This window comes from Tyto alba, unplaced genomic scaffold (assembly GCF_018691265.1).
Source record: "Tyto alba isolate M040663 unplaced genomic scaffold, T.alba_DEE_v4.0 Super-Scaffold_1, whole genome shotgun sequence".
NCBI classification, from domain to species: domain Eukaryota; kingdom Metazoa; phylum Chordata; class Aves; order Strigiformes; family Tytonidae; genus Tyto; species Tyto alba.
In genome coordinates this window covers 28,364,787-28,613,375 of record NW_024881261.1, presented here as the reverse complement: position 1 = coordinate 28,613,375, position 248,589 = coordinate 28,364,787, and the positions used below count along the sequence as shown (strand labels likewise).

At 38.2% G+C, this 248,589-nt stretch overlaps 2 protein-coding genes across 2 annotated transcripts; both read right to left on the bottom strand.

The window, feature by feature from the left end:
• Nucleotides 1–5,058: 5,058 nt before the first annotated feature.
• CSGALNACT2 (chondroitin sulfate N-acetylgalactosaminyltransferase 2) lies at nucleotides 5,059–40,000 on the bottom strand. Its single transcript, XM_042791380.1, has 8 exons — nucleotides 39,894–40,000; nucleotides 20,806–22,055; nucleotides 13,024–13,240; nucleotides 12,399–12,500; nucleotides 10,552–10,730; nucleotides 8,858–8,952; nucleotides 7,325–7,406; nucleotides 5,059–6,164 (listed from the first exon to the last, which is right to left on the bottom strand). The coding sequence occupies exons 2-8, from the start codon at nucleotides 21,467–21,469 to the stop codon at nucleotides 5,872–5,874; spliced, it is 1,632 nt and encodes a 543-aa protein (XP_042647314.1). The 5' UTR covers nucleotides 21,470–22,055; nucleotides 39,894–40,000; the 3' UTR covers nucleotides 5,059–5,871.
• Nucleotides 40,001–50,935: 10,935 nt separating this feature from the next.
• Nucleotides 50,936–138,885, bottom strand: RET (ret proto-oncogene). Its single transcript, XM_042790319.1, has 20 exons — nucleotides 138,416–138,885; nucleotides 92,720–92,971; nucleotides 90,926–91,219; nucleotides 90,199–90,440; nucleotides 88,266–88,467; nucleotides 87,601–87,800; nucleotides 83,047–83,305; nucleotides 81,776–81,901; nucleotides 80,776–80,886; nucleotides 77,019–77,138; nucleotides 75,182–75,438; nucleotides 73,806–73,953; nucleotides 70,494–70,601; nucleotides 68,729–68,943; nucleotides 68,499–68,621; nucleotides 65,529–65,599; nucleotides 61,343–61,480; nucleotides 59,284–59,383; nucleotides 57,516–57,663; nucleotides 50,936–55,611 (listed from the first exon to the last, which is right to left on the bottom strand). The coding sequence occupies exons 1-20, from the start codon at nucleotides 138,471–138,473 to the stop codon at nucleotides 55,454–55,456; spliced, it is 3,330 nt and encodes a 1,109-aa protein (XP_042646253.1). The 5' UTR covers nucleotides 138,474–138,885; the 3' UTR covers nucleotides 50,936–55,453.
• Nucleotides 138,886–248,589: the final 109,704 nt, after the last annotated feature.

The following is a 248,589-nucleotide window of genomic DNA, read 5'->3' as shown; positions in this document are numbered from 1 at the left end:
ACTAAAATGCAGTGACTCCTCCAGGAAAACACAGCTGGCTTTTTACACTTGGACCACAGCTTAGAAAAGGGAAACGGTGCATTATATAAACAGCATCTGTCAAAACAGAGGGACATGGCCCAACACTCAGCCCTGTAACCTGAGCACCGACCCTGGGCAGACAGTTGGTTCTGAATCCAAAGCATAATATTTTCATTTATCTTTGCAATGCCCCAGTGGCAGGCAGCCCAAGATGAACAGTGTGGGTTTTATCCTCCCTCTGCAGGAAGAGCACACCTTGGGAAAGGCAAGAGCAGGTCTCCTCCACTGAGCCAGCAATGGTCCGTGCACGGCAAGCACCCATTTCTGACACCCCGGAGCAGGGCAGGTCAGAGCTGTCATAACTGACAATGACCTGAGTGCACCACACAAAACCTTGACGTTCCTCTTTCCTCCAGAACTTGCCTGTGGCTCCAGCGGAAGGGCCTTGGCCCGTCGAGCTGACAGGTTTTGCAGTGTTTGCACAGGCTCAGGCTGGAGGTGACCAGCAACAATGCTTCAGTATCGACACTGAAGCATTAATAATTAAGTTACTGAACTTGTTCTGTGGACGGAGACACCCCCGAGGCTTAACTTCCCCCTCAATTAACTCCATGTTTATTGCTAAAGCAGACAGCAAACCCCAACCACAGCTCCCAGGGAGAAGCTGGGGGGCAGCCGGCAGCTCCCCCGGCACCTCCAGGTACTCCTCACCGCGGGGAGGGCAGCGATGCCGCCCCGGCAGCCCTCAGCCATCCTGGCCCCACCGTCCGCCCCGGCAGCACCGCTCTTCCCAGCGGCTGCTGGCCCAGGCGCATCCACACAGCCATAGCCTTATCTCTGCAGTCCCCTGACGGCACTTACAAGCTTGAGACTAAACACTTCGCTAACATTTTCCAGCCATTTAGCCAGATTTATGCCTAAAGCAACACAATGAATAGGTTTTATTATTCAAGCAAGAGATTTTCATATTTGAAACATGACTAGTTTCCTCTCTTTCTTGGATGAGGTTAGGAAACACCTCCGAGGAAGAGTTACACATTTTACTGTGAAAGAGCAAACCTACTCTGTATTACAGCATGCAGCAGTAACTGGAAAACAGTGGCACAGCTGTATACAAACACAGGTGGCTGGTATCACAGTGTGGCTATGCCAAAATACAATCAATCAAGTCCAATACACTCAGGTAACTGAAATCACTTGTAAACTCCCCTTATAATAAGGGCACATCCTACTATTTCTGTTCCAGTTCTGTTCGAGCAGATGCGATAGTGTGCAACCAAACACTGGGTATGGGTAATGGTCTTAAATTACTGCTCTTTGCCATGCATTTCATAGTGCTGAAACAGTTTACTGTATTTCAGCATGAAATGTTCTGACAAATACAGAAATAAGAAAAAAGCCTAATCCATAGTAGAGCTTGTAAACAGAGTCCTTTGTGGTCAAAAGTCATTTCTCGGGGCTGGTAAATGTTCGGGAGCAGTTCCTGTGCTGCCTGGCAGCTCCTGCCCTGCTCACAGGGTCCCACCAGCCCCCAGGCCTTCCCTCAGCTCAGCCCCCCTGCAGATCCGGCAGCTGGGACCCCCGACACTCCCACCTCACCGAAGAGCCGGGATGGCAGCTCGTAAAAGGCTGAAGGCTTTAAGGCACAGAACTGGAAGAAATGGGAGGGGAGCCATACCAAAGAAAAAATAGATTGGGTTAATAAGGACTAACATAGGGAGAGATGAAACATATTACAAGAAACACGATGTGAGATTTAGAGAGGTGAAGAAAAGAGCCATACAAGTTGTCAGGATAGAATATGTTTAGACAGCACATGTAATTTCTTTCAAGTATGCTAAGGACTTGAGGAAAACAAACTACTCTCTGAGGATTCATATATTTTTCTGACCAGTGCTGGTCAGGGACTCAGTTTTGTGTTAACTGCTCAGGAGCATAATTAAGGTGTCACTGTCATCCACAGCCACATAGACAAGACACTTGATCAGTTATCTTGGGGTAATGCAGCAGTAATTGATAACAACTATAAAATTTGTGTCCTGAAATGGGGTCTACACATGCCTTTCCTCAAGACTATGATGGAAGAGCAAGTGAAGTGATTCCAGATGACTTTTTGCTAGAAAAACTCCCAGACAAAGAATGATGAAAAGCAGAACAGGACCAGGAAAACAGTCACCACGTGGTGATCTTATGATGTTTTTGTACAAATCTGAATAACTTTTGGAGCAGTAAACAGAACAGAAACATTCTCTCTGCAATTAGTAGGTCTCAACCTCTTCTCTATTTTGGAATTACAAGGGATATATAAAGCATCCTGTTCGCTTCTGGGGAATCTCTATTAAAACAGACAAAATAATTAATCTGTTTAATAGTTATCAGTTAGTTCAGTGAGGGCCTTTCTTACGGGAAAACATTGCATCTTATTTTGAAAAAGTACCTATTAATGCATTGAGGCATAATCATTATCCAAAGTAAAAATCTTAAATATCTTTTTTTAACTAAATAGTCAAAGCCTGTAGCCTAGCCCAAAAGGATAAGTTAAAATACTAGAGAATTATAATTAAAAAAAGGCTATTTTAGGATTTAACTAAAAGCTGTAACTTTAAGGTAGTTATTTATAATTTTTAATCTAATTCTATAATAATTTAGAGACAATTGAGAAGGTAAAATGGTAAGTCATTAGGGAACATGAACTGTACATGATTATTACTAATTCCCTAGAAGTGCAAATTTTAAATCATGAATAACAGCTTTTAAGTAACTGATTTAATTTCCAATGTCAAAGTTGCTAATAAGCTACCCCATAACCTGTAAAGCACTATTAGAGCCAAGTATTTTCCTGCTGTAAATGTTCTACAGATTGATTGTTAGCAGTAAAACCATCTTCCCTGCAGATGCACACAGCGAGGCGTGTCTACCAAATCCAGCAGCATGCAGCAGCAAAATGCATCTGAGGAGATTCCATGCTTAAAATGATTCTTGTTCATACTGTTGGGCTGTGAATAGCTCACCTTGACTTAACACAGCACACAGCCCATATCAGTATCTGTGGCTATTGTAACAAATGCGATAGGCGATGGTTGCCTGTGCTCCTGACAAGCTGCCCAGCTGCTGTGTGCCACAGCACCTTGTTTTTGTACAGGCAGTTACTGCACAGAGCTGAACTAAGACAAGAGAAAGAGCAGGCCTGCAAGGGCCCCTGAAATTTCAGGAGTCCTCAAATAATCATTCATTCAGACCACTTGTGTCAATACCAAACCCTGACATTAACTATTTCTAAGAGTTTTGACTTCCTTTTAACTCCAGTACTCTCGCTTCCACGTTTTGGGATGATGAATGGAAAAGGAGTTCTCAAATGCGGTTCCTGTTGACTGCATTCAGCTCCAGACTTGCTTGATTGCCTTCCAGCATCGACACCGTAGGCCATTTTTGATCGCAGAAATGCAGACAGTTTACACTGTTCTCCTTCCTCACCACTGCTGATAAGCACAACCACCCAGTGGAAAATAGCAGAAGGTAAGAGATCTGGCTATCTGCATCAGCAGTCTGCTGTGTTTCCAAAACATGGAAACTAGGACAACCGGATCCTTTTGGGGTAGTGCTTGAGTGGTAAGAGCTGAGCTGTAGCAATGCTTAACACCTCTGCACTACCCCAGTACCAATTCCAGGGCGTGCCAAGCACTGGTGGTGCCAGTGAGAGGCGTTTTGGATGCTTATTCTTGGACAGCAGAGACAGGACAGCAGTAACGGCTGAAGTTCCAAGGGCTGGAGTCTCAGTAGAAGGTCCCACTTATATCTTTACCCCAAATCATCATGCCTACATCTTTAACCTTCTCCTCACTTGTACCTTATCATTTTTGTTAGGAACCACCAAGATAACTTAAAGTAAGATAACATCCGGTATAAGTTTAAGTTGTCCAGGGAACTGACTCTGAATTTTCATATCTGGTCTGGGTAGATATTCACTCAAGATGCAAAAATGAGCTGGTTGAACTTCTGGCTGCAAATACTATTACTTGAACTTGGCATGTTATCTGCCTTGCAAAATATTATTTTAAAAACTTATTTCAAAGAAACAGCTTAAAACAATTCCTAAAATGCAGAAATTCAATTTATTACATTGAGAATATCAATTGCAAGAAGCCTTGCAATGCATTCTCTTCACTCTAAGTACAATACAGTACACTGTTCTCCACAATAAGTTACATAAAGGCAAATTTTATATACATGTAAAAAGGATCAGTGTCCAGAACTATCTGCACAGCATATCTGCTATTCAGCAATCAAGCATTTAAATTTTTAGTTGCCTTCAGAATTCTTGAAGCAAACCAAGTTCATAGAGATCTTAATTACCTGGTTTGAGAAAGGTTTTCAACTAATTTCTAGATTCAGTGGAGACCATGCAAATGGTTTAACCACTGAATTAGCATTCTCAGCATACATTTTATAAACAAATTATTAAGAATGAGGCATGCCATATGGTAGCATATAAGACAACATGGAGAAAAATGACCTGCCTGCATTTAAACTGTTTATGCATCCTGAAATATCCAAAAGGGAAATAGCGAAATATTGTACAAGACACTAATGAGACCACAGCATAATTCTGCTTATGCATGCTCAAAAAACCAAACACACACACACACAAAACAAACAAACAAACAAAAAAACAACAAACAAACCAACAGGAAAAAAAAAAAAAAAAAAAAAAACAAACCCAAAACCCTAAAACCCCCTCAAACTGAAAAAGTGAAGAATAAGGCTACTAGGATAATCAGTGGAATGGAGAGCATTGTACAAAGAAAGATGGTAATAGCATTTGCTTTTACAGTCACTGAAACAGCTAAGAGTATATGATTGCCTTCCAAAAACATGTCAGGAGAATGCCAGAAAGAGAAAAAGAAAGCAAAAGGACAATATTGGCATAATAGCACATAGGCCTCTAATAAATTTATATGGGAATGAATAATGGTTCCTCAACTTAAAGGATGAGATGTACAGGCAAGGTCTTTGAATAAGGAGGAGTGGGGCCAAAAATCTTTAAACAAATAAGTTTAATAGCATTGCCCACTTTATAGAAGGGATTCTGTGATGTGGGATCTACTGTGGGAAAAGACCAGACCTTGAAACACCCAACTGGAACGTTCCCAACTTGTCTGATCCATCACAGAGATAAGAAGGTGGTGTCTCTTCTGCAGTGTGAAATCACATTATATGCTCTAAAATTCCACTTAGATTTTCATCCCCCCCCTTTCACATGAATTATTCTACATTCAACCATGTGAATGTCTGTTAATACAGCAAATGTGGCACCAAGCCCTTGCTGTGAAATCAGCAACCACAACAGTTGGCATACCAGTCAGCGCGTCCCATATACTTTTCACGGTGAGATTATTTTTCACACCTTTCTCTTGTCTCTACAATGGAGTGTAAGTATAGTATCCTTCTAAAGTCACACTGCAGTGAGCCAAACAGACTGAAAATACTCAAGACAACACAAAAGATTATTTAATTTAATTCTTAAAATAATGCAAATATAAGAATTGAAATGTACCACATGGAAAAGTGTTGAGTTGTACATTCCACTGATTTTTTTCAATTGATACTGAAGACACTTTCCTTGAACTACATATGCTTCCCAATTTTTTTGAGGTGCTTGAACTTGCAAGATATGTAGGTAATAGCACATCAGTCAAAGAATTACTCGGAAAACAAATACAAGAACCAAAATCCCTCTAAACTCTTCTTCACTGAAAAAGAGAGGCACTGCATTTTTAAGCTGAATTAAGGCTGTAAAATGATGCTGGTTCACTGTGAATTTGAAGTCATCAAATGTCACAGGGGTGACATTTAACCCACTGCTTCGCTGTTAGTCCTGTAAGCCTGCTTACGGAGGTGAGTCTCAATCTCCTCCCTGAAGACCAGCATCCCAAGGTGTGAGTGAGAGGCCTCGTTCATGGCTTTGGACTGGATACACATGCGATACTGCTCTGGAGTGAGCTCGTCTGCACAATGTTTCTCATGCCAGAGGTGAAAGAGACCAGGGACCGGTGTCCTGATCACAATAAGGTCACCGTGCAAGTACTTTCTGTAAAGGTGAACGTCCTCACCGCCCCAGCCTTTCACTTCCAAGTCAAAACCCCCTATAAAAACAATATCAGAAAACGTTATTTCGGCACACAGGCTAGATGTAAGGCAAAAAGAGCAACACTCCTTGTGTAATGTATTACCCAATCTGGTAAAACATACCAGGAATCCTGGGGCAATTAACTTCAAGTTCTCCATGACAAAGCATGACAAATTGAAGGAGAGGAGCTTCAAGCATACCCCATCCTTTGCGGTGGAAACTGCCCAGGACACAGATCATGCACTGCTGGCTTCAGAAAGTCTCTTAGAACAGTGTCTCCAAATCGCATTATGCATGACATCCCATTTGACAGCTGCGGAAAACTGTAGGCAAACCTCACTGGCTATGCTTTTGGGTTATTTTTAGCAATCATAATGGATTTTAGCAGCTGGGAAATGAAGCAGTGATGCACCATATGAAAAGCCCTCTCTAAAAATGCGAGCAATTACTCCATAGGTCACAACTCAAAAAGCTGAATTAAGGAAAGGAACTTGTTCCACCATTTTAAGTTCTCTTGCCTTTCCAGGACACCATAGTGAAAATCGACCCAGACTCACGCACAATTTCAAAACTCTAGAATTATGAGATCTTCATGTACCATACACATGGAAATATGACTGCTATTAGAAATTAGCCTGCATTCAAGCCATTATACAGCACACACAGCTGTATCATTACACCTTGGCAGACTAGCTTCAAGATAGTCTTCCAAATTTAAGCACATCAAGATGTTCTCAGTTTTAGCAGCATGCCACAAGAGGGTGCCAAAGCATATTTCTAAAGCCTCGAACAACTATATTGAATTACTCAAGGTTATTTAAAAGAAAGAATTTTAATGCTTCTTCTCTATGCTAGTGGTTTACTTGAGGGATGTTTTTCTTGACTAATTTGATTCAGGCAGTCACAAAATACAAAAGACCCTAAAGATTTGTACAAGTTCTAGAGCGAAATGTTGTTACTAAAAAATATTGTGACTTTTAACAAAAACTCATCAGATGGGACATCAAAATCTAGAAACACTGATTTTTCCCCTCAGTCAAATTTGCCAAGCGAGTCTGACTGATGGGCTTGGGAAAATAATAAAAGAAATAAACACATTATTTTCCTGTCATTAGATAAGAACAGAAAATCATTTTTTAAACACACAAATATTTTGTTTTTACAGTTTCATCTTACCAACAGTAAGAAAGTCTGTCCGATACTGACAAGTCATCCCAAAGCCAAAATCCCGCCAGAAACCAGAATCCTTCTTGTGTACCTGTAATTTTAAAACAGTATCATCTTGAAATCCAAAATACATCGGAGGAGGTACACTGCACTTGGTTTTGTAGAAACCTAAGCTCTTGCAATCATCTGCTCAGCGCAGGATACAGCATATAACACTTCTAGTACTTCTGTGACACGCACAGATGTGGCCTTCCTAATTACCTGCTGTTCACTTCACCCTTTGCCATCCAATTACAAATACTAACTCTCATTGCAGTTTCCACACTTACCTTCCTGCCACATCACCTCTATTTTCTATATATCTGCTCAGACCAAGCAGTAAATTTTTGGTAGTCTATTACTGAATCATCTGTTCCCAATATTCCAATTCCGACCTGGTTTCTAAAGGCCACATTTGTCTCTTCTTGTTCTGATATGACAAGAAAAGTAAGTTTTGTGACTGAAGTCGGCAACCATCAAGTTCTTCAATTCAAAAAAGTAAACAGCAGAGTTGCCAGGCAGGAGCTCACTCCCCTCTCTGCTGTGACTACCTGAAGCCATATGCAAAAGCTTCCCTCCTACCTTCAGTAGGATCCTTGCAAACAATGTAGGGGGTAAGAGTTTTTCTTCTAGTAAGGCTGTGTTGCACTCTTTCTCCTTCAAACCTGTCTACCTCACAAGTCCCAGCTGCAAAACCCAATTTCATTTACATAGTCTCTTGATGGAGAATGAGGCTAGACATTGACCGTGGCCATTCCATCTTCAGACAACAAAGACCCAGAAATACAGTACTTGCTTCATTCTGCTGATTATTCTTAGACCTATTCTCCTGAATGTTTGCAGAGTCTATTTGTTTATTATTTTGACTACAACCTTCCCTAGAAGCAGTTTATCATTCCCAAAAGTAAGATGAAATTAGCAGCGTAACAGCCAGTGGTTCTGGCAGATGTTGGATGACAAAGGTGAAGAAACAATCTGCGGAGTACAGCTGTCCACAGCACAAAAAAATAACTGACTGAACATTTCAGCCCATCTCGAGTTGCATGGCACACTTCCTGCAACTACCATTTGGTAGTTAGCAAAGAGAGTCAATACTGAGGGAAGCTTATCAAGCACCATTCATAGACTTTTCTTGTTTCACCACTTCTTTGTTTGCTGGAACAGAGGATGAAATTTGCTGCCATGTTATGCCACTATCCTGCTAAAATACTGGCTTTCCAAGCCAGAATTAAGCAATAGATCAGAACTACCAATTTAATTTGATTAACAGCACTTTTTTAAAAAAAAAAAAAAATCTAAGTAGAACTCTAAGTTTATCTAAGAATTAGTTTTGTACTGTTTGATAAGCTTTTCTTCCAAGTGCTTTGCACATAATGGAGAAAAGTGTTTAGATAGGCACTGCCAAAGGTCATAAGATATCCCAAACAAACTATTAAGTTACACTTAATTTTGTTTTAATACAAAGCACAACTAATTCTATCCAGAATAAATCATGCTGCTTACCAATTGTTGCTCCACAGGGGGTGGTACATCTTGGTTGGCATAGACAATAGCAGGATTATAAAGGCTGAATACCACAGGATAAAAGACCTTTTTCCCTGGAAGTCAAAAGGTAATTGTTACTAACCGTGGGCATACTTTCTGAAGGCAAGAGAAAACTAGAAATATTCTCTTTATGTATAATATCAGCTATTAGCCATCTAGTGAAAACAAATAAATATAAGGTCTAACTGCTAGGATTTCCCAGTTAGGTAGCACATAACATCTGGTGGGGCAGAGCCCACAAGATTAAAAAAATATATATAAGCATACTTATATATACTCTATAGGTATACATACATATACAGTTACACATACTTATGTAGATATAAAATATTATACATATACATTATGAAGCACAGTATCACATTAGATGACAGTGAAAAATCCCAGCAATAATGGTATGCAGTAACACTAAGAAATAACCAAGTCCAAGTAACACCTTGCATAGCTTGAGTTTTATTGCCTCTTTGCATAAGAGTTTAAAAGCATGTACATTCAGGATGTCCTGCAAGCACATTAAGCATCATGAGTATCCTGATTCTGCTGTGACACCAGTTCTATGCCTATTACAGAAGCCAGATAAGTATTTTTCAAGGATCTCTTGCACTGCCAGTGCTGCAAAGATGTTGATGACAGCCCACAAGAATACTCAGTACCCTGATTTGGGCATGAATTCTGAATGTGTGAGAAGCATTTTCAGATCTCACTTGAAGCAAAGGTGACAAACTGTCAGTATGAATTGTCAAGCAGTCTCTCAAGCTCCCTTCTTTGTGAAAGCTCACAAGATGCTCCTCTCCAAAGTTTTTCCATTTATATATACAACTCATTTCATGAAGTGCAGATACAGGCAGAAATAAAAGAAAAAGCAAGAAATAGAATCCAAATATCTGGCTTATAGAAGATTTTCTTGCCTGTTTATTATGTGAAGAAAAAGTATCTATTCATTCCAAATTGACATTTGGAGAAAATGGTTTCTGGCTGCAACAAATCTGGAACAAGAGGAAGCATTAAGAAAAGAACCCAAACAAATGTTTGACAGGAGAAGGTCTTAACTAGCATGCTTGTTAACTCAAAGTTTATCCTTCTTGGCAGAAGCTTGTAGAACAAGCAAGCTTCATACAAACTTGAGAAAAGTGGTCAGAAGATTTTAGAGCTTGGGAAGTAAATGTGGAACGTTAGCTCAGACTCTGTAAGGAGCACATTGTGTAGCTCTATGGAATACCATTCATATGTGATGTGTCCTGGCCATACAAGCGTGAGAAGGCATAAACCAAACTTGTTAAGAGATTTTAGTGTAACAAAATCATCTTCAACCATACACTGGGTTTTGTTATACAAATTTACATGCAGTCTAATTGTTAAAGCAATTAAACTGTCCAGCTTTCTTTTAGACAACCAAATCTTAAGAAAATGTGAAAATTGTACTTATTGTACAAAAAAGACAATGATTTCTTAAAACAAGCTACACTAAGGCAAAAGTTATTTCTCAGTCTAAATATTATTGTCTTTTGTGCACAGAGTATTTTTCATTTTCCTAGGTGCACGGTACAGAGTAAGCTCCACCACCCAATTTAGTTTTCTGTATGTTCAATCCAGGTCATTTTGAGCCAAACAAGATGACAGAACTCGGTTACAGCAACTGTAAAGGAACATACCAGGTTCAGCATTTAAGCGACAACTGTTGAGGAACTCGGCTGTGAAATAAACATCGACATCACAGAAGAACATCAGGACCTCGCCCTTTTCCCAGGCTCTGGCGCCCATGTCAAGTCCTCGGCCTCGGTTAAATTCCTCATTCAGAGAGACAAGCGTGTAATTGTGGAAGTTAGTTTCTCTAGAAGAAAAACAGAGCCAAACCCAAAATAAATCCATGTGTGTGGCAGAATGGTCATTTATACTTTTTCAGCATTTTACAGTAATTTCATTCCGGAAATTTTTAAAAAAAACAGTTATATCATCAGGATGAGAAAAAAATAACTGTTCCACTTAGTTGTCTATTTTAAGTGTCAGAGTTGAGACACTGTAAAAAGATGGACCTCAGCCTTACTTCACTTCGCATTTAGTCATTCAGACAGATTAAAAAGGCCTTTTGGCAACTGACATGAAGTAAAGCCTTCTCTGAAACTACCACGCCATCTAAAACTTGTCCCCACAAACTAAGAAGTCCTGACTAACAGAGCAGTATCTCCATCTTCACTGCATCAGAGAGGAGGGCAAACGGAAAGCCAGAGTCCTGGCATCACCAAACTCAGGAGGCAAAAGGCCATCTGTGTGGTGATGCCACCCTAACCCAGACAGTTTGCTTCTCTTTGCCATTTCATACCAGTATCACACATGTCTGTACTCACTGCAGAAGAGGGAAGAATCAGCAAAGGAAGACCGGAAATACACCCGGAGAATATCTTCAAGTAAAATTAAGCGTCTACTTTGGAGACACTTCAGAAGGCAATGCTTGCAGAGAACAGAGTGCAGATACTCAACAGTAGCACCACTAAGAAGATTAGGAACTAGATAAATGCCCAGTGTGTCCACAGCACTGAATCCGACTCCCTGCTGTGAGAAGAGGACATCTCACGGGGAGCTCGGCAGGCGGCAGAGCGGCGGCCGGCACTCGGCCAGCGAGGTGCCGGGGAGGCTCTGCAGGAGGAAGGCAGCAGCACTCCTCCCTTCCTAGAAGATGTCTGTGCACGCCAGGCCAACTCGCCATCACATTTTAAGCCAGTGACACAATAGCCTACGCCTCAGACATTTCATCGAGCAGAGCCCTGGCCAGAGCCCAGCCTGTTCTTGGCTAACAAGGGTAACAGGCTCCCAGTGACGGGACAAGCGCAGAGAAGGTGGCCCTTAGCTACAGGGTTATGGATGCTATTACCTGTCCCATTCCTCTGGGGAAAGAAAAAAAAAAAAAAAAGAAAAAAGCACCATTTGGAAACTCTGCATCTGTACTACTGTAATGTTACTTGCTGAGACAACCACGATGAAGCCGTGTTTAAAGCTGTTTTGTAGCAGAGAGTAGGGGCCTAATTTCTTAGTACCTAGGGAATAGAGGGAAAAGCTTAACTTCTCAAGACTCAGCAGTCTACTTTGACTATATTTCTCTTTCTTATCATTAAATAAAATTGATTGTCCAGTGAAAGAACTATTGAAAGGTACATCCCAGTTCCACAGAACTTTAATTCTGATCAGTCTGTTAGCATGACTGAATATTCACTGCAAAACTCATCCCTGTTGGTTTTTGGACTGTCAGATAGAAACCTCAAAGCCACTGCTGTGAGTCTCTTTTGGCCTATAACTTGATTTTTAGTAGTCTTCAGGAGACTTTTGCAACTTAAGCTGTAAAATGCCAACCGAAATAGAGTGTACTGTAAATAAAGCTTACTTTCCCTATTAACCTGTAATGGACTATAAACTTATTATTTTTATTATTTCATTCTTTTTAAAATCCATTTTAAATGCCAATCAATATTGTTAGTATTGACTGATATTGGATCAACACACTTACCTAGCTACAGACTCTAGGATGCTTTTTACTTCTGATAGCCCATCTTGTCCAAAATACACCACTGTGAGGTGAACACGCTTATCCTGATGAATACACACATCCCTATAAGGACAAAGATAAGTGGACATTAACAATTGCAACACAACAGAAGTTTCAGGTACTTAAAAGCTACTGCATTAGCAGATTTAACCATTCTCATTAACTTGAACTAGCTTCCAAAGACAATAAGGAAGATGCTTTCCCTCTTCCTTCCCCATCTTTCCCATTTGAATCAGAAGGTTCCAATACTGTGTGTCTCATTCCAACACCTTATTTTATAAACAGGAACGCAAAAGCTGATGTAAATACAAAAATAATGTTTAAGACCATCTGTGTCCGGGTTCACAATGACCCTGGCATTCAGTCTGAAAGGGGTTTTGGTGCAATTTGAGAATCTCTTAAATCATCTTAGAAGGAATGTTTTCTCCATACAAAAGGTTCAATTACAAACATCCCAAGGCAGTTGCACACAATGTTGGAATCATTAGTTCTGTTGCAAATCCACCAGAACAGAAACTCATTTCGAAGCAGAAACAAAATACTGAAAATCAGCAATATAGCTCACTACATAATCTCATGCACCTACCTAAAGTTTTGCATAAATTGTGCAAATGCCTCAGTTCTTCCAGCAAGAGGGACAATAATGTTAATGATTGATCTAGAAATATCGACCGTTTCACTCTTCACTTTCATGAGGGGTCCAAAAGGTCGGAACAAGGTGACATGCCTGTATTCCATGCCATCCATCTTCTTATAAAACAGCTCATACTGTGTCCCCTTATCTCTTTCTGTACGATAGTAACCTGAAGAATAAGTCACACAAGTAATTTGTAAAGTCAAAGATCCCAGCAATTGTATTTCAGAAACACGGTTTTCTTTGAAAACTATAAAGAATTAAAAAATAAAGCCTTGGGGGCAAAGCTTCTGAGCTTTTCCTAAAAACAAACAAACAAAAAAAAATCCACAAACCATCACCAAGCACAAGCACCCTTCTACCCTCTTAGACCAGAGCTGAAAAAAAAAAAAAAACACACAAACTCCAGCTTCCCCTGCTTCTTAGAGACCACAGCAAGTTTTATGGTCCTACATCAACTTATCAGACAGAATTAAAGATGGGTCTTCCCAACAAAAAGGGAATTCAACTAATTGCTATGGAAAAGAACGGCGGAAATCTAATACAGCTTGCTCTTAAGCCCTTCAGTATCTTCCCCTGATCTAGCCCACAGTAAAAGCTGAGATCATTTGACCAGCAGTCAACACAACACAAGCTGTGGGCAGAACAAATAACACAATAACTTGCCTGACAAAGCCTGCAAAAACTGGTATGTGATATCTAAAAAAAAAAAAAAATAAAAATTGTGTAATAAATGCTGGAATGCTCTTTAAAATTGTTTTCACTGTTGACCACTAGTTACCATGATTTTTATTTGATAAAGACAGTGGTGTTTTTCTATAGCCATGGTCCTCTAAGGACATAGGCAGAAGTTGTTTTCTACAAAGCTGCAACAATTACTTATTTAGAGATATTTTATTCCTAATGGGTAGGAAAATCTACCCCATTCAGAACATGGTCCTTTTATTTAAAGACAATCTAGGAAGCAAGTTAAGCCAACAGCCTCTCTAATTTTATACCACAAAGACCAAGATTCATCTGTGGCTTTGACTGAACAGAGCTCTGTTCTTAATTCTGTATCTATTCTAACCTGAGAATAAGGGACCATGACAGGAAAAATCCTCCAACCGAATTGCTTTATGTTCATTCCATCTCTGCTCTCCTCTCACCCACAAGGAAAAGGTATATTACAGAGAAGAAACATAAGCTATGCTATGAACCCAACAACTTTCAGCTGAGCTGGCCACACAGCCCATTAAGGAAGTTACAAATAGCTGCATATCCCCAAGGGTGATGGACACAGCTGCCTTTACACCACGCAACCGATGCATTTCTATTCATCCGGCAAGCCTGAACTGCCTCTTCTCCTGCAAGCCACCCCCCAGAGCAGCTAAATGCTCTCCCAGCCTCCCACCCAGAAAGAAGGCAGCAGGGGACAGGATAGATGAAATGCTCCCATGACAAAGAATTGTCTCTCATGCTCAGTATTGATATTGCCCTTTGTTGTTATTGTCTTTTTTTTTGCAACTGAAATCAAGAAGGGTCAGGGTATGTAAAGGAAGCAGCCCTCAAATTTAGAACAGTTTGGGTTTCTTTATCTCAGGAATTAGAAAAAAGTGATCTTACAGCTTTGCTTCTTTCCCTCTCCCCAGGCAATTATTCCTCCATGTTCCCTTCCTTTCATTACCATCGCATTCAATACAAGCAGCAAAGGAACACATACACCACCTTGCCCTAACTCTTTTCCTCTATACATCAGGTTCCTTTGACAAAGAGTGCTTTCTCTAAATCTACCTAACTCCCTCCTCAAACCCAGTGCAGTTTCATTCACTGATGTTCCCTCCTCCTGCCCCTGTCCTGCATCTGCCCAACAGCCTCTTTTACAGCAAGCTCCCTGTTCCCCTCCACTATCCAGCTCTGTGACGCACTTTCTCCTGGGCGAGGGTGTGCAGGGGCAAACCTGATGGGAAACGTAGATGACCACCACACAGCCTCTGTGGGAGACAAGGTGTAGCAGAACAGGCTGGTGCCATCACACTGAAAGTTAATGGTGACTGAACCTAACCCTTCACCTTAAACGCTTTTTACCCTTTGAACAAAGTTTTGCAATGCACTCCTTTAAGAGACAGAAATCCACATTTACTCCTTTGTGAACAGAGTTGCATTAAATATGCACTACATTTTAATGCTCGGGAAGAACACTAAAGTTTCAAATCAGAATTAACTACAAATACTGAAAAGGTCATTTCAAACAATAAAAGTGTATAGTGTTAACTGTTAGAAACAGAAAAAGATCTTAAATGCCTCTCAATCCTTTTCCAGTCCAACCCTTTGTGCTGCGTAGTCCAGGGCTGTAGCTTGTGAACAGCTTCTTGGTTGTTGGAGCAGCTGAAGCACCATAGCGCTTGCATGCCATGCTCTCATGCAATATACAGTAAATGCTTTGCACTAGTACTTCTGCATAAATTCATTCAGTATTGTATATTATATTCCTCTCTCTAGTATAATCAATAGCTGTTTACAGATGAAAATATCATTTACAATGTAAGTGAAATTTTTAAGAAGTACGTCCCAGTTGCCAATAGCTTATCTTTAACCAAAAGATAAGCTTAGATGTCAATCTACAACAGAAGGCTGTAGTACAAAATAAAAATTTCTAGATTAAACTTTAAAAAAATAAACATGCTGCTGTAACTTCATGAAAACCTTTGTATGCAAGTCTGATTTTGAGTAGTGCCTTGCCAGCATTCAATGACTGGAATATAAGATTCCAAACTTTTGAAATCTCAATATCCTACCACTGCCACACTACTTTTAGATAGTATGTATGTGGTCCTTGAGTTATTATACTTGTTAGAAGATAAACTCCATAGGTAATCTATTAATTTGAATACTTTTATGGTATAAAGCTTCTATCCACAGAAGCCAGAATTGAGAACAGCCAGAAAAAGAACCCACATCTGTTTTATTTCTTAGTGTACTCAGATTTTTAACACTTGGGACTGACTCATGTAATAAAACCTGCTGTCTCACCTTCCAACTAGCATACACTGGCTGCTATCCAAAATAGAGCTCTATAAGCAAAGAGGTAAAAAGAAGCAGAAATAATTTAACAGCTGTTACTCCTGGTCCATGAAGTTTTACTACCTTTGCAGAAGTTGTTTCTCTCAAACAAATTAAATCTAGGAATACTGGGGATCAATTACTATCAAAGCCAAAAAGCTGTTATTCTATTGCCTCCAATACTGTTAATTATTTTACAACTACCAAGAAAGCATTTGGTCTATGGAATTTAAGACATAGGTCTTTTTGTGTGTGTATTAAAACTCTCCATTGAAGTTCCCAGGACAGTGGCCAGTTTGTGGTCTTATGCAGAACATAATAAAGCGGGTGTTTGCATGACAAACAGTCCACACTGTTCTATGGATGGCAAGGACTCTGAAAGAGTTTTGACTTGGAACTTGCATCATTGGGATAAAAAACTTTCACATGCCAAGGATGGGTGGGGAGTCTTCCTTTGAGATTCAGACCGAAAGATAGTTTCTGGCCTTTGCCCAGTTCCAACTGGAAACAGAGAAGCAAGAGAAAGGGACCCAAAGAGCAGCACTTGAATTCTGGTAGACATTCAATAACAAGACCTTTATTAGTGATTAGCTAATTGACAATTCACTTCTGAAAATATGCTAATGCCTCTCTTTTCCAAAGGTTAATTTTAAGTGTCTCTCCAATGGAAGCTTTTAATCTTTTGATCAAACCAACCCATTACACTGATAAATGTAACCCAAATAAACCAGTTACACTGATAGTAAAGTACAGATGTCCATGAAGGCTCTTCAATAAGTTTTGCATCACTACTCAAGAATGAATGTCACAGGCTTCTGAAGAAAGGAGGCAGACAGAGGTGATACTATTATGCCCTTCCCATCTTTCTTATACTCTGTTTCTCAACGTTATCAAACACTGATCTCAAAGAAATCTATTTTTAATCCAGGACTAATTTAGAATGCCCAATTCAGCAATTCGGCTGTTTGTAGTCCCAGACCTCTTCATTAGCAAAAATATCTAATATTGAAACTTTTATCCTCTTTAGGGATAGTCTTCATCCAAGGGGAATAGTATACTCCTGTTTCTCATATGCTTAGATCTAATTGAAACATTAAGAAAAGAACTTCAAAGAGTTATTCAAACAGCAACTACAGAACGAGACTTTAAGGTCAGATTTTTATTCTGTTAATATTAGGATTCTGGAAGTTTCATTCTGTGTTACAGCAAAGCAAAACAGGTAACAATGCAGCAAACCAAGTCCCATGGAGCCGAGAAACTTGCTGGTTTTCTCTTCATCAGCAGAGCAAGTCAACTGAGCCTCATGAAAAACAATTTGGAGCTTTCAGAAAGTATCTTCGTAGTTGTAATGCATACTTGCAAATAATTTTTTTTTTTTTTGCTTGGTGTTACTGCTCGAAACCTGCTAGTAGCCATTATGTGGCTGTGGCAGCTCTACCTAATCATATCAAAACAGATTTGGATCATTACTTTGTCTTGCAATGTTAAAAAAAATAACATCAGTTTGGAAAACACTTGAGCAGGTTGCTCCCTACTGTGCATACAGCTTCATTGTACCACTGGTAGAAGTCAGAATATCTTCATGTAGAGACTGCAGAGGGTGAGCATGCAGCAAAGGAGCTTCATGAACAGTTAAATTGAGGGCACTGAGCAAAAATCAGAGTAGTGACAAGAAAGTTAGCATTTATTTTTAAGTTTTTTGGCCTGTCCACTGCTAGAGCAATAAAAATCAGTAGATTCAGACTACCATATATTATCGAGTCATTAAGTGTGCTTTTTCAGAAACGTTTATTTAGGAAATTTCTATTTATAAAACAGACAAATTTAAATGGGCAGAAGGCAGATTAAAATTCATGTCATTAGTCTTTGCTGTCACAAGTGACTCCAATATAGGTAAATCCTAAAATACAGTATGAAAAAATTCTTGCTGCTTTTACAAATCAAGGCAGTGATACTTCACTGACCAGGCATCAGAGGCAACGTAAACACTGGGGAAGAACTTCAAACATATTCAGTGGAGATTAAGAGATACCATTAGGTAAAACTGTCTGTAAGAAAACAGATTCTAAACTTATTTCAACAGCCACCGAATTCTTTAAGGATTTACTAATACACTTGAAAGTACATACCACAACAAAAGATTACATAGCTCAAGGTTTAGCCTAGTACTTCACACACAAGTATAGGAGAAAAGCTGAGATAATTCCCAGAACCGAACATATATCCACATGAAAATTTAGCCTGTTGAGGTGGGAAACTAGAACACTTCTTGACTAAAAATGCCTGTTTCTAGTTTAGCTTGTACTTGTGAAACAGTTTTGTAGGCACAATTTTGTAGATAGATATACATTAGTTTTGACAAAGAATTCCTGCAAATCAGAACAAAAGCAAAGTCAGTTTATCTATATTAAGCATAACATATGATGGTTATGTATTAAGTAACGCTGCATCATGTTTTCTCTTTTACCCCAGAACCCAAAAAAGTAATCCACACACCATGTTCCTCAGACTCCTGTTTCAAATTGCATAAAACTCTAGATTTAGTCCTAAATCACTTATTACAAAATATTCTATTAGCAACTGAAGAGCACACAGAACTTAAACCATTTGTTTTAACTCAAACCAAGTTTAACAAACTGTTTCTCTAAGTGAGCAAAACTACTCAGCAACAATTTAGTTGTGCTCTTAGGACAGTTACAGGACCTGTTGTGACTTCAGTAGACATACCAAGTCCGCTGTGAAACTTGAACCCACCAGTTTATGATAGCTTAAGGGAGCAGTATTTTCTAATTAGAAAGGCATCAGTTTTCCAACCAGACTTCCACCAAACAAGGATGCACAAACTGACAACAGAGGTAGCGTGCTAGAGCCCAGCCACAGGGCTGCAGGGCAAGGGACCTGCCGGTACCACTACTGGCTGGTTCCATTTCTCACTTCAGTTTTGGAATAATTGGGGGCGGAAAAAAAAAAAGGTGTTAGTATTCAGAAGAAGCTTTTCTTTTTGCTGGCCCAGTGTCTAGTATTTGCACATTCGAAAACACAGAATACCCACAAAACCCAAAACTTCTGTCTGAAAAAACACTGATACATATCACTATGGCTAGTTGTTAGCACACCCATATGAGTTACAGCATAAAAATACTTTTCTTTTTCTATAGTTCCTGTAACCCTATGCTCGAAGAGACTGCCTTTACAGCAAAATTAATTTAGTTTGATTTCCAAAAACAATTATCAACATACTGGTGTGAACAGAGGCAGGGGTATGATGTACAGTTCTAAGGTCCTAAATCTGCTTGCTTTCTTGGAGGTCTGCAGTCACTAAGGACAGTGCATTAACAAAAATAAACAGGTATTTCAGTAATGTTAAAAAAAAAATCCACTAGGGTATAAGCACCATCTAAAACAGCAAGGGAAAAGCAGCTGCACACTTAATATAAAAAGAAAACAATTAAAAGGCTTCAAAAATTACTACCTCCAGACCGAATAAGTACTGTTTTTACTTAGAACCACTGTGCTGCTAGCTGTGTTATACCAACACAGTAGAGTGGATTCTACACCCTGCCCCACCTTCTGGAATGAAGAATACTTGCATTAAACTTTAAACACAGTAGCTGTTAGAGGCAGAGAATTTTTGCGCTACAGACCAATTACATCATCTCAGACTGAAAGAACTGATTATTTCAAGGCCAACTGTACCTTTCTCCAACATGTTTGCTTAATAGTGCAAGATCAGCACTGCTGAGATTCAGAATCCTTTTTACAGTAAAGCTCTTATAACATGGTCCAACTTTTCTGGGAGTTTTTTGTTGTTTGTTGGGTTTTTTTTTAATCGCAGCATGAACTGTATTTAATACTGTAAATACAAAAAAGAAGTAGTAGGGCAGTTTTTGATAATACTTATCTCCATCAGCACTACACTCTATCTTGAAAGCCATCTTCAATATGAATTATCACTAACACGCCTTTTAAGGGTGTCACTAAGTATTGAAAGCATAACTGCTATATTTGCTTTTATAATAATAGGGGTTCTGTAATTAAACTTACAAGCACTGAGAGAGAACTGAAGAGGGAACAACAGAACAGTTCAAGGTTGCACAGCTTAGTGGACCCCATAACTAGTATACCACGAGGTGTCTATTCAGGACATCAAGTTCCTCAGCTGACATGACCAGAACATGTCTGCCTACCAATGCTCTCCTGCCAATATGAGCATGACAACTCTAAGAGAGTCAAATGCCTGAATATTAACTAAAAGTGGCATAGAGACGAGTGAAGAAAAACCCTGTAGCTTTATAGCTAATCGCTTAACTATGCTGGAACAAGAGAGATGAAAAAAATTTCCCCCTCCCACTGCCATCAGTTTCACTGGAAGTCTTTCAGTTATTTAGTATCACAAGCAGTTGTGTTACACTGACTTCAACTACAGTCAATTACGAATGCCTCAGTAATTTAAGTGGATACAGATTCCCCCATACACTTCTTGTGGTGAGCCCTTCTGAAGTGGATTTCTTGCTCCCTATTCCAAACACAGGGTAATGAAGCAGTAATATCCTCATTACAAATAAAGGTTCTTACTGCGTTATTACTGTTCAAGACTATATTCAAGTATATACAACCCCTAAAAATACAAACACCATTAAACACTTCTTGTGACTTTCTGTTAACAGACTGGAAAGCATGTAATAAACATACCTTCTATGAAATCATTTTCACTATACAGCTGCCTCTCTCCTACTCCATCATCTTCATCTTGTCCATCTTCCTCATCCGGATTATTGATAACTTCTAGGCCAGCCTCAATAACTTCCACCAATTCATCTCGTTTATCCTTTCTAACAGGTTTCTCCTCTGGATGCCGAGTGAGCCCCATCTCCAACTGGAATACCTTCATGGATGTAAAACTTTCAAAAGGAATGACACCATATTCACTAGGCAGTTTGGCCCCCACGCTCACCTCAGCTTTATCAATCTGGGAATGAAGAAACTCTAGGAGATCATTGGATGCTTGTTCTTTGGTGCCCTGGTAATTCATACCATTCACCTTAGGGCTCTTTTTTTCCTGCAGGGATTTCAATTTATCACTCATTTCCTGAAGCTCTTGCTTTAACTGGGCAATCTGACGTTTCAGGCTGGTAGCTCTGTTTTGATAATGTTCTTCTTGTTCCTGCAAGAGAGCCTGATAGTATTCTTTACCCATGTTTTCACCTACGACACCAGGCAGAGATCCATTACCATCTGTTTGTGGAGCACACTCAAGCAAGTACATGAGCAAGACTAAACTGAATAGTAAAGCAAGGCCCACTAATAGCCAACGAGTCCTGGCTTGAATTACTAAGCCTCTTCTGGGCATTCTCATATTATTTCAGTTTCCAGTCCAAAAAGATGACTTATCTGCTCATGCCTTCCAGGGAACATCACCCCAGAGTTCAAATCTTAGAAAGAGAAAGAAATCATGACTGTAATAGTTACCCTAAGTTTTAAGAAAGTAGCTGAAGAGCAGTTTCCAATCTTTGCCTTAATCAGGTGTCATTGCAGAGACATAATACTGAAGTTCCTATGTCATCCATAACCATCAACTGTAAGTTTCGTTGACGCCATACAATTTGTTCAGGATTTCCTACCCCAAACAAAAAGCCCCACAGAGGGGGAAGAAGATGGAAGACACCAGCAAGGAGTCATACTTCCGCTTCCTAAGTCAACCCTAGTTGAAGGGGTTTAGTCTATTTGAAGTTCAGTGAGGAACATCTGCAAAAGTAATTTTATATGCTTTGAATTGACAGCAGTTTTTTCTCTCACTGCGTATAAGTGAGAGCAGTCTACAGTTTAGTAACAGTCATTTTCATTGGCTAGTCTGGCTTTTCCTCTGGCACTTGAGTATTTTATTCCACTTCTCCTCCTTTCCTTGGAATCTGTGGTTTGAATCAGCAAAATGAAGACACAACCTAAAATTAAAGGAAAGGTGCATATTAGAACTACAAAGGAGCCACTCACTTGGAAAACACATGAACAAAGTTGTAACACATGGTTGCAAAGGACTGCCAGGGGAAGGGGTAGAAAAAAAAAAATAGAAAACAATTTCTTTCCACTGCATTACCTATCAGTGATTCCCTTTGACGTAGTGTCTGGAAAATAGCAATATGGACAGTCATGAAATACGTTTTTCACATAACTGGCTAAAGAGGTAAGGGTGGTTCTAGTCTCATCAAGTTTTATTTGTTTTAACTCCCCCATTCCTTCTTGTCTTTGGTGGTGTTTTTTTTGTTTGTTTTGTTTTCCTCTGTGGGAAGAAAAAGCCACCAGCTAAACCCATACCCTTCCTACTCCTCTAAAGTAAAAAAAAAAAATTCCAAGAACTATTTTCAAGCAGCAACTGAAGCAGCTTGTGTTACCATTTGCTTTTAGTTTAAGTAAATATATTTTAGGGAATAATTATTCACTCATGAATAAAGTATTGCAGATTTAAATATCAAAGTTCACCGAAACAGCATTTTAGAACAGATCAAATTCAATAGAAATTCAAATTCAAAGCCCAATTCCTGACTGATGAAAGTGAGCTTCAGACTATTAATTCACTAGCATTTTCACCTCCTGATTTGGTTAGGCTAGTGTGAAGAGGCATTGGCCATTTGCATGGGTCACCCTCTTACACCAGCGACCAAACCAGCTCAGAGGAAAAGATCAGGGAGAAAGATGACCGTTATGCAAGACAGCAATACCAAAAATCCTACTCAGCAATGACAGCTAAACGGTTTATAGGCTTCTTCAGTAACAGCATTAAGAACTAAGTAAGCTCAATGCATGTCTAACATCAGGAAAATATTTTCATTTAAAACCTGGTTGTATAAAATAAGTGAAGTTCATTAAAATTTATCCAGGAATCTATCAGCTCTACATCCATTTCAACTGTGTTCTACAATTGTTTGGGGGAAGTTCTGGGACTTGAGCAACTTCTGTTTAGTTTCAGTATGCTTATGAGATTAGAAAAAAATTGTCCACTCCAATACTCTTTATATATGGGTTGGACAGAATGTTATCTCACACCACCAGCAGTCACAAACCCCATCACCTTCTCTATTTGCAAGTAAGTCACAGTGCAACAATGCACCCCATGCGTTTACAACAAACACCTTGCAACATTTCACCCTCTCCATTCAACTTTCAGCATCAGGATATTGGTTTAGTAAGAACCAGGTACCATGTATCAGTGATATCATGATATTCAGCAGCCTCATTTGCAAGAAAGCTCCAATAACAAGGCCTGAAAAATTAAGTAATTTATTCGTACCACCAACACCAATGCCTGTGACCGCTGATCCTAAGTTTGCATGTCATGTTTTACAAGAGCCTCACAACTTGGAGTTGTCCAGCTGAAGTCTACAGGACTGCTTGAAGCAGTTATTAGTATTTCTAGTGCTGTTCATTAATAAATTTTTAATACAGCAGCTTAAAGGCAATAGTTATCTGAAGCAAAAGCTTTTCGAACTCATGTAAAGCTACTGGACACTCTGGTAAAAAGTAACAGTTTTATCAGCTGAAGTCTAGATGGCATCCTTTAAAGTCCAAAAAAAGACAGAAGTTAGTCACTACTCACCACACAAACACAACATGATATAAATGCAAGTTAAAAGCCTACAAAGAGTGATCAACACCAGATGTATCCTAAGACTACCGACCAAGGTCCAGACATAGTGAATCAAGGGAAACAGAAGAAAAAGCGATCTACATGATAAAATCAGTTCACAGAAATGATGTAATATCATGCCAAATTTTCTTTAGCAAAGTTGCCTATATGATGTTTTTTCATATTTCTTCCTGAATTCTTGTCCTGTTAGACAGCAAGAGATGAAGCCACAATTAATAACAAAGAACCAGATGTTTCTTTAAACCTAGATAAATGCTAGACTGTACTAAAGCCACTCCATACAGAAGCTGGCACGCCTTTGATCATTTTTCAGTATGCCTTGACTGATTTAACTACCTGACTTGCATAAAATATTGACAAATCCAGTCCCAACCATTTTTCACTGCACAGCCTGATTCCTGCTGTCAAGAACAGCAGCATATTTGCATTGCTGTATACACAAACACAGCTACCATACCAGTACAGAAATCAGCTTTCTAAGTTACAAAGAAATGCTTTTGGTACTAGGGACAGGGTAGGAAACAAGGCTGAGTCCTACAGCTCAGCAGGACACAAAGAATAGCACTTTGTGGATTTCCTTTATCTTTCTCCTCACTTTTACAGCATAACTGAAGAAAATGAAAGCAGGTACTACAAAGCAGGAGCTAATATTTCTAGTTAAGACTGTTTAAAGAGATTATCGGGGCTACCATGGTACAGCTTGATAATGGGCAGCGAAGGCAGCTTCAAATCACAGACAGATTTGTCTCATTACTGAATCTATAACTTAAAGCCACCTAAGCCACACAACCTCCTACCACCACAGGCTTTAAACAATCAGTAACTGTTGTTAAGCGATAAATAGACACCCCTGAAGCTGGGACATTAGCCTAGTAGGCCTTTATTCAATTTTTGCTCTACCAATAAATTGCCCTGTGTTCAACTTTGATGAGTCACTAAGTTTTTCTTTAAGTCTCATTCATGCCTTAGAAGCAAGTGACAACAGATTTCCTGATGTGGTGTCAAGAGTACACAATGTACTGGGAGATTAAGATTCCCTCAGACATCGGCAGGGAGCAATGAAAGAACAACTCTGTTGTTAACTTTCTTAACTGTGGCCAAATGTACATCATAATGGTAAGCATGGATTAAGAAAGTCAGCACGCCTCCACAGCATCTTACATTGCATCACTAACCCAAGAACAAAAGATTATGCATAACTGCAGATTTCTGGGCCTTCCTACTGGCACTTTACCTATTTGCACTAGAGGGCTGTTTTATGGAGCACTGCCTTAAGGGGTGCTTAGGGAAGGGGAACAATAAGCTGCTTCTGAAGCAATGGAAGCTACACATGGTGGGCTGTAGAGAGCTCCCTAGTTCTTTGCCTTCTAGGCTCTAATTATTCCCTCATTAGTTGAAACCCTTTTCTAGTGGGCTAGTGACGATCTTATTAACAAGACAGCCTTTTTGCATGGAGATAGGCCTTGCCTATTTATCTTCAACAGTTTTTATGTGACACCATAAAGAACAGGCATTTTTCCAAACACAGCTTCCCTGTGGCCTTTAAAGGCAAGGAATGTTTGTGCAACCAGTTATGTTAAACATTAAAATTTTAAATTCCACATGGAGAGCTGAAGAGGTAAGTTAGTTTGCTGAAGCAGTGGGGACTGAGCCAATTTGGACATCTCTGGTTTTCTCAGTATTATTTCTGCTGAGAAGAGTCATCAGAAAAGGAGTCAAACATTACATCTTGCATCCTTCAAGAAGTGAATGAAGCCAGTAAGAATCTTAATTCTCATCCCATCAGGAATGAAGGGTTTCCAAGCCCTCTATGTCACTATCCTCTTTTCAAGAAAGCACTGGATTTGCATACTTACATCCCAAATTTGATATGAATTAGGTCTAGCACAGAACTACTTTAATTCCAGTAACTGCTCCCAGGCTGTTTAAGATGATTACAAGTGAAAGCAGACTGTGAAACCCCAGAATTAGCAAAAGCACATAGGATCCCAAGAATCGCAATAGGAAAATTAATTCAGTGTCACATGGTACAGTCTGAAGTTTATAAAAAAAGAACAAGATTACCTGGAAAGAAGTAATCATGCAGCAGTTCCTGGGATCAGCATTTCAGTGTTGAGAGATTAAGTTCCAAATCTTTAAATTGCACGTGCTGATATTTTACATTATTTCAATTCTTCAAAACAAGTCTATTTGCAATACTCCCTATAATCTCCAAAGAATGAGACATGTGAGGCTTATACAAAGCTGATAAAGATCTGCAAGTTTTCCAAAAGCAACTGGTTGTTATTCTTTCTGCATTTTCAGGGCCTTATGTATATTCAACTATGGAAATGTTTCTGTTCCTTACAAAAGAGCTCATTGATTCCCTAAGCACAAGGGAGTAGACCAGCATGCTAATTGAAAATGCTTTCAAATTTGTTTTTATTATATTAGCATTCTGTTTTGGTTCCTTATTGCAAAGGATGAGTATGTCTTTCTAAAGAGGAGAAACATTCACACTTAAAGCAGTGACCTAATTCAGTATGCACTTGGCTTCATGCCAGACCGTATGAACATTCCTCATTTTAGCATGTTCTACTTTAGATACATCCTTTTTGTTCAGCATGCCCTAGATGGTCATAGTTTAGCTGCTTATGCAATTCCAGCTGATTTTCATAGTTATTTTGTTGTTCCTAATTTCACACAGATGCCACAGATATTCACTGTCTTAAAACTCCCTTCACACACACACACTTCGCTCCTTGGCAAGTTATACAATGAAAACTTAAGGTCCAATATCATCCCTTGAATATTCCATCTTACTCTGAAGAAGAGTGTCACTGAAAATAGAATTACTCGTGAGTATTAGAGAAACATTGTACACACAGTTATTTTCCACCAACACCAAAACAAGTTGGCTGTCTTTGCTCCTGCGGACAATCTTTGCATAAAGCCTAGAGTGAGAAACCTCAAACCATATCTTCAGTATGCAGAAACACGTCATCTCTGCTTAGACAACCTACTGAGGTATAGGTTCAGAAAAGGCACAAATAAATTTGTTCAATGCTTTATTATACAGTTCTGGCCAAATGAGTACTGAAGTCAGATTCTTCTGCTGTTGGGAAAGTTAATAGAAAGGGAAAAGAAAAGAAAAAAAGTATCCAAGCAAAGAGTTATGGGCCATAGTTCTCACTTTCCACAGAAAACTAATCTTTAGTCTAGTACCTCACCATCAGTAGACTGGCTGTAAATAACATGCTTTTGTCACTATTTCACCATCTGATTTCCTTTCAGCTACAGCTCTGCCTTCCAAGCACATATGCACACACATACGCACTGCTGGACAGGAGATAAGTTGAAAGCCACTACCAAGTTATGGAAAGATCTACCTACAACAAAACCAGCAGGAAAGTGAAAATAATTGCAAGATATTTTAGGCCTTACAAGTTTAATAATTAGCCCTGAAGAATTTGAAAGTTGTTCTTATACACATCATAACCACTGCCCACAGTAAGCCCATCATATTAGGCACAAGCAGCAGCTTATTTTCAACTTTTTGAAAGGTTAGCACATAATACACTGTTCCAATTCAACACAACACACAAGTTTTGTTTGTAAGCACAGAACTGCAGCTTTGCTAGTTGCATTATCTGACTGACACGGAAGTAAATTTTTCTTCCAGCTATATTTTATGATTTTCATCAAAATTTCCTTGTGTCTTCCTCTGGACCTCTCCAGCATTCCCACTACATCACATACTACCTTAGCATGCTTACATGAACAAACCTGTAAAGGGCAAAACCTCTAAGAGCACACACCAGCACTCCTCAAACAAGACAGAACAGTTTCTACAGAAAGTGGTTTTTCTAGACATTGCAGATCTAAACCAGAAGTCCAAGAAATAAAAAAAGCCCACAACAAATCAAAACAAGACATCTGCCTTGGGAGACTAGGTGACAGAATCAGTTCTCCATCAGGTCTAACTCAACTCCACAAAATCTGTGATCCTCAGTCTTACAGACTTACCAGCTCAACCTGATTGATAAATATGAAAAAAGGTTGCATTCAGCTCGTGTCCATCAGTCACACAGCAGACCCAAGCAGTAAGATATGCAGTCATCTATGTTGCTGCAGCCAGCCTCACCTGGCTGCTCATCAACTAACAACCCTGGGGTAATGCTGAGCTTTCAGTTGAGCACTGCTCCTATTTACTCACAGGTTGAGGTTTTTTTTCCCCCTCCACTTTCTTTGTTATAGACTTCCACTGGTAAACACCATCAAAGCCAGAGTTTCATGGGGAGGGGCAGGGGGACAACTATGATTCCACACTGATCACTGAGCACCTTAGCTCATTTTTAATTAAAGACACAGAAAAAACCCCACACCAGTCAACACAAGAACTACTGAATATATTATATACTCTCTGCAACTACCTGAAGGGAGGTGGTAGCCAGGTGGGTGTTGGTCCCTTCTCCCACATAGCAAGTGATAGGATAAGAGAAAATGGCCTCAAGTTGTGCCAGAAGAGTGTTAGATTGGATATTAGGAAAAATTGCTTCACCAAAACTGTTATGAAGCATTGGAACATTCTGCCCATGGAGGTGCTTCAGTATTTAAAAGATGTGTAGATGTGGTGCTTAGGGACATGGTTTAGTGGCACTTGGCAGCATTAGGTTTACGGTTGGACTCTCTGACCTTAAAGGTCTGTTCCAACCGAAATGATCCATTGATTATGAACAGCCTGTGATGAATTCTCAAGTGCTCAAGCATACCTGCAATAGGTAACTCCAGACCTTTGTTTAGTTCCTAAATGGGAAGGAAAGCAATTCATGCCTTTGGCACAAGGATCATAGTAGTACTCATAGTACATCAGGAACTAGTAGTTCAGGCATGGGAACCTGCAGAAAAAGCTACTTCAGTGATGGGTGACAACAATCACAGGATTTATTACTCAAAAAATAATATTCCCTATGCAAATGCTTTATTTTACAAAGGCAACATCATGTTTTTGCCAGCAGAAATGCTGTGGTCCAAAATAAAATTAAGACTAACCCTCTACAAGTTTCCACTGTCAGATTAGATACTCCAATACATAGGGAAGATATATAGGGTTTCTTATCTCTCTTGTTTCATGCAATAGATGAACTCACTCTCAACATCAGAGAGAGACTTTACTGGTAAGAAATTCTACCTTTTTCCAGGCTCTGATCCTGTTCACTAATTCCATCTTTTCATGAGATGCAACTGAAGCAGCACAGTTTATACTAACCTTCTTTAAGAAGGGGTGCATTTTAATAGTGGCATAAGATTGAGTCTAGCCTAGGAAGGACAATCAAGCAGGTCTTGCTCTTTATACCCTTCTTAAACCTCTCTCAAAATTTCTGCCTCAGTTTCAACAAGTTCACAACACAGACCATCAGGACAGTATGAAGGACCTGTCCCGTCACTGCACCACATACCCCTTCCTCACCCCGCACAGATGACCAGAAGACAAATCAGCATGCCAAGATGACAGAACAGGAAATAATACAGGTTTTATTGTCTCAATTCCCAGTAAATGCTCATGCAGCAGAGAGAAAGCAGAAGGTGAAATCCAACAACCTAGAAACGGTGATGTTTTTTGCCACAACAGTCCCTGGCAAAAGCAGTCATGCCATCATCCTCAAATGTAAGAAACGTTAACCGTACCGAAATGGCTTAAATATTACATAATCTACTGTGAAATGACAATGAAAAAAATGGCCTTTTTCTGAAGTGGTTTTATCTCCCTTAAGAAGCACGAAAACTATTGTATGTTTTGGCATTTGTTGTTCCTACCCAATACCAAATCAATTACTTAACTAAGTAGACAAATCAAAGAACAACGTTATTCACATTATTTACTTTATACCTTATCCAAAGCAAGCAATGAGCTTATGAATAGGAGCTCTGCTTTGCCTTCAGTGAAGCCAGAGCAAACCCATTTGTCTGGAAACTGCTGAATTGAAACTGGAACTTGAAACCCAACCAGCTACACCGTAACTGCTCTGGTCAGTATTATCCTATTTCAGATAAGGCCAGGAAAGAAAAGTCAACCTGTAGTCACTTTACTGTTTTTATGAAGAGACATCTGCTTGGCAAGAAACAAGCTAGGTAAAATACCCTAGGTAAGACTGCCTGAAGGAGTTTTGCTTGCTTGCTTGTTCTTAAATTATTATTATTGAATAGCTATCCTGAAAAGCTCACTACCTTCAGCTTCGATAAGATAAATAGCATTTGTATTTACACACCTTTTCCTGTAGTTAATACTCTTCAGCTTGCGGTAGGGACTATTCCCCTTTTTAAATTTGGCAAAAAAACCCACAAACTCCAAACTTACAGAAGCAAGTATTCTTCCCCTTATTTTGCCTACCCTATCGGTTGTTAAAGTTCACCTAGAAATCAGAACAAAAACACAAGTAGCTACCTTAGTACAGTTACCAGGGAAGCACTTTCTACTGGTATTCTTAACATCTCATAAACAATGTCATATTTTACATGAGCATTAGGTAAGAGTCTGACCTACTTTTATCATGTGCTTTGCAGTAACCTTATTAACAACATACTGTCCATGAGGGACTGCATAAATTATATGGACAACTGTAACATGGCAGCGAGGTGGGCTCCTGGTCTCGGCCACACCACTCAATTGATGACAGTACTCAGGTCTGTGCCCTGCGGCCTGGCAGATCCCCAAAACAGTGCATGTAACACTGCACACTCCATCGGGGGCAAAAGGAGAGCTGCATTACTGCAAACAATAGCTTAATCACAACTAAATCACAGTTCTTATGACAACTTTAGCTTATCTTCAAAGATGCATAGTAGTCTCTGTTAGAGTACATGCAGTGAAATCTTATTGCTCCTTTCAGTATGAGAGAGCAAGACACAGAAATAAAACTTATGATGCCCAGTAGTCTTCAAACAGATAATGCTGTAGAAGGGGTTTTTGTTCAGAAAAACAGTTTTAGAAGGACAGAAAAAATAGTTACACTTAAAAGTGCATCATCTTACAGTGAATGAGGAAAAATAAAATCCTCTTTAGACATCCAAAGTGTCTAAGCATCTTCAAAGACCCCAGCTAAATATTTCCCCCAGACAATATGAACATGGTCCAGCAAAAGCAACAGAACACATAACCAGTGATCCCAGCTCTGGCAGATCGCATTTGCACAACATACCTACGCTTTCACTGATGACATTTTCTATTCATTAAAAAAAAAAAAAAAAAAAAAAAAAAACAACCAAACACTGAAGTGACTGATATTGTCCATTGCAGGAATGGTAGCAGGCAAAAACAAAATGCTGAGAATGATGTGGCCTTCCTGGAATTGCTTCACTTAAGTACCACATCTGACTTGATTCTGAGAAGGTAGTTATCTTCTGATTTCTCACATCTCTGATTATTTTCTAGTTCTCTATGCATGCCGATCAAGACAACATAGTTACTGTACCCTGAGCATAGTGAAAATAAGTATACCAATATATGTAAATTCTTGTGCTATTTTTAAAGGATAATTATCATCCAAGTGCATACACGAAGCCGGTGGGAGATTTTCCCACTGTGGGAGGTAAGGCGAGAGTCATGCATCCAGTCTCCTTACACTTGTAAAGCAAATCTGAAAATGCTGTAGAGCAAACCAGATTGCCTTTGAGGCCCTCAAAGGTACCCAAGAGGTGGTTACCACATACAGTTTTCTTTTTTTTGCCCTATAAAAAGAAGAGATTGAAAATGACAGTTCTTAACCAGGATGTTCTTCCTAACAGTTGCATAGCTAATTAGCCAGCAGTTTAAAACACAGTTAGAAACTTAATCCTGTGGGAGAGTTAGATTTTTAAATTTTCTGTACCTTTTCTATGATAAGAGCCATACTGCTTTCAAGGAGCTAAAAATCCAGGTTATGGTGAAGCTGTAGCAGTTGAAGTGCAAATAGTGAGGAGGTAAATTCTCACGTGCACTAAACTTTCAGACTTCTATTAATATCTGCCTGAAAAGTAGAAATGTATAAATGCAATTGATTTACATTTCAAAAAAAGTTTCACTGGAAAACTGTGCACCAAGTACTATCACAGCAACGTTCCCATTAAATTTCTGTTTTATTGCCAAATTTTATGGAAAGTGCCCCATACCAAGTAATATTTGCACAGAAATCTCTTAATTGCAAGTCTGAAGAGCAATAAAACTCCTGAAGTGACCACTGGAAGACATTTCTGTGCATTTTGTCCAACTGGCAGTTTAGCTTGACAGTTTTAAAATATCTAAAACCAGCTTAAAACACAATTTGATACAGAAACCCTGAGAAAAATGCTGCCTTGGAAAACAATCACCCTAAAGTTGTTCTTAAGTAAACTGAATCAGCTAGCTTAAGTTCACATGGTGTTCAAAAGTGGACTCACATTTCTATTCCTCAGTCCACAAATCTAAGATGGAAGGAGGAACAGAACCTACAGATATTTTTAGAATGACTAAAAATCAGCGTAGTAGTTTTCGTTCTGCTTTCAGCACAACAAATCAGCCATGAGTATGTCACCAGAAGTAAAAGCTGGGTGCCAAATGATGGAGAAACATCTGGTGCATTCCAGAAGCACAGCTAGATGCACTTATGTCATCTGTAATTTTTCAATTTGACATTATAACTAAGTATTAACTTAAAGGACTAGCAATACCAGACTTCACTGAAAGCAGAGAAGCTACCAGCTTGTCCAAACTATCTATCTTGACTTTTTTTTTTATTTTAAAGTTGTCTTGCATTGAGAAAGACATCAGTATGAAAAACAGGAACACCAAACACTCAACACTCTGCATTACTCCATCTCTGTTTTGTTTTTCAAGTCCCTGAAGTCAGTCTTTGGACCACTTGGACCATCTTTCCACCTCTTCAGGAAGAGATGAACATGATTTGGAGTGGAAAGAAGCCAGGAGTTTCTGTCAACCTCTGTGGAGTTTTTGCAGGTTCCTTGTGCTATTTTTCCATTGTGCTCATACAACACAATTTTTTTTTTTTCCCTAAGTTTTGCTTCACAGCAGGGACATATAGGTTGTTACCACAGACACTTGTTGCAAACTATTCAAAGTGTCACATTTGACTCCTGGTCCTACTGGCAGCAACTTCTATTATGTCATTCAGACAGTGGTTTCAAGTTCTGTTACCTTCTCCTTTTGTCCCTTCAGACAATCGACTTAAATCCCTATCACACTTGCACCTCTCCATCTAGCTAGGTAAAACTGTAGTAGAAGTTCAGGATGGTACACAACTAAGGAGCAACTCTGAAGGTTTAAATGCAAAAGATTCAAAGTAACTGGATTATGCATGAAATCCGAAAACAAACAACTTAAGGAAACGTGCTTAGTAACACTTACAAGCACAATCTAGTAGAACATTTTGGATGTTAAAACTCAGTCCTGTGCCAAACACTGGGAGAGCTGGGGCAGAGTTTGCCCTGCACAGCCACCTTACTGGAACACAGCTTCCAGAGTGTGCTGGGAAGAGAGAGGCACGCCAGCCATGCCAGCCACTGCCCAGGCAGCACCAACCACAACCCATACACGTTCTCCTACTTTGCAAATTGTACATCTCTTCTTCACAAGACTCCTACCCATGTCAGAAGCTCCCAGATCACACAAAAGATGGACTGAACTACTATCACTCAGCAGTCTTAATTTCCACTCTACCAGAGCACAAGGAAGACGTGCAAACCATCTGCTGCCCCTGGGGCTGTAAGTAGTATCACCAGTGCTGACAAGTGTCTTATTTTTGACACCACTGTTTCAGGAAACCTTCAAGAGACAGCAGAAGTGCTGCCACAAGTCATCTGAAGGCTATCACCCAAAACGCTCTCCCAGGACAGATTTGCTTTCATAGAAACTGATGACTTAGCCCTCCATATAATTCCACAGACTCTAAGCTCCGCTCAATACTAGCATTTTATACTTTCAGAATGTGCTTCAAAACACAACCTCATTTCCACTGCTTTAACACAGCAGTGTTCCCAAACAGCTTCAGGTGCTTCCCATGCATCGCTGCTCAACACCCACCCTTGAAACAGCAACACAAGCCCAACACAGAAGAACTGTTTAAGTATTATTTCTACTGTTTCTAGAGAGAAGACACACATACACAAACACCGGACATGCGGAGAAGCAGAAAATCTGTCTGGTTACCTTACTATTAACCAACACATGGTCAGTGTCATAGGATATACACACAACATCTATGAACAGAATTATTTGTAGCACCTCTCTAAAGCAGTGCCTCAGCCACTGGCTTTAAAATCTCACAGCTTCCTGCAACTACACACCTGCAAGCCAGAAATTGTCCTTCCATGTCTTTCTCTTGCAACTGGCATCTGAAGAGTTATTAGGGCCCTTCTTCCTTACAAGATTATCTGGGAGCAGTCACCCTGACTTCCAAATCCTAATATGTTAATATAAAACTAGCCTAGCTTTGTATACAACTTTCTGGAGAACTCAGGCACCTGTTATGGTTTAACCCCAGCTGGCAACTAAGCGCCACCCAGCCGCTCGCTCACTCCCCCGTGGTGGGATGAGGGAGAGAATCAGAAGGGTAAAAGTGAGAAAATTCATGGGTTGAGATAAAGACAGTTTAATAGGGAAAGCAAAAGCCGTGCACGCAAGGGAAGCGAACCAAGGAATTCAGTCACCACTCCCCAGTGGCAGGCAGGCTCAGCCATCCCCAGGAGAGCCGGGCTCCAACGCACCCAACAGTTACTTGGGAAGACAAACGTCATCGCTCTGAACATCCTCCCCTTCCTCCTCCTTCCCCCAGCTCCGTCTGCTGAGCCTGACGCCGTACGGTGTGGGATAGCCCTGGGGTCAGTCGGGGTCGGCTGTCCCGGCTGTGTCCCCTCCCGACTCCTTGTGCCCCCCCAGCCACTCGCTGCTGGGGTGGGGTGAGGAGCAGGAAGGGCCCTGACTGTGTAAGTGCTGCTGGGTGGTAAGGAAAACATCACAGTGTTATCAGCACTGTTTCCAGCACAAATCCAAAACACAGCCCCATACTAGCTACTAGGAAGAAAATTAACTTTACTCCAGCCAAAACCAGCACCATGTCCTGCAATTTTCATCTTTTCTGGATGCGCTGATCTACTGTCTTGACAAAAAGCATGATCAACAGTGCAGACACATTAACCTCCTTTGGTGGTTGATGTTCATTTGCCAAAGTTATATCCAAGAAGCAGATATCTATATATGGATAAAAAAACCCTCTAAGCCATTTAGCAATTTTACCTGGAAATATTTAATATGTGCAAGTATCATATACCTTGGTCTACCTTTAGCTCCTAGCTGTTCTGCACTGTATTATTTTACCTTTGAACACATGAGAACCAGTCTTGAGTTATACTCAGCTCAATGAGAGGACTGTTGCCCGTGACAGCCACCAAGTATGTGGCAGGACCCATCTCTTGGAGGATTCAGTAGCCATGAAAGACTTTAATTTCTGTTCTACAACTGGAATATCACTTCCCTTTAACAGAAATTCTCCGCTGTATACTGGAGAAGAGCAAAATTAGTTCCCTTACTTTTGGGGAGAACAAGTGCCAAATGTGTCTGCCTGCCCAACCCCCTCCCAGAGTCACTCCAGCTATCCCTACCCTGCTCAGAGTGCTGTGCTACTTTAGTTCTGCATGTTTTCTTTAGTCACCTACTGGGTACTTGCACTCAAACTACCACAGGTGAATGTTCTTACCCCTCCATCTATTGAAGTAATGCATTAATTGACAAGTCATCTCTGGCCATATTAGAGAAGCTGATGGGAAGACTGACTTTTGACACCAGGAGGACATGTATGCTGGCTGTCGGGTGCCGATCCAGGCTTTCCAGACAGCTGCCCTCAGTGACATCCCTACCAGAAAGCACAATATCATAAAGGAGAAGGATACTCTTCCAGAAGCTGCTTCACCAGTGAAACAGTACTGCTTGGTACAAAAGAGGAAGAAAGGGCAAGAAAAACAGTGAGACAGACCTGCCCTTTATCACCCACCCACTGCACCAGCGAAAGATTTAATATGAAGGAAGAAGGCAGCGAAAGAAACGGACAGGCAGACCTGCCCTTTCTGTCACCCACCAACACGGCTGCCAGCAACATGATCCTCAAAGGCACCTACTGAGGAGACATGCCCACCCACCACAACAGGCTGGGGAGGCAGATGGGGTCCAGACCAAGAACTCCCCAGGACCACGGTGGGGGCTAAAGGAAGCGATTAGACCCAAGAGGAGCAGGGTGCTGGAAGGCACATGTACTGCAGGCAGACACTAATGCATAAACAGGCCAATCACTAGTTATTTTTGATTACAGTTGGAGATGATTAAGAATGGCAGGAAATGGTTAGATAAAAAAAGTACATGAGAGATTTCCTCACATGATAGCTTCCTTGCCTCAAGTCATATTTGGATGCTCTGAACTTCGCTTTGAAACACTGACACTCCAATGATGCTCCTTCCCAAGGTTCACATTTGCAGTCACAACACCTGCAATGGCTTGCCAGCTTTATCAACGTGCTAATAAGTTTTAGAGCTTTTGGTTTGTGAATGGGAAAAGCCTTTAGAAACAGGTAAGGTAACACAGAGATCAGTCCAAGACAGCACCATACTTCACTCTGAAATAATTATAGAGCAAGTGTCTCCTGCCAGCCTTTACCATATACAGAAGACAAATGGACAGTCTAGCATAGAGAGAATACAAGAGTCTCACACGTATTTTACTATGCCATATTTTCACGTGCAGCAAAATCTTCCAGAATTAAGAAAAAAAGCTTTTTCCTTTCCCCTTGAACCTCTGATCTCTAGTGACTGTGTACAGCTTGCAATGATTACCCAGTTACTTTTTAAAAAGACGTTCCTCAGCTAGCAGTGACCATCAGAACCACTGATTTAGATTATACACACAAGGTGTAAGATACCCAAGAACTATTAAGCTGTCTAACCCATCTGTCTACATTTTTAGGTATATGCAAGATATCCGCAGCCTTACTATAAAAATTTTTAAGCGTGTTTAAATGAAAGCAGCAGCTAGGTGCACCTAAAAAAGGCCTCTGACAGCATCCTGTCTCACTCCTTTTGCACCAGAAGACACTCATAACAAGGAAGACTGCAACTTGCAGTACTGTTCCTGCTTTGAGAAATGTTTTTCTTTATTTTTTTTCAGAAGAGTTTTATATAGAAGAAATTAAGAGTATTAAAGTCATTGTACACTAAGATTTTTCTAGTAAACAATAATATTCATGGAAGTGCTGGTCTTTTCTAATCATCATTCAAAATGAAATTGCTCTGGCAGACAGTGAGAAGAACCCTTCCATAAATTCTTCTAAGGAGCTGTAGCTGTAACTCAGAAATGAAACTATATTCCCATTCTCTCACAAATGCATTACATTTCTGAACATCTTGTGAATTACGATTGCATTTTCCCATTTCCAGCACTAAGCCTGCAAGAACATAATTAGTTGCATAGATAAATCATGGTGGTTTTGGGTTTTTTTGTTTGTTTGTTTTGTTGTTGTTTTGTTTTTTTTTACAAAAGCTATTATAGTCCTGAAACATTTTCTTTCCATTGCGCCCTTTGAAAACTTTAAAGACTTTTTTTTTTTTTTTAATGAAGTCTTCTGCTTGAAATCCCTATTTATTATTTGATTTTTCCAGAAGCAAGATTATTATGGTCTCTTCTCATACTTTTATTCTGGAGGGCCGGTCCTCTAAGAGAGTAGAAGACAGATGAGCCAGCTGAAGGCCAAGCATGTTATCAGTTCCAGTGCCACCGAAATCCTTAACCAAAGCCTGAATATCGTCCCACCTCTATGATCCCACTTCAGCCTTATTCGAAGATAAAATACTGCAAGTCATGAAGTTTGCTTCATAATGACAGACTGTTTCAGAGTTAAGAAAAATATTGTGCAATTTGTTTTCTGCAGTAAAAAAAAAAAAAAAAAAAAAAGGCCTCGTATTTCTCACACCCTCCCTCTCCCAAGTTTAGTTTTATCTCTCTTAAAAGTTCAGGTCATACTGGTGATACTTTTTCCAAAGATGTCCACCAAACATCTCAGGCAAGCACAGAAGTGGCAGACTGTGGGGCAGGGGTAGAAGTTGTTGTGCCAGATACGCTTTTGGGTTTTCTTGGCAACAGACCACAACTACTTATCATTTAACTACGTCTTAAGATGATGTTTCTCACTGACTTGGGAAGACCCATATCCCAGGGCTGGAATTTAAAAGCAAAGAATTTAAATTTAAGCATAATTTCATAAAACTTCTATCATGATGCAGCAGCCTTAATGATAGGTTGGGGGATTTCTTGTTTTGCTTTGGACTTTTTTTTTTTCCTTCCCCCCTTTCAGCCTGAGGAAGACACTGAAACCAAGTCAGGGGATCAGGAAGGGAAAGAATTATTCACAATCAACTAATCTTAATCACACTGAAGTTTTCATGTGTTTCCTCCAGGAACTGACAAGCTAAACAATTTCTATATGTGCCATACAGTCCTGTATTTCAAAAATCATTGTTCTTCCTTCTATTCTTGGCCTACTGACGGTTTAGGACAGTGCTGCTGAAGCAACACTCGGGTGTGGGTCTCCTGATACTTATGATAAGGACTTACTGGCAAAGAGTCTCCCATAAAAGCCTCAGGGTATAATTGAGGCGCATAGCTAACACCCCATCCACAAAACGCATCTACCTCCACTGACAGCTACTGGGAATACTTCCAAACCGCTGCCTTTGACAGTGTTTGGGGACTCACTATATAGCTAATAAATAAAGGGAAGCTAGAAGTTTCCTTCAAACACACTGAAGCAGGATAGGAACTTTCAGTTAGTGCATGCTGGAAAAGAAGAAACTGCCTTACTCACAAGGCCCTGGCATTTTCAGTCTCCAAAAAAATAGAAAAAAAAGATAACTTTTACTGTATGTCCTTAGCTTGAGCTATATTCACTGTGCTAAAACAACTTTGGTCTTTTTTGCAGCTCTTCCAAGTTATCCATCAGAGCAATAGAATACACTTAGTCCTTATCCATCATCTACAAGCTCAGCTGAAGAGATCAGTGTCTCAGTTTCCGACTGATAGAGGGGCTTGAAGAGAAAAACCACAAACAAGCTACAGAACCACAGGATATAGTAAACATTACTTAAGCAGATTGCAATTATACTACACTGAAAATATGCAGTATCAAGTTCAACTTTTTGTATACTCGGCTTCAAAACCAGCCTTTCAAATTGCAACCCCTCCATTTCTGCTGTAGTATTCCTTTTATAAATGAGTTAGATTCAGTAGTAATAGACTGATAACAATGACACATTTTTATTTTTGATGTTCAGCATTGAAGCATTACAACTTTCACACTTCACTGGAGCACAGAATTTACTGAGCAAGAACCTGGCTGCCAAATAGCAGGAGAGGCAAACCGTGGTCAAAGAAGTCTAAATATCGTACTGAAAGTCATTAAGTGCCCTCTTATCATCATTCCTCTATTTTTTTTTTTTTGGGGGGGGGGGGGTGGGGGAGGGGGGGGGGGGGTGGCGAGGGAAACGGTGGAAGCAATCGCTGTGTCTAGCGGTCTGAGCACGTTAAAACGCAATCCCCGACCAGCACCGGCCCGCGGCAGCTCCGCGGGGACCAGCAGCGGTGCTGCCCGCGGCGCGGTGAGGCGCGGTGCTGCCCCGCCGCACCCCCACGAACGCCCCCCCGGGCACATTTACGGCCGGGTCACACAATGGAAACGCCACGGCGAGCGGGGAGGGAGAGCGAGGAGTTTTTATTGTTGAGGCAGCGCCAAGGCAAAAACCGAATTCGGGTCGCAAGGCCCCCGCCACCAGCGCGGACGGGCGCTGCCCCCACCCCTGGTCCCAGCTGCCGCCCGCCCGCCCCCCACCCCCTGGCCGCGCTGCCACCGCGGGGGGGGGGTGCGGAGGCCCCGGCCGTGTCGCGGGCCCCTCCGCTCCCCTCGGGCCGGCGCAGCCCCCGCCGCCCGAACCCGGACCCGGACCCGCGCCCGCCCGGGAGACGGCGGGGCAGCAGCTGCGGAGCCGGGCTCTCGGCGCCGTCCTCCGGCGGCAGGGAGCGGGGGAGCGGCCGGCCAGGCCCCCCTCGGCGGGCCGGGGAGGGAGCGGGGGGCCGGGGGCGGCCGTACTCACCGCGCGGGCCCCGCCGCGGAGCCGCGGCCGCACTTCCTGTGCGCGGAGAAGCGGGCGAGCGGGCGGGCGGGGCGCCACCGCCGCCGCGGCCCTTAAAGGGGACGGCGCCGACCGCCCCCGGGGCGGGACCGGGCGGCGGCCGCCGCGTTTGTGGGAGTACACACCCCCCTCCTCCCCCTCTCCGCCCCCACTCGTGGCGGCGGCCCACGGCGGGGCCCTCCGCACCCCCTGAGGGTGAAGGCGCGCCGGTGCAGGCTGGCAAGGCGAGAAGGAGGTGGCCGGGAGCGCGCGTGGGGCGTGTAAGAAATGCCTCCCCCCACGCACACACACACACACACACACACCCGTGGCTGGTAATAAGCAGAGGTTCCGCGGAGGGAGCGCTGGCGGGGGCGGGCTGGAGCGGGGCAGCGCAGCGGCAGCGGGGGGACGGCGGGTGTACAAATGTTAACGCACCCGCGGAACCGCGATGTAGCCTTTGTGCTGGAGACAGCGTCTGCAACAGGCAGAACTTACTGGTAATTATTTTCTACTTACCCAAATATTTACAGTTCTGTATTTCCATAAGAACATTTCATTGTGTATATATATATAATTTTCTATTTTTTTTTATTTTTTATTTTTTTCTGTAGGGCTTGACTTGAAGTCAGACTTAGGATCTTGTGCACCTTCCAGCTATCTGTAACAGCTTAAAAGGGTGAGGCCAAGAACAGCTCAGGAAGCGGATGAGGGAGTAATGCTCTTTCATAACTATATATCAAAGGCTTCTGGCCCCAGTCGTCAAAAACCGAGTCGCAGGCGCTCAGAAGCTGGTAAAGGTTTATTCTGCAAAGACCTGTGCCCACCGGTTGGCATCTCGGGTGGTTGGGCTGAGCGCTCACCCGTGGGGACGGTAGGCACCGAGCGCTCTGGGGAGCGGAGCGCGGGTGGCCGCGGCAGCAGAGGCCCCCTCCCCGGTCACATCCGTGCTCTCCCGAGGTCTGCACCCCGTTTAGCCCAGGGCAGCCCTTCGTCTTCAGGCAGACGGGAGCCCGTTTGATCACAAAAAGCTACACCACACAGCCCGGGAGCAGGCTGCGTGTCCAAGGACCTGGTCTCTGCGGTCTAGATTCCAAGTCCCCGGGCAACAAAGGTCTTTCCAGGGAATACCTTAAATAAACCATGAGTGTAAGTAGTCAGGGTTTTTCCACACGGACTGGAAACCCTCTTACTACTCTCTGCTGTCGGTCTCCACTTTACTGCTCTGGTCCATTACCAGGGAAAGCGCCCTTGGCTGGCATGACCAGCCGTCCATGCGGGCACTTTCTTATCCTTTGAATCTTATCGTGAGGCTGGACCGTCAAAGTGTCCATCAAATATATATTTGAAGAGCCTCGTGAAGAAGAGGGTTGTCAGATGGTTTTACTTTTTCAGGTAGGTGCTCCTGAAACTACTAAATATTGGTTCTTTCTTTTTAAAAAAAAAAAAAAAAAAAAACAAACAAAACAAACAACAAAAAAACCACTATGTAAATATACTACCATTTTAAACCTAACCTCGTGCAAAGTTTTGGTGTTGCATGTCACAGATGACTGCTGAGTACCCCTCATCTCCCGCTTGTCTTCTGCGTTGTGGTAAATGGGTAGGAGTTTACTAGGCACCTGTGTTATTTTACTGGTGCTGGAGACTGCAATATTCTAGACATACTATTATTTGGAAGTACAAGAATATAACAGAACGGAAATAACTGAAATTACTGATTTCATTAACTAACGCTACAATGTAGATTTGAAACAAACTCTGACAACTCTGCATCACCCACTGGTTGGTCTATAGAGAGCAAACCAGACTCTGAATATTGCCCTTCAGGCTTTCCAGGTACTTTTTTTTCTGCACAAGAGCTACTTGCCACTATGTGGGGAGATCTCTACAGGAGATTGTACGCAGAATACTTTTTCTTCTGTTTTAAGTGCCAGTTTCTTCCATTTACCAGAGTTCTTTCAATTTCAGAAAGACTGTTTTTATTTTATTCGGATTCAGGGAAGGACGGAAGAATAGGTTTCTTAAACTCTAGTAATAACAGCTTCGGTATTCGTAGTCATCTCTGTATAAGAGGTCTACCACGACAGGAAAACCGATGTTTTTGCAGTGATGTTATGTATAACTTCCTGACTCTTCTACCAGAATGAGCTATTCCAAGATTAGACATTCCTTCATAACTCAGACCTATATTTATGCTGACAGATGTTGTAGTTCCTATTTGGTGTTAGTCTTATGGGCCTACAGAGGAATTCCCAGTTTGTTTGTGAATAGAGCAGGCAATAAAACATTTAGCAAATGTCTGTGGTTTAAGACACAATTCATTTCAGCCTGTGGATTCTCCTTTGAGATATATTTGCGAACCTTCCAGCATCTGAAAGCAGTAAGTGTATATGTACAGGTGACGCAGCTTTGAATATTATTAAAAAATTATTATGATAGGATGATTATTTTAGAGACATAGAGACAGACATTAAAAAAGTTTTGCTAAACTTTAGTAAATGCTCTTCTTAAATTAGTGCAGTTAGGGGAAAGGAAGTGGCTGACAACAGCTGATTTGAAAAAGAAGAGTTTTCCAGAGCAGCATTAGCTCCAGCTTCTAATGGGTTTGGTTTTTTTTTTTTTTTCTTCTTTTTTTTTTTTTTTTTCTTGCCTTTTTTTAAGCATATGTGTGGGCTGGATGGGAAGAAACAATGGAAAGAAAGAGAGAGGAGCTGATCTGAGAACATGATGCTGAAGTGAAGGAATAATGTAAATGAGACTGAAGGAGAAAAGAAAAAAAAAGCAATCCTTCAACAGTGGATGTTTTTGTTCTCTTATCCTCTCGAGCCAAAATGAAATGTGTATGTGGAATAAGAAAAACGGTCTGTTATTTTGCCTGAAAATTCAGAGCTTTAATTGCCAAACAATAGTCATTAGTTTGCCTTGACACAGGGCTTTTTGTCAAATACCACAGCTCAGCATTACTGATAGCACAATTCCAACATGATCCCGCGTTTCTTTATCCTTGTTTTAATTGTTGCAAATTGTTTATAACAGATACTGAGCAACGCAACCAAAAGTATAAAGAATTTTTAATGGCCTGAAATAAACTATCCTACAGTATTTTAATCATCTTGATTTATAATTTCTTCCCTTAAAAGCCTCATTTTTAACTTTTATTCTAAACTGTGTTCCATAACACTTTGTCACCGGTCCTGTCCAAATACATCGTGTTGCCATCTCCTGTGGTCATAGGAGAGGTGGTGAGCTACAGCAGAATGAGCTTACATCTGGCGTGGGGAATGCCCACCTCGAGCTCAGGCTCTGCTGTGGATGCTGTCGTGTGAGCATCAGCCGGGTCACCGTAAGGCTCCCCCAGGGCTCGCTGCCTGTGTACCTCCCAAAGTAAAACGGACACCGGGACTGCCTTAGCGTTACCGTGGGGCATCTACAGGGAGTATTAAAGGTGCTTGGAAGGTCTGGATATTTTACTTCACTGCTTTAGAGGCTGAAATAATCTCTTCATTTATGATAGGTTTAGGAGAGACAGTGCATACGTAAACTTACCTCACACCAGAGCAACTCTACCATGCAGTAATCTTCCTATATTTATTGTTACTGTTCCCTTTATTTTGCACTGTAGTGACATTTTGATTTTGGCAACGCTTAGGCTCTTGGCCTCTACATCTTTGAATGCTGAAGTACTGCATTTATTTGTGTAGTGGTTTGGTATCAAATAAATACTAACTCTTTGGTATTATAATGAACTAAAGTTTGGACCCAGAAGCATATAATTTATGTAATGTTTGGGAAATGAACTACTATAGATTGTTTTTTCCTGCTGTTTTGGGATCACAGTTGCTAAATTACTTCCTTTCAGAAATTTCCCATAGAAGACAGTCTGTACAGACTGTATCAACCGACTCTAAATTTTTACAGAGTCCTTTCATACATTAAAGCAGACTCGGTAATATTTATACTCATTCAAGAAAATAGAAGACATTCCTTATCGGAAGAGATAATACAACCACAACTGTAAGTGAATGTAAGTAAGATTTCATTTTTTCTACTATCCAAAAAAGCTTTCTTCTGGTAACAAAAATGCTTATTATAGTCCACTTGTTTTTTCTTTGAATAGTGATAATTTAATGTCACTTCATCAGTGCTACTGGCATCTGGAAAAGCATATAGAAGGATGTATCAGAGTTGTTCTGATACAATCTCTTGAATAAGTTTTCCTTTTTACACTCAATATATAGTCGCTGTTAGCAACAAGTGTTTGCTGAGCTCTTTGATGGGAACAAATGGATCCCAGAAACGTTACTGTACGAGAAGTACGGGCGTCACTTTGGTTTGTGCTGCAGAGGAGGGGGAGCGCGGAAGGGCAGTTGCAGGGAGCTGCGTTCGGTGCCCATGCTCCGCTGCCTGCTCCTGCCGAGAGCAGCAGGCACTATTCTGCAGCAGCTCTTCCTGACCGTTTTTCCTGGCCACGTGGCCTTATTTTTTCTGGCAGACACAATGGGTTGTATGCCCAGGGCTCCTCAGCTCACTTGCAACTGCACCAGGGTATCACGTCAGACTAACCAGTAACAGCACGTATGGAAAGTAATCCGTGTGTGCTGTGCTGGAATTCTATATTGGTTTATTTCTGACTGTTCCAAGACACCTTCACTATACAGCTTCTGTCTAATGACACGGAGAAGCGCTTTAGGCATTGTTCTAAAAAGAGAAGACAATTTTGTCACAGATATATTGACTGTAAAGTAGCTCTGAAAGAAAGTCCAAGCAGCCGAATTCTGTACCTAGAATGGAAAACAAATTAAGAGGACTTTGACTAGAGGACTCAATATTATCAAAACATACCAAAAATGACACATTCCTTTTTTTTTCCCTTCTCCAGCATTGCAGAACAGGAACCTGCTAAAACTATAACGTAATATATTTAAAATCAATCCTATTAAGTTACTTCTTCAAGTGTAGATTTCAGTGTCTAAGATGCAGAAAGAGAAATAAGTTACATCGTTCAATATATGAGATTTAAGCCAGGCAATCTTTCATGAGCACTCCTTGTCTGAGAAGATAACAGCATAAATTATCAAGGTCTTTTGGTTGGTTATCTGGTTGGGTTCCTTTTTGTACCTGAAAACCTTATGCACCAAAGTTCAAGTTACTCAGATAAATATCTACAGTAAATACAGTATCTTTACAGAGGGAAATATTTGGGCTTCCTTAATCTGAGATGCTTCATGTTTTATACAAAATACTCAGTATATCAGTATTTAATGTGCCTTACTGCATCATCTGTTGTACCCACTGGGCCTGTCCAGCAGTCAAAAAAAACTCCACCGCCTTCCACACAAAACAGAGACAAAGCTGTCAGGAGGTAAAGTACAGAGATGACCATCCATGCTGACAGACTGGCAAACAGTACAGAGGTGGTGTTCATTTCTTTGTACAATAGACGGGACCAGGGACAAAGAAACTTCTCATGTGTTTGTTATCTGTGCTGTGCTGGCCCATTTTTGGCAGTATCTATCTACTCCACTCCAGTTTAGTTTTGTTTGGGTTTTTTTTTTTTGCCAGTGTTGGCTACAGGCTTGTTTGTAACTGCCCCAAAAAGGTCTCACTTCCTTTGAGTCCAAACAGCAGTTGGCTAGTTCACAAAATAAGTTATGTTTGTTTCTCTTATTTCTGGTATCACTCATCGTTGCGTATACGGCATTAAAATGTTTTTAAGTGCAACATTTTCTGTATTTGTAAATGTTCCTCCCATAAAATGATGTGGAAATAATAATAAAATCACATTACCACTTTGATTTTATTAGTAATACTTCAGTAGCAAGGACTGAAAAATCATCGCAGTGTTGAAACAGGTAAGACAGGACTAAAGGAATATGGGATGTACACTGTTCCCTTGTCAAGAGAGAACCCTCCTGGGTACCACAGAATATCAACCGACAACCAGAAAAAAATAACATACCTCAGCTGAGCAGCTGAAAACACTGTGTTTAGATTTTCATGGAAATCGGCACCTGCTCCTGTGATGCATAAAAACAGTGGCTGATTTTGAGAAATGTGTTAAAGCACGCAGTTAAGCGTTCACTGTTGACCTTATAATACCAGTTGGTAAAGATTAACTGATTTGCAAAGTCAGGATCAAATGTCGCTGCACTACCTTCCTAGCAGTCTCACAAGCTCCTCTTTAATTTTTGACTTCTAACAATTGGTTTATCTTTATTCAGAAAAAGCTTTGCTAATAGGAATCTTTCAATGGCTCACATCTGTCAGTAAAATGGAGCTCCAAATCAAATTAATTCTAAGCAAGATTTTACATTAGAAATGCAATCATAGGACAGCTGAATAGCAAGGCGCTTTGAAATTCACTTGCATTTGTTCCCACTTCTCCTCAAGAGCAAGGAAAATTTGTTCCTGCTTCTGCTTCGCCTTTCCCACTCCTATTTTTAGAACTAGAATGACAAAGACCTGATCTGGCAGCCTGCACCCCATTTAAATTAAGGAATATCAGAGTTCAGAAGCATTTGCTAGGAGTAACTGAATGTCATTTCTATTCCATTTTTATTGTCTTTAATTTAAATTTCAAGAATGTCAGTTACTAGTTATTTGACTGTGCTAGACAAGCAACAATTTGTACTGTTTTTAAAAACAAATCATATCTGTGTCAGGCTATGCACAGAGACAAAAGGTTTTTAAAATTGACACCGCAAATCACATCTTAGCAACTGTGTGCAGGCTGCGTTACAGTTACTGAAGTTTACTCAGAACGTGAGGATCTTCATTACAAATGCAGACTGGTTTATTAAATTTGGCCATATATGGCAGGTGAAAAAAATAGCTTAACCTGTGAATGCTAGCAGGCTGCTGATTATTTTGTGTACGTTTTTGTGGGGCAAATGGCTACAGTTCTGTTCTCTGGGTCACAAGCTGCTCTCTAGCTGGTACAGGCTGGCTGTAAGGTTTGCTAAGACTCGGGCTAAACGCAGGCAGCAGGTCCTGAATCCTCCAGCGAATGCCAAGACGTGAGGCAGAACTGGCGATGAGGATGGTGCCCGCTTCTGCTTCTACACTTCACGGGGGCTATTTACGTGGCAAAAACCCAGCGGGGCTGGGGCTCTGCAAAGATGAGGTGGTGCCAAAAGGAAGGGGTCCCTGGGCATCCCCTGCCTGAGATGGGTAACTGCCAGCAGCCTCCCAGCACGAACTGGCACAGCTTTCTGCCCCAGCTTCCCAGGCCAGCAGCAACCTCCCTGCTGCGGAAGGAGGTCGGGGCACAGCAAACCCAACGCTGGGGACAGGGAGCCACCAAGGGACTGGGTGGAATAAGCAAGTAGGCTAAAAACTCTAATCTCAGTTTTTAAATTTAACTCCAGTGTCCAGATTAACTAGGGACTCTTGTTTACCTGTGACACGTGAGAAGGTGCAGTTTAGTTGCTGAGGGGGATGTGGTATTTTTGCGCACTTTCTGTTGGAATGTGGATTATAGGGTCAATATGCAAGGTGCAGCACCATACCTTCTCCCTCTGCTCCCCTCAGTTATGTTCAAATCTTGCATAACAAAGTCTTTACTGCAATTTTGATGCCTTTTATAGCAATAAAGATAGTATGTGCTATTCATATTACTGCATTTCAAGGTCTAATTCCATGAACAGTGTTCCGTGTTGCCTAATAAATATATGAGTAGAATCTTAAATAGTAACTGTTATAATTAACCGCTATCTTAAGGCCTACCATTTCAAAACATTAATTTCACATTTTGTAACATTAGTAAAGCATAATGGAGACCGAATTAAGCAAGTTAAAATGATTCAGTGAAGATTATTTCTGTTTGGTTAAAAAGTTGTCTCTGATGACAACTTGTTGCAATTTAATTTGATTGCTTACTTTATCTTTGTGCATGTAAAAATAGTGATAAATGTCTTTAAGTATAAACTAAAATATTCTCAGTAGTGTTTTTACAGAAACCCACATCATCTGTTTCTGCTCCACACTTAACAATTTGTCACGGTTCATTTTAACAAATGATCCTGGAAGAGCAACACTGGGTGAGACTTCCAACTGTCACGTTTGAAAATACAAATCCTTATAATCAGCATAAACTTAATGCCTTTTTATTTGCTATGTCTGGACCAGGCCACTGTTGAGAAAGCTTCTCTGCATAGGAAAACCAGTTAAGTAAGTGATTGAATGATTTTCTGACTCAAGGCTAAAATCTCTCACAATCATTTATACCCTGTAGCAGAAAGAAGCATTCTTGTCTTCTGTCAAATCAATCACTGACACTCCTGACCAGGCAAAAACTGTCTTGGAGAACAGTGAACTCTGCTTGCTTCTTGCTGGCTGATTCCTGAAGCTGCACACACATTTAAAAAAAAAAAAATATGCTATGAATCTGGAATTAATCTCCTGGATGTTTCCCATAGGCTTTTCCCACATCTCAGTCTTTACAATGCTCTTCCAAACTTCTCAATTGTCTTAAGATGAACCCTTTACCAGCTTTCTCAAGGATCAAGAGCAGCCCTCTAGAGCAGCCTCCTTGTCTGTAATACCAGCCACCACTTTTATTTGGGATTCCACCCTTTGGACATTTTCCTTCCCAACAGATGTAAGGTTGTAATGAAGTTACTCCAAAGCTCTTCCTTTTTTTGTTAAATACTCCTGAATAAATGGATACTATTCTTGTTACTGGTAGCAATGTTGTAAACAAGTAGTATCAGTGTATCCTACTGTTTTATTGGTTTGCATTGGGCTATAACTTACTTCTTCACAAAATCTGAAAGAGGAAGTGGAATTGTTTTTATTTTTTCCTCAAAATAACCTTAAAATTTACCTAAATATATGCAAGCAAGATTCTTAGCAAACCAAATGCTTATAATACAGGTTCATTTGATTTGGTTTTATTAAAAAATTTAAAATACTTCCATCCTTAATCATAGCAAATTCAGACAGGAAATTACATTGGCAGGGAGCTATGAAAATAACACATGTTGCAAATGAAAATCAGTGCTCACATCAAACTCTTTCAACTACAGTCATGTCAGGAGGGAAAGCCCCAAACAGCTGAAAAATTACATAAGGGCTTTAACAAGTACTTACATGACTTGTAGAATGCAGAAAAATTCGACTGGAAAATGCAGTGTTTGATTAATAGCCAGATCTAGGATGAGTTTCTACAGGAATTCAAATGTGTGGCTACATCATAGGCTTAAAAATTCAAGTTTGGAGGTCCAAAGTTTCTTGAGTTGTTCTAAATGAGATGTCTACTAGCATAAGGCAAAAACTCCAAGAAATGCATGTGTGCTCCAACCAAACTTACTTCATTTGTGTCTGAACACAGACTGGATCTATTTCACATCTCTGAAGCCCCTAAAGATGCAGAAGGTTTATTTTGGCATTTCTACACCCTCCTTTTGTTTCTGGGAATTTGTTGAAATTAAAAATCTAAACGGTTATTGCTAGTGATCGTTGCACTTTCAGAATCGTATAAACAGATTGGCCAGCAGTGAGAACCCCATGTTAGAAGTGCCAAGGGGTTCTAACAGCTACAGCTTTCTGTGGGAGGAGATGTGTTAGCTATAACCCCCCAGGATGATCTTAAAGGTCCTGTCCAACCTGAACAGTGCTATGATTCTATGATTCCATGTAAGGATAACTTCCTCTTTTCATAACGTCAGAGCTCTGGGCACGTACAATCACGAACCACGCTAAATTTATTCGGTACCGACCCTCTTAACATCAGAAGGTACATGTACATTTTCAGTTCAGATCAGGACTGAAGGTGAACCCTGTTCTTTAACTTTGGATTGCTGTTGTTGCATTGCAGGGTTTATGAACGTGAGTGTGAGACTAGTCCTGCGCTTCCCAGCGAGCCTCCCTGGGGGCCCTCACACAATTCCTTCTGCGTGGCCTGCGCCGGGGAGATAGGATATTTGTCTTCTGATGGGTCTGTCTGCTCAGTCGCTTCCCTGCTCACATGCCTCAAGAATGAGAAGGTAGGGAACCCCATCCTGCAGAACATGAACAGAAAAAGGGGTCTCCTCACCACCTCATATCCTTCTGTCCCTGTAGACTTCAGCATACAGAAAAGCCTCCTGTGGGGAAATCTGTGTTCCTACCCAGATCAGATCAAATGTGGGGTGAGGGAATATCGGGTTAATAGCAGAAAAGAAAGAGACCACACATCTGCTCACTGCAGTCATCTGTTGACTCCTTGTCCAACAGATGCAGTGCTAATGTGGTACGTAGTAACTCAACAACTATTTCTGGCACCAGTGTTGTGAAAGATTTAAATCATCTATCCCTGCGGTATTCAATTACTCTGCAAACATAATTCTAAAACTAAGAACCTAGACGTATTGGCTTACATTCTCTTCTGTCCTCCACTTAGAGGAGACTATGAAATACATAAAAACCTAGTCCCACTACAGTGGACATGCTTTACAGCAGGGGACCTCTATTGCTTGTTTCAGACATGCCAACACATTTCTGAACTGAAGAAATAATCATAGTATCTGTTTTTTTTTAATAACAATCTGTTGCAGAGAGGCTGAGAAAATGAAGCTGATATATCATTTCTCCCCCCCCCAATTTCTAACTCTATGTTTTATTTGCACGTCATCTTGTAAATACAAGAGGAAATTTACACAGAAACTAACTTCCCATGGGGATTTCTGCAGGTACCAGACTGTTTGCACCTACCCCTTAACTACAAACTAGGCAGGAACAGTGACTGCTTTTACCTTCATATCCTAATCACATTTTAAAACACTGTATCTATGTGCAGACCCATTCAGTAATTCTGACCATGCAACTAGTGGTTCCTTCCACTACATCAATATTGTGATAAAATAAGCATCTTTTTATATTTTGAGTCAAGATTTGCCCATTGGCTATAAAATTAACATGAGCAGAGGTTTATCAGGGACATAATGGGAGGTGACCTAGGTCAAAGCTGAGTATTTTGTGAAAACCCAATCCATTTTTATGTTTGGGAGCCAATTAAAAAATCCAAAACAAACAGAAACACCTATTGTAAACATCACTATTTATTCAAAATATGCACATTACTTGTTATCAGTGTAATGGTTTGAACCTCTACAAACTTCTGTGCTTAGCTAATTAAATGGAAAGCTTTTCTTGTGGCAAGGTAAAAATGTACTTAAACCACTTATCTTGTATGTTAATATACATTTTCTTGTATCGGCAACGATAGGACCAGACTCTCGGTCTGATACCTAATGACAACAATCATTAGATTGTCATTGATTTCAAAAGTTACTAAGTTTTTTTTAACTATCTTGGAGATGAACACACTTTTTTTCCATTCTCTTTGCTAATAGAGAAACTTGGAAAATTATTTCTTGACACATAAAGTACAACTGCAGTGCTCCTAAATTATTCATACCATTTTGGATTTGCCTGTAATCCATATGAAACAGCTTCCAGATGAGATGAAGTTGGATTTTTATGAAGTGTACCTCATTAGCCAAAAGTAAGGAGCTAATTATTTCAGATGACCTTAAGGGAAGTTGTACTTGTCTCTACTCAGGTAGGCAAAACCTTTTTATTTGATTTCAGAATGTTATTTGCAAAATGAACCTTCGTAACAGCTCAAAAAACCACTTTTTTAGCAAGAAATCTGTTGAGATACTATGCAACCCTTTATAAAACCAGGTAAAACCAAAAAGCACATCATGAAAAGAGAACTATTCATCTTCTCAAAATGCACTGAGTATATCTCTCTCTATCATAACTGGAAGATGCAGGTTGCTGTCCCAAAGAATTAGAAATAAGAAACAAATACGAAATGCAGCTTACGTGAACAACTCATCTTTACTGAAGAACTTGATAAATACTGAAAAATCTTCTAGATATATATTAGAGATAGATCTGTGCTTACCTGTCCTCTAGTATCTAGTACCCGCTTCTAGGTCGACAAGTTAGAATATTGTGCTAGGGATGGGTAGACCTGGACTATTGCTACTTTTCCGTATTTTGATAATATCTTTTGTACTTTTGCTAGCAGACTATTGGTATATTTGATTTTAGACCAGAAAATGTTTATGAATAATTTATTCATGAATGATCCCACTAACTTTAGAGAGTCTTCTTAAATTATATGGTCAGATGCAGTGGACCTCAACAGCTCAGGTTTTTTTATTAAGATTTTACATACTTTTATACATCTTTAGGGAATCATAGGGTTCTTTTTCAGAAAGATAGCTTAGCCTGAAAAAGTCAAACCATTCATCTCACTATGGACAATCTGCACCTTGTTTATGGGCAACATTGGCTGCTGCTACCTAGGAGCTGGTGCTGCTGAACACAATCTCTAGTGTTTTGCTATAAATTTACTATTGTAGCTGCAGTAAGAGACACAGAGCTTTTAGGTGAGCTGTGTTTTGAAACACAGCATTTCAAAATTATAAGTAATTTTTTTTTTTTTTTCACGTTTTAGAAGTTACAGTAGAAATATTCTGTTTAGATATATTTTGAGGCTTGTATTATTCATATAAAATTAATTCTAAAATGTCAAGGAATAGAAACTTGGTTTTACTGTATGCTCTTGAAAATTACCTAGGTCCAGTTGAGTGTACCATAGAGATTCATGCACATTTTGCATGATAAATTGTAGATAAAACCACATGATTTAAATATTATGTGCCTGATATTCACAGGACAAATTTTTAAAAAATTTCTATTATATGAAACAGGCTAGTGTCTAAAGATGAAAATCTTCAACCTCTCAGTAGTTTTTCCGAGTATCATACCTCTGGAAAAGTTTGTAGAAACAAATATTACAGTAATTTCCATGTGTTGCTGTAATGACTGGAAGGACATGTGAGATTCACCCTCTCCCCCATCTGTCACAGCTCAAAGCACAGACCAGGTAAACCACGTAATCTCTGTGAATATTTAGAAAAGGCTGGCAGAAATTTTTAGAAAGTTATTCCCTCCAACCTGTACATTTAAGTGAGTCATTTCTTCCCTTTGAATTCACTTTGCTCAGGGCAGCCAAATGTGTAACTATTTCTGGAACCGATGGAAATAATCATCTGCAGTATCACTTTTTTCCCACATGGGAAGTACATTTACTCTCTAATGGGGAACTGAAACAAGATTGTCACCATTCTGACTAATGGCAACAGAGAACAAACAGGAAACACTTCAAGGCAAATATTTACAAAAATAGCGTATGCAGAAGATATGAGAAGTTTTCATACTATGGGTGAATACTTGAAAGCAATAGTCTATTTCTTACCAACATTCATGAGCAGGGAGGGAGTCACAATTAGTTAGATTAGGAAACACTTGTTACAAATTCTTCATTAAGCTTCACTTAACGCACGTAATTCTGTCTGGCAACTATAATTATGAGGTATATATGTATTTTATATGCAGAATCGATGTCCGGTAACATAGATGGCCATAACTATTAGTGTTATTTTTCACAGGAATTAATGGGTGAAGCAACATTGTTTCATACTGGAAGTCTAAAATATGCAATACTTTCTGCATCCACTGGTTATTTCAGCATCACTTACTATCTCACTCACCTACTGTACAGCAATGTTGTTGCAGGGCTTTTCTGGTTAGAAACTGGGTGCTTCACATCTCCCAGTTGAATACTGTTGTTGAAGATAGCTGATAAAAATAAATTATTAATTTAATGAATAATAAAAACCCAAACCCAAAAAAACCCCAAATGATGCCTTGATTGCTCATAGCAAATAAAGAATTCCCATTTACAGACTTAAAATATAGGAAAAGGACTGGAGAAAGCAACAAGTTACCAAAAGTGCCATTTTTCTTTCCTTTTTTCATAGATGTCAGTAGAAAAAAGAAAGCCCATATAATGGGCTTAATTTTCAGTGCCATTTATTTTAAAAGTATGCATTCTGACAGTTGTGTTATGCCAGTGAAGATCACCATTATATCACAACTGAACCCCTTCTCTATACATAGCTAAATCTGTTTACTGTACATAAGCATTACACAATACAGCAAAAGTTTGCACAAAGAAAAAGTCACTCTGCTTAGTGCTTGTCCGAAACCAAGACAGGATCGAGTATGATATCCAGCAGTGCAGGTGTTTAAATTCTAACACAGCACTTTTTATCCCACTCTTGGTAAAATAGAAACCTGTGTTCAGGTTTTGGCAGTCTGACTCTCATGTTTCTGAAATCACAGACTTTAATGGAAACATAAAGTTGATACACAAAACAACATCTGAAAACAGCTAAATTGGACTGTAAGTGACAGGAGCAAGCTTTGGTAGAATTGGATTATTTAGAATAACCATCACAACGCTAACAACGAGTCACTCAGGATTTACGTCCCAACATTTGTAGCAAATAAAAAGTTATCTTTAACCATATTAGATTACAAATAAAGACAAAAGTAGTGCTGATCATTTACGTTTCCACACAGAACACAACCCACAGTCTGGTCATTCTCCCAAATATCAAGTCAGTGTTGTAAGCACAACATCTTTATATTTCACCTTAACAATTTCCGATGACATTTTCCTTGTATAGTTTCATTAACAGTAGAGTTTCAGACCAATTTTGCTGTGCAAATGTAGTTTACTCATGACTTTCAATGTAATAGGTTTATCTGGAGTTATGTCATGGCAGTGTCCTGTGCATGGCAGTGTATCCAATTCGGAGCTGAGAGGAGGACTCCAACCCATTGAACATGACTACAAACAAAGTCTCTTTACTTGTATTCAATCTAAAAACCCTGTACAGTCTATTTTGAACTCATAAGAGGAACTATGATTGTACATTTTAACATTAGTAAGGTGTAGGTGATGGAAAGTAAATTGTGTCAGACGAATACTCTTGATTGCCATCAGTCTATACATCTTATTTTGTATCAAATTTATCTCCATTGTGCTAAAGGTAAGAGAAGTTAAGACTAATAAAACAAATTCTCTTCTCATTAAGACAAGACAATACATTTTACAAGACTTCAAATGTTGAATCTCAAGTCCTCTATTGAGTTACTTCATGTTTGCTTCCAAACCAAGATAGAGGCTTCGCTAGTGCCAACATCATCATAACACTTCTCATCTGATAGCAAGTTCAGTAATCTGGTAGCCTATTTCCCTCCTCCTTTCCATATATTGTTTGTGCTTCCTGCTTAGATCAAGTGGTCGTATGCTGACAGCCACTATAAAAGTAGCAGTTCAAGTACATTTTCCCATCCAAGAAAGCTGTAACACAGGATGGTTAGTCTAAAAAACAGCGAGAATGAAGTGTGAGGCCATTTGCAGTAAGAAGTTGCCAAATGGAACCATATGCAAAATGGCAATCTAGAAAGAAGTACTGGAACTATCACTCTTACCGAGCTTGATATGTTTTCTGAAAGGGGAAATCACCAGTTATAGTCTTCAGCATGAATAACACACTTTAGAAACTACCAATAAAAGGATTTGCCAATTTAAACTTAGTTGTTGATTGTACAAAGAACGAGCCAATGGACTTTCCATTCTTTGCATCTTTGTTCCCCTCAGGAGTCCGTTACCTTTCACAAAGAAAATTTTAGCTATCAAACTTGTCCATAAATTTTGCCGCTGAGTGTGAAACCATCCAGTTAGCATATACACTATCATTTGCATATCTTGAAAACACAGAGTTAGTGCCATCGAATCTTGTGAGTGGAACGGGGCTCTCCTCAGGCCAGTTCGGGTATGACATGCCTAAAAATGAAAACAGATAATTTTTTCTGCACTGAAGAACCATAACTTCATGTGCAGACAGTAAGGCCCTTGGCAAAACTCCCTTCAATATTTTAAGCCAGTCCACTGGATTTTGTCCCAAATCAATTCACATAAATGATGTTTCAAAATCCCTGAAGCACAAATTCAGATGTAGGCAAAAACTCTGAAAAAATAAAGTGCTTACTCAATAAAAAAATGTGTGCATGCACGCACATGCATAATAAAAAGCTAATAATTTTTCTTCTAATGAGCCTCCAACATTCCATAATTTTCTTTTTTAACAATCATGTAACAATATATTGCTTTGCAAGAGGAAGTTCTTGCTGTACAGGAAGTACTCCAAGAACTAATAAACTAATTTGGGACAGGATCCAAAGTCCATTCCATGACTGAGAGTATTTCCATTTACTTAAACAGGCACCTTTCCTTTGGTTTCAGTGAGGTTTTGGGGACGCTCTCACACCCTCACCAGGGATCCCCACTTAATTTTAGGAAACCCCAGGAGCACAAATGAGTAAAGTCCAACAAAGTCCTGAGCACTCTTGTCTTGATTCAGCATTTGAACATGTATTTCAGGCATGTAATTATTTGCATTGAGTCCAGTAACTGCTTCTCGGTTTAGGCACCAAAGTGATCACCAAAATGGAAGCAGAGTGCTTAGCACCATGTTGATCCAGCTGTACAAGCAGAGAACCATACCAGGGTCAAGTTTTTCAAAAACAGAAATGATTCTGTGGATTATTAAGCATTCAGTATCTGCCATCAACCTCGGTGGCAACTTTTTCTGTTACTTCATTCTTTTAACAATCTGGCCACTAAGTGCCCCAAAGTGAACGTGAGTTGAGGGAACCTATTAAAGAAAATTATAGCTAGGGTATAGATCAAAAATAGACCCAAAGCCATGTATTAATGGCAACTTTTAAGCTAAAAGATCCAACTTTTCAAAAGTCATACTGCCTGAAGAATGAAAAAAGTATTTGTGGTGTTAGTAAATATCTAAAAACATGTAGAATATTTAATCAGAAGACAAAATGTAGGAGTTTTGGCAAGAACCATTTTTACTGTCCATCTCACCATCACAATATGAAAGCACATGTTCTTTTTAAAAACACTTGCTACATCATTCAGTCAAGGTTTAGTACTGATATTTTCATAATAAATCAAAGGACGTGAAAACAGCTGAGTATTTTCAAAATGCCCATCATTAATTCAATTTTCAAAGGACTTTACATATTGATTTGTTTTGTATATAATACTTACATACAGTTTTTCTACCTTCTGTATATAATACTCTGGTTTCATTCTATGATACATTAAATAGACATTTCAGCTTATGGATCCAGAATGCATTAACAGCAGCTGAAGTTTAAAAATCTATCTTGATAAATGAAATATGTTGCAGATGGGTCCTATCATTGAGCTATGGCAAAAAACAGTATTTTTTAAAAAAAAGACTATTGCTTAAATTAGAGGTGCAGAATCTAACATACTTTAAATGTTCCTAGCCTCCCCCAACAGGATAGTTGAATTAGATCTCATTAGCATTTTATATTTCCCCTGAGTAAACTTCCCTGATCTTTTTTTTTTTCTTTTACTGTATGATATCTAGTCATTTTACTTATTTTCACATCCTTTTAAAAATGTTTATTTTAAACACAACTGCAAAATGACTAAAGGATGATCCTGATGCAAACTTTGACATTAACAAAACAAAAAACAAACAAACAAAAAAACCCAAAAGAAGCTTCCAAGCAAATTTTGATTGGCTTCATTCAGACAAGGAACACTGTAATGGGGTTACAGAGTCTGAGAACAGTGCAGAAGAAAAATCATTTTTTTTTTTTTGTGTTGCTAGAATCTAGTAAATGCATGTGAAATTCTACCATAGAGTTTGTTTTCAATCCATGTGGAAGGGAGGGTTCGAGGGAGGGGAGCATTATTACAGTCCACGAGTGGTGTCTCCTCTTCTGAGAGCCCGTCATCATAAAGTAAGGAATCGGAAGGCGTGGAAGCCGCAAGATCTAAGTAGTCCTAAGAAGTGAACACAGAAAAAGCTGGGTTAGCGTATGTCGCAGTGTCGCTGGCTGGGTATAAAGACTAAATGTGCATCTGATTTCTTTAAAACAAGTAACTAGAGACCCCACTGCATTTGTCTTTTGATACCTCTGGCACCTGAGTAGGGTCTCCCTTTCTGCAATCATAGCATCTTTGGAAGCATCTGATTTGCTAGAGACATATTAATACTTACCTTACTTAATTCTACACATCAGTAAAATAACCAAGAAGTTAAAATGCTGTGCTAACTGATTTGTTTGACCTTCAGTTGCCATTATGTCTGATACATATGTATGCCTGAAATATATATGTATATAGAGATACATATGCACGCTTAAAGGAGAAGGTACTCAGATCTTCTCACCATTTTACAAAAGCATGTATAAAATTAGCTGTGTAAATATTGCCAAATAAAGCTTTTGCTGCTCTTGTTCTAAAACAAAATATTTAGGTCAACCATAAGAATTCATAGGTTTTCATCTATACTGCTGAACTGCTTTGATGCAAAAAACAAATGTGAAGCATTTTCAACTAATCTGAAATATATTTTTTTGTTTCAAAATGGCTTTTACTTTGGATTTTTACTGAAATTAAACTTTAAAAAGGTAGTTACCCAATTTTATAAATTGAAAAATCTTCAGAATTTTTCATGCAGAAAGGCAAGAAGAAAAATTACTAATTTGTTGAGCTCTTTTTTGGATTGGCTTTGGTTTTAATTACAATGAAAATGTCAGAAAACTTGCCAGCCTCTGCATTACAAGTCCTTCACTGGACATGCAGCTGGTTGGCATATTGATTCTCAGCAGCTCAAAGTTAGTGGCTGACAAGTCAGAGTGATTTAATGTACAGCCTAGAATTTTCAGTTTGCCATTTTTAATTTAGAACTTATTTTTACATTCACATTCTGAACAAAACTGTTCCCATTTATTAGTCCTTCTGGAACCCAATGTCTACGCCATCACATTCTCAAATTTTATAACGGTTGCTGTATTTCTTCTGCTTTTCATTTGTAACTGATACCTTCCCATAACTAGTAGATTTTAAAAAAAAAAATTATGTGTTTATGTACAAGCAGGTATGCATACATTTTATAAATATATGCAACTTGGACTTATTTTTAGACCGCAGCATCCATTCATTCAAAGAAAGTCTGTACAGGATTATAACAATTTTAAAGTAATTTAGAGTGGTGGAATCATATAGCTTTTGTATCTCTGTTGCTATCATCATATAACTAAATCAGTTTCAAACAAATACTGCATTCTTCTAGTTCCAGAATTCCGAGGGTTACTTATTCAGGAGTGCAATCTAGGAGTAATGTTTCACAGTATTTTTTTTTTTTTTTTTTAAATTTATGGAAGTTAGACAGATTAAGTTTAACTCATCTGCATTTAGGGCTGAGGTCACCAAAGCCACTGTATGAAGTAGTACTGCTGTTGAAAAACTGGATGCATTTGGAAGAAACTAGATCTATAAGTGCTTCAAAATTTGATTAAATTACTTTGCTTTGAAAAAAAAAAATCATTATTTCTGTATATTCAAACTCAGATGATCACAACAACTTTCAAAAACTTATGCTTTCCCACACTTACTTACCCTACTCTTCACCATCATTTTCTCCAGTTCCTTGCTGATCTCAGCAAATGTTGGTCTTTTATCAGGTTCTTGCTTCCAACAGCGCAACATCAGGTTGTACCTGTGACCCACCACAAGGTGAAAAAAACCCCACCCAAATTGTTAGAAGTGAGTCAGTGCTTCTTCTTAAATAATTTATAGTACTGAAGTCAAATTGTAGCATGAAGGCCATCCACAAGCACATCGATCTTTGTTGTATGTTCTGTTAAACATTCTCTTGAACCAACAACTGACTTTCACAAGAACGGGCTTTTACTTCCATGAGTCTTTATGAGTTTAAATGATGATGTGCTTGGCTGTCCTTGAAGGACAGTGGTCTTAGGTTTATTTCATTATTCTCACTTTCTCAAAGGACCACCTGATGTGTAGGCAGCATGCCAGATTTCTAATTGGTTTTGTTTGTGTATGATTTTGAAGAAATTTGTGTATCATCACTGACATGCATCTCTCAACCTGAAAAACTCTGCTGTTATATCAGAAATTAGAATTTTGTTCTTCTTTCGTTTAAATTCTGAAAAGTTTCTGTAAACTTTTCTTTAAAGTGAAGCCTAATCTATTTGCACAAACTAACATTCTTTTGATTACTTCTATTATTGATATTTTTATTATATCTATTCTTACTCTGTCTTTAACTGCCTTCTATAGCATACAGCATGGAAATTAAATGGAGCAGAAATAGTTTTATAGTTGAGTGACTATAAGGCAGACATTGGACAAGTTCTGATTGTGTATCTCTCCAACCTGTGCTGTTCATGTTATTTTTCTAGCTCAACTGTTTTCAGAACCAAGTGATCCAGTCACAGAATTGCTGTAATTGTCGAAATTGTTGGCTACAAGAACTACAGCAAGCTATTGAAAAGGATTGCATTTTATGCCCTCATCCATGATCTCTCTCTTACTTGACTGGATAAAGCAGAGAATGCAATTTAAGAAAAATGGTCCTTAAAGTGGGCTCTCAAAAGCTGTCAGAAAAATTTCTGAGCAAAACAGAAAAAATCTGAACCAGTCAGAAAACCATGATGTGGCTTGAATAAAAAAAGAACCTCAGACATGGTCAGCTTACCTAACCTAATAATTATCAATGATAGATGGCTGAGAAATTAGGTCTTACTCCCTGTTGAGATGAAACAAAGAAAAATTAAGCACCTGCTAGAGGATATTTGCCAGTGACACTTGCAAACTTCTACCCTGCCCTAAATTCAGAAACCCTTAATGCTTTTTCTCTGTATATGGTATTAAAAGAAAAAAAAAAAAAAAAAAAAGTATTATTTAGACTGTATTTTCTCAGCCTGGATGTGACCAAAGTATCCTTCATATGGAAAATCAGTCAAAAGAGATGTCATAGTGATTACAGTCTGGTAACTTTCTAAAGAAACCTGACCATGACCAGATTTGCAGGCCGAACATAAAATCATGCCTTATCTCCAAATGCCATGGAAGAACCACAGAGAGAAGTTATTTCACATCGAGAGTGTTTTAATAAATCCGCCAATAAAATATGAACTGTGTCCAAACAGAAAAGAAATTTCTATGGGCTTATCAAGTCACAGAAGCTTTTTGTTTTCTAGGGTATAGATTTCTCGGTCAAGGTATCATTTCTCCTATGTAATGCCAGGAAAGCTAATAGACAATGACTGTGGATGGGACACCTATCTCATGTGCAGAAAAGTACTGAAACATTTTCTTGAATATTTCAGCTACCACTGTGTTTTCTGAAATCCCTCTCCTCCCCCCACACTCAAAAGTTTTGAATATTCAAACTTTTTAAATTGTTTGGCAAGTGTGTTATTTGATATCTTACAAATATTTTGGATGAAGCAGCAAGCATTCTGTTGGCAACTCTTTTCCCGCATTTTACTGTTCACTAATTTCATTACATTCTTTTGAGCACTACATATTTTGATTATACCTCTGAGATATACAAAATAGTATTTACATGGTATTTATTGAAACCTTTTTTTTTTTTTGTAATGCATTTATTCAAGAGATATTTTATCTAATCAGATCAAGAGCTACTTACATTTCTTCACTGCAGTTTTCTGGTCTCTCCATTCTATAGCCTGTTTTTAGAAGGTTAAAGAGTCTTTCAGGAGCAATACCTGGGTAGGGATTGCCTCCCAAAGTTACAATCTCCCATAGCAGGACTCCAAATGACCATCTGAAAAAGAGAAAATGAGCTTTTACTTAGAGTGGTAGGTTTCAAGAGCTTAGCATGGCTTTCACCCAACAAATCTCTCTTTAGTGTTTTGAGAACCCAAGCAAATTTAAAACAATGCTGAGTCAGAGGGGCTGTACAGATGCATAAAGGGCCATCCTTGTTCCTAAATACTGTTCATTAAAAAGATTAGCAACCAACACAGTAGAGGTAGGTGATACTCCTCTTTTATCCATTGACAAAAGCTAACTGTATCCTGGGAAGGCCCATCTTCTCTAGAGAGCAGAAAGAAAGTCCCTCCCATGGTGGCCCAGCCCAAAGGCTTGTTCCTCTTCCGTACGGTGCTCCTGGAGGTACCTCTCTTTTTCCTTTGGCTACAGAGGGAGTCTAACTTCCCTAATTAGCCCTTATAGTCTTATTCAGAAATAATTGTCTACATTTTCACAGGTTGGATCATCCAGTTATCAGGGGACAGGTTTGATGTCTTGACTATGAGGTGGTGTTTCTTTATATACATAATGTGTTTATTTCAATCATAAGCAACACCTTTGATTCCAGCTGGTCTGTTGGGCCATTTCAGTGATTCAGGACTTCATTTTCTTCTTAGAGTTGATGAAAGAAGAGGAAAGAATTTATTCTGGAAATACCAAATGCCTAAAATACTGTTTAATGTAGAACAGAAGACAGAAGAAACTGTTTTCTGAAATGAACAGAAGAAATGGTAACTTTTTAAACCTACTTTATGGATAAGCTCTAACAAAAAGTCCTTAATGGGTTGGAAATATTTAGATGGATTAAATTAGTCCATTTTTGGAGGGCAGACCAGGAGAAGAGAGGCAAGAATGTTTTTCTTTTCTTAGTGGAAGACTTTTTTGAGACACAAAGAAGCTATAAATCACTCTGAATCTGTTCAACTGACAAAACTGCCAAAATTTGGATGTTCAAAATGAAGGAAACCAGCCAACACTGTTTTACTCAAAGGGGATACTCAGTGGGATGCATCTGAAAGGAAATTACATACAATTTATGACAAATGTTAGCTTCTGTGCTCTCATCATTGGGTAATTTCTGTAAAAACTCCACTTTTAAGATTTTAGTGTTATGCACCTAATGCCAAACCAAACGACAGTGTCTAATTTCCTTTGAAAATTCCATCTCAAAAGGTTAGCCACAAGCCTCACCTCCTGTCTGATGACATTCCACCTGTGTTTCTTACATTTTAAAGAACAATGGTAACCCCAGAAGTACAGCAATAAAACTTCCAAAATGGGCAGAGAAGCCCATGGGAGTCTCACACAGTCCTAAGTGGTATGTTGTCATTTTTCTCCCTAATGCCATTCAATGAATTAATTTTTAATCACTCTGCACATTCTTGGAAGCTAATGAATATTTATGGCATTTTCATTTACTTTATTAATATACCTTCTCATACCCTTTTTGAAGCCAATTATGCTCTGCCATCAGGTTATAATTCTGTCCATGATTAATTCAAATAAACTTTGTAGTGTGGCATGTTTTATTTTTAAAATCCACCTCTTCTGCTTAAGAGGAATTTTACAGAATCTGGAAGGAGGGATCAGATGAATAATCTCTTAAAGTTGTTTAGTAAACAGGAAAATTAGCATAGAATGCTGTAGAATGCTGCAGTGCTTTCAAAACATGATACAAATTAAATACTGTGAGAGGAGAAATGGGAGAAGAAAAAATTCCCATTGTGCTGTGTTTACTGCTGAATAAAAATGTGATCAGAAAAATCCAGGAAAGAAAAATATGTGAAGAGGAAGACAGTAGGCTAGCTTTCCACTGATGTCATCGACCCCTGAAGCAAAACCGGGATTTTGTAAATGCTGGCAAGTGGTACTGCTGTACTAAGCACTGCTAGCCACTAACTATACAGAAAGGCTTTAGAAGGAAGAGGCTGGAAAATAAAAACACAGAGTATCAAAAAAACCCCCACACCCACCATATTGGAATGATTGTTGAGTATATTAATAATTGCATTACCACAAACAACAAATAATATTCATAAAATAATATTTTCAAGTGAGTGTAATTATCTAAATGAACGGTCAGTGCTGCAAAAAAGTACTTCATTTGTCAGTTTGCTGCTGTTGGAATGGCATTCACGGAACCTAGTGCTCAAGAGGATTTGTGTACTGAGACACACTCTCTCTGTGTGTCTCGGTACTGTTCTGTAGGGACTTGGCTAAATTAAGAACTTATAATAACACTCTTAGATTACTTCATGTATAATGACATGAATAGTGAAGGTGACCTCACCAGTGAGACAAAGGGACAGTGTAAGTGTGGCGGGTATTTAGACCTTTTATGCCATTGTATTGAAGCAGAGTTACAAAGCACAGAGCAGCGCTCTGCTAAGAATACCCGATGCATCTCCAAGAAAGCTGGTAAATCAGAATGGCTTTACACGAAGATACTAATCCTGGTCTGGGAAGCAGTAAATCTGCACAGCATGAGCGTGCTGCCCAGGGCTCTGAGCTACCTTGCTTGATGCCAGCTGGGCAATCTCTGCGTGGCGTTGTATCACGTGTACGAGAGATGGGCTCCTGGGCTTAATAGCAGCCCATCAGGAAAACAAACAAGCAGGAATGGTGTTGGATCCAGAAGATCAATCAACAATCAAAGAGGAGGCAGTTACATGACAACACAATCTGTTCTGACCCCAAACCATAGTGACAAATCTGTTTTGCAAAAAATGAAGAAATTAAACTGCACTAAGAAGTTTTTCAAAGGATTTTAACAACTCTCTGGGAAGAGTCATTGTAGAGGAGCAGGTCAGCACAAATAATACTCTGAGAAGGATGAAGAGAGACCCAGAGAAACCTGTAAGCAGACCGAGGTAGAAGTGACATTGTCCCAAGAATTACCCCAATCTTTTTTTCTTTTCTTACTGCAAGTGAAACAAAATAAATGAAAGTATTTTGGAAATTCATTTTGCAAGGAATATCCACAGCAAGCAAGTTATTTTATTTCACTAAAACTGCTCTGATCTGCAGAGAGAAGAGTAAAAAGTGAATGTAAATAATTTTAGAAGTACAAATCAAAAGGTTCATATTTGCACATACTGCTATTATCGAATGTTTTCCCCCAAAGTGAAGTGTCACTGAGATTGGTATGTTTTACTCCATTTGAGTTTAATGAAAACATTACTTGAATCACATCCTCTTTCAAGGGAAACTTGGAAGGTATCAAAAAGCTACCCAAAATGCTACATAGCAGAAAATCAGGCTTAAGTCCTGCACATTTTGCAGTCCCTTAGAGGTTTTTCTCCTAAATAAATAACACTTAGTTTTACAGTGTCTGCCTGGTGACTAGTCACAAACACCTTTCATCCCACAGAAAAAGGAAGGGGAGTATCTGATCCCGAGTTAAATGTATACAAACACTTGTCTGACTGGCTCCCTCACTTCTCAGACATGAAAACAGCTTATCTGTGGTTGCTTTGCCACCTAATCATCAGGTGGAGATAAGAGCATGTCCATCTTCAGGATCTGTTTCCATAATCGTGCAAATGAACTTGCATCTTGGCACTGGAACCAGACTATTCCCCTAAGGTCTGAGCTGGCTCTCATTAAAATTAATTGGAGTTTTGTCATTGATTTCAATAGGAGTGAGACCAGGCATTAAATTCTTCTTCCTTTATTCTCACCCCATCCCTCATCTGCCAGCAAGTGTTACAGACAAGTGATGCACAGGAACTGGGAAGTTTGGGCATGACTGTTACCTTTAACAAAGACTAATAATTTGTGTCTATATATTCAAAGGCAACCACGTTACATGAAAAGATCCAACCCTTGTTGATTTCAGTGGGAATTTTATACCTAAATACCTCTGATATTCTTTTCTTCAGATTTTATTCAACCGCAAAAATCCTATGTGTCATTTCCAGCTGATGATGCCACCCAGGTTGTGTTCTTCACGTCTCTTTGTGAGAGTGGTAGCTTTGGCTACTACATACCTTGTTGTGCTTCCCCCCTCATCTCCTCAAACAAGCACATAAACCAGAAAGAATGCAAGAATTTACACTTACACATCACTTTGTGTTGTATAGATGTGATCAAATAGGGACTCTATGGCCATCCATTTAACAGGTATCCGACCCTAGGAGGAAAAAAAGCAACAATGCAATTGCTGGTCAGAAAATTAAGTTTCCAAGTGGAAAACCAGTCTTCAAAACCATAACAGATACTCTATCCATACTCTATTATTTTCCAGTGGACTGAAAGGTTTGGCATTTCATAAGAAAAACAGTGAGGAGAATAACTGTAAGATTTTTTAAAATCACTCATTTGTTTCATTCCACACACTTCAGTAATCTAATTATGTGCAGTAAATTCTCTGTTTTTTTCCCAGATGGTCACCAGTTTAAGTTGGATGAACTCAACTCGCCTCTTAACAAAGAGCTTCATCCAAAGAGTTATATTCTTCAAACATGAATGTCTGTCTTTGCATTGCTTTTGGGAAATATGCAAATGCAAAAAAAGGATGGGGAATGATGATTCAAGAGGAATAGCTATCTCTTTTATATCAGGGATGATGCATAAATGGAAGCACCTAGATGTTAAGATACCTTTGGTTTCAGAACTGTATCCAGATAGTCATACTCTGTTACTGATTACTAAATTGAATCTGGAAGTTGCTACTTCCCACTGGCAGAAATTCACTGATAAAATTGGATAAATGTGCCCAAGATATTCATGAAAATCTAGCTTTGCAAAATTTGCAAAATGTTTCATAACCCTCACAATATCACTAGCATTCATATGCCTTACTTCTTGTTATCATGACATTTATATATATATGTGTGTATATATATATATATATGTGCAGCAACTGTTTCAGTAGAATTTGAAACTTATCCTTCTTCCTTCCTCTCAATTTTTTCTTTTCCCTATGCAAGCAGACAGATGCTTGTTAGGCTCTGAATAATACTACAGCAACAAGTGTCTCAAAAGTAGAGAGAAAGCATCCATTCAGTACATCAACACCCCGCCAAATAAAATGAAACTGCCTTTATGTAAATGCATAATTCTTAAAATACAGAGCAACTGATATAGATCAATGTGAAACCCATCAGAAGATAGCTAATGAATGTGGCAAAGCCCTTTTACATAAGATCATTTCTTCCAAATGTTTTTTTCTTCTTCACAACCTATTTTGACTTAGAGAACATTCACACAAATGCCTGAAAAAAAAAAAAAAAAAAAACCAGGGAAAGCTAAACTGAAAATTCACAGTATTTATGGAAATCTTTTTATAAAATTCTGAAATTTTCACATGTAAAAAATTCTGTCGGTAACTCTTTCATATTAAGTCATAGAGGAAACTGAACCAACACTACTCGTCTTAGAAAGAGACAATAGAAAGTGGTGTTAGTGAACATCACAGTCTGGCCTGGGATTGACTTTAAAAGTACTGCTCATGTCAGTGACAGGTGGATGCAAACAGACAGAGAGCGGGATTTGGCTCGCTGTATTTGACAGTATTTTTTACAAGAAAAAATAAATTACAAGCCTTAACTTATCTTCTTAGTCTCAAAATTGTTATGCTCAAGTGTTGCTTTTCAGGGAAGTAGTGACGTGACCCAACAACTCGTCTTTCCATCAAATTTCCTTTGCACAGCTATACAGGTGAAACGTTACCATATGCTGAATCCTGCCATGAGCACTGTGAGCAGACAGAACTGTATCCAGGCACCTGACAATAATTTACTGTGGCAGGCAAAATAGAATTGCTTTAAATAACTTCTGGCCGGTAGCATTAGCTCCTGATCTATGCTGACCTATGAGGTACCATTTTGATTAAGATTTGGTATCTTTTGTACATTTGTAAGTATTTGTAGGGGGGCTTTGCTTCAAGTCTTCTGCATAGATGTGATAGTTCCTGAAATTAGGACCTTTATAGAAATTGTCTGCATTTTTTTTCAACTCCTTGGGATTTGTTTATATTTTTAATTATAAACAGGAAAAGAGACAGAGAAAAACTATGGTGGTTTTTGTTTGTGTTTTCAAGCAGTGTAATGAGAAACTGGATAAATGAGAAAGCCCACCTCATTTAAAAATGGGCTGCTCTCGACCTGTAAAAAGGTTAATAAGTTAAAAGCTTCTGCAATGAAAAAAGGTGTCATTCTTCTGTATTTACATTAACAAAACACATGCTATTTTTAAGCATCCTGTGTGAAGTCTCTAGCCTTAAGAAATAATTTATTACAGACTATTTGGCAAATTGGTTTTAAAAAGCAGCAGATCTCATCCTGCTCTTTATATTTTCTTACAACTTTTCACCAGATCACAGAACAGTCAAGGTGGGCAGGGACCTCACCCTCTGCTCAGAGCAGGGTCAGCCACAGCACATTTCTTGAGACCATTTCCAGCCAGGTTTTGAGTATCTCCAGGGTCAGAGATTCTCTGGGCAGCCTGTGCCAGTGTTCAATCACTGTAATGGCAGAAAAGTTTTCTCCTTTCTTTAAACATAATTTCTCATGTTTAAAATAGCTCTTATTTTCTCTTGTCCTGCACCTGGGCCACAGTCAGAAGAGCCTGGCTCTGCTGGCTTTATTCCCTCCCATCAGGTATTTATACACGTCACTAAGACACCCCTGAGCCCTCTTTTCTCCAGGCTAAACAAACTCAGCTCTGTCAGCCTCTCCTTGCATGTCAGGTGCTCCAAGGCCTTAATTATCATAGTGACCCTTCCTTTTATCAACTTTTACATATTAGGAATAAATTGCTTTTGTTGATGAGTCAACAAAAAGAGGTGGAGGAAGTAATGGTGACTTCAGTGTGACACATCTTTTACACACATATATATATATTACTGTCCTACTGATTAAGCTCATAATCTTGCTTCATCTTCATTTTTATTTCTTTAAAATGGAGAATTATTTTAAATTAACAAATATTAGCTATTATCTTTTTCTTCTGTGCTCAAGTCCTGCAGTATAAATTCATTCTCTTGATTAGGTAATAATTCCCACTACTGTTTTAAATATGCACTGTACCTTGCTCCTCTTGACATATGAATCTTCTTCATATACATCACGGGAGAGGCCAAAATCAGAAATCTTCATTTTGCGCCCTTCTGCCACCAATACATTTCTGGCTGCTAAATCACGATGGACAAGCTTTTGGAAGAAATCAACAATAGTATTTATTCTGTTGTGGAGGAACCAGCTGCCAACATATCCATCTACCACTAGGACATGCTCAGAGCACTGTTACACTGCCCTACCTTCATTTCCGCAAGGTACTGCATTCCTCGTGATATCTGCCATGCAAACGATATCAAATCTCCCATTGTTAAGGCTCTCTCATCAGGGTTATCCAAATAACTTGAATTTCTGTTGCCATCACTACCCACATAGCTTGGTCCTACTTTTCGACTTTCCCTGAGGAAACTGCGCAAGGAGCCATATTTAGCGTATTCCACAATTAAATACAGCGGGCCTGAAATAAACAAACACACTGATAAATAAACAATCAATAGATAACCATTTCAATTTTTTTCAAAATGTCACTTCTAATCAATGCATTATTTTGAACAGTCAGAGGCTCCAGACACTTCTGGCTTGCATGTAAAAGGCACTGAATCAGCCATGGAATCATAGAATATTTTTAGCTTAAATCATCCATGCAAAGTGAATGAGTTTCAGCCTAAATCAAAGCAGAATTCAGGCTCTTGCCTATATTCCCTCATCTAGATAATTTGAGACTAAAAAAGAAAGAGACAACCTTACAAATCAGATCTGTTAAACAGCCTAACTTAGAAAAACTTCTTTAAAAAAAATTGAAATCTAAATAATTTTCTGGAGTGTGTGATACTGAGCTCACAAATCATCTGCTAATACCAGTGTTGTGCTTAAGGTGCCTTTTCAGAGCACTTAGAAATATTCTGTCATTTCAATCCATTAGTTTCTCCTCCCCATTACCCACATGAATAATACCCACTCAGTGCTTTAATGCTAAATACATTTGTCTGCTGTATCAAAGTCCTCCCACCTCATACGCTAATGAATTAACTTGATATTTATTAAAAGCCTGTGACTCAGAAACAATTCACTTCCTTTGGGATGCAAAAATACATTGTACTGAAAAGAAAAAAAAAAATATCCTGCCCCTCTGGTTCATTGCCTTACAAGACTCAGAGATGACTCAGTCCTGAACTATATTCTCTGTCTACAACTGAAAGTCCCAATTGCAATAGAACTGGGTGGGCAAAGAAGGCAGGCCTTTGCCCAAGGCTGCACAGTGCATACTGTGTTTTTGGGCTGCATAATTACAGATGCAGAAGGAAGCAGACAGTGCCATGCAACTTCATTTAAAATGAACAGAAATTTTCAGGTCATTTCCCTATGCACAACAATGGAAATTTGCTTCATTGGCAGTTTATAATACATGTGTCTGAAAATTTTCCCCCTTGAAATATACCTTTCAATGAGTGTGGCTTTTAACTATTTCACAACAAGAGGGAGATAACAGTGTTGTGACAGACGAGGAAAACCAAGTATCAGTCTAACTATCCAGATATATATTAACAAAAAGGATCTGTAGTCATCTTTGTTTCTTTGTTTTTCAAAGGGAGATCTCACTCTCTGGCTCAGGCCTCAGAGCATCGTTCTAGCATGAGTAACAACAATAATGAAAACTCCATTAAACTTCAAATATAACCCATATTTGAAAACACATACTGACCATCAACATTATATAAAAATATATATTGATTGGAAGAGAACTGGTAGTAGATTGGTTAAATTTAAAATAGCTTCAGAATCAAAATGTGTACTGAAGAAAACCACAGGAAGAATGCTTAGTTACACTGAATTAGCACTTCCCCTTCCCTTCAAACATTGCTTTTCTTATATGTCCCTCATTTTTTCAGCCAGAGCAAATTTAAATGTGCTCAGCAATTATTAAGCAGTGGTTCAAACCCATCAATGAACTGCTCTTTATTTCCTTGCTTGACATTTTCATCTTAATAATGAGCTTCTAATATTTACCGTCTTGACTGCAAGCTCCATAAAGTTTGATGACATGAGGATGGTTCACCTGTTTCAAAAGGTTGAACTCTGAAAGTAGATCTCGCAGCTCACTCTGGGAAGCATTTTCTGCAGAAAGTGTCCAAACACAGTTGTGGTTAGGAAAGCATCGGTCAAGAGTTCTCTATGTACCCCCTGAAGTATGAGATCAACCATTTCTCCTGGAATTAGCAAGAGGCTGGAAAACTCCGTACTTCCCCACGGGAGAGAAATTTCCCCATCTCTGCTATCCTACAGTCATTCATATCAGAACCAAGTGAAAAGGACTGCTGCTGTTCTGGCACGGTGACCAGCTGTAATCATCACTCTGCCCTGATACAAATGACTGCAATAAAGATTAGGTCAGCCAAGAATCAGGACCAGAGTCTGTAATGTCTTGCAGATGCTATGGAATTATTACAGACCTTTTCTAGTGCTCTAAAGCAACTTTTTTAGGGTGAATCAGTGCAACTGATGTTTCAGAAGCATAGGAAAGCCACTATTTTATGTGGATCAAACAAAAAAGACTCATTTAACTCCCATGGTATAGCCCTACTCCTCCTAAATATATTTTCTGATGGAATAAAAATCCACTAATCTACTGGCTTGCACTTGTAGCACACATCCAGATGTAGAGTTCAGAAGCTAAACTTACAGTTCAGATTGATTTTACTGGGAGACACATATGCAGACTTCTCTAACGTCAGTGGGAATCATACAATATATAGCCCCTAGAGGCTTTCTTAGCCTTTCAAGCATTTTGTTTTTGCAGAATTATTCTGACTAACAAACTTCCTCTTTGAACACATTGGGGCTTGAAGGAGATCCCTAGTCATAAAGACACCACAGGTCAGAGGTAACCCTTTCTCTACCTCATCCTTAATCTCTCTGACACACAGAACCTCCTTGGATAGTTCCTACAGTGTCATTACTGGGCAGTTGACAAGTCTGTGGTCACCTTTACTTAAGGCTAATAAAAAACAAGCTCAGCTTCTGCTCTTTAGTACCATACTGTATGTTTTTCCATACAGGCTGTAAGCACCAAAGGATTTATTTACATATCCATTTAAAATAGGTATGCTATAAGTTTGTGCTGGTCATGACAATTTTCTATTCTGCTCTACTATATGTTTGTATTTGCCATATATTATCTTATAGTCTGAACTTCCACTCAGTCTTCTACCCCAAGGAGTGCAATATTGGATGGTCTCTACTGATAGGGACTACAAAAAATACGCATTTACGTAAAACAGGAATGAACAACTTCAATTTATTGCCTGTGAGGAGGTCCTATTTTTCTAGCTCTGGAACTGTGTAGCATGTGCAAGAACAGAAAAAGCTTCCCCACATAATATGCCTGTTTGTCTGCTGGAAAAACTAACTTTGATAGTTCATAAATGGAGACAATTATCTCAGAAGCTTTATGCCATTTGTTTTTTACAAATTGCAAATAATGTCTATTTACGTACTGGATGGTGTTTTCCCCTTTAATTTTATTGTAATGAGGGCATTTGTATCATGTAGGAGGTCACATTTAATTCATATGAGAAAAGTGCTAATAATGACCTGAAAAAATTATCCCTCTGCTCCTTTAAACCTTCATCCATAGCTCCAAGACTATTTTGGCTCAGTTTATTACTTCCTGCTCCCTGTTCCCTCCCCAGTATATAATGCCAAGTTGACAAAGTAAGAAGAGTCCAGTCCTAGTCTGTTCTTAACCACAGACTGTGGCCTTCTACACAGCTCAGGCAGGAGATTATCTTTTATGCAGTAAGCAAGAGGCTACCTCCATTAACATACTGGTATACATACAATTCCCTTAAAGATCAGGCAGTGTAGAGTCCCTAATACTTGGACAAACTACCCCCTTTGCATCTGTTACAGAGAAAGAATGGGTGATGTTGGCCTGACCCACAATAACTGTCCCTTATATTTCCTGACAGCACTACAGAGACCTGTGGACTAATGCAATATTTCTTATACTTCAGTTGCCATGTGTTAACAGTAAAGTTAAAGCAGTAACAATGGATAAATATTTGCAGAATGACAAATGTTCTCCACAGTCAAGTTTGAAAATGGAATTTCAGGTGACTATCTCCAATGTAATTTACATTACAAAGGGATTCATTAGAGCCTGAAGTACTACTGTAAATGTCAGATCAATTTATTCTAATAAGATGCTTAAAATAAAGGCTTACGCCTTCTCATTATCAATTCTGCCAATTCTTTCCTTCATAATAGGTAGGGAAAGCTGAATGTTAAATTATCTGCAAGTAAAAGCAACATTTTTACCACTATGTCTTGGAATCTTAATTCAGTCACATGTTGATGAAAATGTGCTAGAAAAAACAGTGACACTAAGTGCACAAATAAATATGAAATGAAGTAATGACTAAGACTATTCTACAGATAATGATACACAGGTCATTACTTGAGTATTACAAGTCTTCACTTCTGAAAAAACTTAGTTCCTAGACTTCCCCCATATGAGCTATTCTTCAGTGAACCTCCTGCAATGCAGGCATGCAATTCATAATGCATTTATTTCTTTGGTAAAATGATGGGATATGCAGCATCTTCACTCTCAAGCAGCAGCAGATGTTTGGGTTTTTTTGTAAAACTCCACTTGCATAAACTAGAAAAGGTAATAACATTTTCCTATAATGACATGTTGTTACTTATAAGCAGCAATGAATAGTTGAGCTCAAGGTCTCATGTTATCATCTTAGCATTATCTAGGCATACGTTGTTTTCCTCAGCTTTAAAGTCTCAGGGAAAACTGAAGTCACCAGAAGACAGCACTGGGCTATTCAAGCCAGTTTGGCAGAATTCCCAGTAATTGAAAACCAGATCAGAAAGTATAATAGTAGATGGAATTCTCAATCAGAAAAGTAACTTAATAGGTGTGTTCTGTCTCTTGCCATGATTATAACATGATTCATTTAAAAAGCTCTGTCAAAGAAAACTGGGAAGAGGAAAAATAAGCTTTAACAAACCCTTGCAATATTTCCATCAATACCGAACCAAATTAAATACATTTGCTATGTTAAGACAGCAGGTCCTTGCACATAATGAATTAGAATTACTTGTGGAAATTACTTACTTTGATCAATGTGATGCTAGCTCCTAAAGTCAGAAATCTGTCAGAAAATAACAGAATGCTGGAAGAAATAGAGGCTGGGACATTGGTTGTTCTTAGCTGACCTTTTACCTTCATGCTAGTCCCTCCTAAAATCCATTCAGAGCTTACAAAAAATAGTTTTCAAATAATTTCAGACCCAGATGGGAATGTACCTTTTAACATTTTCACCGCTACAGTGGTATAGCCAGCCCTTCCCTTGAGTCGGAATGCCGTTGCCTTGACAACTTTTCCAAATTCTCCTTCTCCCAGAGTTTTGCCCAGAACTAGGTTCTTCCGAGGGAATTCCCACTTTGGGTCTTCCTGCAGGAGAGAAAAGGAAACCTATGAGATGAAATAAGAGGAGGAGTGGCTTGCTGCATCAGAAGCATTAATATTCAAAAGGAGAACAGTCTTCAGCAATACATACACTGCAGTGTACAATGTTTGGTTGCTTTTTTTATCAATCAGTGTATACCTATAAAAGCTTCTGAATCTCTAAGTATTTTGCAAGTGTTTTTCCATTACCTTGAAAACACCTCCTTCAAAATAAGCTGTACACGTAGTTTATGGATAATGGATTATATTTACAGGTCTAGGAAATTGGGTGCAAATGAAAAACAAAGTGATACAGGATAAATACTTGCTTTCAGAATAACTATGAATATGTGACCTTGGACTTCACAAAGAAGTAAACTAGTTTTACTCACAGAATAAGGCTTTCCCTTAAGACTTCCTCAGAGACAACAATCCTCCTCTTATGAAATTAGTATTATTAAGCCTTAAGGTTGCAAAGTGATGACAGATGTACAAACCAGACAAGAAACTAAAGCAAGCAGAGCACAAGGTCTGTGAAGACCTCCATATATAACAGTCAAATAGATTTGATGTTGCCACATACATCATGTAAAGTGGTAGTGTTTCTCTACCATGTTGGTTCATGAAAATGCACCGGCTGGCAGGCATCCCGAGTAGTATGTGATTCAGCACAGAAGAAACTAGGTTAAAGGTATGATAGTATGACTGGGCAAAAATCCTTAAAATGTGGGTAGAACTCCCACTCCAACTGACAGCTACAGCCTGTATATCAGAAATCAGGAAAAGATCTCAGTGAGGTTTTTTGTTTTGTCTTAAACTTACCTTTGTTGTAGTATTATGGCTCATCACAGAGACTACAAACCTGCTGATTATTAGTATTCAACTGGACAAAGTTAAAGTAAAACCACACTACTGTCAAATGCAGTGTTACATTCAGAAAAAACAAAACAAAACATAGGCTCAAATTAGACCTAAGATGTTACAGTATATTAAAATATAACAAAAGTAGAAGAATATACTGGCCTCAGAGTAAATTATATGGTTTACTCAATTACTCATTAAGCATCTTCAGTTCCTTGCCTTTACATGTGATTTCCAATTTAGGTATTTGAGTTGGGTATCTCTATGAATACATTGCATTTCTGTAACATTTTATGTTTATGCATGCATAAACAACATTATTTAGGAACAAGAGAGACATCAAAAAGAGCACGCAAAATGACATCAGGCTTACTGGTATTTTAAAGGTGTCTACAGACACCTGGTTCTCCATGGAATCTAAAGAAGGCCGGCGGACGTTAGTGGAAGAATAACTGATGGGGTAGGACTGGGCTGGGCGCCGGAACGTCATTTCTGCAGAGGCAATAGGTGGCTTTGGAGAATTCTTGTGGTAACGATGGATGAAATAGGAAGAAAGCAGCACAGAGATGATGAAGGACAGCAGCACTGCCCCTGCTATCACAGTCTTGCACACGTCATCACATAGTTGCTCTGTGGACCAAGAAGAGCTTCTTAGAACTTTGATTGTTGTCTCCTACTTCTGTTGTGGCAGTGCATATAACGCACACAAGTGTGACAGAAACAGAACTCAAAATGGTTTAAAAATCTAGAGGAAAACTTAATAGCTTATCTCAATGAAATCTGAGAACTTGCAAATATTTCCACTGCACCTACCAATTCTATTTTTTATTTTAGACACCAGCAGGTAATTGTTTGCCTACCTGCCTGCATAAATGTAAGGATGGCTAGCTTGACATCATATTTCTTGTCTTTATAGGCATAGGCTACTCCTGACACTCTTCTTTAAGACGCAGACTACCATATATTGATCTTCTGATACCACTTATCTCTCTGGAGACCTATGACTGACTTTAGCTTATGGACAACAGTTTATGTTAGAGCCATTCAACCCATCAAATAAAATCTTCTTCAAATATGAAATTAATTCATTATGTCAATTCTTAGATATTAAACAATATTTCTCTTCATCTTTTTAGATTATAAGGAGGCTTCAAATATTTCTGCTCTGTATTTAACAAAATAATTGTTTCTGAAAACATTGCTTAATGCTGCAACTGCCTCTAAAGTAATATGCACTACTTTTCCTCCCCATTTACTACTTCCCCTTTTGCAGAAGCAATTTTAGTGTCTTATTTTGGAAACTAAGTTTCTTTAACTCTAAGTGCCCTTAGACAGGATCCCCAGGGGGTCACTTCCTGAAGAAACTGTGAGATGAAAAATACTGTCCTTTGTACTGTTGTTCATCAGATAATCCTGACTTCAGATACCTAGTTAATTTAGCTACATCTGCAAGCTGTACCTCAGAAGTAAGTGGAAACAGCACAATACCATTCTAGAAAGGAAATTTAAAAAGAGAGAAAAAAAACAAGAAAAAAAAAAAAAAGCAAAAAGCTTTATGCTTCCTCTTTTTCTTATGCCTACAGAAAATTTACTCAAAATAGCAAATTGAGATATATTCTAAACAATTCAGTTTTAGAGATGCAAAATATTTCATGTTATGTTTATTATTAGCAATAGTATAAAACCAAACATTATTTAATCCCCATCACCCTGTTTCAAACAACTGCGTAGAGCTTCCCCGTTTAAACAAAGGTCAATTAAAAAAGTAATCCGCTCCTCCTAACACAATGGGTACTGGCTATCTCTGACATTTTGAAGCTGGGATTTTCAAAAATTACTAGAAAGATGGAATTACTTGAAAGGAATAGAAGTTGTTATTCAAATTCTCCTAGTTGTTTCTGTAAATATGAGGTGAGTCTCACTGAAGTGCAAATGTTGATGGAAATCAAAGGACGACCAACCTGTTTGTCATGTAGTAATGGATAAAAAAGAATCTTTAGCCATGGCTAGAAGTAACCCCCTCTAGAAATTCTGAGGTGCCAGTTCTTAATTAATTTTATATTAGCAGTCTCTGACCAAAGATATTGCTTATTAACATGTCCACAGGTTCAGAGCATAGGTGTATATATATACATGTATATATATCTAAACAGATGGTAGATACAGAGGAAAAGATTAACATGAGAACAGAAGATAATGTTTAGACTTACCCTTGATATCATCTTTCTCACAATAACAGTTCTGCCTTGGGAAGCAATAACAAATACCGTGTCCTGACTTAATTCCAAGATTTCCAGTGCCTTTCCCATGACCACCAATAATGTTTCCACCTAATCAAATACAGACACAAGTTCAGATTCTCACATGTAGTTACAAAAAAATAAGGCTCAGAGTTTTCCATGGGTTTATCCCAGTATGCATCTGAAATTTAACAGGGACATAAATTTAACAGCACAGTGCAGCAATAATGACAGGGATTCTGAGAATTAGGGGCAAGTCTAAATTCTGAAATTTCTGAGATTCTGAAATAAGGGGACCTTGGATTGCTTTAACATTAGCCCTGATTAGCAGTTATTCACGTTACAGAAGACTCTGGATTAAAATTTATCTGTAATAAAAATATAATAGTTCTCTTTGAATTGCATAGCTGGGACGCTTTCCTAATTTCATCTACCACTTAAAACCTCATATGGAGTCCCATTATTTAATATCAAATATCTACCTCAAACAATCATCTCATGACTGTCCTGACTCAGTTTCCTCATAAAGCATAACGGTTCTGTATCACTGAGGTCATCTTACATTTTAAAATTCTCCCTAACATATCTTTTCTAGTCTGCTCATTTTAGTTTCTCTCCATTCTAGTCTTAAGTATATTTTTACTTATGAGTTGATGTACAGACCAGTGGTCTACAGACTTCAGTTTCATTCCTGGTTCTGATGACAATTTCCTCTTACCTTGGAAAAGTCAGCATACCATTCTAGATATCATTTGTTCCATTGTCAAATGGAGATAATGATACTTAATCACATCTGTGAAATTCCATGGGATAGTCTAGTGAAAGCACTGAGAGTAAGTACCAGGTGTAACTGGTAAAAAATCCTATTCTTTCATTACCTAAAAATGTATTGTTTAACATTAGGAATAAAGTGCAGAAGCTCATAAAGAACTACCCTTGATTTCAAGCAGGAGTTCTTAATGAAAAGTAATTGCAACTGTGCTTCCAAGTATTTTTTTTTTCTGCATATATTATAAAAACGACCATTAGTTATGACATTTTTAATTTATAAACTGCCTTTAATCACAAACAGCATTGTATAGACAGAAACCAATCAGGTTCTGCAAGCTTAGCTGCATTTCAGAAAAATCACCTAAACCATAAAGGGATTCAGAAGATTAACGAGTTCTTTTCAATATAGTCTTCCTTTTATTTCAACTCATTTTCCTCCATCCCATCAAAGTTGATAGCAGACTCAGTGCTGCTTCTACATTTCCTTGGATGTGTAACATGAATTGAGGAAGAGGATATTTTTTGTCAACATGAAGGCAAACATCCTTTTTTAGATTTTGACCATTTTTCTAGAGGCCACACTTACTAAGTTGTATGAAGCTCAGCTGGTTAATTTTGGAAAAGACTGTGCTGAGTTACTGCTCTCTGAGATTATACTTCTTGTTTGAAGAAACATCAGTGTTCCCCAAAATTCTTTACTATCCCACCAGCCAACTTTTTGAATTGTGAAGAGGTGATAAAATAAAGTTTCCATTAGCTTCAGAGAAATCATATATATTTATCTATATCTGCCTACGTTTGAAGACCTGGAACAAGGGGGAAGCAAGGGACAAGCAGGTCCCATCTAAACTGTTCTTGAGCAAGGGATTTGAAGATAAAGGGTTTTTACACACCAGGGAAAGGAGAAGTACTTTGTCAGTGCAGGTGTACACTGGAAACATGGAGCTTCCCATATGCATTCCAGAGACCCAAAAAACGTATTTTTCATTAATGCATTTCTGGTAGGAAAATTCCAAGAGTTACCGATATTGTTTTGAATTTTGTGGTGTTTCCTGTTTTAAATCATCAGCTATTCTCATTGCCCTGTGGTGGGAAAGAGCCTTCCCTGCTTCAAGGTCATTTGGAAAAAGGAAAACCCAAGGCCCTATCCCATACCATGTAGGAACTCCAGAAATTCAAAAAGTAAACACTGGTTGTTGGACAAAACCAAAGACAGTGTCCAACTACCACTGAAAACAAAGACATCCAAAGTAAAGTAGAAGCCTAAGCACTATTTTTTTTTTCATTATCACAAAGCCAAAGTTCAGAGGAACCTACAAAGATCAGTCATCTACTGAACATTTATGTTTAGCCAGATTTGCACATTGCAACCAGCCCCGAAGCAGCTTCTTACTACAAGAAAGTCACTCGCTTAGAATACAGTTAGGGTGCCTCTACTTGATCAGCACAGCCACAGCACCAGTGCCCTTGAATGTAATATTCATAGTGTTAGTGTGAGAAAGTAGTTTGGGGACTCAAGTACACAGCCATTATAATGAATAACAAAAGTAAGTATTTTAGCAACTGTCTGTTCTTAATATCTTTGATCTTAACGCATCTGGGGCTTTCCATTTATTGCTTGCCATGCCCAAAGAATGTCCCCTGCCAATAGACGCTGATTTTATGGTACTCCTGCACCTTTGAGCTTCCAAAACACACTAATTTCTTTGCCTGCAAATATACTGCTTTTGGGCACCAGGCCAGATTCTAAACTGTCAAATCACGTACAAAATTATCCAACTCAGGCATTAAAAAAGCATACATAACATCTTGAAAGCTTGTCTTACTTGCCTGCTTCTGTTACCTAATAAGACAACATTTCTTTCAGGCTTCTGTTGATCCAAACATCTGATGCTGCATATGTTGCACATTACATGTTTTAGCATTACAGCCTCTGGCACAAGTATTTCCACTTTTAGAATGACAACTGATTGCAGTTATTACCAATAAAGAATTCTTTTCAGATGATTAGAGAAGTTACTTGCATTCACTTCAGGCATTTCTGCCACTTTAAGGACTGTTTTTATGCACTGTAATGCAATAATTATCCTTGCAATAAAAGTAATTTACAATACACAATCTCATTCTTGCATGTACAAAATACAAAGATGTCCTTTATTCATTTGTTTTATAAAAGAATGTGACCCCTAGCCTGTAACAAAATGCTATTTCCTCTAAGACTCCATTTTAAAATGTAAACTTGGAGTATACAATGTCAGAGCCAGAATTATTATTCAAGAAACATCTGTGTCTTTATTCCTGAATTAGATACTCATAGTTTAAAAGATCCACTTAAAAATTATCATCTCATAGAAGACTGAAATTGCTCAAGTGCAATACACTGTTTTTCTAACCTTTATATCTTCAGGGTGATTTGTGAACTTGCACGTATGAGCAGGTATGTGAGTGGAATGTAGAAAGATGTGTTCAAGAAAAAACAAATGCATTTCAATTCTTCCTTCATAAATGCTGTTCACATGAATCTCTGCCTGTATCTTCAAACAGCTAAGGCACTGGATCATTTTGATGGTCCTCTGTCAAATAAGGCCAGGTTCATTTCCCCAGATAATCCTCTGTAAGCACATTTATTTTAAATTGGAATTTATTTTTTCTTACTTATTTAAATTGGAGTTCAAATAGGCATGGTTTCTATCATATTGTGCTAAAGTTTGGAAATAGGGCATTAACTTGCCTAAAACTTATACCTTTTCAGCAAATGTGGAAAAACACTACCTGTGAATTAACAGGGGAAGCAGAATAAGAATTGCTGAGCAAAACTTAGCTTTCCATCACTGTTTAAAACACTGCTTAAAAAAGAACTCTCGTATGATTCAAATACAGGTATGACAATGCAGAGATGCAAAATATGTCGAGCTTATAAAGGTATCTGGGATCAAGGGAGTAGACCTTTCCATACTTGTGCAGTCTTGGGGGCACACAGCTGGATCCTTGCTCTCAATCACATCACAGATGCCATCTGGACAAGTCTTGATACTCGGAGTGCATGTGGAATAGTTTGTGGTGATCCCTGTTAACAGAGAAACAGACAGCTGCACCAATACCATGAGGCTTTGAAGAAAGTTTATTGCATCTTCTCAGTGCATGCTGACACACCAAAGCACAGGTTACTTCTCTTTTAAAATAAACATCTATGAATATAAATATCATCTGCTAAAGTAACAGGCAAGACAACAGCTAAAAGCAACTGGAAGAAATATATTTTTCACTATGTTTTCTGCTTCTGACAGCCCTATGGGCATGTAATTCGCAGTTACAGTGAGTATGACTTGAAAAAGAGCTATGTAACCATTTTGAGACTGAAGAGTGGCTTTCACAACTAAGGATGTCTCTATGCAATTTCACACATACTTGAATATGAAAATTACAAGCAGTCAAAGAGAATTTATGATATTCATGCAGTTTGAAGAGATAAAGCATTGGCACAGAAGCATTGTTCTGGGAGAGTCAAGAGTACCATCACCTGTCAGATCTGTGCTACAGACCACAGAAAATAGAGGCGGCAGAGACACTGCTGCTGTGCTCACTGTCTGCTGGGGCACACCTGCTTAGAGGCTCACTGGTGTGTTCCAAACTCAATTCATGGTCGCAGAGATTATCTTGCAAGCCAAGTCACCCGTTCTAGTTACACTGCTGCAAACCTAGTTCACCACCTGGTGTTTTATGGATCATATTCAACATCACCAGGGATAAAATCAAGAATGACCATTCCAGCTTAATCTCATTTTCCTTCCTAGTACATGTTTCATTTGGTTATTATGATTAATTTTTTTAGCCCCAGCTTCTGTGTAGTTTACTATACCATGTTGTCCAGCTGGGATAAATCAGTTTATATCTATGGAAGTCAAATGCACAATTATAACTAAACAGAAGCTTGATTTCACACAACAGAAATGTACCTTTTCCACTTCCCTGTCTCCACTGGCATCTTCCTGTTAGCACTCCCAGGCCACCACACTCTTCACATTCAGCATGGTGCTTACTCACAGCACAAGACTCAGGACAATCCTCTTCCTTTTTTAAAACTGTTGGGAAAAGTGTTTGCTGTCAGTTCAGGACAAGGGAGATAAATACACAAGCAAGTCAGCCCAAATCAGAAGGAAAACTCCATTCTTAGGGGTAGATAGCAAGGAAAGAAAGATGATGAAAGAAGTGAAAGACTGAACACTGACTGGCCCAACTATCAGTAAACTTAGATGATAAATAAAGCCCACGTGTTTCTCTTCTGTGAAATAAAAGACAAACAGGAAGATCATGATGGCATGGTTATCTCTGCTTGATAGCACACTGTCAATGACTAGAACCATAGAAATGTGCTAACATACTGATAACAGAAAAATGGAGACCATAGTTTTTTATAGTTTCATACAAAACTTTTAATTAAGGGAAAACACTTAGTACTTGGACTAATGCAGTAATAGCACTAGCTAGAAATGAAATCTCAGACAGCACAAGGGTCTTGCAAAAAGAAAAGTTTACTGCAGGCTTTTGTTTCTTGTTTTTCTACCCATTCACTCTTGGCGTAGGAGTTCTGATATGGTATAAAGGAACAGAAGCAATTATCAGGTAGAATTGTAAGATTCTGCATAAAGTGTGATATGGTTTGTAGAGTAATTATTATGTTTCCAGTGTAATTCTCCTCTGCTGTGGCTTTTGTAGAAGAACATTCTGCCCTTATGAACTTTTCAGTGAAATGAAGTCAGTGAAAATGCAACATGAATGTTAAGCAAAATATTTTTTTTTTTTAAAAAGGAAAAATTGGAGAGAGAAGTGGGTAGAAAGATGATTGAATAAATATACTTAGGCCAGAGATTTGTGGTTTCATATATATACACACACTCTTTTTTTTTCTTCCACTGCAATGTGTGAAATACAAAATAAAGGTCACACAGACACACAAAAAAAGATTCTTCTAAATCAAATGTCATAATGAACATTAGGAATTGCGCAGGATGCACCACCTTTCTGTGCATTAGTTCTTCACACAAATATCTGCTGCAGGCAGGTCTGAATCAGAACTCAAAATGCAAACTTTGTAATCTGTATCTTGTAGCTCAGACTCATTTACATTATTAATGCCATCAGTTTATAGATCACCCTACTAATGCCTCATCTAATACCAGTAACACTTGTACATAAGTAAACAGCTCTAATTGACTCAGGCACTTACGAGTTCCTTCCAATACAATAGTGAGGAGGGTTTTGGTGTGTTTCCTGCTCTGCTTGTCTGTAGCTTGAACAGTGTATTGTATTTCCTTGCATTCGGGTCTGTGGAGCACAGAGGAATCATTCACATAAAGGCTTCCATATTTGTCTTCTCGGCCTTGAAGTATGCTGACAGGATAGCAGCTTCCATTGGGGGATAGTAACTTGTAGGTGATGTTCACACCACGGAATTTCATGCAGTTTTCAATGCAGATTTTTCCTATCTAGGCTCAAACACCAACAAAGAAATCACAGACAACAGAAACAAAACTATACATCAAAATTATTCTGTCCTTCCCAAAAATATCTGAAAGAAAATTGAGCATATTACATCTTGCAGAGTTCAGCATTTATCTTGAGTTTACAGATTTGGTATTTTACTATCAATGCAGTACGTGAATGCCTCAGATGTGACTTAGTCTCAGTAAAAACGAGAGGTAAAGCAGTGTCTTCAGGGTAGCAGAGGAAATGCAAAAAGCCTTGACCAAGACACTCAGTGATATTTGGTGCCTGCTGCTGATGGTCAGCAGTGTTCAGTAAGAACAAGACTCTGTGATTTGGGCAAGGCTGAGTTCAGTCCCTGCTCTGCCCAGGCTTATCAGTGAGAAAAACTTTGGTCTTTCTTGAGAAAGCAAGGAGCTCAGTGTGAGCAAAGCTGAGACTATTTTCAAATAAGACAGAAATTGCTAATACATAATTTTCATAATATTACAGTCAAAAAGTTTCTTGCCAGAGAATTCTCTGAAAGCCTTAAAAGGAATAAGAACTTCATTGTTTCCCTTTGCAATTTTTAAAACGTTTTAATCTAAAAATAAAAATATGTTGGTTTGCCATATTTGAACTTCTGCCTACCAGAATATCTATGCTAGAGCACTCTTCGGTCTGAAACAATTTATTTAAGAAGCACAGGAATGTAAAACCCCATCTCCTGTCCATCTCCTACAGGAACTGATCCAAAGCTCACTTTGGTTTTTCCATTTATAATAGTGGGATTCAGATCAGGCCCAGAGGCATTGGCTTTCCTTGCAGGGAAAACCACAATGTGAAGGGTGGGGTGTTATTGAAGGGAACTTGGTGATAGATTCTTTTCAAATGCTACGGTTAAGATGTGTTTCCAAGTAACACCACTGCTGGTAAAAGCATATCTGTACGTATTGGTTTAAGCATTCTTATTAAAGAATAAGATAAAAAAAAAAAAAAAGTTTTTTGTACTAGGACCTGGGACTATTTAAAGTCAGAGAAGCAGCTTTTGAAGTCCTAGAAGCATACTTTGTCATAGGATAGTCCCACTTGATCTAACTTATTCCCATTCACACCACTCACTGGTCATTTGGCACCATTTTTGTTGGGTTTTTTGGTGGCAGGATAGCATACAAAAACTATTAAAGCAAACAGAAACTAGGCCATTTCTTCCACGCAGTCTCCTTGCCACAGCATGCTGGGACTGGCAAGAAAGAAAAGAAGTAAAGACAAGACTTCAGCTGTTCATAAACTCCGTCTAGACACATGGTCTAGACAGGTCCCTTCCAGGACCACGTCATCTTAGCTTTGGTGCTGCACTACAATTAGTAGTGTTTTGCAACTGCTTAGATGGTACTTCTTTGAGGCAGTAGGAGAATATAATGGTGTTCCATGACATTAACCTTTATATAGACTAAACTGTCCTTTCTGTCTGCTTTGTCATAACTACTTTTTCCAGGGACGTTTTTGATCAACAGAAATTTCCTGCAAAAGGGATGGAGAAGACCCCATAAATTCAGCATCCCCGAAGAACAGATTATCCTTAGAGTAGCACATAGGCCAGTTTGGCTTTCTCTGTATAATCTGAGGTGAAGCTAAAAATGCCCCCCTCGAGATATCTCTACAAGAGAGACAGGCTTTCTCTTTTTGCCTGATTCCACTAGGGAAAGACCAAGCTTGTCACTTTGCTCTGGACTGCAGGTTCTGGAGTCAGCACAGCCCTCAGATACAGCACAGCACAGCCCCAGGAGAAGGAGGTAGAAGCAGCCAGTTCCTCCTTCTCATGAGGAGGGTGAAAAATAGCCTGGTAATCAGGATTAACATCAACATACAGAGGAGGAACCTACAAAGGTGCATTTTGCAAGACTCTCAAAAGTTAACACAGCAATACAATTATCAGAAATAGGAACAGAAAAATCCATCTTTTGAGCTCCAGAGTTTAATAAAGTCTGGATGATGATAATGTTCCTCTTCACTGAATTCCAGGGAGATTTGGACATATAACCTCTCTAAAAATCTCAGCCGATGTTATTCATCATTTGTCTCAGTAAATATCAACAGAGCTTTAAGTCCATTGATAAGTTAAATGCCACTGGGCAAGCTGTACTGTCAGGCCATGCTTCTGTTATTCAATTCATTTAGCTGCTCAAACAGACAAATGGCATCAGCCCAGCAGTTAATCATTTCTTCACGCTCTTGTGTTTTCCTTAGGGCAAGAGACAGTTCAGCCTTCATATTGATTTGGCCCAGTACTTTTCCTTGCTGCTCTGGCACATCAGGGCTAATTATGCAGACGACTTTAATAACGTGAAGTGCTGGGGACTGAGCTGCTTCCATTGACTTGTGCTCCCAGCCGAGCACACTGTAAATTCAAACTCAGACTCCAAAGTAAGTGGATGACACTTTAACTGATTGAGAACATCATCTCCAGAGCCAGGATGAGTTTTGCACTTTGCTGGTTGAGAATCAGAACAAAATCTCTTTGTGAATTTGTGTTTAGGCAGCACAAAGAAAGATCTCCCACAGACTTGGAGTTGTTCTTGCCAGGAACAGTTTTTCCTGCTACTACTGCCACCCAGTGAAACAGCACAGTTAGTGGGAAGTACAACTGTTCCCAAAAACGCTAAAATTCCCCTTCAGATGTTTAACTGTCCTGACAACATGCAAAACCAGCAGCTTTAAAAGTTAACTGGTGGGTCGGGTTTTTTTGTTTTTCATTCTGAAACTAGAAACTATATACTCCCAGACTTCAAACAAATGTGTTCAAGCAGTCGAGGGTATGAACAGAAACACAGTCTAACCAAATTTAATTGGGAACTCATTCATTCATAATATTATTGTATGCATACACCTACATATAAAATATGAGTTTACATGTGTATATATATATGTGCATACACATTAAAAAAATCAAGTAATTTATCTATATTCATACATACCTAACAGTTGAGTTTCCACACTTTTTACAGTTACAGTCATGCTGTGACTTACATAAAATCAAGGCCCATTTCTAGATGCTAAGAGCTAGACCATGAGTATCTTACACATCTATGCTATTATTTCTTTTAGGGGGGAAACCCACTGGTTTCACCCTATCTCCAGGCAAGTGTTTTTTTACACTGCTGAGAATAATGTTTTCACAATCTGGTGCTACAAAAACCTCAAATTTAACACCAAAAATATTGTCATCTCCACAAAAAGCACAGAATATGCTCTGAAGTTTCTAGACTGCAAATTTAAAAGCTGCAGCCACGAGGCATCACAAAATGTCATAAAAAAGTAGCTTTGTAAGGACCCCACTATGTGAGCACACTTGGTGTCTTTCTCTTATTTAGGATTTCCAGTGCAGACTATGGGTAAAATGTCCCTTGATGAAGCAGTAGCATTTTTATTGCTTGTAAGGCCTGTTCCGTACTCTGAAGAGCTATCAAGATATAATGCATTTCATCAGATTAAAGATAAGAACACGTAATATATCTAACTTCCCTTTTTATTTCTTTTTACAATTAGCCAGAGGCTTGAAGATTAATAAAACTGAATTCTTCCTTAGAATTCATCTAATGAATTGGTTTTCTCTGCAATTGGGATGATCATATTTTAGTCTCAGTTCTCCTCTCTGCTACAAATACAACAGCAGTTTTATAGCTTTATTTAGTTATGAGGTATACATTCCAGCATCTCTCCCAAAATGGCTCATCACTGATGTTTTTAATATTCACTTTCATAACATTTATTAAATTGAACTAGTTCCTTATTAATGTACGTGTTCCATAGGAATTACATTGTAATTTTCACCTGATTAACGTCAACCTGTTGGAACGTGTTTCTGGAAGGCATTATTAATGGCAAGGGTGGTGATTAAGCTAAAACGAGGGTTAAATTAGGAATTACATGAATTACTAACTAGCCATTATCTAGAGAAAAACCATTAACATACTGGAATATGTAGAGCCGGGACTCCAATCACTGGGACAAATTTCTTTTTTTGCAATTATTTATGACTGAGCCACTCATGGTTCCAAGTCCTCCTGTCTATAACACACATTATTTCTCTCTATTACTACTTCCATGTGTGACCCCTCCTCTGTTATTATGTGATGAGAACTAATGTCCAGTCTACCTGCTATCCACTGCATCCAGTAACAATCATATCAATACCACATTTTTCACTGATTCTACTCAAAACAACTAAAACCAACGCTTTAATGCATCTCACTCCAGTGATCTATCTACTAAGCTCTGTCGCTAACAGAGAGTGAAAGTTTAACACAGTTCTTACTTGTGCAAAGCGTTCAGCATTTCTGTTTACTGGGAACTGGTAAGTCATGTTTGGAAACTGAATGCTGACAGGGAGGATGGAGACATTGAAATGAAGCATCACCGATCTTTCTGGGCCATGAAATTCCGTGTCATTCACCAAGACATCCAACTGGAAGGAACGATGCTCTGTGACTGAAATACTTTTATTCAGTACCAGTTCTGCAAAGGAAAAGATTAGTCTATGACCAAACCACACTATCTGCAAATGTATATTTTGATACTGCAATCCCAACAAAATTATACCTATCAAAATTATACATCTCCAAGTTATTCCGAACTGGAAACAGGAGGTGAGTTAAATACGAAAACATGCTGCTATGGAGTTATAGTTTGTGCTATTCAAGATGTTTGGAGAGGTCCTCTTCCCTTCTACCTACCACATGGAGAACACTGCAAACAGAACCTCTTGCTTATCAGTATACACAGCATCATCTGTACACTCCCTACCCCAGACATGCACAAACTCCATTTTTTCAGTACATATTTAAAACTCAGTGTTTGCTTAACTTGAAATTTCTCAGCTTTCTTTAGCTCAATATCTGCAAAATGCTTGGAAAAATTCAAGAGCTTATTGGTCAATTACTAAAAAGCAACTTCTCCTTTATTTGTAGAAAGGGACCTTACTGTACTCATGTCTTGTTCCTCTCACTTGGCTGCCATTAGGGCTGAAATGGATTTCATCAAAGATGTGCTCTACCCGAAATGTTTCACTTATCCAGGGATCGTCGGTAATGATGGTTCCTGTGTATTTCTTTCTGCTGCTTTCAAGGGGATAAATAGGTGTGGTGTCTGCATCGTATACAGTTAGTGTTGCAAGAACAGTGCCCTAGAAGAAAATAATAAATGACACTGCTAAATAACCTGAAGCTTTCTTCCTCTGACACATGTTTGGGGGATTGAAATATTGGTGAAAATAAAACCTTACAACTTTCACTCAAGCTCACTTTCATTCAAATTAATTTTAAGCTTCAGGTTACCACTCTTTCACACCTATATGGATCTGAGTTAGAAGCTCAAAAGACAATGGCAGTGGAAAAGGACTTGTCATATCATCACTTGAGTCTATGTCTAAATACAGTGCTAAACTTTTGAGGTAGGAAATGAGTACACATGCACAGATCCTGATTTTTGTCATTTTTAAAATCACTTTTTTTCTAAAATACTACCAAAAAAAAAGGCAGGAAAGTAATATTCACACTTAAAAGATATGAAATACATTCATAAGGGGCAAACTCATTACCCAGATGACAGAAGTGGCCTGGGTTATCTGTCTTCTGCTTAGTCTACTAGATTGCTTTTTGCTACCTGGACACTGAAGCCACAAGGCCTTTAAGGTTTTTATTAGAAATTCTTTTGTTTCAAGTTTGTTTAGTTTATAGAAAAGATTAAAGTTTCCAAATGCTTTTTTCTTCTACTATAAAATGCCAGTGAAATTCACTACATTCTGAGCACTTTGCAGGCCTGTAATTTCGAAGATAATATTTTACTTTATAAAACAGTTTTATGAGACGTTCACCTTCTATCATCCAGAGCTAAATGAAACTCCCAAATCTCAAAATTTTCAAAAATAAAAAGGCATTACTTTATGTCCAGCAAATGTGATGGGTTCATAGGAGTCTTGTCAACACTTGTTCTAGTCGGGAGGTGGCAGCAAAATCCCAAAATCATTCTTTTCCCTTCCAGACAAATACGAGCAAAATGTACTTCGAAGGGAAATCTGACTACAAAACCAGATGTTGTTGTAACGAAACAGAAGTCCTCTCACGAAAAATGTATCATTCAGGCCCCCAAAGAAGTGCCTTCTCTATACCACTGATTTATAAAAGGTTCTTGCTCCAGTGGAAGAGCCAAAGGGCCCACCCGTGTACTTCTCTACTGAAGCAAGGGGTATATGTGTGCAGGGGGCACAGACAAAGACACCCAGGGCTTCAGACCTCTTGAAAGATCACCTTGGAGCGGTAAGTGAAAGTGAGAGGGCAACATTAAAGCAAGATCCCAGAGCTCACCCTTGACAGCCTGACATTGGAAACTTCAACACCTTTGCAGGTACAATGTTTGTCTGCAGAAGGCAACTGCTTCTTCTAACTTTCTGACACTGGTACAACATCCTAATAAATGTTCTGAATTTAGTTCTGATCTCTTATATAAATTTGCATATATGGGAAGGATACACACACATACCTGCTCTAACAACACTCAGTTTTAGTCACCTGGGGGAAGCAACTCTGTAACAAATACAGAGCAGAGGTCAGTATGGGGAGATAGAGCAATCTGGCCCACTGTCTCAGCAATGGCCCATCCTGACATCAGGAACCGCTCACATTTCTTTATACTGTTTAATTCCTAACCCAAACTCTTCCTTCCTTAGAGTCTGAATAAGATATAACTTGGGAGATAGGAATCCTACAAACTCAGCATGTTACAATCATGTTTGTAGAGTATGGTGCGGTGATGTGCTCTTTGCTGAGATCCATTACCCAGAGCACGGTGTGTCCCAGTAATCATGTCTCCTACCACTGAACTCCTACTGTAGGGACTAGATAAAGGACAACGTTACCTCTTTCCTGTTGAACTCCACGACAGCATCTGCAGTATCCGTGCCATTGGGAAGGAAGGGGGGAGAGTCATCTTCATCTAACACATTCACCAGGAAGGGCACCTCAACTTGCATTTCCCTGAAGCCCTCTCTCATGGTACATTTGGCAATCAGCTCATATCTCTCTCTCTCCTCTCGATCTAGGCGCTGTGTCACACTCACACCAGTGGTGTTCTCATTGTACCGAAAGGGCATACCTTCAGCTGAAAAACAAAGCCACAGTATAAATAGGGACAATCACTTCGCATTGTAGGGCTCTAATAGTTTTCTTCTTTAATACCCTTTTGCAATCCGGTAAATCCATTTGGACATCATGACTGCATGATAAAAGGCAGGCTCAGAAGTGAAACAGAAGGAAGTTATGGGGTTATATCAGGGCAGGTAGAAAACATGGAATAGTTGAGAATATTCCACAGTCTAAAAACAGCTCAATTTAAAGCTCAGGATATTCCCAGTCTGCTCTTAGCAGGTGCAAACTTCTAGAACCAAATGTTTCCTTAGGAAAGGGGATAGTCCTCCTTCCCTTCCCCTCTGTATATCTCAATGGTAAAATCTTGAGGCTCAGTTCATGTTTGCAATGAAATTTCCTTTATAGAATTGCTCTAGAGGATCTACTACTACAGAGATCTTAACAGTGAAGCTGTTTACATCTCTTGATGGTACACGAGTGGCTCAGTTCCAGTTTTACCTGCCAGAATTTGGTAGGAAATGCTGATATTCTGACACAGATGATGAACAGAGGGTAACTGGAGCTGATGAAATGTGCCAGGTGGTTTGTTTTCCTTGATGTGAAAGGAGAGATCCATTTCTGTGAAGCAAAGCTGCCTTGCTGTCAGGGAACTACAAGCTGGTGCAGTAGCATTGATCAAGGAGAGGAAAACTGTGGTGCGCGTAGCAGAGTCACATTCCTTCTCTTGGAAAGGGTGGGATGAAAGGAATACATACAGCATCACCTTTGATAATGGCATCCAGTTTCCTACAGCTTCAGTAAAAAAAAAAAAAAAAAAACACCAGAAGGAATATTTTACAGAAGAAAAACTAACATTTCTATTACTCATTTTTTACTCTAGTCCATTATTCCACAAACAACCATATTGGCCTATTATGTAATAAACCAATTCTTCAATACATCATCTGCTGGTGGGAAGACCTTATATCTTAATAACCCCAGTAAGACAAAAAACTATAGGTGTTAGCAACAATTTTACTTTGTGGAACCTCACAGAACAATATCAGTATTCTGTCTGTAAAACACTGACATAAACCAGGTCACTATTAGTAACCAGTGTTTTGATAGGACTGTTTTTTGGAGAGACTAGAACGGGGTGGGGTGTCAGCAGGGAAAAGAGTGCATGAAATGGCAACAGATATTCAGGACAGACCCACAACTACAATCATTTAAGTCACAGTGTTCTGATAGTTTATACCAGTTGAGAATATGGGCCAAATTGTTTATGTTTAGAGGACAAATTACTTCATCATTTTAAAAGATAAAGAGCTGGTCAAAAGATAACATAAAAGTTAAAATCAACCTATAGCATCTATTAATACACCCTCAAGCCTTAATTATTTTGATTACCTTGGTTTGACTACAGACAGAATGATAGCATATCTGTAACAGATCTAATTCACTTGAAAAGATGCTCTAGGTCATTTTGATCCATATGAACAAAACAAGGCTCAAGTTCTGGATAGCTGTTCTTCCTTTGTTCAGTCACAAATGGCTGTCTGATACTCATGAACACTCAGTACCAAAAATTCAGTGAAAATGGGTGAGATACCAAGCACTCAGCGCTTGAAAAATAAAACATGAAGTGTCTGAATTTGAACATTTCAACATCAAGGCACCTAAGTGAAAGGGTAGTGTTAATATATGGCTCTTACAAACTCAAGACAGTTACTACAGACTCTCTCCAACAGAGGAATTTCTGCAGCTGATCACAGCGGTGTGCCATTAACTCCTCACCCATTTCCTCCTCCACCATCTAATGATACCTAATTTCCTCATAGATCAAAATCACCAAACCCAATTTACTGCTAGAGCATAAAAGAAAGGGAACAAAACTGAAATAATTCATTTCTGTAGTTCAATAGTAAGCTTCACTAACAAAGTCAAATCTCAAGAGAGGTAAAGGGGCGCACTTAACCACTTCTTTCAAGAGCTGTTTGGTATTACATGTAAAGCTGTGATTTATACAGCTGTGAAATGCAGAAAAAAAGTATTTCAAGTAGTGCAACTTTCCCACCGTACCGGAGTCCACACTGTGAGCAATTAGATCTGTCCCAGGTCAGCGTTTGCTTTAGCATATAGTTCCCTGCACTCGCTATGGGTTTTGTTGGGACTGGTTCCTCATTTTAAAAGGGCAGATATGTTTCTTACAAATTTGATGCTCATATGCTGATGGATAAATCTCATGTTCTGAATTTACTTTGCTTTAACAACAGATACTTCAACTATAAAAGCAAGTCTTCTCATACTTACACAACATGTTAAAATCTTCTCTATCCAGGCTTTTGCTGAGGTAGAGAAGTCCTGTTTTTTCTCTGATTTGAAACCAATGATTTTCATGGGATCTTGCTCGAGAAATAATGAGATTCTGGCACAGATGAAAGTGGGCCATTTCCCCATGTGAATCCCTCAAGGCATGGATGCGCAGGAGAGGCGTACCTGCTGGCTGATCAATGTAGACATTCTCTGAATACTCTTTTCTGGGAAAGTAAAGACCAAAGGCAGCTGCAAAGGAAGGCACACAAGAGGAGAGGTGGTCCCAGTTAAAAGATTTTTTCACTGGCATTTTCTTAAGAGATGCACTTCCAAAGAGCCAAAGGCTTAATTCTCCAAGGATTAAAGAAGCATTTAAAAATATGTGGAAAAAGGCAGATCCTCATCTGGTGTAAATAAATATAGTTTTACTGCACTCCAGCCAGGAACATAGCCACCAAAAATTTGGCCTATAGCTTATGTTCAAGTTACAAAATCATCTTTTTGAAAGCAAAACTGCTTTGCTGTAAACATGGCCCAGTTTAAGCAGAACACTTAATGAAGCTCTACTTGTCAAATTTTACTTAAGTTTGTATCTGGAGCTCTCAGCTGTAATTCCATTATCACACAGACGACATTCGAAGAAAGGAAAAACGTTTGATGAAATCACACACTTTAAAAGCCTAAGCACACTCTCTGTTAAGAGAAAACACAGAAATGTACCACTAACTCGTGCTTTTCCTTGGATTACATAAAACCTCTGACATCGGAGTCCTTTCATGGTTCACTCCCTTTCTAAACAGGCCAGCATGACACTTATGATACAGAAAACGGGAGCTGTTTAAATAAAATTGACATGAAAGTCTTAGAAGTATTTTAAATATGACAGATGGGAAGGCTGACAACCGAGTTGCCTGAAGTGGGGAGAGAAACGTACATTTACTTCTAATACAGCAGCTGTGACTGGCCCATTATTCTTTGACTTTCTTCCCTCTCTGACATTGCAGACGTTTACGTTTAGTAGGGCTCAACTACCCCTTGATGCCTGTTTCTTTAGCTGATCCCACCTTACCAGGTCAGTTTGCAATGGCCCCTCTACCCCTTTCCAACACTTCCCTTCCAATTCTGCTGCTCACAAATAAGATCACAGTGCAAGGCTTGGTAAGCAAGGAAGGTACAACAGGATGCTCACTGCACTAATGCTCACTGAAATACTGGAACTGTCACTCTTGTACTTCACCTGTATTGACTGTCAGTACTTGCTCCCGTACAAAAGAATATTTGCATATTGCAGAATTTTGCATCATTTAATCTGATTTGATAAGGAGTAGGGCACATAAAAGGCTCACACATCTGCTGAACAAATGAAAATAATAACAATTTCCATATGTTACTAATACAAGACTATCTTAGCTGAAATCAAGCCAGATACAACTGGAAATGATGGTAATACAGCAGTAAAATCAGGGATAAAATGCCAAAACATCTTCAAAATAGCATCAAGCTATAACACCTATTTATTTTTTATTACTATTGGATCCATACGCTGTTCTACTGAATGGAGAGGACCGCAAACAAACTATAAACAAGAGACCTCTAATTTCATTTGGAAATACCACAGAAACCACTGTACCTTCCAATGATTCATGACATCATCAGTATCCCTGGATGCAATTACATCTATAGGCTTTACAGAGGCCCATTATTTTTTTTACATATACTTTTCAATATATGAATAAAGTGGTAAAGTAATACAGTAGGTGAATTCGCTCCAAAGTAATTCATTCAAAGGGAAGTCAACAATAATCTTCTTGAGAGTTTTAGAAAAGCATTAACTCCTGACATCCCCTGTTTGGAAGAAAGCTATTACTTCTGATTCTGGCACTATCACCATCTTTTTTGTAAGTTAGATTCCTGAACATTCGTAATAAATTTCAAATATTTTTGCAGTCCCTCTGTCTGTCTTTTGTGAAGTGCAGGAAAACCTGGTGAATATGCACTGCTAGACATCCTAACAAACTGGCTCATTAACAAGAGGGTAAGGTGATATCCAAGTAGCAAGTCCGGTCCCAGTTCAAGCAAACAGATTTCTGCGAGGCATTTTCTATAAAATCGCAATTCTAGAATTATGCAAACTTCCTCATGAGAAAAATTCAGCACTGAAAATACACTGCGCAAGACTAAAAAATTACTTTTAACCCACTGATGCATACAAGTGAGTCTTATACAATACACTACAGAACACGGGAATATTTACTTACTTCCTTATTTCTAAGACTGGGGTGAACATTTCTAATCTGAGTGATGTTATGTGCTCAGCATCACAAACACATCACGCAGTGCAAGAAGGAGCACCGTAGCACAGACATAAAATCACCTCCAGTGAAAGAAGCATATAGAAAGTACAGTATATATAAACAGTATGGATGTGTAAAGTGTGAAATTGGGAAAAAAAAAAAAAAAAAACAAAAGAAAAAAAAAGGAAAAAACAGGATATTTTGAATTGTAATTGTATATTTCCTTGTCTTAAACAAGTGCGTTAATCTTTATATGCTTTGCTCTACAAATCTGGGTCCACACTACATGCTAGTATGTGCACAGTCATGTTTAACAAAGCACATGAATAATTATGACAGACATTGCCACTTAAATGTCTGAAACTTTGCATACAACTACACCTCAGCAGAGGTCAGCAACACCACTGCGCTGCATCTGAAATAAGAAGTTTGTATTTATGCCACAAACTCTCTGAAATTCCTTGGTACCTGTTCACAGCAGCAGTCTTCTCCAATTCTCAGGAAAAAAGGGGAAAAAAATCCTGTAATATAAAAATTTGATTTCTCTGTAGGTAACAGAATTGCAAAACAATGCTTTGTATTTTGAAAAGAGAGGAGAGATTCCTTCATAAAACAATTTAGACTTTGCATCACTAAATAACCAGAAATGTTTTTCACAAATATAAAAGCCACTTTAAGAAATTAGGAAAATCCACTGTAAGAAATTTAAATAGAAGCATGATCTTTTTTCTCCCCAATTCAAACCTAAAAGCTGATGAAGCTAAATTCTGTCCATCAAAAGTGTCACTTTTTAGCACAGAGCATACTTCTATATAAAGGACAACACTTAAGGATAGTTTTAAGTGACACCAGTGGATACAATGTACTTTCATGTTTTACTTAGAAAACAAGTATTTAAAGCAAAGAGACTCTACAACACTGTAGAAACTTAGACAGTAAAATTTTTAAAAATATAAAATAAAAATTTGATTTAGCCATGTAACAAGATTCACCCAATGCTGCTGATCTTGAAATTATTGGGATTTTGTGAAGTGGTTTGTGTCCCTCTCTAACTCCATTTCAAGCACTGAAAGAGATGAGAGGTACACAACAGAGTGCCCAGGTCACAACCACGCTCTGCATATAAATCTCTGGAGGCTGATTTTGAAGGAGACCTTTGAAGTAGAAATGTAGCACCCACTTCTCTGAGCTGCCTTCATTCCTTTAAGCCCTAGTAAGTTAAAACCAGATTCAATAAACTTGCCATCTGGCAAATATGCTGCAGGAGGAAGAGGTTCTAATCCTGGCCACAGTTCCTTGTGTGCTGGGGAAAAAAAAAAAAAAAATCAATTTTCAAGGACTTGTGCAAGCTTCCTCTGGAAGCCAGATGGAATTTTTATTGAATCTGCCATTTAAATAAAGAGGAATTGAGATGGTTACACTCAAACTGATGGTTAAAGTGCTTTTGCTTAGGAATTAAAAACAGAGAAACATTTCACATTACAACCTTGAAATACACCACGAGAAGGTTGCCCTCTGTAACATACATGAGTAATGAGAGAGAGAGAGTTATTGAAATGTTTTAGAATCACTGAACTTTTTTTTAGAGGACGCTTCATCTCTCCTCTATTCTACAATAAGCTCAGAAAACAGGGTAACCAGTGATGGATGAGCAATATTACATGATAATAGAGTATCAGTAACATACAGAAGAGAAAAGTGATCAGGTTTAAGCAGATGTAATGCTACTGACTAATAGCTCCTACAGGAAATACAGTTATGACAGCAGTTTTCCAGTTCAGAGAGAGAAAGCAGATAAAATGAGAGTGGAGAAATTAAATTATATATACTTTGAAGTGTTCATGATTGCCTTTCGAAATAAGGCCTTTTTTGATACTAATTTACTTTTTTTTTTGTACAAAATTTGTTGTAGGAAACTTTACATGGTTTTTAGTGCTTTTTATACTTGCCACTATAGCTTTGAGTGGAATTGGTGGACTACTCTTGACGAAAACTGTTAAACCAACTATAGCAACATTATACTCTGACCACCACCAACAATGACGAAAAACATAATTTAACTTTTTAGTCACAAAACTAAGCAGCCTGAATTTTTTTATTAGTGGAGAGGAAGGCTTCATTGTAAAACATTCTCCTAGACAATTTTTGTAACCATTTTTCAAGTTACAAATTTGCAGACCTCAGAAAACCTGTTCTGGAGCAAATTATCCCAGTCACAAGATTTTCTCTGGGAAAGAATGCACTTAGATAACTGGAAAACCATCTCAGGTCTGTGTGGAGCACTTGCAAAGTCTCAAAGCACATTGGAGATGGTGAGAAGAGAGGACAACCAATGCACACCAGGGTCACTAGTCAGGAGCATCCTGTCACCTTGGTCCACAAGAAAAGAGACCCATCCACAACATCCTCTTCTGAAGAGAAACTGGTGTGGGTATAGCAGCCAGTGAACTGCCAGTCAGAAAAACACAGCAGCTAGCTCACTCTAACCTAAGAGCTAAGCCCAGAGAAACTGTAAAAGCAGAGCACTGTTCAAATTCAAGGCTCCCCACTTAGCCAAACCATTTGCCTCAAGCTAAGTAAGCAGGTGTCTTATGTAGCTCATAGTGAAAATTCAAAGCTTAAATGACCACTGCTAGCTTTAAGTTACACCATGCATTTGAACAAAAGGTTCACTCTTGATTTAAAGACTTCAAATGACTGAAATCCAACATATTTCTTTAAAGTTATTTTGGGTTTCATTACTCAGGTAATCTGAAAATTGTCTCTCTAGCCTGAGTGTTTGCTACCTTCCACCTTCTTTCCGCCAGTTCATATTATAAGTTACACTTTTTTCCAGTAAAGGAAAATCTTCACAGATCTTATGGTGCCTGTTGGATGAACATGCGTTTAAAACCACAAGGACTGGTTTGAGTTTCTAAGAAAACATAAGGAAAAAGAAAAATCAGCAAAATGGAAATGGAATGAGGTTTATTTTTCATTCAACAAGTAATATAGATCTATATAACCCACATCTGACAAAATTCACTCAGAGCTCCCCAGTATTTTGGAGGACAACACAACAATTTATTAAGAATAGAACAGCCCTCATGCAATCAAAATCCTTAAACAAGAATTGGCATGCATCTCCAAGAAAAGGGGTATGCCTTTAATGCAATCATAGCCCTATCATCGTAATATATAGGATTTAATGATATAATAGATGAACATGGGAGTCTGCTGTTAATAATGCCCCATTTGTTGCCCAGCATCAGATTTCAACGAGCAATTATCTGGCAAGGTTAGTTTTGTGTTCCTGAAATAATTATCTTTACTTTTGATGAGTAGCCATTATGTTCCATTACTAGTATTAATATACACAAAATTCGATTCATCAGAGAACAAGAGCAGCAATGCACTTGTAATATTTTAAATTAAAGGACTTGCCCACTTAATGCCCTTCTAACCGCTACAGAATTAATAAACAAACTCGCCCTCATAAACCAAAAAGTCAGTAATTTAGAAAAAACCCTGTCACTCAATGGAAGGGTAGAATGAAACAGCAGAGGTAGAAACAATGCTAGGTGGATTGAACACCCTGCAAGGTATTCAAGACAATATCCACCATTTAAGAGAAGTTGATCTATCCCATAAGAATATAATAGTTTTGCCAGCATTTAGATGAATGTTTCTTCAGTCAGAGATGTTTTAACAGAGAGAAGCATCTCCACATTACTCAGGGAATTACTCCAACCTTTCTTCAGGTACAGCAGCAGGATTTTAAATTGAGAACTCCTCACTGCATAATCCATCATTACACTGGGACTCATTTACAAGGTAATCAGGGAAGAAGAACTATTTCCAAAAGACCCGGCTGCACATCACCCGAGATAACCACTCAGACAACTGATATTCATCCGGGCAAAACATAACCACGGCTTAAACAAAGCATCCTGAAAAGCTACTGGAGCATCTCTGAAAGGGACCTGTCAACAAGGGCGGGCTCGGGAGCTCAGCTCATACCTGCAGAGCCCAAGCTGACACCGTCCTTTTTTAAGCCAGGGTGAGAGCCCGAGCGTCGGAGGCGGCATGCTGGGGGAGAGCTCGCGCCATGCAGCGCCGCTCACCGAGGCCTCGGCTGGCCCTGTGCCACGGTGCGAGGCAGGCTGCGCCGCGCGGGGACACGGCACCAGTGGCGGAGGGACCCCAGGTCTGCTCCGGTCCCCTCTGCGTGCCACGCGGACAGGCACCGGGGGCAGCCAGCCTCCCCGGCCCTCCCAGGTGGGCAACCGCCGCTCGGGCGAGACCGTCTTGCACAAGTATTAAAGATTCCTCCTGGCCTTACGCAGAGAAGTCCAGTCAAATTCTGCCATCAGCTCATTGAGTTCAGGCTGCAGCATGAGTGCCAAGGTGTAACTCTTAGTACATTTGAGAGTCACTAGAACAATGACAAGTAGAAGAGCGGGCATACACTTAATCAACTAGCAAACCACGGATACATCTCAGCAGCATGACGTTATTTATTTTTAGGTGTGTTATTTTCAAGCTGATCATTACAAAAATTGTAACAGATGTGGTATGAACCAGAGAGCATAAGGAAATGTATTGAAGCAAAAATGAAATTAAATCGTTTTTCCCTAAAGCTGCTCATCTGGACCCTAGGCTAGAGTGGATTGGGGAAGATCACTGTAGAGCTTTCTACCAGAATTTTCTGAAAGTATGCACAAACTTTATGGAGCTGGATAATTGATAAGTTTCACCTGTTGTATACACTGAAATGCAGCACAACTATCAGAGAATGATAAAATTAATTTCAATAGCAGCAGAATCAGTGAAATAATGTGTTTTACAGAATACGATACTTCCAGAGGGAACAGGTCCTTACAAAGTGATGGTAAACAGAAACAATACTTAACTAGAATGTATTCCAGACCTGTTAAACTAGTCTGCTTTAAGTTAATTGCCTCTCTTGTGATTTTCCTCACCAGATTCCCATGCTCATATAGAAAACAACCCTGAATTTTAGACTGAAAACACAGAAATTAAGTAGATACAAATATTATGTAAAAAAGCTCAGTCAACCACCCATATTAACCTGCTGCTAAGGAAGATGAGAATGCATTCCACAAAACATTAAGATAAGTCCTGTTAAAGCTGAAAGATGGTTCAGACAAAATGAAAGTTTGCTTCCTGTATCAAGCATTGTAAACATAAATTTTTAAAATGTCAAGATCAAAGACAGACCCTACATTCGTCAAAAATAAAACATTTCAATTGGATTTGTGAGAACTGTTAAGATTTTCATTTTTGCCTCAATTCAAGAATGGAAAATCTGTATCTACCAGAGAATGGGACAAAGCTTCTACTAAAGCTCTACTTACTACTTCACTGATGTCAAGTTCAGACCAAGGTCAAATCTAAGCCTACACTTTCCTTTCAGAGCCTGTACTTCTAGGTAAGTTTTAGAAACTCACTGTTGAAATTCTGTAAGTGCAAAACAGGCTAGAAGCTTTCCTTCTCTTGCTTTCTAATAGTTTGTTGTTGATTTGTTTTTTGTTTGTTTCTTTCTTTCTTTTGTTTTGGTTTGTTTTTTTTTTTTTTTACCTTAGGAAGAAGGCAAGTTTTTGATGTTTCATTGTTCTAAACACCAGTGTTACTAAAACTTAAACCATTCCTCACAGAAATTAACGTGTATGGAAAGCTTCTGTAAGAGACTTTAGGGGTTTCTGAAAATTCTTTAGATCCTTATTCTGTCACTCCTCCTTATTTGTGTGATTAAATACACCTTTTTTAAAGTATGGCTTAATTGCTTGAGAATAGCTGGATATAATTTTGCTCTGCAGGACTACAGAGCTGAAATGTAAGACAAGGAAACTGACTGACTATTCTATTGCAGCACAAATTACATTAATAAATATTTAATAGAATTTATTTACATCTGGGTCAAATTTAGCGTGTTTACAAGGCAGCATAAAAAAGAAATCAGATGACACATAGAAAATGGCTATACAAAAAAGATGTGGACAGGCTGGAGCAGGTCCAGAAGAGGGCCACACAAAGATGATCAGAGGCCTGGGAAGCCTGCCATGTGAGGAGAGGCTGAGAACTGGGTTTGTTCAGCCTTGAGGAAAGAAGGCTTAGGGGAGACCTTATCACCATGTTCCAGTATTTAAAGGGCAGCTACAAAGATGGAGACTCCCTTTTTACAAGGAGTCACATGGAAAAGACAAGGGAAATTGGGTATGACATACTCCTGGGGAGATTCTGATTGGACACAAGGAAATTTTTTTTCTGTAAGAACAATCAGTCACTGGAATAATCTTCCCAGGGAAGTGGTGGATTCCCCAACACTGGATGCTTTTAAGATTCAGCTGGACAGGGTGCTGGGCCATCTTGTCTAGACCGTGCTAGGTTGGACCAGATGATCCTTGAGGTCCCTTCCAACCTGGCATCCTATGATTCTATGACATAATGTTTCATTTTTGTACCACTCCAGTTCATCTCTGTACACACCCGATTTATCATGTTCCATACTTCTGTATTTCCAGTGAGCTCTCTGTATTTTGGTTTGACAACTCATCCTGAGCTTACCAGCATCAGAGAAATGACCTCACAAAGAGAGCCCATGTTAAAAGCTGCAAAGCCTGAGAGTTTGTTCAGACTTGCTTACAGTAAGGGATGGGTAAAAATCTTCACTTGAAACATGTGAACGTAGAGTATGTGCGTACACGTACATAGTTATGTACATATGAACATTAAAATAAGGTCCTAAAAAAAATATTAGTTAGATTAAGATTTTGTGAAAAATATACATGCATATGCACACAGAGCTGTATTTTCAACCATTTCTTTTCTTTATCTAGAACAACCATCAGGGCTACCCGGGCTAGTCTGTTTATACAGAAGCAAAAGGAAACAGGTACACTACAATGTCTGTAAAAGAGGTTTTCCATACATCTCAGCTCAACAGTCATCTGCAGGATCATAAGTCCCATGGTTGTAAACATAGAAGAAATATCAATCCACAAATCCATAATGTCAAGACATCATTTCTTGTATTACCTGATCGTGAAGTAGCATCTGTTTAAGTGTCTAACTATTATAAAAACAATAAAAGAAACAGGATTAATAATTGGTTCAAATTGTGCCCCCGTGCGTAAACTATGTATCCTTTTCCAACTTTAATACGGAAGGTTAATTGGAAATATTTTAAACAATGTTTTTTCAATTTTTGCATGAGATAATGCAAATCAGGTTTTTGTAACTAAATATCACCTTCTTCAGTGTGAATCTGTCTACAGGAAAAGCAACACTAAGAACAAGAGAAATTAATTTTAAAAAATAGTAGTTCATTCTCTGGAAGTAGACAAAGGTTTCATCAGTTTCAGCATCAGAACCAGGAAGCATCTTTACTGAGATTGCTGCAAGTACTTCCCTATCATTGGAAGCATCTTGTACAATCCTATGTACCTTTTTTTTTTTTTTTTTTTAATGTAAACTGGAACAATAACGGTTCATAACAAGCCTTCTCCCGACATATTCCCCCCCAGCAGGAACAAGATAGGGCTAGAGGCTAGCCTAACACTGCTGAAGACATACAAATAAGAGATTCGAGCAATCAAAGGTTCATTTAACATTTTAAATGGTCCTCTCCTCTTCTGCATCGTATCAGTTTGTAGAAAGAGCACGAGATTATCAAGAAGAAAGGCAAAACTGAGAGAAAGTGTTGCAATACCATTTTTATAAACCTCCCAGTTCTTTTGTCGGCAGGCTCTGCAAACACTGCATCACCCTAATCTACCACTTCTTTTTCTTTCACTTTCATTAGTTTCAGTGAACCCCAACAACCCAACACATTTGGGGGTCATTCATGTTGTTCATATTTCTGGCAAGCGGAATTATTCTGCATTGTATGACAAGAGATGCCAAGACAAGAAGGTGGACTCGGTCTGCTGTTTTATTACTAATTTTTAAAATACAGACCTGTTTTTCTAGTCACTCTCTGTGTGCACGATATGCCTTCTAGAATGTGTTTACGTATTATATATATATGCAGAGATTGTGATAATGAGAAGCTAGAGAAGACCAGTGATGTATCACTGTTCTGTGCTAAAACTGACACACTAGTTGTAAATCTCAAAACCATAAAATCCTCAATTAATAATGTAGTGACATACAAGTGCCCTAAATTCTTGTTATACTTTAATTAGATTTCACATATATTTACTCCAACAGTGCTGAGCTCATATGCAAAGTAAACATTATAGCAGTGATCTGGAGAACAAGGTACTGACAACTAAATATATTTGTTTCTCAAAAAATAAATCACAAGACACCCTTATGTGTGGAAATTGTTCAGCATACTTGATAAGGTGAAAGGATCCTTAAAGGTAAAGACAAATAAATTGAAATTCATTATCTTAGTCAAAAGGACATCAGTATCACAATGCATTTCCTACATTAAGATATGGATTTAGATCACTGTGCCACTTCCTTAATAAATATAAAGTACTAAATTTTCACAATACAGTCATGTAAATGAATGAAAACAATTGACTGTTGATTTATGACAAAGATTTGTATATGCACAAACTCCTGCATTCCATTACTAGTTTAGCTCAAGTTTCCCCATTTCCTTTCCTCCAGCTGCACTTGATTCTGCATCGTCAAAATGAAGGCGAGTCTTCCTGTCAATTATAAATAGATGGAGTCAGACATCAAGGATCACTTTCTGACAGCTCAGTAGACTCCTTATGTTAATGACCACAAACACCTCCATCTATTTCCTATGTCTAAGCCATCTTCACAGGGCAAATACACTCAAGTGAAATATGTACCAGTATTTCTCACAAATAGCTTTTTCCCCCTAACCATCACTGGACTGCAACAATTAAGAATATGGTAACCCTTGACCAAGCGGTAGCAGTATGGGTTTGGGATAATTGCACAATGTCTAATTCTTCTTGATCAACAACAGTGGTTGCTCTACCTGAGACATGGCAAGAGAGGTCTGTTTTTCAGAGAAAAGGTGCACATGGCACCTTCTTGTTTTCTAGGGAGTGGACAACTTTATAGCACCTTGATCAATTTTTACTTTGGATTCTCCACTGTCACACTAGAAAACCTATCTTCTATTAGTGCAGATGTGTAAAAAGTAGCCTGCTAGACCTTATGTAGTGACATCGGAAATAGCTCAGCCTGAATTGTGTTTTATCCATATATAATATCTCTAGTTTCTCTCATTTTCTCTAATTCCTGCAGTTCATGAAAGAAAGAGACAGCAGTATCATTACTGCCTTACAGTAGGAGGCAATCAGTGAAAACTTTTGCTGCTGGTGGTTGAAAATCTGCCAGAAAGATGGTAATGACACAAACGTCCACCTCTCACAGGAAAGTGCTCTGTTATTAAGAGCTGCTATTCCCTTTCCAAACACTCAAGGGAGCTATGAGCCTGAAAATTCAATTTTTCAATCCAGGAAGTGAAATCTCAGTGCAATTGTGAGCTTATTTATTTATTTAAAGTTTTGTCGTGAATTAACAAAGCATTTTGTCTTAGATTATTATATTTTTGGTGTAGATTATTATATTTCAGGTAATCTATGAGATGAAATGAAGAAGATAAGATCTTATGATTTTGTTATTTTTAAATTTATATTATCTCCTTCTAAGAAATATACAGATATGCTTCAAAAGAAAATATATGAGAAGACCTAAAATACTGTTATGACACATATGCATTTGAACTTCTAATTCCTTATGACAGTCCGGCAGAGAATATATTTTTTTAAGCGAACATACATTTTCTTCTCAATAGAGACCTGCTTTTAAAATAGTTTCATAAAAATCTATATTACACCTGCCATCATTAAACAAAAACAAAAACAAAAAACACCAAGGAAACCCTCCCTATCCCAGCTGTGAACATCGCCGTTTAATAAAACAGAAGAATTTTTCCTTTGGGGACTTTTAGTCATTACTGCACAGTAGCTAGTCATTATGCTGATGTCTTAAAGCATAAATGTTGTCAGCAAAATAGCAGAAACTGTATTGACAAGGCTTGGAAACTGGCTGACATAACACTAATGATGTGCATTTGACACAGACGGCTCCTCTAGACAGCTCTTCTCAACTAGCTTAAAGACAGACATGGACTACATTGTATACCTGACAAGTTACAGGAATGAATTAGAGAAGCCTAGAAGAGTAATAAAAGTAGCAATAAAACCTGGAATAGTGGGGGCCTTTACAGGAGTTTACAAAAACTGTATTTTCCTTTAAGTGAACTTCTAGGTTCTAGCTCAGTCCCCTGCTAGCGGGCATGCCAAACAATCACAGATACAAAACAATCCTTCCCTGATTATTAAAAATTGAATTTGCCTAATATATTTCATAGCTATTAAAATGTATTTTTTACTTGAAAAAGGTTTTTACTATAAAGTTAAATCTTTGCCTCATGTTTTTATCTTCCACTGCCAGTAGAAGAGAAGGAAATTCCTTTATATCTCTCATACAGTCACTTTTGGCAATGGCTTCACTAATCAGAAAGCAGCAGCATTTCTGTTAGGTAACTTACGATCCCTTATTGTCTTTAATTATTAGCAATTTCTACTACACCGAGGTCTGTACTGAGTCCTGAGTTGCACCAATGCACACAGATAGTCCTTGATGTTGACATTTACTCTGAACTGTAAGACTACCAGAGCAGTCATTCTGATCATATGTTTTTGATGTATAAACAAAGTGTGACAGTCCCAGAGTCAAAGGAAGCACTGTCGTCATTCAGCAACTAGCCCCTGGGCAACCTGACCCAACAAGAATACTGAAGCACAAAGTTTACACATTTACATTTTTCTCAGATGTTGAAATTGATGCTTTCTGCTCTGTTTATGAGCTGAAAACACCTCCAGTGGCGTTTCCAGTCACAAAGAAGTAATCAGGACTTGTTCCAGCACAGTATCTCCATGCACACTTTATCAAGTCATTTTGATTTCTCAACTCCTCTGCAAAGGTGCTTGCTGCACCATTTCAGCAAGAGCTCATGTTTTAAATTTAAGTGTCAGCAAAAACCTTCATTTCCTTTGCTTCCCCTCTTTCCTTATCGAGGTAGTAATATTCACAGGCTAAAAGACATAATGCATAATGAAAATAGAAGTTCAGATTTCAACTGAATACCACAGAAATGTAAATTCAAATTTGCAGGTTTAGCCTCTCTTCTCAGAAACTCTGAGCTGTGCCTCAAAAAAAAAAAAAAAAAAAAAGAAAAAAGAAGAAAAGCATCACCACAAACACCTTGGCATCAACAAACCAAGCAGGGTTTTATGTCGTTGCTAAGAGTCAAGTGCATTGACTTTTCCATGAACTCTTTTTCATGAAATAAAGTTTCCCTGGATCAGGAATAAATAGCTGTCTGGCTTGATGCTTTTTGTTGTAAAAACTTAACAAAGCTTAAATTTAAGGCATTCACTTAGTTATATCCATTTTATAATTAAAGATAAACTGTTACATTTCATGCCAAAAAGAGACCACAACACACAAACCTTTACAACTTTCAGATTTCTTCCTATGCTACAGCAACCAATAAAATGCTTTCTGTAGGGTGTATTTTTCCTTTCATAAATCTTCTCTGCTGACAGGTTCAGGACTCAATAGTGAAGCTAGACTTTCCTAGAATTTGTGAAGCCAGTGTGACAGAAAGAAAAGAAATGGAAAAAACCCAACCTGGTGGACTCAGCTCCTGGGATTCTCATGCTACATGGGATTTAAAACATGCTGAAATAGGAAATTTCAGATCAAAGTTCCAATTTGCAGTTGCAATTAAAAAAAAAAAATGAGAAAGGGAAGAAGGAAATAAATATGATCTTTTGTAACATAATGAAATGTCTATAACAAAAAGTCATCCGTATATCTTTGTATTCAAAACTTGAGCAGAACTCTAGAGATGATTCTTCTGGGAAAAAAAGTGACCTAAACCATTGTTTTGCTAACCCAGTCCTTACTGAAAATAAGAAACTCAGTTTCCGTTTTAATGTGGATCCACATTGACTCTAAGCACTGCTGCCGCACGTATGATGCAAAATGCATACAACAGTCAACTAAGCCAGGTACCTAGGAACTTTCTTGAATAATATTCTCCTACTTTCAGGCTGCAGAATAAAAGTTCCAGTGTATAAATCAGTCTTCATGTCTCAGAGGTTCACTGATGAGCACTAATGCTATCTCCCAGAGCATTAACCAGCCACCGGTGTCAGTTTTTATCTACATTCAGTGCGCATTTCTTTCCCTGATGCGCTAATATTTGTCTGAATGAAGGACAGCAAAATGTACTGGACAACTGCTCACTTTTCTAATGAGACTTCAGTGTGAGGAAAGTGATGGCAGAGTTGTTTAAAAGTATTTTGGGGCTTTCCTGTTGCTCTGCTCTGGAATGAACATGGACAAGTTCTGCTGGCACTCGCCAGGAATTCCCACACACCGGCTGGCAAAGATGAAAGCAGTCAGAAGGAAAATAAATAAGTGTCAGTCCCTTGCATATTTCTCCACTTTTAAAGCAATTACCAATTTAATAGACATTGATTTCAAGAAAAGAGATAAGATTCTGGCTTTAGGCTTGCATAAATCAGCCCAAAGACACTGCTGTTGTCAGTGACTATTCCCTAGTTTTTATATGTTATTAGAAAGAGTCTGACCTCCCACATTTTCCCATGCACTGGAAAATACTTTGCTCAGCTAGCTAACCCAACTGACTTGCACTTTTGAAACACAATGTAGAATTAAAACCCGCCTTGGTTTCTGGTACAGAGGAACTGCCAGTGAAGCCTGGCACCCTCACGCCACTCTGCCTGCTCCTCTGGAGGTTCTCTGTGTAGGTCCACCTGCAAGTACTTCAGCATACCAGTTCCATTTAATGCTGCAAATACAGTAGTCCAGTGAGTGATGAGACAACCGTAGGAAGCAATTTAGATGAAGGCTAGCTGATCTGCTCCAAAGGTGTCCTCCTCACTAACATTTTTAGGGATGACATCACACATACACTGCCCTCAGCCTGCAGACCTATTTCCTGCGATGCAAACACAATATACCTCCCTTACTGACTATGTGCCCTTCCCCATGCGCTTATATACTTTCGTATAAAACTGAGTGATTCAGAAGATGGAAAACAACTAATAGGCATCAGATGCTTAGTTACACGTATTATGGTTAGCACTGAACTAAGGATGGAAATTTGTGTAGCAATATATAAGGGTAAGATTCATAGGAGTAGACCTATTATTTGCCAACATTTTTGAGTATTTTTCAAGCTCCCCATCTCACTGGAAGAAGAGCATCTTGAAAACCACAGACTGACAACTGTGTCTCATTAAAGTATGCACAGTGGGCTCAAAAGTTTCCTTAAATGCTTCAGGTTTTAAGGACCGGGTGTTTTTCAACAGTAGTCTCGGCTCTTCGGTTGGAAGTAGTTTGAGGAGAGCTGGGTGGGAGGTATAGGCTAGCTGGCCCGGAGATATCACAGTTGGCACTGATGTGCCAAACCTGTCCAGAGCTCACAGAGGAGAGCCCGGACGTGCAGCACTTCAGCTCTCCTCCTCCAAGACCACAGGTTCAGTGCACATGTGAGTTTGTGCTACTGTGTAAATAATGCTGAGCCTGTACCAGACTGTAGACTCAGATCAACTGACAGTGCAGGCCCATCTGGTGAAAATATCTATTTTTAATACAGTCACTGGCCTCATCCAAACTTGCTGAGGTCAAGAACTCTATATACTTCACCAGGTTTGAGACTACAGGCAACACTTTGCAAATACTTGCAGACAGGATAAGATGACGAATTTTAGCATATCCACAATGACGTAAATGTGTGAAAGTATGGGTTACACCTAAGGAGAGAAAGATGTATACTTGGGAACTGTTGCATAAACATGTTTAGTCAAAAAGAATGAGAAAGTTCTATGTTTTAAGAATTTATGCTAAGGAAAACATATTTAAAAGTTTCAGCTCCTACTTCCTTGGTAACGATACATGTTTCAAACTTCTTTGTCCAGAATTTAGGTTCAAAATGGAATTTGGACTATTAGCACTATTCTAAGAGTTTAATATGTTTAATGTGTTTCTCTGTAGCTGTAATTCAGTAATATTCTGGTTTTCAAGTTGGACAATATTCCCTTTTAAACCAAAATTAATGTAGCACATCGACTGTAATTCTTCAATGATCCCCATCCATTTGAATGAACGCTACTTTACCAAAAAGCCCAGTGGAGTCAGTCAGTCTACGTATCATTAAAACCACTACTTTTTATTGGACGCCATAAGGACTTTGTGGACCGACTCAACTCAAAGGTCTTTGGCTGACCCAAATTTGTTAAAATACCACTTTTTACAAAGATCACATTGCTCTGACTCTCGAAATGGGAATGCCTAGCTGCATATATTTATTTTATTTTGTATTGTACTTTATACATTTGATTGGAGAACCTCAGAAGGGATCTCACATGTTGCTACAGTGATGATCAACGATGTAATTTTAAAATTAGATTTATTCATTATGGGTTTAATTCACTTTTCTCTGAATAAAGGCAGAGCAAATCAACTTATACAGCTGTAAGAGCAAAATATAACTCTCTTCTGGAGCAAGAGACAGGGTAGAGTTATACAGCAGACCTCCATGGTCATAAGGTCCAGATTAGAATGGGCAACCTCTGTGGACATACAGATTGGATTCAAAGAAAAGTGATTTGCTTGCCTTCAGACTGTATTTCTGTTTCCTCAGTCATGGCAGGTTGGTTCATTTTTGAGACACCTTGTCCATCTCTCAAGCATACACAGTTATCAGTATCTTTTCCACTTTTAAAGGAAAATTGAGAAGGCACCAAAAGATGGCACTTGTTCAGAAACCACTGTCTTGTGCTATAGATTTTATAGAAACAGCACATCACAGAATCACTGAATGCTTGAGGTTGGCAGGTACCTCTGGAGATAATCTGGTCCAACACCCCTACTTAAGCAAGGCCACCTAGAGTCACTTGCCCTATTACTTAAAATAACCTCTTTTACACTGAGCCCAAAAGAACGCTAGCCAAAAGACATTCTGATCACACACATTTACAGTCCAAATATTTCCTATATTTTGTCTTTGATTCAAGAAAATAAGTTATACGCAAATGAAAGATGACCTTCCTAGAAATGTTTCATTTTACAAAATGAGATCTGCCAAAGATGCAACATCATTCTAAAAGATTAAAAGTAGCATATTTTTAATGCAAGCTATAGATTTAATATTTACAAAAGCAAGCATATATAAATAAAATACACACTTAAATCATATATACTAATATAAACAGCACGGCATAGATCTTAATTATAATCTCAAGAAAAAATTAAACTGCTTCTTTAAACGAAAATCATGTTTCTTCTGGAGAAGTTTGAATTAACTCTTCTTAAGTATGCAGAATATCCTGTTTTCTAAAACAATTAATTTACTCTGGAAAGCTCATAAGTGAAGCTGTTAGCTAGCATTCAGCATATCAATCATTACTGAGTCCAGTGGTTAAAATACAGAAACAAAGAAAGGACAAGATTAATACTCCTCATATTTCTATTCCAATTTAAACAATTTACAACTCAAGACTTAAATTTTATACTGGTTACCCACAGACTAGACTATGTAGTAAGTACACGCTCATTCGTAAGCATGAATATACATCTGGGAAAATCAAACAAAAGTAGTAATACAGATACACACAGACTTTGAACCCTAATCAAGAGCTGTTTAGCCTAACTGCTCATATGCTTTTTTTGAGATACTCTGTTAGTGTGTACAGATTTTAGATCTGAATACATGACTACATCCAGCTGATCTTAAAAAATTGTAATTAGTTTTTCTAACATTAACTTCATAGAACCTTTATTTTTCCTATAGTTTCACACCCCTGCTAGCCTCCTGCACAGCTTTATTTCCCAAGTTTTCTTTGAATTGTCTCAAGATTGGCACCTACAGCACTCCAGAGCTCAGGCAAACAGAAAGTCTTCTATTTCCATCTGAATTGGGCTTCTAGTTATTGACAGATAAAAGTGAGTGAAACTGGACTGTTTCCTAAAACAATGCACCGCAATGAAGTTTCCAGTCCTGGAAACACGGTTCATGTGGCTAAATATAAGCACATGAGTGGTTCCCCTGAAGCAAAGGAAGTTACTCATACGCTCTGTGTTGAGCTTGTGCCTCAAGGCTCTGGGACCTTAGTGCCACAGACCTTTGCCATTATTGGCAATACCAGCAAAAGCACTTCTCACCCACATTTCATCTTTTCCGCTCCTGCACCACCGCCTCAGCTGTGCCGACACATTGCAGAACTGTGCATGACTAAAGGAGTGAGCTGGGTTTAAATCAGCTCTGCCCAGAAGAAAGGTTACATGGACAACACAGATCTGTGGTGCCTAGCCCCGTACAAAGGTACTCCAGTGCAAGTGAGAAGAGTGGTTACCCATCCTTTCTCTTCTCCCTTTCCCTCTGACAGAGGTTGCCAGCCAAAGCTAGGAAAATCTCACTGTTCTTTAAGTGCTGCTGTTTACAATCCAATCTATTACAATAAGCCAAAATATCCTGATCTGAAGATAATCATGGTTCCAGGGGATTTTCCAGAAGTTTTTCACTTGCCCACAAAGTGCCACATGTTCCCTGGAAGAGGAAGGGCTGGCAGCTGGGGGAAGCAGGACAAGCACTATGAGGCACTGTCAACTGCGAGTTAAAGCTTTACAGTTTCACTAGAGCAAGCTCTCTGGGTAGTACTTCACCAAGGCTGCAACCAAGAGACTCCAGTTCATTGGCACAACTGACAGGATTGATGAGATAGTGGCCCTGAGTTATTTGTTTGGGAGATACATGTGACTTGTCCATCTGCATGAAAAACATATGCTAAGGTCTTTTAATAAGGACTACATGAAACATCTAATAAGAGAACAGATTGCTGTATTACCTCTTCCATGATGATCCAGACAGATTGTTGAGAACAGACTGGCTCAACTGCATGCATTTTTATTTTTGTTTTTTGCACTCCCTCTGAAAACTGACAAAAGAAACACAGCAAAAAGCCCAGTGGAGGAGTTGATGGCTTTTGTATTCTGACACTATTTTACTCTGCCTTTGGGATGATGAACTTTCTCACACATTTGATTAATGTAACTAGCTTAACTGATTAATCGCTTTGCCTCCTAGCAGTTCCTTCCTGCTTATATCCAAGGAAACAGTCAATTAGGACTATAATTAATTCTTCCTCTCATGTTGGGGTAAATTTGGAAGGTTGTGACCACATGAATGCAGGCAGTGCAGCTGGTTAATCTGCAACCCTGAGCCTCATGATCCTAATGAACAAACTACAGCTCTGTACTTCAAACAACAGACAGAACACCCAAGTCCTCTAGAGTCTGTTTGGATACCTACAAAATAGCACATGGAGGAAATGCAATATTTAATCAGGCAGTTGCACTGAAAAAACTATGAATGTGTTTTTATGTCAAAGATGTATTAATGGATAACTCAACAGAAACCATCAGAAACTACAAGACAAAACAAGATACCGGAAGCTAGTAAACCAAGATTAAGCACATCCAACAACTGGGTGCACAGAGATAGAGAAATCGGAGTGAAGTTTTCAGCACAAAGATAACAATGGAAAACCTTATGTGGATATAATGCAGATTCACCATCATAACTTTAATATCTAAACTAGTTGTTCTTCTAAAACAAATTCCACCATGACAATAAAACCTGAAAAGCAGGAATTCATTCAGGGAAACTGCAACCCCTGTCTGTTAAAAAGTCAGGCTACACAGTGGCTGCGCACTCTTCTCACCTTAGAGTAGAAGCATTCAGCAAACATCTAAGGAGGAATTCAGAGAATATTTTAGTTGGTTGACTGCCGTCTTACAATTTCCAATGATTTATCTGCATTACAGCCTAACAACATTGACTCCACAAAATACAGAGACCTCCTCCTCCAAGGTATTGTGAGTTTGAAGATTGTTAGGTTATTTTTGTGAAGTAGTCTTTGAAAACATGTTCTAAGCATCTAAAAATTATTACAGCTGGTTAGATCATATGAAATTTTTAATGCTTCAAGTGATTTAATGTATTTTTATATCAAGCATAATTTGCTACATATATCTGGTAAAGGCAAGAGACAGAGGCAGATTAGCAAACCAGTGAGAATAAGCTTCTGAAACTACAAGTGAGCTAAACAAGATGACTTAATTAAAAAATTTTTGAACAAGTGAAGAGGTGATACCGAGTTCTATGTACACAAATTTGCTCTCGGAGTTGCAGATCTGGATCAGACTTCAGACTGAAAGGTTTGATTTCCTGCCCAGATCAGTTGCAGAGCAATTTCATGAAATTACAGCAATTCAAGAGAGAGACATGAAAAATCTTAACCCTTGTTTTGCTTCACCCTTAGAAAGGACTGAATTTATGTACAGTTTAATTTGGGACTGTATTTCACTCCTCAGAACATTCCAAATGGAAATAACTTAATCCAACTCAGTATTACCTCCAGACACCAAGCTCCCTCCCCACCTCTTTTTTTTTTTTTTTTTTTTTTTTTAATTCCAAGTGAAAGGAAAAATTGCTAACAAACGTGCTAAGTAACAGAGCAGTTCCCTAGTGCTCATCATTATTTATATGGAAACAGCAAATGGGTACTTAAAATAATGATAATAGTGGTTTGGTAATTTGATCACAGATTCCAGATGATTTCCAATGTTTAAGGCATTAACCACAATAAAGTTTGATTTATTATTACGTTTTCTCATTTTATTCTCCCATGAATGGAATAAAACCTTGTCACAAAGGAGCAGCTAAGTAAGACAACAATGACCTTTTATTACCCTGCATGTGTATAAACATGTGCACCCAGAAAAGCACTGGATGTACTTTTAATTAAAATCCAAAATATTTATTTTCAATCAAATAATATTTTAAATAACCACTCTGAAAAAAATCAAGTTAACCTCATGCCAATTTTTTTTTTTTTCTTCAAATAACCAAACAGATGTCCCAGTGAAATTTGCCATTATTCCTTCCAGGAGGAGAACAGCCATGATTTTTCCAATAACTTTAACAGAATTCATTCCAGTTCTGTTTTCCTGGACAATGTACTAGGAAAAAATGGGAAATTGCTTTCCTGAACACTTCTTATGAGGAAAATACCATTAAATCAATCTTCATTGATACTACAACACTAGACTGAACAGGCAAGTGCTGTATTCTGCATGCTGTTTTACTCCATGAATTTGTTCTTTGCTTTTCTTAAAACTTTTAGGTGATTGCAAAGATTACAGTTTTAGAAGGGTATCATACAAAAGATACTGTTGCATAGTTGGGTGGCCACAAATACAAATCACCAATTAATAGGCCTAAATAGAAAAGTTTCTCTGTGTCTAACCAGTATATACTACTTCGGTATAACTGTTCACGAATTTTTCTGTTGGTATTTTCCTCTACATTCTTAAAAACATGGGAAACATACTGATGAACCCTTCCCCTTTTTTAGGTTTCGATCTGTGAACTAAATTTGTAATGACTACTGTTCCAGTTTTCTATGTAATGACAACTACTACAGCTGTTCACAGAACCGGGGGAGAAAACGTCAAAACAACACAACAAAACCAACCAATGGTGAAACTGAAGTATTAAGATAATTCGCTGCTGTTAGTTAGATATTATTAGTAGGAAAAAAGAGGGCCAAAGTAAATGAGTTCATGACAATTTTTGGCAAGAAGCTATGTGAGGTGCACTGGAGACATTCTAGCATCAACCTAAACACCTCAGAAAAGGAAGGTATCCTACTAATACACAGCTGACACGGATGTAGGCTGGGAGCCTAGCAATTGAGTCCTGATCTTATCAGCACTTAGAAATAAAGGAAATCTACCTCCTGTCAGGAAACCACACAAATGAGAAGCTCACGGCACTGATCACTGTTCCAAGTCACTGATCTAACAGAGAAGGCTTCAATACCTTAGGAAGCAAAGCCTGGACTGGGAGCACTAACAACTGGTTGAAAAAACACCCGCTTTGGGTGGCCTCCTGGATCAATCCGCACTGTCGGCTAGATCATTTCAGTCTCCTTTGCTTGTGTACATTGTCAGATGGTTGGAAAAATGGTAAATCTGACTTAAATGTTATTCCCACCACAAGAAGCCCCTTTAAGTATTCAGTAAGTTACTTCTGTTCTCAGAGAAGTAACATTCATTGAAAGATGGCTTTAAAGTTACTGAAAAAGTTAAGGTTTCTGGTAAGTGTCTGATGGGGTACTTTGAGGACCAAAATATGCACAAAGAATCTCACTGTCCAACGTCTCTCAGTCCACATTCCCTCCTGCCTGAACCCCCAACAGCATAAAATGGTCGAATACTTTTGGTGCTGATGGAATGAGTAATATGGTTTAACAATTTAAGAACAGTAAGAAAAAAAAAGTAGTCATGTTTGTTTATGCAGCCATGTTTTTTTGGTAGGGTAAACAGAGTTTTTAAATCCCCATCATATTTCTTTCATCCCTTTTCACAGACTTTGTGCTCTTTTCACAACATCTGACTTAGGAGAAGAAAAAGCATTTCCAACACTAGGTTGATAAATATTTACTTGCCCAATTATAAAAGCCCAAGGACAGTTTGAATGTGCAGTTCTACAATGGCTATAAGCTATTCAAAGATGCAAAAGGTTTCCTCCATGCAGAAGGTTTTCATAGGGTAATGAACACAAATTATATGGTGTGGTTTCTGTGTGGATTACTGTTCCCAAGCCCTTAAAAACATAAATATGAAATAACATCTCCTCGTTACAGAATCCCTCCCCATCACTGTAGTACTACGTTGTTTCGCCATGTTTTAATGTATTCCCACTTCCTCCTCAAGATGTCAAGAACCTTATCCCAATTTTACACCTGGAGAACTGGAGCACAGAAAGGTTAAGGACCGCACCTAAATGGGTCTTGCTGACAAAAATATGTACATCAGGTAAAATCTCTAACACAGAGTTGTCTTCAGTACAGACTTAATCCATCTACAATCTGTGCCTTTAAGGATATAATTTCCTTTGCAAAGAGGACCTGGAAGTAGTAGAGGGGGGTTATGATCCAAATACAAAGCTCCTCTCTAAGAGTGCTTTGCACTGACAGTCCTAATACACTGCATACCAGCGGACCCAGGGGACTTGACCAAAACCACACACCCTGCTTTGTCACAGGCACCTCATTTAACTGAGGTCTAATAAATAATAGATTAAAGTCCTGGCTGCGATACCATCTCATTTCTTGCTGTGATTCTTGTAAATTGTACAAAAAGGACTTTAAAAAAAAAAAATTAAAAGAAATAAAAAGTCTCTTTATGAAAGCAGATACAAAGATTTAAAAATAACAACAAAAAATCAAAGCCTTAGAGCAGGACTTTGCTCAGATGATATCTGCTGATGGCCCAGGCATGCTCTGCCATGAGCACCACAGGCATCTCCTGAGTAGCTGGAGATGTGAGCATCCTGCTCCCACACAGCGTGTGGAAGTAACCTGGGGTCTGCAGGGTGCTGTGGGGCCCCAGAGGCTCCTCTTGTCTAAGTGATCTGAGACCAGGGCTGCAGCAGGGGATACTCAAGGACAAGGACTGCAGGGCGTACTGCAACAGCTCCGTATCGTGTAGGGTACATTGTCCAGTGTTGGCTTAAATTTAATGGATTAAGGCAATGCAACAGTGGCGGTACTAAAGTAGCTTTGAATTTGGCTCTTAGGTGTTCTTGAGTTCCAAGATTTTAACTAACTTCTTTGATGCTTAGCCACCAAAATAAGGAGGGTCTGATAGGAAATGATCACTGCAAACATCAGCAGCTGCTATGCATAGATGCTACCGATACGGAGACAGCTGGGTACACATTTCTGTGGTCATTTCCTTGATGAATAAAGAGTGCACTGTTGCACATAAAAATGTCATTGTCAGCCTCTCTGAAAACACTATAGGTTCAATTCTGATTTGAATGACTAGGACTTGTCTTTAAGAGACAGAAAGACTCCAAATTCTGTCAGTCCTTATTCTGTTGGCATTTCACTCCTAGCAAGACAATAGCTTTTACCAGCAACTCTCAAACCTGCGAGATATGCATCTGATTCTGCAGAAGGTCACAACTGACATGTCACTTAAGTGCACAGAGAACAGAGGTTTTAAAGAGGATACTTGTTCAGCCAGCTAGGTCCACACTCCAGCAGGAGCCAGAAAAACATGGCACAAGCCCTCTGGGAAAACTGAACTGCTAAGTGCTCTGGGCAGGCAATCCAGGACAGTTGGCAAAACAACCTATGACAGAAAGAGGAAATTTTCTCCTCAAAGGCTAACAGGGAAAGGGGCAAAATACGGGCATGTTGAAGCCTGCTCCTAAATGTCATTATTCAAGAGGAAGTTAATGACTCTTCCCCTCATCCACAGGATGTGTTCTTCCCCCATAAGCTATCATTTAAAGAATCAACTAGTACTAACTAAGCACACTATTAGCTGTTGATATTCAATAATACAGGAACAGAAGCTACAGTCCTGGCCTTGCCAGGCCTCTTGATTAAGGGCAGCATTGTAACTAACAGTGCCTTTGGCACTTTGACAGTTTCGGGAAGTTAGTGGAAATTTCTGACAGGATTTGCACATCAGTGCTTTACTGAATCACTGACCAACTATTCTGGACCAAAAAAAAAAAAAAAACCAAAAAAACTATGAAATTTTCTCACAAGGTATTGCTCCTGATCTTTAGATGTGGTAAAGAGCAGGGCAGCAGCTGCAAATCGGACAGGTAAATTTCTCCATCATATCAGCAAAATAAATATTCAGTAATTGATACACTGCTGCCCAAATCAAAAATCACCCAGGAATGACTGATACCCCAGTAACCCATGGCACAAAAAAGGAAACTGTTGATAACACAGACAGCTGATGAATTAAAACTTAGAGGTGCTTCTAGATTAAAGCAATCTAGGTCAGTAAACAGAAAAATCTCAGAGCAAAGACATGGCAATTTCTTTCTTTAGAAACCATATTTACACCTTGTACCACACTCCGGATACTTAAATCAGTTATGGATGTCTCGACTCTCAGAAAATAAACCAAAGCAAAACAAAACCCTACTCACACAACCCCACAAAACCATTTCCACAAAACCAACAATCCAAGCTACAAAAATTTTGGAAGATACCCCCTGCATTAACCAACTACAATCTTTTAAAGGTTGTAAAAGCAGAAGAGCAGATATACAAGGAAATGTATAAGAAGATACAAAAACAAGACCAAAACCTAGGAAAATCATTTTCCAAGCTGCCTTCTAGTGAGATGAATGAGAGCACGGAACAGTCCCCATTGCTTGGGACAGACTGAACCAAGTTGGACAAAACACTGGAAATGCATATTGCAGGGAAATTTTGAAACCAGACACTTTCAAAGGTCCTTTCCATCTTTAACATTTATTATTCTATTATTATCCTACAACTAACAGGTCTAAATTGTTACGCAAGTATATAGTTTCCACATATTCACTAAAACAAGGATATCTGTCATTGCAAAACTGCTCCTAGCAGGCAAGCCACAGTAGCTCAAGCAAACAAGATAAACCAGTCAGATGTCAGAGCTCTCCCGCTGAGTGCTTTAGTCTGAGCGCTCAGTTTAGCAACACGAAGATGTTTATGCTGGCTGCAAGAGGACTTCAAATGGCTTGTCTACAGAAATTACTTTAGAGGAGTATTATACATGACATCATCCAACTACATTAAGTCAGTTCAATTACTGCTATAATCAACTTAGAATATATCTGTGTAGTTATTTTTAGAGGTTTTACTGAGGTTTATTAGGAGAACATATTCTAGCACTCCCTTTATTAAGATGCCATGATGTTCAGCTATTTTGAAAAAGGACAATTTGATTTTTATGACTTTTCTGTAACATTTAGATTTCTCAAGTTTTATCCTTTCTTACACTCCCAGGGTTAGTTTCTTCTGAGGACAAATGTTCATTGATTAACAATGAAAACAGAGTGGTTGCAGAGAATTTAATTAGGGGATAGACACAGATTGCCAGGTCTAACTATCCAGGAATTTGCTTCTCTCTTCTCATTTGAAGCTCGAGGAAAAGACTCAAAATCCTGACAGCATCCAAAGCAGTTATGTTTCTTTTTTTTCAGAGTTCAAAATAACACGTATTGTGCAACAGACGGTAAAGTTCCCAATAAATACACTGGGATAGACAGTTTTACATTTTGGATGCTGGACGCTACTGGGATGCAGGACTGCCGGTTTGTTTTGCTGAAGGGAATCTCTAAGTTCTCATTTGTGACGTACCCAGCCAGAGCAGTGCCCTGCTCCGGAGCGAGGCACAAAGGCCGGTCCTGGGGCACCGCAGGGCTGGGGAGGCCCCGGACGGTCCCCGCAGCCGGCGTGCCGCACGCCGGGCTGGGAGCTCGGTCGCACGGGGGCCCTGCGCAGCCCTGCCGCCGCTGAGCCTCGGCAGTACAGGCTCAGCACTGCTACTTGCTACTGTGCAAAAGCTATTTAGCAGCACATCGGTATGGCAGATTCTTCTACCGCACCACCACGACACGGGATAACTTTCAATTCCTTTGGGAGCAGAGAAGAGGAAACCTTATCCAGCCTCTTTAGTTTCCTCTCTTGTTCTCTTTAGAGTAAGTATATTTTGAAGTCATCTTCTGCTTACCTATTCCACACGGATCTCATCTTACCTCTCATGCCATAATAAATCAGGAGTGGATCCATACAAATAATATTATGCTAACATCTGTCGAGTGAGAATAAGTTAAAGAGAAGGCAAGTTAAAAAAAAAAAAAACAAACAAGCCAAAGTCATGCTCCCACTCCCTACTTACACACTCTCTTTAGACTAGCTTTTATTACTTGACCAACATTTTTTAAGGGTCTGTTTTGCTTTCTATACACATGTAACTCCCATTACTGTCAGTGGAAATTATGTATGCACATCAGTAGCAAACCAGGCTGCAGGATATTTAGCTCTCTAAGGTATCCATGTCCCTGTTACAGTCATGTTGCAGGAGAAAAGCCAACAAATGAATTTGGAATTCTGCCTTTAAGCAAACACCAGATTACAACAGGCACAAGTACTGCCTGATTCTTCCGAATGAAAGAAATACCCAAGAGAAAATCCTACTTAAACCACCAAAAGAGTAAATTAACACCATTTATTTTTTTTCCACCATTCCCACAATGTTGCAGCAACTCACATGATGAAATTAATAAGAAATATCTCTAGAAGAGAAACAAAGACAGGTTTTTCCACTAAGCTTTGTACTGAAATGGTTAAAAAATTACAGCAATGCTTGAGAATAGCAAACAAGAAAACTGTAATGTTTAGTTACTAGAACTAAGAGTACTTTTCCATTCACAGACCACAAAGAGCTTTTACAATATTGGATCTCTAGCACCATAAATTTGAGGAGGAAATAAAGGGTGAAATGGAAGAGATTTGGCCAATAACTGAAATGACAAGGAAACCATTTTTCCTAACTCCTTATGTGACATTTTGTCCTCTGCAGCCTGTCAAGCACTTCTTGACAAGCCAGTGTGATGCCCTCTCAGCAGCCACAATCCCAAGAGATCATGTAGGTTATTCTTTTCCACATAAAGAATCCTGATATGCAGAAGCTCTGACAATAAGCTGTTCATTCAAGTTCTTATTATTTTACCAAATACGAACAAACCTCCCTTCAGATACCTACACTAGTTTTCTTTGTAGGGCATTTACATTCACGTGGCTCTTAAGTGTTCCTCTACTTCTAAGGCCAAGAGTGAAAAATGCGCATTAGCAGCATCATATTCATCACTGTATGCCTTAAAATCAGAGGAAAGCACTCGATTTCCAGTAAGAGCATGTCTTTTCATTCCACCACTAATCATCTGACACTGTAGTGTTTTCCCTAAAACACACTTAATGTTTTTATTAAGAAATTAAATCTATTCATGAACCCAGGGACATGAACTACAGCATCTTTGGGCACCGACACTTGTCCTGCAGGTGACATACCACTGGACTATAAAAGCAATCCTGGTTTTTAAAATTCCGTATTTCCTAAGTGAACTTATTGCTCTCTGTGCCAAATTAAATTCTGAAAGGGTCTCAAAACCAACACAAAAGGTGAAATTGAACTTAATGACAGTTTTGCAGCTGAAACCCACAAAGCTTGATCTTATCCAAAATTATTTCACTTCTACCACAAAATTCATAATAGACCTTAAGCTCCCTTTGAACACCTCTGTTTGAAAAAACAGACCCATATTAGCAGTCCATTACAAGTCACAAATACTAGTCTAGACATTACACATATTGCCTCCTTCTTTAATCTTCTCCGACTCACATATATCTGCATGTACTAGGTTATGTTTGTCCACATGACTTTCTTGGTAATTTGAATATCTCAAAAACCCTGGCCTGAAAATTGCTCTATAAATACCCCGTGCATCAGTTTTACTTACAGCAGTGATTAATTGAAGAATCTGAGCTGTTACTACCTTGAATAAGAAATAAACGTCACTCAGCAGGCCATAAATAATGAGAGCTGCCAATAAAAAACATACGAATCATACTACAAGTCAGAAGCATGCAAGCATACTATCTGGAAAAAACAAGTACATCCTTGCAACAAAAATATACTGATTCCTTGTTTCATCAAACAGCTATAAAACTTTATGAACAATAGCTAACTTTGTGCAAAATATCCTTCCCTGATTTATCATGGATAAGCTTGTGGATGCAAACATTCAGGGATTTTTTTATTTTTAAGAGGCTGAATCATAAGGATAGATCCAAGCTCTCTGAAGGCAGCAGAGCTTGTCATAATGTTTGGACTCTTTTCCTACTAGTGCATTTACTTTTTTGTGGTTTTTTTTCCTTCATCATTTAACATACTGGTATTAAAGAACTGCTTGATTCTCATGTAACATATTGACTTTGTAAGGAATAAGTGAAACAAATTAATTCAGTTAGTAAAATTTACTTGTAATTAAAATACATCTATCATAACAAGATTAATTTTGCATACTGATGATTAGATTGTAAAGAAATACTGGGAAATAAAAGCAGCCTTCTGGCATATTGTATTGTTTTCCATAAGGTGTTTGTTAAACAGTGTAGCTATAGTACAATAATGGTTTTCACCATAAATCTGTTTATTTCATTAGTGGTTTTTTCTCTATTTTCAATAAATCTCTTTTGCATGTGGTAGCATAGGAAGAAAGACCACTTTAACAAGGCAACTCCTACTCTGCTTTACAATGGCTGTGGAGGGATGACATTGAATATTTGCTTTATTTATCTTTGACCGAGCTTATAGAGAGAAGGGTATAGCATGTTAAAATGTACATTCACATTTTAACACACACAAGTTACCACGTTTCTCACTTTTTCGCAGTAGGAATGATACACAGCGATCATTAACAGAGTTTTCAGTGAATGGATCAAGCAGTTTTCTAATAAATCAAACAGCCTGATGAAGAAAGATATCTTAAGTTACATTGTTCTCAGGAAATTAAAAATAGTTCACGGTACATGATACACATCAAGAGCTGTGAGTAATTATAATCATAGGCTAGCAAAAACAATCTACTTCATATTTTTTTATAGTGTTTTTGACTGTCATGTCTAAATGCTGCCTAAGTAAATGACTTCTACACTCAAATCTTAAGAACAGCTGTAATAGAAGAATCTGGTCTTTGCCCTCATCTTCAAACAGAGCCCCTCAGAACAGGTGGCTGTCTTTAAATTTGTCTTAGTGTTTTCTAAGGGGTTTTGGAGTGTTTAAGGAGTCGGTTGCTCCAGTCTCAAACCACTCTTTTCACTGTCCAGTTCCCCCATGAGCAAGCAGTCTGTTTCTGAATTTTCATGTGCTTTGCTCGAGGTCTTGCAAGATGCCTTCCTCCAGAAGAACACAGTAAATCAAGGGGTAATGCTCTTGATCTAGACCAAGGCAAAATTAGCAGTAATGTTTTCTTGATCCCACTCCCACACCTGCAGTAAATAACATCATTTCTCTGAAGCAGCTAATGACAGCAGCAACAATCTGGCTGTCAAACAAAATAACTAGCTTTTGCTTTTACATATCAGAAGCAACCCCAGATGACGAACAAGGAAATATGGATGGAACTGCCATGTGAAGAGAGCTAGATACAGCTTGTTTCAAAAATAATTACCTCTCTGAAATATCCTCCTATGGCTTGTTATTACATTAGATTTTCTTGTTCCTTTGCTGCAGCTGTCTTTAAAAAGAAAATTTTAAAAAAGCAAACACAGGTGTTTACTCAAGGATCAATTCACCTGCTGTTCCACTGCTCCACCTGCCCCTGTCACCTCACTACCTGGTCCAGCCGTACAGCTGGGATGACTCATCTCTGCATGAGTACATTTTTAAATTATGTACTTTCAAGGGGTTTGTTTCTACAACAGGAGAGGGAAGGATAAAGACCTTTCTTTAATACCACATCATTTATCTACTTTGCATCTTTCTTTTACCTGTTTCGAAGCAGCAAAGACACAGTGGTTGAATTCTTCGGGCTTCTGAATGCCAGGCTAATGCGCAATTCACCTCTTTGGAATGAAAGGCATCATAACTCAAGGGTATCTGCATCATCCTCCCCCAGATAATTTATTGAAGCAGCAAAAGGGAAAGAGCTTTCAAAGTTTGTTGCAAAATTTCAGATCTGTGTTTGAATGGAGTTGATGGATTTCCAGAAGCAGAGTGGAGTGATCTGCTTTGAATTAGCCATTATCTTTTACATCCCTCCATGTTTCCTGTCATCGCAAAAGAAGATGAGTTACCCTTTAACTTACTATGGAATAATCTCTGACTACCAGCAAAGGGGTAGTTAATGCTATTGGCAAGGATGATTTAGGAGACAATTTCAAAGCTCAGTTAACTATAAAAACAGAAGTCATACTAAAACAGCCTCATTCATTCTGCATAGCCAGTGTGAGGGAAGCGGGGATTAATACCACAACTGTCGGGAGACGTGACAGTATGATGAGAAACGGTAGTTTCTCACTCGAAAAATGTATCCAGATTTGCTGACAGGAATAGGTGTTAATCAACCTTTGCTACAATATAATATATAAAGTATGACATCAGTGCCCAGAACTGTCTAGGACCAGATCTGACAGGCCTAAGTGTATGAAGAGGAAATCCTTACCTTACAGATCAAGCAGATTAACCCTTACTTTACAGTTTTCTTATTTAAACAAACCAAGTAACCTGACAGCTGCAGACAGACCAGACAAACCTTTAGTAATAGGAAGAAGGCTTGATTCTGAATTTATTTTTAAATATATTCTTAAGCCTCCTATAATGAAAATGTCCATTGTTTCAGAAAGTTACTTTACAATCCTTTTTGTGTGTCTTAAGAACAGCAGGAAACAAATGCCCTCAAGTCATTTGACTGTCAGAAGTTTTTGTCTGCTTTGATTTTTTTTCTTCAATTGGCTTATTATTCTTACATCATCAAATACACGCACTTAAGTTTTTTCCACACAAAACCAACTCCCTTCCCAAAAAAGAGAGGGGCAGCTGTGTATTCAAAATTGTTTAACAAAAATTTTGTTACGGAATATTGTCACCTACAACAACGGTTCCCAGCATTTTGTATTGATCTGTGTCCCTCAATCCTCATCCTCTCTTTCATGACAACACGCATGTTTATCATCAAGGTTTTAATTGCAAAGACTACTGAACGAGTTGTTTAATATGGCTTCTCGGATCTTTACTATGGTTGACAGACCATCAGTAGCATGAAACCCATAGTTCAAGTAGCACATTTTCCCATAGATAGTCAGCTGCCAAGAGGCACAATACAGAAGCACTGACATCGAAAGAAAGACCACCATCTCTGGATCAAGTACCGAACTAAACCATAATTTAAGTATCACCACTCCAGAGAGAGTAAAACCAAATAAACTTGCAAATATTTATTTATGTACTTGATAAGCTGAGTCTTAATTTTATAGTAAGAAATCCAGACTTCTGCAAATGCAAAGCACCTAAAATGCACCTGATTATCCTCCAGCATTTTCAAAATAACAGTAACATTATTTAGTGAGACAAAAATCAGCAAAACAGTCCATGTGGCATATTTAATTTCTAGTATACTCATTTTATGTCAGTTTGCAACCTCCCACTTCATGTATTACCATACTACATCTTGTTATTGAAAAACAACCATATATATTTAAGATAGAGAGCCACTGCAAAACTTCAGTGTCTTACTCCATTGGTAGGATTGCTAGATGGTCTTTGCAAAGGGCTTGAAAACTCCATTAAATATTCACCCAAGTCTGACAGTGATCATGATGGCCATCACTGGCCGTTTGGTTCCCACAACAATCCAAATGGGTAACTTATTTATACAAACAGCTCTACTGAAATGATCAGCAATGAGAGAGTTGGCCATGACCATATCTGAATGACTTTTTTAAGACTTCAGTGTTAATGTCTCATTGAGATAAATGGAGAAATCTCTCCCTTCTACAGCTTTTATTCCAAAGTAATTTGCAAACTCTGGGAGTTGTCACCAGACTTGGCTTTCATTACTTGATGTTGTGAAAAGTTACTGTGGCAGACAGAATAGAAACTCATTTCAATGTGCTCTCCAGAAGCAAGTAAAGCATCTTTAAAAAAAAAAAAAAAACAAAAACAAACCCACACTATTAATAATAGTGGAAATTTCATTTCTCTTTTAATTACTTTACAGTCTACAGGTTGCCTGAAACCTAGGGGAAAAAAACAGCATTCATTAAGTGATACTAGAAAAGACTATGACCCCATTAAATGCACTAGTGAACCATTATATGAAAATCTTGCTCATTCTGCTTTTGACAGTACTTTCTGCATTGACAGTTTCCTGATTTCCCCTATACTTTGGTCTGTTTTCCCTCCTTAAGTAGATCTGACATTAGCAACATAAAAGAAACATGCATTTTAACACCACCTTTGCTGGAATTTCCCCAAGGAAGTAAGATAGGCACAGAAGCTGGAGTGTAATACCTGAATTAATTTGTTATGTTTTTTTTTTTAATTTCTTCTCTCACTGACAACTTTTAAGGTCATTCTTTCTAATCAGGGCTACATTTTGGGGCTCTGGTCAACCCTAACTACGTATGGGCTTCTAACAAAAAGGTACAGGCAGGTCTTTGTACAAAAAACATCAGTGTTCTTAACAGTTTGGGCAACATACTCCATGACACATGGGTGTATCTCCATCTATTATCTAGTGATACCTAAGGTCAGTCATAATTAAAGTTGCTAAATGGAGGTGTCTGTTGTAAAAAGGGAAAAATGAGGTGTTCTGCAGTTTCTCCAAGTCAACTCTGTGAGAATAATGCTCCTTCCAATCCTTTTAATTAATGAAAAAAGAGTTAAGGCTCAAGGTTTTCATTCTATTGTGAGACTGATGGTACTCACAAGCTACTCAAAAGCTATATGTGAAAAAAAAAAAAATCCAAACAAAACATTCCTCCCAGACAAAATCATGTCTGAAAAATCACAGATGCTGTGACAGTGTCTGCACTCTTTATCAGGACATTTGGAAAGGTAATCACATAGCCCAGTGCAATTTCATTTTCAAGAGCAGTTCCACACATTTGTAGGTTTCTGTCCAAATGCCAGAAAAGGTGACAAGGTAACAATTCTGCTTTAAATCAAGACTAACTAGGATTGAAGTCAGGCCTTGGAAAGAAGGAATAATAGTCTCTTTTCTTCATAGTGATTTCTTGCCTCTATCTTACATTCAGAATGGGACACAACCTATTGTTATGTCATGCTGGCACATAGAAGGTAAATGAAAATCTTCTCAGAATGGGAAATAGAATAACATTATAGGCTAGAACCGTATTTTCCCATAGTTTTATTTTGTAAAACACCTTATCAGTTCCTTCCATGAGACAAGTACAGCAAATCAACAGCAGTTAAGTAGCTCATGCCCCAAACCCCATTTTAAATTCAGCACATTTAAACATAAACACTTAATTTGAAAATGTTGTGGCATTACAATGAATGCATTATTACAGTGAAAGACACTAACTGTGAAACAGAACCAACAATGGAAAAATACAAGCTGCAGTTCTTCAAAGACTAAAATCTAGCAAAGCATTGTATTGATAAAAGGGAAAACTATAGGAGAGTTCTCAGCAGCCGAAGTCAAAACCAGATAAATGGTCCTGGCAATTGCAATTTAAGATTCAGGGTGGAAAATACTGACAGCAGAGTTATAATCCCAGCACTGATTTTTTCATGGTCTTTCTGCTATCATTAAATTCTCATTTAATAAGATTGCCTATCAAACCATAAATCTGGTTTAAGAAAATGGATCCTCAAATCCTGCGTCTACTTCAACAAATATTATCACTCCAATGCATGTCCCCTTCTGTCTGAAGAAAACCGTACTCTTTATTCTTCTGGCCGACAAGGTTAGGCCATACACGTATAGATTTTTTTTTTTTAAGGCCCTAATTGGAAATGCTCAGTGCCACTGTGAGGTCCCCGACTCATTGCCTGGGATTTCAGAACACTGAGCATGGCATTAGAACTTGATTTTTCAAAAGACAAAGAGCACCACATATTAGATATATCCCCCTGGGGATATTCTGGAAACCAGAAACTCCAGAAGCTCATCCTGACATCAAAGGCATCTAGCTCCTGTCTATTCAGCTGTTGATAATTAACAATATAAGTATTTTGATATCAACTCTCAAATTGCATTGACCCCAGACTCAAGTTATCATGATCTCAAAGATCCCTGGTTGATCAAACAGCAGGCATTAACTTCAACAGACATACAAGGGCTGCATTTGTCCTATTTCTCATAGCCTAAGCAAAAACCATAAGATGAAGTCAAAATTTTCCAACAAAGGTCATCTAACTCACCCAAGTTAGGACCAATTATACATAAGCAGCATCAATACATAGCTGTTCTACCTGTTCTTAAGATACTCCCAATGACAGAAGTCCCACGGTGACTGTAGACAACTGATTCCTGTAGCTCCCTGTGAACAAAATGCTTCCTGAATATTACTTGCTATGGTATAAGCCACATGTGTCTGGTTTCCACCATTACTTTGTTTTCACCATTACATCCACCTTTATAGTATTTCTGTATAGACTGAAAAACTTGAACTCTGTGCTTTCGCAGTTGTCTTTGTGAATAAATACTGCCAATCTTTTCTATTTTTCTTCAAAGACAGTATTCCCGAAACTACTTCTTATTACCCTTTGCATTTCAAGAAGTGTGAAGGCCAAAATGTACCACTCAAAACTGGATACTGCCAGTCATCATCAGGAAGTAGGCTAATGAGCCAGATGGACTTTTAGTGTGACTCCACGTGGGAATGCTTACATTATCACCACCACCAAGGATTAACATGGGGAGGGAAAAAAAAAAAAAAAACAAACAAAAAACCAAAAAAAACCCAAACTTTTGTCAGAGGAATTTTTTAGCAACAAAACATTTTATAAAATAAGTAAAAGTCCTTGTTACCAGTCTCCTTATTACTCTGACACATGTAACTACTATATTCAAACTAAACTGAGTTTGTGATTACCGACCTAAATACTTAAATAACGTGACTTTCCCTTATTGTCTCCTAGAAGTTGTGTTGTGGACAAGCAAATTCTGAAAGGCTTGAGACTTGTATAAATTCTTCTAATTTGCTTTCTAATTGTCAAGATGTCTATGCCATGATGCCAAGATTTCCTGCGTAGAGTCAAAGAACAGATTTTTTTTGAAAAAGTGAAAAATTCCCACTGAACTGAATGATGCCAGGAGACCAGGTTTTAATAAATTATTGAAAAAATTACAAAAACACAAACAAAAATAGAGCCTGTGGCAGCCAGATTTAAAAAAAAAAAAAAAAAAAAGGGGCGGGGTGGGTTGGGGCACAAGAAAAGGCAAGAAGTAAAACCTTGGCCTTTTTATTCTTATTAATTTTCTCTATGTATTTACTGCCCTGAAACTTCTGGTCCAATTTTCATTTCAAATTTCTCTAGACTAAAATTTGAGAAAGAGTTAAATAAAGACTTTCCCCAACAATAACAGGCTCACTTAAATGCCTTAATATTATAAGAAAAAAGCAATTTTTTAAATGTTTCCCTTTTTTACAGAGGTTTTACAGGTGATCTATCACTGTCTCTTAAGATGATCCTGCTTGCTGAATTTACAGAAACCAAGTTTTAAATGTTTGGGTTATTTTCTCTCTCTCCCTCCCTCTTTTTTAGAATAGAAAAAAATCTGGAAAACGTATGTTATAAACTCTCTCACTATACGAAAAGTCCTTAGCAAAGCAATTTAGGAAAACTCTTCTGATCTTCACAAAGGCAAAAGTTTATCAAAGCCATAAAACTGTTTAAAATGCTTTCTCATTCAGAGCATGTCAGCAATGCTGAATTGAAATGTGCAATAAAATTTATATTACAGCCATATTGTTCCCCCCTCATTACTTTAAAATTTATATGTTCAAACCCAAAATTTAAACACACCCATTGCTTTGTTTCATAATTGGGATTGGGATGAGCCATTGTATAGAAATCAGCTTCCCCGGTCCTTTTTATTTCAATGACATCCACATGCTCAGCTAGAACACCTTCCACCCTGAATTGCTCAAAAGTAGTAACAGGCAATCATAATTTCTTTGAATTTGTTTCTGTATTTCTTTCCATAGACACTGTGGCTATCGAAATACAAAGGGGGTACCTAGCATATAGCTCACCGTTCAAAAGCAGCACAAGTAATCCAAGGAAGCGGAGCACCAGAAACTGTTGCCGTATGTCTACAGTTCAAGGAATCAAAAAGCCTGTAGAAAGGTTTAAGGACAGATCTTACCTGGTCTAACTTAGGGAAGTCAGTTAGACTATTAAGAAGGCTACTTCTCAGAAAAAACTACCCAGTTAAATAGATAAATATACATAACACACATAGAGAAAACTTTGCTTATGCTGTCAGTGAAAAGTATCTCAAATGTGTATCTTAATCACATTGAGAAAGTGGTCAGGAGCATTGGCATCTAACCCTCAGATGACAAGGTAGGGACAAAGGTACCCAAATTAGCTCTAAACATACTACCCTGGATCCTGTAAACTAAGGCAACATGGAGCTCAGTGCCAGCTAACCTCACCTATGCTCCTGAGAAGGAACATCTGCTGCTTCCAAACTAGCTGGATCTTTGTATTCTGCAGGCAGCAAAAGAAGTTTGAGATGTTACACTTACTTGTAATGTGTTACTCATACAACAGGAAAACCTGTATCTCAGAGCCATGACAATTGTTAGCCTAGGTACACACCAGCAAAGTGGAACTTTACAGCAAAGGGTAGCGAAGAGAAATCTGACACCTCAATGTGTTGCCACAGTTTCAACTTTAGGAACTTCTGTGCAATTCTTTACAGGGCTTTGATTCACCAGTCCCAGTCTAAAATGCTTTGCTGATATGGCATAAACCTAAGCATATGCTTAAGTACTTCAGAGATGTGAGAAGGCTCCATTAAAGTGCTTTACAAAATGATGTTCTTCATACTGGAGGTGCCAAAGCAGCACCTTGTTGCTGTTATTAATAATGAGCATTGGGTACTTTCTCCAAAGGTCCTGTCAGAACTTCCCAGTTATCATAACAAAATTTCACATGACCATATCAGAACAGCCAATGCCCTCTACCCACATCCATTCTCATTCCCTTACTCTCAAATTTAATATTTTCATTTCTTCCCCCCTGAAAATAAACTTCTCCTTTTCCTAGTAAGATCAAAACTTTTCCTTTTCCTGATGAGAGTTTTTGTATCCTCTCTTTTTCCCTCCCCATTATTTAGATTTCACGAATGGCAGGCACCCTTTTGTCTTATAGTCTTTCAGACCACAAAGCAAAAGCAATACAATTTAGAAATATTTTCATATAATTTGTCAGTGTCTGTTTTTATTCTTTGTAAAAGAAAGCCCGATTTCAGTCCTAGGGTACATGCACATTTCAAATCCCCTCCTACTTTGAGATGGCTGAATGTCACAAATGTATGTATTAATCATTCTATACTGGGTATTCCCATCCAAACAGACACAATTCATTTACTATATATTAAAAAATCAGCCGTTTAAAGCCATAGATGGCTGTTATGGGCTAAATTTCAGTAAGACATAGTTTTTCTTTGACTTCATGTTCCATTTGATTTGTATTAATTCAAATTCTTTCTCCTCTCCCCCCAAACAGCAGGAATGCTGGCGGTCAGTATCTTCCTCCCAAATGCACAGCAGCAGCACAGAGAGCTACTTTCAACCTGATGGGTAATTTCTGAGGAACATGGTGGCAGGAGGTAGAGAAGGTAGCCTAGAGAATCAAATCTATTCTCACCAACATGTTGCTAACCATTCATATTTCTTATATCATCATTTCTCTTTGCACAGAAATACTTTTCAATGTCTACTTTAGATAATAGGATATGGAAAGGCCACCTTATGAACAAAGGCAAAAAAAAACTCCAGAAGCCAACCAGTGTAGAAGTATCCTCTTAAGGGAGTCAGAGGGAGCTGCTCTGCAACATCCTTGTTAGAATCCAATCTGAAAGTCTCAGATCTTGATGTAGGAACAGTGTGGTAAAGAACTACCCAAAAATATGAATCTACTCTTCACAAAAACGGAGAAACTTCTCTGTGCCTTTAAGCCACTGAGAGATTTAAGTCTCATCTCCAAGTCAGCTTTGGGATGGCATAGACGGGACTAATGGTTGCCTGCTCCAATTCAGTGGCGAAACTAGTCTTCAGAGGTACATGAAAATCTGGTCTACTGATGTCAATATGACTTTTGCCATTTTACACATGAAAAGAACAGATAATGGGATTGTCTGTGTCAGAGAAGTTGGTGTCTCTGAATTAGGAGAAAAACCTCGATTTAATTTTATTACTGGAGTGTGAAAATTGTCTCAATTAAAAGAAAGCCAAAATGGACACTAAAAAAGCCCCACCCATTACAGCAACACAGGCAACTTTGTTATATCAGTTAAATATAATGTTTAATTAGTTTTCTAAATGCGTACGCTGAAAAGCCATTAAATAGTCATTAGGAGTAATATATCCATTTTCTTTTTACAATCACCTGCTTTACTTAGCAAAATTTCTGAAGTAATTCAGTCAAACAACATTTTTGGTACTATTATCCCAGTCAAGTTCTCAATTCCCTTTTTTGACTGTGATCACAGCAATTTTCCCTTAAGCTCTAAAGCGCTGATGATCATCTTTCTTTTGGCAGATTTACAGAGCATCTCTTTTAGGTAAAAATGCAGCTGGTATGTTTATGGTCCCATTTCAGGATCCAGAAATCTGAAACTATTCAGCTATTTTTATGAAGTAATCTTTAAGAAAACCAGTTTTGTGTTCTCCTTATGTGGAGAAAAAAGACAACACGCCTGAAGAATAAAATGGCTTTAGATACCTTTTAAAAAAATAAACAAACAAACAAAAAAACCCAACAAAACGAAACCTGACCTCCAAAAGGAGCAAAACCCATCTGGCTATTCACACCTCAGCTGATTTACTATTTTATTAACAAAACCTTTCTCAGTATCTTTATTAACTAGCAACATATCTACATGAAAACTTGTCAAAAGGCTCATGATGACTTCGCCAAAACATTGTGGAAGTGGCCATTATATCCCACTGATGAAAGACAAGATCCCACTGTAAAAATAAAGCCTTTGAACAGATTTTATTCTACAGCTACCTACAGCTTCTCTGGTGCTGTTTTTTTATTGATGCATTGTCACTCTAGAGATTCTGTGAAATTTCCAGTGTGTTTTCCCCAGTTTGTGTCAGCTCCAGTATGCCCCAGGATGGGGTTATATGATAGGCAATCAACAATGCATATGATATGCAAAGCAGAATGTTACTGATTGTGGTATTTTACAGAAAACTAAGAGAGAGTGTGAGACAACGAGCAAATCTGTAGCACAGCTGTTAACTGAACTTGAATCCTGATCTAACCAAACTAACATGCAAACCTCAAATCTGTCCTTCTCTTACAGTAATTGCTTTATTTATACTTGCAATGTTTTGGTTGTTTGCTTTCCAAAATGTAATAGAGTTTAAAAAGAAAAAAAAAAATCATCTGAAGAATAAAAAATTCCAAAGTTTCTTTTGAATAATTTGGTGAATTTTTAAACTCTGCTTCTGCCAAACCAAACCAAAGTAGAAAGTAAGAGCTAAGATCAGACTGTGCACTATGAATGTGCCTCAATCCTGAAAGTGCATGCTCTTAACAAACTCCTCGATCACAGAGGGAATCACCATCTGTGTTAGAGTAAATTTTTAAACGTTACTATTACAAACACTCACACTCAATAAGCAGTGTTGGGCAATTTGTTAAGTTTCAAAACCAAGAGACAATTCCAGTCAATCACCATCTGTCACCACTTTCGGTTCTGCTGGAAAGCTGAAGGATGTCAACGTATGGATAAAGCAAATCCTCTGCTCACAGCGGATGGACTCTAAGTGACCTTTACACAAAAAGGCTCTCTAGAAAACACTGAGCTCCTACAGCATGGACTTTTTCCAAGCCATGGTATACTTGTGCTGCTGGTTTGCATTATGGGGGAGATAGCAGCCCAGAAGAAGCAGGGACTATGAATTCTTGTTTGCTGTTTGTATGCCTCCTTTACATATGCAGTATGCATAAAACAGTACAGTTGCCAGATGAAGTACTGAGAAGAGAGCTACTATTTGGTTTCCCTCAAACCAGTTACCTCAATTCAGATCCTAAAAAGACTAGGCTTAGTACGCGCCTTGTTACCAGCCTGAGCGGTGGTGCCAAGAATGCAAGCACAGCAACAAGTGAGCGTATCCTTCCCCTCCTGCCAGAGGCCAAAGTGGGGGAGAGGGGAAGAAAAGGAGATTAATACAATACATGTTTTCTCACCAGCCATATCTGTCATTTCACTAAAATAAGAAATAAAAATACAAAATTTAAAAGACTATAATGACATACAGGTAAAGAACCAAACATGGGTATGCTACTGTACGTGCATCTTGTGCATCAGGTGCTGAACCAACACTGTCATACAAACTGATTGCTTATGTGAACACTACAATAAACCTTGTCTGTTAATAAAAGCCTAAGGAATGAGTTTTTTAGCATTAAAATGCTGGCTTTTTATAATCTTCATGTTAGTTTCCCTTATGCTGCCTTTACGATAGAAACAAAAATCCATGAATGAAGCAAAAGACCAAGAGTCCAACAAACTGACTGGCAGAACTAATCAAGCCAATACTGAGTATTGCCCTGACACACCCCCTGAGAAGGCAGGCTGATAGGCAAGTACAGGCATCTGAGTGACAGAAGGTACAGCAAAACTAACAATGAGAAGTAAAGGAAATGAAATATAACACAAAGACAGATCCTATGAGCATGAGTGAAAAAAACAATACGGTACATTACTTCTTGTGAAATGGAAAACGCTGCAGCTTGTGAACTTCAGTGCAAAATTTAATTTGTGGAAGAACTGGAAGGTGAAGGAGGAGAGAGACTACTCCTAGATGGCCACAGAGGGCCCCGGCACCTCCCCTGGAAATTAGCTGGGGATGAACCCTGCAATCAGTCCTGCGCGGGTGGAAGCAGATGACCCGAGCGAGAGGAAGCGCTGGCCCCACCAGCGGGCTGTGAGACGCCTGGGGAAGCGCGTAAGATGCTGAGCCTTTTGTCAGAGAAAAGTAATGAAGTAGGAAGGAACTGAAGTGTCACAATTAATTCTCTTTTCCCTACCAAAAAGAGCAGCGATGTTTGAAATTTCCTCATAATTCTTAGGCCCTCTCCAAGTAAGACATGTAAGATCTAATGAAGTGCCTCTCACTTTTCTCCACAGAATCCCTTTGCCCTTGCCCTACAGTCAGGGTTATAATCTCAACACAGTAAAATCAAAATCACATATTGTCTGACCAGATAACTGCCAAAATGACAGGCACACAAATTTATGTCTGTCTTTAGCCTGGTCCCTGACTCAAGTCAATGGTCCGTGCTCCATCGTTTGATCTGACTAGCACTGTTTTGATCTAAATACGTTAGTGCACAGGCAATCTTTTTTTTTTGAAGAATCACATAGGTGTTCTTTTCCTAGGGAAAACATCTGTTTTCTATCATGAAATACAAATATTACACAAAATATCAAAACTTTGGGGAAAAGAACGTCAATATTTGCACAATTGGTTTCTAAAGTCTGTCCTTGATCTGGATGCATGAGTTGAGCCAGTACTTGTAAATTGTAACCAGTCAAAATAAAACATTAACAGTAACCTTAGCAGCACAAAAATGCACTGGAAGAATCAATCCCATATAGTGGTTAAATGACTATCAGAACTAATACATTCATCAGTACTTTCATATCACAGTCAATAAAATATTTGAATAATCTATATTCAACAGCGCATTTGTTAAAGTAGCATCTCTTATTTCCATGTAGAAGCAGGTTTCCCTTCCAATTTTACAAAATATGCATTGTGTAATGCTTATAAACTTTATTCACTGAAAACTGATTATCTCTTCAAAAAATATTCTCTTTAATAACAAAAATTACTTTCCAGACAAGACAATCCTACCAAGTCTTTCCCACAGGCACTCTTTTCTACACTTAACTGAACAAGTCTTTCTCTTATATCAATGAGCTTTCAGAAATGAATTAAAACTCCAGTGCCAAACAGCCACGCAGCGTGGTGTGCAAGTAAACACCCTGAAGCCCTACAACTGACAAGATGGAAACCTTTTGAAAAATACATATTTGCACTCCATAATAAAAATCTGCATTTCTTTTAATTGATATTGATGAGAGAGACAGAAGTCTTAATTTGAGAAGAAAGATTCCTTTTATTTTCTCTATTGCCAGGCTGTTGCATGTTAATACCAGTGCCTGCAGGAGACTCACGCATTGCTCATGGTGCAAAAGCTGCAAGGCTGCAGCCTTTCTGCTTCAGAACAAGCTGTCCAGTGTGCTTTTTGAAGCCCACCAATACAAAAGAATCAGATGTAATCCCTTCAACTAACAGCACGCTCACCAGACTGATTAATCCACCTCACTTGGTAAAATGCAATCTTGTTCCAAGTTAGAGAAAACCTTTGGGTTAGTTGTGCGCACATGTTTTGAGAACTACTGCAGTTTTCAGATTTCCAGAACCCCCCAGTTAGACAAACCAAATATGTACCAACAGGAGGTGCAAGGGTATCACTGAACATTAACTTTGGGTGGGAATCCTCTATGATGATGTCTTGCCCAGGTGAGAGAGATTCCTCCACAGCACAACATAGTTACCAGTGAATAATCTCTGGCTTTCCCCTAGGATGAAGCCCACCGAAATTTCACTGCATTCCTCCTGCCAGGTGACTGCAGCATCACACATAAAATAGCTCTATTTCTAAACTGGAACTCTGTGCACGCAGGGATTTTGCCAATACCTCCAAGACATAATTACTCATCTTACCCCTCTGTCAACTAAGCTTTTATTACATAAATAGGAATTAGTGTTCACACATCCAAACAATGTGAAACAGTGCTTCTCCAGCAACAGACACCCATATGACATTGCTAATATGCTAGACTTCTTGAAATAACTATGAATACAATTACCCTAAAGTGTGATCCTAAATGTATACAACTTTTCCTTCCCCATAGTTTTAGTAAAAATTAAGGAGAATCAAGTATTAAGCCTCACCAGTCAAAGCTGAGAGCATAAACAAAATTAATATTTGCAATTATAAGCAAGTGGTATTTTTTTATATAAAAAACATCTACTTGGCAATCTGTCCTACTCAGTAAATTAACTCCTATAATATTCCTCCAAGCTATGGACAGATCCAAGAGTTAACAATTTATGGTCACATTTAATAAGAAAAAGTCTTTCAAACTGATTTCCAACTGTTTATGTGTAATACCTAAAGGAGGACAGTTTAGATATCTGTCTTGAGTGGGGAGAACACACAAAGACAACTCCCGTTCCCGCCCGTGACTTTCACAGTGAAATTCATATAAAGTTATACACCTGAAAGTAAAATCAAATGACGGTCCAACTGAAAGGGAAACTATCAAGAAAGACGCCGTACAAGAAAGCAGCTCAGGAGTTCCAAGCACCAGCTAGCTCAGTATATACAACATACTGGGGAATCACAGCATGAATAGGAGCAAGTTCATCTGTCCAGCTTAAATGGAAATCACTGAAAATGATTTTCAAGCAAATGTATCTGACTCATTTTGGCTAATGAAAACATACCCCTCAGAATGAAGAACTTGGGTAAATTGCGTTTCTCCTAATTCTGCCAAAAACATTAAAGAAAATGGATTTGCCAAAGATAAAAGCAAAGTAGGCGTAATAGATCATCCATTAGCAATACAAGTATGGCTAATTCTTCCTGACAGTGAAATGACTCGGGATACAACTCATTCTATTTTGTTTTGTTTTTTGTTTTTCTTGGGGTTTTTTTTTGTTTGTTTGTTTTGATTTTTTTTTTTTTAATAAGTGTTTAGACGTGGTGTATCCCACATATTTTATTCCCAGACATCCTAGGTTTGAGAGTACCAGAGAGTTTTTATGAAGATCAGGCCTTAACAGTAGTGTACTAAAAAGAGAAAAATAAGGGCAACTTGAAGTATTTTAGCATACTCAAGAAACAATGCAACAAAATAGAGGCTTTATCATCTCTGCAAGTTACAGAGAGTAGTTTAAGATGGTGTGAACCAATACAATTAATTTGAAACAATAACTGGAAGGAACAAGTTGCCCATTTTACAGAGAATCACAAGTCCAGAACTGACAGTCCACTTTACTCTCTGTTATACCACCTAGTGAGCTACTGGACTGTTCCGGGGTTTGCTTTTTTTCATAAATGCATTTTTGGTGCAGAAGGTTGTATTGCGTTCTGTAGCAAACAACAACTTTGATTTATTCAGAAATGCATCAGCAAACAAAGCCATATGGAAGAAAGAGAGATATAATGGATTTTCTGTTTACTTTAGAAACTTGACATCTGCAGATAGCATCATCCAAGTTACGATCCAGTAACTTTTCGTATTTTGGTCATTTTCATTTATCAACCCAAACCCCTTTTAATCTGATGCCGCAAAAAAGCTCTGGGAGAGGGACAACTGAGAAGGAATAACGATTTAGAAACTTAATAGGAATACACTTGAATGCTCTTCCCTTCCACATCATAAATTTAAAGAACAAGGAAACTCACATCTGTTCTAACTTAGCCTTCGAGCTTAAAAAGCAGAGAAAAAGTATTGGGGTTGTTTATACCTTGTTCGTATTTTGGGAAAGGTTTTCGGAGCCGGACCCAGCCGCCGGTGGCACCGCTCACCCACGCCCCGCAAACTTCCCGCGGGGCCGGGCTCGGCGGTACTTACCCTGGCAGAGGAGGAGGAGGAGGAGGCGGCAGCCGGCCGGCCGCCCCGCGGAGGGCATCTTCCCCCGCGCCGGGACCCCTGCGGCCCCGCCTCGGCCGCCGGCGCGGCGGGCAGCCCCGGGCGGGTCCCCGCGGGCGCTCAGGCGGGCCGGCCCATGGCCCGGGGCGGCGGGACGCACCCGGCCGGCCGGGGACGGGACGCACCGCGCCGGGATGCTGCTTCGGGATGCCGGGATGCCTCTTCGCCGGCTCCTTCCGTCGGTCCCCCCCCGGGGCCCGCCCCGCGGTCACCGGCCGGGAAAAAGCGCCCTTGTCCTCTCAGCGGCTCCGGCGCCTCTCGGGCTCTGCAGGGAGAAGCCGAAGTCACGGGCGCAGCCCCGCTCCGCCGCGCCGCGCCTGCCGCCGAGCCCCCCGCGCTGCCCGGGCGGCGGCACCGCCCGCCTCGGACCAGCCCCCGGCTCCTCCTCCGCGCCCGGCCGCGGCCGCCGCTCCGCGCTCCCCGGGCCGCTCGGGGCCGCCCCGCACTCACCGCCCCGCCCGGCGGGCAGCCCCCGCTCCGCTCCGCCCTGCCCGGCCCTGCCCGGCCCTGCCCGCGGAGGGGGGCGCGGAGGGGGGCGCGGCGGCGGCTCCGCCCCGAGCATCCCCGCGGGCAAGGTGCGGGGAGCCGGGGCCGCCCCCCACGGGGTCCCGCTGCAGCGGCCCCCGCAGGGGGGTAGCGGGGCGCGGGGGGAGATGGAGGAGGAGGAGGCGGCTGGGGTGGGGTGGGGTGGGGTGTGGGGGGAAGGAAGACAGGCGAGCCGCGCAAACACACCAGGTGCGAGACAAAGCGGGGACAGGCGCTGCGGCACCAGGATGTATCCCCGTGGCCGCCTCCCCCCGCCCCAAACACATTAAACGTGTTGAATAATTAATCCTTGGGAGAGGAGGCAGTTTTTGCTTGATGATGGGAGAACGCTGTAAGAGATAAGCTCTACCTGGCAGGCAACCAAAGTAACCCGGAACGCAAGCATCCCGCTCAGCGGCGAAACGCCACTTTCAAACCGCAAGCGGGAAGAAAACAAAAACAGCAGCCACCACTAAAAAAATAATAATAAAAAAAAAAATAAATAAACCCGACCTACCCAAGCCAAACCAAAAATACGCTGTAACAACAGGTCGGGCTGGCCGAGGCGGGCAGCCGGGAAGAGCCGCCGCTCCCACGCGCGGCCCGGAGCACTCGCCGCGCCGCGGCCGGACCTGCCCCCGCCCGGCAGAAGCGCCGGCGCTCGCCCCTCGCCCCCCCGGGCCCCCCCGCAACCCCCCGGGACGGGGCGGCCACAGCCCCGCAACCACCCCCGCGCAGGCTCCGCGCTCCCCAGCGCCAAGCAGCGGCCCCCGCCCGCCCGGAGGGGCCACCGCGACCTGTGGGCTGAAGGAAAAACCTGCCCCCCCCTTCCCTTCACCTCTCCTCCCCGGCCATCTTCAACCTGCTGGGGAAATACTCTCTCCCCCCACCTCCCCCGGCTGCTGTTGCCCCGGCACAACCGCGCTGCTGCAGGGATCCAGCCCCGATCTTCCCCGGCCTTCACACTTCGAACCGCCCACGCGGGAGCAAGGAGGCGCACCCAGGAGAACGATACTCGGTGCCGTGTCACCGAGCAAGAGCTGCTGCAGATTGCTTACATACACATCAAATAGGAAATTCTCTCTCTGGCCTGGGAAGGACTCTGCTTAAAATACCCAGCGCTGTAGAGGGAAAATACAAAAAATCACTCTATAGAACTGAGAAAGAACAAGCCTATTTTAACTTTTCTGTTAGGTCTCCATCAAGCATTCCCATGGTCTTCATCAGCCTTGGGAAAACAAGAGGCCAAGTGCAAGCACCTGAAGGAGTAATAATGACTTTGAGATGAACACTAGCGACCACCATAAATTAATTGCATTTCAAACTGCCTGACAGCATAAATTAAACTTTTGAATACTTACTCACTTGCCCAAGTGTTTGTGGGGCTTTCACAAAGGCCTGAAAGGGAGAATGGAGAAGCATACTTGGGATGTCTCCATCAACCAAGGGAAAGGCTATAGAAAAGAAAGCAACATATAGAACATTAACATTAAATCAATGCTTTGTGGAGAAATGTCTTACGTTAAGCTGAGCTTTATCCTAAATCATATTTAAAAGCTCACACAGTATACAAATCAATATTGATGCCATCTAAAATACACCACTATCATCTGCACTGATAAATGCCAGTTTCCATCCAGGACAAAGTGACTTCTTGGAAGAATTTCAAGGACTTCCAATCTCTTCTGGCATCTCAGCAACTGAAGCTAAAGCTGTACTCTTCTGCCAACTTCAGGCTCTGCTCCAGCGCATTAAAACTGGTTTTAGATGCCACTGTGTTCATCATACAAGGAACAGAAGTAAGGTCACCACAATATTTTTTTTCATTTGATTTCCAGGCTTTTAAGTTAAGCAGATTTATACATTTTCAGAGGATCATAGCTTAAGCACAGCACACATGTGAAAAAGTTGCCAACTTGGATGAGAATGGGACTAAATATTAGTGTCTTCGGCATTCCAGCTACTGTGGTCATCACTCTAATGTTAATGTACTCACTGTGCTTCCTGGAGCTCTTCTCCTTTATGGTCTCCAGTACACTGCAAGCCTTCAACAAGGAAAAGTGATGGTATATTGAGGAAATGTTCATCCAGGAAACATAGCCTACCATAAGGAAGACAAAAATAACTGCAGCATCTCATGAAGCCTTGCAAAAGCTTATCAAAAGGGAGGCATTTTGAATTTTTCACTCAGAATTCAAACTTCAGGGGAAAAAAACCTGAAACCCTTCCTGCCCAGCTAGTTTCCACACCCCTAAAGAGGCCCAACACAGACTGTGAAGCATCTGCCCTTGGGTTTACTAGAATACAAGCCTAAAACAACCATCTCTTTCCAACAGCTAACTTCTGCTCCAATATGCATAAAATACGCTCTCATGTCATTCACTTGGTTTCTTTGTCTGAAGGCCTTTTGAAAACTGAATTAAAATCAGTGCTAGTAAATGGGGGATAAAAAGCAAGGTGTCCTTAACACTCCAAACAAGCTCAAGCTTTACAGTGACATATAACATCACTCTCCTAGCAAAAATACTTTGGAAATAAACTGACACTTTCCTGCAGGCTGGTGCAATTTTGAAACTGTGGCTCATACTCTTTTTGTTGTGTTTTTTTTTTTTTTTCTGCTTTGAGTCATTCATTTGGCACAGCAGACTGAGCTATTAAATTATTGTATTTTTTTCTTTTATAAAGGCACCCTGAGATGTCTTGATATGATAATGCTTCCTGAAACTGATGCTAATTGATAACTGGTTCTTGGTTTCATCAGAAGTCTTAGGTCATGCTCATTTAGCATTAGGACAGAACACTTGAGGACTGTTCCACCTCTCTGTGTTTTCCAAACATTCACATATGAACACCAAAATATTTTCATAGACAAAACTCCTTCTAGAACATTGTGTTTGAAATCCAATTCTTGATCAGTTCAGTGATTAAATGCTTTTTTCCCCCATGCTATGAATAGTTGTGGAGTCTCAGAGTCTGAAGAGCTACTGTTGATCATGTTAGGAAAAAAATATTTTAAAATTATAAAAATGACTTATTAACACTTAACACTACTTTGTGATCAAAACATCAAGTCTTTCATGCAGTTACAAGTAGGATGGCACTGAACAGATATTCTTCCCGAGGTAAACCTAATGGTAAAAGGACAGATCAAATTTTGATCCTGACAATGACAATTTACCTGCATAGCATACTTAATTCAAGTGGTATACATGTTTTTCCACAATCCCTGGGCTTTATTTTCTTATCCTTCTGTCTACTCCTTTCTTCCTCACTTGTTACATACAGCTTTATCCACACCATCTATGTAATTTTTGTCCATTTGAGATCACCGAAAGAGCTAAGAGCAGCATGTTTTCCCAGAGTACTCATCCAAAAGTGCTATGGAATGGTCAGAAGCACCCGTTACCACGAGAAAGCCGCAAACCTATGCTAAGGGATGTCTCCATCACAGCAGCTGGAGAAGGGAACAAAGAAGATCTTTCTTTCAAGTCAGGAGGAAATAAATCATTCTTGTGGAGGAAGATTGCCACCAGCTGTCCTGATCACAAGAAGTTTAAGCAAGGGCTCAGTGTTTTCCAATAAATAGATTTAATGGCAAAACCAGGATTCTTGTGAAAACAGTGAGAAGGGACTGGCATAAGTGAAGATGCTGTGTGAGGGAAAACAGAGCAGATAATCATGAGCCTGGGCTAGAGCAGGAAGAACCAAAATCCTTTGGCAACCTGACAAAGCTATCCCTCCCATGAGCTGGGTGCCACAGGGACTGCCCTTATCAGTCCCCACTGCTGCTTCTTGGCAGTAAGCTTGTAAGGTCCTCCAACCAAGGGTGGTTTGTGCCACTGTAAATACAATATAGAGCTTTTGAAAATACATTAATCCACAACAATGCCTGATTTCTGGTCATCGTGTTGTTTCACCAAAAGCATAAACTGAACTATCAAAACTATCATGAACCATAGCCATCTGATTTCTTGGGCAAAACAGACCTCAGTGTCTGATGCCATCAGAAGTCAGCAACAAAATAGTTCTCAAACCACTGGTTTATCTGAAATTTTCACCTGCTTGACTTTACTGCTGCAGGTTTATGTGAAGCACAGGGTGACTATGTTAGAACGTTTCCATGCAAAGAAGAAACAGGTTCTCCCAATACCTGCAAACAACGGATGTTTTCTTGTTTCACTTCCACTAAGAATATCATGTCTTGCACCTGTGTGGTTAATTTAGCCCCGAACACTGACAGAAAGATATAGCTCAGTTTTCGTATCATTGTCCCACAGTCCTGGGAGTGCCATGAATGATACCTGTTATATCAATTAAAAAGCACAGGGAGTATGTTTTCACTGTGACGCACACTGACACTCAGCTGTCAGGTGTGCTTTCAACAGCGCAAGTTTCAAAACTCAGAGACAAACCCGGATCTGCATTTTGTGCACTGTTGTGGATCAGCAGGATTACAGGGGTGTGATTAAAACAGGATGCAAACCTCTCGCTGCGCTGACGCGCACCGCCGCGCGCAGGGGAGCCGGCAATGCCGCAAGGCTGATGCGCACGTTGCAGGGCACCCAGCAGAGCTGTGCCGGCAGCTGGCATCCCGTCGCCGCAGGAACGTCCCCTGGCTAGTACCAGGGACAACAGCAGGGCTGATGACTCATGATTATCTCATTTGCACAGGCAACTATTTTTGCTTGGAACCATACTATAACAGAATCCCAACAGTTGTAACCCACAGGCACCTTGGCATTGAGGCTCAACATTTATTCCGTTACTCAAGAGGCATTCACAGACATGAGTATGATCAATCTTCTCCACATCAGTATGAGCAGCAAAGTTCTTCCGAACTTTGAAGACCGGATTTTTCTAGCTTTTAAACAAACATTTTGAATCTGCCTGGAAACATTATGAACACGCACAAGCACATTCACACATCTCCCATCAGAATTTGAATGGTAGGGGGTAGATGTTTTTCCAGAAGTTGCAGCACAACTAGTTAGAGAAATGTATTGAAACTGGCAGCTGATAAATTAAAAACAGCTAACAAAATCTAAAATATCCTTTGTTGACTCTTCTCCAGGTCCGTCTCCAGTAGATAATGTGCTACTATGATTGTAATGATAAAAAGGTTATTTTCATCCTTGTTTTTTAGAATTTGGTGTCAAATGTAACAGCCCACCTGAAAGACGTGAAAGCTCAATTCCCTACTTATTCATAAAGAACTTAGAGGCTGGGTTGTGGCCAAGGCAAGCTTCCTGCTCACTGCCCGGCTCAAGTACCACTGCAGCGACCTGGGGGAGCTGAATATGTTAGAGAGTGATTCTGTTCAACGTACAGTCAGATGTACCCACCATGTTTTACAGCTCACCAAAGCCATCTACGAAGTATGTAGATGACCCTAAAAAATACTCTCTTACCAACTCTAATAAAAATAGTAATGGCCAGATAAAGCTGGGATACTTTCTAAATGCCCAGTAAACCTTTGTGAACCTCAGCTTTCATTTTATTTCTTCCTCAAGTAGTAGTCTTGGCTCCAGAGAACTTGAAAACATGACCACAGCATATCCTAGAGGTTTCATACCTGAAGAGCAAATCTAGGGAGTTTCAAATATGATAATTTAAAAAAATAAATAATAATGTAGAGAATCTAACTCAAAATATACAAATGCTTGGGGTTCAATATGAAATGTAATTAAATTGGACTGGCAAACCCCTATCTTTGTTCAGCAGTATAAAATCTGAGTCACTTTAGGTTCAGCAGCAAAGCTCTGAAATATTTTCAGCTTTTCCTTTGCCACACTGCTACTGGGAAGAGGCCTCGCTCTCCTTGCACAAGCACCTCTCTGTGGGGAGAGCTGAGAGTCTTTCCAGCCATGCTGCTCTTCCTGCAACCCACAGTAAGGTTCAATACATGCCATAGTGCCACTGGCAACATCACCCGCAACCCCAGAGGGGGTTCTGCCAGAGTCAGCAGTCTTCAGTTCTAATGGGGTACCATGGTGGGAACCACGTGGTTGGGAAAGCACGGTAGCTGCTGGCTCACCACCTTACAGAGTTCCCATACAGATCAAACAAAATCCATGATGGAACTTCTACAGAGCCCAGTGCTGAAAGTGCTAGGCATCAACTCTGAAATCATTCTGTCTTCCACAAAAGAAGCTGCTTGCAGTAGAAGTGCTAGACCTTGGTACTCTTAGGTATGATCTAGCTTCAGAAGAAAAAAATGAAAATAAGATGCATCTTCTACATCTTCTTTGTAAGACAACAGCTTTATGGTAAAAGCAAGTAAGGTCCTTGGTTATTGTAAACTTTCACAGGTTCAGAACAGAGGTACAATAATTTATGTTACTGGGGGATTTGCCCCCATACCATAAGGAGAAACAGTGATCTGATGGTTTTCAATCTCCTAACTCATCGGGTCAAATTCTGCCAGGGAAGGGCTGACAAAATCATGACCATTATTCGGTTATGAACATAAGCATGAAGGCACACTGAAGTTAATAAAGAGAAGATCACATTCAATGGAATAACAATTAATTTTGTCACTATAGGAATTAGTATAAAAATATCAGATTCAGGACTTACAAGGGACTTCACCTCTAAGTTAACCTGTATTGGGTTAAATGATCTACATATTCTGATTTACTTTCAGCACCATACGTTACTGAATTGTAATAATTAGAAACTACAAAATACGATCCTAGGCTAATTCAAGAGATCTGGATTCATACTAAAATGTATCTTTAAATATATGGTATCATGGTCATAAAAGAAAGCACTCAGATAGTTAGGTCACACATCTTCATTCACGCCGTGGTTTATAGAGGCACGTTTGCCCCTGCATTCTATCGATCTAACAGGATGTGTTTTTCTATTACACATGCACACAGTCTCTACATTTAAAGAACATTACATTAAAAATGAAATCAAGAGCTTGACTGTGAGGAAATGTGAGAAGGGAGATTGCCCCATGCATTTTTTATTTGCTCATTAATATGCCTTCTACGTCTCATTCAGGAACAGCTAGAAGTCAGTATCAGAACTCTTGCTGGAACTTGCAAATTCCTGGGGTCCAACCCAAGGATTTAACCTCCAAATAAGATACCTGAGAGTAACAGAGGAGTCTGCTTTGTTCTTCCTGTCCATTGAGTAAGCCCAGAGTCCTGTAAATGCAAGAATATACAATTACATACACTCTAACAAATGCTCTGCACAAAGGGGGTGAACTAAGATTGAAAAATTAAACTTTTTCTGATTTTGTGTGCTTAATACTACAACACTGTCCTTGCATGTAAGCTTTTCCAGTATGTAATTTCCTAAAATCTTTTTTAAAAATAAAAATGTCAGGATTGCATTGTATGGAGCTGCACTGAGTGCTTCATAAGTTACCGCAAGAGTTTAAAGTGATTGAAAACAACCACTTAAAAGGAAAGTAGCAGTCTGTTGGACCAGTTACTGTAGGTAGACATGATATATTACAAATACACAAGATGCCAAGCATTTAGTGTAAGCTGGTTTTCCTTAAAAACAAAACAACCAAAACCAAACACCACCAATAAAACAAACAAAAAAGTGTCATGATTCATGTCTGCCCCTTAAATTTGGAATTTGATGATAATCTAAGCTTAAAAAGGACTAGAAAGTTCTCAGAATCATCATGACCAATAAAAGGAGAAACAGATGCTGAGTAATGGCCAGCCCTGTAGAGACACCCTGAGACAAGAGGTCCCTGACCCTCTAACATCCTTCACGCCCCTAAGGCTCTGTAGAGTGGAGAACACATTACAGACAAATGGACCGCTCTGGGACTTTAGCAGAAAGTCTTCAGGAAGTGCTGGGTGTGCAAGTGCCTTTAGCTAGAGGCTTAACACACAGGCCAATGTGGGTTGATTTTCAAGGACATGGCAAAAACCCAGTCCTCTCTTCCCTTAGGTCCCTGTTCAAAATACCGGGTCATGACAGGTTTTCAAAGTATACACTGAAAGAGCATTTCCTACCATTTCTTTTAGAAAAGACACACTTATATAAAAGTGAAAGATACTGTATAAGTTGTATTTTGGGGAGAGGAGGCAAGGTCTGTCACAGGTGCCATTATCTAGCACAAGGCTCTGACTGCAGTTTCTCTAGTACAAACATCAACAACAGCATGAGATGATTAGAAAACTACACTCTGCCTGTAACGCACATATTATAAACACATTATAAAATAAGTATTTTTTTTTTTTTGTCTTGGTGTTGCAAATCAAATCACCAAGGACAGTTTCATATTTATTCTTCCTGTTTTCAGATAGAAGAATTTATCTCTGTTTTAGTGAAATTATGCCTACCTTTGCACACATGCATAGAAAGAATAGAAGCCCTTAGAAGTTCATTCTACTATTCCTTTGTGTCTTGACTTCCATGAACTTAAAGAGTAGGAATCAGAGCCCAGGGGAATAAGACAAGAGGAACTTTAAATGCCTAAAGCAGATAACCAAAAGTAGGTTACCGTCATATTTTTAATTTATGCATATTACACGATGAGATGACAGTCATATATATGTCTCCTGTTATCAATGGCTAGGCAGTTTCTCTTTTAAGTTAGCCCAGTCAGTTTAGCTACTTAAAGTCTATTTCTATTTATGTTGTGGAGCATCCTATATTTTAGCTCAGAGAAATTTGTCTGTCTTGGAATTTCTCTGAAGCAGCATATATGAAGGAAACTGTTGTTTCTAACTCCCAACTACATGGTAACTCAGAGCGATTCAACACAGCTGTTTCAGTTTTGTTAGCAGGTACAGAAACATTTAACTAAAACCAAGAACTCAGTGAATACAAGCAAGGCCACACAGGTGGTGTTTGATGAGGGGCAGTAGTTACGGAGCAGGTACACCTCTCATATTTGGAAGAGAAAAATTTGGAATGTTAGCTATTGTCCCATAGACTCTGACAAACAAAATTAATGAGATAAAATCTGAAATTCTCTTTTTTTCCATTACACTTACTACACTGGAATATTATTCAGTTAACACCCGGAAGAAACTGGTTTGACTGATCCAGATATACAGAAAGCAGGTAAATCAGTGCTCTATCAACTTGCAATCAACATTTTTACAGCCCAAATATCTCTAAGTTAAATAATACATCTCATGTAAACTAGACACAGCTGGTCTCTCCACCAATAAATCAGCTGTTGAAGGAGTAACAAAATATGTACAACTAAGGCACAGACAGGACAAAAGACTGTGATTGAAAGAGAAACTGTGCAGTGAACCTAAGAAGTCAATTTACAGAGTCTTGACATGTTTCATCAACATGTACCGAGGAAGTGCTCCCATGGGGAAGGTGGTTTTGTCTTAATTTTTTCATGTTGGTTCCTCAGCAAATGCTTTGCATAAGGCACCTCTGAATGAAAGGGATGTCTGGTTTATAAAAAAGCTTCAATCCCTTACACTACTGATGATGGAGACTGTAAGAAATAAAATCCTAGAGCAGAGAGTTGTAGGGATGTTGACATACAAGATGTTGACTTCTGCATCCAGGGAATGCAGTCCCATGGCACACTGGCAAGCTGGTTCTCCTGAAAGTGCCCCAAGTTGCGGAGGGGCCACAGAAACAGCCTGAACTGATAAGGACACCCTGTATAATACAGTTTGATTCCCTATATAATAGTAACTATTTATATATTATTTTGGAGGGAATTTTTGATTGCACTCTGCTGACCACAATCCCAGCTCTATTGGGAAAATAATGTAGAGGTGTTGTATTTGCTTCTTTCAAGGGGTGCTGTATGCCTGCACTACAAAGATGCTTTCTGTCAAACCAAATTAAACAAAAAAAATGTATATTGATGACACACAAAAAAATTACCAGCTCTGCTCTGTCAGAACTAATTTCCAAGTTACTGGGGACTTGAATAAGTTTAAATAGACAGAAAATGATGAGAGGCTCTAGCCCAAACCAGCTGGAACCACAATATCAAAGCATGAAATTCATTATATTCAAGTGCTCATAACTTTCTGTTTAATAGGTTCTTCTAAGCTATTAAACAAAAAACCCAAATCACAACCCAGAAAACATCCTAAAGGACCTATTGCTTTCAACATCTTCCAAGGCTTTAACATCACCTGACATTGTCCCACAGATCCTGAATTTGTTGGTGTTAGCCTAGGAGTCTTGCTCTAGAATATGAATCAAACTATTTGCTCGATGTTTTCAGAGTTATTTTGCTCTGTGTATTCATTGTGAATTCAATCCAGTGTTTCTAAATACATCCTGAAATGCCAGTGTACCTGGGTCAGCGACATGTCTATGCCTTTAAACTTCCCGTGATTACCCATGAGATAGAATGACTAAGAATGGTTTTCCCTTCAGAAAATGCTTGAAGTAAGACTGAAAATGAGTTTCTATTGATTACTGCCATAAGAAACCTGCAGTGACTTCATAGAGATGATTCAGAGCTTAGTTTAGGCAGGGTGACCTAACGTCACTACAAAATCCTACATGAACAGAAATTCAAAATACCTCCACTGAGTGATCCCACTAAAAATTTGTCCTCTGAACTTTTATTTTTCATACTTCTAGCTTCCTCCATGAACTCTGAGGTACTCCTGCTTGTCTACATCTTATTGTACTTCTCTATATAGTTCTTCTCTCCGCTATATGAGTCTTCTGCTAACAACTATTCAGGTGCTTCCCCGAAGACTGTATACTGCACACACAAGGCCACTAAGCTAACATGAGGCACAGTGAAGGAACCTGAACTAAGGACACGCACCATTTCAGAATGGAGTGGTGAATGCCATCCAGCAGGACACCCTCCAGCAGGACAAGCTCAGTCCTTGTCAGTGTCCTGTCCAACAGCCACCTGCCTAGCACCGCTGTTGAGTAAAACGTCAGGGATTGACTTAAGGCTTCTGACCTGTACAGGGCCCACCAGGATCAGCTTCCTGATGAAGTTAGGGTCCCAGGTTCAAGTCATCTGCTAGACTTTGGTACTGGGTGGGTGCTGACCAGCTCAAAGTCACAGAGGAGTGACAAAGTAGCCCAGAGCTTGCTGACAGAGCTCACAAGAGTGGCCTTGTTGCTCCAAGCTGCTCAGCAAGACTGGGAAAGTGGTTTTGTTGCCACCCCTGACCCAGTACAAATTGGCAAGCAGCTCACATATGGCTCACATCAGCCTGCAAGCTACATAGCATCTAAAGCTAGACCCAGCTGTTAAGAGCCTGCAGAGTTTGGGACAGGAGTGATGATCGAGTTTAAAGGCAAAGGGAATAGAGTCAGGAAATTTATTTCCCAAACAGGATGTTTCACCTGTTCATATTTTTCTCCCCCAGCACAGCACAAAGACCTTGACTCCACAGCTAGGGGTAGGAGGTCTTAATTGGCTGCACTGAGCTCCAGTGAGTTTGTCACCATCTAGTTGAGACAGAGCCTGGCTGAAGCAGCTGTGCTGCCTTTTCACTGTGTGAGTGGACATGCTCTGAAATACCGGATCCAGCAGTCAAGTTTCCCCTTTTGCACGTGATCTGCTTCACTGCTCTTGCTTAAGGGTGATCTAAAGCTTAGCAAAGACTTGTAGCTGGAAATATTACACATGCAAAGTAATTATGGTAATATTCTTCATTTGCAGAAAGCAGATCATTCATTAGCTACCCAAAATAACTGAATGGCTCGAGAAACTACAGCTAACAATAGGCATTTAAACCAGGTAGCAAAGAAAAGAGCTACTATGACTTAGCAGGAGTGGAGTATTTCTCATTTACATAGTTGCTGTGGCAAAGACATTACTACTATTTCCTATCTAGATGACAGAAAAAAAAGCTCACTACAAGTATCAGAACAACATATTTTGCTTTTGTTGCTACTACGTGAAAAAGCTTATAATTTATCTTTCTATAATACAGTATTGTTCATGGAAATAACTCATGTGTCCATTGCTTTTAGTGTTGCATGAACATTAACCACGTACTCTGTGTTCTCAGAATTGTATTTCCCATCTCGAAAGGGATTCAGAGAAAAATACATTTACTCCTAGAGACCACAGAGGTAGACCGTGCTATAAAGTGAGTTGTCCAGAGTCAGTAGCATAGCTGGGAACAGAGCTCAGAACCAATAGCTACAGACCTGTTTCAGTGGACCACAGTATTTTGCAGGCAGGAGGAGACAAAGGAAAGTTTCACCTGACTACTGGAAGCTGGCAGGGAGCCCCAGGTAAGCTTTGCTGTGTATATTCCTTATTCCCTGTGACTTGCATTATTCACAAAGCACCCACTACTTGATATGATTGAAAATCTGTTACCAGGCTGCTTTACCTTGAGACACTTTGATGTTTTCTCCTCAAGCTTCCGTCCCTTACAAATTATAAAGTTGTAATTCATTCTGATCCTGAAGTGGTTAGTCAGCTCACTAGGCCTTTGGATGAACTGACAATAGTCTTTGGAGGACTTCAATCACATTACTGTGTTAATGTTCTGGGTCACTAGTCTAATAAAATGCATGTCTCAAGACGGAAACAAGTAAGCATGAACATTTTCTCAATCAAGAGAAACAGCCAGTGTGGTCAGTGACAGACACGGGAACATAAAATAAAAAGGTATTCAATGCCAGAACAGTATAAGCCACTGAGATGAAGAAAAATAAAATTGAATCCTGGTCCTGATTTATTTAGACTCTGTTTTATTCAAGGTTCACACTTTAAAGCTAGCATCCAAAAGTGCTACAACCCTACACATCGTGCAGCTCAGACCATTTCCCTTGGAAGACTTAGTTTAACAGCTTACTTTCTAAGTATGCATTTAGGTTGCCAGTATTAATGGGAGCTTAACTGCTCCATGCAAGATAGGTTGTTGCTCTTTCAGTATTCCCAGGCAGTCTGCAAACTCATTTCTGGGATATATAACATATTTGCCACTCCATAGATACTACCAGAAGATATAATGACATACATGTGTGGAGAATCAGCATCTTAAGAGCCAAGTCAATGTCATCACTTGTTTACTGTGATAGGTCCTGCTTGCTGCATCAAAGCCTGCCTCAGCTTTATGATGAGCAAATTCACATGTACATAACTACCCACAGTAACACAGTTTGCCTATTCAGAGCAGAGAGAATGTTTGTGTGTACATATGTATATATAACTGTGTTTGAGTTGAGGTGCTAAGTAAACTAAATAAGCTTAGATTTATTATTTAGTAAATAACTGCAGATGATGTTGCAATCAGCGTTATTACAGAGCATAGGAGAAGTGCTATAATATTGAACCATATCTCTTTCATCATTATAAAAATATTGATTTGTGGCAAATGGCAGTAGATTTCAAAAAATATGTGTGGACCCTCACAACTATTTCACAGAGCCTCCAAATCATTTTTATCACACTAACACTGATCAGTAGTACCTTTAATATAATTTTTCCTGACAAATGTCAGTATTCCTTCCCCTCTGCATTGTTTTACTCCTTCACTCCCTCAGAAATGATAAAAACCCTCTGCACTTTGGTAATAAGCTATTTAGTTCAAATGAAAAATCACCTCCTAATAAAGCAAGTGTTAACAAATAAAAAAACCTCAGTTAATCATTGAGGATTTTTATTAGTCAATCACGTAACTAATTAAAACCATTGATTGATAACAGACAACACTGGAACAAAGTTATCTTACTCCTAACCCAGCAAAATAATCTGCCTGCTGCACATATAGATAGTACGGGATGACCTGCTTACAGATAAGTCTGCAACTGCTGACCAATCTATTTTTACTTAGTAGTAGTATTTCCCCAGCTCAGCAGTTCTGACAGATCACAGCTTTGAGTCTGAAACGTTTGTGAACCATCTCTTTGTTAGTCACAAATAGCAAAGTGCACATTGATAAATCACACCCTTTGTCTCTTTCTTTTCCCTCCCCCACACAGTTGCTGCTTTTTCTCCTCAAACCAACCCATGCTGAACACTCCTGAATCATCTCTATTAACCTGTAAGAAATTCTGAAGAACAGATCCTATGTAACAGAAAATGACCTCAAATAATTAACATTTTTGAAGTGGTTTTATCTGAATTTTGTCCAAGGTACATAAATCATCATTCATCTTTCCTCTTCCTGGCAGTGCACTTAGACATAGCAAGTCTTAAAATGATGACATCACCATCCCATGATCCTTCATTATAAGTAATTAAAGCAGTAATATGCTGCTTCTCATGCACTAGTCATCAAGAAGACTTAGTCATATGAAATTGCAGGCATAGTGCATCTGAGGTGAATCAAAAGAGCACAGGACTCAATGTTTTTGGTGAACTGCTGGTACTTTTGTGTGAATTTATTGCTGCTGAGAGAGTAGTGCATGTTAACATGCAGGGAGACTAAATTCTGCTATTAATCCATGAGACAGGCACTGCAGAGGTAATATTAGGTCTTCTATCCACGTACAGTATCAAGGCCTTGACACGGAAGGAAGGAAGGATTTAGTCTAGTCTGTGCCTCTTCAGATTTTGGCCTTTCTCATAAACACACTGGCAAAGCTATCAACATTACTATCTGGATAATATGTTCAGTGACAGGGACAGTACCCAACAGGAACTGTTAGACACTCAAACACCTTTTTGCAAAGACTAATGATGATAAAAACTTTCTTATGCTGTTCAACAAGCTTTGGTCTAAAATCAGCGAGCTAGGTCAGCTATGCAATAGCAGAACACCCAACTAACAATGTAGCCATTACAACTTTTTAATGTTATTGCATGAATTCCAGATTATTATTTTTACTCATTGCAGAGTTTCAAAATATGCACTACTATTTTCTACATAGCAAAGAATAAAGCATTCGTCTTCCACAGGCAATTACAACACAATGCATCACTTCCTATTTTAATTCCTATCCCAGTTGGTGATCTCATCTATGTATTTCTCTTTAATAGCAACCCCAAAATATGGTCCGGTTTGGGAAACTCCTTGAAAAGCCCCATTCTAGCCTTAGTTGCTTCCATATATACAGCGAGTTTATAGTCCACTGCCATAGCTGTATTCATACTACAGGCTGTTCTGTGTATCTCTTTTTTCTGTCTTGTTCTGGATTCCACCGTCCTGGCATCATCAGCACTATTTTTTCTACTGAATTTAGGTAGCTATCATGGTTAGACCAAAAATTTCTTGCAAGTAGATCAACTTGCATTGACATTTGCAATAAGCAGGGTACATACTCAAGAAAAAATAGCATCTAGGAAAGGAGAAGGATACTGTCAAAGAACTGTTCTTTATCTATTCTGCTTGTGACAAACAAATTCTGGATTACAAATAAACATTTTTATTGCTTCTACAATTTACTGGATTAAATGATGCTCAGTATGCAAGAAATCTTGGAGGACTGGCTATTCAGAACCTGATCATCTAGAATAACACCTTGATTTCTTTGGCTGTGGTGATTCAAACTGCACACCTGCCCCACACCTACTTTTATCTTCCAAGCCTACTTCCTGCCTCTGCCTATCCTGAATCCACACGATGGCACTACACCACACCTGTGTCAAAAACTGCCCAGGAGTTAGAGCTCAGCATATAAAAGAAGAGAAGCCTCATCAAAACTAAATGTCAGTTAGAATTTACCTTGCATCACTAAGTGTAAATCTTCCTTTTAACCTTCTCTCCAGCTGGGCAATGCAAATAGAGGCAAATCACGGAGGATCCAGAGTCTATGGTCATGGTCCTGTGGGTATGATCAAACTTCAGCAGGGTCCATGGTATGCTTTTAGGAAAACCTATTCCATTTCATCTGGAAACAATGAAAAGAAAGAGCAAAAAAAATAAGGGAAAAAAAAAAAAAGAAAAGCAGAAACCATTCCATATGGTGAAAAATGATTAGGTGCATACTGACTTACTCATCAGTCTCTGTAGACAGGTAGTGCATGATTCCTTCCGCACTCATTCTTCTACAAAGGTTACACAGTCTAACCCCTGTTCCAGAGAAAGATCAGACATGACTGTCATTCCTAATATTTGTCTAACTATTTCTTTAAAAAATGTAGATTCCAGAGCCTGGCTAGGCTTTCTGTTCCAGTCCTTTATATCCTTCCTGTCTTTGTATCTACATTCCACTGATTAGATCTGTCATTATTTTGACCTTATTTTGCAGGTAAACAACGAAGAGGAAAATGTACTATAGTATTTTAAGAGTAGAGAGAAGTGTTATAAGAAAAGCAAGCAAGCAAACCAACTTGTCAGACAGTTTTAATATTAAAAAAAAACCCAAAAAACTACAAGAAACAACACGTATAACCCCCCCCCCCAACAAGCCCTCCTAGAAATTATCATAGGAATAATATTACCCAGAGTGATAATAGGTTATATCTAATTTAGGTTTCAAGATACAATAATGGCATATTTTAAAAGCACGTATTGTTAGTCACCCTTCGGTCTCATCATTCAGTATTCACACAAATAAGTTTCCATAGATAGTTGTATTTCACCAATACCTGCAAGATAAGGTTGGCTAAAGAGCATTTTATATTTCTGACCAACAAGATACATGATTGGCTTTTTGCCTTGATACAAAAAATAGCTTTTCTTTTCTCCTATCATTATCATCTCTTAATTAACCCAATACAAAGGGTTGCTTAATTAGTTAATTCTTCCATTTATTTAATCTATTTACCAAGCAACATTTTTCATTAAAAAAATTTGGACTGCAGGCCTTAAAGTGTGATCATGTCTATAAGATTAATCTGTAATGCATATTCAAGTATGTACTGAAGCTTTTAGATAATATTTAGAAAGAAAACATATTTCTTAATTATAATTCTATTCCATTTCATCTTTGTGTGAAGAACATTAATAAAAAAGGGGTTTATATTTCTTTGTTTGAATGAACATTCAGTTACAATTCCGGTTTATTTGTTCAGACTGCTGACATTTCCATGGTCTTTTATTAAAGACCTGATTAACCTGCAGAAAGAGCACTATGTTTGTACAAAGCTTATGTTCTGTAAGCCTACTTCACACCTACATATTGCCTTCTGCTAGGGGAACACTTGTAATATCAGCATCCCCTATCATATGACAACAGCTTCAGAGGACTGACCCCTCTGCCAATACTGTGTGATTCATAAAACCAGGAACCAGAATATGAGTAACACCAGTGTTAGCCTGAGCCTTTGGTCAGCTGTAGCACTGGTACTAGGCTTGGGGCATGCAGGAAAAAACTGACCATGCAGCTCTGCTGACACCTTTATCCACACTGCTGTCCACTGTGCCAGCATCCAGTTGCCGTAATAATTAACTTTCTCACAGTAGGTTTGCTATTTCTGGACAAAAGTATTGGCTTAAAATAACTGAAGCCCTCTGCATGTGACTCTCTCAGATATGCTGAGGATGGTATTCTTGCTGAGCTGATCACTCTTTCCCTGGTTTAGGAATCTTGGAAAGTTCAAGCACTGCCTACAACTAAGAAAATTTACCTACATGCATTTTAAAGTAAGCTGTCGGAAAGATCTTGCATCAAATAAAAAAACCCACAAACCAACCCAATGGTGTCTAAATTGTGTACTGAAACCAAATTCTTTACAGACTTAGTATCTGTTTTCCCATTGCCTGATGACTCAGGTTATGACACTCATAAACAACCAATAGATCAGCAATTCCTCTTTTATCTAAGCCAAGTGGTAAACAGTTAGAGATTCTAAATTCAAAGTGAGTTCATTAACATTACACAGTACCATGAGGTCCACGCTTGGGTTGTAAAATTGGTAACAGGTTATAAAATGCAAGATATGACCCTACCAAAGTCATTATCAACTAATTTAAGCTATGACATGGTGACATTAGAGGGAAACAAAATAACTGTGAAAGGATGTGACAAGTAGAAAGGATCCAGAGCTATGTAATTACTGAGTCAAAGACAATTGCAAACCTGAACTGATTAAGCTTTCTCTGAACAACATCCTTTCAATTTATTGACCTATTTGGTACAGGCTAAACAACCACAAATATCCCATAATTTTAAAAAATTATAACAGTCAGGAGTTGCAATTTTTCTGGGCTGGCTGCATACTGTTTACCTTTCACTTGTGTATGATGTTTATATTATTTCCCAACTTTGTATTTTCTAGAAAAATGAAGCTAACTACATATTCAACCCCAAAGAAAAATTTGCAGATATAAAAAATATATACCTAGGTTTATGCTCCTCTGTGCATCTTCTCTCAGTGCTTCCTTGCACTGAGAAATCCTTGAGATTTAATACACCGTGACTTAGCCAGGTATTCAAGGAAGGCATGGACTTGCATATCTTGTGCAATTCTTTTCTGTGTTAAGAATCTCTGCTGAATGCGATATTGTTTGTAAAGAAAATCTCTATGAAAAACTCCGTGAAAATCTCTCTTATGCAATGGGAATATAAACATGGAATTCTGCTTGTCTATCCACGCCTACCCTTTAAGCTACATTGCAAATTCATGCTTCAGTAAACTCTGGCTCTTTTTTTGACTCAGATAAATCGATGTTATGCCCTCACTCTTGCTAGATAGCTACAGGTTCCACTAAAGGGCCTGCCAAATCCATGCAGCAAAGAGAGAAATATGAGACTTGGAGGTGAGAAGATATTTTCATGCATTTTCTGTCTCTCTGTACATTTCCTCTTTAAACTCCTGATATTCCCTTTTATTTCCTCTGTGTCTGTTAGCACCTCAGTTCAGCCTTCTTCCTGAGTGTTAGCAATCCCAGGAGGCAGGAGACAGCATTTTCTAACCAGCAAGGTACATATTGACAATCCAAATCTTCACAGTGTTCCGAGCATGAAGATTATATACACTGAAAATAGCAGGGTAGAAGAAGAAGGTTTGTCTTTCAGGATCAGCAGGGTAGTTTCATATATTACCATGCAATTGTTTACAGACTAGTGAGTGCTGGACTAGTTGGGGGCCAAATTTTTAAAGGTATTGTAAAAGCATTCAACATCCAGTTAATATGTGCACCTAAAGACATTTCAAAAGGTGGATCCTAGGTCTTTAAGAGTATACAATACCAAAAAAAAAACCCAAAACAAAAAGCTAGTGGAAATTATGTACCATTTATTTTCAAGCATGGCCCTTGAAAATGCTAGATGTAAGATATATCAGATATTAAGCCAGAGCTAAACTTGATCTTAGCCAGAAGGGCACTTACCTGTATTAAGTTTTGAGTAACATCTGTATCAGACAGGCATTCACAGCCTATACAATGACCTTTTAAAAATTCATTTTTAACATTTGTTTTTATATAAGCAGGAGAAAACTTTGGCCCAGATAGTGCCTTTGAAGGAGTGCATTTATACTACAGAGGGGAGGAAGATGGGAGGAAGCACCTCATGAGGCCACAGTTTTTATTCAAAAGAAAACAGAACTTCTATGTTATTTAAAAAGTATAAAAATCTCTCTAAGATATCAAAAGCAAGTTCTTTTCACAGAGAATTAACCTTAAAGAAACAGCTGGATGTAAACTAAGGCATCATGGTATGTTGCATGCATGTGAAATTTAGGATAAAAATGTGTAAGAGTTTAATGGAGTTAATCAGTGAAAAGGTTTTTGGTTTTATTGTGGAAAGACCATGTGCTGCTAGTCCCGACTAGGAACTCAAAAGTATGGAGATAGCAGAGCAGCTACCACTGATGTCTAAAATAGGGCAGAATATTTTGTGCCATTTTGAAAAGACTTTTCTTGCCCAGACAGTTTTAGATGACACCATGTACAAAATCCTTTGGCCTTTAATCATTCCATCAAAGGAGAGAAGGGTTGGAAAAGTTCAATAGCTAACTCTAGTTGCTCTCTGTTCTAAAGGTGCAGGGAAATGGCTGTTTCAATCTAATAACTTTTCCATTTCTAAATTCTGCCTCTCAGAGCAACAAAACAACAGTGGTGTTCTGCTCAATCACAAAATGAGACTTTAAGAAATGCAATAGCAAATCTTGGAGGGTGAATATCAAAGCTACCTTCCCCTCTGTACAGTCAGAGCTGCAGTCAAACATCTATGAATTCTGCTGACAGTGCCTTCAAGTGACAGCAAGTGAAATAATGTAAGAAATATCTGTAGGCTTGTCATGTACTAATATCCTTTTGATAATGCAAACTGTTAATCCTAACCCAGGTAAAGAGAAGAAAAGAAATTGGGTTCTTATCTTAAAGAGTCCACATTGGCCAGATGAACACTTCAAGGTCGTCCAGTATCGCTATAAACAAAACAAACCTATCAGCTCTATTATGTTGCTAAAATCCCATCTGGCTGACAACATTTTCACCAAACATAACCAATTTATTTTTGTTTTAAGCTTTAATTAAGTATTAGAGATTGAAGTGAAGTAATTAAGAACTTTAAAGTACACTGACCCACAGAGAGCCAATACCTCAATCAGGTGAAGCCTGGGGAAAGGAAATGCATAAAATAAAATATAACAATTCTGTCCCCTCAGTCTCTCCTAGTAAATCAAAGAAATGAATTTTTATATTAATTGGCAATGAGTCTATGTCTAGTCTGACTGCAGACACGGTTAGACGTAATAATAAAAAACATTTCTATGGGAAGTGAAAATGCAGTTTGAATGTTAATAATGCCTTCATTTTCTGTCCTGATTGATTAGTCTGAATAAAATTCAAGCAGCAATGTCCATGCCCCAATTGCATATCTTGGAACACTCACACAAATCAAGTAATGTATGAGTTAGTAATGGATATAAGTGACTGTCTACATAGGGAGATCCATTTCAGAGACAGTTCTCAAAAAAACATAACGGTGATTAGGTGGGAAATCATTGCAGAATGAGTTTCAAATTCTGAGCATTTTTCCATTCCACACTGCTTAAATTTATCACAGATAGAATTTGCGTAGCAAATACAGTATGGAAAAAGCTATTTAGTGCAATCTGGACAGTAAAATTAAAATTTCTTGTCCTAAAAAAATTAAAGTATTCAGACCACATTTTAAAAGCATAAACAGATAGTATATTCTGATTATTTTCCCCAAAACAACCCTCAAAAACTCAAATGAGTAAGCATAAATTAGTTAAATCTCTCCAAAATCTGACTCAGCTTGCTTATACATGCAAAAGCCAGTATTTGTGAACCAAGTCTGTATATTAGGTTTGTGTTTCCTTATAAAACTTTATGCACCACATTTTAAAAATATGTTTAACATATTTACATTTCCATGCTCCAAACAGCTTAGGAGATACTCCATTATTAAAAGTAGCATTTTTAATAATCTGACACTGGAAATCCTAATTTCAATGTTTTCCTCCTATGTTAAACTTGAATGACTGTTCCTCATGAAGTTCAGAGCTTTAAACTTGTGTTTATACATTTGTTAAAGGCCTCAAAGGTCATTTGATTTCTTATTAATATGAAACAAAAAGATCTTAACATCATCCATAACCGGCTAATAATCCCTGTTACATTTCCTGAGTCCTTGTTGTGAAAGAGATGAAAACTGGTAGGTTACTTAAATTTCTCTGCTGAAATCCGTCCTTGAAAACAGACTATCAGATGTTTTGCCCACCATCTCTCTTGGGGCTGAATATCAACAGTATGCTGCTGTGTACTTGGAGTGTTGAATTATGACCTGCTGCAGAAACAGTACATTTGCTATCACAACTTCATAAATTACAAATTGATATCCCTGAACAAATATACAATTGAGTAGAGTTTTTCCAAATGCTTCCAGAGGAGATTTTGGATTAAGCAAAAAATGATGAGTGATTTATCCCTGACTTCCCTTGGAAATATACACCCTGTTTTCTAAGTGGTTCATGTTAATAAGCACTTAAAATACATCAAAAAACAGCTTTTTCAGTTATTTGGATGGATATTGTGGCATATGAGATGAGGAACAGGGGTTTATTCACACAGCAGTTATTTTTCAGTAAGCCAAAATGTTCTGGGAACAAGCTTAGTGTCCTCACTGCTGAGCAACTCGTGCATAGTTCTTTTGCTTCAGCAACAGAGTAATGATTTAGTTCCAGTGTCCTCCACAAGATAAATGAAAGGCTGGCCACTCTACCAGTTTTTCAAATCAACATCACATAACATTAGTCTCAGAAGGACAGAGAAGAAACAAATCACCGTAGTCACAGAGGGCAGAGATGTGACAAATGAAAAACCACATCAGATTGATAGCAGAGAATGCTGAAAAGCCACCATCATTTACAGTGAAAATTTAGATTTACTTTTCCCACTGCAGGAGACAAACATGTAGAAAACAATCAGAGCACACACTAGCAATATGTTGTTGCATTGACATTAAAAATATCAGCAAAATCCAGAGACTTGTATCTTCAAGTAGGGGTACCACAGCATTGCTGCAGTTAAGCCAACAGAGTTGTGTTGCCTTCACACTTGCTAAGGAGTTGTTCTTGGAGTTGAATGCTTCAGCTTTAGGAAGAGATATGTGGTTAACTTTAACCTGTACCACTAGCAAAGACCAGTCAACCTTTCTTATGTGTGAGGCAAACATAAGAACCAAAATTCAGGCAGCTAGCTGAAAACAGCAGAGATGATTCAGTTTCTGGACCTAAACCTTTGTGGGTAGCTTTTACAATAAAAAAATAATTTCTAAAAAATGCTCAATGTCCACACTAGGGAAGGCCAAACCAACAACTCCTGCAGTGCTGTCCAGGCTAGCTCCAGTGTGGGATGGGACCCATGGGGCCAAGGTTCAAAGGCTTGGATGTACAGGGGCAGGGAAAGAGCAGCGGCCCACCTAACAACATACATGCAGTCCAAGTTACAGGGAAGGGAGGCAGCAGGCACAAACACCCCAGGAACTTTCTGATGGCAATTACTAACAACTAGTTCAGAGGCCAGTGGTTGTTTTAACAACTGTTCTGACTAACCCAAACCAGACAGTCTCCAGCATTATAGTCATCCTCAGTATACATATTAAGAGACAGAAAAAACTCAGTAGAACAACTATCAGATGGTCCCCCAACATAAGAAACCAGAAATCTGGCAGACTATTAGACCCTCCAGACACAGGCATAAGGACAGATGACCCCTTCAAGGTCTTCAAAGGATTTCCCAAGAAGCCAACCTTCCCAGCAAACATAGAATTTTCACAGAAGCATTTGTCTTTTACATCTGGAGTTACTATTTCAGCCACACTCAGTGCTTGGAAAATCTGAAGACTATCTCATTGCCACTACTCCATTTTAGAAAGCTGAATAAATAACCAGATATGCAATGAATTATTTCCTTGAGGCATAAAGAGTGGGTACTTATAACTCTTACACCTTACCACATCCTTTCTTTAGTATAACCAATAACTTATTCATGCCTTCACCACTCATAAGTGTAATGCAGTTATCCAGGACACGTGCCAATATAATCCTTGTAGCATACACTTAAGAAGCCATGATGCACAAAATATTTCAAATCTTTTACACATTTTAATATTATTTATCACATGTAAAATACTTCTTTGTATACAGACATTTAAATTCTGTGCAAGTTAAAAAAAAATATCTATTAATCTCCTGTGGAAATGAAGCCTTTCTCAACATGTTAGTTTTGTATTGGTAGAAGGCTGCATTTCACACAAATAAGCCACGTCAATTCTATGCCTTTTTCTCTGAAGAAGTTATTACTTGGAATTCATTTTCAAAGTATTTGAACACAGTAAATAACTCAAGCAGGCTCTTGTCAACATGCATTAACACCTTTTACTGCTTTGTTTATAAGAAGCATTTTCACTCTTTCCCTCCACAACATTTGTATTGAAGTTCATTGTTCTACAAGTTGTATTGATGTTGCTGTGCAAAGTTCAGACTTAGCAACGCTGCTTATCTGCATACTGCAATACTCTAAGTAGCTGCCTATTGATTTTTGCCTCTCCTTTAAAACCATCATGGTTCCTTCCAATATTTTTCTTAAACACCCGATGTAAAGGACTGGAAGATAGTACATAGACACAAAGTTTTTCAAAAAAACTCGTAAAGTCTTAAGAATAGTTAACTCTCCATTAAGAGAAATGCATTTCCTTGTGTTTCATGAAGAATATAAAATAAATTCAATATCTTAAATGAAATCCCCTTTATTCATTAAAGAAATAAAAATTCAGAAGGACATTTTAAGTTAATATGTTCTAATCAATATCACATAAAAATAGTTGATTTTCTTTTTTTTCACATGTAAGGAACTTCTAGAACTTCTACAGTAACCTTACTACAATTTCTGGGCATAAGCATTTTAAAAGGCACATATTAGAACTATTCAATTATGAAGATAGACAGCAGTATTTTTAGCAAGACCTTTCTATCAAGCCATTTAAGATATATTACACATAGGTGCCCAGAGTCCTGTCATATATCTTGAACATGGATGATATGTCTGCAAGAATGCTGTAGTTTCATGACAATTTCTCAAACTGTATTAATCGGTTTAATAGTTTCCCCATTTTTAAAAGATATCAGCTATTTTGGCCTTCAGAGTCCTGTCATTTTATTTAAAAGTTAATTTTTATAAATGGCAGCATGGCTTTTACCAGAGAGAAATCTTCAGAATTATGCTTTCTTTAATGCTCATCTCAATACTGATCAAAGAGACATGAACATTTGTACAGACAAACTCTAGCCTGATAATTCTATACACAGACATTTCTCCAACACATAACATCAACCTACTGCCTTCTTTCAGTTATCAGATAACTGCTCCTGATTTGATATCTTATGGTGCATTTAGTACCTTCTGGTAGACTAGGCACCTTTCTACATTATAAAATGCATGCTATGTTTGGTAACTCTCAAAAACCTTTTAATCTGGCTGCTTTTTTTGTGTTGGTAGACTATACAGACTGTTAAAATTCTAATCTTGAGCACCACAAGATGAGTTGCTCTGTCCAAAAAAAGACCAGTGGTGAACATAATTTGCATTTGTTTCCATGATCAGTAGGCAAAATTCAGGTCCTTATTCTGGTGACTGCATGATTCAGTTGTGATTTGCCTTTTGGCTAGTTCTTCAGTTTCATGCATGCTTTTGAAAAAGAAGTGCACAAATTGTTTGTAATGAAATCCAAACCTGCTGACAAGTTTTATTATGAAACCTACATTTGGGGCCTTTAAAAACTTTCTCCTTGGTCCCAGGATGGGTGACTGTGAGCAGATTTATGATTTCGGGTGGAAATGATGCTGAACTCAGAGGTTTTGTATCATTTAATATGAAACCAGGCAAAACTTGGTAATTTTGGATGACTTTTATTCTGTACTCTTACAAAGGTTCAAACGTGAAAGTAAAAAGAGACAAAAGACTGCATAAAACTCTGGAAACAAAGTGGCGTTTTTGCCTTTCTTGACAAACAAGTAGAATGATTTAAACAGCTGGAATACTCAAGAGTTGCCAATACTACGTAGTTTGCAATTTTCACAGCATTTACTCTTGATTTTGGTTAGAGGGTACTTTTGCTTATGGCATCCCATTCACCCACTTCAAATGACCAAAATAGTCACTGCATGCTTCTGCTATTAAAGTGATGCACAGACTCCTGCTTAAGTGCAGCATGCTTGTAGCCTAGGCAAGTACACGGGAGGATATTACTATTTCAGATAGCTACAGAGCATTAAAGCTGTACTTTTCTCAGGGAAGATGGTGGCCCTTTCACTACTGATACATAACCAGCCATGGAATTAAAATGCGTGACACAGGAGATGAGATTTCTGAGGGCAGAAAGGCTACATGGCATAAAATGCAGAAGGAGTAGGAAGGCAGCCATAAAGAGCACCTGAGATAGGAAAATTCTAGGGGTAGAAAAAGGAGTCTAACCGGGGTGGTGAGGTGATCACAAATGATGATTATAAGGAGGTAAGTACTGCTAGAAAGGACAAACTAGAGAGCTCAAACAGTGATCCACAAGAACCTTGTCTTCAACATGTACTTTAGAGGAGGCTGTCAAGAAGTTGTATAGTATGCACACATTGTGTCATTACTTCAATTTAGAAGATCGTACCATGACCAAGATCTTAATCTGCTACCTGATTAGGTGCTAGCTGTCATGAATGAGCGGTGGTTTCAAATATTTTCTGATCATCAGTAATATTCACTGCAGTGATTCTAGATATTTTTCTTAGTTATGTATGTGTCTAGTCTTCTGCTGGAATAACTACACTAATATTCTGTTTTGAAGTGGAAGCAATTTCCCATCAAACAGAAAGTAATGAATCCTATAGAGAAATCTTTGAAGGAGATTTTCCCGATAAGCTCCTCCAGTGGTTTAATGAAAAAAAAAAAAATTGGAATCTGTAAACATATCTAACAGACAACATTTTGATTTGTCCATAAAAAGTCTCGTGATCATTTTGTATAGTTTAAGTAAAGATAAATAAATCCATTTTTTCTTATCCATTTCTCTCTCCTGCTGGCTAGGGGCAATAATATATTTCCAACCATTACTTTGTTAACCAAATCATGTCCAGTTTGATGAAGACATCTCAGATGACTACTATTGCTACTAGCAAAAGCACATTAATAATAAAGTAATAATAATATAGTGTTTGTTAAGTAGTAAATGACAATATTGAGGCTATTTTTAAAGGTTGATTTGTTAGACTTCTGATGGATTAGCTTGATTTTGATTAATTGCTTGATCTTACAGTTTCATACATGATCCTCTAGTTAAAAAGTGAATATGAAAGTCAAACATACTGAGTTTGGCAGGAGAGGATAATTTTTTGTTAGCTTCTTAGTAATGTTGAGAGAATCCATATGGAGATCAGACTCCTGATTCAGAAGCATTTCATTTTCACTTCCTAGGCAAACCACAGTTTGGTCTGGAAGTGATGTGGGTGGTGTTAGTTTTCAACTTTAACATTAGCAGGAAAAAGAAAAGAAAAAAAGTAAAACTGAAAAAAGACTAAACACAGCCCTGAAGGGATCTGCCAAATGTGATAGGATTGTAAAAATCAACCCCCAATTCAACACTAATAGATACAATTTCTGGCTAAACGTAATATTTTCTACTATGTTTCCCCATAACTATCAACTTGCACGCTGCTTTAGATTTGAAAGCACTTACCAGAGATTTTTTTTTTACAAGAATGAATCCTTGACTTCACATGCACTCAGCTAGGGCAGGCAAAATAATCCCCTTAGGGAGAAGAAACCAGGACATGGGTCCATGACAAGCAATATCTAGTGTAGAAATCACAGAAAATAAAGAGTAAGAGAAGAAGGAATGCATCAGCATCCATACCAAGCAGTAAGTATTCTTATTGATTGGATAATCAAAAGGTGAATTGCTGAATAAAAACATCAGTTAATCTATACAGTAGTGATAGGGAAGCAACTCTGGTTTCAGACATGGTTCTGTTGACACATGAGAATTACAAAAACTCTTTTTTGGGGGAAATTTTATTAACTCAGATAAACAAATTACACTGATGTAGAAAGCAAATATAATTTGATTGTAGCTCAAATATGTATGTTTAGCTGTAGGCATTAGGTAAAAATTATTTAGAAATGAGTATTATTACAAAAATAGATCTGTGTAATTTAATCTTAACTCATGATTCTGTACTACTGAACAGTCTATGCTGTTTTTCCCTCTCATCTCTACCTTTTGATTATGAAATTAATACTAAACTTCCAAAAAGTCTAGGCAAGTCTGTATCTCAGTGACATTTTCAGCTTCTAATTACCCAGGTCACTTCTGAAATTAAGATACAGTTCCTATATTTTTTTTTACTTATTTTTTACCAAACTACCATGTGATTACTCCTTTTATGATTATCTAACACATTAAATTATATTGAGTTTTGCTTCAATTTTATTTTTTGAATGCTTCCTGGTATTCTAGGGTCACAATCATAATTATAGCACTGTGGAAACAAGCCTAGTTTCTGTAATAGCATTTTTCCCTTTGTACTGATTTTATCCAATATTGTGAAATCAGAACAGCCAACAATACAGAACATGGAAGCTTTTCAGATGAAGCACATAACATTTTTAATAGAGATTTTATTTTACAGCTTTGCTACTAGTGAAATTCCTTTTATTATTGTGGTCTCACTTCATAGAAATAAACTATGTTTTTAGTAAATATTCACTTATGGGAAAATAAACCAACAAAATACAGTTCCAAACATTTAATGTTTTTCAGGACTATGAAAACCACAGCAAGATAAATGAAACTGAAACACAGCAAACATTTCCACCATCTCTGGGTTCATAAAGCCTAGTCTATTATTTAGGGGCACAGAAAAGATACTCAGACCACTTCTATGTACACATTGTAATAAATTTGATTGCTTGCATTCTCTCTTTCACTGAAAATAATTGGTTTTATTTCCTCATAAATGAGAATCACCAGATTCTTATGGCTCATAACTTCAGTATGATCAATACTACAAAATAAGTGTTATAAATGTAGATATTTTACATTGACTTAGTTAAACTGTGCTTGGTATTTTACTGGGATAACCAGTATTACTCAGCATAACCCCTGCCCCCATTTTAAGCAAGCACTGGAGAACCATTAAGAGAAAAAATTTTGAAGCTGCAACTTCCTCTGGATTCTGAGAGTTATGTCCACACAGCCAAGAAGCATAAGTAAACATCTTTCTCTTGCTCTCTTTTTCACATGCACACACATATATATGTATATCAGGATATATTAAATTTGGAACACTTCTGTTCTATTAACTTATCTATTTTACATTAAGTTTTTCAGCACAAGAATCATGACTTCCTATGTCCACGTACAGCTGCCACCAAAAACTGTGCCCTCATTTTCCTATTTCTGAACTATATATTAGCATAATATAAATGTACTGTTATTACTGAAAGCATCACCAAGAAAGAGTCCCTTATTTTCACAACCAGCATGACACCAAGTCACAAGAGAAGCGTGAATTTGTATTGCTACTGATTTTATTTATTAGCACCCATAGACTTAATTGTTCCACACAGACAACATAAAAGAGGGTGGTCTATGCTATTTCAAGATCATATCCAAAAAGGGTATTCAAGAAGCATATTCTTTAAATTGTTAACACTCCAAGTAACTATCCATACTTCCATACAATCCACAGGTGCATCCATACCTCTACATAAAACGCTGTACAATTCAAGAGTCACTAGGGATACACCAGCGTAACAGATATTGCATCAACAAGATTGAAGTTTCCAGTTCTTCTCCATGGCAGCACTGTTAGTTCAGAAGCTTTAGGTCCAATCAGCTATTTCAAATTTCCTTTTGGCTGCTGCTTGGAAAGAACAAGGGAGGACACAGTGAGGCAGAAGACACTTAAAATAAATCTTGGCTGGTGCGGTGGTTGAGGAAAGAGTTACACCACTTTATCACATACCCTTTGTACAATGTTAAATCTAAATTAATTAAATAAATCAGTTGATGAAATCACCCTATAAATGTGACAGCACATCATAATTCACTGCAGCTGCAAGAGCAGGGAGCAGATGGAAGACGCTGGATTTTTCTTTGAGCTGAAGTGCCATTTTGCTGGTCCCATTCTATTTCTTTTAAGATTACAACAAGCGCATGTATACAAAGGGCCTGATTCTGCAGCTGCTTCTTGCACAGTACTTCACTGTCAGGAAACTTTCCATGAAAAAAAGCAGCTGCAGAACTGTACCTTTCACATTTCGTTCACTCATAAGAGGAAAATCCTGACCTATGTTACACTGGTCGAAGTGAGGACAAAAGTTGGCTTTAATTGTAGTCCATTAAGCGGTGAAATGATTCTCCCTGTTGTCCTATCATTACGCACTGTACATTAAACAGAGTTCTTTTAACAAGGGTGATTGTTTCCTCTGAAGTTCAAGCTTCAGTACCAGCAAGCAATCTGGATTTCACTCATTGCAGGCAGCACCTCAAACAGAAAACTACATGCTTTATTTAGGCTAGCTAGAACTGAAACGCCTTAATTCACCTGTACACATGCAAAGTGAACAAGGAGAAAGGGAAAATACTGAAACCATTTTGAATAGTCAGTATGTCCCAAATGAAAATGGAAGTGACTTGGAAATAGTTTCTGGAACAATTTATAGCTCTGTGTAAGGTGGAGCTGGCAGCCAGGCTCCCAGAAGCAGGCTGAATGCTGCAGACAGGAGCCTGTGCATGTGGATTTACAGCACGTGGACCTGCATGCTGCTTGCAGCAGCTCTCGAAGCTTGATGAAAACTGCCAGAGCTGCTTTATTCTGCACTTTATTCTTTAAATTATGGCACAGTGTTGTGGGAGAACGGGAGGGTGATAGCCGGCTCTTGGTCTCTACTGTCATCTTCAGGATTCAGGGGAAAAAAATGGCACAGTGCAGACCGATGTGTGTTGTCCCCATCAGAGGAAACCAGCATGCATGCTGTTCCTTGTCCTGTGGAGGGACAGTAATGCTGAGAATCAAATAAGGTTGATTTGCAGCAACTTGTATTCTCAGTCAAAAGTGTACCAAAGGCATTACAAATCCTTCCATGAACATAGCTGGATTTGAATTCATGGTTTTTTTTTCAATTCTCTCAAAATTGTCATCCAGCTCTGATGAGTAGCAAAGGTAATCTCTAAAACATGCATCAGATGGGAAAGGAAGACCAGGGAATCTGGAAAATGCCCATATCTAAATACCATGCTCTGACAAATGGGAATGTTTCTGTAGAGTACAGGCTGAGGCCACGAGAAGTCTGAGACTCATCTCCCCTTCTCACTTAAAGCTGGCCTAGAAAACAGCGGTAATATATTAAACATTCTCATAAGTATCTGCCCAAATACTATACTACTAAAGACAATAAAAGACAGACAAAACAACCCTTGTTTTACTGAGAGCACTTCTTGATGGTGGTGGTATGCACGAGCAGAGCTCAAGCTGTAGGGGGAGAGATGGGCATTTCCTTTTCCACTGAGGTGCCTGGTCATGATGACTGTACTGTTCCTCCCAGCTTCCTAGTCTGCATCCTCACTGTTTGTACACAGACACATTCAAAGAGTGGTAATACATCTGTCCTGAGGTGAACACTCATCATGATCAGTCAGTCCTAATTTTTAGGAGTTTCCAGAAGCCAGTCTAATAGAACAGAGTCAGTACAGAGCTGAAAAAGTTACATGATGTTACTTTACCTTCACATTTCATCATCTACCATACTTTAAAACTTGCTTTTGAAAGCTTAACGATCCTGTACATCATTATACATGCCACTCATTAGCTTATCATTCTTTCTTCCTACTCTGTTATTTGTTAGACATATTTGAAAACTTAGATTTATAAAACCAATCCTTAAGCACTTAAAGATCAAGAGTGAATTTTTATCGACAGTAACATTACAACCTCAGAACTACAAACCACAGATCCAGGACATTTTCTTTAATATTAATTTTCAGTTCTCATATACTTACTAGATAATTGCAGCCAATTTATGTTGGAAGCTGAATAGTTATTTTGCTTCTCTTTAATCGTGGTAGTCAACAGCCTATTTGTCAAGATCACAGTACATTAAAGAGAAAGTGAAACTGCTTAATGAAACCATCTGTTATGAGGTTTAGATAAAAGACCTTAATGATTGTTTCTACAAGAAAATTCAGTTTTATCAGTTTCAGAAAAATGCAATAAAAATTTTCCTTTCCAGTATGCTTTCTTTCTTTCTTTTCTCTCTCTTTCTCTCTCTTTCTCTCTCTCTTTCTCTCTTTCTCTCTTTCTCTCTCTCTTTCTTTCTTTCTTTTCTCTCTCTTTCTCTCTCTTTCTCTCTCTCTCTCTCTCTTTCTCTCTTTCTCTCTTTCTCTCTTTCTCTCTTTCTCTCTTTCTTTCTTTCTTTCTTTCTTCCTTTCTTCCTTCCTTTCTTCCTTCCTTTCTTTCTTCCTTTCTTTCTTCCTTTCTTTCCTTTCTTTCTTTCCTTTCTTTCTTTCGTGCTGTGGAGACTAATACTAGTTTTTATTTGCAGCAATAACCTGAAAATAAGGGGTTGTGACTGAAATGGTTGATACCAACTTGTTGTAATTATATGCTTTCATGTTCTGAAAATAGTTACAATGGTTTTGAAATCAAACTTTTGGGGTGGGATACAACTGAGAGGGAAGAGGACAGATGTTCTGTAATTAGAGAATGAACAGAAACAATTGTTTCCAACAGTTCTCCATTTCAGCCACTAACCTGCAAATGAGAAGGCACACAAGAAAGGACTAAAACGGAGGCTAATTTAACAAAGAGGTAAAATTAGGGTTTTTGTTGCTTTGGGGTTATTTTGTTGTGGTTTTTTTTTTTTGTTGTTTTTTTTTTTTTTTTTTTCTGGCATGGTGGGTTTTTTGTTTTGTTTTGGGGTTTTTGATTTTTTTTTTCTAGTCTATTATTCTCTATTTTCAAATGTCAATTAAAATAAACTATTTTCTGTGTTGGGAAAAAAAAAAAAAAAACAACAACTTTTTGAAAATGCCCTTATTCTTAGCAGAAACATATAATATTCAAATAGGTTGTGTGGTCCTCATTGCAATATGCTCTTAGTGTCCAGGTCACAGTTTGATTAAAAATTAAATATTAAAGTACAGAGCAGACACCTGATCTTGGCTTTCTCAACTTAAACTTGAAATCACACCACTGGTACAGATTGCATAAGGACACAATATGGAATAGCTCAGCCAGTACTGATACTGTTATTAAAAAAAAAAAAATGCAATATTGTGGCACAAAGAATTCAGGTGCTTAAGTGAACTGAAAAAAAAAAAAAAAAAGATAAAAAAAATTCTTTCTGACTTGGGTGTGTACTGTGTGGTTATGCCAACAATGCACACACATTCAAAACAATGCAAATTTAGCAGCTGACCTTTCTAGGTGCCAAGCATTTCACGTTGATCTGTGTGGTCAGAAGTAGAGATCATAACAATAAAAGAAAAAAGAATGATAAAAAGAATACCACATACAATTAATAAAGTTATCATCTTCAAGAAAAAAAGCAGCAAAAATGGCTCTGCATCCATTAAAGAAAAGTCCAGGCAGACTAATTTAGGTATGAATTCAAAACTAGTCTTCAAAAAGCACCAGTGAAAGAACAGGGAAATCCAGATTTAACTGTCTGGGTTATATTAATCTCTAAATTACTTACTTTAACAATTGTCATGCAGCACGTGAGAGCAAGTTTTGCACAGAAAAAGCAAGCCTTTCCCATGTAGATTTATCACAGGAAAACAGAAAAATTGATGGCCAGCCGTGACTGCAGGATCCCAGGAGCAGTTGCTCATTTTTAACTTTCTGTCCCTCTCTAGTCTACACTATGACATAATAATATGTCCATTGATGACAGCAGATTTCAGAAATGGATAAACTATCTTGAGAAATGGGGGGGTTAAATTCTCTTTATCATGTTTCAGTGGTGATTTTATCCAAGAGTAGTAGGTGATAAGAGATCTTTCCCTCTAAACCTTTCAGTTGCTTATGCTGCTATTGTGACACATCGCAATCATAGAGCACTGTATCTTTATTTTAAGAGAGTACTGAAAAAATAACTGAACTAATAAATGATGTGCGTTACTTCTGTTCCCGAGCTGTCACCCTACTCGGGAATAGAAAAGCTTTCCTTCGTGATCCATAATATTGATTTTACTTTTTTTAAATACCTATTCCAACAGTTTCAAATTAAACAAAGAATGCAGCACCTGATTTGCGAACTGTCTTAATATGGTGAATAGTCAGAAATATCTCTATCAGCCTATTGATAGAAATTCTAAGCTTTGCACAATACAGCTTGAACTCTTTCTCACCTAGCATTGCTAGAAATGCCGTCTGATTAACATTACATACGTCTACTCATCATTATGACAGAAAAACAACATGATCATATTTACAGCAAGAGTCACAGCTGTTGATGTCCCTTACGAAATGAAATTAGTTTTGATTTTGTGTCATGACAATGTTCATTAATGACATGTACTCTAAAAGGGCGAGATCAGGCAGATCCATGAATCACTGCAACAACAAAAAATGAGGATCTTAGTGAAGGTCTACACGCCTCTCTCCTCTATCTGACTTCTCACATATATTAGATGGTCTTTATGTAAAACTCCTGGAATTTGACACTCTCTGCCCTTCAAGGAGGAAACCCATGGAATACAAGAATGATACAATAAATACATATATTAAACCATCAACAAAGACTCAACAGGCCTTGTTGACCACCTGAATAAAAGTGCTACCTAGATACATAATGTGATAAAACTAAAAAAGCCAACAAAAACTGCACATGGTCCTGAGCCTTTCCATTTTCTTGAACTCATGCTAGAAAGAAATTCTATTATCAGAAATCAGCTAACTCTGAGAAAGCCCTTAGCTGAATTTGCAATACAAGTTTAAAATGCTATATTTTGGAAAAAAAAAAATCAGTATTTTCTGAGAAGTTTACATCTGAAAATAAAGTTACCTAAGTTATAAGACATCTGAGGTAAGGAGCAGTTTTGCTCTGCATCTGCAGAATGTCTCATCAATTCTTGGGAAATGGATAAATAATAACAAATACTATGCTTTCTTAACTTCTCAAGCAAAATTTGAATATTTTAAAATCGAGGCAAATCTACTTAGCTATATGATGCTGCACTAACAAAAATTATGTAATTTATAAGGAGCATAAATTACTATATGAACCAGCAATACTGGAAACTCTGAGATAGTATTAAAATTAATCTTTATAGCAGCATTGAAGGCTAAAGGCTAGAAATATGCACAAATAAGTTTCATTTTAGTTGCATACAAAAGAAGTCAGAAGATAAAGTTTAGATAAAATGATTATAAGGAACTCCTTTGGTGTCTAGGTAATTTCCATCAAGATTATAACTGCAGTAAATACCTTTAGATTTGGAAGCACAACCTTTCTCCATCCATGTGTAAAAGAGTACCAGTATGGCTGGTACACAATATAAGGAAGGAAGCACCACAACTTTCTTCACCAAAGTCTCATTCTCCTTTTCTTACTTTAATATATATTAGAATTAAAAGTTCATGAGTTTAAAGGACATCTTGACTTTTTTCCTAATTTTTTAAATTTTAATAAATAAATTTAATAATTTTAATAAAACAACAATATTTGCTTTTCAGAGCAAGCTTTAGACACAAACTGGATTGGTCTAATTCTTCAGAAACTGTTTTTAATGTGCCCTGGATAAGCACTAAAGGGAAAATGGGACATTAGGTCATAATTGTCTGGATTTTTCTAGATAATTACTTTCCTGCTGAGAATATAGAATATTTACAGGACAAACAGTTTAAAAACACTTGCCCTCAGCAATCAAAAGTAGGGAAACTCATAAGAGATGGCAGGAAAAGCCATATGCTTATGATCTGATTCACTCTTTAATTCTTACCAAAATAACATCACAGTTCATTAGTTGCCTTTTACATCAGCCAACTCTTTAAACCATCATGTAAGTTAGAATTGTATTTTGTTTCTCATTGTTCCAGAGACAAGCAGAAGGTCTTTAACTGTACTTTATTCTCAAATCTGTGTAAAAGTTAACAGGCCCTACAGGAATGATCTGCTATCTCTTTTATGAGGGGTTCACAGAAAATCTTTCATTTTAAATATCTTGTGTATTTACCATCACTGACACTAAACATGCAGTAAAGCTGTTTTATTTTCCTTGAGACATAGTCACAACTAGATAGTAGTTTGTGAAATGTATGCACATATCTATACATACAGAAACACGTATTTCTGAAACTACATATATGTTAAAAAAAAAGAAAACTTATGGTTAAGATTCATTAGTTAAATTTTATGCTGAAAAATAACCAAAAAATGCCAAAACTTGTATGCCAAAAGGCTTTGGTAGAAGACTGGCATGTAGTACGAAATATAATCTCCCAAATTTGAAGAGGATTGCATACATAAAAATGCAGTCAGTGTCCAACAAGCCATCACTTCCTCCATAGGTAGAAGAGAGATGGTAAAATTACAGTTTCTGAATAGCTAATATTCACTTCATACCTAATAAAGCAAAAAACTTATGCAAGAGGTAGCTGCTATTGCTCCGTAGGAGTGGATGGATTAAGCAAGAAGGTAGCTGTGCTGAATGGTTGTGCTGTCCCAGCCCAGCTACCTTATTTCATACATTCTTTTGGCAAATGAGACAGAAAAATCTGTTCTGAGGGCAAGAAACTACTTCAAGCAGATATGCTGAAGGCTTCAACAAACTGTTCAAAGCCACTAGGAAACCTCTGGTAGGAAATGTAGCACTGGTGCAGGAATAACCCTTCAAAAAGAGGGAAGAATGACTGAAAAGGAATATGTGACAGTCTCTGAGGGTGTTTCACATACGTGCTAATCAGAAATAATTCCAGTGAAGTCAACTGATGTTTATAAGCATAATATGAAAGTAAATGGGAAGAGTATTAGATGACTTCTAATGATGTAGTTACATGTTCATTTACCTTGGTAACAATATATGTTAAATAGGTCTCAGCACACTTTCTTATCCTGCCCAGTATTTATTTCTACTATCCAGAATTACAAAGCAAAATACTTCTTAGTGCTGATCTCTGTATGTAAACAACTACATATGTATATATGCTCACACATAAAGTGACAATTACATGAAAGAGAACCTGGCCTACTAAAATGGCTCTAAAAGGAAAAACTACAATCGTTTCCAGTAGGAAATTATTTTTTAAAAAAATCCCAAACATGAAACAGTCCCAAGGGGGAAAAAAAAAAAAGTTTTCTATTGAGCAGTGGTTAAGGGTAGCCTTTGGAAGATAATCTAAAAATATATGGCTAGCTTCCTCTGACAGGCTACATTTTCAATTTCACACATTATGTGAGCTTGTGGATCAATGGCTCAGTAATTTTCCTGTTCACTCCAGTCAATTGTGCCCTGCAGTCCTGTTATGCTATGGCTGGGCAGGCACCCAATTCCCAGCTTGCCACCTCCCTGACAGATGTTATTTCCAGGGATATTGATAGCTTCTAAAGAAAATACCAAATTAAGAGCACTCAGTAGGGGCCATCTTGCCCAAAACAAGTTTGACAGAAGGAAATGGAAACCAAAGTGATCCAGCTGTCAATCCAGAACCAAGAAAGCATGTAAGAGATGAAAGAAATGCTTCCCCAGCAGCCAAGGTGGGCAACAGGCATCCTACAGAGCCCAGGTCCTATGGGGTGCACTGCGGGAACAGCTCCTCACCCCTCCTCAGAACCGTGGATCAAACCCCAGTCCAAAGACTATTTAAAAGGGAGAGGATCTCTAAGGAAAATTACAGCTGCTTTCTTGCTCCAGATAGATGTGCCAAAGCAGGAAGCCTTCAACTTGGGGCCCTGAAAGCATGAGGCTTTGAGGTATAAGACGAGTACTCGTAACGTGTATGACAACCCAGGTAGGTGGACCCTTGTCACTGGTACTTCAGTGCCTTATACCACCATGCTTGTAAATCACTGATGAATAAAAGCAGTAAGGATAAAATAAAGTGAAAACTCTGAAGAAATAAATAACAACCAACTCATCTAAAGAACCAAATAAAACTTAATCATATCTCTATAGCTTAAAGTGCACTCATGGGCCAAAAAATGTTTAGGATATTTTTTCCCATTTGTTCAATTCACCATAAATTAGACTTTGACTTTAAAGTAACCATGACTCTTATGGCAACTGACTGGCATCCAACTGATTTTTAAAAATTGACACATCAATTATTTGGGTGTCCTTTCACTAAATGACCTGAAAGACATTGTCATCACTTTGTTTCTAATGAATCATCTCAAGTTCAGGAGTAAAAGCTTCCCAGTAGTTCATCTTCTTTGTGACACCAATGAGAGAAGGAAAAGGAATTTTACAAAAGAAGAGGTGAAGCAAAATCTCTAGCATAGAAATGCCTGGAAGCATACAGTCATGATGGATTACATACTGAGGAGGAGCCACACTTTAATTTTAAACTCAGAGTCAGAAGTCCATACTCTGAAATACTTTCTGATACCACCGTAAACCTTACTGCATTAAGCAAATCTATCAAACAGATTGTCTTTATGGCAAGTCACCTCAAACACGCTACGCAAATGCAGCAGAGAGGAGGTCCTGGATGGCGGCAGCAGTGATAACACAACACCTGGTTTTGGAGATTCAACCAGAGTTACAGGCTCTTTAAAACTTTCAGACACCATTCCAGCTCTTTATAAAGGCATACCATGTGTGCAAATTGTATCTTTTTTTTTTTCTGCTGAGGTGACTACTGTTTGCCAGCTTGCAAAGATGCAGTGAAATTGATTTTAGCTTCACAATTAATGGCTGCGATGCAAGTGGTACCTGCACACTGCAGAGCAGAACTCCCCCGGCGCTGACCTTTGGCCACGACACTCACAACTCTAAATGGATCTCAGTAACCTTCTATTTTGTGGAATGGATTATTAGGCGATTGCTATGAAAATACAGGACACTAGCAGATTATTAGCATAATAAAATATAAGCCAATAAATACAGCAGTTTCTTGCTGAAATATAAGTTCCCGTTAGGCAACTATATAGCAATACAAACAAAACAAAACACAGACAGTCTCTATCCCTTTTTAAATATTTAGACTTTGAATCTTCTGGAAAGTTACATTAGTGTGTTTGGTTGAATTTGGATTTTTTTGTATGGTTGGGTTTTTTCCCTAGAATATTGCCAGCTTGCTTCCCACCTGCCCTCCCCCTTGCTCCAGTCTCATAGCTCTTATTTCTTCCTGACAGACTACTAGCTGAATATCAACAATCACTGTTGATTAAGTTTATAAAAATGGAGTCCCTCATCTTCTAATCAATATTTTTGTTGAATTGCAACACTATAAATTTTCTTGGCCATTTACTTTATTCTCCTTCCCATACGAACTAACCCTTCCCAACTAGTAGTTAGGAATGTAACCTATTCATACATTAAAATGATCTATTACCCAAATCCCCAGTGTGCTGTTTTCTGTAATAGATGTTTAAGTACCATATCCTATATGCACATACAAATGCACATGAATGGATAAATCACTGAAATCTTTCTGAGGTTCATCCCATGGAAACTACACGTATTCCTTAATCCCTCCCAAAATATTGACCTTTAATTAACCTGAGCCACAAATGAACATGCAAAACTGCATTTAAATTGCATTCTTCTGAAATAAACACACTCTTATAATCTCCTCAACATCCCAAAGCCTGGAAGAAAAACTGCAGAAGCAAAGGAATGAGTAAATATTCACGTATTGTAGCAATGTTTTTCTGGTTAATGTACATTACATTTTTGTCTGTATGCTATTTCCAGTAGTTTTCTATTTACATACAGAAGGAAACTTTATAAAACGTCACCCACCTTGACATGGTTATATTCAGCTATGACATGAATGGGGATGCTACAGAGCTGACTGTGTTGCTCTTTTCCCAGAAGCACGAGGTCACATGAGGTACTAAAACTTTAACTGCTCTCACTGTTCCTCCCTCCACCATGTAAATGAACTCCAGTCCATATTACATATCACCAGGCTTTCCTTCTAACACTGGATTTCAACTGTGCCCACAGTAGCATGCCTGTGCGCTGTGAAGTGCATGACAGCTAATGACATATCTATCCTTGAGTACTGTGACAAGTACTTCAACAGGCCACCAGTTTTAGCACATGGTTAACTGAACAAAGATTGATTCACCAAATGTCTTTTGTCCTACGTTAAACATATTCTTCAAAGGTGCTTATATTGCTGTCTTCATTGCTACATCTGCCCAGTTCCATGACCTCTTCATAGCTACATCAGTCAGGAAAAATTATATTAACTCTTTTTCTGAATGTGCTTTAAGATCAATATATTAAGAAAAAAAAAAAAAAAAAAAAAAAAAAAGTCAAGGATTTATCTTGCACGGCTACAATACAAAGAGCTTCTCACATTAAAAAAAAAAAAAATATCAGTGAGTAAATACTGCCTTTTATGTTGAATCCATTTGACTCAGTCACCTGTACTACATGTGCTAAGGAACCCCCTGATGGAGGGCCAAAAGTCAAAGGGATAAGTTACTGCAGAAAACACTCCCAGCTACCAGTGGCAAAACATGTTTTTGACCTACAAGTGACGTGTTACTCTACTAGGATATCACTACAGAGAAGACTGTATGTTGTTACACTTATCAGAATCTCATAGCTTTCCTCTATTATGAAAGTCACCTCACATCCTGTCAGCAGAGTAAAAGAGAGGAATGAGCAAGGAGTCCAAGTGTATGCAACAATATTGAAATCAGGATTAAAAGGCTGAGGCTTGAGCACTCTGGGACTCATTATCTCTTTAATTATGTGGAATACATTCATTCAGTTGTTGTAGAGCCTCATAGAGTCCCCCCAGTATTTTAGGGGCATTTTGATAGCTTTTGATCAGTTCTGGTGTGTATACCATAAATCAACAACTGCTCAGTTAAAATACACAGACCAGTATAAGGAATATGTTGGAAATACACAGAATAGTGTTTACACAGCTTAGAGAAAATCATTATCAACTTTTACAGTGGATATGTTTAACTTAGCACTCTTGATTATTCTAGTTTTAGAATACTGAGTGTTAAGATTAACTCACACCCAACTAACTACAATTTACTAAATTACAAAGTACTATCACATGAGGAAGTGCCACACTTCATGTCTATGTATGAACAAAATGCTCTAAAATACATACGACACTAAAATTCTTATCACAGACCTCGATCCTTAACAAATGTCTGTAATACTTATGATACAACAGTAAACGTAGGCACTGGAGAACAGAAGTTATTCTTCCAAGGGATGTTTTATACCACATAGAGAAGCATTCTTAATTGAGAACTTTATAAAGTGTTTAAAACATTCAAAATAAAGGATGTGGTGGGAGGCACTGAATCAGGTACCTTCAAATATATTGCAAAAAGTATTCACATGCTTAACTACACATACTATCCATCTGCCTGACTTCAAAGTTTGTGAAGCTTGTTATATCCTCAGATGAACTCGTCAGATAATTACATCCCAGATTAAGCTATCTGGGTGAAAAGACACCTGACTCCTCTTCCAGTTCCTCCATTAACTTTTCTGTGATCATTGGCCTATTATTGAGATGGGATTTGTAACAGGGCCTAAAGGAATTCCACAGGGAAATTCCACTGAAATTCTCTGACAAAAGGGCATCTCACTTCTTTACACTTCAAAAATCTCAACCATAATATTCCAGGGAATCAGTTTCACCATCTGTGGAATAATTTAGTTCTTTGACTCACATGACTCCTGTGACAGAATTAATATTCAAAAATTGCTTCGACCTTTTATTGTAGGAAGAGTATAACACAGTTGTATAAAAATGTGCATATACGTAGAAATCTGCTACAAAAGATTATCATCTCCCCGGTGCATTTCACTGGTGTCTAAAGGAGTTCAACCCATTAGGATATGAAGCTCACTTGTGCTAGTGAAAACACAATGCCTCTCTCAAATGTTTATGATCTTGGGCATGGAAAATGGTAGCAGAGGTGCACAGACTGAGAAAGAGACACCAGGGAGGTGAAGCAAGTCAGTTTGCTGAGCTCACATGAGTAGCAGTCTACTTCAAATTGAAGAGCTGCCTGCAAAACATTCATTAGCAGTCAAGTACTCTCTCTATCCATGTATGATTCTAGGATGAACAGAAAACTTAGAATTGTGTGCCCTTATATACATACATAGAATATATAATCCATGTAAATGAGAACTAGTCACAATTAGACATACAAAAAACAGAAAAAAAAATACAAACATGCTGAGTTATGTATTGAAAAGTTAGGAAATGCCAGACCTGTTTTGTCTTGTAACTCAAATTTGGTCCTGTGTAGAAATACATTGTTATCCAGTCTTTGATTATATGTTTTTTCCATATAATTTTTTCCACAAGATCTGCCTAATTTAGGCTGTGGGTATGTTAGATTGTACAGTCTCCTAGGAAGAAAGGGAATGGAGAAACTTTGTGAAAAAATAATTGAGTGTGCCTTGAAACATTTAAAAATTCTGCCTGTTTCAGTTCTAAAATGACTTTTTCCTTTGGACTCCACACATGTATATTGACCACACAGATGAATAGCACAGAAGTAAGCGTAACAACATTTTTCATATATTTACTTGCACTTCAGTTTCCATTAAGGTAATAGTCACTTTTGTTTTATGCTTTTAGACATCCCTTATGATAAAAGTATTACTGAAAACCGCAGTTGCCTTCAGACTATAAACTGAAGCAAGTACGGGACTCAGACCAGACAAAATAGCCTGACAGAGTAAAAAACATAGAAACTGCATATTTAGATGACAGCATGCACAAGTGTAGTTAGAAGACCAGAGTCAAGGAAGATTTGGTTGTGCTGAGTTTATATGTCCATTGGTAAGAGAAATGTTTGGATGACCAGTTATAATACATAAGTAAATGGGCTAAGGATTAAAATTATTTTTCAATGCAAAACATGGCTCTAGAGTCACATCAGTTAAACTACAACAGAATTATTTGGAAAGATGCAATACAGAGTGTGCCCTTGCTGATCTCACTGTTCAAAATTACTTCCATACACAGGCAACAGAATTAGACTTCTCCCAGTAATCTCTTATTTTAATTGACTGCCAAAGAAAGGCTTATGATTTATATTTACAAACACACACATGCATAGACATGTGTGCAAACACCCACCCACATATATATGTGCTTAAGAAAAACATAATGGAGGTAAGCCTTCTCTTGCTATCATGAAATAGGACAGACATGGAGATCTTGAATACTCCTGAGTCATAAATGTTTGAACTAGAACCACGTTATCATCCTTGAAAGTATGTCTTATGGAAACCACTACTGCATGATTAACTAGTGTCTAAATCCCTGCAGGGAAGCAGAACAATCATTCTTAGCCACAGCACAGTTACTGTGTTTGTATTAATGGGAGGGAAGAAGAGAGACCGTATGCAGAGCCTTCTAATAGGCAGCTGCAATAAAAAAATACCCCAACAATTTAAACAAGTGCATTTTTACTGTTCTCTTAGAAGCTGTGAAATCCCTGCTTGGGACACTGCAAGACATGAAAACAAGACAGTCCAAGTATGGACTAATTCTGCTTTTGCTTTTAGCACTGCATGCGTAAAGCACCAATACCAGTTTCATGGGGCAGAAATCAGAACAATGAGACACACACAGCTAGGTAGCTACCAGACAAACCCTGAAGGAGCAGAGCAGACACTTATAGGATGAAAAGAATCTACCAAGAAATAGGAAATGGACTGTTGGTGTCCACTTCCATGAACACTTAGTTTACAAGTCAAAAGGAGCCAATAGAAGCCATGGCACAGGGCACTGGTCATCAGTCTCTCTGCGTTCTGACCTGAAAATTCAATGATGGTTTCAGAGATATTTAAAGCTTATAGCTCATACAAATAAAAGACAAACAACATTTCAACATAGAAGGCAATCCATTATCAACTCTGATGTGTAACTGAATCAATGCTGTTTGGAACACAGCTGTTTATTACTTATTTGTAAAGAAATATCTTATTAATAAAGATAGAATGAAAAGAAGGGATACAGATATGCGTGTAAATTTAGCCTACATTGAGCTGGGTTGCTACAATTTAAAACTATTTGATGTAGTCTAATTAGAAATATTGATTAAAACAAAGCCAGCTCACTGGAAGGATGGTGATAATAGGCTAATAATAACAATTGATTTTGCTTTGATAAATGAACCAAAAATGTGAGCTGAAGGTACTTAGATTTTGACCTATTTGTGGCCCACATTCCCTTTTTCTTCTTTGCTTTGTTGAGTTTCTGAGATTTGTCCAGAATATTGTTAGAATGATAAATCTGAAAAACACATAATTCACAGAAGGATTTGACAACAGCCGCTTCTATGATGGCCCATTTTAAAATGCAGAGTTGTTGGGTCCCCTCCTCACTCCACTCCAGCTTTACTGAATTACATGTAGTGTGTGAGCAGCAGTAATAGTAATTAAAAATAATGAGGCCTGCTAGGTCTGGTAATTCTATTATCTTTACAGCATCAGGCTTCAAGCAACTCACCAGTAAAACAGCCCAGATGAGAAATCTCTTCAGAAGGTTCAGTGACTGTTTACTGTGCAACGAGATAATTTTTCCAGTCTGGAAATAAATAAATAAACAGAGAAATAAATAAATAAAAGCAGAAAACTAAATCAAAAGCAGGCATTAGTAGACATGGTTCGGGAAAAAGCAAATGTTAATTGACTTATAATTGGCATAAAACTATTCTATTTTATTATGGTTTTCTCCCCACAAGAAAATCTGGGGTAACCAAATAAGGTGCTGTATCTTTTTTTTTTTTTTTTTCATTTATTTGCAAAAACTCTTATTTCATCATGCATTAAAATGAAGAGTAGAATTTTGCATACTCTGACTTTCAGTATATCCTATTAACTCAATGTAAAAACCACAAAATTTTGCAGGAACCTTCCGCTACTTTCAGCTTCAGTGGAACCAACAACACTCTTGTAACTTGCAGGGTGCTAAAAAGTGGAACTGAGATGTAGTTCTAAAACAGGACTATAACACAGTAGGTCCTTTGTCTTTCCAACACTATTAAACATAGAATTTTATTTTATTGCTGTTACACTGATACTGAGTCCCACAAGCTACAAATGATCAGTAGGAGACATTTTTTGCAGCTCACTAACACTTAATTCCTTACATGACAAGTGAAACAGCAGAATTTCAGTTCCTAGGTTTAACATTTGCAAAACAACTTGCAGAAGATGATCAAACACGGTGTGATCTTCCCATTTCTGCAGGCAACCAAAACCAATAGTCTTCAGGAAAACTGTGAATAGGCACCTGCTGACTCTAGAGTCTCATTCAGCAGCTCATTTGTGTTCTCTGCATCACCAGCTCTCAATTAATGTCTTTATCCACCATGACTGGAGGCACATTTCCAGTGCTAGAGGTGAAATGAGCACATGTGTGTGTGTGCACACACATGGGGGATGGGGAAGAGTAGCTTGCAGTAGTTAAAATATCAATGTTTTCTGTATCCTATATTGCAAGGTTTATCAGAGGAAGACACTGTGGCTCTGGTTACAGTATTTGGCCTCACTACAAGCATTCTCAAATCCCCTTTGAATCACAAAGGTGACTGATGTCATTAAGAAACTGAAAAAGTAGCTATTTAAGAAGATGATCACAGTGCATCACAGTTTCAACATGTGGAAACTACATACTACTGCTTATAAGTATTTCTCAAAAACTTGATCCTTTTGCAGCGTAGTTTAGAAAGTAATCCAAACTGGCAGGAACTAGCAGATATTATTTGCAGAGTTGGGGTGAGGGAATAAAATTCAAAATAAAAACATTTAAGATATGGAACCTGTATTTTGTATGAAAATCTAAGCAGACTGAGGTTTTTTATTTTTAGATTGAACTGAGAATAAAAGTACAACAATATCATAATTTCAAGTATATTTTCCTTATTTGGAACATTATACAAAAGAACTGGGTGGTAACAGCAAAAGCAAAGGTCAGAGGTCAACAGCTGAAACCGACAAATCTCTCATATTTCTATCAAATAGGTAAAAAAATGTTGAACTTTAGCACAAATAAAAGCAAGAAAGAATACTGCCTATCTGAGATTGGTAACTAAGCCTCGGATCTGTGAATCACTTGCTAGAAACAGGTTGATCTGAGAGAGACCTGCAGGAGATGCTTACCAACATCTTTTGCATCTAGCAAACACTGTATATTATGAGATTCTTCCAACTAACCTGGACGCTCGACCTTCCCTTCCTTCAGAAGTTCACAATCCTGTTTTCCTGGGACTCAGGCAGAAATCCACTACCCCTTCTATCTTCTATCCCTACGATCAATACAAATATTATCTAATGTAGATGTTGTTACTGTAGGCCATATTCACACAAGAATCTTCACATAGTTCTCCACACATCTCTATGTGACTGTGGACTTCATTTCCATCTGTTTGGAAAAAAAAAGGCTGGCCTTGGTTCTCATGTGCAGAAGAGCAAAGACAATTCTACATTGTGCGTTTCAAATACTTTAACAGACTAAAATAAGTTCAAACATACACTCCCAGGATTAAAGATCAAAGCATAGGGCATGCAAGTGTAGAAGCAGAATCCTCAGTGATTTTAACAGGAGTTTTGAAGTGAGTTTAAGTTCAGACCTGCTATGCATTTGATTTAGCAGTGGTGGTTTAATTTACCATCTCTTTTTTTTTTTTACCTCAATACCTTCTTTCAGCTATCTCATATATTGTACTCATAATTGCTGTGGATTGGAGAATACCGTTCTGTGGATTGAGTGGAAGTGGAAAGCATAGGAGGAAAGTCACAGATAATTACACTGGTTAGCATCAGTCAGAGTCCAAGGTAATGTTGGCAGAGAAATGCAAGGAAATATGAAATTGCTTTTCAGGCCAATGCTGGAGAGGTGCCATATGGAATCGCCGGGAAGGTGCTCAGGGAAAAATGTATTAAAAACCAAACAGTATGTTCCAAAGAGAGGCAGCCCATTCCTGCTTCCTTTTAGGGAATCACAATGGAGCACTGGAACTCCTAAAGGAAAAATCAGTAATTTCATCTATAACTCCTGAACAAACATATAGACAACTTAAATGGAATTAGAAAAACCAAACAAACAATAAAACAAAACAAAACAAAACAACAGACAAATGCACAAAAAAACCCTAGAGAGTGCAATAGACTCTTCTGAATATGTGGATTTTGGCAACAGAAGCAATCAATCTCACCAATGCAAGAAAAGAGCACAGTGAAAATGTATGACACCAGCAAAGCAGATCATATATCCACTCTCATTGGGAACTTGCACAGCAATCATCTGCATCACTGTTAGCTTTAATTAAATGCACATAAACACATTGATGATAAAAGGCTTTTGTGAAATATGAGCAAAATGACATCTTACAGTACTCAACATAGCTCATTTGTAAGGAAAGCGTAGAAGTAATAATTAGGAAATTAATTATAAAATAATCTTCATCAGACATCCTTACAAGCTGCCATGAAAAGTATGGCCTTACCCTCTGCTCCTATGTTAGGCTGACACTAATGACCATGCTACTGTAACGTGTGCTGAATCAGGAACATGATTCAGCTGAAAACTTACCAAGTCAAAAGGACTGGTTCGCAGGCTGGATGAGGTCCCTTGTTCTAGGTTCAAGGCATGATCACACAGACACTTACTCGAGCACACAGGAGGAACAGGATCAGCAGCTGGCAGTGATAAGGAGGTAGGGTGGGACTGTCCCTTTCAACCACACTGCAGAATTGTCCAAATGGAGCTGGCAGTATAACCTCAGCCTGGGCATCTGGTCTCTTCCGAGGCCACAGTCAGACAGACAAACAGCACTGTTAAATAGGTTCTGCTGAACAGAACATGCTCCAACATACGTGCAGCAACTGTACATCCGAAAGCACATTTGAAATCTACAAAGACAATGACTTCTGTCCCTCTCACCAGAAAAGGCGAAAAGTCTTCACATTTGTGAAAGAATTACAGAGAGAGGAAATGGCTAGGCAAGAACAATTACAGCATTTCTCAATTATGCCTTGATAAAAGTTAATTCCCCCCCTCACCCCCCAAACTATCTACTTTCCAGATGGAAACAGATTAAATTAATTGGGTTAAGCATGCTTTGTTCATGGCATTACAGAAAGGGTATCCACCAACCTACAGTGAACAGGTAAAGCAGCTATGCAAGTGAACTACCTCCACAAAGGACTACAGAAAACTCCATTTTTATATATACCAATTACTTATACCTCTTTCGTATAAAGAACAGAAAGGGAATATATTTCTAAATGGCAACAGCTTCTCATAAGCTTCTGACTTACACTCTAGCCAACCTCTCTCCCCTGTTACCAGCCTCACAAAGACAGAATTTGTCACTTTGGAACAGAGAGTCTCAGCTTTGCAAATAGACTGCTATTATAAGTACTTTCTGACTCTTACTAGTGGAAATTTTGATTTGCTGAGGTTACATATGCCAGAACTGGTCATTCTTCTAGAATTAATTGTATACATGTTCTTCAAATCCTATACTAATAGATGACTCAGAAATATGTGCAGATATGGAAGTCCTGCTGAAGACAGTGATAGAGCAGCTAGATTCCAGTTTAGTCCCCAGCATCACCCAATGGTGTTTCATGAGGATCCTTTCAAGTAGGTCATCAGGAGACATTCACACAGTTGAAAATAAATCAAAATATTATTGACTAGTGTTTCCTATTGGCTCTAATACTAGGAACATGCTTTCTCTAAACATGTGCCTAAAATGCTTTCTCTCGATGCTAAGGAGATTGAACTTGGCTTCTTTACATATGACAGGCATATCTGCATGCCTCAGTGTGGTATCTAATAAGTAGAATTAAAACTTATATGTTTTGTCAGAAAGACTACCTTAAGTTGAAATAGCTCCGCCACTGAGAAAAGCAGATGCTGGAGCTGGCCTTCCTAAACTCAGGACAAAGTCTGCCATGAAATATAATTATAACCTTTTTTGTCTTGTCTTTGTACCACTGTGTCCTAAATCTATACTAATTGCAAAAACAAAAGTAGTATCACAAAATCCATTTGCTATACTACTTGCTAAAAATGATTTACTGTATATGTCAGACTGAACGCTTTAATCTGCCTTCAACATAAACATGGCAATCAAAAAATAAAAAGCTGTACTCATGTCCTTTACACCTTAACATGCTTCCAAAATTTTGCAGAATCTTGAAAGAGGTAGAACAAACATTGCCATTAATGTATAGAGTGCTACCAGAGCAGAACTGAGGAGGTGAGAATGCTCGTGGAAGTCAGCTTCTCAAGTGAAAAGAAATTCAACAGTTCAGCATGGTGAGTATGGACCACGGAGGGCACCATTCTGGTCCTGGCTTGGTATGATCTGAGCCTCAACTATGCCAGCTCTTTCCTTTTCCCTCCTGTTCATTCCCACTTTTCCCTTACGCTGTCATTGGCACACACACATAGCCATGCCAAGAACTGGGTTCAGGGAACCGATTCAGCTGAAAATTAGCTGGGAAGGAGGACAATGAGGGTCAACAGGAGCAGCCTGCAATTAGATTGCCTTAAACTAATCTTGAAACAATACCCTTAGTACCCAAAAAGGTTCCTCTTTGTGTCTATCAAGATGTGCAGAGAGTCAGCTACCCCACATTTAATTGCATAGACATAGCTAAAAGCTATGAATGAGAAAGGAGGGAGATAGCCTTGTCTGAAACTTTATAATGCAACCTGCTGCACTGTAGACATAATAAAATTATTTGCTAAGCCAGTCCACACATTAGAAGAGCAGCTGCCTAGTGCCTAACTATAAAATTACTCTGTAAATGAAAAGCAGGAATAAAAAGTAGCCAAATGGAAAAATACTTCCTGACCCAGCCAAAGAAAATCATTTACAACAGTTTCCCAGAACAGAGAAAGAAAAAAGGGTGCATGCACAGCACTAAGATGTAAAAACTGAACTTCAGGGTACCCAGCAAATAATTAGGTATTTGAATGGATGTTTCAAAGACAGTTGGCTTGGGGGAAAAGAGGCAGACCTCCTCTTACTATATAGTTTAATGAAGGATGATATTCAGGATCTAAAATTCGACATGTAAGAATAAGCAAGCGATACTGTATTAATATTTATTAATGTAAAATCATTTTCATTTCCATACCACCTTTCTTTCAGTGATTCCCCAAGTTCTTCACATATGGTATACAACTGCTGAAAATCAAGGTTAATTCTTCAAAATTAATAAAGACACTATTTTATAAAGTTAGTCCATGCCTAAATGGAACTTAGAGTGTTTTATAGGCATGGAAATAGTTAGAAATTTGCCCCATCACGTAGAAAAAAGATCGACCCTAAGGTGTCCTTCCTTTCCCAGAAAAATAAATAGCAAAAAATCGTATTGGCCTTCCCTTGTGTTTTTCATCTTAGTAGTTAGAGTCTCAGCAAGTTTAAATTATCTTAATTTCACTTATCTATAACAATTTACTCCCACAAATGATGTCCCTTACGTATTCTGATGTACCCATTCAGCTATGACTAGCGGAATTCAATTCTAATTATTACCCTCATTTTTTTATTTTCCTCCCCAAAAGCTAGTTTTATACTTTTGCCCTTAACAGCTGTGGGATTATGGTAAGTAAAAATAAGTGCCTGCCTTCTTAATCTTGTCATCACATGGCTAATTAAAAACATGTCTCCATTTTGGAGGCCCAGGCCTTGGAAAAACACAAGTTTTGGCAGACTCACCTTAGTTGCTAGTATATGTTTATTCATGTTATCCAGTTTTATATTGGTAGCATTCTGCACACAAGAGAAGAGGAACAAGAGACATATTTTCTACAGATAAACACGGAGAGAGCCGAGAGTATAATTTGCACTGTACTGCTTGCACTGTACTCCTAACAAGAAAAATGCTGTTAATACAAAAATTCTGTATCTTGCTAGTGTCAGGTTATTTTTTTTTTTTCAGTAACTCTATCAATTTAATAGAAGCCTTATGTCTTTCAGACGAATACCAATCATATACAGATTGAAATAAAGAAATATAGGGACCACATATAGTCTGTTGACCTACTGGTTCTCTTGAATGATGCAACTGAAATAAGCATTACTGAACATTATACCTGAATCACCGTGGGACAACCAAGAAAAAATTCTCAGAGTCATATTTTAAGATCACAGCAGAGGTAGGAATGGAAGGCAATTGCCCCAAACTTCTAGTCTGCACCTCAAACTTTTGAGAGCTGCATATTTTTTAAAAGACATCTGGAGTTTCAAAGGAACAACAGATGCATTTGAATTGGTGATCACTGCTTCAGTTGGGGATGCAGCTCTCCCTAACTTCCACATTCAGTTACTGGATGTGTCAGGCTTTTTCACTGCCTAAGTTTCATGAGGTGGGCAAAGCTCAAGCCTTGGATCTCCATGTGAACACTGTAAAAATTATACCTGTGAACAAGGTGGTTTTAGTGACACAGTAGGTCATAATGTTTCCTCTGCTACAATCTATAAAGAACTTAATTCACAGAAATAAAAAGAAAAGCCTTTATTATTTTTAAATGTGATAGATACAAGCACACTGAAGTATTAAACCCATTCTTATTTGTGCAAATTTCATCAGAATGATAGTGCTAGCCCTGTTGTCTACACAAATTATCATTTTAGAATTTGTCTGTGATAGTTATGTGCCTCTCATCATTTTGCAACATAAACCAATTCAGCAGGTTATTTGGATTTCCTGTGTAACAACAGCAGCAACAAAAAATCATGTCATAGCGCTACTGGTAGTGAAATAGCTGGTATTATCAAAGATTATGACAGTATCTATGGAAGGCACATGTTCCCAGGACTAGACAGAATACTGAGAAGTAACAAAAAAGACATTTAGAAGCTATTAATAAAAGTCAATTGATAACATGCTAATACAAGAACGTGGTATTTGTTTCCCATGGCATACAGTGTTTCTTTCCCCTCTTCCACTTAAAAGCCAGAGAAAACAATGACACAAGAAAACCACAGTAAAAAAAAGTTCAGTCATGAACAAGAAAAATTAAATTTATATGTATTTATCGATATCTATCTATATCTTTTAGTTGAAAAATTCACCTTTTGACTGCTTGAGATGCCTGTCTGGAAGTGTGAATATTTGGTAACGACATCTACTGTGAAGCAGGAAACAGACAAAATTTTTTCCTACAGAGTGAAATGCAATGAGAATGAGTTCTATAAATTCAGTTGTAGATCGCATAACCCAAAGCTGACTCAATTTCCTTCTACAGTTAATAAATTTAATCAACACCCTGTCACCAACTGACTTTCTGAGAGGACTTCTGAGATTTAATGAGCTCAACTTAGAAGTGCCAATGGACCAATATGGATGTGGGAATTAGTCAAGACTTCCGTAAAACAAAAAAAAATACAGAAAACATACTGTTTGGCAGAAAATGAACTCAAATTTATCTGAGAACATGGTGCTCTCTGGATAGAAAGTAATAATGAAAGCATTAAATTTTGCCAGTTCTACTGAAAAATTGCCAAGTAGAGACATCAATGTAAATAATGAATTCAATATAAGTCGTAAAAGAAAAAGAAAATATATACATTTATTTCTTAATGGTAATTTCTTCTGATATTCTCTAAAATTCTAGTGAACACAAACTTGCAGACAAGAATGGATGTTTCTTCCACCAAAATCAGAGGAGAGGTGGAGGGAGCCCATATATGCCTTACCAAACTAATTTATAGTTCTCCTCTTAGGAAAAATCTTTTTACCAATCAGCAATGTTCTGCTTCAATTGTTTACAAATTCAACATTTAAACTTTTCTGAAATGTTTCTGAGTACATCTGATTTTTGCAATGTTGATTCAGAATAATAATAGAATCTTGTGATTTTTATTCAGAGACAAGACACAATCACAAAATTTTAGAAGATTCTATTCTTAACAAATAATACAATCGAAAAATGCAACTATAGGATATTCCATCAGGAAATTTTTACTGGGATACAAGTGATTATGGCTCTTCAACAGGAACAGAATTAATATTATAAATTCTAGAGAAATTTAAAGAAGATCATCTGCAAAAACAAACTGGAGGAAGAAAAAAAGCACAGAGAGGATTATAGAAATTAGGATGGATGATATAGTTAAGGCTGAATAAAATAACCAATTTAGAAGGAAAAGAAATTAAGAAATATTACCACATTTTGCTTCCTGTTAAGCTTTAAGAGACACTTAAAACCTATTTGAGTTACCACGACATGTGGGAGTCCGGTCATGGAACCAGCCTGGTTATAAATGGGGTAAACTCTGAGCAAAGGAACAGTCACCTAGTCAGAGCATTCAGTGTAAGCAGAAGATGAGGGACACAGAAGGACCAAGACGTGGCTTTAAGGCATTTCAGTACTTCCATGCTTTCTGGAAGAGATGATTACAGTAATAACTGGTTGTTTTGGTTGATATTACTGGATGAAACATTGCAGTACTTGGCTAATTTTTACGCAGCTGAGCTGCCAACAGACTGCATGGTAGTCATTCAGTATCAATTCAGTTTTGGCCCAGGGTTTTTATTACTGCATTTCTGTTTTGATATTCTCAGATGTAGCAAGAATGTCAGTATGCTAAAGTTTCTGTTGGAAAGCTTTTTATACACGTATATGGGAGCTTTCATGTCTGTGACTTCAAGCAGAGTAGTTCAGTGCTAGAGTGAGCATAATTAAAATGCATGACTTAAAAAGTTCAGGGTTTATTTTTCTTAAACAAAAGTAAGACTTACCAGTTAGTAATGCAAAACATTAATAACAGGGTTCATAGTTCTGGAAAAACCTACATTATTCCCAGCCAGGCAAAACTATTGCATCACTCACCTCTGTCCAGCATGCAGTGACCTGGCTCTTGCCACTTACTTCCTACCACGGTGGGTGCAACCTGTGCCAGCTTGTCACTGTGCATTGGACTCTGAAGGCCAAACTCAAAATCATCAATCAGAAGGAGCCTTTTAGCACTCTGTGAAGCTGTAGCAGAAACCAAAACAACCGTTAGTCATTGTTTGATAGGCTTTTTAATGCGAGTGTGGTGAATGATACCTTTCAGCCTGCTTTTGCCTCCTCTCCCAGGGAAAGGAACCAGAGGAAAAAGAGAAAAACAGTAAGGTACAACACATGGTAGCTGATATCCCATCACTGACACTTCAAACTTTGGGACTTCAAAATGGTGCCTGTGATTGCTAACTGCAAAGTTCCTACAAAGCTGCTACAGGGAGAGACCAAGGTATGAAATGAATGCCAAGCTAAGCGATGTTTTTCCTTCCCAGTAACAAAAAATTTTCTTTGTCTCTTCTATGCCTTTTTCCCATTAAAACCATCTATCCAAGAGAATGTCACATTACAGCGTTTTAGCAGCAAAGTAAGTGCATACTTGTAACAATAAGGTGGCTGACAAAGGGAACTTCCTAATGTATATAGACTAAGAATTTTCACCCACATCCAACAGCCAGCTATAAACATTTTAACATTGATTTGAAAAGCAAGCAAGTTTCATTCTTCCACTATCACCAAAAAGAGACACGCAGGTTAACTGTGTGCTAACAACTTCTCTGGACACCTCTATCTCAAGTAGGTATTACAGATGTAAGATTTGCATGCAGTCTTACATTTGCAGTTTGTAAAATTGTTTGGGGCTTTTTTTTTTGTTTGGGTAGTGTTTTTTTTTTTTAATTCAAAACAATTGCTAACCAACCTGCACATATAATTACTATATCAAGTGTATGCAAATTGCATCTATATGTCAAGCAGTTTGCACTATCATAGTTAGAGTAACTAGGCATGAGAAGCCAAGATTTTGACAAACACCTAGAAGTCTCCTTCAATAAAATCCAAAGGCTGCTCATTCAGATATGTAATAGTCCTGCACATTTACCTACAAGAGAAGCTTTTGTTTAGAAAGGCTCTTGTTTAAAACAAGTGATTATAAATTTCTTGAATATAATCTAAACTCAGGATTTCTTTTTTTTCTAAGAGTTTGAGTACAGATTAATTCTGCTGACCTGCTTTAAAGCATGCATTCCCAAGTATTGACAATAAACATGCCAATAACTTGATTCGAGAGGGCAAAACCTGTGTTTTCTATATACTGAAATTGACCCTTCCATGAAAACAAAAGGAACAGGCAGCTATGTTTTAAACAAAAGACAACTTTATCCTGCAGGCTGTTCTCTGCAGACATTAGATAACAGATTTTCCATTTGTAACTCCTGATCATTTATGTCTCGTCAAAATTGTAAAGTAGAAATCACCACAAAATTAAACCCACACCAACAGGCAGCAAGAGGAGACCATTTTTCTTCTCCCTAGATTTTTCACATTGCTCTACGATTTCTGTGCACCTTCCACATAACACTGAAATAAATGATTAAATACCTAGTGAGGGCTTTCACTGTTTTCCATTTTCGAAGGTGAATATGCTGGTTGAGAAAGGGATTGGAAGGATTTAGAGACTTGCTCTAAACTGGGGAACTGGTGAATAACTGGCTGGTAGCCAGAGGCAGATACAAGGAGCAGGCACAGCTCAGAAGTCTGAGAAGTAATGTAAATGACAGGGATATGGCCCCTGTCCTGGGTCTTTAAAAGACTTGTGCCTTTCCAGAGAGGTTGCTCCACAGTGCCACAAACACAGGGTAAGTTTTTCAATTGATTTTTTTCAAATATAATTTACATTTTAATGTAAACTACTGATATTTCTTCATGTCAGTGAAAAATGAAAATGCATTATTTACACTAAAATAGAGTGATAGGACACAAAAAAAGCACCGTGAGAACATAACATAAATGTGAACAAATGCAGACTTGAAGCTCATCATCTGAGAGTTCAAATGACTAAGATTTTAACTGAAGACTTAATACCTTCCTAAAAGGCTAAGGAGAGACCTTGCAAACATATATGGTACAGATGGAATGGAAAGCAGAGCCAGTCTCAATGACTTGCAGGCTAAGCAAAAAGGAGTCAGCAGTAAAATAAGTACACAGTGAAGTTACTTTAGGAGAAATCTTACCAGATTAACTATTTAGTCACTCACACGAGGCTAATCATTGTCCCAGGGAAATGAGACAGAGACATATAAATTCTATAGATTCTATAAACTGCTGCTTCAATTTAAATGGAAATCCTAACCACTCCGTTGGCTAATGCTTTGCACATATGTTAATAAGAAATTTCAAAACAAATCCTCTGTTGGGTTACAAAAATGCTGTGAAGACAATAAACAATCAACTGTTCTTCCTACTGGAGCACCAAAATCAGTAACAGTGACTGAACTAATTTAAAATCACACACAGTACCATCATGCTCGTATATACAACCACACGCATATTTTTTTAAACAACTGTGACTGAATGAGGCAATATTAAATGACATTGTGGGGTGTGTGTATGAAATCCTTCCTCAAAAATTGATGAGCAAAATAATTTACAGTTAAATTAAAATTAATTTTTAAAATTTAATTAAAATTCAATGTTATTAATTAAAACATTAAATCAATTCGTCAAATCATTAGCAAACACTAAGTTAAATCAAAGCAGCTGTTGCAGAAACAGTGCAGAATTACAAAAGTCCATTAACTTTAATATTTACTGTGAAGAGTAACACACATTTGAAGAGGATATTACTTAATTAAATGAACAAGATTAGGGAAAAAATGGTGAAATAAACTGAACAAGATTAGGGAAAAAATGGTGAAATAAACCTTTCTTAAAAATTGAAACAATTAAATCTGGATGAAGTATCAAAAGTCCAATTTGGCAGCACATTTAAAAATGTATTTTTTAGTTAAATCTGAATCTTTGCTTATGATGTATGAATGAAAAGGCATTAACCAGATGGTTTCTCAAGAAAACATTAGCTAGATAACTCCCTCACGAATGAATGAGAGAAAAACAGGATGAGCCCACCATCGTCCTTGAGGTCAGGAAGGAACTACTGAGCCACCAAGATAAAGGAGCTGCAAGTTAGCAACAAACCACATCCAACAAGGCCTGAAGGACGAGATGTGTGTAACTACAGAACTGAGTCTGCGCAAAAGCAAGGGTCTACTAGTGAACACGGTGAAGAAGACTACAAGCCTTCATCAGAAGACCCCGGCCCACGACCACCAAGAGACATTGCACAGGCACGATGGGGAGGGAGTTGGGGCGGGGGATATGCTAATAATTTCTAGGAATTAATTGTAATATTCCCTCCCTATTCCCGGAATTATAATGCATAAGTATTAGGACTAATGAATATGTAACTTTGGCATCATAAAAGGGGACCGCTTTTGGCTCCAGGGCACGCACGCTGTGGCGGAGCGATCCCCCATGCGTCCCGTGCTGAACAAACATACCTACTGTATAACCTCACTGGTTGTAAAGTCGTCTTTCCGCACATCACTTATTGCAACTCCATGCTTTCTATTTTTATACTGTGAAGGAAGGAAAACTTCTATTCATAGGTTTTAGGAAAAGTTATTTTTGTTTCTCAAAAGAAAGAGACAGGGCAAAACAACAGACTTGAATGCTTAGAAGCTAATTCACTTTCTGGGTAGAGCTGATATTGAAAGTTCAGGAACATTTTCATTATAAAAAAAGCTTTAAAAACTCCCTCTACTGGTATTCAAAGTGTGGACAAACCCCATCGTATAACTTACGACTGCACTGTCCCAAGAAGTGAGACTGCAACAATGTAATTTTGGTAAAAGTAATAAAAGAAACAAGTTTCTTCATAAATTCTTAAAAATCTTAAAAAGTTCTGAAAAAAATATGGTAGCTCACTGTCCAGATCTAGTGATGCCACAACACGCCACTTAGAGACTCTAATCAGACTATCTGTTTTTCCAAATGGAACAGATACACACGAGTCGGTCACTTCCAGTCCAAAATAGAAGTCTTCTTCCTAATGTCCTCTACTAAAATTAATACTATACCTATTAATGAGTATGAACAGTGCTTACAAGCACCTGCATTAGGGTGTAAAGTTAGTTTTAAATGTGTGTGCCTGGTCCCTTATCAGTGAGTTGCAGAGGGCAACTGGTGGTTAATGTCTCATCTCCTGATGAAAACTCGGGATGAGCAGTATCAGAGCTGCTGCAAAATGACTTCTCATTAAACTATCATGCTCCTGTCTCAGTTTACAAAAAACAAGGTTTTTTCATACAGGGAAGAGAAAACCAGAAGAAACTGACAACACTGATGGTTCTTTAACACATATGGATGGAAGAAAACAGTAATTTAAAATCATTTCAAAAAATTAATCCAGTTGGCTAAAGAAATAACGTTAAAAACAAAAAGAGTTGTAGGAAAGAGAGACTGCCACTAGAAAGCTCTGTATAACTTTACTTTAAAGCTGATTTGTCCAAATAAACTCATACTAAGCATTCCCTTGCCTGTTAACGTAAATGTCTAAATCCCTAGAAAGATGCATGAAGCCATAAATAAGTGATATTTAACCAATAAGTTTTGACACACAAATAATTTCTGGACCATTAATGAATGTCTCAGATGCATTGTAAAGCATGGGGCCAAAGGTCTAGATTGCCTTATCTTTCTCATAAAACCTAAACTATGACAAATGTGGGAAGAGGGCATCAGGGAAGAGTTATACTCCTGTGTTTCCAGAGGGATGCCATGATTAAAATAGGGCTCATAGACAAGGGCTCTATTTTTGGTCAAAGACCAATTAATTTATTGGATATGAAAGCTGACTGTATCTTGGTTTAGGCTTAAATTTAAATGTTTAACTTTCACCAGTCACTAAATTAATTTATAACTTCTCATTCAGTCTGGCACAGGAGTTTGAGAGCTTTCCACCCTCATTCATATTTATGAACAAACCAGAGACCAACCTAATTTGAAGAAACATCTATGGGAACTAGAAGTTGACAACTTTTTACAAAGACATACCAAGGACAGTGGCTCATGATAGCAAGGAGAAGGAAGATGCCAATCTTCAATAGCAGAACTTTCTTGAGTCCCATGAAGTATTTTGATGAAATATATTGTCACCATCTGCATTTTTTTCTCAATAGCCAAGTCTGTCACTGAGTTTTGTAAGATGATCCGTTTTGTTCTTGTATTTACTATGGACGCTTTCATTCCCTTCCCCTCTGCGTGCTCACTACCTGCAGGTACACCTTTACCCGCTCTCCCTTGTAGCTGCACCACAAAGGTAGGGTGTTTGCAATGTCATTACAGCAATTTGCAACTTCAACATTACAACCAAAATGTAAATGAAGCCTTAAAAACTATCTCCCAGCTTCTAAATCTACAGGTGGGTTGATTCAATATATACACTTATTTCAGTTGTGCAATTCAATGGTAAGTGTAGGGAAAAAAAAAATTGCCATCTGATTTGGGCAACATAGTAATTTTCACATCTTGATATCCATATTACCAAGTAGGTATGTTACACACTTTTTATTTACCATTATACTATGTAGGTTGATAATGATTACAATTAGCACATGATTAGGATTATCAATTTGCTTGAAAAAAAAAAAATTTAACAGGGGAACTAAAAAAAGTAGGAACCTTTACAGATAATTCAGCCCACAGAGCATTTAAATTTCTGTGAGATGCTCTGTTATTCATATTGATAACATGTTCATTGTATACAGAAGACAATTTTGTTTGACAGAAAATTTCTAGTGATTTCTTTCTCCTAACTGTGTAGCTGTAAAGAGCTGTGAGAAAAACCCTGAAGTAAAAAAATATTGTTATATGTTTGTCTTTAATTTCAGCTACAACAAACTACCCAAAGGATTTTATCTGACACTTTAATCTCAATATTGATTGGGGGAGATGAAGGAATTTGTTCAGCTTGTTGCTTTTAAACTGTGATTTCCTACAACATTGACATTATGACTCCTATTTGTTGGCTGTTTTAGATACAGATCAACAAAGAAATATTTCGTTGTAACAAACCAGCCAAACTCTGCAGACACAGAGAAAAATCCAGAAAGTTAGCCTCAGTCCTCAGCCAATTCTCAGGGCAGCCTGTGAAGAGAGCACTTTATTAAGTAGATGTGACTGAGGTTAGAGGTGAATAACCCTTGTTCTGATCTCTTTGTAGGTGGGAAGCCTTGTATTAACCAAATGTATCCATTCCAGATGAGAAGAAAAAAAACAACTGTCAAAGAACCATGTTCTTTGAATTCCACATTTCCTTAAATTCCACATTGAAGCAATAGTTTACTCCTGACCAGTAACTTAGGAGCACATAAAATAGTAAGTCCATTGATAGAGTATCTTGGATAAACGTTACTTAGCCCATTCATCACAGGTTTTTGCATCTACTGCATAAATATTTAATGTTTCTAAACAAATGGATGCTAGTCTTTAAAGCAACAAAATAGTTAAAAGTGCAAACCTGACACCAGGCTGGATTAAACAATTTCCCAGCAAATTACCCAGCAAAAATCCACAGGGATTTCTAGTACACACCATGATGTCACACAGCAGCTGTACGGGAGGGAACTCTGCTGAAAGGCCACTGACAACACACGAGACGCACTGGGGAGAATGTTCTTTCTGACTTGCTTGCTAATCCTCCTTCTCACAGCTGACAGCCCTGACACATTGGACAAGGCTGAAAATTAACTGTCGTTATAAAACGAGTGAACAAGAGTCTCAAACAGGCTTTGAGCTTAATGAATTCTGCTGGCAACTTGTCTTTCAGCAAGGGACTCATAAAAACTTTTTTTTAAACTGCTACTTTTCTAAGAATTGGTGTCCCCTTTTCAGAATTTTTCAACAGAGGTTACAGGTCTTTTTCTTTTGTTTCACATTCTCATGAAACAAGTCATCTGCTAAACAGCTTAGGTCTTAAAATGCCTGAAAGCAGAAAGAACACACACATTTTTATTCTGAAAGCCCCAACTCAGTGCCTTTTAGGATTATTCTAATAAGGGTTGAATTTACCTATTTTCAGACAGAAAGAAATATTTCTGACCAATGTTCGTGGGACTGAAAGTAATTACATCTTTGTCAGAGCCTTATAAAAGGAAAACAACAGAAAGAGAAGTCTGGGTAGACAAGTGGCCTCATAAGGAAAGGCTGCTAGATAATATTCTGCCACAGAACAAAACCTACATGTGCTTTGCAAAAAATGTGTTTTTACAAGTTGCCTGAAAGTTGTCCTGGAGGTATCAGAGGGCAGAGGAAAATGGGTGCTGGCTAATGAACCATGGAATTATGAAAAGTGGAAATGAAAGAGACATATTAGGCTAATACCCAATCATGCAATGGCTGTACATGGTTCCCTAGAGTACATTTTCCTGACATTTTTCTCAGTTGCTTTTAAATATCTGAACCTAGCAGGTTTCTATCTCTTCTCTTGAGATTCAGTTTCACTTTCTAATAAAACTTCCTGTCACGAAACTTTTCTAGATGTTCAGCCTAAACTTCTTTTTCATTGACAATACATTATTCTCGGTTACAATTTCTTGTCTTTTTGCAAGAAGAGAAATTATTCTTAAGTTTTAATGTTTATCCTTCACAAATAGCTACTAACAATTATGCTCTTAACTCTCTGTCAGTTGGCCAAGCTTTAAACATACAGATCCCATAAATCAGCCTTGGTGCTAGTTTTTTCACTGCAGTCCCTGAAATTGCATTACATTTTTTAATGCTGAGATTCCCATACAAGGAGGGAGGTAGGCAGGTGGCTCATAGACTGTTTTCCTCAAAATATTCCTATTTGTTCCTTAAGTAAAAATTGATGTTCAACTAAAAAAAAAATATATTTCCATGGCTGCTCTATCTATTCTGGTTTCTCAGTTTCTGCTTCAAACCTATGAGATACACAACTTCCTTCTAATTTATGGCAATAATTTGGATTACAGTAGCCTTTCTGCTGGATGACCATGAAACAAAAGCTGATAATATTTCAGTCTTTAGTCATTCTGAGCTTTCCTAGTGTTGTCAGCGTAACTGTACAAATAGCTGTAGCATGCTGCATGTATAAACAGTCAAAACAACTCTTAGTAGCATATTAAATATATACACAAGTCTTAGCAGGAGACAAAAAAATACATCACACAAACACACACTTAATGGAAAGTCTTTCAGAACTGATTTGCCACTGCAAGTGCAGTTTAATTGGACTAGATTTGTGGGGTTTTTTGAAACAAACTTTGTATTTTTCTACGTTCTTTCCCAATACTCATTCAAATCCAAATTCAAATCACATTCTATCGCAATATTTAATTGCCTAATTCCTGACATAATCTTGGCACACATAAAACAGGGCACAGGTTGAGATACACCATTTTGAAACAGCAAATAAACATTTATTTAATTTTTAATTTGAAAAGTAATTTTTCTTTACCAGCTTGGGTAATGTCTTTGGAACAGTCATCTACATAATAATCATGAATGTTGATATTTTTAAGCAATAAAAGTTACCATCTGCCAAAACCATGGTCTTTGTTAAAGGAAAAATAGACTATAGTGCACAAAAAACCTATCAAACATGCTAACTGAAGAAAGAACTGAAAATATTTATGAAATCAATCATTTTTTTCAGTTATTTAATCTCTTTTTGTTTTCTTACTTATTCCTACAGATTTCAAACTATGGATACAAGTGAATTATTTATTCCTATAAATGGCAAACTATAGACACTGTCAAATTCTTAAAGGTTTTTTTACTTCAAGCTGAAGACTGAAAAACAAACTATTCTATTATAGATACCCTGCTTTTATATTGTTTTCTTCTTATATATCTGGTGAGAGTCAAGACAAAGGAAGTTTTAGGGAAAAAAAAAAAAAAACACCAGCAAAAACTGTATGCATTTATTGTTGCTCAGTAACAGCCACACAGAAGACCAATAGACAAAAATTTGGAATAAGTCTGAACCAGCTGGAAAGGGAGGGGATCTTTGCTCAACAGCCCAGGTGCACTGCAGGCTGGCTGTGGTCTTTGTCTTTTTTTAATGCTGCAAACAGAATATTTAGCTATCAATATTTTTCAGTATGGCTCTTCCTATGACTTTTTTCCAAATCTTTACCTTATTTCCCATCAGACTTACAATATTAAATACCAATTTCATATTGTATATAGGGCTATGAAAGTAAAGAAAGAACAAGCATCATTGCCATTACCTAATAAAGGGTTATAAATAGGAATGACAATGAAATAGCTAATGGTTTCATTTACCTGTGATGAAAACTGAGTTGACTCTACCTAAAACACCGTCAGGGTCAAAAGGCTCTGCAGTTTTAGACAGTTCCCATAATGAAGAAGGAAAAAGCACATCGCTTGCATTAAGCCAACACAGTGATGCACTTGCAGTGGAAATCTGAAATAATGACAAAAGAACAGATTAAGAAATATTTAGCTCAGCTACCTTTACAAGAAAAATCTATATATAAATTTACAATGAAATGATTAAATGGAAGCTTATTTAAGGTCTCTTTCTGCTCACACCATTGCCTAAACATAAATTTTCGTTCTTCACTCTTTTCTGTCTCTCACACTAACTCTACTACTTTACTAGGACACAAATATATTTTAATTTACATTTAGCTAATATTAACATTCTTGGTAGTTGGAAGCATTTATGCGGTAGAGAGGAAACAGAAAAGCATATGCAAGCATCTGAACAGTTTCCAGTTCTTTTACCTTCTGTACTTTGTACTCCCCCTATACAAACACACACATTTAAATATCAACTTACCTTCTGTACTTCCTGCTCTCTCTGTATACACACACACTTAAATATCACTTTTTTACATTTAATAATCTCTGGTTTAAAGACCTTATGTAATTACAAAGGCCAAATTGTTACAGCAGTAACTAGAGCCAATTTGGATAATTAAGCTTGGGAGAATTTAGAATGAACTAGTTTTAATGGTAGGTAAAAATGACTCAAAGTGAGTCTAAATATATAATCTTATATAGCAACACTCAAATGAGTAACAGAAAAAGGCATAGAGTAATACAAATATATTTAAGATTTTAAGTTTACTCTTTAATTGAATGCTGGGCGAAAAAGTGGCATTATCATTATTTTTAACGGATGGGATTGTTCACCTATCAGACTATGTGTTCGTGATACATGATGACACCCTGAAAATCACCAGTCGGATACTGAGGTCATGTTTACTATGTTTCTTCAAGAGATCTGCACCGGCCCATTTCCTGCCCTGTACGTGGTAGAGCTGAAGCCTGGGCTGAGCCGGCTGTCCTAGCTGCAGCCTCAGAGGCAAGGCAGGCTGGCAGCCAGCAAGTGTTCGGAAACTTGCAGGACAGACATGGGCCAAATTTCTCCCTCTGAGGACAAGTAAGCTCATCACGGTTATTGGCTGTTAGTATACCAGTGACTTCTTTTTTTCCCCTGTTAAATTAGAAACATACTCACAAGACTTATCTCAGACAAATGTCTGAAGAGCAAATCAGGGGCCAGAAACTTAATTCTAACCATGTCTAACCATAAATCCAATGGTAATTAAGACCTAGCTCTGATTTTTTTCCTTCTTTTTGACGCAGTTTATTGACCAATATCCATCTTCATGGATCAACTGAGAGAACTCAGTAGACTGCTGAGTAAAGCTGGAAGGCACAGACCATTCTTGGCTTACAGTCCTGCAGCATTAAAAGTGTCACTGTATACAGTTAAAAGCTACTGACCGTTATTTTTTGCTTTGGAGAACACTACACAAAGGCCTGCTCCAAACCCCATTGTACTTCCTGGATTTGTATTCTTTTGATATTACACTACTTCTGAATCAGGCTTCATATTCATAAATATCAGAGAGTATTGCTGAAGTAGTAATGCATGTGAAGTGGCCTGCGATCCATGAACAAAGCAGACCTTGCTCCCCCCATCATCATTATTCACCAGGCATGGCAGAACGAAGGACTGAAAGGATCAAAGAGCAGAGCAGCAGCAGTATCTACTAATAATTGACAGTGTAAGCAACACCACTAATCAAGGCCAAAGTACAGGACATCGTAAAGGACAGACATTCAGGTTCTCTGGCTTAGCTGACATTATTTAAACTGGGACCAGTCAAGCAAAATGAAGGAAAGTCCTTTAAATATATAGAAAGTTTTAAGTAAAATAAGCGTGAGCAAAGTTGTCCTTGCTAAAATTAAAAATAAAACTGAATATGAAGCAACTTCAGCAAACTTCGTGCTGTACTGCTATTTCCTGAACCTTCTTCTTACATAACAGATAACTTATTTAATACATAAAAATAGAAGTAGCTTGGGCAAATTAACACTGCCATTCAAATTTTATATTTTGCATTTCTTGACATTTAAAAATGAACATGACAAAATAGTGCTTTTTATTTTTATAAATAAATTAATAAATAAATAAATCTCAAGAGAGGTGCCAGTAGGTAAGAAGGAGATGAAAGTAGTCCACTGGTACTCTCTCCTTGATTGTCAAAGGAAACGGTTGGGAGGAAAGTGTTGGCTGCTGTCCTGACCAATATTGATTTCCATAACCACTTTTTCCTCAACCTCGGTGTGCTTGACAATTCAACTGTTTCTACAGAAGCAAAATTTCACTATGTTTTAGCTTCTAATTATTATATATCCTAAGACAACAATTAATTTACTATCATTGTAGTCAATATTCAATGTCTTTAACGTTGAACAAGGAAAACAGTTGCCCAGGTGACAAGAACCCTCTGATAAAGACTAGCAAAAGGTCAGCAAACTGTGAAAAATTGTGTTCTCCCTCTCCAAGGAACGACTGAGTCATTTAGATATACCAACAAACTTTGAACTTGACCCAGAAAATTCAGCTGTAGCACAGAAGTAATTTAGTTTCTACAGTTTATCCAAGCACTGAGTTCTCTACTTGAACTGTCAAAAATGTTTTGCAGTAATGAGAGCTAGGACAGCTAGCTATGTATTGTGAACCTTGCGCTTCTTGCCTGACAACTAATATACAAAGGTTAGCAGAAAAACAGCATACACCATTTTGTCTTTACTGAATTAAAGCTTTTAGCCATCATCAAAATATCCATGTTTTGCAGTAAGCCTCTGAACAGTACAGTCCATTTTCCAGGAATAAAGCCAGTGTCCCCAAAACCAGTTCTCATAACTGCTAAACACTTGCAGATATTTCAAACATTTTTACTAAACAAAGTACAGTGGGATAGTTTGCTATTCTGAAACACACCTCAAAAGAATTTCAGTTGAATGGACTAAAACTAAACATACCATGGTCTCAGATGCAACCATATGTCATTATTTAATTATTTTGTACAACTCCAAAGATAATTAATGCTGCAGATATCTGAAGTCTTCAGACTACTATGTTTCACAGCCAGGAAGAGTAGTTAGATAAAAATTTGCCATGTTCATGTTTGCCCTGGAGCCATTGTAGGAAGCCATGGTACGTTCCCAAACCTAGTTGAGATCAATAATTGTTTATCATTATTCTATACAATATTCCCAATAGCTGAAAATACCCTGATACAGAAAAAAAATGTTGATAAATAGATGTCAGTGAAAATAGTTTAGCCAAAAGCAGAAGTACCTGTTCCAAACGGACTTGTCAGAAATGCATCAGCCTGATAGCAACAGGAAGCTTAAAACATCAAGACCTGTCTTGCAATTAAATATTAAGAATGAAAAAATTAAGTATCATACTAAACACTTGGCGTTCAGGTAGAAAATTACTAAAAAAAACACTTTTGTCCATTTGTGGATATTTGGAAGTTCAGCTTCATTTTCAATGTAAGGCAAAACTCATTTTTTATGTAGTTTATTACCCATTGACACAGAGACTGCAGCAGGAACAAATGTGACCCATTTCCCTTAGAATCCCTCAAACTCCTTTGCTTTCTTTCAGAATATCACAGAATAGCCCTCCAAGCAGCAAAATGCAAGTACTACTGCTATTATTTTACTGATTAAGGATTTATTCCAAACGGCGTGTCATGAAAGCACATGTTTCTCCAAGTAAACATCCCAGCCTTAGTAACAAAAACATTTTTGTGTTTCTACTTCTCCAGTATAAGCTGTGAAATCAAAGATGATTTAATCCCTTTTCTTATAATTAGAAGGTTACCCAAGTCATTGATGTATAACCAGTGTTAATTGTAGCAGTTAACATTATATCCTCAAGTTACTTGGCTGAAAGAGCTTAGCTGAGTGAATTCCTAGTATTCTGCTTTCTCAGACAACCTGTAGTTTGCAATGAAATACTACGTCACTTTACTGTATCTAAAGATTTTAATGCAATTTATTAAAAACTGTACTCCATGTGATAGCAGCTTTGGATTGGATGATACAGAAGTAAGCGTATCTCCTCAATTCAGTTTTGAGGTCCTGGTACTATTTCTTCTGCAAAATAAGCAAACACAACAAGAAGTTAATATTTTTATATTTGATTACTGTTCTTCTCATGATAGGGTGCCTGCCATATCTGCTAAGTGAGCTAAGAAGTTTTAGTATACCAACAAGGTATTTCTCTCAAAATTAGAGGCAAAACAAGTCACGCGTTGTAACACTCACAGTCTGATAATCCCTTTTACAGTCAGTTGCCCTTCATGTAAGGTATTGGTAGCTACCATGACCTCCTAAACAACCTTCTGCTTCTGCACAATCGATGTATTTTCCATCATCCCTTCACATCCCAGGTAACTTCTGTGCGAATCAAACTAAGTTAATTTCAGCTACCAGGTTCCAGCTCTTAACATATTTTGTTACATCATCATATTGATATTATGGCGGGAAAAAAATTGAATAAGCAGCTTTGTTTGCCATTCATGGTTACTACTTAATGTAACACATTACTATTTTGTGCAATACCCAGTCTGATGATAAAAGAACCAGAAAAAAATCCTTTGTTTAGTTATGTTTGATCTTCCACTCAAACTGAATTTAATTTAAAAGTATAATAAGCCAACAGAAAATATTTTTCCCTAATTGAGATGTACCATCTGCTGCAGTAATCAGCAAAACACATCTCAACTCATTTGGATGTTTGATGCACTGTTTTTGTATAACTGACAACAGGAAATATGTTCATGATTAGAATGCAAAGTATTTTTTCTCCTTGCAGTATTTGTTTTACACATGCACTCAGCAGAACTGCTTCTGGTGAAGCCAGCTTGTCTTATTTTTCTCCTACCCCAAACTGGTTTTATAGGTCTTGCATTCTCAGAGAGTCTAAATAGGGATTTCATCTGCTAGCCACTGAAAATATTAAGTGGGGTTTAGATGAGAAATTATCTGAAATCAGATATTTTTCAGTCATAATTTTCACACAGATTACCTGTGTTGATGACTCACAGAAAGCTCAATTCTAAATTATCTCTCTGTAGTTTGATTTTTTTTCCATTTTTTTAAACTCAGATGCTCTTATTGAGTAAAATATTTAAAAGTTAGAAGTGGATTTGCTAGTTTGAAATAGGATACACTCACTCCACATACTAAACCAAATGTAGTTCAGAGGTGTGAGTTTGATGTTCATGCTATTTTGGCTCAAATTAGCCTGTCAATGTTGATCAAGACTTGAGACTATTTTGGCCTATACAGAGCAGAGGACTTCTTCCAGAAAGATAGTCTGCACACTGGAAAGTGTATTAGTTGTAACAGAAGTTGATTTTCAGAACAGGCTGCATCTGGGATACACAGGGCTTCTCTACCAGAGAATCATTTTAAAACTTAGGGCAAACCAGCTGAAGGAGTAACAGTAAACAGAATATTTTTAAGATGTTTTACATAAATAAATCTTCCCTTGTAGGAGGATTAACCTGTAGTGAATGAATGGCATTTTGTCTTAATGTCCTTGTGTACCTCTTATAAGAAAAAGATTCTGTCTTATAGGACCAAGGATAAGACAAGGACACTTAATACCATACAAACAGAATTTTCCCTTTGCTGCCTGTATGAACTGTACATGAACGAAGTCTTCCCTTCCTCTTAAACAATTAAGAGTCACTGGCGATCAAGACAACAATAGGCATTTTCTGTTTTATAAGATGGTTATAAGGCTTGAGGTTCTCAAGGGCTACTTTTTCTGGGAAATAGAAATTTTAGCTCAATGGAATCATTGCTTTATTTGAATTAGTTTGAGCATAAAGTTATTATTTTAAGTGTACTTTTGTTTTATGTGAGATTATTCCAGATTTACATTGAAAATTCTATTGGTTTTGTATCATTAGTTTTCATGTTCTCGTCATGAAAGAAGGGCCAAGACTGGCACCACTTCTAAGGATGGAAAATGGATGGAAAATATTTTTTTCAAGCACTGGAAAAGCTACATAATGACCAAATTTATGTTTTAATTCTTCTATAACAAAAGATAATCAAGAGAAAGATAAGAAGATATGAACAAATTTAATTCCTCTTATTTTCTAGAATCTGTGCAAAGGACATAGGATTTCAGAACTCTGGTCACTTAGGTTGTCACTTCTATTCTTTTCTGCCAAAACCAAGAGTTCTTTTGTATTTAAATTATCACAATTAAAATAAGCGTGTTTTGGTTTAGTTTAATTGAGACATTTACATATTAAAAATGAAGAAGGCTTTAAGAGGAAGTAAAATGGTGTGAGGAGACATGGGAAGGTAAACAAAGGCTCATCTAGTCTCATAGTACCTTAATATCTACCAGTAATAATAACTCTCAGTACCATGCTTTTCCACCTCAGATCTCAAAACCTGATGGAAATGATTCTACTTATTTTAGATTCAACGAACGTACTAAAACCAGAGCAGTTAAACAGCAGCAGGGCTGAGAAGAGAATGGAGTTCTCCCCTTCTCCCACTGAGTAGCCTATCAAATTATTCCAATTTAAATTAATCATATACAGTTAGTTGCTAAGATAATAACTAGTATAAAAGAAGTCAAACATTGTTTAGTTCAAGTGACAAATTTCAAAGGTTTTGTATCTTAACTGACAACACTTCTGTGAAGTTGAACAATCATTGACATAATTTGTTTCAGTTCAATTTTAGGGTTTTGTTTGCACTAATACAAGATATTTCATATTTTCAGTTTTGCAGTAAGGATGTACCAGAATTTCAGATTTCTGTAAATTGTCTACTTTGTAAATACTATTTAGTTGCGAGAATCTAGTATTTTTTACTGGTTTCTGGAGAATGATAACATTCTTCATTGAACTCAAGATCAAATTCTTAACTTCAGAAACACACAATGACCAAAAAAAAAATTAGAGGAAATTGGCTAGAAATTTCAGTCTTTTTTAATGTGTTTGAAAGAAAAATTTATCCCAACTTCACAAACTCCAAGTTCCAATGCAAACAAAGGCATACAGATAAAACTCTATCAGAATGAAGTTTTCTGTTTCTCAATTTTCCGTTGTAATTTAAAGAAAGCAAGGATGCTTCTATTTAACTAGATGTTTATATGTAGATTATCAAAAAGGGAAAATTTCATTTTTTTTTCAACTGCCTATGTTTACTCCTGTGTTCTGTCCTGTATTCTGTCACTAGAAAAAAAATTAAAAATATGCAGGTATAGTTACTAAAATTGTATCTTCTTCTTAGCAACTACTCCTGTACTTTTGTTTTTACTCCCACAGCTTCCTGGCAAGTTGATCTAACTCCACTAGCGAAAAATTACAAAACATGTATCTGATATTTTGACCTCTCCTGCTTCTTTCCATCAGGGAAACTATCAGTGTATTGGTTGTGTGTAAGACCTTGCACATTGCCATCATACAAGATATTTCATTTTGCTTAAAACAAGGCTATTCGTTTTCTCTCACCATTGACGTAATTGTTTCAGAGAGTATGGAATAGCTTAATCTCTTTCATAGTTAGGCAGCTCAAAATGCTTATAGATTATCAACGTATTTCTCACGCTTTTTTGTTCTGCTGTTCCCAGTCTGGATTCTTTTAAATTTTAACTGAGCAGAAAAGCAAGCCTCAAGTGAACTTCTTATAAAAGCACATATAAGCTCTAACATGTCATACAAGCCTCTCATATGAAAAATCAGGCTTTCTGTGTCAGACTCAGAGTCAGTAAGGCCAGGCAAAGGAAGAGTTAGAAGAGAAAAAGAGATCCAATAGTGATGTGTCAGGCATAAGCACCAGCTCCAACTTTAAAACTCTCTGTGGAAGCACAGAAATCTAACCATACAACAAACAATATTCCCAGAAATTTGGTCTAGATTTATATGGGTTATAGGAGTTAAAATAATGGCTGTCAGTTAAATTATACACAAATATCACATCTTCCATAGTCTTCTTATTAATCTTTACATGTAAGTAACTAACAAGCAGGCTATAAATCTGCTGTATTTGCAATATGTTGAGCTCTCAGCTGTCTCCCCAGACAATCTGTGGATACAAAAATATGCAAAAGTCATTGTCACTCACACAGAGGCGAATGCTAACCTTGTTTCCAACATTTCAGAGTCCTAACTGGGGCTCTATTAGGGAGAAGGCGGACTGCTTTATTATTTGAAAAGCTGTTCACTGTGATTTATGGCCTTGTATTAGCCTCCTCATCTTGAGATATTAGACAATCATACTTTGTCATGGACAATCTGAGGTGGGGAAAACATACAGCATTCATCTTCTCTTGCCATCTAGGACACTTCTTTTCATCTATTGTTTTTTCCTCTGGCATATCATTTCCTTGTAATCAATATAAATTGAAAACTTTGATGACCTTCCCCATGTGTTACACTGCCTTTTCACCTACACTGAAGGGGTTTTTGCAAAGAAATTAAAACCCCCAAACCTTTTAGAGTTTGTAGCATTTTCTCTATAAAAAGGCATGCAAGTCTCATTGGTGATTATCAAACAGTTCTAGCTAATGATGAATTAGGCAGACTCAAAAATATTTTCTGCAAATATTTCCACAATTTATGTTATAAAAAATAGTTTTATTTTCTATAAAAGAGGCATAATATTTTTTAAAAAGCTATAAGAATTTACAGCACAAACAACCCACCCCACCCCCACCCTCCCCCCCCAAAAAAAGGAAAACCAGAGTAAAAAGGAGTTTTCGAAATCAAGAGTAAGCATTTCTAAAACAATTTCTAAGACCGTATCTTCAGAAATAAAAACTCTTCCTGGGACTCCAAGAGCAGGTACACCTCTAAGGGGATTACTGCTAACTGGTGGTGGCGGTGGGGTTTGTTCATGTTTTTGTTTGTTTGTGGGCTTTTTCCTTAAAAGTCAGTCACTAAATTAGCAGTAAACAAAAAATAACAATCATAGAAAGTTATTTTGATTCACTGAACAGGATCAGGTGCCAGTAAAAAGGGTACATATAAAGATGTTCCTGTACTACATTTTATAAACCTCCCACTGCATTTTAAAACCTCTGTGTCAAAAAGAGTGAATCAATGATAGGTTTGGTAATTCAGGTGAAAAAATCAGAAGTATGAGCAAGATAAATACATTCATACAAAAAAAATGTAATTTAATCCAAGGAGCATACAACAAAGACTGAAGGGAAAAGAGCACCACAGACCTACACTCTCTACCTGTGTGTTTGAATGCATTCTTCTCTGGTATAAGGGTTTAAGCCTTCTTCAGACAGATGAATTTACATGTTAGTAATACAATGATCTTTAGAAAAATAATTAACTCTGGAAAAAAAAAAAAAAAAAACAAAAAAAACAAAACCAAAACAACAAACAAACAAAAAAACCCCAGACAAAACAAAAAAAAAAACTGAAAACAAATTAAAAATAATAATTGAGGGGCCTGTTGGGGAAAAACAAAAGAAAAACAGAAGAAAAAGCCCCAACCATTTCCCCCATTTGAAATAACAGATTTTTTTAATGTGGAGCCAGCCAACAAGATTGTTGCCATCTCGGTCTATCAAAAGAAATGTCAACTTTATGCTTTATTCTAAGCTAACAAACAACTACATGCAAAATACACACAGAATGAAAACAGATACTGACATTTGAAACCACTATACCACAAAGAAACTGCACGCCTTAGGCAGAGTCTGCTGCAGGTCATTTAAAATGATAAACCAAAAGGTCACATAGGATATAATAACTGATCTTAACAATTGCCTTTCTGAAGGATGTATCACCTAAGGACACACACACAAAATTTTTGAACAGCAGTAGTGGAGTCACAGCAATGAAAACTCAATGAAAAAGTAACATTGGAATACAGAAATATAAAGACATCATGGCTATTTTTATGAAACCTTGTAAATAAGAGAGTAGGGCTTTCCTGTGCAGGGTGTAGATGGACATAGGTTAACATTTTATCTCCTTACCCTTAAAGTACAAGAGGCATTTCACTGGAAACCCCAATATATTCCTTCATACTAGGAGAACAGGAGGTAAAAATCTGCTATTTATGGATTAAAAAAATAAAAATAATAAAAGAAACACTACCATAGAAGCAGAATCTTCTTGCCAATCACATTTTTCTTCTCCTCCCATTCCCAAAACCAAAAAAAAAAACTGTTACAGAAGCAGTCTCCAAATCAAGTGCTTTGTGATGAAAACATTGCCCCACAACAGTAGGAAAGCTATGCTGGGCTGCTTGCCTGGAGGAAGAGCATCTGATTGAACTGAGGACTCCTACTGTCATGTGAGTGTCCTAATATCACGACATCAAACAACTCCAAAATGACCTCCCTCATTTTCATCAAAAGTTTCTCTGTTGACAGCTCAGAAACCTCTCTAGCAGTATCTGAAAAAATGTGACAGTTTTTCAAAAATTTTACATTTCAAGCAATCTTAACTGTACTAACTCTGCACAGGATCAGGAGTCAGGTTTTCACATCTAAAGTACATAATGAGCTGAACTCAGAGCAAAGGAGAGAAATAATACTAAGCATCAAAGTGTCCTAGAAGTTCAAGTGCCACTTACTCAGAAAGTCTGGGCATTTAGGACCTGAAGTCTGAGCAAAATATCAATAGGATTTAAGCCTGAATGTAACACTAATACTTTTGAAATTACACCTCTGTCACCCTTGCACTCAGTTTTACCAATTGCACCAGACTGACATCATTCATATAGCAAGCAAACATCATCCAGCAGTGTTTAGCAACAACACAAAGTTGTCAAAATCATTTCAGAGACCAAACAAGGCTAAATCAAAAGAGCATCAAAACTTAAGCAGCTGATTGATAAGGCTCCCTTTTGTATTATTATTTTGGGTTATGACATAAGTGTAATAAATGCCTTGGTGAAATGATTAAAAAAGAGAAAAAATTGTCAGCAATTCTATGAGTCTCTTATTTTTGAAAACAAGGCTAAAACTCCTAATCCCTTTAGTCATTTTGAGACTACTATTTCTCATCAGCCAAAAGGTGCCATGTAAATTGTGCCATTATAGATATTCTTAGGTCACCATAAATTTTTCTGCAGGCAGAGACAGATAAAAAGATTACTTCTGAGATATGCTCTTCTGTTCACGGTAAATCATTCACACTGAAGTCTCAGATAGAGAAATAGCCTTCCTCTTGTCCTGTGTGTTAACCCTTTGAATTTATTTAAAATGCCTTTACACCAAGAAGCCTTGATATGGCTGTCTTGCTGAAATCACATGGTTAGAAAGCTGGGCAGTTTGAGAGGAGGAAGGGTGGATAATATGTTTGCACAAAACAGTCCTGGGCTGACAAACATGGCTGTGAATCCAAGCTAGAAAAATAAAGAAATAAATATTTAAAAATCAGTCTATATTTTCAGCTGAAACACCTTTTAAAAAATAATCCATAAAACTGAAATAATTCATCAAACATTTTGATGATTCTTTTTGCTTCAGTTACCTTGAAAAACCAAGTTGTTGGGCATCTTTGTGGTTTAAAAATCAAACAGTTTTGTCCTGGCTCAAATGATTCATCAACCAAGCAAACCAAAAAAGATAATAAAATCTATAAATTCTGGTTTTATGTTAGTGACAGACCTGAAATACTTGGGTGCCAGCAGGAAGAACATCAGACAGCCACACTGCCTGGGGAGCAGCAGTGGTCAGGAGGGTCGGCGTCCCAGAGTGGAGCCCAGTGGCTGCCAATCAGAAAAAACACAACAAGCATTATCAGAGAAACACAGTTGAAGAGGTCCATCTGGGCACTTTAGAAAGTCTTCACATACACATCAATATTTAAAACGTTGTCTTCTTTCATGCGAATCAGCAGGAAAATCTGTTTTAACCAGACTACAGACAGTCTGAGAAAGCAGCAATTAAAATCTGTTATCCACATCCTATCACTTCCACTTCAGGGATTTCTTTTCCCCCCACTCTCCACAAAACTAACAACAATACAAGGTTTTGACTTTATGATCTAAAACTGCAGAGAGCAGTCTGTCAGTTGTCAGTATTATGGCCGCAGTTAGGTCACAGTTACAAGTATGGACTGAGGATGTAGTGAAATAATTCCATGCTGGGACAGATTTAACCTTGCAGATACACAGGCACACAGCACAGTACTCAGCGTTATGCAGATGAATGGAAACCTTTAGAAGCTCAGTCCTCTCTCACTATTGCCTTGGCTCCATAAGGCTGCCATAGAAATTAAGGCCACATTGTACTGGTAATTCGCTTAGCAATGGCTGTAGAGGCTCTAATGACAAAACTCAGAAGACAAACGTCAAGAGAAGCCCCAGTGCAGGGAGCCAGTGACAGTGCAAAGCACCACAAAGCATACAGACTGCTGACTACCACACATTTAACCTGGAATTTACAGTTGAAGCCAAAGGACATCCAGTTTAAATCATGTCTGTATGTGGGTACTACATACAGGCTAAGATCCCACTGCCCCAGCCTGGAGCACCATTGACAGAATGCTGCACCTAAAGTAATATATAAGTGTGCTCCTGAGAGGCTGCAGCCGCTTAAGCAAAGAGCTGCTCTAGCATGAAGTGGGAATTAGCCTGTGCCTCACCAGGTAAACAGGCAAGAATGGAAGACATGCCCATATAAAATATTTCCCTGCTTACTGTTCCTGCACTTAGCAGAGCCGGATGATATCTTCTAAGAAATCATCTGTTGAAAAATGCCAACTGCTGAGCTGTTTGAACCTCTCCAATTTGAGAAACTTTCAGTAAATCAATAGTAAATTTCTGAAGGATTTTAGTTAACATTTGCAGCGCTCTTCATCCTAATACTTTCAAACTAAAACAATAAGCACAGTGCCCAAGAAAAAAAATACATAGGTTATTGGTCCAAGTGCTTTGAGACATAACTGATTATTAACGGGACCCAGTATGAAATATTACCCTTTGGTTCAGTGCAGTGTAATTAAGGATATTAATCAAGTTCACATGTTTTCTTGTACAGATTCTTGTCTTTGCTATGAATAGTAGCTTGGGATCCAAAAGGGTAATGAATACTGTAGCTAGTATAGGAATAACTACATACAAGATGGAAAATTACAGCCATCAATTACCAAATGCTGGTAGGTTCAATCATTTCATTTTCTGCAAAAAAAAAATTCATTTATCTTTGAAAGACAAAAAAATGTCAGCATTGGAAATAGCAATTGTAAAAAGCAAAGGATACTGGTAGTCAACTGCATTTCTACAGATGAGCACAAGTTGCTTGAAACTTTTTAACAAATTGCACAACAGTAAACCAACCTCACACAAAAAATTAAAAGCAAAAGGACACTCCCTATGCCAAAATACTGTCTCCTTGGAAAAAGAAACAAACACCAAAAACCAGATGGAACTTCTAAGAGGAAAAGAAAGAAAAAAAAGGGGGGAAAAAAAAAAAAGCTCACAGACTCTGGAAGAAGTTCCCCAGTAAAGAAAAAAGGGTAAAGCTGATTCTTTGGCCCAGCTTTGTTCCCATGTTCCAAAACTTCACTGACACAGTTTCTTATCAGCTCTCATTAAATACCAAACAGTCATTTCATACCTCACTAAGTTCTGGTGTTTGTCACTTCCCTACCTGCATATTTACACCTTTTGATAAATCTTTATTGCGTAAAAGCTACCATCATTTTCAAACTACCTTCCTAGACTTTAAAGTGCATAGAATGTTACATATGAGAAAGAGAATCTAAGGATTAATCAACAGGCTTCATACCCTTAAGTGTTGGGCTTCATCCAGCCTGTATTGTCCACTTTGAATTAAAGTATTCCCAACAGTACATTACTGCCATTTATTCTTAATGTACTCTTAAGCTTTTGTTGTGCAAGCATAAAGGGGACAAAGACAGACAAGGATGATCTTTCAGAGCATTCTGCTTTCTAGTTTTTCCCTACACAGAAGAATCTCTGTGCATAAAGCACAAAGTAATGATGTTATGAATATCTGACTAGTCAAGAAATACTACTTACAACAAGTAACTTGTACTGCCCTATTCCTTTCTGTGCAGCTTTTTCCTCAAGTATTCATGCATCCATTGGAAAATCTCCTTCAGATTTCATGTGGAACATCAAGCATTAAATATGGTTTGCAGGTGAAAACACATGCCAATATTTTGGCACAAAAGAAAATAAAATTCCACCATCATTTGCACATAATTTTGTTGTTCCTGTACAAGATACCAGATATTTCAGACACAACTGATAACCTTGCACTACGTGAAGGGAGCTCCAGTTTCTCCGCATGTGATCCATGAGAAGCTGACGGCTGGTCTCCGCCTTCCCTTACCAAGACTTCTCAGACAGTGGCCGGCAGGCCGGGGCAGCCGGTGACCTGCTGTCAGCACCGGCTGGATTCCCCTTGCATATGACCCATGCATAAATTTCTGCAGCATAAGATCAAAGGTAGATGGATGATATGCAGCTGGCTGCAGTCTTAACTATATGTAGGTTTTATCTTATCTTGTCCACTCAAAAGTAAATTGAGAAATACTCCTTTATTCATATAACCTCAGTATAGTCTAATTTTAAATGAAACAAAACAAAACAAATAAAAAAATGTCTGCTAAGGTTTGAACACTCTTAGTGTTCTCTTCCCTGCAGATCATTCAGATCACAACTTAACTTTCATATTTCCACCAGATAAAGAAGGAGGAGGATCTTCTTCAGAAAATGCCTTTAGTTCAGCACAGATCTTTACTACAGCTCCACAGTTCTCTCCCTTACTAGCTGGCCTGATAATTTCACATGAAACTTCACTTATTGATAAATAAGAGTTATCTAATGTAGTCATATGTCTGAAACTATCTGAGATGCTGTATTGTAGCAGATCACTTCCTTGTAGAAACTGAAGTTGGATTCTTCTGTGGAATTTTTCTAACTGTAATTATGCAGAATGACCAGTTAAATATATGGAGAATATAGAGCTCATACATTATAGGATCCACATTTAACACACAAAGCACACAAAGTATTATGAAAAGTTATTAAATGTCTTCCTTGTAGGTCTGTCAGTTACCTACTTTGAAAAACACAAATCATTTTGGAAACACAATCATTATACATACTTATTTTTTTCCACTAAAAAGGAAGTGCAACTTTCTGAATAGTAACATTAAAAGCAACAGTATCAACAAGCAGGGCTCTGAGCATTGATTCTGTAATACGTCTATTCTTCAAAATAAGAAAATAAGAAAATGAAAAATTCAGATAAATCACAGCATAAAGTGACCAACTCCTACTGCATTATATAATTTCTGTTACAGTGTGTTGAGATGTCATTACATTAGTATTCATTTTGGGAGCATGAAACTTAACAGCATCTCTGCTGGGAGCATGCTCAGGCGGAAAGGACTAAAAGTGAGACATGCTTTTTCTAGTTCGTCAAGCTAATTTTTAACCAAATTCAGGAACCTGAGAAGAATATGTGCAAAAGGTCTTGTGCCATACCAGTGCTGTAACATTTAACATAATATTTGGCATACTTGCCTCATTTATATACTTTCCCTTTCACTAGGCAGGGTTTCACCAGCTCTTCTCAATACAATTTATTTTCAGAGGCTTGACTTTCCTTTAAGTCTATATGGGAACACTTGGCTCTTTGGCACTTAACTTCAGTAGAATAACACTACTGTATCTAAACATATTGCCATTCACCAGGTGATCAGCACTTCATTGGGCTGAAGTATTCTAAATTACTAAATTCACCCTGATTTTCCCCAGTGGCAACAAATGCCTATATATCAGCTACTGGTCAGCTGGCAGCTTAGTCAGAGGAGAAAGTCTTTTCCAGGACATGCTAATAGTACAGATGACTGTAGAAACAGAATTTCTGGGAAAATGAAGTGCACTTAAATCTGCAGAGCATGCAGCAATACTTACACAGGTGTCATAGAGCAAACCGTACAACAGAGTAACTTAGTATGCCAAGTCTACAGAGGCCATACACACTAACTGCCTATTGTACCATTGAATTCCGTCCATTGCAGTGTTGCATCCCTGGAAAAAGGTGCAACATCTCTAATTTCCTAAGGCAAGCCTAATTCAGTCACTATTCTAAATTACATTAATAGCATGTGAATATTAGAGACAAATCTTTGGCCTGTGTTATATGCTACCTACCATTTGGAAATTCATAATCATGGCAGACAACACTTTGATTTGCTTACAGTGTTTAGTTATACAGCATTCCAAAGTGAGTATCAAAGCTTAGACAGGAAGCAGTGGGTTTGATTCCTGGTAAATTAGGTTAGTCTGCTAGGCTTATGAAAGAGGCTACTGTATATCCTTGCTCTTCTTCTGATTCTGTAATTAAAATTTGAAGATCACACATAAGAATATATGTTCTATCTCAAAACATTCATCTTCAATACTTTAAATATAAGTAAATTTAACTGAAACATCTAACAGAAGGTACAAATCAGAGTACTTGTACAGTCATATAGGGATACTGATGCTATTTCCTGAATCCAGCACTTCTTCCTCTCACCTGTGAGTGCTATAATGCACTGCAAGGAAAAAAAAGTAAATTTGTCAGTCTTTGGAAGTTTTTAGCATCCCTGTCTCCCACAGTCAAAGTAACTGGGACATATGAAACACAAGGAAGTCCAAACCAAAACTTTCTTAGATGAGATTCCCACAAAAGCCTGGATTTCGCTGCTCAGACAGAGATTGTTGATACAAATTAACTGAGGCATGAAATATCTGCATTGCATTGAAACTCCATTTTATATGTAGCACCATTTCAAATAGATGTTTCGGAGATTCATACCACACAGGGCAAAAGCTAAGGCAATAGGAAAGGTTCAGTTTGGGTTACTCTTCTTTTTCCCATCTCCTTGCAGAGACCACTAGCCACAACACTTAATCTGTGTTCCTTGGACACAATTAATCTAAGTACTAATTAGTAAGGTTGCAAAGGTAACCTTATCTTGAACTAATTATGATTTTTTTAACTTGACTGTACATTTTTTACTTTATCACTAACTCAAGAAATAATCCTTTCTTCCTCTGGATATGTGCCCAACTGTTCATCCCCCATGAACAAATACCTAAAACAAAGAATACATGCTGCCTTCTTGCATACATATTAATCGCTGTCTTCATGCTAATCTGCCACAAAAGCTAGGCATAAAATTACTACCATAACAAAAAAGCGGTGAAACCTCCCTATGAAGCATATTCACTGGTTATCACTGCAAGGGATTCAGAACTTTGACTATTTCACAAAGCTGCATGTCCCACATCTACTGACAGATCCTCACTCTCGGTTTTGCTCTTGCTGTCTTAGATGCAGCACAGGGTGTAGCAAACCTCTAAAACTGTAGTGAGGTGCAGCTCTCTTGAGGTTTATTGTAATTGAGCTTTCAGGAAAAATGTATTCAGTAATCACCTACAGATCTTCAGCACAAGTCTAAACCACATTTGTGTGCAATTAATGTTTCCAGTGGTAAGTTTTCATAAACCGTAGTAAAAGCAAGGTTGTCGAGTATCAATGGACAGAGTCACAGCACTGATCTCAATTCTAATAACATATCAGAAAAAATCCTCAGAGAAAATCATGGTGGAGTTTTAAAAAATTTTAACATCAAACACTTTTTCAGGTAGTTCACCCATAAGAACTATCCCAAAGCATTTAACCAGTCATGTTAACATGGCAGGAGAAAGCCCCACCATAGGATGCCTGATTCAGAAACAAAGGAAGGAGGTACGAACTCTTCCTATATACTTTGGGGCCATCAGGAAAGCCCATGTATGTAGAGCAGTTAACCCAGATTATATAGCCTTAGGGTCCATGTCTGTGCATCCCTCTCATGTATCACTTCATACAAAATTTTTTTCCCTGCACATCTTGGATTAGGTCTGTAAACGTTCTCAGCAAGGTCTTCTGAGGTTCTCTTGGCATCAATAGTTCTCCCACATCTTCAGTATAAAACCCTCCTGCCACCCAGGACTCATTTGCTTCCAGCTATCCAGAGATGCCAATATATGAACTGCAAAGAGTCCCATGGGAGCAACTCATCTCCTAGGTACCCTTATCTTTTGTGGCTGCCTCCTCATATAAAACCAGACTGAACAAGTCACTCAGTGTGCACTAATGAAAATTCTCCTCAGCTTGGCAGGATTGCTATTGCAGCTGACTGGCTTACGCAGTCGAGAACGTACAAAATGCACACACACACACACACACAGAGTGGCAGAAAGTCATATATCACTGCACTCAGTGAGGATCTGATAGGCACCGCTCTAAGGGAACTGGGATGGGACATATCTATGCCTCAGCATCAACTCACTGTCCCTCAGATCAATCTCAAGTTGCTTCCTGAGGGACACTTAGGAAAGCTGAATTTTTGAGACTTCCTAACAGGTTTCTTCAGATGCAATCTGGCACATTGCTCAGATGCTTTAGCCACTACTTTTCCCTCAGTAGGTACCAGAGGTGACTCACGACAAATCCTGGCCGTAGCTATGCTCTCAGCTACAACATCTTAGTCCAACCTATTCATTTATGCATAACTGCTACAAGGCCATTTGCCTCCTGTTTATGTCAGAAGCTTTGTGGTTTACATCTTATCCTAGTTAGGTACTTTCGTTTCCTTTCCATAAAAAGAGCTGCTTTGTCTTGGCTGAATAACAGAAACTGAACCAAACAGCAAACAAAGAAATGATTCAGTAGATAAATGAACCACTAACATTAGCAATACTATATATATTGGTTTCCCAAAACAGTTTCAGTGCCTAAAGGGTTTGCCATGGGGGCAGCAGAAATTATACACTATAATTGTTGTTTCTGAAAGTCTCCAGATCTGATTATTGGCACTAAAAGTATCACCATATTTTACTAAACTGAATTAGTGAGCTATTCTTGCTGGAAGCAGCAAAGTGCTAATAGCTTGTTGCTACAATATGCACCGCGCTAAATGCCTGGGCTTTCACAGACAATAACTAGTTATATTGCTGGTAAATGCTGCCCACTCTCCACTGCGGCACAAGGAAATTCACAGGAAAAATGTTGATTATGAATTTGCTTAAAAGAATGCTTAGCAAAATGCCAGGATTTTAGTAAAATATATGTATTATGTATGTGGTTAAACTTTTCCATTCCTTTAAAATGTCAACATTGGTGGCCCTCTAGGAAACAGCAGTATCTCAGCTACAACATAAACAGTTTTAAGTTACTGAGAAAAGAAAAAACAAAACCACAGTTTACTAAAATGCAAAAGGACACATTCTCTTGGTAAGCATGCCGACTAGGCCAAAATCCCACAATTCCTAACTCCAGAATGGTAAGATTCCTGTGCCCAAAGAAAGCTCACAGCAAAACTGATCTGACCCAAAAGGAACAGACACAAAATCACAGTCCTGATATATAAGGAAAAAAAATTGCCTAGACCCGTGTGTTTAACGTATCTTTTCAGTGCAACAACAGAGCAATCTTTGATTTTTTAGTAAAACTTCCTTTCACCTCATAGTAGGCCTCACCAAAATGCACAGAAAAAGTGAAATGAAAACTACCCTTTAACAGAAAGTGACACTTTTCCAGGTTCATAAGACACCATCATCTTAAGTATTTTCCAAATACCTTTGAATGCAAAACCACATTTTGATTGCTTTTGGCATTGTTATTCCAGGTCAATATACAGAGATAAACTTGATACTGCTGAACCATTCCTCCAGCATAAAGCACTCAAAGAAATAACTAGAGGTGGATAAGAATGTATTTTCACAATAACGATCTGTTTGAGATGTTATTTTTAACTATTTTGCATCACACTAAAATCAAGATACTTCCAATATACAGAAAATAATATGAGAGTGACACCAACCCTCCAAGTGCCAAGGTCAAGGCAATTACATAAAATGAATTTTAAGAAGTCAATATTTATTCAGAAAAATAGTCTGTTAAATATTCCCAGCAAACACAATTTACATCTCCTTTGGGCAGCATAAGGTTTAAATAGAACCAGCAATAAAAAATGCTAATTCCCTCCTGTACCAGCATTCCTTTTTACCATTCCAGCTTATTTCTACTTACATTCCACTTACTGATGACCAAAACTCCATTCATAAGAACAAAGGGATTCAGTCATACTAAGCACCACTCTTCTCTCCAAAACTTCATTATTAAAGTTAAACAAACATGAAGCTACAATAATTCATACCAACTAAGATAAAATAAAAATATTTTTTTTAAAGTAAATAAAACAATTAAGATCCTGCATACTGCACTAGAGAAGACCATGGCTTTGTGCTCATTGTCACCTCACTCCTTCCAATACAAATGGATGCAGCCACAGACAAGGCACGATGTCCACAGCAGCCACCTCTGCTAGGAAGAAAGGCTTCCCCTGTCATCAGTGACACTACTGTCCCCCATATCTATATCTGTTGGTTGGACTTCAATCACTTCTCTTTTTGACACTGAGAAAAAGCCAAAGCCAATGAAGTCTTCATGATGAAAACTGACCACTGATAAGAGAAAACTGTTGGCATCAGCTAAGATGTCCCATTTGTTATTTTTCCCTTCAGTTCAGAGATTTCAGGTTCACAGCCAAAGCGAGTCCCATAGCATAGAAGCAATTTTTTTCTGCTGTATGGTTTGTATTCACAAAGAAACAGAAGCGCTAGCGACTTTTATTAAACTTCAGTACTTCAATGAAAGAGACACAGATATGTTAATAGAGGATCAGTGATTAAACAATTTGTTCAGAAACCTTTTCATTTTACCGTATTCTTAAACAAATATAATAAACTGTAAAGGAATTTGTTTTCAATTAACATCGAATGTAGAGCAGCTTAGCTTTTGTACAATTCCCCTCACCTATTTTGTGCTTCAACGCTCTTAGTTCTTGCCCTGTCCCATACCAAACTGGTTTTCAAGAGACAAGCTACCTATGTTCCTCTGAAGACACACCTTCTTCTTCTCTTGATCCTCTCTCTTCCTTTTGGCCAGATGGAAGCCACCAGCACCCCTATTTTGATTGGGTTTTTTTTTTCTGTAATACTGCCAATACAGCCTTAACACCAGCACAGCTGCATTACTGTTTGCCTTTATTAAAAATTGTCAGTAGCTTGGCACTTGTTCTTACTTTAAATGTTGAATTTTTTCAGCAGTTAAACCATATCTGTTTAATGGCTGACAACTATGTTTGCTGCTTCTGTGTTTACTTTTAGTAGTGGTATAGCTTTGCACTGTTTTTCGTACCTCAGCTTACAGAAAAAGTTCTCATTTATAGTTAAAACTGCTGGCACAAGCCATTCCATCCCTGGAAAGAGATGAAAGAACAAAGAGTATGAAAAGGATGCTTATGGAAAGACAAACTGATATGTTGCCCAGGGGTTACAGTTTGGTCTGGCACAGTCAGCCAGGCATCCAGATAGAGCATGCAGAAGATGAGGGAAACAGCGCTTCAGAATGAGCACTAACAGAAATATAGGAAAAGGTTTAAAAAAAAATAATAAAAATAAAAAGCAGCTTGGAAACTGCATCATTGAAGTAGTGAACACACAGAAATTGATTTTTCATGAAATAATCAGTTGGGGCTTCCTGGGCAGAAGTGATTTTCCAATTCTTGCAGCTGCACAGCGCGAGTCACCCTTCCTCCCCTTTCTTGCTCTCACAGATGTTATGATGGATATGGCAAGCAGATATGATCCAGCTCACAAACCTTGCATCATTCTGAAGTCTGGTCCTGATGGATATCCAATCCCTCCTCAGGCAGCCAAAAAGTACATTCCACTGACATGCAGCAGCCGCTGAGGAAGTAAGTGAGTATTTTCTGGCAAGTGGTCAGATCACCTGTAAATGCCTTTCAGTCAGAGCGACACAGGCAGGTAGCAATGCCTGGCAGAAATGATGGCATGAAGATGCCCCCCCAAGCTTCACAGGCTCTGTGCCAAATGTAAGTAGGCCTGTAGCATAGCCTCAGATAGCCTGGAAATATTCAAATCACTGGCAGGGCAAACCTCCACAGATCACCCTACATAAAAGGCAGAGGGTACAGCAGCCTGATCCGTGGCTGGGAGCATTACAGTACAGAAGCAACTGATCTTGCTAAAGAGCTTCTTCCAGCCTGAAGACAGGGACAGGGAAAACAATGGTGACCTGAACATCATAGCACCAGCACAGCAGGGGAAGCCTCTGTGCATGTTGCCCCCCACGACCTAGAGTGTGTTCATTGCTCTGATGTAAGGGGGCTTCAGGCGCTTCTGTAGGGCTGTTCTAGCCCAGACTACATTATTATCTCTTCACCATCCTGAATACAGCACTCAAATTCAGTACTCTCACATTTACAGCATGGTTCACTGTCACAAGCCACTGCCAAGTTCTTGGACCTCCTACAGAAGTTGTGCAGACCACAGAGCAGGTACAAAGGTTATGACCACCAGCAAAACCTGTCAAGGCTGGTACTATAGCCAGCTGCTGGATGAATTCAAAGATCAAGTGCAAATTACACAGGACACTCCTAGCACTCGTTCATGAAACATAGCTGTCACGAGGTGTAATATTAATTACAGGTTATGCATGCAGTGGCCTGAGCACAGATGGGATATTAGAAACAAAGAGGACCAGACCCACAAGTGTTGCCTTCCAACTCACTCCTAGGGAACTTGGAGGCAAACACAACCACAGATACTTCCCTCAGAAACACCTCTGTAAGTGAGCTTGTATCTGACAACTTTCAGAAAAATCACACTGAGAAATAAACCTAATGCAATCTGGAATATCAGACCCTATACCTAAAAGGTATGTTGGCATCTAGCTAAGCCAGTTGAGACTAGAAATGAACTGATCACATAACACCTTGCATTGGATAAAATCTGAATCAGCAAATGATACAGATACATGTACATACTGCATAATTGCTCAGGAAACTAGAGCCAGAAGTCAGTATTTCTCTCCTGAGTTACCAACTTCCTATGATGCTACACGTTACACAGGGCACTACAGAGACAAACAGAATTTCCTCACAAGCTTTTAACATAACATCCTATAGAATTTGCCATAGAATTTACTAGCTAACATTCAGGCTATTTAGTGAGCATGTGTGGTTTTCCACACAACAAGCTTATCCATCCACCTGCATTAATTTTTATGACTGCCATCAGCATCTACAATTTCATCAGCTAGGAATACAGACAGGAGTTTCCAATACATATGTTACAGGGCATATGCTGATCATGGGTTGGTGTCAAGAAAGAACATACCCTCCTTGAACACTATTATACAATTACAGGTAAACGTATTATGGGGATTTATATCTTCATTTGAAACATCTGGTATAAATCAACATCGTGGCAGGATACAAGCTTAGAAGGGTCATTGGGTCTTTCCTGATACAGCAAATAATTCGCTCCATATCAAGCAAAGCACTTTTTTTTTTTCTTCCCCAATTCCAGTAACTCCATTCAACAGCTTCAATTTCCCTTGAATTGCTTTCTTGCAGCCTCCTCAATCTGTCAATCACAAAGCAGAAGCTAATCATCCAAAAATGTCTTTTCCACTTCCCCAAACATCTACTAAATAGGATTCAGGCAATGACATTAAAAAGGTAAACTCAGCAACTCATCCCAACTCTCCCCATCGCATTCCAGTCACCAAGGGGGTAATTCTTTTTGCTTCAAATATAAAAAAACATTTATAATGGAGTTTATTTAGACCTTCTTGCTTTAAGTAAGCAAGTTTTTAATCTATCACATACATTCCTGTAATGTAAGTTTGATGTTAATGGGTTGTAAAGTGGGTAATAATTTCCTAACTGACCTCTTCAATCAGATTAGATCATATTATTGACCATGCTGTTTGTTTTATAACCACAATCATATTGTGGAAGAACATCTCTTGCAAGTAGCACATTTGTAAGTGCCCATTAAGGCAAAGGATGACAGGTCTGCATGTTTGGCACTTTTTTTAATATTTCTTTTTACCTTGCTGGAAGTATTCCCATCAGCATCCTAAAGCTATCCATTTATATGTTTCTGGGGGGTTTTGTTTTGTTTTGAAAAGATGTTGTGCCGTGTAAGCGACAAAATCTAAAATATGTAAACATGGTAACTTTTAAAAAAGAGCACTCAAATCCACCAGGCATTCCTCCATTTTTCTGAGTGGTTCTTTTGGTCACTGCAACATTTCTTCTTAAGAGTAAACCCTGGACACTGTTTCATAGTGACACTTAGCCAGAATTTTTCAAACAAACTTTTGTAAGAAAATGACCAGTCATGCTCTTTTCAGCACCCACTTATGCATTAAACAGCTGCATTTAGCAGAGATTTTTGAGCTCCTTATACCTCCTAAACAGGAATGATAACTCGTGGTCAGGCACTGGACTGGGACTGAGACTGATCCTGTAAATCCCCAAGCCCTCAGGGGCTAAGTCAGTCAAAGAGGGTTTCAAACCTCAAGTTTCTCAGCCAGTGATCTCACTTTCCTTTATCACAGTTCACTGTCTTCTGCGGGTGCCACTGCAACTTTCTTTGAGGACAGACTGTGATCAGGCAAATAATCTGAGTACAAAGTACAAATCTGAAAAACAGCAGTGAAGAGAATCAGACAAACAAAACAGACTGGGAACTGGTTTTGCTACCAGAGGAAGCAGAGCATCCATTTTTGCCATCAAGCCCTCTAGTGTGGCTTTGGCAAAACCACTTTTCTCCTAATGTGTCATTTGTTCCTCTTTAAAACAAGGACAATATTTTTCCTCACTACCCTCACTTGTGGCTTTGTTCATCAAGTTTTAAGGTTTTTAAGGCAAGATTTATATTCATGTGCTGTTCAACATACTAGGATCCCAATATTAACTGTGGATATTAAAAATGAAAATACATTCCCATAAAGATTTCAGTTTCATGACATGAGGATCCCAACTAAAACAGTTGCAGCATTTACGACAGGCAAGCAAGGGAAAAAAAAATCCTATCTTCCATTTTCATTTTATTACACTTCACTGAGTCTCCAAATTGTGTTTCAGAGTTGCAATTGAAATGATAAGCACAGAAAAGTAAAGGCAAATGCCAGAAGGAGCAGCAGTGGTGTCAGCTACACATTATTCTTTTCTAGCTGTTATTTCTAGTAATGAACCAAGCTGTTTCCTCCAGTTCAATGAATATAAATATCCAGATATTCTCTCCCTCCCTAACACACTTTTTTTCTGAGTAGGTTCACTATGAAATGACTGACTGATGCTGAGTTGTTAGCTTTTTTTTTTTTTTACAAAAGTCTTTTCTCCATATGATATAAAGATTTCCCCTATCGCAGTTAAAGTAGTTTTTCCGGAATTGCCTACACAAAATGAGATTCTAACTGTTGTTAAATCTGTTACTAAATTCCTACTTAATTTTAATGCAGAGTAATTTGAGTAGTCTTTGCCTTGCAGTAAATTGTTCATTAGGCTGAGCTTTTATGCACCTAAATTACCCAATATAATTTGGATTTGTGGAAAGTACTTCTTTGCTATGTACACAGAGATTATTCAGTCCTTAGTCAGGAAAACATCAATTAAGAGTTAAGCTGAAGAACTGGAATTCAGCCCAACAACTGCTCATTGTTGTCAGTTTGTTTAAATTAGGCTGCAACATATTTCTTAGGAAATGCAAACCTGGTACAAAATACAGATAGAAGCAAGCTAAAAAAATCTGAATTTCTACCATACCACAGCAGAAGTATTTGAGTAAGCCGTCAGTCATGTTCATAGAATCATGGAATCATTTAGGTTGGAAAAGAACCATTTTTTACCATGAGGGTGGTAAAGCACTGGAGCATATTGCCCAGAGAGGGCATAGATGCCCCATCCCTGTAAACATTCAGGGTCAGGCTGAACAGGTCTCTGAGCCACCTGATCTGGTTGAAGATGTCCCTGCTCACTGAAGGGGGGGGAGGGGGTTGGACTACATATCCTTTAAAGGTCTCTTCCAACCCAAACTATTCTATGATTCTGTGATCATCAAGTCCAACCAGAAGCCTAACACTGCCAAGTCCACTAAACCATGTCCCTAAACACCACATCCACACATCTTTTAAATACCTCCAGGGATGGTGACTCAATCACTTCCCTCTGTAGCCTGTTCCAGTGCTTGATAATCCTTTTGTTGAAGAAAATTTTCCTAATATCTAATCTAAACCTTCCCTGGCACAACTTGAGGCCATTTCCTCTTGTCCTATCACTTGCTACTTGGAAGATGAGATTGACATGCAACTGCAGTCAGTATACTTTCTAGAAGCAATATATACTACCACCATGCTACACTTAAGTGACCCGTTGCTCTAGGATTACAGTACTGTTTCTGGTGCTAGCTCATGTAGGGCCTTTTATGTGGTAACCCAGAGTCCACATTACAACATATCATCATTCATTGTTCCCTGAATATACCCCTCATGTATTAGCTTAATAGTAGATTAAAAGAAACTAGAAGCAAAGAACATTTTTGTCCCCACCAACACTTGGGTAAGTTTACTCAGAGCTAGGCTAGAGGCAGCTAAAAAAAATTACTAATGTCTGTGCTGCAGAGTTGATTTCAAAAAGCTCCATGGTTAGTTGTAAAACAAAGCACAATTATATATTAACTATAAACATCAGAAACAGTATGAAAATTCCACTTGAACAGAACCTACAATGATGGGAAGCTAAGGAAATGTAAATCTGTACATTCAAGTATCACCACAATATTGAAATCTTCCTGCATTATGTTCTATAAAGCTGCTTTGAGTTTTTCAGACAGACATAGAGTTTTCTATCAAAAGTTATTTGACTTTAGAAAGCAAATGTTTAAGCTAACTTTTGATTTGAATTTTTGATTTAAATAAAAAAGTTATTGTTGAAATTTTATTTTCAAAACCACTGATTACAAAAACATTGTTAAACATTCAGATTCCCTGTCTTTTCCCTATGCCTTTGAATGCTGTCAAGTTGTGCGATAGTTAGAGGCACTTTTCTCTCACTCTTTTCCAAACTATTCTAACACTGGAATAGCCAGATCAGATATTTCAAAAATGTACAAAGTAGCTGAGACTGTTCCATTTTATCAGTCAAAATTCTCATGTGAAAGTAACAGGATCAACCAACAGATGTATGTGGTTTTCTAAGATTAAAATATATGTGTAATTACAGTGTATGTTATGAAGATGGTGGTTTATAATCAGAATAAATTGATTTGTGAGTCTAAATTACACCAAGAAGCAATTATTGTACTTGGCATCTGACTTACTCATTTAACAGACAGCTCTATATCAGGAATCCTAGTTATCTGTTGCTGAGACTTTTGGTGATGGTAACTTGATCTTAAAAGCTTCTCTTTAGCTCTCACATGTCAATACAGTCTTTTGAAAAGAAAGGATCAGCAAAACTGGCTGGTTACAAGCCTTGCTCAAACGTAAAGACAGTCTTCATAGACAACACATCAAGACTATAAAATTAAAGAATGAACTCTAGCTAAATAAAATAATGGTCTTCCAGTGGAAAGACAAAACACAATTATAATTCACATACTTATTTCAAGATCAATATTTTCCTACTGATTTGCTGAGGAGGCTTTTATGAAATTTAAGCATAGTTCACTTTTAAATACTCTTACCGCCAAAGGGTATGGTAGGCTGTATTAATTCCTTTCCTTTTATAAATCAATAATTAGATTGCTGATTTGCTTAAAGTGCTTTGGAAAAAAAGGAAGGAAGATGGAAGCTATATTTTACCATTCTACAGCACACGTTGAAAGGCTCGATAACTTATACCATCACACTTAACAAAGATTATGACACTTGGAAACAATATTGAAAGGAATCAAAACCAAAGATTAAACATTTTCCTCACAAATGTTAGTTAATAAATAGGTAAATAAATAAATAAAGGTTCACCATGACAGGCAGCACCCAGACACAAATACAATTATTGGGTTAAGTCCATCCTCCCCGTGTAACTTGTGTGCCATAAGAGTGGAGATGCAAGCCTAAAGGCTGAAGCAAAAAGATATTAAGAGGATGATGGCTTCTTGAGTGTTAAAGTGATACCAGTATGATTCCTGTTAGCTAGAAGTAGGGAGATATGAGGAGGAGAGAAGTTGTTACCTGGCCATTACAAAAACAAAAAATTGTGTCTTTGCATGTTACTGCCTGGTACCATCCAGCTCTATTCACTATGTGGGACTCCAAAATTAAATATGCTACAGGATTGGCAGGAATTAATTTTCTTACGGAGAAGGACTGTGACTTGGAGAAAGAGTACAACCAGTGGAAACTGCCTGTACTTGTGGATGGATAACCAGAACAAAGTCAGGCTCATAAGAATAGATTTAACTTGTGCAGAGAATATTAAAATCCTCTAGAACATTTGGAGGAATCCTTTAGGGTATTTTCTAACATTAAGCTTCTGGGGGTAGGCTGACTCCTTGGGAAATCCCTAAGGAAAATGATATTATCTTTAAAAGATTTAATGAGAGAAGTGAGGATATACTCTTTTCAGATCACTTTATTCCCTTCTGAAAGAGAAGAGGCAAAAGGGTATTGCCAAAAAGAAAAAAACAACCACTTTTCTTTCCATCAGTTAGTCACTGAAGAAATAGAGCACCTGTGGCCAATGAGTATCTAATTTTTATTACAACTACTACCCTTAAAGACAAAAATTAGGAACTGTCACATCCCCTTCTACTTTTCTACCTTGTGATACTTTCATAGTATCTTATTCTGCAAGATAACTTAAGAAAAACATATTTTTTCCTTTTTTATTCATTTACTGCAACCTTAAAAATTTGTCAGACCTTTTTAATCACACTTTTTACTTCCTGAGAAGGTGTATTCAAGGCTTTACTTGTTTACAACATTCATTCTGACTTATTTTAACTTAAAATGGACACATCTTTACTTTCTCAAGTAAAACAAGAAAAGGCCATTCCTTTAACCTTGGAGAAGGTCCTGAGCAAGTGAAAAAACCCAAACAAAACAAAAAAGCAATCTTTCAAAAAATATCAGAAAGTTTGAGCATGAACCATACAGAAAATAATTCAATTTTTGGAGCATACATTTTACTTGAGGCTTTTGCTTCATGAATTGAGGTGATACTAAATGAAAATATTTTATTTGGTTCAGGAAATCCCACAAAAAATTATTGGAGGCTGGGAAAGCATTAAGCAGAAATATTTGCCCTGACCTTCTATTATTGCCAAGATGTGTGGTTTTGTCCCCAGTAGATACAAGATACTGGATCAGATGGACCTTTATGTGTGATACACTCGTGGAATAAGACTAGAAATCAAAAAATCAACGTCTGTGCAAAAAAGAATAGAACAATAAAGGAACACTTCAAGTTAGTGCTTTGCGTCAAAGCTAAGGTTGCCAACCAAGAGAAAAGTTCTATAGTCAAAAATTTAAGAAAAGGATGGTGTCCTGATATAAAGAGAAGATGAGCATCGAAGTTCTCCTGTGAATCACAAATGTTGTACAACAAATTAATTCTGAAAAAGAACAGTGGAATGATAAAGGAGTCATTGGATAAAGGATGAGAGGAAGAAGGTAGAAAAGACCTGGTTTTTGTTAGTAATGATTTACATTATTACTATTAACATCATTTGCAGTATCTGAATTCCATGTCAACTAATACCTAGTTATTACATGAAAATATTGGTGTATTAATACATAATAAATCACCAAGACAATAGCATAAGTTCATAGATATTGTTCATAGGTATTGTTCATTCTTCATTAATAAAAATAAAAAAAGATAAGTGAATATAATTCAGCATAAACTCAGTATAAGCTCAGGATGCCTGGTAGATCCCTACATGACCTACTGTATCCTATATGGGAAAACATACTCATTACTTCTGAAAGATCCTGGCACTGCAGACACTTCCTTGAGGTAGAAGCTTTTTGTCCTATGTCAGGGGGTCCCATACAATTCTTAAAAATCTGAACTGGATCAGAGAAAAACAAGTCAATCATAGATGGCCAGGGAAACGCTTTTTATGATACACCACTGTATGCTCTGCCTTCTTTCCTCTATTCCACCATTTTTAAATAAGCTTTGATGCAATAAGAATAAGTTATGACTTTGCTTCAACTATTACTCATGGAGACTGAGCCTTTTGGGAGCATATACGTGCTCCAAAATTGCCCTAATGCATGGGCTGGAGAGGAGTCTGATACTAGAGAGTCTCTTTTACATTACACAAGAATCACAAATACTCCTCTCCTGTATGAATGGCAGCTCCTGGGTTGTGGATCCCTGCAGCTTCCTTGCATTCTAGCAGCAATAAAGTAAATAATGCCAAACCTTTTCTGGCAGATAGCTGAGGAAACAAAAAGCCAGTTAGTAATGAGCAGCAGCTTTCTGAAAGGAGAGATAACAGTAGTTACGGAAATTGATAATTTTGCAGGTTTTGTTTAGGAAGGAGGAACCATCCACAGCTTAGTTTTAATCTGCTTTGGAGAAAAAACTATATTGCTTTTGGCATCAGATAAATACAAAAAGGAGACTGAGGAGATTAATTAGTTTTAGTTTACTGAATGCCTCTCATTATTATTGTTGGAAAAATGCACTTAGGCAGCTAATAAGGAAAGTATTTTAACTCTAATGGACATAAACATTGTATTAGGTTTTGGCATTAGAAAATGGAAGCAGAGTTGTCTTAAGGCTGGCTGACATATTAAATACTATCTTCTATTCTTCCACATTAGAAATGTTAATTGAACAACAAAAGACATCAATATACCAGTGAAGTTCTCCTCAAGTATTAGCAACTTTCCCTGGTGACCCGATAATACTGGATAGGTGAACAGCTGCTCAGGAGTGCAACCATTATGAATTTTATTCCACTTAATAGCAGATGCAGGAAATGGAAGGTTATATTACAGATCAATACACAGGCTAAGGGAACCTGACAACCTTTGGTTAGAATCAAAAGAATAAATGGCATTAATTAATTCGCAGAGTTGTTGAAAAAAATACTATTTTTTTGTAACTGAGACAGACTAGAAATGTTCTCCTCTGAAATACGATATTGATTAATGTGAAAAGCAGCCTCAGTTATTAGTATCCTGCCAGTGAAGAACTTGTAAATTCTATTTAAGCAGCCATGTGAAGAAATCTTAACTATTTCTTTTGATCCTCATTTAGATGACATGATAGTACGTAGCTGTACTGAATATACTTCCTATTTTAATAATAATGACATTATAATGACAATTATTTGTTTAAAACTCTATTTCATAGCATTTTCAATTATGCTTATATATTTACAGCTCCCTAACTTTAAAACTCTAACCTTGAACATCAACAGCATGAGAGAAACTACAGTTACAAACTCCATTTATAATTGGAATTTTTTTCAACTCATCACTTAAGAAGAATTGTATAACACAAGTGTGACACGCTAAAATAGCACTCAGACAGCTCTAGCCTCTGGATGCATTCATATGATACAGGAATTTATAAAGTTATTTCTATAGCAGGGGTTATCACACATTAACTCCAGAGTGCTGCACAAAGGGTGCCAAAAACAGGCTCACAATCACAACGGTTTATTAGCAAGATCCATCACTGACGACATATCCTAAGTCTAAAAGTGGAAGTTACCTTTGGAGAAAAAAATTGGAATATCTTTGATGAGGGGCAGTACGGCTGGTTGACAGTAAACTCCATACAGGCAAATTATTGGGTCCCCCACTGCAAAACAAAAGCTGCAGTCAAGGGGTAAAAAATGGGGCGGAAAGCAGTGACTTGCACACCAGTATGAGAATCTGCCATAACAGCAATATCAGAGTTTGCAGCTGCAAGGCCATGGGAGCAACAACACAAGAACTGCAAGGGAAAAACACTGTTCTTTTGCCAGATCTGGGATTTTGAATTATTTAATCAGTGCTTTTATTTGGGAAAGCAAAAAGGAAAAAGCTGACCTGTTTAGACTGTAGATCTAAGATAAAATGACATCTCACAGCAATGTCACCTACCTTGACAGAAAAACTATCAATATATCTCCATTCCTCAATATATACCTTAATAAAGTCTAAGCTTCTATTTCTATTAAATGTTTCTAGCGCTTCTTCCTACCACGCTGTTCAATCCTTGCCCCCAGACCTTTCCAGAGTACAGGGGAATTTTCTGCATAACTAGATTTTAGCTACCAGGAAACACCTGACAGCAGATGTGATTCAGGAAGAGTACTCTGCATCTCTGCACAGCATTTGACACCTACCTATCAAAAACATACCCCAAAAACGCATGAGCTAGGGAGGACAGGAAAGTGAAAGGGCTCATCCCTGAAGTTACTACTGATCTGTCTTTTCAAAGTAAATGAGAACCAATCCTGTCTTCTGTGTCCTCGGTGAACAGAGATAATACCTCTTGTTCCTGGGGATAGGTGGTGACTCTGCCTGGATCAAAGCAGTCCCAAGCTAGGGCAGTCAGCTTTGGTGGGTAACGATGAGACACAAACCAAGCAAAGGAAAAATAGCATGAGTCATTCTGACTTGATCTTTGTGAGTTGCTTGGGGAATTCTCTGTATGCATTATCACCAATAGATCTAAATATGAGCAACACCATTAACGCCTTACGGTTCACTGGTACAATGCCATTCTGAGAAAACCTGAATAAATTCTGCATATACACCTTGTACTAAGAGAAGGGACATGAAATCACTGGCTGTTTAATTCACACCCCTTACACTCAGCTTACTGGGTCTTACATTTTTCCTCTCTTGCAGCACTGACTAAAGCTAGTTGTCATAAACTGAAGACCGTGTAGTCAAAAAGGGCTCTGTGAACGCGTGGGAAAAATCTGCATGAAAATCTGCCCTCTACAGAGGCTTTTTTTCTGCACCTCAGTCCTCCAGGATGAGCATCTAAGATTGCTTGACTACCTTCTCCTGGACTGACTGAAGTTAAAAGCTTCCCAGATCAGTGCTTTCACTTTCTACCTCCAGACATACACTAGGGCAAGATGGGAAATGAAGATCCTGGATACTCTGTCCACATATTTGGTATTTGTTCCTCTCTTCATATTTCTGTCCTGTTCACTCACAGTAGCAGGTATTCACAGCCTGAAAGGGGCAATTTCGTAGCAACTCTTGCATGATGACAACCACTCACAGTTATTTACCATTCACTAGCAAAGTCTGATGCACCCTGGTTTGCGTCATCTTCTCACTGAGCCTGTCATTTGAGCCTGTTAGAGAGCTCTTCTCCTACTGCCATTTTCTGTTCATGTATTCTTCGTACCCCCTACAAATACAACTGCCCACGAACTATTTTCTCTCCACTGCTTGACTCCTTGGCCTCCAAGTTTTCTTTCTCCTACACTCCTCTCTCCTACTCATACTCCCGTGATATCATGGATTTATTTTTAGGTCTTAAATATTACTAATAACATGAAATTATGTAGGCCTGACCCCTATGGTGGGCTTGTTCTCTGTATGTTATTTGTGCCATATTCTTGGATAGGGGGATTCTTCTATCTGCCACTACCTTCAGGAATATTGTGCATATGTGAAGGAAACATCACACCCAGAATAAATGTGGAGAAGGTACCTGGGAAAGTGGAGGACTGACTCAAGAACCAGGAATGCTCTTTAAATCCTCCTGGCGGAGCAGAATCATTTGCAGCTGAATACCACCTGGGAGCTCTGACTATCCTGAGCATCAGAGCCCTCATACATATTTAAAAAATAATCCAAATCTAGAAACAAAACATAAGTGATAGTCTAGATGTGATTCCAGGCTAACCATTATTATGAACTCCAGAAGCAATCCTGTTATACTGATCTTCTCTGTATGAGCATCCTACTAGGAAATTGTTCCAGCACACACTCTTGGGGATGCATACCAGTATGACCACCCAATTAAAATTCATGACTAGTATTCCCAAAAGCCTGGCACGTTAATCTCCTGTAACTGTGAAGCAGCAGATACTGCATCTGGAAGAAGTCATACAACAGTCCTTCCATAGCCATAATTTTCCTGTAATTTTGGCCAGGTTTTCCAGACTTGCCTTTGATTTTATCAGAAGTCATCTGGTAATTATCTTTTCAAGCTTCATTTTTAGTTAGATAAGGGGGTTTTAATGTTATTATTACTGCCTGTAGCCCAAGATGAGTCAAAGTCACTCTAGCAAAAGAATTCTTGTAGAAGTGGCTGTAGACTTTAAGAACCTCCATATAATTTTACCAACTGCTGAAATTAGTGCCAGTCCTCTTTTTGAGCTGCAAATTCTATTTTAAGTCCATTGCTCATTTTCTGAAGTCCTTTCTAAACAACTCCTAGTAAAGTTAATATCTTCCAGCCGTGTAGCATAACGGATATGGATTTGTTGTTCAAACTAGACGGTTCTAGTGCAACAGCAGCAGCCATAAATTCAGAGGGGGACTCAGGGGAAATGTGTTCTTCCAAAATAATCATCAGTGGCACTTAAATATCTCTGCCCTGTCCTCAACAAGCTACAAGTTATCATTTCATATGCACCCACCACATGGTTAACTCTCCAGTAGGTCAGAAATAGACTTCCCCAACACAACAAACTCTCCTGACTGACTGTGAGACTGTGAAACTATTCCCAGGAGCTAGCAAATCAGGAATGTACCTGCTCTGAAGAATGCACCTTCCTGCACAGTATTGCAGCGTTCAGCACAGCACTCTTTTAAATCTGCAAAGTAACATAGCTTAAAATAAGCAGTTTTGACACAGTAAGCTCTTGGAAAGTGACCATAGTATACAATTCAGCAAAGCCACCTTCATCATTTTAGACTATGGGAACATTTTGATTTGGGTTTTCATGAGACCTTGAATCAGTCTGCTAATGCTTAGTTTGTGACCACATTACTAGGTACTTTCTGTATTTAAAATAAGTAAAAAACTACAAGTGACTGATTGAATCCCTTAAAGTGAATCCATTAAACAAATATACAGATTAAACACAATTCTTACAGTTTGTGTTTCTACAATGCTACATATGTCACAGTGATAAACATGATAAGTTGAAAAGCCATATAATTAATATATTTTCCATCCTCTCTTGGCTGTCTTGTCTGATTTCTGCCCTCTAAAGTACTTCCCACAGGATTTTCAACTATTTTATACCCTTAAGCAACTTAAAACAGCTGCAAACTTTAAAGAATAATAATCAGCTAGTCCCAGAACTGTATTTCTTCAATCTACTCTCAAAAGTGGTTTCCTTCCAAACAGTCCCAAATACCTCAAATGGGTGAACTTCAGTCATGCAATTGTGGCATGGTTTTGTCAGCCTACAGATTAGTCAAGCATCATATTTTGAGATACAAAAAAGTAAGCTTTGTACTTTCTTAGAGAGAAAAGAGACGATTTCTCATACTTTTGCTTTTAACCTGGAAAATCCCCAGAATAACGAGCTCAGTAAACCATGACACTTTTGCTATTTATAAACTATAATTTGCTCCTACATGGTTCCTTGTGAGCTTTGCCCGATTAGGGTAATGAACAACTGAAGGATAGAACAGTTTCAGCTAGTAACCTCTTAAAATATTTCTCCCCGCTCCAATATACATAATATATTGCACTGTAGCATTCTGCTGAAGGGTTTAACATGCTACTGACATCTACGGTTGTAACTCATTTGTGCCCAGTTGCACCACAGAACAATGCAGCATGTGTAAAATCTTCAGGACCATGCTGTAAATCCTTCTTCAATTTAAAAAAAAAAAAAACAAAACAAAAAAACAAAACTTTTTCATCTATTCCAATTATTACCATAGAGAAATTATACTATGAATAGTATAACTGTAATGATACAACCCACTTTAATATTGTTTTGTTAGGAGAAAAAAAACTGTGTAGAAAGACAGGTCTAGGCAGTAGTGATTTTTGGTGGGAATTAATAACAAGCCTAAGTTGGAATATTCAAGGTCTGATGAGTTTCTCATGCAAAAGTAGGTTAAGCATTGCAGGAAAGAAGATTAGAAAGGAGAGGAGTCCATCTCTCTCTAGCTGCTGATGCACACGGGGCTGGTCTTAAACAGGTTGTTCTAGGAAATAATTACATCCTTCTTCTCAAGCTTTTCTGTACATTTCTTTTTTCCAAAGGAAAAAAAATGTAGTATTGGCAACAGAGCAGACTAAAATCATTAAATAAACATTCAAATTAGACCTCAGCTTATAGGCTTCCAAAGATCTCCAAATTCCTCTGATCACTGGTGTTCCTCAACAGTTTTGGACAAAAACTCAAGTTGGTTCATTCTGGAAAATCACGAAATCAAATCATGCCATTGCAACTTATGTACCAGTGAACTGGATTTTTCTAAATACAGAATTTCTATACTCAACGGCAAAAAGTGCCACACAGATGGCTTAATCCACTCTTTTTTCCAAGGTGAAGAAAAGACAACTGTGGGCGAATCAAAGCTGGCAAATATTAGTGTTCTGCTTTGCTTTGCCAAAATACATATGTTGCAGAACCACTACTTATTAAGTGCACAGCACAGAAAATTTTATACAGGAAAAGACACCTACATTTTCTTAAACTCAGCACAATTTAACAGGAAATTACAAGGTTTCTACAGGCCAAACAGTAATACCCTTATACAGATTTTGAAGTGGCCATCATCTGATCCTGGTTTTACAGTCACTATCACATCCAGATGTACTACTTAAAATGTATGATTAAAAGAAATAATTGCAACTAAATGCCCCTGACACCTGAATGAATTTCATATGAGGCATTTTCACTGCATAGAGTTTCAGAGTGATCTTCACACATTGAATAGAACCCTTCATCAATGGCTATCAGTCTGGCTTGTAACTAACTATATTCCTAACTATCCAGAACTAATATGTTGCAGATCTATTGGTATCATTTCACTATATATGGTAAATAACCTTTTTTGTAACGATAAAGTATAAGCACACAACAATTTCATTTCAGTAGGTATGTTGCAAATTTCAATAGCTAAAGATAAAACGCTGCTTTCAGTACATGGTTTATGCAGTTTTATTGATTTAAACTGAAATTGTTCATTTAATCGGATGAGCAGTTCTACTAGCTGAATTCTAATTTTTTGCACTTTTCTTTCCCTATTCTAATTTTTCAGATTGTCTTCCCTTTCAAAATCAATTTAATCATGATCTCCTGCAAATGAATACTCGTCTCTTTTTCAAAACCATTTAACATTTTCATTTAGAAGCCCATTTTGCCAGAATTCTATCTCATATTGTCCTTCTTTATCTAATTCACAAGGAACATGTCATTATGTGCATGAGAAACATAAGAACAAATATTTGCAGCAGTTGTTAACTTTCTATCCTAACGCTTATATATAGAAGGGTGATTTCTTAACTATTCCATTGAGATTAGCAAGTATTTTTCATGCATTTTTTGGCTTTTACTAACAAAAGTCGACTTGAAGGGAATGAAGATATTTTTCCTTTAAAAAGTAATAAATATCAGAAGATCTTATCCTCAGCAGAAAAGTGATTGCAAATGCATATTCTGTAATAGAGGCAGGGAAAGATGGCACATACTTCCTCAGTGAGGCAAGACTGCATGTAGACAGTAGCACACATAGAGAAGAGGGTCAACACCCCAGCCAGTGCCAGGAGCCCAGAGTTACACTGGCTAAGCAGACTTAGCTATCCTTCTCTAGAGGTTTTTGACAAGTCTGGGCTTCAGGCTTGGGAAGCCAGGTCATGCGCTTCCTCCTGCACTTCAGTTATGACAGCACAACAGCCTGTATGGCCACACTCTGAACTCACTATGAAATACCTGCAGCTTCAGAGCAAGCAAGGCCAGAGAAGTCTCTCACACCGTACCATGCTACAGCTGCAGTGCAGCTTCCCTTGGGGGGTCTGTGGGGGAGTAAGCATGTCTGCCCTTTTCCTAGAGCTGTTTATATCCCCTGCTGACCAGCACAGCTGTCTGGCCAGCACGTTTTACAACAAAAAACTATGAAAGAGAAGGAATAAGATCAGCCTTCATTCCTCCCTCTTCCTGCACCACGTTGCCTTTCATCTGCTTCTGTAACTGCACATGCATGTGACATTTGCCTTTAAGTCCCTTCCCTCCTCTCTTTGACCCACACTTACATATATCACTAGGCATTTCAGAATATGCTCGTCTTGAGAAATTGCTGTTCATGACATGGAATCCTCCTTGATTTGGGGAGATCACCTTCTCTCTCCCCTGCTTTCAACTTCCCTTTCAACCTCTAGACAGGTGCTGAGATGTGGTAGAAAACGGAGAAGTGGAAACCACACCACAGAATTTACATTTTGAGAGTGTTTTATTTTATTCTCAATGTCCCTAAATAAATTTTGTTAGTCTAGCTTGTTTTAGTTTCCTAATTGTCAATATAAATGACATTTTTCCAGAAAGATGTTTTCCATATATATATATATATATGGTGGAAAAAGGGAAATGGAAAGAGGAAGAAACCCACTAAGGTGCAGAATTTATTCAAATCTCCATCATGAGCTTACAACTTTCCTCACATCATTTTCTGATACAGTGGCCTTTGACAAGTCAAGCAAGTTAGACTGTCTTGGTCAGACATTTACCATGAAGTTCAGCAATTTCACGCACTTAAAAGTTCTAGACTTATGGCCCAAACTTAAATGTTTTAGTAAAGTCATTTATACAATCATTGCTTTAGTTTATTCTCTTTTAAAATGCTTATGAAGTTATATAAACTACTGTCAATAACTTTAATTCTGTTTATTTTCATGTTTAAAAGCCTAAATGTTAGATATGGATCAGGTAAGTAGAAAAGAGCACAGAGTAAAGTGCACCCTTTCTTTCTTCTCAGGAAGAACTATAATTTCTTTGGACTCCAGTTCTGAGTATTTTCCAACAGAGAAACAGCATATTAAACATTCAGTTTTAGATTACTCTCATTGGGGGGAAATAGTACATATTAGAAAGTGTAGAGTTTAAATGTTATTTAAAAGACTCCATCAAATTCCACATGGGCAGCAGTGACAGGCATGACATCAAAGACACTTATGAAGCTCTCTTCAGAATTCTTGCATCTCTTTTAGATAAATAGCCTATTTTATCATAGGGCCAAAGTTCATTATGAAACTTAAGGTTCAGGAAGCAAAGGAGGAAAAAAGTGGGTTTCATGGTTTTTGTCTAAAAACATAATCCAGGATACTCTGTAATATATGATCTAATTCTTAACTCTTTGTTGATTCAATATAGATTAGTGATAAAATTCTATCAAACACATCATTCTAAATCCCAGTAGATTAGCCATTGCCATTTCCAGATTATATCACAAGTTATTATATACACACTGCCGCATTAATGAATTTAAGTATGACATCATAAGGTTTTAGAATCCAAACTGGAAGGTTTTGAAATGTGAAACAGTACCAGAGGATAAAATGTGGTGATTGAACTTAAAGAATGGAAGAGACTTTCGGATATATTTTACTAACATCACATTTTAATCTTTTAGCATCATCATACCCCAGCAATTTAAAAAAGCTTTAGGCCCTCCACTTGCTGTCTATATACACCGAGTTACAATTATGTCCATTAGTTGCCTTAGCAACAGAGGCAGAGGTTAAGTCATTTTCTAGAAGAGGCCCAGTGCAAATTATGGCATTATACCAACTTATTGCCAATCGTTTTAATTAAAACATTTCACTTTCAACTCAGCTAACAGCAGAGATCAGTAAACAGGGCAGATCAAATTACTGATATTTAAACTCCCCTGCCTTCGGAAAGGCCCACTGTAGCTTAATTACTGTTGGGCAGGACTGATGAAGAGAAAGCAAAGAACCAAAATCCTTCAGGTATGGCTCAACATACGAAATACAGTATCATAATTCTAAATGTGTGCAACAACAAATAAAACTGATGTAATTTCTAGGCACTTACCACTGTGCTATGGCAACATCCATGATACTAGCAACAAGAATACCTTTTTCTATAATACTCTGCTGACATTTTTCCACCTCTTTCCATGAAGCAGTTGAAGAGGCAGAAGATACATGCCCCATTTTGCCTCTGTGATGGTGAAAACTACTTTTTGGCACTGTCAAGAAATGTGACAGAGCACAGGAGAAGACCTAGCATATCCAGGCTCATGTACCTCGGGACTAGGGGAATACCTTGCAGACACAGAAGAGAAAAGAGGAGATCTTGCGCGGGGAACAGATTTTGAAGAGGATACAGTGTATGCAGTATAAGTCAAGAAATGGGGAAATGGGCGAGGAGATTCTGGGACCAAGTCTCAGCACAGACAGAAACCAGAAAAGAAAGAAGTTCACTGTGCAGTCATTACTGTAGGATAGGCATAGTATCACAACACTTAATAGCCAGTACGGAAGGAATCACTACCTGCTCCCTTCACACGCCTCTTGCATATCATTACACACCTGAAGACATCCATAGACAAAATTCCCCTGCTTATCTAATGCAAGCTCTCTTTAAACCTGGATGTCAAAAAAAAAAACACTGCAATTTTTGTCTGTGGCACAACATTCTGCCACCCTATTAGTATAATACTATTTTCAAAGGCTTCAGGAAGAAGGGCAAAATCCTATGAAATTTATAAAGTAGCTGGTAGAGTGGGACTCCGCAGACCCAGCTTCACCTGCTTCAAGATCAGACATTTAAGTGTACTCCATCCAGAGGGTAGCAAATTGCCCAAACTCCAAGAGGGACTTCTCTTGTTCAAATCTAAACAGAACTTCAGTTAGCTTGCTGTCACTTATATATCTAATTAATAAAATCATCTTTATGGCAGTAAATCCTATCTTTGGCTTCTGGAAAGCATAATTTCCCTTTTCAAAGCTTGTACAAATCCCTCCATTTGATCTAGAGAAGTAAAATATACTTTCCTTATCACTAATCATATTACATTCTAGAAATGTTTTCTTTTTTCTTAAATAAATATATAACCAGCCCTCATTCACGTAGAACTACTAAAATCTGATTAGTCAAGATAGGCAAGTCATTAAGAGAAGAGTCAGGCCTTCTGAGGAGAAGTAGGAAGGATTCTTTTTGGATCATTATTAAAGCTCGAATTTCTTCATGGTAATATAGCTGGATTTATCTGTCCCCCCCCAAAAAAGCTAAGAAAGAGCTGAAACTCTGTTATTGGCATATTGGCACAGTCAAGCAATATCTGTTCACATATGAGAAGAAATAACCACAATTTTAAGGCTTCCTTCTATGTTTATAGGACTTTTAGAAAATGAAACCTTTTGTTTAAAATTTCAGGGTTTTACACAGCACTAGCTACTTTCCTCTTTAGCTGAGTGAAAAACTGTCTCTATAAAACAACAGAAAAAAACAAAGGTGGAAACACTCCTCTCTAGTAAGCTATACTTTCTAAGATAAAAACTTCAGAGACTCTGAGTCTACTTAAATACTACTATAATAGAGAAAAGGACATTTTTCTTGTTCTTGGCAGCAAGTGAATTGCAAAAGAAATTATTCAGACAGATCACTTTCTCCTAGCTCCTAAGTAGACCAATTATGCTTTCCAACCAAAATTCTAAGGGGTCTATATTTTTATCATTAAAACAGAACTGCAAATCTATTGCAAACTAACACAGGTTGTTGGGGGCTTTTTGCTTTCTGAGTGAATAAAATGCTGAATATATAATAACAGTCACTCATTCATGTGTTGATAGATATCCAAAATGCACTGACATATAACTTATGCTGGCATTTTATTATATAACACATTTTGATGAAAAAGTAGATTCAAAAGAAGAGGGTTAAATCAGAGTAAGAAGAAAATATCCATTAAGGAAAATCTATTATTCTTCAGCTAACTGCAAAAGCTAATCAAAATAATTAACCTAAGAGGAATACAGAAAGACACCTACTCTCTAAAATATACAAATGTATGTAAAAAATCCAGGACTACTTATACAGATGCCCTTCTAAGTTATATTAGTAACTACTGTAGCACTTTCATGCAGTCAGAATACTGGTAATTTGTAAAGAGAAAATTGGCAGAAAGAACATGTCTGTCCATAAAAGCTAGTTTCCAAGGTACTTCAAGCCACTGAACATTTCAATACTTTATTTTCTCTTCCTCTGCTAATCACCTACTTAGTTCCATGCACAGTAAGATTAATTTACATGATTATTTTGAAACCCCAAGAAGTTTGCCACCTGTTTTTGAGAAATAGATGGCAGCTATGTAGAATTTTGTCACAGATTATGAGATAGCTGAGCAGAACCCAGTGATAACACAGAAGCCATGAAAACAAGACTTTACCTTTAAAGAATACAGCATTTTATATGAGAAGTCAGATTTTCTGCCACCCAAAAAAATTTATAATACAAGTCTCTTCAAGATTCCACTTAGCACTCCAACTACATTAAAGTCTTAGATCTCGAAGGCGTGTTATAAGAACTCCTGCAAGAAAAGATTTTTTTTCTTTTAAAGGATATTTTTAATCTTCCTGTCTGTCCGGAAAACTGAAAGTATAATTTCAATCTCTCAACTCAAAACCCTAACATTAAAAAAAAAAAAAAAACCAACCAAAAAAAAAAAAAAAAAACACAAAAAAAACCCCAAAGAAAAACAAACAAAAAACCCCACATCACACACACAAAATTTTGCCTTTTTTATTATTATTCTTTCCAGATTGATAAATTGAAATTACAATTTGGGGTGGTGATATAACAAAACCACAGGACTATCATACTCTTCTATGCTGAATTCATTAGCACTACTACTAGTTTAAGGAAAAATTTCAACTTACACTAAATACTGATATGATAAAATTGTCACTTGCTCTTAACACTAACAAAGGTAGCACAAAAAGAGTGAAATGTTGATTTGTCTGCCTTATTTTTTTTTATTTTCTTTTGTTGTTTTTTCATTCCTTTTTAATGAAGAAACTTTTTTTTTTTGAGAATTAAATATCAGCTTCTCCCCAGCTCTACAACAACAAATTGGCAAATCAAAATTTCATGATACCAGACCCATGTGACTTCAAGTCAAGTTCTTACTCATTTTGCCAAAACAAGTCCTTGAATCCAATAGTATACATTTTTCCAACCAATCAGTACTTTGGAAAAAGTAGGACATTTCATCCATCCAGTGCAAATTTTCTAAATGGCTCCTGTTCCAAATTCATGATAATAATTTGATGACTTAAATATTACGTTGTTGAGGTTTTTAGGCATTGATTTGATTGATTGCAAGGTTTGAAGAAATTACAGAAAAACAATCAAGTGAAGCCTGATAAGGAACAGTTCAAATTTAATTTCATCACAATAAAGATGCTCTTAAGCTTACTGCATGCTGTTCCAGACTGCATTTGATATTTGAACTTACTCAGAACAAATCTGTATCGCCAAAAGATTCTACTTTTAACTGACTCATAATTAAAGCTTAGCTTCTTTTTAGAAGAAAATGTGAACATCTGTGAATTCTATCACATTTAACACTGGAAAAACACAGGGATAAAAAAATATTAACAGAGATTATATAATTTCAAACCAATAAATTTCATGTATGCCTAAATTTACTAATATTTTAGTAGCTAAAAATGTACAGTTCCTTGGAAAAGCTTATTTTACTAATGAATTAAGTGATTTACAAGAGTCAAATAGATCGATATTTAATCTCTTGAACCAAGGCAAAGCCTTTAATGGGGGCGAAATCACAAAAAAGCCCCAGTCAACCTCCACCCACACTCTCACCACTGGTACTCTTTAAGGGCAACAAGAGGCATTCTGTAAATTAACCTTGTTCCACCTTCCTCATCACAAGGCATTCTGTCTTGTACAAGGACTTTGTATATTGATAACATGCACATGTGTGCATATAGACATACCCACACTCTAGTATGGCTTCATCACATCAAGAATTTGATTGCAAAACTAAAGCCTCAAAAAGCCTCAGCTTTGGGCCAGCTTTCCATTGCAGAAGGAACAGAAAGAATCTAGTATAGTATTGCAGCATAATCTATATCAACAAAATAAGAGTATGTACCTTAAAAGTAATATTGCAATGAGTCAAGATGTTGACTCTAGGTATAAAAATTGCTTGTGTATTTAGCTTACTGCCTTCACATGATTTTAGACAAATAGAGATTTAGTGTCTTCATAGAAAACAGACGCTTTACAAACAGATTCTTGAGGATTTTTTTGAGTTCCAAAATGCTTAGTTCATCATAAACTATGCTGAAATTCAACTTCAGCCACCAAAGCCTCTATCATCTATTAGTCTATCTCTAACATCACCTTTCCTTCAACAACATGATACACTGTAGGGTTGGAAGTCTTCTTTTCATCATAGGTACCTGTCTCTTGCTCAAGGTACCTAACCTAGGAACCATTACCTAATATAATGATTTTGGACTTTCGTATTGGACTTTTATATGATGACATTTTTACAGTTTTTATTTAGATTTGGAAATTAATAATTTGAGTTGTGTATACTGGGATTGTTTTGTTTTGCATTTGCTCTTAACTTTTCCTCATGCAAAGCCCCTAACCCAATAAAACAGACACTGACAACACAGGATATTTAATTTAAATAAAAATAATTGGGGTAAAATATTTGATATAGACTAAGAACACCAAGCTGCACAAATATGTTGCTTGGGGATTGTGCACTCAGGCCAAGAGAGTCCTGAAAACCCTGAGGTCCTGAATCAATCTATAAAAAAAAAAAAAAAAAAAAAAAAAATTAAAAATAAATAAATAAATAAATAAGGAACACATAAAACTACTCAAGCACAAACTATGAAAGCCATTCAGTCTCATAAGGATCATATTATAAGAACATAAAACAAAGGGGAAGGAATAAACTGACAGTGTAGACATATATGTTGCTATGAACAATCACATCTTTGAGGCCACAGTTTTTACGTGGGTTTTTTTTAGTTATATTGACAAGGAGTATCTCATGTTAGCCTCAAAAACTGTAAAATTATTTTTTCACTTATTAAGAAGACTGACTCATTCATCCAGTTAAACAGATTCTAGGTAGATAAAGAATTCTCTTGCATTTTTGGAAATTTTCATTGGGAAAGGGAAGGAACACAGAGCAAATGAACCTCCTGCCCTTGGGGATGGCCCTGCATGCTACTCCACCTCTCTCACTCTCACTCAATATGTAAATGTGGATATAAACGGGAATAACCTCAAACCTGAGACATGCAGCACGCACCACTGTCCAAACATTACATGGCTGAGCAATAGGAGACATAAATTCACTTCCCTACCCTCAGAAAGTCAGAGAGGGAATCTGAGCTCCTATTTCAGTAATTAAGGATGAACCAAGATTGATTAGGCTTTATTGCATTTGATTTCTACCCACAAGGAAATAAAGGCATCTGCTACTAATACTAATGGACCACCTGCCAACAAGAAATCTTAGTAAACTGTCCAGCAAAGGATACAAGAAACTACCCTGAAGATCACTGAAACTCTCCATGAAGCAGAAGTCCTTTTACATCTCTAAAAGGTGCAAGAATGAGACCTTCTCTCATTTACAGCTTCTCCCCTGAATACCTGCATACATCTATTGCTTACTTCTCCTTACTGCCCCTCTGGGAGCAATGCCTGTTAATTGAAATGGCCCCCCTTTGTAACAGTCAGCAGCTGGTTTGATTACTGTATTCCAATAAATAATATGGCTGTATTAATTCAGACAGAGCAATTAACACACAGGCCAGACATTTTTACTGTGTCACTTTTACTGTATACTACCAATTAGGTGTTTCTATCTGAAATACTATCCCCTACTGAAAGCCAAATAAATTCAGCTGCAGTTTGATCTTTCCAACAATTGTGTCCCCCATTAAGAAGCATCTGACAGTACCTTTCAAACCATTCACATTGATACTCCCTGCCCTGAACTTGCATCTGGATTCACTCAATCATTTGCATTTGCCTTTTATTTTTAAGGAGCCAAAATAAATGCTGATATTTTAGGATCAGATACTAAAAAATTACATAGGCTAATTATATTCATGTTGCAATTTCTGTTATTTAGATTCACCACAAGTGTCATTCACATAGAAAGAAAATAAATTCTACTCCCTAGAAAAATTAATATTTTATCAAAGCAGTGTTAAAACTTTACTGGATTTGGGAGGGTGGGGTAGAAGAGGAGGTATCTGTAAAACACCACAGGATTTGCATAAGAGCATCTCATCTTCTGTCAAAGACATTGCATGACTTCTCATGCAATAAGAAATCTGATTTTCAAGAAGCACAAAGAAAACAGTAGTTTGGTAAGTTGTGTAACAGGTGAAAGTGAAGTGAACACAGGACAGGTTTTATTCACTGCTTAGAGGTTTTCTGAATCAGAAATAAGTCTGAAAATGCTTCATAATTCTTCAGTAGGATAAATGATAGATGTATTCACATTTTTTGTGTTATTTTAATTGGTTTACATTAAGTGGGCTATATTATTACAATATTTTTGTATGTGTTTAAGAAGTTAAGAGTTCTTTGTCTACACATTTCTTTCATGATAAGAAGGCTTTACTGTTCCTTTCTTGGATGGTTCCTTGACAGTTTCTGGTGTTTTCCAAAGAACTAGTGTTATTAGCCTAATTCAAACAGTTATAAAGCTGTTACAAACGAAACTGAAGCTGTACTCACATGTAAGGATACATGCTTAGCAATCTCGCATTCTTTTCAGGTTTTGTCTCTAAAATGGAAATAAGAGTTATCATCATCTGTTTTTCCTGCCTCATCATGTTCACTTGAATCCTGGTCTAAATGGCTTCAGGAACAATTATTTTTCTAACTGCTGATCACTTAAAGAAAATCAACACTTTCAGGAATATTCTGAGTCCACTTCAAAGGAAATGTGAATGAAATGCTCAAGAATGCGTCCTTGCTTGACAGGAGCATCTTACATATTTTTTTAATTTTTAGTTTGAAGTAAACCTTCATTACAGAGTCTCTTGTTTTGGCTTATCAAATAAATACTGAAGTATTATATTAAAGCTAC

What these genes read in the sequence shown, in the direction of transcription:
- RET (XM_042790319.1), bottom strand. Translation starts at nt 138,473, where the DNA reads ATGCCCTCCGCGGGGCGGCCGGCCGGCTGCCGCCTCCTCCTCCTCCTC. An exon ending in AGAAGATTTTAACATGTTGT is followed by an intron (nt 91,220 to 92,719) that starts GTAAGTATGAGA and finishes TTTTTACTGAAG; the next exon opens with CTGTAGGAAACTGGATGCCA. An exon ending in AAATGATGGTGAAGAGTAGG is followed by an intron (nt 57,664 to 59,283) that starts GTAAGTAAGTGT and finishes TTCACTTCTTAG; the next exon opens with GACTACTTAGATCTTGCGGC.
- CSGALNACT2 (XM_042791380.1), bottom strand. Translation starts at nt 21,469, where the DNA reads ATGAGAATGCCCAGAAGAGGCTTAGTAATTCAAGCCAGGACTCGTTGG. An exon ending in ATCCTAGAGTCTGTAGCTAG is followed by an intron (nt 10,731 to 12,398) that starts GTAAGTGTGTTG and finishes TTTTTCTTCTAG; the next exon opens with AGAAACTAACTTCCACAATT. An exon ending in TCGCTTAAATGCTGAACCTG is followed by an intron (nt 8,953 to 10,551) that starts GTATGTTCCTTT and finishes TTTGACTTCCAG; the next exon opens with GGAAAAAGGTCTTTTATCCT.